General features: G+C 43.8%; 5 protein-coding genes, 1 long non-coding RNA gene and 1 other non-coding gene across 18 annotated transcripts; 3 read left to right on the forward strand and 4 right to left on the reverse strand.

Moving 5' to 3' along the window:
- Positions 1-15790: 15790 nt before the first annotated feature.
- LOC127233672 (cytochrome c oxidase subunit 7A-related protein, mitochondrial-like) lies at positions 15791-17937 on the reverse strand. Its single transcript, XM_051200220.1, has 2 exons — positions 17830-17937; positions 15791-16196 (listed from the first exon to the last, which is right to left on the reverse strand). Exons 1-2 carry the CDS (start codon positions 17935-17937, stop codon positions 15810-15812), a joined length of 495 nt encoding a protein of 164 aa, XP_051056177.1. The 3' UTR covers positions 15791-15809.
- Positions 17938-28924: 10987 nt separating this feature from the next.
- On the reverse strand, positions 28925-37909 carry Ywhah (tyrosine 3-monooxygenase/tryptophan 5-monooxygenase activation protein eta). Its single transcript, XM_051200317.1, has 2 exons — positions 37613-37909; positions 28925-30313 (listed from the first exon to the last, which is right to left on the reverse strand). Exons 1-2 carry the CDS (start codon positions 37697-37699, stop codon positions 29660-29662), a joined length of 741 nt encoding a protein of 246 aa, XP_051056274.1. The 5' UTR covers positions 37700-37909; the 3' UTR covers positions 28925-29659.
- Positions 37129-52706, forward strand: LOC127233746 (uncharacterized). The gene is made up of 3 exons (XR_007835513.1): positions 37129-37323; positions 43784-43902; positions 52682-52706. It is a non-coding gene; the product is annotated as an uncharacterized LOC127233746 (long non-coding RNA).
- A 16182-nt stretch (positions 52707-68888) lies between these two features.
- On the reverse strand, positions 68889-182876 carry Depdc5 (DEP domain containing 5, GATOR1 subcomplex subunit). 11 transcript variants are annotated; one of them, XM_051200450.1, is made up of 43 exons: positions 182761-182876; positions 181851-181967; positions 178703-178790; positions 177662-177708; positions 173196-173281; positions 171881-171964; positions 170265-170314; positions 168483-168552; positions 163011-163089; positions 160269-160330; positions 156481-156550; positions 155580-155652; positions 154319-154422; positions 153663-153737; positions 151905-152039; positions 151458-151519; positions 151261-151334; positions 147270-147339; positions 146772-146808; positions 145982-146102; positions 142470-142690; positions 137155-137358; positions 133938-134073; positions 132391-132485; positions 123813-123878; positions 120563-120746; positions 119984-120144; positions 114668-114785; positions 113976-114143; positions 112935-113154; positions 110745-110878; positions 103241-103346; positions 100756-100821; positions 94424-94557; positions 90721-90798; positions 89964-90096; positions 86118-86226; positions 83959-84186; positions 80013-80182; positions 76362-76533; positions 73198-73258; positions 69697-69779; positions 68889-69550 (listed from the first exon to the last, which is right to left on the reverse strand). In XM_051200450.1, the coding sequence occupies exons 2-43, from the start codon at positions 181906-181908 to the stop codon at positions 69258-69260; spliced, it is 4785 nt and encodes a 1594-aa protein (XP_051056407.1). In that variant the 5' UTR covers positions 181909-181967; positions 182761-182876; the 3' UTR covers positions 68889-69257. The 11 variants fall into 11 exon arrangements, with proteins under 11 accessions (XP_051056407.1, XP_051056409.1, XP_051056416.1 ...); XM_051200452.1 differs by having other exon boundaries at positions 119984-120141; positions 182683-182819; XM_051200459.1 differs by having other exon boundaries at positions 182683-182819.
- Positions 104462-104744, forward strand: LOC127233820 (40S ribosomal protein S21-like). The gene has a single exon (XM_051200469.1). It carries the CDS (start codon positions 104462-104464, stop codon positions 104711-104713), a length of 252 nt encoding a protein of 83 aa, XP_051056426.1. The 3' UTR covers positions 104714-104744.
- On the reverse strand, positions 145705-145815 carry LOC127233828 (U6 spliceosomal RNA). The gene has a single exon (XR_007835521.1). It is a non-coding gene; the product is annotated as a U6 spliceosomal RNA (small nuclear RNA).
- Positions 182877-190484: 7608 nt separating the features above from the next.
- Prr14l (proline rich 14 like) lies at positions 190485-241139 on the forward strand. 2 transcript variants are annotated; one of them, XM_051200447.1, is made up of 10 exons: positions 190488-190656; positions 201862-202385; positions 206114-206186; positions 214070-214123; positions 214356-219129; positions 223300-223371; positions 224307-224478; positions 225334-225440; positions 238806-238877; positions 240776-241139. In XM_051200447.1, the coding sequence occupies exons 2-10, from the start codon at positions 201912-201914 to the stop codon at positions 241050-241052; spliced, it is 6075 nt and encodes a 2024-aa protein (XP_051056404.1). In that variant the 5' UTR covers positions 190488-190656; positions 201862-201911; the 3' UTR covers positions 241053-241139. The 2 variants fall into 2 exon arrangements, with proteins under 2 accessions (XP_051056406.1, XP_051056404.1); XM_051200449.1 differs by lacking the exon at positions 201862-202385 and having other exon boundaries at positions 190485-190656.
- The last annotated feature ends 14646 nt before the right edge of the window (positions 241140-255785 follow it).

Consider the following 255785-nt stretch of genomic DNA (forward strand, 5'->3'; position numbering starts at 1 on the left):
GAATTTTATTCTCCATACCAAAAATATCATGTATTAAAACACTAAGCCCCTCAGTTACACAGAATGTGATATTTGGAAATAGAATCTTCACAGTTGTGACCAAGTTTTTATAAGAGTAGGAGCTAAACCAGAGCTGGGTGGTGGTGATGCACACCTTTAATCCCAGCACTTGGGAGGCAGAAGCAAATGGATCTCTGTTAATTCCAGGCCAGCCCGGTATACAAAGCTACACAGAGAAACCATGTCTCAAAAAACCAAAGAGAGAGAGAGAGAGAGAGAGAGAGAGAGAGAGAGAGAGAGAGAGTAGGAGCTAATCCAATATGAATTGTTTCCTTATGCAAACAGGAAATCTGGACACACACAAGGAAAATACCAAGTCAACATGAAGACATACATTTAGAAGCCAGACCCTTCCCTCCAAGTCCTCAAGCACACTTTGCTTTCAGACTTCATGTTTCCAGAACTGTGGAATAACACTTACCTATTGCTTACACCTCCCATTGGACATTAGTTTTTCATGGCAGCCCCAGAAAACTAATTGAGACTAATGACCCTTGAGAAGTGGTTCTCAAGTGGACACGGGACTAGCAATGGCAGCATCGCTGGAATTTATTCTACAGACAAGACATACGGTGAGAAAGTCCAGGGATGGGGCCCAGCAGCCTGAGTTCCAACAAGCCATGCTTAGTAAACGCAGGCACCCCTGTGGTAAAGCTGCTCCGGGCTGGGTTGATGACTGTCCTTCCCAAAACCCATCTCTATCCAAAACCACAGGATGCAACTTTATTTGGAATTTTCAGGTATAAGTAGAAACAAGATCATTTGGGGGTTGCAGCTACTCAGTATAAGCAGAGAAGCAAAGACACAGCACTGGGAAGAAGGCTGTATGATGGCAACGGCAAAGGTTGGCATGCTTATATACAGCCAAAAAGGGCTAATGCTCTCCAGGGGCCACTAGAGGCCAGAAAAGGCTCTACAGGAGAAGGGATAGGAGTCTACACAAAACCTCAGACACTGTATGGCCAATTCATCCTCCATTCAGTCTTATAGGTCCCGAGCAATGAGAGAATAAATTTCTGTTGTTTGGGATCAGGAAGTATAGTTCATTGAAAAAAAAATAACATTTTTACAGTTTAAAGCCACTCTGTTTTTTTTTTTTTTTTTTTTTTTTTTGGTAATCTGTTACAGCAGCCCTCAGAAAATAATCTATCCAATATTAGGAGTCACAAGCCCTTTTATTAATGAGTGTTGAATAAATTGATAAATCACTTCCTCACTCAAGCCAACCACATTTCTAGAGGTGAGCCTGGGTGTCGGTTACTTTGCTAATGACCCAAACACAGGGCATTTCTAACAAAAGAGCACAAAGCTCTCCAGGACACACACCACTGCAGAGTGGGCTGCAGAGTGGGCTGTGTCCACCCGCACAGCATCGTAGTCCTCTTTCGGACCACAGACTATGATGTTTTTAAGTATTGAATGGCTGAAAATTTAAAACAGCCACAAGACATGAACGCAAAAGGGTTTGCCCGAGGAGAGAAGTCCTAGTCCCTACTTCAAATGACTTGTCAGATTTACATGACCCCACCTGGATAGCATAGCCCAACCTGTGGAATGGGGGTGGGGGGATGGGAGGGGAGGGTGGTCAGGGTGCATGTGGGGGGAGGGGGAGGATAAGAGGGAGGGAGGGAGAGAGGGAGAATGAGGGAACTGGGATAGACATGTAAAATAAAAAAAAATAATAATAATAATAATAATAATAATAATAATAATAATAATAAAAACCAAAAGGGTTTGTCTGTTTATTTTTTAGATAAAGTTTTTTCCATTGCCCTGGTTGGGTTCAGATGATCTTTCTGTTATAGCCTCCCAAGTGTTAGGGTTCCAAGCATAGACCCAACAAGAGTGGATGATTTTAACATTAAATGACTGCCCTGATCTCCTTTTTTTTGGGGGGGGGTTGATCGTAAAGATTTGATCCAATTAAAATCTAACCCTGTGATTCTGTGTAGGATAAAATGCTAAAGTTACAGAAAAAAAAAAAACAAAAGAAAAAAAAAACCTAATTTGTCATCTTTATTAATATACAAGTTATGCTTTTAAGAAGGAAAACACTTTTCTGTTTTTCACTTGTTTCAACAGAAGATAGCTATTCTATGCTTGTTGGGGGGAAAAAAAGGCAAGAGGCAAACCTGAAGGGGAAATCTACAGAGAGAGCTAAACCAAGCTCGTGAGAACACATGAACGCTAGGCAGGCAGCTGTGGAGTCTCCACGGGACCAAGCTAGGTCCTCTGCATGTGGGAGACAGTTGTGAAGCTTGGGCTATCTGAGGGGCCCCTGGCAGTAGGGCCAGGATCTATCCCTGGTGCACGAGCCCATGGTGTGGGAGCCCATTCTCCATGGTGGGATGCCATGTTCGGCGTTAATGCAGGCGGGAAGACTTGGTCCTGCTTCAACTTAATGGGCCCGGCTCTGTTGACGCCTCCTGGGAGCAGTGAAGGGGAGTGGGCTAGAGGTGAGGTGAGGGAGGCAGCATATAACTCAAAATGGCCAGAAGAAGCCGGGCGGTGGCGACACACACCTCTAATCCCAGCACTCAGGAGGCAGAGGCAGGTGGATCTCGGTGAGTTGGAGGGCAGCCTGGTCTACAGAGTGAGTTCCAGGACAGCCAAGGTTACACAAAGAAACCCTGTCTCAAAAAAAACTGAAAAAAAAAATTCTGAAAGAGACAATTCTAACTATTCTCATCACAAAGGAATAACAAATGCTTGATGAGATGGGTGGTATAAATATCCAGAGCTGTTCATTAAATAGCATACTCTACCCCCATACAGATGTAGAATTGCTGTTAATTAAAGAGTTAAATTTCTTTGAGGACATGCCTGTGGTGATATATTATTTATAAGGATTCAGAAAGCAAAATCAGCTATAGAAGTCAGGAGATAGATTTTAGATGAACCCGGGAGCCAAATTAACCCAAAGTGTACTAACCCATAGAGGTTTATCAATATGTTCTTTTTAATTTTTTTTTTCAAGACAGGGTTTTTCTGTGGCTTTGGAGCCTGTCCTGGAACTAGCTCTGTAGACCAGGCTGGCCTTGAACTCACAGAGATCCGCCTGCCTCTGCCTCCCGAATGCTGGGATTAAAGGCATGTGCCACCAACGCCCCATCCAAGGTATGGGTGGTTTGCCTGTATGTATGTCTATGCACCATTTGTGTGAGTGGTCCCCACAGAAGCCAAAAGAGGGTATCAGATCTCCTGGAACTGGAATTACAAACAGTTGTGAGATACCATGAGTGTGCCAGTAATCAAATCCAGGGTGTCTTGAAGAGCAGCCAGTGTTCTTAACCACTGAGCCATCTCTCCAGCCATTAGTTTTGTTAATTTTATGTGTATATCAGGTTCTCCACAAGACAGTCCAGCTAAGTATAATGGCAAAGACCTTGTGATCCCAGGACTCAGGAAAGAGAGGCAGGAAGATTGTGTTTGAGATACGTAATAAGTCTCTGTTCACCTCTGTTCCCTTCAAAAAACAAGAAAGAACATAGCCAGCATAGTGGTGCATGCCTATAATCCCAGCATTCAGGATGCAGGAGACAGAGGATCTCTGTGAGTTCTAAACCTGCATGCCATGTTCACTTTTCCAGAGCAGTCTGGGGAAATCCTGGGGAACATGGATAAAACATGTCTCAAAACAAAAAAAGAAAGAAAGAAAGAGAGGGAGGGAGAGAAGGAGGGAGGGAGGGAAGGAGGGAGAGAAGGAGGGGGAAGGAAGGAAGGAAGGAAGGAAAGAAAGGAAGGAAGAAAGAAAGAAAGAAAGAAAGAAAGGAAGGAAGGAAGGAAGGAAGGAAGGAAGGAAGGAAGAAAGAAAAATGCAGGGTTGAAGAGAAGCTCGGCAGTTAAGAGCACTGGCTGCTCTTCCAGAGGACCTGGTTCAATTCCCAGCACCCACTGCTCATAATTGTCTGTAATTCCCATCCTCACACAGACATACATGCACATAAAATAAAAATACAGTGGAGGGCTGGGGGTTGATAGCTTGGTTGATAGAGTACTTGCTAACAACCACACACCCTACTTTCAGTTCCCAGCAGAACAAACAACTGGGCATTGTGGTAGATGCATGTAATTCCAACACTCAGAAGATGGGAGTAGGGAGTGGAGGATCAGGAGTTCAAAGTCATCTTCTGTGAGGAGCCCCAGAGCAAAGTTAGCATCTTAACAGCCATCTTTCCTATTACTCTCTTAGATACTAGCATACTGGTAATTTTCCATTCTCCTGTGACTGTTCTTGCTAAGCATATGATGCAGCCTGACCCTGAAAGAGTCCCAGATGCAGACTTATCTTATAGCAACTTATCTTATAGCAGAACACCTGCATCCTCCTTGGAAGGACATTCTGCGTCCCTCACATCCTCCCTTTGGCCCATTCCCTCATCTCTCCACTACTTAAACCCTGTGCTTACATTCATCAAACGAGACTTGATCAGAATACTGTCTTGTCTCCATCTCTCGTCTCCTCATTCTCCCTCCCTCAGGGCTGGGGCAATCTTCTGCTACATAGTACTTGGAGGCCAGCTTTGGAGTACAGGAACAGCAGAGTCCATAGAAACAGCCAAGAAAGATACTTTTAGAGTTTCTAGATAAATAATGATACTTTTTTAAAAAGATGTATTCATTTATTATATATACAGAGTTCTGTCTGCATGCATGCATGCACACCAGAAGAGGCCACCACACCAGATCTTATTACAGATGGTTGTGAGCCACCATGTGGGTTCTGGGAATTGAACTCAGGACCTCTGGAAGAACAGCCAGTGCTCACAACCTCTGAGCCATCTCTCCAGCCTGACACTTTTTTTTTTTTTTAAGAAATGACAGAACAGGGCTGGAGAGGTGGCCCAGTAGTTAAGAACACACACTGCTCTTTTGTTAATGATTTCTTTAAATTTTATTTTATGTATGGGTGTTTTGTCTTTATATATGTCTGTGTACCACATTCTGCCTGCTGCCCACAGAGGCCAGAAAAGGGCTTCAGATTCCTCAAAACTGAAGTTACAGATGGTTGTGGGCCACCATGTGGGTGATGGGAATAAACCCCTGTCCCCTGGAAGAGCAGCTCTTAACTGTTGAGCCAGCTCCCCAACACATACACTCTTGCAGAAGACCCAAGTTAGATTCCCAGCACCCATACAATAACTCCCAGATGCCACAACTCCAGGTCCAGGGATCCAATGCCCTCTTCTGACCTCCATGGGCACCTACACACAGGTACACACACACACACACACACACACACACACACACGAATATAATTTTAAAAGAATTTATCTTTAGCTGATTCAGTTTCTTTCAGAGCAGAACAAAAATTGAAAAAACAAAAATCAAAGCCAAAGCCTACAGCTGAGAGCCCAAAGTCCTTCTGGTACAATAGCTACTATCAATTAGCCTGGTAGAAGTGACGGGGACTTCTGGTCATTGTTAAACTCCTTTGGCCCAGAAACTGCTGGCCATGGTTACTCACAAGGAACTCAGCTGATTCTACACCCAGAAACGATCAATCACTTACACAGCTGCATAGACAAGGCTGGGCAATTACACAGCTGCATAGACAAGATTGGGCAATTACACAGCTGCATAGACAAGATTGGGCAATTACACAGCTGCATAGACAAGGCTGGGCAAATACACAGCTGCATAGATAAGATTGGGCAGTTACACAGCTGCATAGACAAGGCTGGGCAGATACACAGCTGCATAGACAAGGCTGGGCAGATACACAGCTGCATAGACAAGGCTGGGCAAATACACAGCTGCATAGACAAGATTGGACAGTTACACAGCTGCATAGACAAGGCTGGGCAGATACACAGCTGCATAAATAAAGCTGGGCAGATACACAGCTGCATAGACAAGGCTGGGCAGATACACAGCTGCATAGACAAGGCTGGGCAGTTACACAGCTGCATAGACAAGGCTGGGCAGATACACAGCTGCATAGACAAGATTGGGCAGTTATAATACAGCTGCATAGACAAGGCTGGGCAGTTACACAGCTGCATAGACAAGATTGGGCAGTTACACAGCTACATAGACAAGGCTGGGCAGTTACACAGCTGCATAGACAAGATTGGGCAGTTACACAGCTGCATAGGCAAGGCTGGGCAGTTACACAGCTGCATAGACAAGGCTGGGCCTCTATTCTCAATCTCACCCAACACTGAGTAAAAGCTTTTGAGGCCAAGTTGACTTCTCAGTGATGGTATAAGAAAGCACTTAGAACTCGCCCCGGAGGCCCGAGCCTAGTCCCTGCTTTGAGCATTAACTCCCTGTGAAACCTCAGCCTCTCTCATTCGCTCTTCCCTGTCCTCATTTTGCCTCTGGAAAAGATTGGGGGCTTTGACAGTGTGACCTCCAGGGTCCCCTCTCAACTCTGCTCTGGGCTGCTTCAGATCCTCAGCTTGTGTTAGGTATGCCTGGGACAGGGTCCAAGCAATTCCTAAAAGGGTCAAACGGATTAACCATTGGGCTGGGTCAGTTCCAGTTAATTCAAAAATTAACCTAGTTTCGTGTTTTCTCTTTTAATCTTTACCAGGCATAACTCAGATTGAGTCCTGCCGCCATGGTACAGGTGCCATTCTCTGGCGCTCCAACTCGTAGTACTCATTCCCCACAGTTTTATTCTCCCTATGTAATTCTACCAATCCCTACTTCCTCCGTCAAACCTCTTCCGTCTCCTCCATGCCCTATAACATAGCCTCCTTCAGCCACCTTGCCACAGTCCACTATATCTCAGTACAAAGCTACGTCTGGGGTCATGGTTACCGTGTCCTATGGCTTTCTTCTTGCTTGGCCCAGGCTGTGTTTGATCCTTTGTCCTATGAGCCTCTGCCTGACATAAACTCATTATTGAGATGCCCAAACGTTTAAGATGTGTTTTGTTTGTTTCTAAAACTTTTTAAAGCCCTAGTCACTGGAAAATACTTTCTTAACTCTTCAGAGCAGCTACAGCTCTCTTAGCTCCTTGGATCTTCCTAGGAGCCCCATGAGACAGGCTGATCACCTGAAAAATAAATCCCAGGTCCCTTGAAAGTGATGCCAGAGAGTAGGTTTATGGCAGAACCCAAAGGAGATGCCAGAGTTCCTTATGCCAGCCACGGCATTGGAGATGCTGCTGCCTTGTGAGAAAACGTAGCTTGGAGACAGAGATGGTTCCGGTGACATAATGATTATCTTCCTGACATACATAAGGCCCTGGGTTCAGTTCTCAGGACCATGTGAATTGAGCATGGTGGAGCATAACTGTAACCCAACACTTGGAAAGTGGAGGCAGGAAGGTAAGAGGTTTAAGGTCATCTTTGGATGCAAAGCATGTTTAAAGCCAGTGTCTGAGCTACATGAAATGAGGAGGAGCAGAGAGGGGAGAAAAAGAGCAGAGGAAGGAGGAAGGACGGAGAGGGAGGGAAGAGAAAGAGGAGAGAAGGAGGAGTAAAGGGGAGGGGGGAAGGAGGAGGGAAGACAAGGAGGGAGGAGGGGAGGAAAAGGAGGGAAGGAGAGGGATGGGGAGGAAGGGAAGAGGAGGAGGGAAGGAGTAAAGAAACCATAGCCTGAAGCTGCCCCTGTCCAACATGTAAACACACACTCAGAAATGTCTTCATGCTGCAGTCTGCTTGAGATTTCATCGCTGTAGACTCTGTTTCCTCCTGCTGTTATCATCATCATTGCTCTTGAAGGAAATAACAACCTAGGGCAGTTCCTGGGCAACCCACAATGCATTTCCTCAAAGGGCCCAGAAATTCTGAACTGAAAGACTCTACTTAATGGCGTAGGTGGTATTTGAGACAGTGTGGCTCCATGCAGGGTAGACAGGTTCACAACTTCCTGGAAAGGCCATCAGAGTTTTCTCCCCCCACCCCCCTTTTTGATTTTTTCAAGAAAGGGTTTCTCTGTGTAGCCCTCTCTGCCGTGGAACTCGCTCTGTAGACCAGGCTGACCTCAAACTCACAGAGCATGGTCTTCTTAATAAGACATTGAATTTAAGTGGTGGTGTCGCACACCTTTAAACCCAACACTTGGGAGGCAGGGGCAGATGGATCTCTGTGAGTTTGAGGCCAGCCTGATCTACAGAGTGAGTTCCAGGACAGCCAGGACTACACAGAGAAACCCTGCCTCAAAAAAAAAAAAAAAAAAAAAAAAAACCAAACAGAACAAAATGTCACAGATGAGATGGCTTAGGCAACACAAATATTTTTTCTCACAGTTCTAGAAGCTCAAAGTCCGAGATGAAGGTGTTGTCAGGTTCAGTTTCTCCTTCAGCTTCCTTCCTGGTATAACAGAGGCCGCCTTTTCATTCACCCTTATCATATTATCTGCCTTCGTGTGCTTTCCACTGTTTTATAAGGACGTCCTTGAGGGGCTGGAGAGATGGCTCAACAGTTAAGAGCACCGGCTGCTCTTCCAAAAGATCTGGGTTCAACTCCCAACATCCACATAGCAACTCACAACCACCCACAACTCCAGTTCCAGGGGATGTGGTGTCCTCTTCTGACCTCCTCTGGCACCAGGCAAGCACATGGTAAGGATGCATCCATGCAGTGGAAACACTCATACATATAAAATATAAAAGAACATCATGGAGGAAACATAATCAGTCCATAACCAGAAATTAATACAAGCACCTCAGGACATCAATGAGAGGTGGTCTTTCCGGGGCGTTGTCAACCTGTTCATCATGCGTGAAACAACATTCTCTCCTCACAGATGCATTGACATGCTTATTCATATGCACATGGCTCTGAGGTGCAAGTAAAGGCAGACAGATGTGTGTGCTGTTGTCTAATCTGCCTGTGAGTGTGGTGTAGAGAAGGCACACACAGGCATGTGTATTTGCAGGTACCGCACCCTGAAAATGTGCATGCATGAAGATCGCTGTGTGGGTGAGCACAAACGTTTCTCACCCAGTATTCACTAGGTTCCACAACGACTTGCCACTATTGGAGAAACTGTACAAGGCTCTGAGACCAAAAAGAGACACAACAGAATGAGACACATGCACCAGGGTACTTGAAAGGTAGGCATGTTTTTCAACACAATGCAGGTATTTATAAGCTCTGAAAATATATGTACAGTAGAGACCCCAACAAGCTGGCAGAGTTTCAACTCACATACGTCAGAACACATCTCTTTCAATAAAAAAAGAAAGGAAGGGAGGAAGGAAGAAAAAAACATCGCTATGGACTCTCCAACCCCTATCTATCAGATGATAGTGGCATCATCAGCCAAATCTTAGGGTGGCAGCCTGGAAGCTGATGTGCTGGGTAGCTTGTCACCATGGCCACTCCGCCGTCCCCACCCATGGGGAGGCAACATTTCTCCGATAACAGGGCACAGAGAGTCCAGACCACTGGAAGCCATCTGAGCTTCACGTGGTTTTATGATTTCACTGTTAATGTTTGGCCTTGGGTTATTTCTGCTGTGGGAGGTTAGCCAGGAAAGGCAGGAAGGAGCTGAAGGTAGGGGAGATAAGGTGCCAGGCCTCCTGCAGGAGGCACCTGCCTGGCAGCACCTGTGGTACCACAATACTTGCGGAGCTCCAGGTCTTGCCAAAGGAAGGAAATTCCTGATCAGGAAGAGAGAGAGCAATGACCTCTCTGGGAACATAAAAGGAGAGGCTTTCATCAAATGCTCAAATGCCCCCCAGTAACCCAGCTGCCCCTCTGCCACCTCTCAAGCCGGGAGGCGGTGGCGCACGCCTTTAATCCCAGCACTTGGAGGCAGAGGCAGTCGGATCTCTGTGAGTTCGAGGCCAGCCTGGTCTACAGAGCTAGTTCCAGGACAGGCTCCAAAGCTACTGAGAAACCCTGTCTCGAAAAACAACAACAAAAAGAAGTTCTGAGTGATTTATTATCAGCAGTTGATGTATTCATTTCCAATAACACACAACATGGGTAATTTATCACAGCTACCACTGCAGGTGAAGCAGGTGAGACACAGAGCAGGTAAATTACATGGGAAACCAGAAAGAGGCTGGGGCCTGGGTCACTACCCTGAAAAATAAGGTCCTTGAACTTCAAGGCACTCTCAGCACAGCGCAGGAGGAAGACAAACAGGGAACGCCGATGGGTCTCTGGGCTTCCCCCAAAACCACCCATTTCTGAGACAGTTACTTTTACGTACATGGGTGTTTTGCCAGAATGTGTGTCTGTGCATTGTGCATGTGCACACTGCTCACAGAGGCTAGAAGATGTCAGAGCCCCTGGGACTAGAATTGCAGAGAGTGGAGAGCCCTCATGTGGGTGCTGACAATTGAACCTGAGTCCTCTTGAAGAGCAATCAGTGCTTTAAACTGCGGTGCCATCTCTCCAGCCCCTAAAAACTATTTTTAAAAAAAAAATGTACTTATTTTTTTTTTATTTACATTGGTGTTTTGCCACGGATGTCCAGTCTCCTGGAACTGGAGTTACAGACAGTTGTGAGCTACCATGTGGGTTCTGGGAATTGAACCTGGCTACTCTGGAAGAACAGCCAGTGCTCTTAACCACTGAGTCATTTCTCCAGCCCCTAGAAACCTATTCTTGATTTGAGTGAAGAAGCTGCATCCTTGGCCATTTCTCACAGAGGGTCTGTTCAGATGTATGCCAGCCCCTGCAGTTCAAGTTCTAAGTCTTTCTCCCTAGGAAAAAATGTTTCCCCTTCAACTGCATTCCCATCACCCTTCACTTAGCCTTGGTCAAGGTGCACAGTCCCTCCCACTGCATGTGTATGTTTGTGTAGCCCCCATGCCGTGATGCCGGTGCAGGGGCCTTTCGGGCTCTGGGCCCAGCAGAGCGCCTCGCATAGCCAACACTCTTATGCATGCGCTATGCGGGCTAAGTGAGTATGAGGCTGGAGAAAAGAGAACCCCCTCCCCAGCACACACCAGAGCAAAGCTTGGTACCTCATTCCTAACATGAAGGCTGTTACCACAGTTACACTCCTGCCCCACAGGTTGGCAGAACAACCTTCCCTTTCTCTGGCTGCAGGGTCCTCTGGAGACTGTCCCACCATTCCCCATGAGAACTGAAATAGACGTTACATCTGCCACCCTAACACCCATAGCCTAGAAGAAACCAGGCAGCATGTCTCCTGCCCGCCTCTCCAGCTGGGCCACACAGGAGGGACATGCATGCTGGAGAACCCACCAACCCCATCAACAAGGTACCAAGAGGGAGAGTCTAGAAATCTTGGAGGTCAAGGAACCCAAGATATTTGGAACCAAATAGGAGGCAGAGAGAATCCAGCATTGCCAATGTAGACAGGGGCTGCAAAGGATAAGCTGTAGACAAGCAAGCAATAGGACTCTGTCCCGGGAGCACCTGGTCTTCATGGGGAGCACTTCCACTTGTTACCCTTGGGAACAGTGTGTTTAGTAGTGTGTCTCACCACCCTCTCCATTCAGAGTGAAGCCAAGTAGAAAGGGCTTCCTGGGACCCATGAGGCATATACAAAAGCACTTAGACTGCATATTTAACTCAAAGTCTAACTGCTCCTCAGAGTCCTTGGAGAAGTCCCTCAGAGCAAGGTTGTCATGTAGATGCTATGGGCATACATCAAAAGACCCAGTCTGCCCTATGTAGTGGGTCCCAGGCCAACCAGGGAACAGAGTGAGGGCCTATCTGAAGAAGAAAAAGGGTCCAGGGTTTCTCTTGCTCTCCAGCCATCGTAGGGGCCATTCATGGTTGAAGACCATCCTTTATCCCAGGCAGTGACACAATGACCATAAGAAAATGGCAAGCCACTATAGCTAACCAACTCTAGGCTCCAACTTGTGACGCGTACATGCTGAAGCACAAGCTGGCTCCAAAGACAACCAGACAAAGCAAGGCGAAGCCAGTCACCCTCACTGCCACTGTCCCGCTCTGGAGAAGTCTAAAATAGCTGGATGTAGTGACATACCCGAAACTCCAGAACTTTGGGATTGGAGGATGATCGGATAATTGTGTTTAAGGATGGCTTGGGTTACACAGTGAGACTGTCTCAAAAATGGGTGGAGAGATAGAGAAAAAGGGACAGTTTAAAAAGACTTCCTCCCCAGGTTGGCTGAAATTGATGTCCAGCTCCACGGTGAATGCACTGGCTGGTTTATATAAACTTGACACCAGCTAAGGTCATCTTAGAAGAGAGAACTTCAATTGAGAAGTTGCCCCCATCAGCTCGACCTGTGAGCAAGGCTGTAGGGCATTTGCTTGGTCCATGATTGCTGTGGGAGGGCCCGGTTCACGGCGAACAGAGCAGCACCACCCGTGGGCTGTCGGTAACACAAAAATGTAGGCTCATCAAGCCCGTCAGTCAGTGGTGCTATCCCTCCCTCCACGGCCTCTGCGTCAGCCCCAGCCTCCAGGTCACTGCCCTGTCTGAGTTCCTGTCCTGACTTCTGTCAGCAATGGAGTGTGACCTGAGAATTATAAGGTAAAATAAACCCTTTCTTGCCCAAGTTGTCTGTGGCCTCGGTGTTTTATCCCGGCAGTGGAAAGCAGCTAAGGCAATGGCTATAAGATTCAATTAGACACGAAGCACAATGTCTGGATTCACTGATGTAGATGATTTGGATGAAATCCTAGAAGCATGCCATGAAAAATAAGCCATAAGAGGGCTGGAACGGTGTCTCAGCAGTTCCGAGCACTTGTTACTCTAGCAGAGGACCCAGGTTCAGTTCCTAGGCCCACATGGTGGCTTACGGTCACCTGTCACTCCAGTTCCAGGGAATCTAATATCTTCTTATGGCTTCCCCAAGTACTTAAATACACACGTTGTGCATAAACCCTTGCAGACACACACAGACACAAGAAAATAATAAATAAATAAATAAATGTTTAAGGCAATAGATAAATAGTCTAACAGCATACCTCCCTGAACACACCCAATCTGTTCTCATCTCAGAAGCTAAGCAAGGTCGGGTCTGGTTAGTACTGGATGGGAAACTGCCTGGGAATACTAGGTGCTGTAGGTTTAAAAAGGAGGGGAAAAAAAGAAGTAGATAAGCAGACCATACAAAATTCTTGAAATAAAACTTGCCAGAGTTTAATTTAAAACAAATGTTTAAAGAGCCAGTGAAATAGTTCAACAGCCAAAAGACACTAACAACAAGTTTAACCCCCAGAACCCACATGGTAGAAAGAAAGAAAAACTGCCTGAAAGTTGTCCTCTGACCCCCCCACACACATGTTGTAACATGAGCCCACCCACACACGTAAACCAAGTAAATGTGTAAACAAGTGTTTTCAAAAAGAGAGGACTAAAGATAGGAGGGGGTGGCGCACACCTTTAACCTGGCACTCAGGAGGCAGAGGCAGGCGGAGCTCTGAGTTTGAGGCCAACCTGGTCTACAGAGTGAGCTCAGGACAGCCAGGGCTACACAGTGACACCCTGCCTCGAAAAACAAAAACAAAAAACAACAAAAAAGGAGAAATCTGAAGATATGGTTCGGTGGTAGAACACTTATCTAGCATGGGGAAGGGAAGGCCTTGGATTCAATTTCTAGCTTGGGAAAAGCATCCCATACCAGGCGGGAGAGATGACTCTACATCAACAGCACTGCGATGGTGGGGGCTGGAGAGATGGCTCAGTGGTCAAGAGCACTGGCTGCTCTTCCAGAGGACCTCAGTTCAATTCCTCACAGTGGCTCACAACCATCTATGATGGGATCTGTAGGCTTACATGCAGACAGAGCACTCATACATTAAAAAAAAAGTACTTAACTTTTTGTGTGGATCTTGCTTTAAAAACAAAAAGAAAGAAAGCATACAATAAAGCCGTGGCTTCCAGGGCCATGTAAGTCATGCTGCACAATCATTGTCTTCTCCACAGACTCCATCCTTTCCTAATAAAGTCAGTCACAGCCACTGAGTAGAGGCAGGCCTTCACCACAGCCCTGTGTGCCAACTCTGTGTGTGTGTGTGTGTGTCTGTCTCTGTCTCTCTCTCTCTGTGTCTCTCTCTCTAGTGAATCCACAGGCTTCAGAGGTGTCAGAGCGGGAAATGGGCGGGAGCAGTAGCTCCTTAGCTCTGACCTCCCCGTGACCTCACTAAATGGCTCCTTGGTGAGTTTGTGAAGTCAATTATTCACCAGCTGACCAGGGCACTGGTGCAGCAGAAAAGGCCTCTAAAATGGATTCTAAAATGTTAAATATAAAAAGGTGCATGTTACTGGTAAACAATTACATCTAAAATTGAGATAAAATATAATACCAATAGAATAAAAAAAAAGAGAAGGCCTCTGACTGATGTCCCCCAAACACTGCTGACCTACTGTGGGCCAGGACCCCACATGGCACCTCATATGACCAAGCTACACAACTGTCACACACATGCAGAGGGGCTACATCAGTTCCACGCAGGCTCCCTAGCTGTTGGTCCAGAGTCTGTGAGCTCTCACAGCCAGGCCGACTGTCTCTGTGCATTTTCCCATCATGATCATGCCACCCCACCCATCCCCATCTCGCACGATCCATCCTCCCTCTCTTCAATAGGACTCCCAGAGCTCAGCCCAGTGCTTGGCTGCGGATCTCTGCATCTGCTTCCATCAGTTACTGGATGAAGGCTCTGTGATGACAATTAGGGTAGTCATTAATCTTGTCTCCTCCCAGATCCTTTCCACCTTCCTACCCACCCAACCCCATGCCTCCTCTCTCTCTAACTTTAGAGGGGAAAAAAACAGGCAAATTAAAAACAAACAAACAAAAATAAACCAGGATAGAACAACAAAAAGAAAAAAGGTATGGAAAGCACATACACAGAGTGTGCACAGAGAGACAGAGGCAGAACCCATAAAAACACAGAATCAGACACCATACCATTAAAGCAAAAGAAAATAAGGTAAAAACGCCCAGACACAGCAATAGTAGACAAAGACCCTACAAAACTACCATTGAGTTTATTGCGTTCGTTAGAGTTGACCATCTATCTACTGCCAGGCATGGGGTCTACCCTTAAATGTGGTTTGTATATCCAGTGAGACTCCACTGGAAAAATACTAATTTTTCTTTGGTGAGTGGTGGTCAATTGGAGATAGTTTCTGGGTAGGGACGGGGGCTGATGTCCACTTCCCTCTCGGTACTGGGACCACATCTGGCTTAGACCTGTGCAAACCCTGTGCGTGCTGTGAGTTCCTCTGTGCATCAGTCCCGTTGTGTCTAGAAGGCCTTGTTTCCTCGGTGTCCTCCAACCCCACTGCTCCTCTTACAAAAGTTCTCTGGGCCCTGAAAGGAGGAGTTTGATGGAGACATCCCATTTAGGGTTGAGTGGTCCATGGCTCTCACTCTCTGCACACTGTCCTAGTATGGGCCTCTGTGTTTGTGCCCATCTGCTGCAGGAGGCTGATCTGTGCGTACAGCAGAATGTAGATTTTAAACAAGGTTCCAAGACAACTTAACAAACACTATTGGGCAGTTAGACAGCCAGTCACAAAAGAATGAAGCTAGACTCCTACCTCACATCTTTTGCAAAAATTAACTAAGTAGATCAAAGGTGGCCTTTGAGAGTTTAAAGGCCGGTGCCATTTCAAGTTTGCTCTCTGTTTCCAACTTGTAGCTCAAGATGTGAGCCCTCAGCCCCTGCTTGCTGACTTGCTGCCTGCCACTTGCTACCATGTCTCCCTGCTGAGATGGACTCTTCTCTCTGAACCCATAACTCCAAACAGACTCTTTCTTCTATAAGCTTCCATGGCCATGGTACTTTATTACCGCAATAGGAAAGAAACGAAGACACAGCCAGAGAAAATACAGATAAATTGGACTTCTCTTTTATTTTTTTATTTTTCCACAGGCTAATTCATTTATTTTTGGGCTGGGAAGCCATGTAGAGGGCAATCAGGCAGTAGATGGTCCCTCCCACAGTCAGCGCCATGGTGGTCCGGTAAAGCATTTGGTCGGGAAGGCCTCGTTTCAGGTGGATGGGCACCCCGTCAGCCTGGAAGAATTTCTGCAGCTCTGGAACTTTGTTCTTCCCAGCATAATCATAAGCTGTCACACTGGAGGTCAGTTTAGTCGGTGTGGCAAATATGATAGGCTGTGCTTCTGCGGAAACTGCTGGCTTTAACCCCTGCGGACTATAGGCTTCCGAGGCCCAAGCTCCGGCCAACTTCTGCGTGAAGCCGCTAAACTTGTAGTATATGATGCCCGAAACCGGCTTCACGCAGCCGCTGCCTGTGCGACCGCCCTAAGGAAGCGATAAATTGGACTTCTAAAAAGAAATACTTGGAGAAACTTGTGGGATGGGGTATGGGGCTTGCCTGGAATGCACAAAGCGTTCCCCAGTACCGCAAAAATAAATCACTTAGTTGATTAAACAAACAATAGTTTCCCACTCCAAAAGATACAATCATTGAAAGTGAAAAATGGTGTTCCGTTTTTCTGCTTTTATATCACCTGTATCTCAGATCTAAGTCACACATACCCCCCACATGCTTCTCTGGGTTCTTACGAGGCTTCATACCAAATGAGTATCTTCTTATATAAAAGTCTTTGAGGGTAGTACCATAAGCTACCCAATGGAGCAAGAAGGGTTCTCAGTGGAGCACAGATGATAAAGGGAATTCAGCCTGACCTGGACATGGTGGCATACACTTTTAATCCCAGAACTCGGGGCAGGAGATGGATCCCTGGCTTTGAGGTCAACCCAGTCTATATAGTGAGCTACAGAACAGCCAGGGATATGTAGAAAGACCTGCCAGGCAATGGCAGTGCACACCTTTAACCCCAGCATTTGGGAGGCAGAGGCAGGTGAATCTCTGTAAGTTCAAGGACAGCCTGGTCTACAAAGCCAAGGCTGCACAGAGAAATCCTGTCTCAGACGTGTGTGTGTGCGTGTGTGTGTGTGTGTGTGTGTGTGTGTGTGTGTGTGTATTAAATTCACCCATACCCCTAGTCACCATTGCTGCATCTCCCTAATGACAATTTTCCTGGCAGCTAAAAACACTCCAGGGCTTTTTGAACAAGGTGTTTAGAATGTTAACGGATGAGAATGAGGTACTGCGCATTTATTTCACATAAATTAACCTTGATGAACTTTATTGCCTTGTTTGTCTTGACTACCACCTGCTGTTTGGTACTCGCTCAGCCCAGAGGGTGGAACTGTTCCCCCAGTAAGAGGATATCAGCCAGAAGTGATAAGAAAGAGGGTGAGAAAGTTCAGCAGTATAGCACCCAGCTGCTTCCTGGGTCATTCAATGCTATCATTGAAGCCTTTCCTACCTCTTTCTCAATTTCACCTGTGTCAGCCAAGAGTTGGAGAATCCAGGGAGTGTATCCCAGCATCGCTCTGACAAGGTGGGGGGGAGGGGCTGGGGGATCTGACAAGGGTTGGAAGGGAGCCTGGCGTCCTCCTCAGAGATCGTTTACTGACCATTACTGCCCCCTGGTGCTCTGACTCTTACACTGCACCTGCTCGACAGTCAACATGGCAGAATCTAAAGCAAGCCGCAGACGTCATCTTTAATTCTCTAATCATCATATTTTTGGTGCTGCAAATAGAACCCGATGCACTGTGTGTGCTAGGATCTTCGACATCTTATCCAAAACTGACCCTCAGCCATAGGCATTTTCTGATACACAACCTTGTTCTTATTTCTAAAGGATTCACCAGTCTCTGAAACAGTCTGATTCTACTTGAACATAGACCCCAGAACAGGAAGAGTTTCCCTCGGACTGCAGATCTCTGGTTAGCTAGAAACTAGAACTTTATCTAGCAGGCTCATAGTCACATATGAATTGGTGAATAAGTGAATGAATTCAGAAACATTCCTTCTACCCCAGGACTGGCCCCATCTCCTCCGGCTCTTAGGTTGTGTTACCTTCTGGTGAGCCTTTCCCAGTCGTCCGGCTTCGTTCTCTGTCGTCTCTGCAACCTCTTTGCTACCCTCACAGCACATGTCACAGTCATGGCTTTGACTGACCCCCATCCTTTTCCTGCATCTTAGCACTCCTTCTAGACTCTGCACTCCATACACAGAGCCATCAACTACGCACATAAAACCTGGCATGGGGAAGACAGTCAATAAACACTTGTTGAATGAATAGCCAACTATTCCCAGTACTTCCTGGCCCTGCCCAAGAAAGTGATCCGTCCCTGCCCTGGTTGCCTCTGAGTTCCAAGAGCTATACCCTGGCTAGACCACTGAGACAGCCTGTGCTTAGTGAGTTGGGTGTCTGGCTTTAAGAAGAAAAAAGAAGAAACAGCAGGACTTGAATAGAATGAGGAAATGTCCCAGCATACACCTGAAACTCGCCCATACCCCTCCCTCTTCCTCAGGTCACCAGAGTTCTCTTCCCCACAAGAGTACCAAGAGCCTCCCAGGTAAGCTGATGGAGGGTCCCCAGTCCCTAGGGCACATGGACACACCTTCATCCCAGCCCCACTGGGCTGGGCACTTCAACCCTGGCAGCTCACAAAGCAGGGTTCTCAACTAAGCAGGGCGCATACGGGTTCACAGGCTGAAGCACAGGGCCTGCGTGGGTCTGCACCAGGTCCGCTGGTGTTCTTATGTACCTGCTGTTTTTTGTGGGACTCCTGACCGTGGGAGTGGGTTACATCTCTGCCTCCTTTGCCCACTCTTGGGACTTTCTCTTTGCTGGGTTTCCTTGTTCAGCTTCGGTGTGAGGGTCTTTGACTTGTCCTGTTGTATTTTGTTTTGTAGTGTCTGATCGTTGTCTCTGCAGGCCTGCTCTTTTTGATTGGGGGGAGGGGGGACTCGGAGAAGTGGGGGAGGGTAAACTCTGGTCAGAATGTATTAGTGTGAAAGAAGAATCTATTTTCAATATTAAAAAAAAAAATTTAAAAGGATTGTTTCCTGTTTCTACACTATAACTGGACCGAGTCCCACAGTATCCTTAGATGCATCCTTAGGAATTTTTCCTTCTACATAAGAAGCAGGTCTTAGAGCGTGGAGTGCAAGCCTCTCACTACTACGGAGGCCCAGGAAGCAGCTAGGGTGTACTCAAGAGCACACACCCTCGGCGCCTCCTACAGGCCGTGGGAACCAACTATGGTTTCATTGCAGACCACACCTCCACCTCCGGAAATACACAAAAAGTTTGTGGAAACTCATAGTAAATACCACAGTAGGGACATTCATGGTAACGTCAGGGTCCAAATCTGTGGAAGGAGTTTCACAGAGAAACTCAGTGAGGTGAATCAGTGCAAAGAAAAAAATGTAAAAAGATTGTCTTCAGGACTGGAGGGACAGCTCCACAGTTACGGGCACTGGCTGCTCCTTCAGAGGGCAGATGTTCACTTCCCAGCACACACATGCAGCTCACAAAGCACTAACCCAGTTCCAGAGGACTCTCTTCTGGCCTCCACATGCATTGCATATCCATGGTGCACATATATACATGCAGTCAAAACACCCACACACAAAATGAAAATAAATACAATTTCCCAAAAATACCCTTCTAATTCTATCTTCATGTTAGACCCAGGCTTTACTGCCTGCTGGGAAGGCCAGGCTCTGAGCCACCACTATATTCAAATGCATGATAAAAAGGATGACATCTTAGTCCAAATCCATAGCCTCTTATGGATCAGATTCCCACTGCAGAGTAAAAGGCTGAGCTTGGAAACATCACCCAGTCCAGACAGGGACACGGTAGGTCTCACCCTTTCAATAGCATTTCAGTTGCCCCAAATGTCACTTTGGGATCACGTTGGCATCACCATCCACCACACCTGAAAGGACTAGAAGATTCTGATCTGGAAAAGCCAAGGTCTTGGTTTCATATATCCTTCCTGTCAGCAGCACCTGGACACTCCTCTCCCTGGTTTGAAGGGCCAGCACACCGAGACACATATAACAAATGCCTTTTTTTACATTTTTTATTTATTCCATGTGTCTTATGTACAGGTATGTACATGCATGCCCGCGCGCGCGCGTGTGCGCATGTGTGCCTGTATATGCCTTTGTGCACGTGCCCATGTGAGTGCATGTATGTGTGCATGTGTGTGCATACGTGTGCATGCATGTGCATGTGTGTGTGTGTGTGTGTGTGTATGCGCGCGCCCATGGTGTCCTTCCTTCTACCTCATGGGCTGAGAAATGAAACTCAGGTAACCAGGTTTCACAGCAGTGTTTACCTGCTGGACCATCTCAATGGCCCCATTACAAAGGTCCTGATGGCTGGCCATCTGTGGTCTGAGTAAGAATGCCCCCACCCCCAGGCTCAGACATTTGAATTAGTCAGCAGGGAGTGAAAGTCTTTGATGGGATTGGAAGGAGTAGGAGGTGTGGACTTGTTGGAGGAAGGGCATCACTGGGGTGGCTTTGAGGTCTCAAACGCCCAAGCCAGGCCCAGTGTCCCTCTCACTTCTAATCATCAGGATGAAGATGAAGATGTAACTCTCAGCTACTGCTCCAGCAACTGCCCGCAAGCCTCCATGCTCCCCACCATGATGATAATGGACAGTGGACTAAACCTGTGACACTGTAAGCAAGCCCCCAACTAAATGCTTCCTTTTATTCGTTGCCTTGGTCATGGTCCTCTTCACAGCAATAAGACAGTGACTAAGACACCAGCTGACCACCTAACAAAATACCACCTGAGGGCCGAATGGAGAGACAATGTGGCCAATGATGTCTTGACTGAACTAATGACAGACTGACACACCAGACACACTAGACTCTTAATCAACAGATTGGCAGACAGGATTGGCTGACAGGCTGACTAGACTAAGGACTAACTACAGTTTAAGTAGACTGGCTGACCAGGTTGGCTAAAATGACTGACAGCTAAATGCTTGGCTGTCAGTTTGACTGCTATCAGTGAGTACTGCAGTGCCTGGCAGCCTCCGCCTGCAGCCCGCTTTGGGCCCACTCACTCCCAGCCACCTCCCACCACGCAGTCGTGAAACAGCACTGAGCTCAGCAACAGCATCTCTTCCCAGAGTTCGCTCCTGCCCCTGGGCGTCTGGAAGCTGCCACCTCATGGCCACTCCTGGTAGTATGCCCCTGGTGGGGTAGGGAGGGGTGCTCCGGGAGCCCGCTCCAGCCTCCTGTACTCGCTCCCTTCTTTTCTCCCCCTTGCGAGTGGGATCCAGAACTGGAATCTCCCTGCAGACTGTGGCTGACCGGAATATACAAGAGCAGTCCTCAACCTCACTCCCGTAGGCGTGTCCAACCCTGGGGTCACACGTGGCTGTGGAAAATAGGAATGTGGCCCAACAAAAACTGTTCACTTACTTAAAATATGAGATTTGTTAGGTTGTGTTTTGGTTTTTTGTTTTGTTTTGTTTTGAGACAGGGTTTCTCTGTGTAGTTCTGGCTATCCTGGCTCTCTCCTTAGACCAGGCTGGCCTTGAACTCACAGAGATCTGCCTGCTTCTGCCTCCAGAGTGCTGGGATTAAAGGCGTGCACCACTGCCTGGTTTAAATATGAGGGGTATGTCTATGTGAGTTGTCAGATCTTGGAGTTACAGACAATGTTAGCTTCCTTGTGGGTGCCGGGAATTGATCCCCAGTCCTCTGAACCATCTTTGAATCTTTCCAAATCTAAGGGTTTTTAATGACCAGTTTAGGAGGTTCTCAAGAGTATATTAAAAGGTTGGACACACCTCAAATAAGTCTCCTGTATACCAAAGACCCTCTGGGTCCCAAGGTGTCTCTAAATTTCGCTTCGAGATTCCAAGAAATCTTCTAGATCCTCCCTCTCAGGACTCTACAAAAGTCGGGAGTCGGGGAAACCCGTGGGATATGCATCTCTGCTCCTCAATTGCTCTCCTGCAAACTCCGGAGCCTGCCTTCTAGTGGAGCGTGGTGAACAACAGCGAGCCCGCTAGATGGCAGCAAATGCCTGGGAAAGTGGTACCAGGCTGGCGCTGCTACTTCCCAAAGCCAGGAAAGCCAGACTGATGGAGCCAGGGCTCAGTGGTGGGAATGGCCTCCCACCGGAAGAGCAGACAGCACAGAGACTGGAGAAGCTGGCTGGGAGGGGCCGTAGACTGAACGGTCACAGCCCGGTTACCTGCCCCCCAGACCATGCGACCTCCTGAAGCTGACTCTCTTTAACCGTAAAGTTAGAGACAAGAAGGTTATCTATGTAGGGAACATTTGGAATGTTACCCGGGATTGTGCGTGGAACTCTCTGAGCATGTAGTAAAGAGTCAGCAGTCACATTATAAATTCCACAAGCCACCAAGACCATTTCTGGCTTAGCCCAATTATTCTGCGAGGGTATTTTGTAGATGCAGATAATGTCCATCATCAGTTGACTTAAAGTAAGGGGGGATAGCTACATAATCAGAATAGGCTTGACGAAAAGTTGAAAGGCCTTAAAATCAAGACTGAGTTTTCCCTTTAGAAGAAGAAAATCTGCCTGTGGATAACATCTTCAGAATTCCATCTCCGTTAATGACTTCCCAACCAGCCCCACAATCATTATTTCCCTGGGTATTCCGTAAGGACACTGTTTTCTGTGTTGAACCCTGACTGAGGAAGCCCCGTGTGTGGTGCGGTCACAGAAACTAATATTCACATTTATTCACTCTTTTTAAATCCCTGGTGGTTTGTAGCTTCTAAGACTCCAGAATTGGAGACTACAGGAAACCACGGTTGTTTATCGGTATAGCTAGGCACAGGACCACAAGTAGGCAGGGCCAAAGTAGGACCGCCTGCTCCCAGGTCTCATCTTCACGGATGCAGCCTGCTTGTTTCCAGGCTTCCTCTACAAGCTCCCTTTGCCCAAGAGAGGCCAGGCTTAGTCCTTTCTCCAGTAGCTAGTGTAGGAACCACACTATCTCCCTGAGAGCCAGCTGGTGAGGAGGAGTCATCTCTCAGCAATGAGCTGGGCCACGTGTCCATGTACCATTCCTCTCCTACCTCCACCCCACGAGCCTGTTGCGCACAACCCACACCTCTTGCCTCCTACCCTAATTCTAATAATCATGCATACGTCTCAGTTCTGTTCTACAGTAGAAGGCCATGCCAAGTCCTTAAGTCATCACATAGCCTCACCGCAAGCTATGGGATGGGTATCATTGTGCCATTCACAGACGGGGAAGCCAAGACAGCAAGCCAAGCTCTTAGCCTTCCACACCGGCTCCTCCTGGGGAGTAAGTTTCTCCTTCAAGGCAAACTAAGGACACCTGCAATGGAGAGAAATTGGCGTTGACGGTGACACTGCCCCACTGGGAGAGTCATGGCTTTTCAGACCCTCTGTTTGCTCTTCACCCCACATGATAATTATGGAGAGCAATGGTGTTTAGCCTAAGGACACCTGTGGCTTAGGGGGTACTTGGCTTCCCCTCCTTTCTCCTACCAGGAAACTAAGAACACCGGGAAAATAGCATCTAGAGCAGTGGGTCTCAACTTGTGGGTCCCAACCCCTTTTTGGGGGGGGTATCATACCAGGTCTCTTGCATGTCAGATATTTACATTACAACTCATAAAAGTAGCAAAACTAGTTATGAAGTAGGAACAAAAAGTATTTTATAGTTGGGGTCACAACTCTACTAAAGGGCCGCAGCATTAGGAAGGCTGAGAGTCACTGCTCTAGAGGGGAGACGGTGAGCTCGTTATCGGTAAAACCAAGTATAAGGACTAGTGCCACACCCTGCAGGCTTGGGGACCTCGGGGTGTTTGGTCCCCTCACCTGTGACATGGGTCAGTAAAGAGCTCACAACCAAACAAAGCGGCTCACCTCACAGGGCTGTGAGGCCACTCAGCAGCCCTTGCAAATGCTGCTCTCTCCTCCTTTCCTAGGGCATTGGTTAAAGTGAAGGTTCATCCTCAAACACAAGAGATTGCTGTTATTGCTGAATGAACATTTGTCACCACCTCCAATCCCCAAAAGAAGCAACAAAAACAAAAAACAAAACAAACAAACAAAAAAAACCCACTAAGGACACAGCACACAGCATCTTGGTAGCCACTCCCTTTTCAAGGCTGCTCTTGAAGGTGTAAATCTTAAACGCTGCCTCCAGGCAACCTCTCTTGCTTCAGCTTTATCCTCACCCTGCCCTATACCTTCCTCATCTGAGAGGTTGGCCATTACTGACCCACAACTTTGGTTACTCAGGAAACTTAGGTATCAACCCAAGTCCTTCTTTGCCTTCATCCTTACCTTCAGAAAGTCCTGTCGGCTCTACCCCCTAACTATGTCTATGATGTTTCTCCATTGCAGTCACGTCACCCAAGTTCAAAAACCTTCCCGGGGCTTCCCCGCAGTGCTAGAAAAATTGAGGACACCTATAGCCTAAGTTGCCCTCAAACACATGGCAATCATCCCACTTCAGCCTCCCAAATATGTGAGTCACTGTGCCCGGATGCATTCCTCCTGAGTCTGTGTTCCCTCTGTCCCTGTTAATTTCTAGCCAATCATCTTCTCAGACACACACTGGCGCATCCCTTAGTTTTTCACCCTCATCCCCAAACTGCTTCAATACTTGTTGATAGGCTTTCTCTAAAGCTGACTATCTTCCCTTTTGGACACTGCACTCAATCCATACCACAGCATATTTAGGAGTAACCGTGGGATTCCTCTCCCCCATCACACATGACTGTCAACCCCAATAACAGACACCTGAGCTGCTTTTGCTTACTGTGGTATTCCAAATAACCACACACAACAATAGCTGAGTCAGTGCTTATTGAAGTAAACCGTAAGTGAGGAATAACCCTGCCAGATTATGGGTGGGAGATCATATACCCTGATTTGCGTGGGGAGACCTGTCACTCCTGCATAGTAATAATGGTGTCCCTGGTCACTCAAATATCCCAGCTGTTAGGAAGGAGAAAGGGTTGACTCCATTCTTTCCCATATCACATTTTTCTCCAAAGCAGCCAAAGCTGCCTCTCAAACCTTTCTTCTTCTTATATATTCTCCCTGCATCTCTACCACCAAATACATGAGCATTCTGTTTTCCAATTTCATTGCAGAAGTATACTTCTGGAGGGTTACCATGGTAAGCTAATGATTCACTACCCTAGAAACAGTTGCCTAGGAAATGAATGATGTCACTTCCAGGAGATGATTTCCATAGTAACCATCTTGGTGGAATTCAGGGGGTGGCCATGAAAGTAAGTGGGAGGAAGGCAGTTGCAGAAAAGACAAATGCAAAGAGCAGCAGGAAATGGGGAGGGGGAAGTACAGGAGGAAAAGGCCAGGAAGAAGATGGGAAACCATCTCAGAGCAGCTGACAATAACATAGATCTCAGGAACGGAAAAGTCTCTAGAGACCACCAAAGACAACAAGTGTACAATCACACCACCAGTTTAGAAGAGATTCCAACTCTAAGACTTGCATATGGTAGACAGTTGGAGAAATGAAAGATTCTTCAGTATTTATTTATTTGGGGATGGCTCATGCCACGGTCTACACATGGTCAAAGGCCAATTTGTAGGATTCAGTTCTCTTTCCTATCATGTGGGTTCCAGGAATCAGACTCAGGGCATCAGGCTTGGTGACTGAGCCATTTCAATGGTTCATGAGTCACCTTCCTAAAATTCCAACCTCACACTTAAATAAATTGTGAATTGTGTTCCGGCGGGAGAAAACCTGAATGACATTTTCATCTTTTTTATTGTATCCACATACACACACTTGTGTGCAGATATGCATATACATATGATCACGCATTAGCCCTGTAAGAACAAGGCTCATGTCTAAGTCAATTGATAGAGGCATCTCAAGCCACCCACCCAATATTTACCATGTTGTAGCAATCCAATGGGATTTTTGGGTGAAGGATTGATAAATGTCATTGTGTAGTACAAAGGCATAGTCCTAGACCCCCAAAATGGGCTCAGAGTAGCTGTCAAGGAGAAGGGAGATGATAGAATTTGGATTGTCATAGCAGGACTACTACAAGATGAGTAGAAGTCAGAGAACGGGGTTAGGGAAGTAGCTCAGTCAATAAAGTGACTGTTCCACAAGCACAGGGGACTGTTTGGTCAGGAGTGACATCGTGTCTTTAATCCCAGCACTGGGGAGGCAGAGACAGAAAGAACCCCAGGGTATACTAGTCAGTCACTCTAGCTGAATCAGTGGACTCCCGTAAGACTATCAAAAGAATATGGTGAAGAGCGACAGAGGCAAACACCTGATAACACGCATACATGTGCACCCCATACATGAACGCATTAGACAAACTAAGCCAGCAGGCTGAACAAGTTTGGAGTAGCTGGACTTCATCTGGTGCTACTGTTCCCGTCTGTCACTGTGTTGTCTACAAAGTATCCTTTCTCAGAGGAAGGCTTAAAAGGAAAAGCATGAAGGCCCGGATTTCAGGACATGCCCAGGGTGTTGGTGGGGTACAGAGAAGCCAATCTAGTTGAAAAGGCAAATGTAACCCAGAATGACAGAAGGCTGGCAAGCAAAGGGGTCTGATCAAAGATGTCTCCTCTTTAATAGCTCTGGATCCTTTTGAATTTTAAAATTGTTTTCTGTGCACACACAAAGACAACATGGTGCTTGGGAAAGCAAGGACCTTGAAGTCTTGCAAAACAGCATTCTAGGCTGCCTTCTGACCAACCTCAGGAAAGCCACTCCTCTAACCTCGGGAAAGCCACTTTTCTAACAGTAAGAAAGCCACTTTTCTTTTTGTGCAGTGCTGGGGATAGAACCCGGAACCATGTTAATGTTAGGCCAGCCCTCTAACACTAAATTACATCCTCAGCCCTTGAATTTTTGATTTTTTTTTGGGGGGGGGGTTGTTTTCTGAGATGGTTTCTCTGTGCAGCCTTAGCTGTCCTGCGATTTGCTCTTTAGACCAGGCTGACCTCGACTCAAGAGACCTACCTGCCTCTGCCTCCCAAGCACTCGGATCAATGGTGTATGTCACCATGCCTGGCTTCAGCCTTGAACTTTGTTTTTTTTTTATTCTGTATCTGTCTGTGTAGGGGGTGTGTCCACTTGAATGCAGGTACCCACAGAGGCCAAAGTGGCCATCAGATTCCCCTTGAGCTGGAGTTACAAGGAACTGTAAAGAGCTCAACATGGGTGCTGGGAATTCAACTTTTCGTTCTCTTGGGATATACCTACTTTCAACTACTGAACCATCTCTCCAGCCGGAACTAAAGCCTCACTCAGCAAGGTGGCTAGCTCACAGAAGTCAGACAATGCCACCTCCGCTTCCCTTCATGACAGCTCCTGTCCTCCACAGTAGCCAAGGCTCTTACACCTTGGGAAATGAACTTGACACTGTCCCTTCCATCCTCATCTCCCTCAACCTCGTGAACCTTCAGCTGTTGCAGACACCATCAGGGTCTACAGTCCAGGGGAAGTGGAGAAACAACTTAGGACCATGAAGACTGACCCAAAATTACCTAGAGAAGAGGCTTCCAGCCAGGCCAGAGGATTTTGGGGCATTTTGTGAGATCTTGAGGGAAAACATTTGTGTGTGTATAGTATGTCAGCTTGGAGGAGGTAAGCAGCAGAGGCTGGCCACTGGAGTCATCTTTCTGGGGTCTTACATGGCTTAGGAGTCACGATGTAAGGCAGCTCCATACTTAAAATGTCTGTCAGCCCTACATACCTGAACCTGAGTGACCTTTCTGCCATGGACCCCCCAACTAGCTGAACTGTAGGCACATGTTGCCATACCCAGCTTAACAGCCTAGTTTTGGTTTGTTTGTTTTAGCTCTCACTACGTAGCTGAGACTTTGAATTTCCAATCCTCCACACATCAGTCCTGGAATAGCCGTTATTTATGTGATACTGGAAATCCATCCTGAGGTTTCACTCATCCAAAGCAAGCACTCTACCACCGAGCTGCATCCTGGCCAAGTCTGTTTTGACCTCAGCTTTACCTCTTTGAAGAATGGTACCTTAAATGGCATGGCTGATACCTAGTATGCTCATGTCAAAAAATACTAATATCATTCAGGATCACTGTAGATTCAGTGACTATACACATAAGTTCCCACAACACATAGGTTTTTAAAAATGGTTTTTACCCAACAGCCCAAAGCCTGAAATCTATTTAAAAAAAAAAAAAAAAAAAAAAAAAAACATTTATGTTCCTCTTGTGTAAAAGAAATAGAAGACCTTGAACAGGCAGTAAAGCAGTCTACCAGACAGGCAGGAAAACAGGCTACAACAGCTTATAGCTCCCTCTTGGCTCCTCAAGAAACCCCATTTAAGCAAGTGGATCTGAGTTTGAGGCTAGCCTGGTTTACATAGTGAGTTCAGCAGCTACAATAGAGAAAAAAGAACAAGTTTTAAGTAATCTTTAAAATAAATACAAGCTACTTGTAAGATAGCTCAGGCAAACTTCATGCTTCTGAATTCAGTTCCTAGAACCCACATGGTAGAAAGAAATCAACTCCCACAGTTGTCTTTCTTCTCACCACACAAATCCCTTTAAAAAAAAAAAAAAAAAAAAAAAAAAAAAAAAAAAAAGACAGGTTCTTACTCTGTAGCTGACCGACCTGCAACTGCTGTACAGACCAGGCTGGCCTCAAACTGAAACATCTGACTGCCTCTGCCTCCCAAGTGCTAGGATTAAAGACATGTACCACTACACTTGGTAACAACTTTTTAATCACTAAAATCTACTTCAGGGCCCCCTTAATTAGCATTTTATAATATCTAATTTGGAGAATGAGCCACATATAAGCTCAGGGTTTACTGTCAGTATTAAACACCAGTCAATTCTCTGGTAAATCAACCACAACCTCCCAACAGAGACAAGGACAACCCTTAGAAGTTCCTTGCACTTTGCTTGGCTCATTTATAAGCATCAGCTAAGGAGGAGAGTGGATAGTGTTATTTCAGAGAACTACTGTGTGCCACAAAATATGTAACAAAATCAAAGGACAGGAAGTCTGAATAATAGTAGCAATGCTAAAATGTTTGAAAAAACTCAAACCAGGACTGAAACAGCTTTGTAGGAAAGGGGGCGGGAGGGAATCAAGGCCATGCACAGATAGTATCCCCAAAGCAGCATTTATTTACTCTTTTAAGTCCAAAACATTTATTTTAGCAGTCTGGCATTTCATAACCACCCATCATGATTGACACAGGTTGACACACATGATGCTGTCAGGATACACAAGAACAATAGCCAAAGAGTTACAAAAAAATAAATCCATGATTCTTAATCACAACCAAAAAAAAAAAAAGTTACACATACCAAAACTCCTGATGCATTGCATTGAAAAGAAAGTGTGCACACGCCATAATTTAAAGAGGCACAGCAAGGGCTGCTGAAGCTCACGCTCAACAGTCTATAAAGCTGATGGTGAAGGAACAAGTTGTCACTGTGTCAGTTTCCATTAGCTGAAGGAGGGGTGAGAGGGTCGAGTTCATTTTTGCATGCACAAGATGTACTGCTTAACAGACACTACCAGCTTGTTTTAAATAGCAGCCGTAGCCCGTGCTAATTCTCCTTCTACACTCAATTACCATCACCTGGATTTCCCATACATCAACAGACATAATAAAATGCCTCATTCAGAACACATTTCGCTGCACATTCCAAAGGGAATGCCCTATGGCTCAACACAACCATCAGTCCAGCAAATGTCCATGAAGGGTTATCTGAAACTGCTTCCCAAGGGACAGGAGGGCAGATCTGAATAGCTGTGCTGCCAATACAGATAGGTTTAGCACTACATACAGTGATTGTGGCAAGGAAGAATCAGTGATGGGGGGAGGGGTGGTGAAGGAAGGGCCAGGGACTTGAAGGAACTTCAGTTGCCTTCTCCTGCTTCTTCATCCTGCTGGTCGCTCGTCCAGAGGGTGAGGTTGTCTCGCAGCAACTGCATGATGAGGGTGGAGTCCTTATAGGAATCCTCATTTAATGTGTCCAGCTCAGCTATGGCATCATCAAAAGCTTGTTTGGCTAAGAGGCAGGCCTGCTCTGGTGCATTCTGGATCTCATAGTAGAACACAGAAAAATTGAGGGCCAAGCCAAGCCGGATGGGGTGTGTTGGCTGCATGTGCTCTTTGCTGATTTCGAAGGCTTCCTTGTATGCGGCCTCAGAAGCTTCAACCACACTGTTTTTCTTCTCCCCAGAAGCCACTTCTGCCAAGTAGCGGTAGTAATCGCCTTTCATTTTCAGGTAGAACACCTTGCTCTCATACTGGAAATCATTGCAGTTCTTGATGAGGAACTTGTCAAGCAGAGCCAAGACATCATTGCAAACTGTCTCCAGCTCCTTCTCAATCTTCTCCCGGTAAGCTTTAACTTTCTCCAACTTCTTTTCATTTCCATCTGCCATGGTTTTCTGCTCAATGCTACTAATGACCCTCCAAGAAGATCGCCTGGCGCCAACTACATTCTTGTAGGCCACAGAGAGGAGATTTCGATCTTCATTAGATAGAGGTTCATTCAGCTCTGTCACCTGCAAAACATCAGAGGTAAACATGAGAGCACAAAGTCTGAGTATCCTGAAAATCACCCCTTTAATGTAATTAACAATCCTGTTCATAATGGAGCCAGAACAGTGCTATATGCCTGTGATCTCCGTACTCAGGGTGTGATAGGGCCTAGGGTAATTCATAATTCAAGTCTCAGAGAACTTGCTGCTCCTGCAGAAGACCAGTGTTTGGTTCCCAGTACTCATGATGGGTGGTTCACACCTGCCTATAATTCCAGTTCCAGGAAAATTGACTTCCCACTCCACCCTTCCACCCCCCATGTACACAAAGAATTTTTTTTTAAAGACAGGATTTCTTTGTGTAGCCCTGTCCTGGAACTCACTCTGTATACCAAGATGGCCTCAAACTCAAGAGATCCACTTGCCTCTATCTCCTGGGTGCTGGGATTAAAAGCATATACTATCACCACCCAGCAAGGAAAAAAAACATTTTTTAAATGATGTTCTCATTTTGGTAGAAGAATGACTGCATCAGTATCATGGAAGGCGTTACACAATGCTATAGACTTTGCTCTATGGTAATCCCCAGACACTTCCTGGCTTCACCCAAACTAAAAAAAAAAAATACATTAGTAAATGCCAAAATCTACTGAAAGCTACTACTTAGCTTTTTTCCCAACTGTATGACTAGATTCTAGGTGGCCATAAAATTTGGAAACACTATTTTAATGGAAGAGTTCAATTCCACCAGCTAAAACTTTTCTTGTTTTGTTTTCTTTTTATTTATTTATCTGTGTAGTCCTGGCTGTCTGGAACTCAGAGATCTACCTGCCTCTGCCTCCGAAGTGCTGGGTTTAAAGATGGATGCCACCACCACATGGCTACTTTTAATGGTTTTCTATGAGGCCAACTCCAAGTGAACTAGCTATACAGTTAATAGAAAGAACATTAGATGGGCTGAACTGTGTCCCCTGAAAACTTAATGTTGAAATTCAAATCTCCCTCCAGTACTTGCTAATGTACTGGAAGCTAAGTCTTTTTTGTTTTTTCAAGACAGGGTTTCCCTATGTAGCCCTGGCTGGCCTTGAAGTGCATACAGATCTATCTACCTGCCTCTGCCTCCTAAGGGCTGGGACTAAAGGCATCTCTATTTCTTAAAAAAAACAAGATAAATCTTGGGTTAATGGTAGTTGGGGTGTGAACCTTTAATCCCAGCACTTGGGAGGCGGAGGCAGGCAGATCTCTGTGAGTTTGAGGCCAGCCTGGTCTACAGAGTGAGTTCCAGGACAGGCTCCAAAGCCTGTCCTGGAAAAAAGAAAAGAAAAAAAAAAAAATCAACAAACAAAAACAGTCTCCATGTCAACAATGGAACTGTTGTCTTTACCACACAGCCTTTGACTGTAACTCCATCCCATGACACTCTTCTCACCCATTCTCTGCTGTAAGATTACACAGCATTCTTAAAAGTCACAAATAACACAGTTTGCTGCTAATTCACTAATCTTCCTATGACACTATTTGCTTACTCAGAAATCTCTAGGGGCCTCCTCCCACTACTCATAAGGCAATAAATTGTGGACAAAAATAGATCTTGTTTTAAAAAAAATAGACCTAGTGCCAAAAACAGAACAATGACTAGAAAAACTTAGACGCTCTTATCTGGGAAGACTGCCATTGCTAAATGCATTATTGAGCAAACAAAACTGACACAGGAGTTGAGCATGGTAATAAAGGCCCATAATCATAGCTACTCAGGAATCTGAGGCAGGAGGATTATGAGCTCACCCACTTGGGCTATATAATAAGCTCAAGACCAACAGAAATAACTCACATTCTAAGTTTGACTCTCGTTACCATTAGAGATTGACTGGTCTTTGCCTTGCTTCTGACACTGTATGACTCCAACGACTGGCATTATTGCACATTACTGCCTCTGAAGACACAAAGTCCGGTCTAGTTCTGATTACTGAAGCATTAACACCCACAGCAGTACAGTACATCAGTGAAGGAAGAAGTGTGAAGAACATTTAAATGCTAGCATTAGGCTGCCTCCAGAGGAACACCAGGGGACATCAGTTGACAAGTATGTAGAGGCCAGAGGGCAACTTCAGGTGCTATTCCTTAGGTAACACCCATCTTTGAGACCCTGCAAGACAGTCTCTCTAATGGTTTGGAACTAAACAAATAGTCTAGATGACCAGTGAGCCCTCTCTGCCTCCCCAGCTCTGGGATTACAAGCCATCATTCACCATGTTTTGCTGCTGTTCTTAATGTGGTTTCTGGGGCCCATCTCAGGTCCTCACATTTGTACAAGCACCTTACTAACTAAGTCATCTTCCCAGCCTGACAACTACTAGAACTGAAATTCAACCAATTCTTAACACTCCTAGTTTTCAGAACAGGCAACATTCAGACCTACATACTTCCCTTTTACACTTGTCCACTGCTGTTGGGAACCAGCAGTCTGCTGACCCCGCCCCTGATGATGGGGGGGGGGGTGCTCATGGCCATGTCATTGCTATGTCAGGCTTACCTGGCTGCCAGGGGACTCAGTTACGAATGCACAAGTTTCCCTTTTAAAGCAAGTGCGCCTCTCTCTTGCCTTTTCTCTCTTGCTCTCTCTCTTTCCCCCCTGCCTTCGGTTGGCCACCAGCTACCCTACCCCTCCTTTCTCTCTCCTCTCTCAATAAATTCCACTGTGGACACTGAGTCTCCTGTTTGTGTTTCATAGGCAATAGTTGTATCAAAAGAACAACAACTGTAGCTAAGCCACAAGTGGTAGACTCTATTTTTAAATCAAACTTGGCAGATACACCCAGTAAGTATAACTGCTTAGTAAGTCCACCTATGTAAAGTAATTAGAACAATGGTTAGTATAGCAGACATATATCAGAAACTATGCTGTAACTTCACAGGGGATTGTACAACGTTAAGGTGGGAATTCAAATTCTAGCTTCACAACCATCTAATCAAGATGAAATTCACCACTGTAAATCCCATCTGTAAAATGGGGCCACAACAAATAATACTTGTAAACTCCTGTTCAAACATGGCATGAGAACTGTGGGAGTCAACCAGTGGTGGAGCATATGGTTAGCATATACAAGACCCTGAGGTGTGATTGATTCCTAGCACCAGGCAATTAGTATAAATAAAAACAATAGGTACATGAACTATCAGCTACCGTCTAATGAATACCTAGTTAAGTAAAACAATAAATTCCTCACTTTCTGAATAGAGTTTGGAAAACAATGAAGTAACCCTCCAACTTTTTTTTTTTTTTTTTCCAGACAGGGTCTTACTGCATAACTCAGGCTAGTCTTAACTTCCCAAGTGCTGGGATTACAGGCATAAACTATCAAACTTAGCCCACACCATATTTTTAAAGGAAAAGTGTAGTCTCTACAGTTAACTCCTAAAAAAAAAAAAAAAAAAAAAAAAAAAAAAAAGAGCATGTTTTCTCCCAAGTGAGTATACTGCTCCCATGAAAGCTTTTCAGAAGATAATTCAGGAACCCAAATGCAGACAGAAATCAAGTCCTGCGTTCAGGGCAGGAAGGCTATATATCTGTTTGCCACCTGAAATACTTCTTTCCCTGAGTATTCTAAGATTCTAAGTGCTTTCCTACCCAACCCCAACCATAGAGTAATAGCCTCTAACTACAGCTATTACATAAATATTAAATGTCTTCTTCCTTCCTCAATTTGGATACTGGAAAAGAGAGAATCACTTCAATGCCCAGCTAATGGAAAGTGGGACACTCCTAGTTTTCATTTATTCCAAACAGAACTAAAGTGGCTTTCACGGTAGACATTTGTGGTGGCTCAATCTCAGCACTCAGGAGGCAGAAGCCAGCATGGCCCACTTAGGGAGTTCCAAGGCAGATTCAGGTGTGGAGGGGGGGGGGGGAACGACACATACACAATGAGAACTTGTCTCAAAAGAAATTTCCATATTGATACAATTTTTGATGCATCTTAGAAGTCAACAAGACTGTGTCTCCCCCAGTAATCCAGTGGGATTCTCCTTTCACACACCACCTGCCCCTCTTCCCACTTCTCACAATCTCATAGCCATTAAGAGTAAGGGTCTTTTGCCTCTTCCTGCCCTACTCATTGTTTCCTAAAATACAGTTTTGTTTCCTGCACTTAAGTCATCAAACCCAACATTTTGCTCTGTTCTGCCAACACTATAAAAGACTATAGCAGCTGCATGTGGTGGCACATGCCTGTAATCCAAGCACTCAGGAGGCAGAGGCAAGAGGATCCTGGGTTTGAAGTAAGACCCTAATAACTTTGTACAGCACTGTATATTTGCATTTTACAACTTCCCAGTTACCATCTCTCTTTTGATATAAATGACTCAGGGGAATAAGACGTGACTGAATGATCTACCCATCAATATAGAATCCCATAGTTACTTTCATTTTTTCCCAATATCTGTCCTTCTACAGTAACATTTTAATCTCACTTAATAAACTTACTTTAGAATCCACACTCCATTGATGTGACTAGGTGACATCAGAAAGGGCTTGAAAATCAACTTTTTAATTAAGCTTTTGTTCAGAATCATGTGCTGACTCTTCATGAATTGGGGGGGGAGAGTTATGGTCTTCAACTGATTGAAGCAGCACCACTATTCCTAATGGGGGCAGGGGTGATAGGGAATCAAAACTGGGACCCTCGACAGGCTAGGCAATGGCTGTACCACCCGAGCTCCACCCTTCTGTAGTAGTTTACCACTACTGTCCTGCAGGTGACGCTGCTGGATTAAGAAACATTGTTACAGACAGTATGACTAAACCATTTAATAAAAACCATCTTGAAGATTAAAGACAAAAAACTGACTTGTTACTAACACCAGTATTCGTAATTTCTTCCCCCAATATTCCTACTTTTATACTTCAGAGATCCTGCAGCCAGGAGATGTAAGTTTCAAGGTCAGAGTAGTGACCCCTGCTCATTCCATCAAACCAATGCCCTGTTCCACCCTCTCTAGAACAGTGTACTCACCTGCCTTTACACTGCCTGAAAAAAAGCCCACATAAACCCAGAAGGAAGCCAGGCAGGAAGGTACACACCAGCTCCCAGCATTTGATGGGTAAAGGCAGGATCACCTGGAGTTCAAGGCCAGCCTCAGCTACTTAATGTGTTTGAGGACAGCCTGGGATACATGAAAACCTATCTTAAAAAAAGGAAAAAACCCAACATAAGTATACCAGAGTTCACTCTTCCCAAAAGCTTTAATTATAGTTTATGAATGGATAGCCTATTAATATTTATTAAAAATTTTATCTAAAAACTACAACAGGCAAAATAAATTTTCTCCACCTACCTAAAAATATATCTCACTAATCTAGGTGGCAAACATTAATTGTGGTAGGAAACAGCTTCCCCCTTTTTTTCAATAGTTTAACTTGAGGGAATGTTTTATCACAAATTTGATGGTGCAAATATTTAATTCTCAGTTCTTAATCTCTTTTCCAACTCCTGAATCATTTCATATATGGATTATAAATTTCTAACACACTCAAAGATCCATTAGCTTGTAAAATGTTACCTTAATGACCCAGAGAACATCTGTGAATACAAGTAGGCAACTTCACTTTCAAGCCCACTTAGAAAGTCCAGAGGGCCTTTTTTCCCTTGCTGAAACCATCTTTTATTCTGGTAACATCTCTAGTCTTTCCTAATTCCCACCTCAGGATAGTTGATAGCTCCAGACTCATGACAGCCATTTTCCTTTAGTTTTAATTCATCGTCATATAAGCCCCATCCTTTCTCTTCAACATTTTTATCTCCCAAAACTGCAGCCTTCAAGTCCCTGAGCATAGACCTCACTCAGGTGTCTAGGAAGAGGCCTCAACTTGCCTGAATCCCAGAACTATTTGGTGACTTGGTGTGTGAAGAGAGGTGCCTTTCAAGAAGCACATTAGTGATTACAGTCTTATTTCCAAAAATTTGCAAAACTGTATTTTAACTTTTGTTTTCTTAACGGAAGAATTCAGTTTCTTCAAAGTCCAGACTCCAAACCCAGAACATCCCCTGGTATAAATGAAAAGATTCTATATAAACAGGACAGCATAGCATAATGATGAAATCAGTATCACCAATGAATCAACAAATGGGCTATCATGATACTGGTTTCCAGAGACATTTGCTGAATTTGTAACAGGACACTAGAGATGGTAACTTGACTATCCCTTCTTACCTGGGAAATCCTAAATGTTGACCTCAATTTTATATCTCATGTAGTATCAAAAGAAAATTTCCAAATTATATTTATAGGAGTGTCTAAGTTTATAATCTTACTTAAGAATCCTTTCAAAGGACAGCTATAAGACATATGAGCTACAATCTAGGGCAGTTAATATTTATGTCAGCTAAAAGAAAAAAAATATATATATATATATATTTTTATGTCAGCTAAAAACTGCCCCAAGGGCTGTTTAAAAGGCAGATTTCTGAGTCTCACTCCCAAAAATGCTTGCATATTTGGAAATCTAAGGTGGAGTCCAAGGGAACTGTCCCCAGGCTTAGGAGGTTTACACCAAGACACTTAGTAGTCCCGATTGCACTCCAACACTGTGACCTTGAGGAGAAACATTCACCTAGAGAAAACCCAAGAGCATGTATGTGAAGTCGTCTATAGTGAGGTGGTAACCAGATCCAACACTCGAATAGGCAGGTAGGCTCTAATCTACTTGCTAGGGTGTGGCTGGGCATGTCTCCTTTACCGGAAATCAAGCTGCAAAATCCATCTATGAGGGTCTCAGGAATGCAAAGGCTCCCAGGTTGGCTTAATTTTCCATTTCCTCTGCAGGCAGACACGCTGCACTGAACGTTAGGATAGTATGCAGGGACCCACGCCCTCCATCACGCCTAGGACTCCTGGAAAGAGGTCTTGGCACACAAAGCCAGACCCGAGGTGTGGAAAATGGGAAAGAACCAACTTCAGGCAACCGAAGCAAACAGGTCGTGGCGGAGAAATCGAGGAGACGGGTCTCCCCACTCGCTGAGGATTCTTTATTCCAAGTGGGTGAATGGTGGAAGAGAAGCACGTTTCGCCTCAGGTCGGAAGAAGGGTCTAGAAGCAGGAACGCGATTTCCTCGTGAACCCCCTCCCCCACCAGGGCTCAGAGCTAGGATAAGGCGACCCCTGCCCGCCAGCCTCCGAGGGGGAGACCCCGCCCCGGCCGGGCCTCGGGAAACCGAGAGCCCGGCGGCCGCCGCGCCCAAAAGGTGGCCGTGTGCAGGGAGGGAGCCGCCGCCCAGGCCCGGGCCCGCCCCACAGCCCCGGCCGCCCGGCTCCCGGAGCGCTCACCGCCTTCATGGCGGAGGCCATGTCGTCGTAGCGCTCCGCCTGCTCCGCCAGTCGCGCCCGCTGCAGCAGCTGCTCTCGGTCCCCCATGTCGCTCGCGACTCGGCCTCGCCCCGCGCGCCCGCACCGCCTGCCTGCTGGCTCGCTCGCTCGCCCGCCTGCCCGTCCGCTTCCCGGTCGCCGCCGCGCACGCGCACTGGCTCGCCGGCTGGCGGGAGGCTGCAGGCTGCGCCGCGGCTCGCGCCCTCTCGCTAGCTGGCTGCACGCGCAGTGGCGAGGGCCGCGGAGCCGCCGAGAGAGGACGGGGGGCGCCGCGGGCGGGCGGGCGGGCGGGGAGGACGCGACCACGCCTGCGCACTCGGAGTGGCCCGCCGCGAGCCGCGGGGGGGGGGGCGCGGCCCAGCCCTAACGGTCTTTTTAAGGTGACGTCATCTACTATAAATAGCCGCGCTAGGGCCGCGCTGGAGAGCTGCGCAGGCGCGCTACGAGTGCTGCATTTTACCGCCGCAGTGTTGGAGGGTGGGGAGCGGCCAGGGCGCGGCGATGGTGGCTCCTCAGGCAGGCGTCGTCGCAGCCCAGGCCAGGAAAGCGCCACAAAAGCCACGTTAGCTAGAGCTCAGGCTGGAGAAGGGTCCTCCCAGCAAGTAGCCCTGTGTGGAGAGGCCGAGGCGCCGCGGCCCCCACCGCGTGGCCACACCCAGCCCATGGGGACAGCCCCTCAGAGACACAGGAACCCACCGCACCGCACCCTGAGAGGTGACCTTCGGCCAGCTCTGGCTCTCACAGCGTTTAACGGGCACGGCAGCCCTACGAGGAGCTGGCCCAGTGCTGGGCCTTAACTGGCATTAACCTGTTTGATACAACCCACTCCGGGACAATCACCGCAGGCAGGCCCCCGGTTTTCAAAGGGGAAGCCGCGACCCTGGTTAAAAAACAAAAAGCTGGCGACCAACCTGGCCGCCTTTCCCTGTTTCAGAGATGCGAAAGGGAGTGGGGTTACAACACAGAGGTACCATGTTTGCCAGGTGCGAGTGAGGGCCTCCGTTCGGCGGGAGAAGTAGCAACGAGGCAGACCAAGGGCACACACATCCTGTGTGCGGAGTGACCAAATTCTGATTTCGGTATCTTCTTGGACTTCTATGGCAGTGGACTGACTGGTCACTAAGCCCCTCCCAGGCCTGTCATTCCAAGCTAAGGAATCCTGGGCTGGGCCTTTAGACAAGCTAGGGGGAAAAAAATTAAAAACAAGCACTGTAGCCTTAGGAAACAGAGGCAAGCGGCTCTCTGTGAGTTCGAGGCCAGCGTGGTCTACAAAGCAAGTTTCAGGACAAGCAGGGCTACACAGAGAAACCCTGTCTTGAAAAAACAAAACATTCACAGGGAGTCAATCACAGAAGGTTGCCCGAGGACTGTGCCTATTGAAGGCAAGTGGGCAGAGATGAACCCCAGACATTGCTCTTCAGGAGCTATCATTTTTATTTTTAAATAGAGAGGTTGTTTTAAACTTTTTTGTTTTTGTTTTTTGAGACAAGGCTTTTCCGTGTAAACAGTCCTGGCTGTCCTGGGACTTGCTTTTTAGACCGGGCTGGCCTCGAATTCAATGAGATCCCCCTGCCTCTGCCTCCTGAGTGCTGGGAGTAAAGGCGTGTACCACCATGGCCAGACTGTTTTTAACTTTTTTAAACATTTACATTTATTTGAGTGAGAGGCAGATGGAGTGAGGGGTATGCTGCGTGCACTTGCGCATTGGTGTTTTGGCTACATATATGTCTGGTTATCAGGTACCCTAGAACTGGAGTTAGACAGTTGTGAGCTGCCATGTGGGTGCTGGGGATTGAACTCAGGTCTTCTAGGAAGAGCAGCTGTCGCTCTTAACCTCCAGCCCCAGAGGGTATCTTGTAAGAGTCATTGTCTCTCTGCCCTGTGGGTTCTTGGGAGGAATTCAGGTCATCTGGTTTAACTGTAAGTGCCTTTACTTACTTACATCTGAGTCTTCTCACTGGTCACTCTGTGTGTGCGTGTGTGTTTTATACAGATCTTTCATTTGGCCTGGAACTCACTAACTGGGCTATGCTGCTGGCCTTAGAACCTCAAGAATCCACTATCCTTTACCTCCTCTGCACTGGGGTTCAAGCATGCAGTGCTATGCCTGGCTTCTCATTAGGTTATGGGGTCAGGTGATGCGGATCTTACCACTGGGTGATGGATCAGGTGATGGGGATCTCGCCACTGGGTGATGGATTGGGTGATGCAGATTTCACCACTGGGTGATGGATCAGGTGATGGGGATCTCACCACTGGGTGATGGGTCAGGTGATGGGGTCTCACCACTGGGTAGTGGTGAAACATACTTGAACCCCAGTGCTAGAGAGGTAGAGGCAAATGGATTCCTGGAGCTTTGTGGCCAATGAACATAGTCTAATTGGTGGACAGTTGCTTTCTGTGAGGGCAGGTGTAGCAATGCCGCCCTGGGTTGCTTCCTGCTCTCAGAGCCTACAGCCCTTAAGCATTTCTGACATTCTCAGCCTGAGCTTGGTTGACAGTGAAAATGAGGCAGAGCTGTGTGTTCTGGATAATTGATTTTGACAGTACTACAGTTTGAATATATTCTTCTGAAAAGCATGCATCCACAGTGCTTCAGAGGAAGAGCCTGATGGGAAGTGTTGAGATCATGAGGGGGCTCCTCCATGAATGGAGTAATACCTGCTAGAAAAGGCCTGGAGAGAACTATGCCAGGTTCTAGAAGAAGAGGAGGAGGGAGGGAGGGGAAAAAAAAGAAAAGACAAGACTGTTCTATCTTCTGCTAAGGAGTATCATAGTCTTAGATTTCTGAGCCCCCAAACCTGGGGGCTTGGGGGGCAGATTTCAATGTTTAGAAGTTACCCAGTCTGTGTCTTTCTGCTAGAGCAGTACATGATGGAAAGGAAATGGCATCTGTGACTCCTTGGTCCTCCCTCAAAGCTCTTTTTGCCTTCTTTATCTGCCGCACTTCATCTAGGCTCTTCATGGCCACCAGAGATGCTTCACAGTCTTCACCTCCCTGGCCCTCTTGGGTGCACTGGGCTCAGTTGCCACTTCTCCCTCCATGAGGGTTCTCCTCTTCTGCTGCTTTGACCACTTGGGTATGCATCCTCCAGCCTGCCCTGAAGGATTGATTGGTGCGCCTCAAGACCGCCCCTCCTCTCGCTCTGCGGCTTCTTAGCCCTGTCCGTGTGCACTCTTGAGGGAAAGGGACTCAATAGCATGTTCCCAGCCCTGGGTGATGTACTGTATAATTTTTTGTTTTGTGATAACCCTGATAGCACATACAAATTCCAATTTCCATTTTATAGTTGAGGAAACTGGCTCAGAAATGTGTGTGGCCTGAAGAAAGTCACACAGCTGGGAGCTACCAGAGCCAATGCTCAAACTCGGTTCCAGCAGCTGGACCCACACTGTGCACTGTTACATAAACTAAGGATGGAGGGATGACTCTCAGAGTCAAACTTAAGTAACACAAGCCCCCAACTGCTCTCTGTAAACTCTTACCAGGGCCTTTACTCTTTGACCCCTAAAAACAGATACCAACTCTTCAGGGACTCCAGAACACATTACTCTAACAATAGGTTGGCACTGGAACTACTCCAGAGAGATTCCCCAAAGCAAGACAAAGAGCACCATGATTGGTGATAAACGCATCTTGTTGCTAGGGCTCAGAATTGCCCCAACCACTGACTCTGAAGTCTGGGATTAAAGGCATGTGCCACCACCATCTGACTTTCTCATTACTCTTAAATTGGGTCTCACTGTGTAGCCCTGGCTGTCTTGGAATTTGCTATGTAAACCAGATTGGCCTCAAACTCAGGTCGTTAGCTTCTGCCTCTTGAGTGCTGGGTTTAAAGGTAAGCACCACCACACTCCAGCTTTTAAAAAAAGAAAGAAAAGAGCCAGGGGATGGTTAATCTCAGCACTCAGCTTGAGGCTAGCCTGGTCTACAGAGAGAGTTCCAGGACAGCCAGGTATATGCAGAGAAGCCCTATCTCTAAATCAAAATAAAATAAAAAATAAAAATAGGGTCTCAATCCATAGGCCAGGCAATTCTCAAACTCATGACAATCCTCCTGTCTGGGTTGATAGGCATGTGCCACCATATCTGACTTCACAAAGTGTTTCTTAAGGCCATCACAGAGATCACCAGGCAACTGTGTAATATCTCTATGGCAACACCATAGGATAAGCACCAACCCTTCAGCTCTGTGGCTGGTCCCTTGCTGTGCGCAGTTCTGAGCACAGTGCTAGTGACTGCTCCTCTGCATGGCTGGATTCCCAAAGCATTCCCAGAACCTTCCACCCAGAGTCTAGTGAAGAGTGACCACAAAAGGCATGGCTCGGTTTGTTCGGTCCTCTCCCCATATCAGATACTCTGGTACATTCTGAACTGCCTGAGATGTGTGGACACCAAGGGACATATTACAGAAAAGACCTGGTATTGTTCCAGAGAGGTGGCAGTCACACTGTTGGCATGGTTACCATCTTGTGCTTAGTGTCACCAAGACAGGACTCCTTGCCACACCCTGATGCAGGGTGACTTTTCTGATTCCTCAGCCAATGATGATTACCACTGTCAGTAGAGCATCAACCACAGCTCCTGCTTATCAATCCCTTACTCTCTTCTGGGCTTGAGATATTGTCCCACACACAGTGTCTGCTTAGAGAAAGCATGTCACTCTCATATAGAAGGAAGCTGAGACACAGAAGAGTTAGATATTCCTCATTTAATTTCCCCCACCAGCTTTCTGCCACCAACCTGGGGCTGAGCCACATGGTTCACAACCATCCTGAGCCGGCCCCTTTGAGAGCCTGACTTGAAAGCAGTGTGGCACCTACAGCAGCTTTTCGAATTTACAGGTGCTAAAATGTCCTGGGAGCTGCCGCCTGTAAGCTGCTGCTGCAAACTACTGGCACTCAGTTCACAGCCCCCATCTCCCTGGGACTCATGCTCAGAGCTGGACTCTGGTGAGGGGAGGAGGGGGAAGGGGCTTTTGCGTCAGTTCTGTACAAGTTGTCTTTTGTTTTGAGGTAGGGTCTTGCTATGCAGTCTAGGCTAGCCTCAAACTCCAATTCCTGACTTTTCTGGCTCAGCCTCCCATGTGCTGGCTAACATTGCAATCTTGTCTACCTTGAACTTGTGTTTATTTTATTTTATTCTTTTGAGACAGGTTCTAGATAGCCTCAAACATCTGATCTTCCTGTTTCCACCCAAATATTAGGATTTTATTACTCTCATCAAACTTCAGTTTCTTGGTCAGAATTTTCTAGGTCCTTTCATTGGAAACTCCTGGATAATTGCCTCCAGCTTCTGTATGGTTCCTATGGGTTTGGCCCAGGTAGGAGAGGCTGTCTCCAGCTGAGAATAGAGCTAGGGACAGGGTCTGGGGAGACTTTGCCTTTGACCCTAGGATGTCTTATCTGTGACATGATGGCAGTGTTCTTTGGTTTCTTAGCTCTGAGAGTCTAGGGTATTGGAAAATCAAACAGCACTGACGGTTCAAGAGGTGAAACCTGGGCTGCTCCTAAAGACAGGCGTGGGGCTGGCATTGTAATTTTGTGGCAGAACACCTGACAAGCATGTGCAAGACTCTCCCAGCACTCCAAATAAGTAAGTAATAAATGAATAAAGCTAGAGCGTGGTGGCATAAAGCTTTAATCCCAGAGCTCTTGAGGAAGAGGCAGGTGGACCTTCATATTGAGTTCCAGGACAGCCATAGCTATAAATAGTAAGGGATATTCTATCTCAAAAATAAACAAATAGCTAAATAATAAAGGGGTGAGACCAGATCAATTCGACAAGGAAACAAATTCCCCTTCCTTAGCAGGCCATGCCTGGGGCAGCAGCTTGCCAGTACACTCCCGTTTAGCTACAGTGAGGTCAATATTCTTCCCATTCTAACGTAAAGGAAAGGAGGCCAAGCGGCCTGCCTGATTCAGCAAAGCACAGTAGCCGGGCTCCAGACTTCAGCACGGTTTGCGCTGCTGGCCCTGCCCTGGGAGTCCTCTGAGCATCAGGCAGAGAATGTGACTGTCAAGTACTCCTTAAATGGTTCCCTGGGAAGTAAAGGAGAGAGAGGGTCACTGAGTTTTTGCCAAGGTTCCCTGCCAGGCAACTGTGCTAAAAAAACATCTTTTCCTCCCCAGGATGTTAGTAGGAGGCAAACAGATTGTTACAGCCTTCTGGCTTCTTCCAGACGATGGCAGTGGACTGGCCCTAACTCAGGAAACAGAGCGATCTGGGAGGGCCAAGGCCACAGGAGAAGGTGAGCCCAGGGGTGGGAGTGGGAGGTCGCTCTGTAGCATAGGGCTTATGGGAAGGCTCCTTCCCTACTAAGATAGCAGTGTTTCCACCTAGCTCTTTATAACATGAGCCTGAAGCAGCTTTTAAAACTCATTACTCACTCCCTGGACATCTTGGGCACACCATGTTCCCAGACTCTGCCCACAAATTTCTACCCACTAAAATGTCCTTATCTTTCCCTCGGAGCTCTTCTGTTTCTTTAGTGCCCCTCCCCTTTTTTAGACGAGTTCTCTGTACATAGCCCAGGCTGACCTTAAACTTTCAAATCTGTGGTCAGCCTGCCTTTGCCTCCCAGGTGTAAGGGTTAAAGGCATGACCCCCATGATACATATCCAGCAAATCCTACCTTCTGCAAAGAGCCTGACCTGTTTCCCCAACAAGAGATAATCTACAGGAAGCTGGCTCAGCAGTTAAGAGCACTTGGAGAGGACCTGAGTTTGGTTCCCAGCCCCAACATCGGGTAGCTCCAGGTCCAGGGTGTCTGATGCCTTCTCAGACCCCTGAGTTCAAGTGCACATACCCACATTGAGACATACATATACATGTATACATCATGTATCAATCTTTTCAAGAAATACTCTCTTAGCAGGCGTGGCAGCGCAGACTATAAACTGCTGTCATCACAGCACTTGAGACAGTTTTGAGGCCAACCTGTGCTACATTGTGAGACCTGTCCCCACCCCCCCTTTTTTTTTTTTTTTAACTCTTCTTTGCCTCCTTTCATCATTTAATTACATACATGTGTGTGGAAGTTACAGGACAACTTTTCATGAACAAATTCTCTGCTTTTACTGTTAGTTCCAGGGATCAGACGCAGGTCATCAAGCTTGTATGACAGACACTATTGCAAAAATAATTCTTTCAATTTCCACCATTTCCAGCATGACTCTGCTCTCTGTGTAAAGTGTCATCCATAAGGCTGGGGTTTACCAGCCAATTAGTTAGCATGTATCAGGAACTGTGTTACAACACTCACTGTAGCATTTGATCGATCTGTTCTTCATCCATCTATTTCACTTATACCCATTGAACAGATAGAGAAACTGAAGCTCAGAGAGGTTACCCCAGGCCTGCAGTTAGTAGAAGAGTTAGCATTTGAGCCTCCATCTTTCTGACCACAGAATTCATGTTCCCTGTCATTTCAAACTCCGGCTTCCTACTTCCTTAGCAAGTTGCCATTTCCCTGGGAGGATGAAAATACCTGAGAATACAGCTTGTTTCCATCTGTCCTCGGAGCCCCTCAGATGCTGGGTAGGGTGGGAGTCCTGGAATCAGGGACTGCTCTACGAATGCAGAATTGAATGCAATTTGTACCTTCTCTTTGTTACAGAATCCCACACTGGGGCCCTCTTTATAAGAGGCCAGGGCCACTGCCTGCACACACACACCCCAGTGGAGAAATAGTGAAGATATTTTATTGACAGCTACCTGACTAGTTGGCAGTTGAGTTGAAGATAAAAGAGAGGGAGAAAGGAGGAATAAGATAAGACTAAATGAGCTAGGAGGGAGCTGAGGAGGGGACCAGGGCTCCCAGGCTGAACTTCAGCTTCAGTGGCTCTAACAGTACCAGAGAGTTAGTTACTGGACCTCACTTCCCATCTCAGCTCTTCCCCAGAAGGTAAGGAAACCTAGACAGATCCCTGCACGTCTCTCTACTTCAGCCTCCTCTCATGCGAAATGGGCATGCTATGATGGCACTGTCCTTGGTAGACTTGGGCTGTCACCACTGAGGGAAGGAGTGGGTGACTCCTACAGGACAGTGTGGCAGCGCTATGAGTACCTGACATTTTATGAAATGACTGAGCCAGGAAGGTCAGAGCATTTACAAAATCGTGATCATTAAAAAATATTGAAGACATTTGCTATCTTATTCCAAGATACGGAAATGATAGCCACTTCTGCAGTTATTGGTCTTGGCTCTGTACCCTGACACCACCGCCGCCACCAGTAACTTTATAGCATTATTCTTATCCCATTTCCCCCTTTCAAACGTGTTCCTCATCTTTTTGTCTTGTTTTGGGGAGTTTTGTTTTGTGTGTGTTTGTCTCACTATGTTATCTATATATACTGGTTTGGAACTTGCTGTGTAAACCAGGTTGGAATCAAACTCATAGAGATCCACTTCCTCTGCCTCCGGAGTGCTGGAGTTAAAAGTGTACACCACCACCAAACCGGGCAGTAGTGTCACACGCCTTTAGTCCCAGCACCCGGGAGAGGCAGAGGCAGGCGGATCTCTGTGAGTTCCAGGCCAGCCTTGTCTATAGAGTCAGTTCCAGGACAGAGAAACCCTGTCCTGAAAAAACAAAAAACAAAAAACAAACAAAAAAAAAATCTATACCACCATATAAGATGCAAAAAAAAGATGTATTTATTTTTAATTTTGTATGTGTGTTTTCATAGACACACACACACACACACACACACACGAGTTCTGTTGCACAAAGAGGCCAGAGGCATCAGATCCCTTGGGTATTAGAAACCGTACGTACACACTTCGGTCCTCTGCAGGAGTAGCAAGCCGTCTTAACACTGAGCCATCTCTCCAGCCTCAAAGTTAAGATATTCTTACAGACAAATACTGGCAGCTTCTCCCTTTGACTACCAGATTATGAAAAGCAATAGTCTCTGAGAAATTAGACTTTGCCCAAGAGTCTCAGGAGAGTCTCTCAGAGAAAGGAAAAGGTGGAGGAAGTCTAGTAATGCCTGGTGCCAGCCAGAGGAAGAGTGTCTCCAGGAAGTAGTCACACAGCGTTCTCAACTCAGACCACCACCCAGAAGAGACCGGAGCCCAGACGAGGATGACAGGGCCACGCCCTACGCAGGGCTGATGTTTAAACGTCAGCCTCGTGTCAGGCCCCCGGGACTTTACCAGAGGCAGGGAGGTGTCTCTAGACCTCATTATTTGTTCCTCTTCCCAATGTGGTCGCACTGAATTACTTTGTTTTCTCTGCTTTTCACTATCACTACTTGTTGGGACTTTAGGTTGGACTCTTTACCAGGTTGCCTAAGTTCCAGCCTGAAGTCCTGTGTCCAGTGAATCCCCAGTGTGGCCCTGTCCTGTCAGGGCTCCTCTCTGAGCCTGTTTGTCTGCTCCGAAAATGGGGGTAAGAGTTCCTAGGAGGGTGATGAGATTAGACAATGGCCAGGAGCCGTCTTCTTTTAGGTGTGGGGGCTGTTGTTTTTGAGATAGGATCTCACTGTGTAGCAGAATCTGGTCTCCCTGCCTCAGGCTACCGCGACAGATGAGCATAAACAGGTCAGGCCTGGGAGCTACGCTAGCAGCTGCCCTGTGCTCTCACTTTCTACCTTCCCCGCAGGCAGGCCTGTGTCATCACTAGCGGTCGCTTCTGTTTATCCTTCACAGCAACCCTGAGGTGAAAACCCAATTTACAGATAAATGGCCAGAAAGGGTTGGAACCAGGCTCTGAGCTGCAGTCAGTCCCCTCCGCCTTACCCCTCCTCTTTTCCTACCTAACGCAGACCTTTTCCTTTCTCTGGTTTCAGCCTAAACCAGCTGCCTCTGCAAGGATCCTTTGGTGTCAGGCCAGAGTGGGTACCTGTCTTGTCCTACAATGGGGCTTTCTCTCTTTTCTTTATCGCAAGGGTAGTGCCATGACACAAAGCCATTGTCATGCTACAGATGCATCCCTGGAGCAGAGTGCCGTGTTGGGCAGATAGCAGGTGCTCAGCAAATACTTGCCAGATGATGGAATTCATCATGCCGGGAGCAGAATGCTATGGGAGGGGCAGCAGAGAAAGCTTTGGACCTCTGCCATGCCTTACATTAGCAGTATCTTCTCCAAGTCCCGACAGCCGGCCTGCTGGGACACCACTGAAGCTCTCTGAATTCCGGTCACTGCTTCACCTTGGGAAGGCAGCCGCAGTCCTCACCAAGCAGTAATTGACGTCACGGTGGTGCCAGGAGCTGCCCCGTTAATATTTAATGCGGCCTGACTGCAGCAGAGCTGCAGGCAAGAAGAGCTGTAAGGGGCCATGTCCCGGCTCTGTGGAGCCATGGGAAGGGCACAGATGGGAAAGGGCCTCCTAAGCCATACAGCCTGGCAAGTGAGCATTGTGGCAGCCCTTTTTAGTCCCTGGCTTAACTCTGAAAGAGCCAGGGCAGCATGTGGCCTGCACTGGGACAACGAGACTGCTGACTGAGCCCAAGTCCTAAATAAATGGGGGATTAGGGGTTCCTGGGTGGAAGTTTCCTGGAGAGAATGGGAGGGTAGAGCACTGGCGCCAGCCAGACCACCCTGCACAGCTATTCCATCAAGAGCCTCAGTTTGCTATCTGAAGAATGGAGCAAATAAATTCAGGGCTGCTGTACCAGTAGAGGCAAGGAATGAAGAGAATTTGCTAGCACATAGTAGCCCTCCACATATGTGGAACCTCTTCTTCCAAGAAAAATGTGAAGGGCTCTTCCTGGATTCCATGGCCAGGGAAAGCAGCAAGGGACAGGAGCAAAAGGAGTAGGGATCCAAATGTCTTCATCGTCATGTCCCACACTAGGAGAGGGTTAGGGGATGGCACAGCCCAGAATGGACGTACCCCCATCATCTGTTGAACAGATGAGGATGCTGAAGTTCAAGATGTTCACATGCAGACCAGCAGTCCCCAGGACTTTGCCAGCCGAGAGGTTTATTCAAGGCCACCTGCCTGGTGGGAAAGGCAGATGACTTCACGGGCACAATGGCATTCATCCCCTTTGAGGACCAGGACCTTAGCAGAAACCTCACCTGCCACCACCACCTCCGCCTGGTCTCTTTCTGGTGCATTTCCCCACAAATCCAGCAGTTTCCCTAGCTAAAGTCTGTGGCTGTATCATCTCAATGCCTAAAACCATTCTGTGATCCTGCACAGGGACAGAGGAACACCAAAGAGGGTGCAGAAGGTGAAGGACAGCTGATCTCAGATAGAGGGGCCTCAGTGAGGGATGACCCAGGTAATTGTATACATACACATACTAAAAAACATTGTTATTTGCCTGAAAATTGAACAATACAGCCTGTATTTGCTAAACTGGGCAGCTCTGTGTCTGGTGCCTTCAGGAAAAAAGACTGTGGTCTTGAGTAGGTCCCAAACTCATCCCAGCCCTCATTTGGACTCTGCTTTAGACAACTTGAAAATCCCAAACTTTTCTTCCCCTCTGGTCTCTTGGAAGACATTGTCCTTTCCATGGCCACCCTCTTGCTGTCTCCTGTTTCTCCCTCTGCTACTGGGGGTTGACGTGACTCCTCCTTTAGGTCTCTGAATCATCATTCTTGCTTCCTCCTGGAAGCCTCCAGGCTTCTCCTGCCCTGGCATCTCCTTTGGGTCCCATGGTGCCCCAAGAGGTTTCCTGTGCCTGTCTTGTTTACTTGGTAAAAAGTAGGATGTCTACAAACAGCCCCTGGCACTTTGCCTGCCAACAGCTTGCCTTACTTCAGCCAAATCTATGTGTCTACAAGCCCCTCCCTGGCCCAGTTGAAATCTCATCTCCTCCAGGCCTTCTTTGGGCCCCAGAATTTTCCTAGCTTTTTTTCTCCTCAGCCATCATCCAGGGCAGCAAGCCATCTTTTCATGCCATAAGCTTAGCAAGCCCTTCTTAGCCGGGCTCACACCTTTAATCCCAGCACTCGGGAGGCAGAGGCAGGCAGATCTCTGTGAGTTTAAGACCAGCTAGTTCCAGGACAGCCTTCAAAACCACAGAGAAACGCTGTCTCAAAAAAACCAAAAACAAAAAAGAACTTTCTCCCCAGACTCTTCCTGTGACCCCAGGCCACTGAGCATGGCTGCTCTGTAGCTGGTACCCTCAACAAACACCAGTAAGCATGGAGGATGTCCACTAAGAGCCAGGAACCAAAAATCCTAAATCTTTCCAAATGCACTCCACATTTCCAGTGGAGTTTCACGTGCAGGCCTTTACCTGGCACCAAGAACAGGCATCTCAGGGCTGGAGATTCTCAGTGGTGAAGAGTGTTTTTGCAGAAGACTGGAGTTCAGTTCCCAGCACTCCTGCCTGGCTCACTGCCACTGGTAACAGCAGCTCCAAGAAACCTGACACCCTCTTCTAGCCTCCCAGGGCACTGCTGGAAGCCTGCAAGCTACCCTGGTGACTCACTTTGTCACTGGAATGTAGCAGAAGCTGCCCATTATGGCCCCAGGCTTCCACAGGCCTCACAATCTTTGGCCCTCATCCTCAGAATGCCATTCCTGGGCTGCCACAGAAGGCTGATGTAGGCCACCAGGGGATGAAAGGTCCCATTATAGCCAATAGCCAATGCTAGCTACAAGACAGGTTAAGTGGCTTTCGTGATCCCTCCAGCCCTCCTGCATTTCCAGCTGAATGTATCTGCAGGCATAACCAGGAGAAACAGGAAGAAGAGCCACCTAGAGTATGATCAGGCTAAAGAGAGGCGATACAATTGCTTGTCACCCAGGTATCGGTTCTGTTGCCACCTCTTCAAGAACCCTTTCCTGGCCATTTTGTACCCCCCTCATTGTCCCTCCAACCCCAACTATCACTAGTCTATGGCCGTCCCATCCAATCCAAATGTTTCATTACCATCCGAGATCCCTAGGGAGCCAGTTGGGACTCACCCCCCTCCCACTAGGCTGCAGTTTTTATGAGAGCAGAGCCATCACAGACCGTTCCCCCACACTCATCTCCCCAGTGCCTCAGGTGGTGCCTTGGCATCTGGGGCAGGGAAGATGCCTCTAACTGTTGCCGTAGAGAAACTGTGCCTGCACCTTGCTGGGTGCCGTGTAGGAGAGTAGAGTGGCAGGTGTGAACTTTTTACAAGGTCATCTTTAAAACCAATGCTTTGGGAAGGGCAGGAGGGTGGGCCTTGTAACTGGGCTCTGTTCCCAAGGCAAGGACTTCAGGAAGCCCAAGCTGAATGGGAAAGAAAGAGGACTTCCAGAATATTTATTTTCAGCTTAGATTTGAACTAAGAAAGCCACTGAAGGTTTCTTTCCTCTTTTTATTTCTACTGCCCACGCCCTCCTGCTGGGGATGCTAAGTCACTCCTCAGAGAACAGCTACTTCAGATTCCTTCGCACAAATCCAGTCCTCAGAGTCTGTGCCAAGAAATCCATCCATAATTGCAGCTTCAGGTAAAGAAAAACAGGAGAGTCAGCTCCCAGAGCAGGCACAGGCCACTGTCTGTTCTTCACGGGAGCAGGGAGAGCACGCCCAGGCCCCATCTAGTGTCCTTGTTTTTGGAATTCCGGTTTAAGGCTGTATGAGGGCTGGGCAGATGGCTCAGCAGTTAAGAGCACTTCCTGCTTTTGCAGAAGAACCCAGGGCTCAGTTCCCAGCACCCACATAGATGATTGGAGAGGAATGGAACTCCATTTCCAGGGAATGTGACGCCCTCTCTCTGTCTCCGAAGGCAGCAAGCACACACAGTACACACATATACAAGCAGACAGATTAACTCACAACATAAAATAAATCTCAAGACTCTGTGATCCTGGGCTTGCTACTTAACCCTTTCCAGGCTGCGGTCTCTGCAGCTGAGACTGGACAGACTGTGAAGCCCTGCGATTATGGATGAGCATTCAGTGAGGTCAACCCACGCAGCATACATCACTTCAGCTACACAATTAAACTGACTGGAGGAACAATTAGGTTTTGCAGTTAAACATGGGCCCTTTGGGACACCAGAGCCATATTTAGGAGTGGGAGGGACTAAGGTCTAATAGGACTGACTCTAGGTTCAGGTACCTAATTCACTCTTTTTAAAAACATGATACACCAGGTATGGTGGCTCATACCTTTCATCCCAGGCAGAGATAGGCATATCACTGAGATAGTGTGGAAATCCAAGTTTGAAGCCAGCCTGGTTGGTATACAGAGCAAGTTCTAGGTCAGCCAGTACCACACAGAGAAACCCTGTCTCAAAAAATTATACCAGGAACAAATCTAGGGATTTAAACATAGCTCTAACACTGAGTGAAATTCCTTGCTCCAGAGTACTTAATTATACCTTTTGGCTTTACTTATTATTTATTTTTAAGACAGGGCCTTATACTGTAGCTCAAATTGTTCTGGAATTCTCTTTGTAGCTAGACAGTGGTGATGCACATCTTTAATCTCAGCACTTGGGAGGCAGAGGCAAATGGATCTCTGAGTTCAAGGCCAGCCTGGTCTACACAGTTCCAGGACAGCCAGGGCTACAAAAAGAAACCCTATCTTGAAGAGAAGAAGAGAGAGATGGGGGGGGGGAGAGAAAGGAGTTCACTGTGGAGCCCAGGTTGGCCTCAAACACTTGGCAGCTTTCCTGCCTCAGCTTCCTAAGCACTGAGGTTACAGGTATAAAAAAGCCCAGCACAGGCATCTCTTGACATTCTAGCAGAGCCGTCCTGTCAGTTTCCTGGAACACTTGACATGGAGAAGGCAGAGATTTGGATGTGTGGCCTTGACAAGTGTTCAGAAGGGTGGACATTCCAAGTCTGGCACTATGTGACCCTAAACAAGTCACCCACCTTCTCTGAGCTCTGGTGGCTATATGTGTGAGCCATTCAGTCCCGACCTATACAACCTCTCATTCTGTTGAGAAGCATCCAGTGTTTCACAAATAAAAAAGGTTATAATTTTTTTTTCTGAAAAGACCCCTAGATTCTTTTACAATAGTCCTTTAAAGCATTAAGTCAGGCAATACAACATAAACTCAAGTCCTGGCTTGTGGTTTCTATGAATTTGAGCATATGAGTTAACTTCTGGTGCTGCCAGAGGTTTGCTTTTTCTTCAACAGGACACAAAAGTCCTGGAGAAAAGGATGCCACAAGATACAAAATAGACAACATGAGAAGGAGAAGTCCACCAGCCCCCTAAGTCCCTGGGCAATCAGTGTGGGAAGTGTAATGCTTGACTATGAACTGGCTTGGGTACCTGTCCCCCCCTTCCACACCCTGTAAGCAGCCCCATGGATCTTAGCCCACCCCAGGTAGATGGTGACTCAAGTTTCAGCAGAGACTGGTCCTTCTGTCTCTGTTGCCATGGCGCTGCAGCACAAGCCGGCCAATCAGGAAAGAGACCCATATCTGAGCTTGTGTTAAAGCCAGAGCAGGATGTCTTAGCCAATGGGAAGGGCGGCAGAGTGGAGCCACCATGGAAACCTCACTGCAGGTTCAAACCCTGTTTTCACGTCTCATTTGCAGGGGCGGGGAAGGGGAACAGGCTGGGCTTTAAGCATCCACCTCCCCCTTTTCCCCAAAGTTCACCTTGCATTTCCAGAAAGACATTCAGGAACGTAGCAGGGTCCATGGTATCTTCCAAGAGTCAGAAATGACCCCAGTTTAGCAGGGCAATCCCCTGGTTGCTTCCCCTCACCCCAGATGCTCAGCACCACCTGCGTCTGTGGCCTTAGCTTGTCCCCACAGTTCTTTCCAGCTCCATCTGTCCCAGGAAGAGGCTGTGTGGGCTACAGAAAGATCCCCAGCCCCAAGTAAGAAAAGGAACATTGGACTCATTCCCAAAGGCTGCTCTTTTGTCCTCTAGCATTGTGTCTTTGAGCAAACTGTTCAGCCAGCCTCTCTCCCTCGGGCAGGGGGTAAGGGAGGACAGAGACAAGGGTCTGATCCAGATGTCATCTCACTCTGTAAGATTAGCAGAGAGAGCAAAGGGGCTCCTGTGGTCACATTCTAGACGTAAAGCCTTTTCACCTTTATGCTCTAGTCAAAATGAACCTATAAGAAACAGCTTCCCAAGGAACAGTCCCATAAAGAGTGACAGTGGACACAAACAAGGCTGGGGGGGGGTGGTCTATTGTGCTGCTAAGTTTCCAGGCTAAGTGGGTCATTCATTCTAGAGTGCATGCCCAGAGTGGTGAAGCTGCCTCTGAAAGTCACACAGCTTGCTTGAATGACCCAAGTCATGACCTAAGCCCTAGGTCCTGTTTGCCTGCATCACACAACCTTCGTAAGGAGGCCTTTCTTTCTCCTTGGTAAGCAACCAGGGTGCTACCCATCCTAACACCTTTCATTTTTCAAACACTGACTTAATAACAACTGCAAAGCATGCCCCAGGCTTTGCCCACTCCCTTCTGGCTTTTACTCTGTTGCCTGGCAACAGTTCTATCCAGAAACCTGGGTATCATCCTCGGCAACTCTCTCACCCTCAGCCTTCCTGCAATGCCTTTGCTCAGTCAGGACCATTTTATCTCCTAAGTGGTCCTTAACTTAAGACCATGCATTCATCTTTCCCCCGCTGCTTCACTAACCCAGGGTCCCAGCCTGTATTTCATGAACAACTAGACACGGACTTCCTTCAGGCTTCAGCCTTTTATGCTTGCACAGCCTGCCTTCAACTGCCATCTCCTATAACCACAGTCCAGAAAAATCTTCAAACTGCAGATCTGATCATAGCTGCTGCTGCTTACTCCTGAAGACAAAAGTGAAAATCTTTAGCCTATCTGAGATGCGTTCCTCCCCTACTCCTGCTCCCCCAGCTTCAACCTGCCCTTGTGCATGGTCTTCACCACCACAACTAGCTAAGCCTACTTGTCCTTCAGCCCTCAGTTCAGTGGTTAGTTACTTCTTTAAGGTGTTTTCCTGGCCTCTGTGGCCAGGTTAATTTGTCCTATGATGGGTTCTCCTGGCACCATGTCTTGTGATATATTGTGTATGATCTAATAAAGCCACTGGAGATCAGAATGCACACCTTTAATCCCAGAACTCAGGAGACAGAGGCAGATGGATCTCTGTGAGTTCAAGGCCGCCCAGGGCTACAAGAGAGTGAATCAGTCTAAAAGAGTAACAGAGCTCACCACTTTAATCCCAGCACTGGAGAGGCATGTAAGCTAGGAGCAGGGCATTCAGTATGGAGTCTTGGGAATTAGTCTCAAACCACATTGAAGACAGCATTGCAGTCTAGGCAGAGCGAGGAGCAGTGCAGTTTGAAGATGCAATCTGAGGTTCGGTGGCTCGCTCCTTCAGTCTGAGCATTGGTAGAGGTAAGAACTCTCTAGTGGATGGCTGCTTTGCTTCGCTTTGCTGATCTTAAGCTTGAACCCCAAAATCTGTCTTTGCATTTTTATTATTCATGCTACAATGTCTCCCTTTTTCTTTTCCTTCATTTTTTTTTTTAAATTAAGTTACTTACTTTTTTTATGTGGGTGGTTATTTTGCCTGCATCTAGATCTGTGTACAGTATGTAAAACTGGTTCCTGAGGAGCCCAGAGGAGGGCTTCAGATCTCCTGGGACTGGAGTGACAAACAGTTATAAACCGTGGATGCTGAGAATGAAACTCATGTCCCCTGGAAGAGCAGCCAGTGCTCTTAATTGCTCATCCATTTCTCTAGCCTCTACCTCCCATTTTTAGCATTGTTATTATTATGTTTTTTGAGACAAGGTTCCTCTGTGCAGCCTTGGCTGTCCTGGAACTAGCTCTATAGACCAGGATGGCCTCAAACTCACAGAGATCCACCTGTGTCCGACTAGGAAGTGCTGGAATTCCCCCCTCCCCTTTTTTTTTTTTTTTTTTTTTTTTTTTTTTTTTTTTTTTTTTTTGAGGCAGGGTTTCTCTTTGTAACAGCCTTTGCTTCCTTGGAACTGGCTCTGGTCTGTAGACCAGGCTGGTCTCAAACTTACTGAGATCTGCTTGCCTCTGCCTGCCAAGTGCTGGGATTAAAGGTGTGCACCACCACTGCCCGGATTCTATCTCCCATTTTAAGTTGCAGAAAATCTATTTGCTCTGGATCACACACATAATAAGTTGTGAAACTGGTGTTAAAATATAGGTCTGACTGACTCTGAGGCCTAGATCTTTAGTCAGTCCCCACAAGTCTGAGTAATGTCTAAGAACTGACAGGCCCATGCAACTCCTGACCACTCGTCTGTCAAAAACTTAGTATAAATTAGTTGATTTTTTTTTGTAAGGTTTTGTTTGTTTGTTTTGAGACAGGGTTTCACTCTGTAGGCCAGGCTGGCCTGGAACTCAGAGATTCACCTACTTCAGCCTCACTAGGGCAGGGATTAGAGCCACCATGTTCATCTGTCACAGGTGAAATGTTCCTGTCTGAGACTGCCTCACTGGTTGTAACAAGAGCATGCATGTCTCTCTTCTTCATGGCAGCCCATCAATAATTTACAGTCAGTTCTTGCATCTCCCTTGTGTAGAATCCTCTCCAGGGGCCTGCAGAGCAGAGGGAGTTAGGTATCTGGCAAACTAGCAGATATGTATTCTCACCCCAGCTCAGTCACTTTCCACAGCTAGCAAATTTCAAAAGAGAATTAAGTAGGCGATTCTGACAAGCAAGGACACAAAATCATCAATTCCTGTCACCCTGGCTTCATAAAAGAAAGGGCAGGCTGACACGGAAAAAAAGGAATGTAGGACAGGCAATCTCAGAATTAATTTAGCTTTGTAAAAAGTCCCCATGTTGTCCCCGTTCTCATTTCGCCATGTCCCAGTGTGGACTCTGTCGGAGACTGGCCCAGGTCTACAGAACCTCTGCTCTAACCTAGTAAAGAATGTGTCATCAGCCAGAAAAACCAGAACAGAGCTCCAGGAGGTTCATCCTTACCCTGATTCAAGAAGGAGGGGAAAGCAGACGTGTCTGGCACACAGACAGGAGGCCAGACAGACTTCGTCACCTGAAGCTTCCTGTCTACCTTTAGCTCTGGAGGTCAGGCTAGCCCATGAGAAAGGTGAGTTACTAATTAATGCAAGGGCAGTAAACTATTCCCCAGAAGGGTTTTTGGCCTTGAGCTTTCTCACCATTCTACTCATTCACGTATTCATTCGTTATTTCCCATTTAGCATAGTGCAAAACTACTGTGTCAGTAAAGGGAAAGAATGATTTGGCCTCTGTTCCCATGGAGTTCAGTCCATTACAGAGGTACAGTCAATTCAAATGGAGGGAAGAGTATGAATCTGTGGCTGGTAAGGTAAGTGATGTACAGCAGAGCACAGAGCACATCTAGTGTGATGGTCAATATGGACTGTCAAGTTACAAGGTTCAGAACCATTCAAGAGAGAGCTCTGGGCATATGGATGAGAGTTATCTAAGTTAGGTTAACGGACGTAGGAAGACCTGTGCTATGTATGGACAGTGCCATTCCATGGTCTGGGATCTCAGTCTAGACAGACGAGAAAAACAAGCTGAGCACCAGCCTTCTCCGTTCTCTGCATCCTGACTGTGACCTCAGTGTGACCAGCTGCCCCAAGCCTCTGCTACCATGGCTGCCCTGCCTGTCCTGCGAAGAGCTGAGAAAGCACTTCCTTCCATAAGTTGCTCTGTCAGGTATTTATTTTGTCACAGAGATAAGATTTATACCCTCAGAGTATAAAATGAGAGGACTTCCCCAGTCACCGGATTGGAAGGCTGAAATGGTAATGGCCAAGTGGAGATGCAAGGCAGGATGGGCATTAAGTAGGTGAAGAGGGAAAGCATCTTCCAGGTTTAGGGAGACACAGAGCTGCTATGAGCAGCGTGACTGCAGAGGATGAGCCACGGGGGATGACACTGAGGCGAAGGAGGAGACCCAGGGCTTACTTGCTAGTTAGAGAGTTTGGTCCTTTTGTTAAGTGGATTGGGATCTGGACCATGAAAAATGGTCAAATGTGCATGTTATTATTACTCCAAGACAGAGAGAGAAAAGGAGTTGCCTCTTTAAGAGAAACGGAGTGCTGGGGAGCGGGGAGATGGCTCAGTGGTTAAGAGGGCCTGGATTTGATTCCCAGCACCCACATGGTGGCTCACACCCATCTGTCACTCTAGTTCCAGAGGATCCGATGCCCTCTTCTGACCTCCAAAGGCACCAGGCATGTGTGTGGTGTACAGACATACATTCAGGCAAAACATTCATACACATGAATAAGTCTAAAACACAGTCTGAAGAGTAAGTTAAAACAGATGCTGACGGTAATGATACTAACGATTTAAAAATGATAATAGACTTGGGTGCAATGGCTCATGCCCTGTAGTTCCAGCAGGATAGAGTACAAAGCCAGCCTGGGCTACACAGCAGGATGCTGTCTCACAACAACAAACAATAATCATCATAATAGAACTAGCATTACTAAAGGCCTCACCCCATCCAGTGTGAGGCTGTAAGTGCTCTCCTCATTCAGTCTTTGATTTTCATATCACCTCTAGGAGGTAGCTGCTCTTATCCCCATGTTAAAGTTAACAAAACTGAAGCTCTTAGAGGTTAAACTTGCCCAGATGGAAGACAAAGGACATGTTCGTTCTTAGAAAGGTCCCACTCTCTGGTTGGCTTTTTAAAAATTAATTAATTAATCAATTAATTGGCTCTGGTGTTAGAGATCCAGTTCAGGTCCTCATGCAAGTGAAGCAAGTGCTCTACAGTGCCAGTCCTTAAGGACAGGACAGTTTGTCCTTTTAGAGACTCTGGTCTAGGGTAGACTTAACTTGTAACACAGGCTTTTTTTTTTTTTCTTTTTGGTCTTTTGATTCAGGGTTTCTTTGTGTAGCCCTAACAGTCCTGGAACTCACTCTGTAGACCAGGCTGGCCTTGAACTCACAGAGATTCTCCTGCTGGGATTAAAGGTGTATGCCACCATAGCCCTGCTTTTTTTTTTTTTTTTTGAGACAGAGAGTTTCTCTATATAGCCTTGGCTGTCCTGGAACTCACTGTGTAGATCAGGTTGGCCTCGAACTCAGAGATCCACCTGCCTCTGCCTACCAAGTGCTGGAATTAAAGGTGTGTGCCACCACCACCCAGCTTCTTCTTCTTCTTCTTCTTCTTCTTCTTCTTCTTCTCCTTCTCCTTCTCCTTCTCCTTCTCCTTCTTCTTCTTCTTCTTCTTCTTCTTCTTCTTCTTCTTCTTCTTCTTTTAATTTAGGATCTTTTTAAAAATATTTGTTGTTATCTGTGTGTGAGAAAGTCAGTCATGGCATGCATGTGGTGGTCTGAGGATGACTCTTAGGAGTTGGCACTCGACCTTGGCCTGGTTGAGGGAAGGTCTCTTCTAATTTCTGCTGCATTGTGTAATCCAGATCAATGGCCTGCAAGCTTCCATGTGGTTCCTCAGCCTTCACCTCCCATCATCTCACTGTAGGAATGCTAGGATTCCAAGTGCATGCCTTTGCAACTAGCAGTTTGGAAGGACCAGTTTGGTTGGGTTGCATGGATGAAGGTAAGGATGTTGAAGAAAGGTCGATTACAATATGTTTTTGCTAATGGATCAGATGAGGGGGTTGAGGGAAAGGGAAATGTAGGATAATTCCAAGGCTTTCTGCCTGAATAACCGGGTAGATGATGGTATGGTTACTAAATCGGGGAAGACTGTGGGAGGAGCAGGCTTCAGGGGCTGGGGGCGGGGTGCACAGCTAAATCAAGAGTTGTGCTGTAACACACACTGAGTTTGCTGTTCCTCCAAGATCTCTAGTGAAGGGCTGGGGAACTACTGATCAAAGGAGGTAGGTGGGAAAGGCATTCATGGTACCCAGGGGATGGAAGTTTGGGTCCCGCGGTGTGCTGACTGTGCAGAGATGCAGTCAGGGCATGAGGACAGAGTTTTAAGACCAGAGACCCGGCCCAGTCCAGCTCCACCTACCAGGCCCAACCTCAGACGAGCTGGTTCCCTGCTCAGGACCCTCAGTTTTCCCTCTATAGATAACACAATGGCCAGCGAGGTCATTCTGCAATGCTTCTGAGGACTGAGAGTCGCTTGCCAGACAGAGGAAGAGATCAAAGCTCAGGCCAACAAGTGAAACCCAAAATACACAGAACACAGCCGCCAAAGTCCTCCTTCCAGGGTAAAGGGCTGTGTGGGCAAGGTCATGGGGATGTGGACTAGAATCTAAACTCTTAACCCTTGCCAGTAAGGTGCCCATGATTCTTGGTTACTTACCTGTAAAGGGCAGCTATAACACCCACTGTAACCCAGGCATGGTACTGCATATCCATAATCCCAGCAATGGGTGACTGAGCCTGGAGGCCATTCTCAGCTAGAGAAAGATGTTGTCTCAAAGTATGATAAAACAAAAATAACTATGAGCATGTGTGCACACACACACACACACACACACACACACACACACACACACACACACTGTGAGGCTTGCTAATAGAGTTAAATAGGACAGCAAGCAATGTCCTGCACAGTTCAGCTCCAGGAGTGCCTGTGACCCAGCTTTATGGAGATGGCTTCCCTGAATCAGTAGAGGAAGGCCAAGGTGGCTCTATACTTACAGAGAAATGTAGTCTTGCTGCTGGTCAGACCTCAGGGCCCCAATAGTGTGCCATCTGCACACCACCTGGCTGCCCCTGAGCCAGGAGTCTGCACAGACTGACCAGGTCATGAAATAAAGCCTGAGTCATGGTAAAGGGAGGGTGTCCTGGGAGAAGGGTTCACCTACCGACTCCTAAAGTGGACCATGGTTGCAGTCTTGAGCCCTTTTCCAGGCTGCACTGACTTAGTTGGGGCAGAGGTATGACAGAAGGGAAATACTTCCGCATACAGCAGTGGACCAAGGTGTCCGAACCCACAGGTAGCCCTTGTCTTCGTGTCTCCCCGAATCTACGTTAGAAGAAAGGCAGCAGGCTGCTAAGCTGTCAGCCTGTGACCCTGCCTACCATCACACTAAAGGTTCTGCTATTAGGTCCCTTTTAGCATGGCAGCCCCAGGCTAGGCACTTCCCTCTGTCTTTATCCAACACGAGTTTCCAGTAGCCCAGCATGGAGAGCGAAGACATTCCTGTTGAAAAGAGGACAAGACGGGCCAGGGGAGGCTTGCCTGAGTCCACCCAGCTTCCTCCTCATGGGCGATGAGGTCTTGCCTCCTCCAGCCCTTCCCTTCCTTTTATCTGGACCCACTAAGCTTCCTCTGAGCCTCCATAACCAGAACTTTTCTGTCCTCTCCATTTCTGCTCTTAGCCAGCTCTGTCAGCCACCAGTTTCCAGGAAAATGTCCAGAAGTCACCCTTCAGCCCCAGCACAGCTTGAGGTCCTATCCAACCTCGCAGCCTCTCTAGCCTTGGGGGGCACCTTCTCTATCTATACTTCACAGCTATAACAATAGTTACTGTGCATCGTGTTGCTGACTAATGTCCTTCTTGCTCCTGTATCTAAATGCTGTGCACAAATGGTGTTATGTGTACACACACTCATTAGAAAATGGTGCTTCCCCCCCCCAATCTTCCCATTTTGCCTGTGTATGCAAAAGAACACTTTAAGACTGCCAAGTGGTGGTTCCTACCCATTTAGTGGCCTTTCCATGGGAGCCACAGTGCAGTTGTAGTGGCTGGGTGAATGTCCCAGGCTTCAGCGGAAACTCTCAAGTCAGCATAGAGAGTGCCTGCGCACCTGTAGACAGTAGCTGCTCAGGTTGAGCAGCAGTGAACTCAGGAGCCAGTAGAGTCCATTGGTCCTGAAATCCTTCCTCATTCACAGCCCGTTCAGTACTAGGCTGTTCTTCCCTTTCAATCCCTCAGTTTCTCTGTAAACTTGAGGTCAGACATTGCCTCCGTGGATGGTCACAAGTGACGCTTTTCTGGAAACCACTGATGAGCTCTTTGTCCCCTTGCTGTTGTGGAGAGCAAGGGGAAGCAAGGTGGCACTAGATACCCACTAAGAGGCTAGTGGTCAGCGCCAGGATCAGTTACCACCTGGAGACAGGGCTCCCAGAAAGCTGCCTGGACCTGGTTCGTGAAGATTCATGAGAGGAACAGTCAAGGGGAGAGGCTCCTATAACAGGGGAAAACTTGTGCAGTCACAGCAGGATCCCTGCAGGACATAAGTTGTAACCACAGGGTTCTCAGTGGCACCAGTAGCCCTAGCTGCCAGCAGAATCTCGTCCCAGGTCCTCTTCCGGCTCACGATGCTCACGCAGCATCTTATCCTGGAAGTTCCTGTGAGGACGGACGGTAAAGCTAGCTCCCTTCCTCTTTCAAGTGAAGATGTCAATGACGACACTGTGAAGACCTCTCTCAGTCACGCTAGGAATCAAGAATGATGCCACATGGGTCCCTGTCTGTGTGTACTACAGACAGCTGTTGAGATGTATGTATTGATGGCCATCAAATGTGTGGACAGTGGGTGAGCCAGCACAGATTGGCTTTGAATCTGCAGGAGACAGGCTTGGAGTGAGGGCCATTTCTCTCAGAGGCTAAATCATAAAAACTCATTTAAATAATCAGTCACTGGGGTGCTTCAAAAGCATGCCGACTCAGAGAGAGCCCAAGGTGTGTGTGGAGGAAATGCATACACCCAGCCCCTAGCAGTCATGACTCCCCAAACCAGGCTAGCTCCTGCTTGTCTCAGCAGGCTGGCTCTCAGTGGTGGCTGCCACCCTCCTGGTCCCTAAAAAAGGCACACATTGAGGAGGTGAACAGACTTGCCTCTTGTCTCATAAGAATGGTTCCCTCTTTCACTTCTGTTTTGAGGTAAGACACATCCTGTGTGTCAAGCCACCCAGGAGTGCCTCTGTTCTCTCGGCACCAACCACCCACAACAGTCTGTGCGGTAGCCAAGCAGAGGAGGGACTGGAGACATGACTCGGACCACAGTGCAAAAGGCCCAGCCCCAAGCCCTGTCCTTCAGTCCTCCCCAGGAGGCTGTTGGCCATGGAAGCCTCCCAGCCTTTTTCCTTTCCTGTCTCTCGTCCTCTCTAAAGAGAAGAATCCTGCTCAGTTGCCCCAGGAAATTTATTTCATTTGCTGGAGACTCGGCTTCCCCTGAGGGGTGAGGGCCCTCACCCTGCTGCCTCCCAGTGTTGTCTTTGGTTCTAGCAGGACCGGGACCTGCAGATCTCTGGGGTTCGACACACAGGCAGCACTTGCTGTTTGTTCTGTTTTCTTTTTCTTCTGTCCTTTCCCAAGCTTCAGGCTGGTTGGTGGCATTTGCGGTTCTTTGTGCCCTTGTCAGGCACATTAAAAATGGCACATTTGGCTTCCACGAAGGGCATATGCACAACATGTCCTTAACATTTAAATTTATGGGCTTGGGTCAGGGGTGCAACTCAACGGTCGGGTGTTTGCTTAACATGTGTGAGGCCCTAGCTTCAAACCTCAACACTGTAAAAACTAAAATTCCTCAAGCACTCTGTACCACCCAGGCAACTAGACCAGGTTAACTTCAAGGATCCTCACTAGGGCCTCCAAGGCCTCTCTGAAGGAGGCCAGAGACACATGATCCCAGCTCCGGATTTGATCTGTCCCATGGTGAACAGACTGCTCAGGATTGCATAGGTAGCTGGCAGGGACATTAGGGGAGAGTAGCAGTGACGTGAGCAGGGTATGGCGCCACACACTTGGAGTTTCAGCACTCTAGAGACAGAGGCAAGAGGACTTTAGGTTTGAGGTAATCCTGGGTTATAGAAGGATTCAATCAAAACATAAAACAGCCTGTGCAGTGGTTCAATCCTCACAGCCCTTGTCTCCTAGGTTCTCATACCAATTCTCCCTGAGTGACATGGTGACGATTTGACTATTCCCATTTTGTCATGGAAACCGATGCAGATCAAATGGATGGGGTGGGGGAGGGGAGCCAACAGGTCACACAATGAGGAAGCAGAACCCTGAACCTGGGAGCAGGGTTTCTGGCCGCCTGATCATCCAATCGGGTTCCCAACTAGGGAACAGCAAAAGCTGAGAGATGAGTGAAGCCCAGCCTGTATAGCCCGAGACAGGTTGGCTCAGGGTTCCCAGACAATGGGCTCTTGTCATCCCAGGATGCAGGCTGGACCTTCAAAACTCTCCCCGCTGCCCCCAATCAATCATCGAAAGTGCAGGCTGGGCAGGGCAGGCTAGGAACCCCCATATACCTTTTCTCTGACTTCAACCTCTTAGTTCATTCATCTGGTGCCAGAGCGTTCTATCCCGATTCCCTCTCCCCTTCCCTTCTCCCCCACTAAAAGAGCTTCTTTTTGAAAACTCTTCCATTGCCCAAATGCCCACTTCTCACTTCCCGTCTTGTTCCTGTGGCGCTTTACGCAGCGCGCACAGGCCTCAGCGGCTGCCTGTCCCTCTGCTTCAGCTTCCCAGTGTTGGCTGAATGATGGGTCCTAATTTGTCATCCTCCCAGTGGAGGACACAGGGATGAACGCGGTGTGTCCTCTGCCCTCCAGTAGCTCTGGAAACACAAGCTTCAAGAACAAGGAATATGTTGCCAGGTGGTGGTGGCACACGCCTTTACTCCCAGCACTTGGGAGGCAGAGGCAGGGGGATCTCTGTGAGTTCGAGGCCAGACTGATCTACAGAGCAAGTTCCAGGAGAGCTAGGGCTACACAGAGAAACCCTGTCTGGGGCGGGGTGGGAGCAAGGGATATGCAGGAAAAACACAAGGCCAGGCCTTAGCACGTGAGCAGTGAACACCACCAGGAGTCTACACTGGTCCTGCCTACAGCTTGCATTGTGGCTAGGACAGCCTCAGTCACTCTGGCCTTGTAACCTGGCAAGAGTGATCACTATAACGGGGTTAGGGATTAGGCTGCCATCAAGGAAGTGCTCCACATCTAGCAGCAAGCAGCAGGGTTCTTTTCTATGGGGAGGCCCACTATGTGGACCTTTTTTTTTTTTTTTTTTTTTTTTCTTTCACTTTTTAAAATCAGATCAAGGTACTTGCTACTTTCTCCTCTTCCCCCTCTCTACCCTCACCCTCACACACCCTCTTCCCCCACAAGGGCCCAGATATGTAGCCCAGGCTGGCCTTGAATTCTTGGGTTCAGTCACCCTCCTGAGTGGCTGGGACTATAATGGCATTCCACTGTGCCCAACTCTCTCTAGTCTTTCTGGTCTGCCTGTGACAGGGCTTCTGCCACTTTGTTACTCTTGTCTGTCCTTGGGGACTGAGGACACACAGATTAGGAAGGGACAGGACATTCTGTCTGGAAAAGACTTGTTCCAAGACAGCACCCCATTATCCAATTCTAGACTGCAGGGAGGGAAAGTAGAACCAGTAGGGTTGGACAGAGATCAAAAGGGTTAGGAAATTGTTCCCCTCAGGATGCCACGGATTTAAAAATAAATCGTTTTGTCTCATTGGAGACTTGTGAGGAATATTGGATGGGAGGAACCGAGCTTGGGTCCGTGACTCGGTGTAATTCGAAAAGCACAGGGCTGGGTTTGAGGTCCCAGTGGCAACTGCTACAGGCTCCTGGGAAGCCAAAGGGTTAGGGTTAACTCTAGGGACTGCATAGTTAGCTGAGAAGGACTGCGGTCTCATGGTCCCTTCGGTTTCTTGCAGATTCACAGACTTTCCCTACGTCCTGCTCTCATGGGTTGAGATTTTCTTCTTAGAAGTAATGTGAGCCAATTCACTGGTAGCAGTCACCACCGGATTAGTGGATGGAGGTCAAATCTGAAGGACCTGGCTCTTGGCACATCTCTTCGACAAGCAATAGCTAACTTGCAGAGCACTCCTGGTGGGTTTAGAGCTAGTATGTGGCTACAGCTTCAAGGCCAGGAGCCACCTAAAGCACCTGCAGGCTGAGACTAGCCACTGCAGGCCCAGGGGGCAGGGCAGTCACTGTCCACGCCTGTTACAGGATGGCTGTGTATCTGCAGGGCTGCCACACACATGAAATACAGTCATCTGTGGGGGGAGCCAGCCTGACCCCAGCACACAGCGGCGCGTGGCATGTTGCTGCCCCTGCAGTACCAGGTGAAAGGAACATGGGATCAGGCCGCACTGTCTCCAGCGCAGCCCGGCTTAGGTTCCTTTCAGGTGTGTGGCCTCCACACCCGACGCCTCTCACCTGCTCTCAGGCACCGGTCAGGTATGATGAGCTAGCACAAAGCAAGCACTCGGGAAGTGGGTGACTGGATAACTGAAGAGAGCTGTAAATTGGTTTGTTTTTGGCTTCTCTCCCACTATTTTCTGTCCACTTTAGGAATCCCTCACAGATTTCAATATATTTTATTTTTAAAATTGTAAATATATACATATATATGGATATATGAGTACGGCGTGTGTGGAGGTCAGGGAACTTTCTGGGGGTGGTTCTTTCAGCAATATGGGTTTAATTTGTCATGTTTAATGGGAAGTACCTTTAGCTACTGTGCTGTCTTGCTGGCCCCTCATTCTCTTTAATGCTTATTTTTAAATGTGTGTGTGTGTATACACACACACAAATCAGAGCTGGGGATGGAATCCAGGGATTTACACACACTTGGCATGTGCTCTTCTACTGTGCTGGAACTCACTCTAGAGCAGGCAGGCCTCAAAACTCACAGAGATCCACCTGTCTCTGCCTCCCGAGTGCTGGGATTCAAAGTCATGTGCTAACACATCCTACTTAGGGTTAATTTTCTAATGCATAAAATTTTAGTGAGGACGCATTCCAGACCTTAACTCCTGAGGCAAAGCTCTGCAGCTGGGCACCAGGGATGGAGAGAATCAGGTCTCAGGGAGATTGGTGGGCTGCTAACCAGGTGCTGACAGAGAGCACTGCATTAGAACCTTGAAAGCTGGAGGCTGACCAGGCCAGCAACTGCTATGACCAGCACCAGCACTACACTGAGGAGGCTGACATAGAACTCAGTTAAGATGCCCATCTGGGAAAGTAAGGACCTGAGAGATTTACTGTTTTCTCAGTAAGTTCTCTCATACAAAGCTGCCTTTTTTAAAAGCTTGTATATATGTTTGAGAATGTGTTTTACTATGTATCCTGGTCTCAAACTCTTAGCAATCTTCCTTATTCTCTCGAAGTCTATCAAGTGGTGGGATTACAGGTATACTCCACAAAGTCCAGCTATACATACTCCAATTACTGTAGGACAGCTCCCATGGACAGGAAGACTGACATTAAGGCACAATATTCACCAGAAGCAAAAGTGAAGGAAAGACAAAAAGTTTTTTTAGGTTTGCTCTGTGACAGGGATGAATCAATACTTTCACATATTAACTCTTTCCAGATGCTTCACATACAGGAGCTGGAGAAGTGGCTCAGCTATTAAGAGCACTTGTTGCTCTTACAGAGGACCTAGGTTCGGTTCCCAGCACCCACATGGCAGCTCATAATCATTCATCTGAACTCTAGTTCCATGGAATCTGTTTTTCTTGTTTTTTTCTGTCTTTGTTTTGGTTTTCAAGACAGGGTTTCTCTGTGTAGTCCTCACTTTCCTGGAACTCACTGTGTAGACCAGGCTGGCCTTGAACTCAGAGATCCATCTGCCTCTCCCTCCCGAGTGCAGGGATTGAAGGCGTGATGCTCTCTTTTCACCGGGGCATCATACACACATGACACACACACACACATAAACACAGGCAAAACATTCATACACAAAAAATAAATCTTAAAAAAAGCTTTACATGCAGGATTAATAGCTGTGATTAGAAGTTCCAGACGAGCCAGCTTGGAAAGGTACAAGCAGAAGTTTGGTTGGCTTTTTTTGCTTGTTTTTTTCAGACAGGGTTTCTCTGTGTACCAGCCCTAGCTGTCTTGGAACTAGCTCTGTAGACCAGGCTGGTCTCAAACTCAGAGATCTGACTGCCTTTGCCTCCTGAGTGCTGGGATTAAAGGTGTGTACCGCTATCGCTAGGCTTTTGGTTTTTTTTGTTTTGTTTGGCAGAAGAGTTGAGTTGGTTAAGAGCCTGGTTCCAGGGGTAGCTGTAGAGACAACCCACAGGGTAAGACAATGTCTTATCTTTGTGGTACTGTGACTCAAACCCAGAACCTGGTGCCTACTACATCAGCTCTCCGAGCTAAATCTCCAGCACACCTAAGATTTCTGGAGACCTGGGAGTCAAGAGACTTCTAAGTGGCAAGTACAATTGGAGTAAAATTGCTTGTTTGTTTTTAAGACATTCATTTTTATTCTATGTGTTTTGCTTGCATGTACATGTGTGTGTAAGTGTTACAGCTCTGAGTAGAAAGGGATCCTGGCAATTAGGAGCCAAGGAATACCACAAAATCATACCGCATAACAACCCTCACACAGGAGAGTTATTGGGAGGGGAGAACCCAGGAGGGTAGCTGCCTCTGCTTGGGCAAGAGATAGCAGAGAACTGAACAGAAGACAGGGTCTATGTAGCACTTCTGGTGGGGAGGGAGCTTTCCAGGGTGGAGAGTTCCAGGGTGGGGATTGGTGGGATTTCAAGTCCTAGGCTTTTTTACTCTGTAGGGTGGGGGCTGGTCCAGCCATTAGAGCAGTGTTCTGAGGGTGGAACCTGGCAGTTGGAGGTCCTCAGGGGGAGAGCCTACAATGTGTACCACCTGTTACCTGCTGCCACAAGAGGTCAGGAGAGGGTGAAGGGTCCCTTGGAATTGAATTATGGATGGTTGTGTGCGGCCACATGGGTGCTGGCCACAGAACTTGGGCTCTTTGTAAGATCAGTTGAGTGCTCCTAACTGAACCATCTTTCCAGTGCTGTTTGACTTTTCAGACAGTATCACTACACAGCCCAGCTTTACTCAGAATATACCATGGAGGCCATGGCCTAGCACTTCACGATCTTCTTGCTTCAGTCTTGAACACCTGCTTGTAGTAGTTTTAAAAAACAAATAACAAAAACTTGCACAGCTTCTCAGCAGAGACCAATAGCATGGACCAGAGACCAGTTAGGTTTCCTAGGGATGTAAGTAACAAAGACAGGAGGGCTGGACCTAGCGTTGCAGCACAGGGCCCAGGAGAGGTGAAGGGTTCAAAAGCTGGTAAGAATGTAAGTCCACAGGGTGTCTGGTTAACAAGGACGCAGGAGCCACAACTTCCAGGTCTCTCTGCAGTCTCCCTGAGGCTAGAGCCAGCAGCTTTCCTCCACTGTCAAAGATGCTATGGTGGCTGCTGGTGCATCCACTTAGCAAGGCGTGTTTCTGACAGCATCAGCCTAGAGCTTCCTATTGTATTCTACTGCCTGCTCACCAGTCTTGTTCAGAAGGGTCCTTGCTCCTACCCAACCAAGGGCCTCTGAAAAGAAAACTGTCAAGCCGACTCACAGCCAGCCTTGAGACCAGCGTGTTCTGAAGCTCTCTTACCACCTGAGGTGACGTCACTGGCCTGGCTGTCCAGCCAGGGTGGGGCTGCCACTAGGAACGAGGCTAGGAACAGACACTGTGGGGGCCTTTATTTGCTTCTGCTATGTACACATATGTACAGCTGGTATGAGCCAATGGTACACTATGTCACAGAATTATGTTACACACACGCATTCCTGGGCAGGAATCAAGAGGTTCTGTTCTGAATATCCCACTGCTGGTAAAGGAAAAGGACCCTAATGGAGGCTGCCTACTCCATCCCCAGACACTGGCTCCCTCCCACGGACAAGCTGTGCCGCCCCCTGCATGGGCACATGATGGCGAGATCTGGGTAGTGGTAGCAGCAGCGGCCCCACTCACTGACAGTAGCAACCTGACGCCCAGAGCCTGACTGGAAGGCCAGCCCCAGAAAGCCCACCGCCTCCCCCGAGTCACGCAGCTTGGCTTCACGGGGCACTGGCATGCATCTTCTCCAGGCAGTTTGTCCAGAACATGACCAGCCGGTTGTCACGGTTGACGCAGAAGTCTGTGAAGTCCTTCAGCAGCCGATCGGCAAACTTCTCATCCCCTGTGGCACTAGAACGCCATGTCTTGGTCAACATGGTGTTATAGGCCCAGTTGTAGCCAACGCGCTCTTCACAGAACATGTTTTGGTTGGCAGAGCTGGTGGAGTTACGTCGCCGGCGCTGCTGCCCAGAAAACTTGCGTTTGGAGTAAGGCAGCTGAAGAAACACTGTTCCTGAAGGGAGAGAGCAGGCCTGAGAGGGAGCCACTGGCGAGCTGCAGTCGGCTCTGGTGGTCCTGCCACGGCAGGTTTGGGCAGGGCTCCTGAGCCTGTGGCAGGGATTTGTGCTCCCACCCAAGTTTTTGCGCACAATTCCTCACCTGTAACGTGGATGTACTGTGGCTTGTTCTCAGCAGGGAAGTTAAAGGCAGAGGCAGAATACTTATCTTGTACAAATCCAAACCTATGGTAGGGACAGAAACACACACACACGGTCTTACTAGCTGGAGAAACAGGCAGGAGTGTGTAGCTAAGATGCTGGAAGGCCTCCCATGCGGAACATGCAGGCTTATCTTTTCCTCAGTGCTTCCCAATACCCGCCTTCCAACCCTGAGGCTCCCCAGCCTCCCTGCGCATGGCCCACCGTGTCACTGCACGACAGCAGCCTCCACCCCCACCTGGCACCTTCCTTTCCCACACGCTCTCCTGCATGTGCTCCCCACTCCAAACTGTCACTTTGTCTCTCGTGGCATCTGTCCTGGCCCGCTGGTTACCAATCCACATCTGCCCCTTGTCTTATGTTTTCTCAGCCACATCTGTCTTCCCAATGCTCAGCATTGAGAAGTTCTCAAAAAGGACCTTCATGGAACTGGAATGATGCATCTTAATCAAAACTCTCTCTGAAGGTCAGGATCAGCGGACCAGGGCTCTTGGCTGTGCTGTGCTCTAGAAATGGGAAATGGGCAGGAGCCATTTCTCATCTGTGACTTGTCCCGTTCCACTTCTTATCTATAGCTTGTTCTATTCCTGGTTTTTCTATTTCCATAAAGCACATTTATTCCAGCCCCACCTGCTAAGAGCTGTAAAGGACGTGCTAACAGATGTGCCCAGATTCTGCCCTCTGTCTGAGGGGTTTATGTAATGAAGGCAGTGATGTAGGACTGAGCTTGCTGGGGAAGTGCTGTGCTGGATCCTCTGAGCTGCCAGCTCTGTGCTGACGACATCCCCTATATACACATCAAGTATGCAAACTCAACAGATAGTGTCCACAGGGCACTTCTGGATTTCCTCCTTCCTTTCCAACCAAGCCAGCTGGACCAGAGGGTTCCTGCCTCATTCCTTCCTTAGGTCACCAGTAAAGACCCTTCTTATTCATATATTACTAGCTTTTGAGACAGAGTCTCAGGTATTCCAAGCTGGTTAAGGAGGACCTTCAGCCACTGATCTTCCTGTCTCCGCCTCTTGAGTGCAGGATTACGGTTGTGTACCACAGTGCCAGAATTCACCTGGTGACTGGCGCCCACTAGCTAAGCATTCTACCAACTGATCCACATACCCAGTCTAAACAAATTCTTTTAATTAAGATTTTTTATTATATGTGTGTGTATGTACTTGCTTGTCTGTATGTGCACATGTGCCTTTGGCGGCCAGAAGAGGGTGTTGGATTCCCTGGAGCTGGAGTTATGGGCAGTTGTGAGATGCCCAATGTGGGTGGCTGGAAGCTAAATCTGAGCCCTCTACAAGAAGCAGCAATCACTCTGAGTGGCCGAGCCACTTCTCCAGCCACAAGACATTTAATTTTTAAATACACAATTTAGCCAGGCATGGTGGGTCATGCCTTTTTAACCCCAGCTCTTAGAAGGCAGAAAGGCAGATCTCAAGGCCAGTGTGGTTTACAAAATGAGTTCCAGGCCAGACAGAGCTATATAGTAAGACCCTGTCCCCTCAAAACCTAAAACAAACAACAAAAAACTAAATCCCGAACCCCCTAAACATTCTCAGAAAACTCATAATTCAGCCAAGTGATTTTCACTCGGGGCAAGTGCAGTGAAGGCAGGGGGCATCCACCCCAAAACGCTGTACTATCTCACTCCCGCTATCCAAGTAAGTGGAAAGAAGAGCTGGGAGTCACCACAGCGGGGACTATGGGGGGGGGGCGTGGATGAGAGCATTTCTAGTTTTCCTTGAGATGGACCTTTTGAGTAAGCTATCATTTCAGAGACATCTCCACTCAGAATTCCACTCCATGAAAACCACAGTAGGACCAGGGATGTGGCTTAGAGGCTGGCTGCTTGCCTAAGCACACCCCCCCCCCCCCAAGGCTCTAGGCTCAGTTCCCAGTACTACTGCACAAGAAGCTAGGAGTAGAACAACTACTCTGGAAAACGCACTCTGCTGGCACTACGAAATGGGAACAAGGATGAGAAAATTAAACTTTTGCCGTCCAAGGGCCTACAGGCCAGTCTAGTCTACAGTTTTCAAAAAGAAAAGGAAAAAGGAATTTAGAGCCTGTTGTGTTGGTGTAACCTGTAATCTCAACACTCAAGATGTAGAGACAGGAGATTGTGAGTTCAAGGCCAGCCAGGGCTGCACAGTAAAGCCCTCTGAGGAGAAAAAAAGAGAGAAAGAGGAATTCAAAATAGATGGAGCCGAGAGTCCCTGGTGGAGAGACACTGCCAGGGCAGAGGAGGCCGGGCTTAGGCAAGAGTCTGCGCGTCACACACAGCTCTGAAGACCTGAAAGGAAGTCAGATGTCAGAAAAGAGGATAATGAGGAAATGGCAGCAGTTTAGAGAACATATGACCAGGACCTGGGGTGAGGAGGGTTGGAACAAGACACTGAGAAGAAGACAGCACACTTGGCAACTAAAGGTCATACCCAGGAGACACCAAGTCAAGAAGTGTAGGCCTGGCCAAGGAGCGGCTCGGCAGCTGTGGTTGGGGGGGAGGCGGGGGGCAGGGGCCCCCTAGTAACTACTGCCTCTTACAGGTTTGCCAGCTGAGCCCAGAAACCCCAGAGGGGTGAGAAGAGCAAGATGGAGCTCTAAGAGTTGCCACGGGAGCTGCACTGTTCCTCAGCAGTGTGCATGGAGGTGGTGTGGACCAGACCCGTCTACATCCATGACAACTGTGCTCCCTCCCTCCCTTCCCTCTGCTCAAATCTATACTCCTTTAGTAGTAGGAGGAAGTGAGTTACCACTGCATTCATTCCATACCCTTTACTGAGCACAGAAGTAAGGTCCAGGTCTTAGGGTAGCGTTTTAGGTGGGAGAGGTTGGAGACCCGAGGCCTTGGGAATAAATGGTGGGTGTTGGTGGTATATTCAGGGTGCAGGAACAGCAGCAAAGAAGGCAGTCAAGCAGAGGGTCACTGAGACAATAAAGGGCTTTGTTTCACAGTGAGGAACACGAAGCAGCAAGTGGACACCAGCTGAGTGATGCTTGGAAACAATGTGGTTTGTTGCACTGGTGTAGGAGACAGCTAATCAGAGGAGCCAGACGCAATGCCAAGAAATATCTACTCTCCTCCATCACTTTTAAACAATCCCTTGCCTTTCTAACTTGGGAAGGTTTACTGACAAAGTTTACAATGTTTCACTTCACCTGTCTCCTCCACAGCGAAACTGGGCTCATGTAGGCTACTTAGAAAGCTCTAGGCTCTCCTCCTTCACAGAGTAACAAAGCAATGAGGCCTGCAAGACAATAGCCACGGGACTGACAAGGCAGCATTTATCTCTAAGTCTGAGTGGAGGTAAGCAGTGTAAGTTTGTCACTACAGAAGGACAGATCCTTCTTGGGAACAGAAAGAACTGGATTTCATTTTGGTAACTGATACTGGAGAAAAATACTGATTTGTCACTGTTCTTCTTGCTAACAGACAAACCTGTGTGCAATGGCTTCCTGGAAAAGGTGCATTCGATCCCAATATGTTTCTGGTTCAAAGCCTGAAAGGAATAAGGAATAAATGCTGAGCTGTGATCACAAGGTTTGTAATAAACTCACACTGTTTTCTTCATTGCTCTTGACAATTCTTGTCTCTTGTATCTGAACTTTTAGTTCCCATCCAAAGCTACAGGAAGAACAACTGTGTAACCCATAATTCCTTCCTAAGTTCTACCACAGTTAAGAAAGGTGTAGTCCTCGGAGCCAGTGTGAGCATCAGAACGAGGCTTATGTAATGTCTTATTCAAAAGGCGAAAAGAAGCTGGGCAGTGGTGGTGCACACCTTTAATCCCAGCACTTGGAAGGCAAAGACAGGTGGAGCTCTGTGAATCTGAGGCCAGCCTGGTCTGCAGAGTGAGTTCTAGGACAGCCAGAGCAACACAGAAAAGCCCTGTCTTAAAAAACAAACAAAAAACCTAAAGCCGAAAAGAGTCCAGTAATGTTTGTTCTTTTGTTTCTGGTCTAAAACTCCAAGTAGCCAGAGATGACTTTGAACTCCTGATCCTCCGACTGCTACTTACTGGTACGTACCACTAGACCTGGCTTTGAAAGTCTATTAACACACAAACCTGAAGTGTACATTAGCTGCTTCTGAAAACAACACCCACCCATGTTTTTAATACCACTAATCTTCCATTTCCCTGTATTACTAGCTCCATTTTAGAGGTAAGGAAATTGAAGCAAGTAAATATAAAATAATTCTTGAGAAGTCATCAGCTGCAGAGGGGAGGAAGGCAGTGCAGGAGAATTTGCTCCTCTATCACTGACAGAATTGCTCTAGCTCCCTCTTCCACAAGGCAGCTGCTGAGGACCAAAAGCAGAAAGGAGGTGGGAAGGTTGAGCACTCTGTCACATAGCAACGGATTTATTGCTCTCTGGATGGAGGTTTTGAGGGTCCCCACAACAACAGTATAGACAATCTAGAGACTAGGGATGCAGTGGCTTTGTTATTCTGTCCATAATTAGAACCTCCTTTAAAATAAATTGGAAACACAGACACATACACATGGACAGACACATACCCATATACACAATCACACACACACACACACACACACACACACACACACACACACACACACAGAGCAGACACATCCATGCCCACACACCAATCACATTTGTGCCAGTTTGAAGATTCAGACTCACTGTTACAAGAAGTGAAGATAAAAAGACACAAAATCTAGAAAATTGAATTTTAGACTTGGGTCCTTATTCTTTTAAACTAGGACTTTTCTCTGTAACTATGGTAACCAACTGAAGGTGATAGTTTAGAAGACCAGGTCAGAACCAGCAGAAGGACGGACCATCAGCTCTATGCCAGCCCTGTGAGCAATCCTGTTACAATGAGGCAAGCAGCTCTAGATGTGGTAAGGTAACTGTAGTCCCTCAAGATACTGACAATACTACAATGAGCTGCCTGGCTTACAACTCTGGAAGGAACATAATCATTCACATTTAGGGACTGCATAAATGGTCCTCCCTCAGTCATGCTGTGAGGCAGACAAGAATGCCTGTGTATGCAAAGGGACTGTGTAAGCTCTATGCAGCTCAGAATCTCTGGCCGCTGATGCAGAGGGACTCTGCTAAGCTCAGGTACAAAAATGCTTTCTACATTGTAAGTACAGACTGTTGGAACTAGTGGGGCAGCCTGTCATAAAACCACAGGATTACTAAGTTTAGCCTGCCCTACCTGGCAAGCCCTCTTCACAAACTTACATGGAGTGTCAAGAAAATATTTCTCTGACACCAAAGCTGTGTCTTTCAAGTTTATATCCTTTCTATCAGATAGCTCCTGACACATTAGCATCAACGCCAGCTTTTGCTTTTGACATGTCATCTTGAACTCATGAAAAGCTTCTTAGGAGCTACTTATGTGTAAGTGCTTGGTGATAGCAATGGGAGGTATGGACAGGGTAAAAGGCATATCATGGTGGCTCCCTGTGCTCCCTTTCTGACAGGGTTCTAACCCGAGTCCTCAAGATGCAGCACTGGAGATGCACACAGGGAGCCTGGAACTTACAAAACCTTTCCCAGCTTTGCACAGCAGGACAATACTCGCTGTTTTGTTTTTGATGGTCTCTCTAGGGCCTTTTTGCATGGACTAGCATGCAAAAAGCTCTCCTCAAATTCAAACAATCATTGCAGGTGATCAGGTGGCTGAGAGTACACAGGGCATGGCAGAACAACAGTGTACAGACAGTGCATGGATCCCTCTCCCAATGCATGCTTTACGCTGGCCTGACAGAGCTAGCAGATTGGCTCTAACCACTGACAAAAGAAAAACTCAAAGCTCAGAAGCATTCAGTGAGCTGTCCCAGATTACCTGGTCACCCATTAACGTTCAGCAGAGACTGGAAAGGCAGCTCAGAGGCTCACAGTCTTGGCTGCTCTTGCAGAAGACTTAAATTTGGTTCCCAGCACCCTTGGGATGGCTCACAACTATCTAGAACTCTAGTTCCAGGAGCTCCAACTCCATCTGTGAGCACCAGGCACACATGAGGTGCACAGACATAAACACAGGCAAAACATTCATACATGTAAAATAAAATCAAATTGAAAAATTAAAAATTCAGGGCAAAACCTAGATTATTTCACCCCTTGTAAAATGGCTCTGTTAGTGGCTGGAGAGACGGTTCAGTGGTTAAGAACACTGGCTGCTCTTCCAAAGGTCCTGAGTTCAATTCCCAGCACCCACATGGTGGCTCACAACCATTTGTAATGAGATCTGGTGCTCTCTTCTGGCCTGCAGGCAGAACACCATGCAAATAAATAAATCTTAAAAAAAAAAAAAAAAAAAAAAAAAAAAAAAAGGAATGGCTCTTTTAACTAGCCTGTAGTTTTTGTACTTTGTTTTTCTTAGGCATATGTTCCCTGGACAGCAATGGGCTTCATTAAGACATTTCATACAAGTATCCACACTCCCCTCTCAAATTCCACTTCCCACTTATCCTCCTCCTGAATGGTCAACCTCCTGCTTTCTGTTTCTTACTCACATCTTCGTTTTTCATCTAGATTCTACTTACGAGAGAGCACAAGGTATGTGTGTGTGTGTGTGGGGGGGGCTGATTCAGTGAGACATTCCCTTTAGAAGGGACTAGCTCTTACTGTCAAACAGGTGCTCACTGCCATCCTTGAGCAAGCAGCTGAGGTTGAGTGGGATGAAGAGCTGGGCCCGCAGAGGATCGCCATACAGGTAACTGGGCAGTGCAAAAGGACCCTCCAAAACTGGAACTAACAAGAAGCCGCAGGAGGTAGCTTTTCGATGCCAACCTTGGACCTGGAAGAAAGCACAAAAATAGCATCATCTCCAGGTTCCTTTAGATCAAAGAAAATACCTCTGCTTCCAAAGAGCAGACCTGCCAGAGTGGCAGCATACATATTGATAGGCATGTTCATTTAATTCAAGTTCTCTGGCTCTAGCCAGTCGTGGTCAGGAACAAGTGCAGTTTGCTTCCTGATGAATGCTAGAAAAACTGAGTTGAGCACACAACTTTTCTTCATGGCTCAAGCTTCTGACCTTCAGTTCCTTTTGCAAGGAACTAAGTTGTGAGGGCTGAAACCCTTCTTATTGTGTGAAATGTCAGAAACAAGAACATAGGACTGACTTAATTTTTTTGTCAATAATCTTTTTATCTGAGGTAATATTTATCCTCATAAAATCTGCTTTGTAAGTCAGGTGGTACACTCCTTTAATCCCAGAACTCAGGAGACAGAGGCAGGTGGATCTCTGTGCATTCAAGGCCAGCCTGGTCTACAGAGTGAGTTTCAGGACAGCAAGGGCTACACAAAGAGACCTGTCTTGGGGTTACAGTTCAAAAACAAACAAACAAAACAAAACAAAGAAGCCTGCTGGATGGTGGTGGTGCAAGCCTTTAATCCCAGTACTCAGGAGGAAGAAGCAGGTAGATCTATGAGTTCCAGGACAGCCTGGTCTACAGAATGAGTTACAGGACAGCCAGAGTTACACAGAGAGCAGAGAGAAACCCTGTCATGTAAAACTAAAAACAAACCAAAACAAAACTTCCCCATACAAACAAACAAACAACACTATGATAAATACATTAGCTGCTTTTAGTGAGTTTTACATGAATAGATGTGAAAACTGAACTTTTGAAAGACAGTTGCTAAGTTCCTTGGTAGTAACAACACCCCCTTTTCCTGCCTGTGACTGCATGGGTGTGAGTGAGTGCTGTGGTCATGCTGCATGCTGTTTTGGGACACAGTCATCTCTCTGTCAACCAACTGGAGAAGAGCTGGTGTCCTTCACAATGTGAATGGAGCCAGATGAACACCTGAAACAGTCTTTCTTCCCTGCTTTGTTTTGTGTTTTTGAACCATGATTGTCTAGGACTGGAACCTTCTGCTTTCACCTCACATCTGGGATTACAGATGTGTGCCACCAAGTCTAGCAGCTGGCATCCTTTCTGACTTGGACCGCTGGTGTGCGTACGTGAGACAGGTCAAGGTCAAGGCCAGGTATTTTCATCTATCGCCTTCCTCTGATTTTGTGTGTACATGATACAAGTGCTTGCATGGGGTGCACACACCACACAGTGCATGTGTCAGGCCAGGGCACAACACTGGATGTCGCTCTTCACCTTCCACCTTGCTTGAGACAGGGTCTCGTTCACAGCTGTGTGTGCCAGGCTGCCTTCTAGCTATTCTGTCCCTACACTGGGATAGACAGACAGGTGCTACCACACCTGTCTTTACGGGTTCTGGGGATTCAAACTCATGTCCTCATGATTGTGCTTTATCCATTGAGCTGTCTCCCCAGTCGCTCCACCTTATTTTTAAAATTGTATTTATTTATCTACGAGAGAAAGAGAGGTAGAGTGTGTGCAGGACTCGCGAGTCAGTCAATTCTCCCTTTACCATGTAGGGCCCAGGTTGCCAGGCTTGGCAGCAAGCAAATATTCTGAGATGGGTCTCTCACTGAACTTGAAGTTTGTTATTTCGGCTAAGCTGGCTTGGCCACTGAGCCCCCATCCGTGCCTTAGTGGGTTTTTTTTAAACATTTATTTATTTTTATTTCATTTGCATTGATGGTTTGCCTGCATGAGGACACTGGATCCTCTGGAACTGGACTTACATTCAGTTGTGAGCTGTCATGTGGGTGCTGGGAACTGAACCCAAGTCCTCAGTGCTCTTAACCACTGAGCCATGTCTTCTGCCCCCCTCCCACACCTTGTCCCAGTCCTAGTATTACTGGCACTTGCTGTTGTGTTTGGCTTTTATGTGGATGCTGGGATCAGAACATCGGTTCTCAATCTTGTACAATTAAGACTCCCTGGATACCGCCTCCTCTTAAGTAGATCTTACAGATGCTCCTTGGATAAGTACCTTTCCAAGGGAGGAGTCCTTGAAGATACTAATGCCATACAGATTAAGCCTAACAGAAACAGACCAAGAGAAACACCCCCAATATTCCATGTTTTGTGAGACAAAATTAGGCTTTCAAACTCTTAAAAATTAACTTGCTGTCCCTGTGCTGCACTTATATCTCTTAAGAGATCTGCTAGCATTCATTAAATAATTATTTTTTGCTTTCTAGCTGTTCTCAGGTATGTGATGCAATGTTTGGGCTGGTGTTAGAGGGCAGTGGGACTCAAGCGATGCAAGAAAGTATTTGGGCGGGGGCTGAATTTGTGAGCATAAAAGGAGAAGCAGACTGTGGTGATGACTAATGAGGGCTCTGAGAAGACACTGACAGCTAAGGAGTGTTTATTTTATAGTGCCTTGGCAGTGGTTTGAGTCGGCTTCACAGCACACGATACATAGGTAGGCCTGCTAACACCTGTGACACTGTGAGCCAGTTACTTCTGTGAGGGAACTGATCATTAACACTGAGAACTCCAGGTGCTGTCCATTGAATACTAAAAATATATCCAACTTTCCCCCGGTTGTAGGGTTGACAAAGATATCTGTAGACACTGCCAAAAGGCCCCAGAAGACGAACTCACTCTTATTTGAGGAACAGCAAGTTAAAAACAATGATATTCACTTACTGGGAATTGGTGAGGTAAACTATAAAATAAATAAATACTAGAATATTCTGTAGCCATTAAAAACAATGAGACAAAAAAAAAATTAAATCCAATGAATAAAAAGCAATGCAGATTTATTTGTGCTGGTAAAGAAGATACACAGGTAACAGAAAAAAACACAATGTAAATAATATAGATCCAGCATGTGTGCATCAGTGTGTTCTTACTCCGAATTCTAGGCTGATCTGGATTGTATGTATGTAGCTAAGTGGACCTGAACTTACAGTGATCTTTTTAATCTCAGCATCCCAAGTGCTGAGATTTGTTTTTAGGTATGAGCCACTATGGCCAGCCAGCCTACACCATTTTGTATAGACAAAGAGTCCCCAGAGTGTTCTAAACATAGTGATGGCTGCTTTTAGAAGGATTCTCAGGACACAAGGGAGAGATGGAGTTTTCTTTTCACTCTGCACCATTGGTTACAAGTTTTGGAAAATGTCTAGTTAGCACAGCTAGTGGTGTGCTACTTGTATTCAACAGAAAGAGGACAGAACGTTGTTCAACAACCTATGGCTGGTACAGCAGTCACTCACAACATGCAGTCATCTGGCCCTGATCCAGTAAAGCACAGGCAGAGAAACACTAGTCTATACTCTGAACGGCTGTGTTTTATGTTTTAAGGCTATCCTAACAGGTCAAAGGGTTATGTGAAAGTGACAGGAACCTCTACAAAGCACCCCCTTGCCTTAAAGAAAGGTGATGACCTCACCATCTCAAAGAGTACTGTGGCAGTCACCGCCATCCAGTGTAGCTTGATCTCAAAGGCTGCATTGAGGGAGAAGTTTCCGTGGTAGTAGCAGCTGCACCACTCCAGCCGGTCCGTTCGGTTGTTCACATCCACATCCAGGGTCACAGTCCTCTGCTCTGGGACAGTGGCAGCTGTGTCAGCACACAGAAGAGAGTGGGAATACACAGAGAGGCACAGGAGTGGGATAATGCAGAAGAATGAACAACTAAGCACCATACGCATGAAACTGCAAAGTGGCCAACAGAGATTCCACTCTGAAAATCACTAGTCAGCAGTCCTACTTGTCTTAGACAATAAATATTTTATGTTTTATGAGCTGTCTCTAAGCAGCTGTGCTACTGTAGGGCAAAAGCTCCATAGATATTGCATGGAGAATGGGTTCAGCTAGGCTTCAATAAAACGTTATAAAAACGGATGAAATTTTAAAATAAGCTACTCTGTATGTTACACCACTGGAAATTTATACAAACTCACAGGATGTACAACACCATGAGTAAAGCCCTGATACAAACCGTGGGTTTTGGGTGGTGGTGGTGCCCCCATGTTGGTGGGGGCTGACAGTGAAGGAGCTGGGCGTGGGAAGGACAGGGATCTATGGGAAGAGTTTGCTCAACTGTGCTGGAGAGCTAACACTCATTTTAAGAAAATTAGTGATTACAGCCACACATGGCAGCTTAACCCTGTAATTCTAGCATTCAGAAGGCTGGGGCAGGAGAAATACAAGTTACAGGACATCTTTACTATACCGTCAGACCCTGTCTCAAAAAAAAAAAAAAAAAATCTGGGGGCTGGAGAAATGGCCTATCACTTAAGAGGGCTTGTTGCACAATCAATGAAGTCCAGAGTTCAGATCCCAGTACCCACGAAAAAGCCAGGAGTCCCCCACACACCTGTAACCAGCTCCAAAGGAGGCAGAGACAGGAGGATCACTGGGGCTTGCTGGCTTTCAGCCTAGCTGAGAAAACACAAAGCCCCAAGGAGAGATCCGGCCTCAAAGGACTGAAGTCCTCTGAGTGTTAACAACGTGTTACAGAAGGATATCCACTGTCCTTCTGTGGCCTCCATGTATGCCCAAACACAAATACATGAAAATGTAAAAGAGTGTAGGAGGGTCAGTTATAAAGTAAGCCATAAGCTAGATTTAGCCAATCATGCTGCAGTTTGACTCCTTAGTCAATCCATTCCCTTCTTTTACGAGGGAAAGAGCTTATCTTAACCAGGATCACAAAGTCAGAAACAGAATGAGGCTGAACCCAAGAATCTTCAGGATTCAGTGACCCACAACAGATAAAAGGAAAGACAGCCCAGACCACAGTGAGGAGGAAGTGTTACTTCTCTGGTTTCATCCCAGGAAGGTATTAGTCCTGTAATATTTTCTCAGGAAATGAACGCTCAGAATAAAGCCTATCTGACTGCAGACAAGCAAGTCAGGGCTTTGACCCCATGGACACTAACCATACTCAGCACACCTAGATTTTCTGTAAGTCAGGAACTGCTCTCAAATCCTTTTCCTCAGTTCTTCCTCCTCTGAAAGAGTCAGTTTGTTCTGGGTTCTGCAGGAAGAAGCTGTGAGTAGCTCCTAAGTCAACAAATTTAATGACCTTCTGTTGGTAGGCAGGAAAGCACTACCTGGGGCACTGAATGACACTCTCCCAATACTAGAACATGCAGAATAGGCAAAGCTCTTGATTTGGAGCTGGAAGAGCCAAACTGCTGCGATTCCAGCCATACTCACATCTCTGAAAACCTTGCTTCCTTGTCTGCAAACTGATATGGCTGAGAAAGGTTTACAGACGCCCTTACTTGCCTTGTCTGTGCACTTTGTGTCTCCTCTTTTCTCTATTCCCATTAAGCCTTCCTTCCTGTTTATGACATGAGACTTACTAATGCTCAAAGTGAGGCCTATCTGTGGCTTGAAGAACACTTGAGGCACATTTGGTACCTTACTTGGTTACTTTGATATAAAGTGTTCATTAAAGCTAGATTCTCTGGGCTTCATGGTCCTGATCTATGACACTCTCAGGAGCCCTTTATTCAACAGTCAGAGACAGCTGTGTTCTCTGCGCTTGCACACTATGAATATATTCCTCTGGTAAAAAAGCCTCAGTCACAAAACCAAAGGCAAGTGATAAACATCAGCAATGACTTCGGACACCTCTCTTCTATCATCAGGTCTGTTAGGTGCAGAATAGGTGAGTCTATCTCTGGCTTTGTGCTTCCAGGTTAAGGCCTGACAATGCGAATGCTTCCAGCAGGCTTTCAGTATGGACAAAGGTTCAGCCAGCTACAAGGGAAGTCAGATCAATATGCGCAAGCCCAGAAGAGCAGCAAGCCAGCATTCTCAGGGGCAGACCAGTACCACTAGAGGAGAAAGACACTGAAGCGCAGCAGTCAAACCTGAGAGCGAAGAGGACCTATGCATGAGCATGAGCGGAAGGTGTGTGGTACTTGTTTCTGAAAGACTCCCAGGTGCCTCTGTAGCGTCCCAGGTCAGTGACAAAGGAAAAGGATAGGAATGGGAGCCACCACAGGCCAAGCCAAAGGTCTATGTATCAACATTAGGCATTTCAAAACAGCTTTCTGCTGCTACCTCCAGATGAAAATCACAAGTTTTTCAAAAGGAACAGGCAAACAAACAAAAAGCCACCCCCAAACAACAGTAAAATAAACAATAATCCACACAACCGAATCACAGGCAATAGTGAAACTCGGGTCTTTCTCTTCTGTAAGTCATCTTAGTCATCTCATCCGTGCCCCCCCCCCCCCAGGAAGAACTCAAATGTTGGAGTTATGCCCTGTTTGTTTATTTAGCGAATAAATACAATGGTGAGGGTTTTGGGATAGGGCCTTACTGTGCAAACTGGGCTGGCCACAAACTCACAGTCCCTGCTTTGCTTCTGTCTCTCAAGTGTTACAGTCATACTACCAACTACAGCCTCTACTACATCTGGCCAGAAAGATTGTCTGCCTGCCTGCCTGCCTGTCCGCCAGACTTTTTCCTTCTTTCCTTCCTTCCTTCCTTCCTTCCCTCCTTCCTTCCTTCCCTCCCTCCCTCCCTCCCTCCCTCCCTCGTGTTTTGAGACAGGATCTCTCTATGTAGTCCTTGCTGTCCTTGAATTCACAGAGATTCCCCTGCTCCTGTTTCCCAAGTGCTAGGATTAAAAGTGAGCCCACCACACCCAGTCATAAGATATCTTAATTTACTCTTGTTTTTATTTAGAAACATATTTTTTTTCTTGTTAGGTATGGTGGTGAATGCATTTAAACCAGTGGTTCTCATCCTTCCTAATGCTGTGATCCTTTAATACATACAGTTCCTCATGTTGTAGTGATCTCCAACCATAAATTATTTTTGTTGCTACTTCATAACTGTAATTTTCTACTGTTATGAATCATAATGTAAATATCAGCATTTTTCAGTGGTCTTAGGTGATCCCCATGAAAGGGTCATTTGACCCACAAAGGGGTCGAGACCTACAGGTTAAGAGCCTCTTGTTGGGGGCTGGAGAGCTGGCTGTTCTTCCAGAGGGCCCTGGTTCGATTCCCAGCACCCACATGGCAGCTTACAACTGTCTGTAAGCCCAATTCCAGGGGATTTGCTGCTTGACATTATATATATATATATATATATATATATATATATATATATATATATGCAAAACACCAGTGCACAGGAAGTAAAAATAAACACATTAAAAAAAAAAAGAGCCTCTACTTTAAATATAGCAGAGGCAGGTGGATGGATCTTTGTTCATTGCAAGCCAGCCAGGACTATACAAAAAGACCCTCTCTCAAACAAACAATTTTCTTATGGTTCTAAGTAGGGCCTTGTACATGCTAGAAGGCCAGCGACCACCCTTCCCCAGCCACCTGCTATTTTCAGACTCCAACTAGGTCAAGAACTTACCTAACAATGCAGCTGCCTGGCTCCGTCCTCCAAAACTTCGGCTGAAGGAGCTGTGCCTGCTTGCATAAGAGGCTGGTCGGCTGGGTAGCCAGGGCAGGAGGAAGGCAGGAATCTCAGAGTGCACAAGCTCTTCGGCCACAAAGGCCACCTCAAACCACTTGCGCTGGAAGCTGGCAAAGTCGTCCACTCCGGCTGTGTGCCAGGGGGCAGTGGGCTGCTGCATAGTCACTGGGAAAAAGTAGGAGGAAGTAAGGGATCCCTCATCACAATGCCGCTTTTCTGACTGACACATGGTACAATACAGATAAACCATAAAACATTATGCTAAGAGAAAGGAACCTGGTGGAGAAGCCGATGTATATTGTTTCCACACATAAGATATTTTTAGAAACACAAAGCCCACAAGTGCTTGTACAGGGAGTGTTTGGAAAGGGAGGGCTTGAGCAGTAACGCTAACAAGAAAAAGAGATGGTGGTTGCACAATACTGTGAATGGTTTTTGTTATATAGGCTAATTTTATGTTATATAAGCTTTAATTTAATTTTTAAAATCTTATCAGTTTTATAATAATTTCAGGACATAAAATGTTGTGGGTTTTTTTTCTATTAGAAGGTAAAAATAGATACTAAATTAACAAGAGTACACAGTGGATGGCACCAACTATACCATATCACATGTGGACCCAGAGTTGAAGAAGTGATTTACCACAAAGTGGGAATCACTCAACCAGTCCCCATGCATCTGAAATTCATACACTATGGAGGCTGCTCTGAAGCCTTGGTGCCTCCAGAGCTATGCAAGCCAGAAACTATGTTAGAAATTGTTCCCCATTGGAGAATCCCCTTTTTTTCATTAAAAAGGGGTGGGGCTACAGCACTGTTAAGAAGCAGAGTGTCTGCCTAATGTGCATAGGCCTTGGGTTCAATCCCAAGAACCACAATAAATGGCCAAACACACGCAGTTAGTCCCCTGGACTCATGAGCTACATATATATCTACAGATTTGATCACATATATGGAAAATATTTGCTGGGGGGGGTTTCTATTGAATATGACCAAAATTTTTCTTGTTCCTTGAACAATATAGTACAATACAGCAGTACTTTATCATCAGTTTTACTATAAACAATTTGGGGATGATTTAAGGCATATAAAAAAAGGGCTAGAGAGATGGCTTAGTGGTTAGGAGCACAGGGTGTTCTTGCAGAAGACCTGGGTTCAGTTCCCAGCAACTACATGGTGGCTCACAACTGCCTCTGCTGCACCTGCACACACATGGGATACACACATAAACACACACACACACACACACACACACAGAGAGAGAAAAATAAACCATTAAAAATAATACAAGAGTGCAGACAGGTTATATGTGAAACCATGCCATTTTATGTATAGGCCTTAAACATTGTGACTTTTTTCTTTTTCTTTTTCTGTATCTCAGAGGAAATGGGTTCCTTGAGGTAATCCTCCTCCGATACCAAAGACTTAATTCAAAACATGCCTTGGAAAACCTGGTACAACTTGATGGCCTTCCTGAAGGAGTATTTGAGACCTGGAAGCCCAATAAGTACAAAGTACTATTAGAGCCCATCGTGTTATCAACAAAACCAACTAAGACGGATGGAGGCAGGGTAGCAGTTGAGGCACCAAAATATGACCCATAGAAAATTTTGAATCAGGTGCCTTGGCCTCTTTTAGGTTTTTCTTCCACCAACACTGTCCTCAATAAAAACACTGTAGCTGAAAAAAACAAAACATTGTCTGGGCTAAGAGATGATTGTGTGGCTAAGAGTGCATGCTGTTCCTGCAGAGGACTCCAGTTTGGTTCCCAGAACCTCAATCAGGTGGTTTACACCATCTGTAACTCCAGCTGCAGGAAGATCCAACACTTCTGGCCTCTCTGGGCTCCTGAATTCACACACACACACACTCAAGCATGCACACTCTTAAAAATAAATAAATAAATCTTAAAAAAAAAAAAACCCACAACATTGTCATTCAGTTATGCTTAAAACATGTACAAATGCTGAAAGAAGTAAACAGAGGGTCAACTTAAAACACAGAGCCACAGATGGAGCTCCAGATGCTTGCACTGTGATGCGAAAGATTAGGAAAAGTACTCGCCCCTGTGGTAACTGCATGTGCTTTGGCTCTGACCTCGATCGGGCTCTTTGTCCATTACTATCTTGTAGAAATAGAAGCCATAGATGAAGGTCCGCCAGGCTTCACCAGATGCATGTGCTATGAGCTGCTCTTCCAGCATTTTCTAGGAGAGACAAGGAAAACCTGAAATTTCTGCAGGTGACATCTCAAAGAGGTAGCCCTTGCTTGTGCATAGCAGTCAAGGTAGTAAGTGACAGCAGAACGGAGATCATACCTCTGGTCCCATTAGTCAGAGAATGTGCTATGTGAAAATGAACCTGTTCTAAGTTATAAAGTGTATGTATTTCATCAAACATTTCAAACATACAGAAAGTAGAGAAAAACTCCAAGCAGACAACTATCTAACTTCAATGAATTTGGCATTCTGCTAGGCAGTGTGTTCCTCTTCATCTGAGGGAATGTCTCCCAAGATCCCTAAAGGAAAACTAGTTGTGGCACACACCTCTGTAATCCCACTGGGAAGGTGGAGGCAGGAGGATGAGGCTTCAAGATCATCTTTATCTACCAGACCTTTAAAGAACTATCAGTGCTGCTGCTTTTCCCCCTTTTATTCTCACCAGTGATTCTTAAACTGTTCCACAAAACAGAAAAGGAAGATGTCACCAGATCCTTCTTATGGATTTTAATCCTATGCTCATTGATTATAAGAATTAATATGAAAAGTGCCTATCTTACTGAAAGCAGCCTACAGATTCAATGCAATCCATTATTTCCAATGCCATTTTTCACTGAAATAGGAAAAAAACCCTTAAAAGTTTATATGGAAGCACAGACAGCAGGAAGAATGTGACTTACAGCACCTACAATACTTCACCGGCACAAAGACAATAGGTCAGTGGGTTACAATACAGGAGCCAGATATAAACACACATTTTTGCAAAGATGGGGGAAAAAATACCCACAGAAGGGAGGAAACAGTCTTCAACAAAATAGTGTTGGGAAAACTGTAGAAGAATGAAATTAGATCTTAACTCCAATGGATCAAGAACTTTAAGACTTGGAATTCTGAAACTCTTAGAGGCAAAGACTGGGAAATACCTATATCTAGGCATAGGTGAGGAATTCCTGAATAAGACTCAGTAAGTAATGCCAACAACTGGCAACGAGGACCCCATGAAACAAAAACTAAACTAGAAAGCCTCTCACAGCAAAGACACAGTCAGTGAAGAGAGCCTATGGATGGAAGAAAGCTTCTGCTACTTACACAACAGACTGAGAATTAATGTCTAAAATTTTAAAAGAACTAAAAACAATAACAACAAATAAAACAAACCCCATCAATAAATGGCCTAATGAAATGAACAGAGAATTCTCAAAAGATGAAATACAAAATGGCCAATAAATGTCAAAAAATGTTTAGAAAATTTGAGTTAAAACTACATAGGGAGGGGCTGGAGAGCTGGCTCTGTGGTTAAGAATGGTTATGTGGCTGCTTTTTCAGGACTAGGGTTCAATTCCTAGCACCCACATGGCAGTTCACATGTGCAACTCCAGTTGCAGGGGATCTGACTTCCTCTCCTAGCCTCTAAAGACACTAGGTACACAAGTGGTACACAGACATACAGGTAAGAAAACACCCATGCACATAAAATGTTTCATATTAAGCAACAAAACTACACAGTGTTCCTTGTCCCACTCAGAAGGCAGGTTTTATGACCTGGTGTGGTGCACACCCCTGCAATCCAGTGTTTGGGGAGGCAGAGGCTGGAGGTAATGGGCTGAAGAGAAGGCTCAGTGTCTAAGAGCCTTGCAGAGGATCCATGTTCAGCACCAACACCTATGTTAGGTAGTTTAAAACCACCTGTTACTCTAGCTCTTCCGGCCTCTGTGAGTACCTGCATACATCTGCCTACAGACAGGCAGGCAGGCACACACGCGCGTGGGTGTACACACACACACACACACACACACACACAAATAAGATACAAATCTTAGGAAAATATACAGAAAATGGTTGTGGAGAGATGGTCAGCGGTTAAGGCTGTTCTTGCACAAGACCTAGGTTCGAATCTCAGTACCCACATGGCAGTTCACAACCACCTGTAACACCAATTCCAGGTGACGTGACACCCTCTTCTGGCATGTGACACGCATACATAGATTCATCCATACACACACACACACACACACAGAGAGAGAGAGAGAGAGAGAGAGAGAGAATAAAAATTGATAAGATAAAACAAGTAGCAAATGCTGGTAAAGATGAGGCCAAAAGGGACCCTATACACTGCTGGTGAGAATGTAAGCTGCTCCAGCCACTGTGGAAATCAGTATGGAGGGTCCTCAAAAAGATCTGAAAATATATCCACCACATGACCCAGCTATAGCACTCCTGGATATTTACCCAAAGGACTCCGAGTCAGTGTTTCATAGCACTTGCATAGCAATGATTACAGCAGCACCATTCACAGAAGCTGAGTTACAGACTAATGAAGTGTCCATCAACAGAGAAATGTGCTGTGTGCACACAACAGAACTAATACAAGTAATATTCGCAAGTATGTTTTTTAATATTTAAAAATTTTTTGTTTTATTTTAGAGATTCATTTATGTGTATTGGATCCTCTGAGTTACAGGTAGGTGTAAGCCACCTAAAGTGGATGCTGGGAATCAAACTTTGGTCCTCTGGAAGAGCAACAAGAACTCTTAACCGATGAGCCATCTCTCTTCAGCCCCAAGATTTGTTTGTTTATTTTGTGTTGTTATTTTATGTTTATGTGTGTGTATGTCTATGTCTCAAGCATATTTTCAAAAAGGTTTTATGTGCTGACATGAGAATGAGGTGTTTTATATTATTTTAAGTTTAAATAAAGGGCATAATCCTGTATTATTTTATCAAGTTGTTATCGATAGCATGCTTCTGACATTTATCCATGTTGGTATGTGTACCTCTAGCTCATTTCATTTAAAGTGGCATAGTAGCATTTCATTTTACCAATAAGAAAGTAATATTCTCAAGGAGACAGGGTTTACCAGGGAAAAGCTATGCAAGATAACATGTTAAAGAGTGAAGCAACAATCATATTCTTATTCAAATTAGTTATTAAATTTACAATGCAGTGATGATAAGACAGACAACTGGTCAACAAACTATCCTGCTTTCTATTATAGACCTCAGTATGGACAGGACAGCTTGAACCAGCCAGTCAACCTGATCTATTCATTGTTCTGCTTAGTTCACTGAACACTGAGTTGAACTTGGCAATAATATCCCAAGTGCCTACTATGTGTATATGGAATTGAGCACTTAGAGGTGACCCCATCCAGGCTCAAGACACATGAGATGAGTGACTCCTCAGTCTGATGTAGAGTCTGGAATTCAGCCTTAAGACTTAGATACACAGGCATCATCAGGGTAAACCTAGGCTTGAGGCCGGGGAGCATTCCCTGAAAAATCCAGATATTTATCTGAGGGACAAGAACACACAGGCTCTGTCCAAAATATTTCAGGTCAGACAATAAATTCTGGCAGACTTTAAAGTCAAAGCGTACACACACACACACACGCACATGCGCACACACATACACACACACACCCTATTTATGTATTCCGAAGACAGAGTCTCACTGTGCAGAACAGGATGGCTTCTAACTTATGGCCCTCCTGCCTCCACTTCCTCAGTGCTGTTGGGGGCCCGTGCTAACACTTCTAACCCTAAGGTCTTCAGAGTCTCTTTCAAAGGAAGACCTGTGCTTTCCTCAGTCCCTGGTGGACCTCACATCAGGTGAAAACAGATGTTCAACCCAACTCCCAAATCTCTTTACTGTCACGGGTGACTACTTCTGTGCCAGACCCCGAGTACAATGACCTGGGCAGACGAGCCCCCCTCCCTGTCTCACCTGCATAATGTCGATGGCCATTGCCTGCGTCTGGACCCCCTCCACATTGTTCATCAGCCAGTGTACCACCTCAGCACTGATGAAACAGCATGGCGAAAGGCCCTTCTGTTCAGAGAGCAGCTGGACGCCTGTCCTGAATTCCAATGAGTGAGCAGGACATGTGTGCCCAGTGGTGACGGGGAAAAGGAAAAGATGAGAAGTAAGGGATCTCCGTTATTATAACTCCTAGGCTGAGGGAACTCCCCATGACAGGGTGAAAGAACCGAGAGACGAAGGGACATTTAGAAAACAGTTTATCTGCCAGGAATTACACTAGGTACTTCACATAAGAATTTAATCATTTCAATAACCATGCGTGTAAAAACTCAGGGTAAGGGCTGGCAAGACGCTCAGTTCATACACGTGCCTGCCACCAAACCTGACAACTTACAATTTCCGGTAGCCACATCTGAGAAGGAGGGGATCAACTCCTTCAAGTTGTCCTCTGACTTCCACATATAACTGTGGCATACACGGCCCAGACATGTGCATGCCCTCTAGTTCCCACAAATAGTACATAAAATTTAAAAAAAAAAAAAAAAAAATCTCATTGTTTAAACAAGGGCGCAGAGGCCAGGGGAGGTCAGGGAACTTGCCCACATCTCACAACTGGTAAGCTGCAGGGTAAGAGGTATGGATCTATCCACCCACACTGCCATGGCAACCCTTCCCTCAGGTACCTTTTACCCTTGCTTCATAAATGGGCCCAGTCACTTACGAGGGATGCTTCATGGCTTCCAGAATCTCCACCAGGGTAGAGGACGATGTCAGAGAGCTTGCTACGTGCTGCTGAGAGCTGTAACAGAGAATAACAAAGCAACATGGCACACATGCCAAGAACGGGTTTCTGCTTCAGTGTTGTGGGCTGAACCCAAGACCTCACATGTGATGAACACGTGTTCTTCCTCTAGGTGACACCAGCCCACATCATCTCTGCTTCTTCTGGAGCCAAACACCAGGGAATATTGAAACTGAAGACAGTCAGGAAAATTCTGGACAATTATATCCTGAGGCTAGTTTACAATGTATTCCTATTTCTACAATACATATACACATTTTTAAAAGGCAAAGTGATTTCATATCTAAATACAACACCCTTAAAGAGCATCTGCCTCTCAATCATGTTTCTCTTTCATTTATATGCTGTGGAAGGCAGAGGAGAGCATTGAATCCCCTGAAACTAGAGTTACAGGCACCTAATGCCAGTGAGCAACTTAATGTGGGTGCTGGAACTCAGCTCATGTCCTCTGAGGAGCATGACAGACAGCTCTTAAGCAGAGACACATCTCTAGCTCCATTAATAATTATGTTTCCTAGAACGCGTGGGCTACTCTGACTTTGCCTGATGGCCTCTCACATGTCTTACTTAACCTTGGCCAATCAAAGAATGCCACGTGATAATTGAGGTGAGAGCTTATAGGAAAGAACCCTGGGATTATCATTAACCAGCTGTAAGATCCCTGGATTTTCTTGGTCTTTGTTTCTTTATATCTGAAAACAGGGACAGTGTTGCTTATGTCTTAAGAATAGTGTGGGGCTAAAACAAGGCACAAGACTGATACACGTGGTGCCTAAAATGGTAGCCAACACTAAAGCAAGTCAAATTAGCTAAATGAACTGGTGAGGGTCCAACAAGAGTTGGGAAGCATCAGAATCCACATTTCATTCAAGTGAGTCACATTCCAAAGTCCTGCTCTTTCTATACTATCTGCTGCCCAAGTTCTGCCTTGAAGGTGTGACCGTTTAAAACATGTTTAAGCCAGCTGTGGTGGCACTTCTTATAATCCCAGCACTCCAGAGGTTGAGTTGGGAGGATCATAAGTTTGAGATCAATTTAGGCCTATTACATAGATTTCGAGTGGGAAGATCTAGAAGGAAAAATAAAGAATGCTCAGTAGCTGAGTAGCCCCATCACTAGTTAGTTTTGGGTCTCAATCATGGACTCCTTTTCAGGCAGTGGCGGCGCATGCCTTTATTCCCAGAATTCGAGAGACAGAAGCAGGCAGATCTCTGTGAGCTCAAGGCCAGCCTGGTCTATAGAGTGAGTTCTATGACAGGCTCCAAAGCTACACCACAGAGAAACCCTGACTCAAAAAAAGGAAGGAGGGAAAGAAGGAAGGAAGGAAGGAAGGAAGGAAGGAAGGAAGGAAGGAAGGAAGGAAGGAAGTCCTCAAATTATTCTGAGTGCTGACTTCCGGAGGGAGGGGTTCAGGACTCAATGTGACATGCCAGAGTCTCAAGCCCTGTGCTAATCCCCAGTACAATAAAAACCTAAAGCCAGAATCTGAGCTAGAAAAAGCCTTCAAAAATTTTTGAAGAGAATTTCCTTCTAATCCTAAACCTGAGTTCAAGTTGTAGTCAAGAGAAGGCCTTCCATTTGCAAACACTTTCAAAGGTGGAGAACTCAGCTTTTCCAAATGCAGCGGTGGCCACTGCTACTAAGTTCCTTATCACGAAATGGAATGTACAGTGTCATTTTGAGTCGGTCCTGCTTTTGCCTACTACAATATTTTTGGTCTGCTCACCTCTTTCTTTCAAAAGCAGAAAAAACCAAACCAAACCAAACCCTGCCTCTCTACCCTCCCGAGCAACGAGGAAGCACAAGAATGTACTCTCCTCTTGTACACTGAACAGCCTCTCCAATCTCCTCCACAGCTAGGACCAAAAACCAGCCAGGTATGGTGAGGACTGGGGCCCGAGAGGAGAGCAGAAAAGTTAGGACTGAATAAGCATCACCTCTACTAGCCAAAATGAACACTCAGTGGTGGATACAAAACCAGTACAGAGCTTATGGCATAAGGAATTCAGTGACTGCTGACAGGGACCAGCTAGGGACTATCCAAGAACACCAGCTGCTCTCAGGCAGAGGGTTGTAAAAGTCAAGTTTCTCAGATCAAATAGCTAAGTCTGCTCAGCCAGTTCAGTGTGGCATGAAGATCAGATTAAGTAGAACTGCCATCCATTGCCAAGAAAGAAAGTTTCTCAAAACTGACAAAGGCATCAAAACCTAGGCCACACCATCCCATACACATGTACAATTATCATGTGGGTGTTTGTTTTCTGGAGAAAAGTCTCATACATCCCATGCTGACCTCAAGAATGACCTTGAACTTCTGTTCCTCCTGCTTTTATTTGACAAGTGCAGGGATTACAGCTATGGGCCACCAGGCCTAGTTTAAGAAAGCATAAGGGTTGGAACACAGCTTCATGTGTGCTAGGCAAGCACTCTACCAAATGAAGTATACTCTCAGACCTTGACTGAAAAGAAATTTGGGGGGGGTGGGGGACTCAAGACAGAGTTTCTTTATGTAGCCCAGGCTGGCCTGAAACTCACTCTGTAGACCAGGCTGGCCTTTGAACTCAGAGACCCTCCTGCCTCTGCCTTCTAGGTGCTGAGACTAAAGATGTGCACCACCATGCTTGGATCCTGATTAAAAATTAAAAAAATACTTTTACCCTTAAAAAATATCAGTGTGTGGGGGGCAGGGGAGAAGGGAAGGGAGAGGGAACTGGGATTGACATGTAAAACAAAATTGTTTCTAATTTAAATTAAAAAAAAATATCAGTGTGTGAGCATGTAGGTCAGAGGGACAACTCTATGAAGTTGGTTCTTTCCTTCTCCATTTGCATGGATTCCAGGGTCAAATTTAAGTCATCAGGCTTGCATGGCGTCTTCATCAACTCTCAACCCAGTTTGGTTTTTTTTTTTAAATGGTTTTTCGAGACAGGGTTTCTCTGTGTAACTTTGTAGACCAGGCTGGCTTCGAACTCACAGAGATCTGCCTGCTTCTTCCTCCTGAGTGCTGGGATTAAAGCTGTGAACCACCACTGACTGGCTCAACCCAGTTTTAAAAAGCTGGGATACAGCTAGGCACTGTGGCACACGCCTTTAGTCCCAGCAGCACTCAGGAGACAGAGGCAGATGTACCTTTTGTGTTTGAGGCCAGCCTGGTCAACATAGTGAGCTCTAGGACCGGACCACCAGGGCTACCAAAAATAAAGAGACCCTGACTTCAAACAAACAAAAAACTGGGATACTTACTAAGCAAATGAGACACAGGCAGTACCCTTCTCCTTTGGATTCTTAGGAACAGGAAAAGAAAGACCTGTGTACCCACAATGTATGACTCATCCACTATTAGTACACTTCCTTACTGACTGCACACCATCTTGTGCAAAGTGTCATGCCATGGGCACCACCGTGACCAGGACCGACATTGTATCTGATACTTACTGCATCTCTGAGAGAACACAGATCCTCTGCTTTGCCACTTGGCTGTGAGGACTGACTCCTTCAAGGTCCCACTTATGAACTGTACCAGTTAAAGCAAGACCCAGAGCTTTGGACTCCCAACTACTATGTCCTTGGTTAAACTTTGCCCATCCAATGGGAGCATCAGTTTGGTCATTCTGAAGCTCACCTGCAGTCAGAGTTTGCAACGGGAAAGGCCTGTTCTCCTATGTTCTGGTTGCTACCTCTATCCATAGACTGGCATGTGCTGACCCCCAAACTGGCACCATCCAATACCAGAGCAGCTGTTTGATCCACAGATGCCTGCAAAAGGGTAAAAAAATTAGTACATGGATCCAAAACTAACCAAAGGAAACAGTAAATAAACTCTCTTGGTTTATTAAGTTAACAAGTATAATATAGAAGTTTATGCACATACATGACAGCTACTTACATGTGTGGTTTGTTCCATTCCTCCCATTCTTAGTCCCCATTTATCCCTGCTGGAAGAGCCAAAGGAGTCGAGAGACCACACCCAGTCAGGGGTGTACTACCCTTGTCAGAGGAATTAAGGATTTATATTCTCTAAACCAAGGCAGACAGAGGCCAGGCAATTACAATAATCCTAAAACCAAAGCAATCTCTTCAGTACAAGACCCAAACCACAAGACTGACACCAAAGGAAATTCTTCATCAAAAGAACATAGAAAGCTGGGCAAAGCAGTGTACCCCTTTAATTCCAGGATTTGGAGGCAGGCTGATCTCTGAGTTTGAGATCTCTGGTCTACATAGAGAATTCCAGGTCAGCCAGACCATACAGCAAGATCCTGTCTCAAAAAAAAAAAAAAAAAAAAAAAAAAAAAAAAAGAAGAAGAAGAAAAAGTAGTCAACCAAAGAAGCTAGTCAAAATCATCCCTAAGGAGACCAAGAGGAGGAAAAGAAATTTGGGAAAGACAGATGGCATCCCAGGAGGGACCTTCCATCTACCATGGCTCAGCCTTCCCACCCCAGTCCTCTTTTCCTGTGTTTGTCAGTGGTGTATGTTCAGCTTTCTAACAGCCCAGATTCAAATCTCAGAGGCATCTCTAAGTAAGTTCTCTCCTCTAGCTTCATCCTGGGGGGGGGGGGCGTCTAGTCCTCTGACCTTCCCTCGGGAAATTCACATGCACTAGGTCATCATGTTCTCCCTCCATCTGAGAAGACCTTGTCCTAAAACTGCAGCCCTTCTCCTGAAAACCCCCTATGAGCCATTCCCATTAGCATCTTCCTAAAAAACAGTACCAACCTGCCACCCTGTTACTCTGAAATCTTGCATATCTCTGTGTACCACCACACTGTGAACTCTACAGAACACATCTGACTTGTGATCTCATCATAATACCAACTGCTCACCAAGTCCACCCTTCCAATTAAATAACCCTATGAGTTCTGCTGTTCTGTGGTTCCTTATCTCACTGACTAAAAAGCCACTTCAATGGGTGCTTCACCGCCAAATGCTGATCCTTCACTGTTTCCTGCAGCAGACTTCACTGGGGTTGCTGAGGGAGCTGCTCCGGAAAGTAGTCTACCTGTCTCATTTCCTCTAAGGGTCCTGAAGTGCAGGACTATGCCCCGCTTACCTAAATCCCTGCAGCAGCCATGAAAGGTTACACACCAGACCAAATGTTTAGTAAGAACTGACTACACCTTTCAGAGCACTTCTAAAGAATAATAAAAGCCTTAACTTACAGTTCTTGAATACATTCTTTAGACAGAGCCTTCTATTATCAGATACTTTGTTGATGATGTAAATATTGCTATTTCTAAGAAAGGCTTGTCATCTTAGCGCTATAGTCACTTGGGATCAAATGAGTCTTTGTCATGGGGTGGACTGTTCACTGTAGGATGTTGAACAGCAGCCCCACGCCCACGTTAGATGCCAGTAATACCAGCCATAGATGTGTCAAAGATGTCTCTAGAGGGCTGCAGAGATGGCCTAGAGCTTAAGAGCACTGGCTGCTCTTCCAGAGGACCCCGGTTCAATTCCCAGTACCCACAGGGGAGCTCACAACTGTCTGTAACTCAGTTCCAGGCAATCTGACACCCTCATACAGACATACATGCAGGCAAAACCCCAAAGCACATTAAATAAATAAATCTTTAAAAAAATTTTTTCTAGATATTATCAGCTGTCCCGAGATTAAAAAAAAAAATGCTCTGGCTTTAAAAGAACCACTATGTTTTCCCACAGCAAGGCTCAATGATTTAAAAAGCAAAGAAAAGCAAAACAAGGCAAAACAAAACAAAAACACAAGAAAAGCCAACCATGTAGGTTTCCATAGGCATCAACACCCAGAAGTACAGCAGGAGGCAGCCAGCAATCACCAATCACCACCTGTGCACAACCACTAAAGCTTAGGAACAGGTACCAAGCTCTAGCATTAAATCAAACCAGCTAATTAAGGGAGACCAGGCCCAGCACTTAACACACAAGAGTAGCACAAAGGGCCTGCTTTCTAGGTCTCAATAGTAAGTTCCTGGCGAGACTGGGTGGGCTATGTCAGACCATGTCAAAAAGGAAGAGGGCAGAGTGAGAAAAGGAGGCATGGTTCTTTCCCAATAAAACTTTATTTACAAAAGCAAAATGGTGGGCCAGGTCTATCCCATGGTTGCCAACTCTATCTTTCATGGATGCACATTTTAGTCAGATAGCAATAACAGAAAAAGTTATGTTTTCCTGAAAACTTTATCTGTCATTTTTGTCTGACAACTCTGAGTCTGAGGAAGATGTTTCCCATACTTCTTTGACTATCAGAAGCTTAGAGCTGAATTTAGTATAAAGTTCTAGCTGCTTTGCAAGGCCTTACACTATATTGCCTTTTCTTTTCTTGAGTTTCTTTCATCTAGGCACATTTTTATGTGGAGAGGGAGGGAGCACTCACTGGACTTGGTGGGTTATTAAAAAAAAAAAAAAGATTTTGACATGAAGTTGTTAGGGAGATGTAGGGTAAATGGCTATAATATAAATATAATATATTCATATATGAAATTACCAAAAAGTAACAAACAAATATGCACTAAATTGACATAATTCAGCTTCATTACTAATAGTTACTCTTTGGTGTCAAGACACCATTACCTTAGGAAATAAAATTCCATGGATGGCTGGGTGGTGGTGGTGCACATCTTTAATACCAGCACTGAGAGGCAGAGGCAGATGGATCTCTGAGCTTGAAGCCAACCTGGTCTACAGAGTGAGTTCCAGGTCAGCTAGGGCTACACAGAGAAACCCTGTCTGAAAAAAACAAAACCCAAACCAAACCAAACCAAAATCCCATGGATGACCAAGTCTTTTAAATGGCATAGTATTTGCATATAAGCTGTGCAAATCATCCTGCATAGTTCACATTCTCAACCTTCTGACATTTCAACACAACACTGTCATCCTCAAAGTCACACTCTAGAATCACAATCCAGTTACAAAACAAAACACAGACTTTTAAAAAATTAAAAATCTCCTAACGTTTCAAGTGTATTATTTTGTGTTGGAATGTATTCACAGCTGTCACGCAGCACATGCAGCCCACAGGCTGGACACAACTTGCATGAGTTTAAATCATCTCTAAATGACTTATAATACCTAATACATAGAACAGCTATAAAAGCAACTGTTATACACCAATTGAAGAATAAGCTAAAGGAAAAAGGTCTGTACATGTGTTCAGGGTAGACAAAACTTTTTTCTCCCCGATATTTCTGATCCATAGTTGATTGATTGTGGGTGGATGTAGAGGGCCAATATACTCTTTTTTTTTTGGTTTGGCTTTTGGAGTCTGTCCTGAAACTTTCTTTGCAGACCAGGCTAGCCTCAAACTCACAGAGATCAGCCTGCCTCCCCAGTGCTGGGATTAAAAGCATGCACCAATACCTCCTGGCTTACACTAATTATAGTAACAGCTGATACTGACTATATACTGATCATCTACCTAGCATCATGCTGTACATTGTGCTAATTTCTAAACATATAGGTATTTTCTATAGTTTTTAATGATTGACAAAAGATATGCTTGTACTATAATAAAAAATGTGTTAATTGTGATTTCTTTCCTTTATAATTTGTTGAAAACATTAGGTTCTAAAGCACAATTAGTTCTGAAGCATAGTCAGTACTAAAGCACCTCCTTGGTCTAGCACTGAAACCAAGATTTGAAATTAGGCCTCTCTCCACTGTATGTTAGAAAATTAACATAAAATGTGTTTGTATATTTTATAATAAAAATAATAAAGGTATGCAATTTAATTGTGTGTACATACAGAGAGTTCCCTTAGTGCCAGTAAGAGTTGAATTTTTAAAAAATATATAATTTATTTTTATTTTATATTCATTGGTGGTTGTGTGAAGGCATTGGATCCTTTGAAACTGGAGTTACAGACAGGTGTTAGCTGCCATATGGGTGCTGGGAATTGAACCTGGGTCTTTTAGAAGAACAGTTAGTGCTTTTAACTACTGAGACGTGTAAGCCACCATACCTGACTTAATTTACACATATTTTTACAACACCAGGAAAGATAAACATTCATTTATATGCAATGCTCTATGAAATCGCCCTTTACTTGCTATTTCCAGTTGTAGGAACTTACCTACCTTTGTTTTAGAGGTAAAAACCACCACACAAAATAGACCATTGATTTCTATTTCAACTCTGTTGACATTTCTTATACTAAATTCTAAGACTAAAACATCAATAAAGAATCTCTTATTCCAAAGTAGAAGACCTTGGGGCTGGAGAGATGGCTTAGTGGGTAAGAGCACCTAATATTCTTCTTAAGGATCTGGGCTCTACTCCCATCACCCAAATGCAGTTCACAACCATCTGTAAGTCCAATTCTAGGGGATCTGATGCCTTCTTCTGGCCTCCAAGGTCACTGGGCACACATGTGGTACAAAGGCATACATAAGGGCAAAACACCCATACAAATAAAATAAAATTAACAGTTAAAAAATTATGGGATGGAGATTTGACTCAGTGATTAAAAGCACTTATTGCTCTTATAGAGGACCCAAGTTCAAAGCCCAGCATTCACATGATGGCTCACAACCATCTGTAATTCGAATCTAGGTGACCCAATGCCCTCTTCCAGGCATGCATGTGGTGCACAGACATATACTCAGTCAAAACACTCATACACATAAAATAAAATAAACTTAAAAATTTTTTTAAAAAAAAAGAAAGTAAAAGACTAAAGAAATCAGCTTGAGTCTGCTTTAATTCAAAATACAGTACACCTCCTATACTCAGATGAGAGAAGCTTGGTTGAGAACTCAGGACCTGACAGGAATTGCACATGGCTATTCAATTCTCAGGTAAGGTTTGCAGATAGATGTGGCAATGCCCACTCTTAGAAAACCAAGACTCCAATGTTAACTAAATCTTAGTCTCCCAGTACTGTTCAGAGGACATTATAGGGGCTCAGCTACCCACTAATGTAGTGACTTTTTGCCACCAATGTCTTTAAGCCTCATTTTTTTCATTTGGAAGATGGGTATAATACTTTACAGGTTGTTACAAAGATTATGTTCATGAAACACTGGCAAAGTGGGCACTCGATGAGCTGCTTTTCTGACTCCCACTAAATAAAGACTCTAACTTCTCCTACTTCACAAGTCCCCTTCTCCTTTGCTAGACCCACTCTGTATAACCCGTATTCATTCAGCTCTCTAACTAGGTCTCCACAGTTAAGTCAATTTCAGATAATACTTACAAGCCAGCAGACCAGTCAAAACAGTAATTACTAATGCTAATTACAGAGTGGGTTTTGAGTCAAGCCTTGTAATGTAAATCCCAGTTCTATTCTGTACTGTAGAAAGCAACTTCTTTGTTCTTTATTTCTCCACTTATAAAACTGGAATAAAGCTTTTACTTAACTTTAGGTTATGCTATAAGGTGAAATGAGATAATAATAACACGTTAGGTGATGTGCTAAGTAAGGAATTTTAAGGCCTAGAAGGTCCTCAATGACCTCATCCAAACCTTTCATTTGACAAATAAATGAAGCCTAGAATGAAAGTGAGCTGCCCAGGGCCACACACCATTAGCCTATGACATAGCTCAGGCCTATTTATAAATGCTGGTTATTTTTCTCCCCACCATTCCCTGCCATACTGTTATAAATTTATCTTGGCTGTACCAGGAGGAGGAGAAAAGTAAGTGTTCAATCCTTAAATATACACATTTCATAATGCTCATACAATTGAAAAGGGCAGATGCTGCAGTGTAGCAACAATGAGATTCGTGGCAATCGGGTGAGCCACACAAGTAGCAATGGGAAGCATCTTGTTCAGCACTGGTGTGCTAGGCTGTCCTCTTATACCAATCTCTCCACTCCTCTTTGCTGCTCTGAACACCAAGATACCTCAGAGCCAAATTCAATTTCAGACGTCCCTCAGACTCAGATTCAGTCCAATTTCATCTGCTCAGAGGTAAACAGAAAGCCAGCTTGTGCCAACAGGATGGGCTTGCACAGGCTGGCGTTTGGACTAACCTGAGGGTAGAAGGCAGATGATGCTGTGCGTGGGCTGCGGACAAACTCCATAAAGAAGGCCCCGTCCTGAAGTCAGAGGAGAAGGAAGCAACAGCAGCAGCAGCAGGTGTAAGGTAGCCAAGAGATGGATTGTGTATGAGAACAGGAGGAGAGGGGATGAAAAATAAGTAAATAAATAAATGAAAACAAGGAGGAAAGGAGAAAATCAGGACATGAGGGAATGGGTGGTAGTGGAATAGGGAGCCCAGAAAGACAATATCCAAATGCAAAGCACTAGCAAAAAATCACACTTCAATTAGCGGAATACCATCTGTGTGGGTGAAAGGTACAGCCAAGCTCCTTTTGTGTACCTATGGCTTGGATGCTTTTAACTTCCTTCAGACCTATGGCAAGGAAGAGGGAACAGTGGGGTAAAGGCAGCAGTGACTTCTTGTCCTTCAGTCTGGCTGGATAACCAACAGCCCTCTGGAAGAGAGACACTGAAGCCTAAGTCTGCCTGCTAGTTTCTAAATGTAGCAGCGAAGAACCAAAGAAAAAAGTCTCGCTTAATCTTCTGTGCATCTAGTGGGTGCAGAGGCTGCTGTACCTGCTTCTCTACTGCTTTTGTGAAAACCAAGAAACTAAAGTGGGATTCCTGAAGCCATCAATCACCGTGCTCTACTCATGGCTGGGTACAAATGACAAATAGGACATTTCCAAGAGCTTCTGGTCCTTCAGAGCCTTTTTACTTTGCACACTTGATTATCACTGCAATGCAGGAGTGGTAATGGATCAAGGTCTCTGCTCTTCTTCAGTTCTAAAGGTTAAACTGGAAATATTTGGGTGCTCATTTTATCACCATGGCCGGTATCCTAACAGCCACTGGAAACTCAAGTAGCACACCCTGGAAAGGCATGACTGAAGATGCAGATGCATCACACACTCCTTAAGAGGCACTGCCTCCAGACATGCCAGCAGGACATCGCACTGCATTTTTGCTTTCAACTTCCTAAACCAGGAGTACAGGCCCAGCACCATGGCTTTCAGAAGACAGATGAGTACAGTGACCATCCCAAACAGCAATCTAGTTTGTGGTCTCTAGTGCATTTCAACCTTCCTATAATTTCTTTACTTGTCGATCTGGTCTTTGGCACCATCTCTAATCCTGAGAAACGACAATGTATAAAGGTCAGAAAAAGGCTGGTTGGTATTAGTCCATCCCAGAACATGGCTGCTGAGGCACTGATGGTACTGCGAGACCTGTCACAGAAATGAGGCTTTTCTTTTTTTTCTTTTCTTTTTTTTTTTTTTTTTTTGCGCCAACAGAACTTTTTTTCTGTGTACAGTCTTTGTACATAGACTCTCCTTGGGACCTAAAGCTACTCCCTTGAGCAAGGGTCAGCAAACTACAGTTTGTAAACTAAATCTGGTCACTCATCTGATCTTCACAGGCTGTGAGCAAATAATGGCTTTTATAATTTCAAATGGTTATAGAAGTACTTATGCAGGACTCCAATTTGGCCCATGAAGCCTGAAATCCACACATAGGATTACTGGTTTCTGGTCCACAGTCTCTAAGCTGCCTATAGCTTTGGTTAATACTTTTCTCATATTTTAATCCCTAGAGTATAATTCTAGTAATTTATACCAAGGTAATCAAATAACTGTCATAAGGAAATTCATTAGCATCATTTATAATTTTAGATGCTATAGATTAAATTCTATACAATTGGCAAAAATTTTTTCCTCCCAAGACAGTTGTTTCTATGTAGCCCTGGCTGTCTTGGTGCTTGTTCTGTAGGCCAGGCTGGCCTCGAACTCACAGAGATCTGCCTGCCTCGCTGTCCCATGTGCTGGGATTAAAGGCTTGCTCTATAACACTCAGCTAAAATTTATTTTGAACATGAGAAACCATTTACATTTTAAACAAGCTTTCTATATTTATGCAGTATTGGGAAGCAAGCCCAAGGCCTTGAGTATGTAAATTGAACACTACCTCTGAGCCATAACCCCAGCCCATAGCTACTTTAAATGTTGTGTTTTAGGGCTTGAGAGTTTAGTTTAGTTTAGTTGTAGACTCTTGCTTAGCATGTAAAAGGCCTTGGTTGAATCTCTAAAACTTAAAACAGAAAAACAAAAACAAAAACCCACAACTTTTAAAAACATGACATGTTTTTACATGAGTAAAATTAACATATACAAAGTTAGACATATATAGTATGGCCAAAATTGTGAGGGTGACCCTGAAGGGAATCTAGATGGCAAATTCTACAGCTCAAGTCAGCTCTCAGGCCTGGACCAATACAGTTGTGTGTGCTTGATTCACAAGCTGCACCTGGATAGAAATCACTTACTACCATCTGCAGGAAGGTTCCCTGGTGAGGGACAAGAGGACCTCTGGTAGAATGAGTCTACAGCTTCAGCACAATGAATCCTGCATTCACAGCTATGTCATGCTTTCATCTGGGCTCCTGAGAGCACACAGCACGGCCAACTGCTGCTTTACCTTCCGTGGGCTGTCCACATAGGTGGGAGTCATAGCAACACTGCTGCTCTCAGCTGCCTGAGTGGAGCTCTTTCCATGCACAGCTGCCTGCTGTTCTCCTAGGCACCTGAAGGAAGGAAAACACATGACTGAAGTTTGCTGGAAGATCTCTGGAGAAGACCCACGTGAGTCTACATGAAGACAGCACAGCCGTTTCCTCCTCTGAAACACGCTTCTGCCTTGCTTTTCCTTCAGCTCCCCCCGCCACCCAGAGCACCCTTAATACCATTAAACTGTCTTAAACGGCCCTTTGTCCCCCACAGTATATCAGAAAACAGCCCAATCAAAAACCTTCCTAAGGCTGGTGAGATGGCTCACGGGGTAAAGGTGCTTGTCACCAAACCTACCGACCTGAGTTTGACTACTGAACGCACATAGTAGAAGAAAAGGACTAACTAACTAGTTGTCCTCTGACCTCCCCAACACTGTCATGTGTGTATCCCACACACACAAAATAAATGTGATTAAAAAAAAAAGCATTCCAAGAATCAGGGTGTAGTGTCATACACTTTAATCCTAGGTGGATCTCTGTGAGTTTGAGGACAGCCTGGTCTACACAGAGAGTTCCAGAACAGCCAGAGCTGCAAATTAGAAACCCTGTCTCAAGAAAGATCAAAAATTTAAAAAAAAAAAAAAGCATTCCAAGAAAGACAAAATATCATATGTAGAATCTAGATGTGTATGTATGTACATGTATATATATATATGTACATATATATTATATAATATATATGATATATAAACAATATGGCATAGAAAGAAAGAACACAATTAAGGAGGGAAAAAGAAGGAGGGAAGGGCGGGGAATGGGAATATGGGCAAGGTATGATGATACATGCACACATATTTCATAACAAAACCCATGATGTTTTAAGCCATACTTTTGAATACTAAAATTTTAGTTTAAGAAGAAAATCACTGTGCAGCTGGAGAGATGGCTCAGTGATTACGAGCACTGGCTGCTCTTCCAGAAGACGTGGGTTCAAGCACTAGCACTCACATGATGACTTCACTTCAGTTCCAGGTGATCCAAAGCCTTGTTCTGGCCTCCTTGAACACAGGCAAGCATGAGGCACACAGACATACATGCAGGCAAAACACCCATACACGTTAAAAAAAAAAAAAAGAAGTCATTGCGGCTTTCTGCGCTCCGCTGGCCTACAGAGCAGGCATGGTCTCCAAATGCAGAATGACGCCAGCGAGTTTGTGGACCTGTGCATGCCTCAGAAAGGCTCCGCCAGCAATCGCATCATTGGTGCCAAGGACCACGCATCCATCCAGACGAATGTGGCCAAGGCTGACAGGTGCACTGGCCGGTTTAATGGCCAGTTTAAAACCTATGCTATCTGCGGGGCCGTTCGCAGGATGTGCGAGTCAGACGATTCTATTCTCCGATTGGCTAAGGCTAATGGAATCGTCTCAAAGAACTTCTGACCAGAAGAGATGGGAGAATATTTGTCATAAATAAAAATTAAACAGTAATAAATAAATAAATAGTCATTGTGGGCTGGCATGTGCCTGCAGTCCAAGCTCTTTGAAAGGCTGACCAAGATGATCATTTGAGCCTAGGAGTTTTGAGCCTAGGAGTCTAGGTAACAGTGAGACCTCACTCATCCAACAAAAACACATTCTGAAAATCAGCACTGCAGTGATGTGCAGCATCAACTAACTAGGGGGATATCTATTAGTTCTCCATACTTTAAAGAAATTTATGTTAAATTTTTCTGACATAATTATATTCCCTCTTTCCCCAGGTTATAAAGTACAACAAATAAGATTTCCTTCTGATATGTCATTATCTCAGTTCTAATGTATATTAATGCACAACTACATGTTCATTTTCCAATTTTCTCCCAACTAAAATTAACTGAATGAAGTGTATCATAAGTATTATAAAGATGGCTTAAAGTATATGGAAGATTAAAAAATCCCTGTCATGGTAGCACATACCTATAATCTTAGAGATGGGGAGGTTGGACCAGGAGGATCATGAGTTCAAGTCCACCCTAAGATATATATATATATATATATATATATATATATATATATATATACACACACACACACACACACACACACATACACATACACACACACACACACACACACACACATACACACACACACACACACACACACACACACACACACACACACACGTAAAGCAAGGGCTAGAGATATAGTTCAGTGGAAAATTCTGAGTATGTGCAAAGACATGTGGCCAATTTCTAATACTTCTTCCCCCTAAAGATTAACTGTAAACTCTTGTACGTTGTTTTCAGATTTCATTTGTATTACTTAGTAAGTTTCAAAAGATCCATATGGTCTTAAGTGTTTTATCATTGTTGTAATATGGATAGGATCTTCCCCAATTATCTGTGAGGTGCAGACTTACATCCCCATGTGAACACCCAAATTCCCAGAAAACAGAGTCCTCTGAAGGGCAGCCAGTGCTCTAAACTACTTAGCCATCACTCCAGTCCCTTTTGAGACAGGGTCTTGTGCAGCTCAGGCTATCCTTGAACTTGCTTTGTCCCCCCAGTGCTGGGATTAAAGGTGTGTGCTACCATAACCAGGCTTTTAAATCTTCCATATATATTAAACCACTTCTAAATTATATTAAATATATGATACCCAATATAATGTAAATAATACATTCCATAGCATTGTTTAGGAGATAAGAAAAAAGTCTATACATTTAGTACAGACTTTATTTAAAAGAAAAAAAAAATTACATTTATTTACTGGGGTGGGGTGTGGCTCCTGCCACAACATCCATGGAAATCAAAGTCAGAGGACAACTTACAAGAGTTGTTTGTTTTTTTTTTTTTTTTTTTTTTTCCCTTCTACCTTATTGGTTCTGGGGAATGCAGGTCATCAGGCTTTGCAGCAGGAGCCTTTACCCACTGATCCATCTTGCCAGCCTTAGACTCAATTTTAGATCAGTGGGTGGTGAATCCGCAAATATATCACCCACAGACAAGGAGGACCAATTATATTGCTGCTGCTGTATACTTCAGAGCCAAATCCTTAGCAATGGCCTATTTTCTTCAGCAGCTGGGAGCATTATTTAAGGGGGAAGGACAGCTCCAACCACAAAGCAGGTTGGTCTAAACTGAATAACCACAGTAGATGAATGGTGTGTGTGCTGTCAAAACCCAGATTACCTCTGAAAGCTGTCCCATCTAGCTCCAGGGTGTGTGTAGGGCCCAAGGCTGTCACTGGATATGTGATAACACTCCCTCCCACAGATGTGGAGCTCAAGAATTCGCCTTAATAAACAGTTTACATATGAAATTCTATCTTGGGTTGTTTCCCTGGTAACCTAATCTGTAACATCTCTTATTTTCTGACTCTGTGTGTGTGTGTGTGTTGCAGAGATCAAACCCATGTTCTCATGTCCACTATAGCAAGCGCTCTACCACTTTTATTATCTATCAGATAATCAAATATAAACAGAAGATAAACAAAAACAGAGGATAATTTATATTGATATGGAGAGACACCTGCATATTCAGCCATTAAAATGACATACTCTGAGACAATTTTGTTTACTCTATTCCCTGTCTACTCACACCAACCAATTACCTTGAAACAAAATTCACATATCCCTTTATCTATAACAGTATCTCTAAAAGAAAATAACTTTATTTATTTATTTATAGAAAGGTTTCTCTGTGTAGCCCTGGCTATCCTGAAACTCACATTATTGACCAGGTTGGCCCTGAACTCACAGAGATCCACCTGCCTCTGCCTCCCAAGTGCTGGGATTAAAGGCACACACCACTAATGCCCAGCTGAAAATAACTTTTAAAGAAACATAACCACAATCAAATATTTCCCCAACTGTTTCAAAAATATTAGTGTGTCCAAAACAAGATCCTATGAAGGCCTCTGTTTTGCAGTAAGTAATTTCTTAAGTCTCTTTGAAGATCTAAACTCCTCTCTCCTTATCCTTGTAGTTCATCCATCCCATAAATGTACATAATCTAGATGTGCTGAGCCCATTCCTTAATCACTCCACGTTTTCTTCTCTGTGTCCTGTACTGCCCATGATCTATAAACTATACCTAAAAGTATGCTTGGGTTTAGGTTCATCTGGGGGCACGGATTCCTCTTCTGTGGTGCTGTGTACTGGTACCTGGGTCTGTGATAAGCTGCCTATGCTGCCATTAGCTGCAACTGATGACTCCTAGCTCCTTCAATTCTTCAGTGACTACACACAGTGACATTCTATCATTCTTTCTGTTATTTATTAGCAAGAGTATTTTAGAAAGAAAAAAATCTCCAACTACTTGGTTATTCTGATGTCTAATTTATAGATGAAAAGCAGAAGACACACTTGCTTTTCTTCTTTGCCCACCAGTACCAAACTGTCTCTCTCTTATCACACTGTAATACATTCTACATTTAGTTTGCTTCTGAGTTACAGCCACGAACACACACTCTGACTTTGTCTGGCGTGTCTTGATGGCTGCAGCACAGGGCTGTGACTGGGATGGCAATGGGACACAGAAAGCGTCAGTTACATCATATGTACATAACCGCGCACACTTACTGAACTACATTCTAGGTGCTAACCCCCATATCAGGAACAGGCATTCGTATCTGGGTGAGACTGCTTCTGTCTAATAGCTCAGAACTTTCTACAGCAAATACATGTAGATGTGAGAACATATACAGGGCACACTGTATTCTGAGGAAGGAGGGGAGCAGTCACTCCTATACAAAGGCTGTGCCATATGTGATTGGTGGGACTTACAGGGAAGGCAGGAGGAAGTCAGCTTATACGAACATCAAGAACACAAGTTGGCAAACATCTTTCACACATTTGTAGGTGGACGGGACACTATCACACTGTTAGCCTGCTTTTAGCATTGAACCGCCCTGCATAGGACATGAGAACACTTGTCTGCTTTGATCCCCATTAAGACACATTGGGTTATCCTCTGTAGGCCAGTATCTGCTACCCAGGCCAACCTATTGCCATTAGACAGCATCGTGCACTCCACAAGAGTCTGATCAAGGGTATGTGCCTATAGATAAAAGGACTAGCAGGGAACTGGAGCAAATAGTTACAGTAAGATGGCAAAACTCTAAAAAACGTAAAGCCCTTTCTCACGTTGCTGTAACATTCGTTTTCACAACAAATTTGTCTGACTTTGCTTAGTATAGTAGAAAGAAAAATAATGCAAATAGCTGGGCAGTGGTGGTGCTCACCTTTAATCCCAGCACTCAGGAGGCAGATTTCTGTGAATTCAAGGCCAGCCTGATTTACAGAGCTAGTTCCAGGATAGCTAAGACTACACAAAGAAACCCTATCTGAAAAAACAAACAACAAAATAATAAAAAGAATAGCAACAAAAAAAGTACTGTGTAAATAAACACTATATAAAAGTCTAGCTCCTATAATCTCTTAAAACCTACCTTCAGCCTCCCCCAAACCTAGCACATTAGCCAGGAGCTAACCTGGGACAAGGAAACAAAGGCCTCAGGTCCCTGACCTGGCTCTTGTCACACTGGGGAATACTACAAGCACAAGATGGCTTGCTCTTCTCAGTCTGAGCAGAAAGAGGCTCATTGGTGCATACTAAACAGTGACTCACGAACAAATTCAAATACGAACTTTTTACCCCATCTTCACACCACCCCAGAAACACGTGCTCCTTGTTCTTTTCTGCAGTCAGGGAGAACCTGCTGGCAGAATCTTGAGGCCTTCCCTACAAGAAGCCAGCATTCTCAGGAGATCTCAACCTCCCTTACCTCTTCCCATTTGCAAACCTGCAGGCATCTACTGTTTGTTTGTCTATAGTCCTTCCTTTTCCACCTAAACTCTAACTCCTGGTACCCACCCATCAAGCCATTCTAGGCATAGGACATATCTCTGAAAACACACTGTGCTGGATAGTTTTAGCCAAAGACACAGGCCAGAGTCATCTGAGAAGAAAGACCCACAGTTGAAAAATGCCTCTGTAGGATGGTGTTGTAGGCAAGTCTGTAGGGCATTTTCTTACTTAGTAATTGATGGGGGAGGGCTCAGCAAATTATGGGTGGTACCATCCCTTGGCTGGTGGTCTTGGGTTCTATAAGAAAGCAGGCTTAGCAAGCCATGATAAGAAAGCAGCACCCCCTCCATGGCCTCTGCATCAGCTTTTGCTCCTGTTCTGACTTTAATGACAAACAGTGATGTGGAAATATAAGCCAAATAAATCTTTTCCCCAAGTTGTTTTTGATCATGGTATTTTATCACAGCAATAATAACCTTAACTAAGATACACATTTTCTCCAAAGACACTAAAAATATATTCCATGACATTAAGGAATTGTAATTTTTATGGTAAATTACAATGATTAAATTGTTTTGAAGTGACACTTTTTATTGGGGAGCACACATGCCACAGTGCAAGTATAGAGTTAGAGGACAATTTCCAAGGGTAAATTCTCTTCTTCCACAGTGTGGGTCCTGGGGCTCAAACTCAGGTTGTCAGTCTCAGTATCAAATACTTTTACACACCAAATCATCTTGCCAGTCTGGTTTGGTATGTATTTTTCTAAAAAGGAGATTACTTTTTCAGAGATATATTCTGAAATATTATAGATAAAAAGAGTATAATGTCTGGGTTTTGAGAAATAAAGAATAAACACCCATGGACTATAAATCAAACACAAGTGGCCAAGAACAGATGATTACTGAAAACCAGACGACTGTAGAGGGGTCTTTACTATACTATTCAGTCCACATTGTGTTAGCTGCTTAAAACTTCCCATAGTAACAAAACCAAATCAAATGGCTACCAAGTGATCCCCCTACACCATGAGGCCATGTAAGGTGGCCTGATTTCTAGCTCTCCACACTGACTCCAAATGCATTTACGCCATACCTCAGGCTTTCTTGCCCACTCTACTTTACTTTTTTTTTTTTTTTTTTTTTTTTTTTTCTTTTTTTCCCATTTTTTTCAGATAGGACTTCTCTGTGTAGCCCTGGTTGTCTTGGAACTAGCTCTGCCGTCCAGGCTGGCCTTGAACTCCATCACAACGACACACCTGCCTTTGCCTCCCGAGTGCTGGGATTAAAGGGATGCACACTAATGCCAGGCTGGACAGCAAGTTTCTAATTTCAGGCTTATTTTGTTATGTGACAGTCACACTAAGTGTTAGTTTCACTTTCTGTCATGTAAATGTCTACTAAAAAAAAAAAAAAAGATTTAGTTTTATTTCATGTGCATGCCTGCAGACCTGATGTAAGTCTGTACACGTGCAGTGTCCACAAGAGGGAGTAGGAACCCTTGGAACAGGAATTACAGACAGCTGGATGCCACCAGAAGTGCTGCTCATAACTGCTGAGACATCTCTCCAGCCCTTAATTACATATGGAAATTACATTTCACCTTGCTCTGGTGAACAAGGGGCTAAAACTCCTTAAAGCCTAATCAGTGGGGAGAGGTCTTGTTAACCAGGTACTTACTTCTGACTAGCTTCCATCTCCAACAGGGCAGACAGAGCTGAGGTTCCTTTCTTCCCAACTGGGGGGGCTGTTGACTCAAGGGAGTGTGCAGAGATGGGCCCAGTCATCTGCAAACCTTTCATGGCAGTCCCTTTCTAAAGCAGGGAAGGAGACAGTTCATTAGTCACACTCAGCTCACACTGCCGCATCTTTGGGCCCCTGGAACCCAATTAACCCAGCAGAGGAATACAGGTTCTCTGTGCTTAGCAAACAATAGAAGAAACTAAAACTCAGAGAGGTTGGTTAACCAAGTAACTCCAAATCCCCTGGAGCTAGAATTCAAACTAAAGTTGTCTCTTTTCAAAGCTTAAAGTTCTTTTCACTTACGCATCCTAAATATTCTAATCATAAGTGATCTTGTACATAGAAGGTAGCTGGTATGAGAAAAAGAGCCTAAGGTTAAAAACAGGGCTGATGAAGGAACACTATCAGGAGATTAAACAAACTTGAATGAATTCCAAATCACAAGGCCATGTGGAAGAAGCAAGCCTCAGTGGTTTTACATCATATGACCGCATTTTAAAACACGTGGAAAAGACTAGTGGTTACTAGAAGATGGAGACGGGAAGACTGTCACTGCCAAGGGTAGCATTGATGCTTTTGTGTTTTTCCTTTTAACTCTGAGCATCAAACTCAGGTTCTCCACCTCTGGGGAACCATTTGATTGTGGTGGCTGGCAACATGAATCCCTGTATTCTGTACACACTTGTATACAAGCATACACAGAGAGAAAGAGAGAGAGTCAATTATGCTGTTAATTTAAGCAAAATACTGTCGAATCACATGTCGGCCCCTTACTGCTAATGTAGCCTCAGATATGTCCTATAACTTTCATAAGCATCAGTTTCTCCACTGAGTGGCAGTGTATGACCCAAATGAGAGTGGTGGATATCTGAAAGGAAGGTCTGCTACTATCAACTTCGCAAGAGCTTTTACTTAGCAATTCAGTGCCACAAAACACAACAGCTGTGCCAATACTGGATCCCACTTGAAGAGTACACAACAGGTGCTATGTGCTCAGCTAGAAGGAGCAGCTCAAGCTGTAAGGCAGAGCCCAGTCATGGCTGGCACCAATCCCCTCTCTTTTACCAACAATAGGCAAGAACATACTGACTGGAATTTTAGACACATGTTGGGTATGAGAGGCCCTGAGAGATCAGGAGGTAGAGCCTGCATCCCCAGGAGCTCTAAGAACCCTTATTCCAGTGGTTCTCAACTTTCCTAATGCTGCAACCCTTTAATACAGTTCCTCAAGTTGTGGTGAAACCTAACCATAAAATTATTTTCTCTCTTTTTTTTAAATTTTTTTCTTATTTTACATATCAATCCTAGTTCCCTCTCCCTCCCTCCCACGCCACTCACTACCACCCTCACATCCCATCTCCCTCCCCCCACTCCACAGGGAGGGTGATGCCTTCCAGGAGGGATCAACAAAATCTGTCAAGTCATTTGGAGTAGGGACTAGGCCCTCCCTCCTGCTTCTAGGCCAAGGGAGTATCCATCCATGGGGAATGTTTACCCAAAGTCCTTTCGTGTACCAGGGATACATCCTGGTTCCATAGTCAGAGGTCCCTTAGACTGCCCAGGCCTTCTAACTGAGACCCATGTTTAGGGGGGTCCTAGTCGGTCCAAGGCTGGATTCCCAGCTATCAGTCTGGGGGTCCATTAGTTCCCCCTTGTTCGGGTCAGCTGTCTCTGTGGGATATTGAGTCAGGGGAGGAACAGACGAGAAAAAAAAAAAAAAAAAAAAAAAAAAAAGGAGCCATTGTAGGTTTGAAGAGAAAACTGACTCTAGACAAATGTCCAGAGACCTACAAGGATGACCCCAACTAACAATCTGAGCAACAGTGGAATGGCTACCTTAAATGCACTTCCCTGATAATGAGATTGATGACTAACATATCCACCATCATAGAGCCCTCATCTAGTAGCTGATGGAAACAGAAGCAGACACCCACAGCTAAACACTGAGTCGAACTGGAATCCAGATGCTGAGAGGGAGGAGTGATAAGAAAATTGGGACATAAAATTATTTTCATTGCTACTTCATAACTGTAATTTTATAGAGGAGCAGTGTCTCAGTTCTTAAGACTATTGGAAATACATGTTTTCTGACGGCCTCAAAACACAGGTTGAGAACCAATGCCTCACCCGAATCATTCGGTCTGAGCGATGTCGCCTGCGGATGCGGTTTAAGCCCTCTACGAAGCGGATGAAGCCATCTAAGAGCTGCCACTCATCTTCATCTGCACGAGGTCTGTCCCCATATATGTCACAGTGCACCTCCCCTTCTGTGATGCGCTTGGTGGCAGTGACACAGGCTGGCAGTAGTAGGAATCGGGTTCTCCAGAACTTCAGAGACTCAATTAAACTACAGAGAGTCAAGGAAATCAGCGTGTAGGTGAGAAAAACACAATAAAACCCTTCCTAGAGAGCTCTCTCTGAAGCTGTTTTGCTGCCTAAATGACTTTGCTTAAGAAACAACAACAACAACAACAACAAAATCACAAGACCACAAAATGGCTTCTACTTTAATCCCAGTGCCATGACAATACTTTTGTAAACCCAGACCCAGTGAAGCAGTTGTCCACCAATTCTAAAGCAGACAGAAAAGTTAAAATATTACAAATGTGACAATACAACCACAAGGTTACTAGACAGCAAGAGGATAAAAATGATGAAAGCAGGCAGTAACATGAATCCTTGCATTTGCTAAAAACATATAGATCTGTATATAATCATACATCACACACAAAGAAAGGTAATTTTACTGCTTGTTATTTAAATAAGACAATACAGAATCACAGATGTGCTCCATATTAGCTGGTGGCCTCAGGTACAACGTGAACTCTGTGCAACTTCTATGAGCCTAAGTTCTTCCACTGAGTTCATACTCTGTGCTGATACCAAAAGGTACATCGAGACTGAGCTCTGCTTTATTTCCAACTTTGAGAAAATACACATGATAAAATATAGCACTTTAACCCACTTTAAGTGTGTATGTCAATGGCATTGAGTACAACATTCACACTGTTACATAACCATCATCTTTAGCCACCGAGTTTTAACCCATGCAGGTGTGCTCTGTTCTTCCAATTTCAGGAACAACAAAACAAACATCAGAAAAAAGGACACACATGTAAGAATATACATGCATCCAAGGCAGCACAGATGGGAAGTTAACCCTCTAACCTGAAATCTTCAGAGCCAGCAGAACAAATATACTGATCTAAGTAATTCCACTTGTACTCCTCTAGCCGTTCATGGCAGAATTCCACCCAACAGGAGACAAACTCTGAATCAGAGTGGGAGGGGCAGAGGCTATAGGTGTAATGGATCTGGGCAGACTCATAAGGGTACCTGAAAAACAAAGGAGATGCCTGGATTTAAAAGCAATCTGAGGTAGAGGCAGGCAGATCTCTGTGAGTTTGGGGCCAGCCTAGTCTACAGAGTGAGTCCCAGGACTGCCAGGGCTACACATAGAAACCCTGTCTCAAAAAAACAAAACAAGCAACCTGTACCCACCTCCACTAAACCCTTTTTCTGTCTTGGGTGTATTTGGCATTATTTTGGGCTCAGTTCCCAATTATAGTATTTAGCTCATCCTAGGAGACTATAATGGAAATTTCTCATATCTTCTTAAGCATTTTATTCTTTTCTACATTCAATTTGTAATATGCTTGATGTGAATTATGTTAAGCTTTATAAGCTGAATCAATTCCCTTTTGGAAGTAGTAAACTATAAACTAAACTTGTTTTAAAGCAAAGCCAAAAGCCTAAAGGCATCATTCAACTTGTTATACACGTTTTGTATTATACACATAATGTGGTACAGAGACAAAATTCAATATGGTCACCAAGACTGCAAACATCCAAGGACTCACTTGGGAAGGTACCGTGTTACCGTGATCATCTTGTCCTTGAGTGTCACCTTATGGAAAGTTCTGCCCATACTCAGCCAATACTGGCCCTCCTCCTCAGGGCGGTTTCTGGACACAAGGCCTAGTAGAAAAAAAAATAATGATTTCACTTACCGAGTAAAGACTCATTTTTACCATAGTCATGCCTTTTACCCACAAATAATATAAAGAAAAAAAAAAAGGAAGAAGAAACAATGTTTTGAGAGGTTGCTCACAGAAGCATTATTCTTGGTTTAAAAAAAAAAAAACAAATTCCAGAAACTCAGATTTTTCTCTCATCAAACCAACTAGTAGCTTTTGAGAGAGCAGGTGCTGGCAGCACCTGGATGCTACACTCCAACTCTGGTGGCCACACCTCTGGAGTAAACGCTAACAGGACTGGGAATAAGTATGTGTGGGATTGAAACGAAACTCCGCTCTACCCAAGCCCATCTCGATCCTCACCCTGGGCTGGCAGCTAGCACAGCCTCCTGGCCTGTGTTCCAACCCCTTCCTCCCCACTGCTCCTTCCAGCTGCAATCTGAAAGGACCACTGGTTGGTTTGTGCGGTCTTTGCCCCCACACCTGTTTGTGACACTGCGTCTGCCTTCTCTTCCTGAGCCACTAACTGAAATCTCATAGATTAAAAAGTTTCTATTTATTTACTTTGTGTTTGCACACATGTGCACGAGCACAAATGCATATTACAGTGCACATATGGAAGTGAGAAGACAATTTGCAGGATCAGGTCTCTTCTTCCACATGTGGCTTCTAGGGATCAAACTCAGGTCATCCGCCATGCCAGTAAGTGACTTATTGGCTGAGTCACAGCCAACTTATAGATGACTTAATATCACCAAAGATAAATTCCTTGGGAAAGCTGTCAGACACCATTAGTCATGTGAAAATCTTATATGCAGCTCTCCTTAGGTATGTGTCTCTCCAAATATAAACTCATATAAAAAGTTTCAAGGACTCAGGCGTAGCAGTGCATGATAGGCAGATTGATTGAGTCTTTAGGTTTGTTGCCAGATTGGGAAACATAAGGAATTCTTGCCTCAAGATTACATTAAATTAAAATTTAAAATAAAATTCCAAGCGATCAGAGCTAAGTGTTGCTTATTTTTATATTTTCAATTAGCTCCTGATAAAAGTGCCATGCCAAGAATAGGTGTTCAAAAGTTTAGTTTAACTGAATTATACACAGCAAAGAGGCATAACAAGAACCAGAAAGATTCTCTAAAGACTAAAAGTCGTGCCACAAAAAACAACGAAGCCCAGGCAAGATCCTTATGACCTGCAAACAAAGTGCACTGCTCTTTCTTGTTCAGCTCAGAGAGATGGGTACACGGTGGCAGGTGGCCTGGAAATGCTCAGAAGAGAGGACAGTAGAGTCTGAGAGAACCTTCACTGAGAATGTGATAATCTCCTAAGGCAGGCCTGCAGCACATACAAAGAGGCTTTAGCTTAGGACCCTAAATTCAATCCCAACCTCTTTACCTGCCAGGACATGACCTCTAGTAGCAAGTCTCTCCAGGTCTTGCTTTCTGCACCTGGGGAGGTGTATGTCCCATGAGCTGCTCCTTCACTTCGCTATAAGCGCCCTGCTGGTTCTCAGAAAGTATCAGGGCAAGGTTCATGAGCATCCAGCTCAGTGCCCCAACACATCATTCTAAACTAGGTGTGTCCCAGTGATCAAACATGCATCTGTGGTTAAGTTAATGTGTGCCTCTCTTGGTGAACAGTAAACTCCAAGAGTTTGTTGGGACAAGTCCTATCTTACCTTTGCAATCAATAAATCTGAAACAAAGAAACAGCGTGAGCTTAGCTATGAAAAGCAACTTTCCCAATAATGATAGTAACAGGATACCAGTAGGTTTTTATCACCAAGGAAATAAAAGTGTCCCTCTGACAACTAGCCATGAAGAAGGCAACTCATGAATCAGTCAGGACCAGCATTCGACACTAGAATTATAGACTCACAAGAGCCATTTCACCATCCATTCAAGAGCAGAGACTGGGCAGGCCATATGTGGCCAGTGCCATCGAAGGGAAAATTCATTACTGTTGCTTAGATTAAAGAACTAAACTTTCTGCAGCCTTGTGAGACCTAATGTCTCTGGCCACACCCCCAGCTCATTCTGGCGCCATAACTCTAGCTTTCTTTTTGGTATGCTAAAATTACCACAATGTCTCTTGCTAAAGGCTTTTGCACACACCAATCGCTCTCCTGCATGCTCTTCCCTTCAGCCTGCCTCCTCCATTTTTCCTAATGACTTCTACTTATTTCGTGTCTATGGTCAAGCATCATCTCCTCAGGGAAGCTACACCTGATCCTCCAAACTAGGTAAAGTTCCAAATTGAAGAGATGTCATGGGCCTTTGACTAACTTTTCCCTCTTTATCACAGCACATCCATTTTTCATAGTTTGACAAAATCTATTTTCTACTGAGCTATAAATTCCTTCTTTAGACTAAGAGTGTAAAAAAAACATTGAATGAATGAGTGAATAAGCACAAAAATTTATTTAATATTTGTTATATTCCCAAGCACCATAGTTTCTACTGTGGAGATAAAAAGATGAATCCAAAATGGTCCTGGTTAAAGTGTTTTGGTGGTACAGTGGTGATCATAGCAATCTTCCAAAACAGTCCTGGCACTCCTAGAGGTTAATACAGACTAAGGCAAGTGTGACAGTACACACCCGTAACCCAGCAGTTAGGTGAGACAGGAAGATCAAGAGTTCAAGGCCACCCTGCACTAAATAAGATCCTGTCTCAAAACAAAACAAAAAGTAGAATTACAATGAACAGAAGGCAATATGCAACAAACATCAGGAGCTTTCTTAAAACACACACACACACACACACACACACACACACACACACACACACACACAGAGAGAGACCCACAGTTTTATCTTATAAAGCCTGGATGGGCTGACAGCTAAGCCCACACAGCAGATGCATACTTTGGCCAGAGGGACTTTACTAGAATCAACAATGATCTTAAGTTGTACAGTGTCCAAACAGGGAAGTAGCAACAATGAAGAAGCAAAGAGATCAAGACAGCTCACTGATTATTTGAGAAATGGTCTTGCTTTCCAATTCCAGGCACCCACACTTTATCCTTCTGACATGCTCATTTTAGAAGAGTTCTCTACAACTTGGCTCTTCCTCAATTAGTGTCACTTATTAGTCCCTACCACAATGGGTGACTCATTCTTGAATTAGGTCACTAAACTTCAGTGATCACAGACTAAGGGGAAAAGAACAATGAACAAATGTAGGGCCTGAGGAGGAGCTCAATGGGAAATTAATTGTCTATCACGAATGAGGTCCTGGGTTTGATTCTCAGTGTCAAAAAAGACACACATAAAAAATGTGCAGCAGTGGCTCGGGCCTTTGATTCCAGCACTTGGGAAGCAGAAGCTGAGTGAGTACAGGGTCAGCCTGGTCTACAAAGCAAGTTCCAGGACAGCCAGGGCTACACAGAGAAACCCTGTCTCAAAGAAACAAACAAAACAAAACACATACTGCTCTTCTAGAAGACCAGGATTTGGTTTCCAGCACTTATGTTGGACCTCTCACAACTGCTTGTAATTAGCTCTGGGGGATTTTTTTAATGCCTGTCTCTAGCTCTAGTGCACTGTCATTTCCAGCAGTTGTCAAGGATATAGTAAATGCTCTAAACCTGGAAGTGGGTGTTTGTTTCTTGTGTTATAACTGCCTGTTACACACCAGGGTCTCAGCTGGTGCATCTGAGTTTGAAGTGTTTGTTTTTTAATGTGTATGGGGAGTGACAGTGCACTGCTAGGATTAATGGTGTGTGTCACCACTGCCTAACAGACAGGCATGCAAGTATATACCTTAAACCCCAGCAGTTCAGAAGGAGAGGCAAGTGGATCTTTGAGTTTGAGATGAGCCTGATCTATATAGTGAGTTACAGGACAGCCAGAACTATACAGTAAGACCCTGTCTCAAAAAGAGAGAGGGAGGGGGAGGAAAAGGGGATGGGAGAAAGGAAAGAGGAGGGAGAGGGAGAGGGAGAGAGATTGACTGATTAAGAGTAACATTTTGGCTGGGCAGTGGTGTCTTATGCCTTTAACCCCAGCACCCAGGAGGCAGAGACAGGCAGAGCCTTCCTGTGAGATCAAGAACAGCCTGGTCTACAGAGTGAGTTCCAGAAGAGCCAGGGCTACACAGAAAATCCCTGTATTGAATAACAAAACAAAAAACAACAAAAAAGAATAATGTTTTCTAAAGTATTATTTTATTTTTATTTGTATGCGTGTTGCTTGAATGTATTGATGGACCAGCCTAACTCCATCTTAAGGATGGAAGCCATTTTGTTATAAGGTCAGGACAAGTTCATTTCTGTTTGCTGCAAAATTCAAGTTGACAATGCTTTAACTGTTTCTGAAATTTGATATGCTTACACCCTCTGGGGTTTGACTCACACCTTGACGGTTCTTCGAATAATTTTGAAATGTCCAACCAAGTTCCTATGTAACCAAAATTCCTCTGGAAATCCCCCAACACTTGAAACCCCACTAGTCTTGCAGATTTTTGGACCATATAAACCCTACCTCCTCCTGTGATGTAATTTTTTCAGACTCCAATTTAGGAAGGTAGGCCTGTCTGACAGAAAATAAAGCTTGCTTAATTTGACCAAAGAATTTGGATAATGGAATCAACAGTATGTGTATCACTGGTAATGAGCCACCATCTACGTGCTAGGAACCAGACCAGGGTCCCATGCAAGAGTAACCTGTGCCTGTAACAACTTAAAGTAATGTTGTTTTGTTTTTGTTTTACTTTGCAGCTGAGGCTCACCTATAACTGACCATGTAGCCCAGGCTGGCCTCAAAATTATTATTATCCTCCTACTTCAAGATACCAAGTACTGGATTATAGGTTTGGACCCCCAAGCCTTACTATTGTGGTTGCTTTGTGTTTGTGTGCCACTGATGGGACCAGTGATGTTGACTGGCTGCTTTCTCAGCCTGTGTCTTTAGAACCCAGGACCACCAGCCTAAAGGCAGCACTCTTCCATGGCCTCTGAGTCAGCTCCTGCCTCCAGGTTCCTGCTCTCTGTGAATTCCTATCCTGACTTCTTACAGTTACGAACAATGATGTGGAAGTGTTAGCCAAATAAACCCTTTCTCCCCAAGTTGCTTTGATCATAGTGTTTCATCACAGCAACAGTAATTCTAACTAAGATAATAATACAACAAAAGAAACCCTACTCTCTCAGCTCTTTTAGAAAAGAATAAACATAATTTTAAGAAGAATAACTTACCTCTGCTACAGAGTGGGCTACTGCTCAGTGGGGGTGGGACTGTGGTGGTGGGTTTCTGGGCCTTCGGCTGTACTATGATTTGGTAGCCCTGCATGAGGCGCTGGCAAATGAACTCTTCAAATACTTGCTGGGCTGTCATTTGAACACCCTCCTCATCCCTCCTGGAAAAGAAATGACTGAGCATGTGGACATGCCTGACCTTGGGTAGTGACACTTAACAGTTACCATGTCTTTTCTTTTTTGATTCATCCTAGGTTATCATTCTACAGCAGCTCATAAAATCCATAATCTGTACCCAGGCTTTACAAGAAATGATAAATTCAACAAGGCAGAAATAAATGAATAATCTTAGAAAAGCAGGTGTAGTGTGCCAAAATAATTTCATTAGCAAATACGTTATCAATGGAGACAAGCTGTTAAGGTCAACAAAACTTGAAAGTAACAGTTCTTGAATCACCAAATTTCTCAAATAAGGAGGACATGAAAGGTTTAAAAGTTCATTGTTCTTCTATACATGTGTTTCAATAGACAGATAACCCTCACAAACAAAACTGACTGCTTTTTTTCTCAGGCACTGACCTGTCCATGTCTGCTTCAGGGAGGAGATCATAGCAGCCCTCTGTGTAGTCATTCTGCAGGCCCTGACGGTCCGGGAAGTAGTCAGTGGTGAGGGGAAGGCATGCAGGAGTAGTAAGAGACTTCCAATCCACTCCAACTGTGCAACAGAAGCCTGGCACTACAGGGGGAGCAGACAGTGTCAGAACTGCCTCGAATAACGGGGAAAAGGTGCATGTGGTCACCGTGGCAGGTTTGGGATATGGAGCAGGGGGAGTTCATGGTAAAAGGTGATAGAAATTGCCAGGATAGAGAAGGAGCAGAGGGAAGGGGATGGGGGAGGGAGAAAGAGAGAGAAACAGAGTTTGTTAGATAATGCAACACATGCTTATCCAATCCCATCATGCAAATGGGATTCACAGCCGCTGTTTTTCATTTTCTGCTGATCATGAGCTATAGCTGAAATGCCAGTGAGGTTACTGCAGGGCAGGCAGGGTTACACATCAAAGCAAATTATTCTGAGGGCAGAAGGGAGGCTCAGGCCAAAGCTTCTCCTTTCAAGGACTGCAGAGTGTCCTCGAAAGGAAGAAAGCTCAGCCTAGTTGGGAGCAAAACAGCATATAGCAGCAGAAACAAGAACACTTTCAGAATCACAACAAGTAATAGATTCAAAAGGGTAGGAGGAAAACCGAAAGAGGATGTCTGGGACAGTTACAAGGCTGGGATTTTGAAGACTTGAGCTTGATGTCTGTTCCTTGGGTAAAGCAGGTTTTCAATACTGGTAACTAACTCCTGACATTTTGGACTACACAAAGAGGGCTGTGCTGGGCACTGAGAGAAGCTGAGGAGTGACCCTGGTCTCTACTCACTAGATGCCAATGGTGCACTCCACCATGAAAACCAGAAATGACTACAGATACTGCTATATCCACTTGGGTGCATGTCCCTTCCCACTAAGTTAAGGTGCTGAGGCAGCACTATGGTCGGGATGCTTTGTTTCACTAGACTCATGCACAGGGGCTTGATCCCCATTGTAGAAATATGAGAAATATGGAGCCTAGAGGGAGGTCCCTGGAGGTGTGTCCTCAGGGTCATTCTGGAACTTGAGGCAGTTCTGTTCCTGCCCCAGCCTGAGCTCTAGCTTCCATTTTTCTGTATGTGATCTCTCTGATTTACTCTTTCTAATTATGATACCATCCACAACCATGTGATGCAGTTGGTGAGCTCTTGCCAGAGCCAGCAGCACAATAATCCCTGTCTCCTTCTCTCCTCTTCTCTCACAGCTTTGCTATGAATCCCAGGTTAGCCTTGAACTTGTAGTCCTCCCTTAGCTCCCAAAAGGCTGGGATTACAACGTGCCCTATACTGGACTTCAAACCACTTTTCTTTATAACCTTATATTCCCCGTTGGGTATTCCATTTAAATGGGTAGCTATCTCTCTAAGTAAATATTACACTAATCTGTAAGATCTTTTAAGTGAAGACTATTTGTTTTAAATCTCTATAAGAGGAAACAACAAAAAGACTCCGTACCTTTGCCTTTGAGTACTGAGTGGGAATCATATATACTATATATTGTAAATGCATGTGTATGAGCAGTAACAAGTTTAAAACACAATGTGGCTTTGATAGCCTCACATCACCCTCACATGGGTGAAAAAGTTTTGTGTGCTAAGTACAGGGACAGAGTTCTTTGTGCAGCACCACTGACTTGGGGAAGACCATAACAGACACGGACCTAACTCCATCTCCATATAGGTCTTTCTTACAGAGTTGTTAATACCTTAGGAATTCAAAATATATCCCCAAACAGCTGGAGCTGCACCCCAACTTCCCATATGGTAGATAAGAACCTGTGCTTGTCCCCACTTCCTGTATAAAACCAGAAGTAAAAGAGACCTAATCAAAGCCACCATGAGGAAGTCAGAAATGGAAGCCAGCCTCTCTATGTTGTCTTAGATCATGCTAGCTCTCACTATTTGACTCTTATATAAGTGATTTCCGCTGGGCATGACAGCATGTCTGTAGTTCCTGCACTAGGGAAGCAGAGACAGAAGGGTTGATAAAGTTCACAACTAGCCAGGCTATATAGACAAACCTTGTCTTAAAAAAAACAAAGCAAAACAAACAAACCCTGCAAACTATCCAAATGGTCATTTATAAAAATTATTACTAAAACTGCAGACATAATCATATGTTTGATGATATGATTAAAAAGAACTTCAGACATTTTTATTCTGGTTTTTTTTGCTTGTTTGTTTTGAGACAGTGTCTCACTAAGTAGCTCTGACTGTCAGGCTGGCCTGGAACTCCTACTTATACCAGGCTTCCCAAGTGTTGGGATTAAAACCATGTGCTGACAGACTCATCTTAAGAAAACTTCAAAAACAGAAGAAGAAAAACAAACTTTTTGGGCTGGTGTGATGGCTCCATAGGTAAAGGCAAGGCACTTGCTACCAAGCCTGATAACTTGAGTTTGATTCCTGGATTTACCCAGTAGGACAGAGCCAACTCCCATGGGTTGTCCTCTGCCTCCATGTCCATGTGCTATGGCTTATGTGTGCCATCATCCAAACACATTCTTTAAAAAAAAATTTATGAGTAAAAGAGGGCCTGGAGAGATGGCTCAGCAGTTAAGAGCACTGACTGCTCTTCCAGAAGACCCAGGTTTAATTCCTAGCTCCCACATTGTAGCTCACAACTGTCTGTAACTCCAGTTCCAGGGGATCTCACACCAATGTACATAACATTAAAATAAATAAATAAATAAATAAATATTTTTAAATAACTTTTAAAAAAGAGTAATAGGGACATGAAAAATAGTAAAAAGGTTAGGTTAATCATTAGTGCTACATATCCACAGCCACATAAAATAAAGTGTGTGCAGTGGTAGGACTTCTCCCCTGCTACTATGCTAGGTTCAATGTCCTCTACCTGTTCAGCTGTTTAAATAGACCAATATTTTCACTATAGGTGTATCTGAAGGGTTCTAGTAATAGCCCATTATTTCTTTCTGATTTTTTTCCAGAGCCAGTATTAGATCTAAGAGCTACCAGTGGCTTCTGCCAGACATGAAGGTCTTTGAGGGGAGTCCTCTCTGTCCCCTGTGTCCTGAATCACGTATTCTGGAGCAAGTCATTCGGCCATACTTCTCTCAAGAGTCCCTCACCACGTCACATTTCTATACCACAATGTGCGGATTTCTGGGCTTCCTCAAGCTCTCATTGTCCCGTACCCCCATGGCCTGCCTCCTCTTGGCCAGCTGTCCCCTTACTTGGGTCTGGAGAGGTAGAAACACCATCCTCTGGAGAATCCTTATTCTGGGTCCTAGGATTCAGACCTAGGGAAAGAAAAAGGTGCTTGTCTGAATCAAAAGTTACTCTACAAAACAATTCTGACAATTATGGTTGGAAAAGCTAAAAAATAAAGCTAAAATAAAAACACAAACCAAGGGCCAGTTCTGAACTGGGTATTTCAAATAGCACAAAAGAATCAACCAAAAAAATTATAAACAACCTAAAATCTGGGAATGAACCAGAAATTCAGTGTTATCAACACCATTCTTCTTGTTTGATAAGATTTTTTTTAAAGAAAACTGATATATTTTAAAGTCATTTGAACTAATTAATTTTTAGCAAACATAAAAGAACCTAATTACACTCTGTATAGTTACTGTTTAACTTTACCTTCTGGAATTCTTTCTCAAACACAGCTTTTAAGAATATAACATAAAGGAGCTGGAGAAATGGCTGTGGTTAAGAGCACTCACTAACTGTTCTTTTAGAGGACCAGAGTTCAATTCCTAGCACCCACATGGCAGCTCACAACAGTCTGTAATTCCATGATCTGACATCCTCATACAGACATACATGCAGGCAAAACACCAACACATAAAAAAAAAAAAATTACTATAACATGTTCAACATCCTTAGTCATCAGGGAAATGCATATCAAAATAACTCTGAAAGTCCATCTTACACTGATCAGAATGGCTAAGATCAAAAACACCAATGACAGCTTATGCTCAAGAAGATGTAGAGAACACTCCTCCATTGCTGGTGGGAGTGCAAATTTGTACAGTCACTGTGGAAAGCATTATGGTACTTTCTCAGAAAATTAAGAATCAACCTACATCAAGACCCACTTTTGGGCATATACCCAGAGGAGGCACATTCACACAACAAGGACATTTGCCCAACTATGTTCATAGCAATATTATTTGTAATAGCTACATTTTGGAAACAACCTAGATGCCCCTCAACTGAAGAATGGATCAATAAAATGTGATAAATTTCAGGATGGAGTACTACTCAGTGGTAAAAAATAAGCACATCCTAAAATTTGCAGGTAAAAAGACCAGAACTAGGGAAAAAAAAAAAAAAAAAAACATCCTGAGTAAGGTAACCCCAAACCAGAAAGACAAATATAGTACAAACTCACTCATAAGTAGATATCAGACATAAAGCAAAATATACCCAGCCAACAATCCACAAGCCCAGAGAAGCTAGCTACCCAGATATAGTCTGAAAAAGATTCCAAATAAAACCTGAATATGAAATAACATATAACTATTAAATATCACTTAGAAAACATACCTATTTTCAGAAAATCATACTATAAAAAAGGACTGAAAAAGCCTCAAAAACAACCAACATTAACTGTCTCCAAATTCAAAGCTGAGGGAGGAGGTAGGTGAAAAACAGAATTTGCTGTCTTTTTAGCTTTATTTCTTTTATGTGTATGAGTGCCTACTTATATATGTGTATATTTTATGTGCACCTGATGCACACGCCAGAAGAGGACATCAGACCCTCACAAACACCTGTGAGCTGCCACATGGGTCCAGGAAATGGAGCCCCGGTCCTCTGCAAGAGATCATGTGCTCCTGACTGCTGAGGCATCTCTCCAGCCCCAGAACTTATATCTTTTACTCCATTTATTTCTGTGCCACTTGAATCTCTTAACAATAACAAATACCTATAAATTCCTTGTGAAATCTTGAAGGAGGGGAAGAAATGATCTGGGAGAAAACACTTGAAAATCACATAAGATAGAATATGGAGAGTTCTCTCAAAACTCAAGAGTTAGAAAATTAACAACCCCAAAAAATAAGTGAACAAAATACTTGAACGGACACTTTAAACACCATGTACAGACGGCAAGTAAGGACATAAAAATAAATTCCACAGGTGTATGGTGAAATGACTCTACGCCAGTTTTTGTTTGATATTTCAAGACATGGTGGTCTCATGTAAACCAGGCCAGTCTTAAACCTGCTATGTAGCAGAGGATGACCTTGAACTTAAAATCCCTCCTCCTCTATCCCAGTGCCAAAACTATAGACCTGTACCACCAACTCCAGTTTGTTTGCTTGTTTACTTATTCAACTTTATAAATGTTTGCCTACATGTATGTCTGTACTGTGAACCACATTTGTGCCCACAGAAATCAGAAAAGGGCATCAGATCCCCTGGAATTTGAGTTACAGTTGATCATGAGCCACCAACCAAATGGGCACCCTAGTCCTCTGTAAAAACAAGTGTTCCTAACTGTGGAGCCAACTCTAGCCCCCAAACCCGGTTTTTCTTCTTTTTTCTCCTGCTTACAATGAAACCCTGCAGAGCCAAAGGGAAACCCACAGAGGCATTATTCCCGAGGAGCATGACTCATGTATGAATGAGGCCCAAATGCAGGAAGCCTGGGTCACACTTGGGTACCTGCAGGTGACAAGCTTCAAGCCAACGGAAGTAGAGGTAGGGTCACAGAAATGGGTTTCTTGACTTTTCTGTTGTCTTTAATAAGTGAAATGTCTATTAGCTATATATTTCAACTCTGTCTTGTACCAAAACAATGTCCTGGAACTTGATTTATAGACTAGACTTGCCTTGAACTCAGAGATTTGCCTGCCTTTGCCGGATTGCTGGGATTAGAAGCATGCAGAATGATGCCTCACTTCAAAACAAGCATTCTAAGTTATTCTTATTCCAACCTACTTTTGACTCTCATGTTGTGAGGACACTGGGCCAGGTTGGTGAGTTTTGTTTCTTTCATTTCATGTTATACTTTAGAGGAAACAAATGTCAGATTACATCAAATTGATAAAATACCATATAATTTTTTTAGAAGCTCAATATATTCTTACTTTGTTTCCAAATGCCAATTTTTAACTCAGCCTGTTAGTAAGAAGTTCTGCAAGACTCAGACACAAACTCTGATGCAGCATCTTCTGGCTCTCTGGTAATACTTTGCAACTCCTGAGGTATGACTACCTCGAAAGAATTTTGCCATGCAGGAAGAAATGTTACAAAATATCCCATGATTAAGGCAATGCAGAGAGAGAGAGAGAGAGAGAGAGAGAGAGAGAGAGAGAGAGAGAGAGAGAGAGAGAGAGAGAGCATGCTGTGGGCCCATGGCACTGGCTACATGGCATCTTCTTTCTCTCCATGCTAATGGTGCTCTTGACTGGCATGACCTTTGACAACTGCTGTAGCAGTGGAGGCTGTAGGGTGCCCCCAGAAGGTCAGGAACTGCAGGAGGTAGAGAGATGCACCTGGCCCTAGCTTGTGGCATATCTTCATGTTGTAGCAGACACCTGATTTCTTCTCATTTATATTCTCCTTGGCATCTGCTGACTCAGTCTGCTGACACAGACCCAGGTTGTTTTATTTTAAAGGTTGTTTGTTTGTTTTAGATTTCAGATGTTTTGTTTTTGTTTTGCAGTGCTAAGGATCAAAGCCAAGGCTTTGTGCATTCTATGAAAGTAATCTACTGTTGAGCTACACCCAGATCCCTGATGCAGGTTGTTTTAATCACAACACAGTGCTTTATCTAACATATCCTAACTTAGTAGAGATGTGAAAACCACACTGCATTAAAATGATTCACAGTCCAACTCCTGGTGAGAGGGCTTTCTCTTATCCTTGTTATCACATATAGGAACTGCTTCAAATAGGATCCCAAAAGAATAACAAGTCAGAGGCCACTGAGGTTATGAAAGCTGGTGTCTTCATAAGTTTTGTTTCTTGACAATGTGTGTCCAAAATTCAATAAACACTTCTCAAAGAGATAACAGTTTCGCGGATTATGAACGCAAACCAGACTGGGCACACACCTTTAATCCCAGCACGGAGGAGAAAGAAGCAGGCAGATCTCTGTGAGTTCAAGGTCAGCATGGTCTACAGAGTGAGAGCCGGGACAGGCTCCAAAGCTACAGAGAAACTCTGGCTCAAAAAAAAAAAAAAGAGAGAGCAAACAAGGCCGGAGGGAGAATGGCACAACAGGTGAGAGCACTTGGTGTGAGAGGGAGGGAGGGAAGGGGGAGGGGAGGGGGAGGGAAGGAGGGGGAAGGAGGGAGAAGGAGGGAGAAGGAGGGGAAGGGGGAGGGGAGGGAGGGAGGAAGAGAGGGAGGGAGGGAGAGGAAAGGAGGGGGGAAGGAGGGAGAGGGAGGGGGAGGGAGGGAGGGAAGGGGGAGAGGGAGGGAGAAAGGGAGGAAGAGAGGGAGAGGAAAGGAGGGGGGAAGGAGGGAGAGGGAGAGAGGGAGGGAAGGAGGGAGGGAAGGAGAGAGGGAGGGAAGGAGGGAGGGAGGGAGGGAGAAAAGGAGCGAGGCAGAGAGAATAATGTATACCCCACAAAGAAAGAAACCCACTTCAGAACAAAGTAAAGGGCTAAGAAGATGGCATTTGGGGGCACCTCACATGGGGACAGACATGGGAGGACTAGGGAGTGAGTGTGATTGGGGTGTATGGTGTGAAATATCCAAAGACCTGAACGAGAGCTGGGCACAGCTTAGCGTTGTCGGAGTACCTGGCTAGAAAGTGCAAAGCCCTGAGATGGCCAGGAAACCAAAGTAACGGCAACTGGCCATGAAAGAAGTGAGGGCGCAATGGGCAGGGTAGGAGGGAGACCACATAATTGGTCATCCAATCCAAGGCACCTTTGGGAATGAAAGAGGACATTATATTGATTACACGGGTTATCAAGTTCAAACAAGACGTACAGATTTTAGCCCTAAGGCTCACTGGGCAAGAACACAGCAGAAGGTGGGAGCAAGAGAAAGGACGGAGACACTAACGGAGCCTGAGCTAGCAGGAGAAAAACAGAGAGAAACACGAGGTAAGCAGACCAGGGTCTCCGCCAGTGACTGGAGTGCCTTGGAGGACTTTGTATAAGTTTCATGATCTGACTTCTACTTTAGAATATTTGTTCTGAATCAATCTGTTTATATTATTATGTAAACAATATAAAGGGCTGAAAGAGATGCCTCAGTGCTTAAGAACACTGTTCTCTAATCATGAGTGCTGGAGTTCAGATTCCAGCACCCACATCAAGCCAGGCATGCCTCCCTGCAAACGCCTGTAACCCCAGATCCAAGAGGGGTGAAGAAGGACCCCAGGCTTCTAACCTAGTTGAGAAAGTATGACTCCCAGGTTCAAGGACAGATCCTGCCACAAAGATATAGATGAAGAGTAATAGAAGAGGACACCTTATGACCTTCCCTGCCTGTGCATGTGCACAACTGTGTGCATTTCCCCCCAATATATGTTCATATACTCACACAGACACACACACACACACATTAAAAATGAAGATAAGCCAGAAGAGAGAGAGAGAGAGAACATAAAAGAGGGAGCCATTATTTTGAAGAGAAAACTGAACACAAAGAAAGGTCTAGAGACCTATAAGACTGCTGCCAACTAACAATTTGAGCAACCGTGGAAAGGCTACCATAAATGCCCTTCCCGGATAGTGAGATCAACAACTAACTTATCCATGGGATTGACTCAGGCCCCCCTGAATATGGGTCTCAGCTAGAAGGACTGAGCAGTCTAAGGGACCTCAGACAGTGGAGCCAGGATGTATCCCTGGTGTACAAAAGGACCTTGCGGACACATCCCCCATGGGGGGGGATACTGCCTTAACCTAGAGACAGGAGAGAAGTCCTAGTCCCTACTTCAAATGACCTGTCAGATCTACATGACCCCACCTGGATAGCATTGCTCTACAAGTGGAATTGGGGTGGGGGGATGGGAGGGGAGGGCGGTCAGGGTGCATGTGAGGGGGCAGAGAGGGTAAGAGGGAGGGAGAGGGAACTGGGATCGACATGTAAAATAATAAATTAAATTAATTAAATAAATAAATAAAATGAAGATAAGCAGCAAAAAACAGCAAAAGAGAAAGCTAAGACCAGTTAACAGACTACTATACCCAAGTAAAAGGCAACAACACTTTAGACTAGACTAAAACAACAAAGATAAGATTCTAGATATACCCTACCGGTGACGGGGCACTAATTGGTTCTCGAACATGGGAATAAAAATTATGAAGATTTAATCGGATTTCATTCTGTGTTTATTAATATGATGTATCAGGTAGCCTAGGTTCAAAAATGAAGCTCAATTCCCATGTAGTTATAGACCACGTTCTGATGACCTCTGGACTTCTCAAAGCTTATGTTACAGGTCATAAAGGGATGGGCAAGAAAAGAGTAACCTCACATAACACCTCACCCTGATGAGAAAAACAACCCAAGGACTCCATAGTTTCTAAGAAGCTAAACACTATAAAACACACAGACACACATACACACACACACACACACACACACACACACACACACACACACACGAGTACAAATTAAACAATAATTTTGTAAGCCATTCTAAAGCTTCCCACATGACAGTGTAGCAGCGTAGTCTTAGAAATAAAACTTCATTTGTCAATAAACACGACAAACACTGTGGAGAGACAGGTAACTGACACTTTAAGTGTAGTGGAGTAGGTATGGAATCAGTGTGGTAACGATGCACAACACTGTACAAATGGGATGGGATCCGGAGCTGTGGGGAAGCATGTCTAACATCTCTTAGGAAAGCACGAGATGGAAAGGAACCCTCAAGGGAAAGCTTCACACAAGGAGGCACACTTGGAGCTGAAACATCACAGGAAGTGGATGTTTTCAAGCAGGATAGGCTTGCAGACAGGAGAGGAGCATATTCTACATAGGGAGGACAAGACGACACAGAGAAATAGGAAGACCATAGTGGGATTTAAGAAAAATCCATATATTACAAATACCACCCCCTATCTGTTGACCACTCATGACTGCCAGGCACTGTTCTGAGATTCATATGGGCTGTCACACTGGAAAGCTCACTCCCTTCTCAACTGCAAACTAAAATTACAAAACCTACATATAGGGAGTCATGTGGTATCTTTGGGACTCTCCAGGTCACTGGGCTCTTCTGGGTAGAGCCTGGTGCTGGATGCTACTATCTGGGTTCAGTTAAGTCTCCCTGCTTCTGGTCATTAGTCAAGCTAGCTCAGGAACAGTCCAGGGAAACCAGAGCAGTCCTCTATCCCCCAAAGCCAGGAAAATTCAAAATTTGGTTCTGAAAACCAAGCTTCCTATTTTAGCAAAGTGATAGAAATGTTGTCTTTGTAACATTCTGCAGGAACTTTAGGAAATCTTGCAGCCCTGTAATATTTAAGTACCCTAAATATATGACATAAAATACCTCCACAGCCCCAAACTTTTGACTAACCCTGAGTCAGATATAGGGGTAAATGCTGAAAGGTCAGAGAAGCAGAGCAGCCAGACACGAGTTCTTACCTCTACCAAATCCTCAGACCAAGTGGGCCACCCTGCCTAGGAATCCTCAGACTGAATGTTCTGACTGCCTGCAATGTGGTCTCCTCCCACCTTAGAGTCCTCTCTGCAGCCAGCTCTATCGCTCCTATCTCCACTCCTCTAGTACTGAGATTAAAGGCGTGTGACTCCCAAGTATTAGGATTAAATGTGTGAGACACCAATACCTGGCTCTGTTTCTCTTTTAGAATGATTCAATCTGTGTAGTTCGGGGTGGCCTTGAGCTCACAACGATCTGCCTGCTTCTGCCTCCCCAGTGTTGGGATTAAAGGTGTGTCCTCTATGGTGAACTAGTGCCTCACTCTGCCTGCTGATATTCAGACAAGCTTTATTTGTTAAAACACAAACAAAATATTGCCACCCCTATCTAAAGGCATGTTCCCCTAACATCTTAAAAGGCAGTCTGAGTAGAAAGCTCAAATGAGGAGGGCTGCACTGCTGTGAGAGACTGGTATCTCTTGTACCTCTAGGCATTCAATTTATCATGTAATCTACATCTAGTAATACATGTTTACTGATATTAGATAATAAATATGTTTTCAGAAAGAGTAAAGACCAAGCTTATACTCTTCCCATCATCTGCAGGTGAGATCTATACCTCCTGACTTTCCATCCAACCAGTTTCTATCCCTTTAAGCCTGAGATACTTCTCAACATAACTACATCACCCTCCTCCATCCTGTCTTTAAAACAGTATCTTATTATACAGCTGTGGCTGGCCTAAAAACTCACTATGTAGACCAGGCTGGCCTCTGCCTCTGGAGTGTTGGGATTAAAGGTATATTCCACTACCCACAGGCATCTTTCTCTTTTGTAATGTTATGACAGAAATCACAACGTTCCCCTATGGACTGACTGTTCCTATCTGACTGCATTTGTTCCCCAGGCCTAGCAGTCCCAACACCTAGGAAACAGACTACTCCTACTTGGTCTCTGGTGCTACTCTCAACGCCTCACAGCTCTCAGACAGGACTCCATTATGAAACGATGATAAATATGTCTTGGCCAACATGTTCTTAGCTAAAAATGTAATGAGCAGCCCATTTATAATTCCATGCATTATACAGTATTGCTTCTAAATAGGTCACCCCAAATTGTGTCTGAAATGATCCCAAAAATAGACATGGTCTGCTTTTCTGGCCTTTGTGTCACTTCTAGATGTGAGCCTGCTCTGAACATCCCAACTCTTACTTCTTGGATGAGTTACCTGTACCACTGTTGCTAAGCAAGCTGACAGAAAGCTCTTCCATTCCACTGAAGTTCAAGGACATGCTATCACCAGGCTGGCGGGAAGTGCTGTGCCTGCAGAGAAAAAAGCCAGGCCACCTGGCTTAATTAATGTTGATTATCATGGTTTTTTCCTGCTCACCCTGTACACTACACTAGTGTGTAGGAGAGAGGGCAAGTGGAGAGGGGAGGACCCATGAAAAACAGGTCTGAATATTCAGTCGCATAGGCTGGCAACTCTCAGATCCATACCTCAAGCCATCACATGGTGGTTTTGTGTGGCAGCCCCAGACACCCTGGCTGCTCACCTACCACCATGCTATACCACTTCTCCTTTCTGCCCTACACCTCCCCCTTAATAACAAAGGAAGGGTATAAAATGCTTGAATGGCTATACCAGAGTTAACCTAGTAAAGAGGGCCACAGACTGTCCAGCTCTTCACATGAACACCCTCCAGCAAAGAGGATGTCCTGGGTCCAAAGAAGGGGCCAAGGATATGAATTCTCTTTGGTCTTAATAATTAAAACCCAGAGTCAGATATTGGGGGGGGGGGGAAGCCTGAAAGATCAGACAAGCAAAGCAGCCAGCCACTAACTCTTACCTCAACCACAGACCAAAGGAACGATCTGTCCCATGAATCCTCAGACTGAATTCTCAGACTGCCTCAGACTGACTGCCTAGACTGCACTGCTCCTCAGACTGCATCCATCTCTATGAAACCCCAGACTGCCTGCCTCAGACTGCATCTTCAGATTGCAATGAGCCTCCCGCCTTATACTCCTCTCCACCCAGTCATATCATTTCTGCCTTCATCTCCTTAGTGCTGGGATTAAAGGCATGTTGCTCCAAGTGCTGGGATCACTTTTATGTGAGCTCTGTTTTTCTTTTAGACTGATCAATTTCATAGCTCAGGGTGGCCTTAAACTAACTCTTTCTCCAGAGTGCTGGGTTAAAGGTGTGTGCCACTGCTGCCTGGCCTCTATGGCTAACTAGTATGGCTAGCTTTGCACTCTGATCTTCATGCAAGCTTTGTTAGATCATAAACAAAATATCACCATACAAGACTGCTTTTTATAAAGTGCTTCCAAAAGCAATTAAGGACCAGTGAGTCCAGGTTTAAACCAGTGTCATGCTCATTGAGGCTTAAATGATTTTCGCCCCTTACTGACTCTTTAGATACTTCACAGAGCTTTTATTCAAAAACTGATATCCCAATCCACAGGGAAGCTAAGACAACAGTCCCAGCATTCCAGAGGCAAACTCTAAGATAAAAGAGATATCTCATTTTCATCCTTGGCCAAGGTACAAAATGTAAGCTTAAAACAAACCTAAAGCAGGGCCTTGGTAATATTACAGGAAAAATATCAGGGTGCTTGTGTTTACTCTTTGTCCAGGGATGGTAATGACGCTGGCTGACAAAGGAGGGGCCTGACCGAATGAGTTATAAGTCACAAATGTGTCATTTCATCAGCAGTCTCTTCAGCACTGCTCTGGGCTACCTTCCAGAGCATTGTGCAAATCCTCACCTTCCGGCAGCTTCATGATATGCCAGCTCCAACAGCTCTGCAGAGGAGTGGGTGGGGTCCCTCTGCCTGCTGCCCTGCAGCTCTGCCATGTTCTGCCGGGTTTGGTGATGGATTTGGATGGCCTCTCCAGATGGTCCTATCCAAACAAAGAACCTGTTATTCCGACCTGACTGCTCATGCTGCACACAAAAACATACTCTTTCTTCTCCCCAGCTGTTGGGACAATGGAGATATGTGACAAAGAACACAGCAAGAACATTATACAAGAGACGTGCAGGCCCCCACAGAGGACTCTTCTGCCCACGCTATGTCTGGGGCTATATGCTGGGACTCTCGGTTTCATGAATACTAGGGAGATGCCATCTGGAAATAGACAAGTATAAGAGGATAAAAAGAGAAGGAAAGTAAAAATTAAATAACAAGCCAGGAGGCAGAGGCAGGTGGATCTCCGTGAGTTCAAGGCCATCCTGGTCTACAGAGCTAGTTCCAGAACAACTAAGGCTACACACAGATACAAAAGGAAATAACAAGATGGGCATGGTGGTGCACACCGTTAGTCCCAACACTGGGGAGGCAGAGGTGGGCAGATCTCTGAGTTAAAGGGCACAGAGTGAGCACCAGTCAGGGCTACCCAGAGATGTTGTGGAATATTAGTTTAAGATGTGTTACATTTGCTTATGCTTAATGCTGAAAGACATGTTGCATTCTTTTAGGTTATATTTGTTTAACTCTGTAAAGCTGTGTTACTTTGTCTGCCTAAAACACCTGATGGGTCTAATAAAGAGCTGAATGGCCAACAGCCAGGCAGGAAAGAGAAATAGGTGGGGCTGGCCAGGCAGAGAGAATAAATAGGAGGAGAAATCTAGGCTCGAGAGAAAAGCAAGGAGAGAGAAAAGGAGAAGATGCCAGGGGCTAAACACACAGCTAGACATGGAGTAAGAAGGAAAGAAAGATATAGAGAATAAAGAAAGGTAAAAAGCGTAGAGGGAAAACATAATTAAAGAGAAATGGGATAATTGAAGTTAGAAAAGCAGGCCAGAAACAAGCCAAGCTAAGGCTGGGTATTCATAAGTAAAAATAGGTCTCTGTGTATTTATTTGGGAGCTAGGTGGTGGGCCCCCAAAGAATAAAAGAACAACTACACAGAGAAACCCTGTCTAGGAAAAAAATCAGAAAATAATAGTGCGATTCTAATAATCTAGGGTGCTTAACTCAAAAATGACGATGTAGGAATGGTTGGAATTAGTCATGTCTAGGAAAAGTCATTTCCCAGAAACATACAAGTTAGAGGGCTAAGTAAGGTTACCAAGGGTTAAAAACTTTTTAGCTGGGTAGAAGAAACATCTATGAACCCCAAAGGTGAGAGAAATAAAAGAGTGTGGAGATCTCAAGATTGGGTAAGAACAGAAAGAGCCTCTGAAGATGGGAGTGAGGACCCAGGAGGCTAGGCTGCCTGGTGAAGAATGGCCTTAGTTATAGAGGGCCAGTTGCTTAAGAGGATAAACAAAGCAAACAGCGACTGATTGTTTTGTTTTGTAGTAACATGGGCATAAAGGTAGGACTGGAAAAGCATAAAGAGCTGAAGGTCATAGCAGAAAATTCCCTTAAGAGTTTTTAACCTAGGGGCTAGGGAGATGACTCAATCAGTAAATCAAGCAAGCATGAGGACCTGAGTTCAAATCCCCAACATTCATGAGCTAGGCATAACAGTATGTACCTATAACTACAGTGCTTGGGAGATTGAGCTGCAGAATTCTTGGGGCTTGCTGGGAAGCTACTCTAGCCCATCAGTGAGTTCCAGGTTCAATAGGGGCACCTGTCTCCAAAACTAGAAGCAGAAGACAGTCTGGCCTCCACATACACACACATGCATGCGCAATGAGTGTGCAAGAGAGGGTGTGAGCATACACACACACACACAGAGAGAGAGAGAGAGAGAGACATTTCAGCCTGGGGTTGGAGATGTAACTCAACTGAGACAGTTCGTGTCTAGTTTGCACAAAGTAGAAAGCTTTGGGTTTGATCCCCAGCATCATGTGAACAGGTGGTGTTTGTAGTGTCATAAATTCAAGGTCATCCTACTTATATGGCAAGTTCATTGCTAGTCTGGGCTATCTGAGACCTTGTCTCAAAAATAAATAAAAAGCAAGTACAAAAGTGAAAAACTGAGATACCTCAAAATAAAATTGGTAGGAGTAAGAAAAAAAGAGCAAAACCAGACAGAAACAACCAGAGATCTAGCAGAGATAAGAGATAAGGGACAGAAGAGGTTTAGAATGGCCTCCTATTACAGCCAAATAAATTTCACATTTTTTATTTAACTTTAACGGTAAAATCAAATGAAAAGAAAATAACTAGACATTTCTCATCATTCAGTAAGATTGTTCCTACTAAAAAAAGCAAAATAAAACCAACAAACAAAACACACACACACTCACACTCACTCACACACACTCACACACACACTCACACACACACTCTCACACACTCACACACACTCACACTCACTCACACACACTCACACACACTCACACACACACTCACACACACACAGTCACACACACTCACACACACACAGTCACACACACATATACACACACACTCACTCACACACACACACTCACACTCACACACACTCTCACACACACACTCACACACACTCACACACACACTCACACACACACTCACACACACACACACACACACACACACAAAATGGAGCTTATTACATCTGTTCCTTCCTGGCCCAGCAAGAACCGTTAGCTGAAGTTTTATTTTAACTGTAGCATTATAAATCCTTACTGCCATCTTCTTGAGGCTAGAACAGAGTAAAAAGATGGGCTAGAAAAAAACAGTGAAGTAAAAATTATTGCTTTTGTTCCTCACCCCTCAGAGACCCCTGAGAAATGACAAAGTAGCATAAATGCAGCATAGAGAGCAATGGGTGAAAATGAGGGACAGGAAAGCTGATGTAAAGCACAGTCCCTTCCCAACAAACAAATTAAAGCCCCTAAGCCGGCCAGTTACAAAACGTGTCTCAAGTGTGTCTTCAAAGATCCTCCTGAGAACCCTGCGAAAAGCCCAGGAGGCATGTCCGCCTCACCGGTGGGGCGGAGAGGTTCACGGACATTGAGGCACTTGGCACATGGTCTATTAGTGCTAAGGACCAGAGCTAGGAACTCACAGTCCAAGGCTCTTTCCTGAGCAGCCAACTTACCCACAGGAAAAGTGTGCATCCAGCGCCTTCTGTTGGATGTGAGCTTCATGGGCATTCTTGAGGGTGCAAAAGGGTTAATCAGTGCTCTCTGAGGCGTGTATCCACCAGGTCGAACATGAAGCATGGACTCTGCACTGCCCACATGGAACCTTCCTGGTGCACTAGAGTCCCGCTGTGGTGGTTCTATCATGTTCTCCAGGGCGTCTGCAGGCAATCATGGAGTTGAACAGAAAGAAAAAGCACAAACCCACAATGAAATCAGAATTAAGTATGAGTCAAGACTAACAAAAATCTAGGACATCATAAATATCAGGAAATTAGTAAAATGGTGAAACTACAAAGAAATAATTTGCTTATTTCTTCAAATATTTTGGAGACCTGACCCAGTAAAGACACATATAAACCTAATGGATTCCCATATTTTTGGGGGGGTAGGGTGGGGTAGGTGATGGTGATACATGACTGTGAACACTGAGCTGGATGCAATGAGTAACAATAGGTGTTGAGTTATCATCTCCTTTGGGAATGGGGTAAATATATTCTCTATGTGAGCAAAAATAATAATAATAATAAATGTTTGAGGCAGCTGTGACAGCAAACTCCTTTAGTCACAGTACTTGGGAGACAGAGACAGGCAGATCTGAGTTCAAGGCCAGCCTGATCTACATAGTGAGTTACAAGCTGGCCAAGGCTGCATAGTAAGACCTGCCTAAATAGACAGACAGACAAACAGGTAGGTAAGTAAACAGAAGAAAGCTACGTTTGGTGAACAGGCTAGGTCACTAAACCCATTAGATTTTGAGGACACAAAGCTAGAATCCCTCTCCATTGCACTAAAACCAATGACACAAGTTCTAGCCAAAAGAACATGTTTATTTAGCCCATTCAAGAACTAGACAACAGCTACCTACAAGCATCATCTCCATTGTCTTTTCCTTTTGCTGTCCACCTGGTGCTCATATCTGCTACTTGTTTATTCTTTTACTTTTGCTGCTTATTTGATACACTCATTCATTCAAAACTGAAAGTATAGTTGTCACAGATCATTCTCTGAACAATACAGATTACACTGTAAATTAAAGAATCAGTGCTTTGACTTATCAAATAAGAAATATGGCCTAGTTAATTACTATGGAAATGAAAGAAATTCAGCAGGCTAGGATGGTGCACATCTATAATCCCAGCACTAAAATGGTCAAGGCAAGAGGACTGTTGTAAGTTCAAGGCTAACCGGAGGAATAGTAAAATGAGACTGTCTCAAAAAGGGGCCAGCAAAATGGCTCAGCAGGTGAGGTACTTGCCACTAAGTCTGAGTCTATTTCCAAACACATATGGTGGAAGGGCACAAGTGAATGTGAGGCCAGCCTGAACCATATGAGACCTTGTGTCAAAAAAGCAAGAAAGGGGCTGGGGAGATGGCTCTGAGGTTAAGAGCACTGACTGCTCTTCCACAGGTCCTGAGTTCAATTCCCAGCAACCACATGGTGGCTCACAGTCATCTGTAAGAAGATCTGGCCTGCAGGCATACATGCAGATAGAATACTGTATACATGATAAACACAACTTAAAAAAAAAAAACAAACAAGAAAGAACATTATAAAGCACCATTCTTTGCAGAGAAAATGTAAATTTTAAGTTAATATAGGTGTCATAGGTTATACTCTCTAATTATGTAAATAAATACCTGCTTCTTTCTCTTTTGAAATTTCAAGCTTTCAGCCAGTTTATTAAAAAGCAAACAAACAAACAAAAACCTAAACATCAAAACTATTCATAGGCCCTAAGCATAGCATCATAGTTCCTAGCTGACAAATGTGTCCTGGTGCCAGGTCCCACAAGCTGAAAGTTTCCCTTGTTAACATATTGGGTCCTAGAAAACTTCCTTTCCTATTAGGGCTCCTTCCAGAGCAGCAGGGGCAACTGTGCATACAACATTCCTAAGGCTGTAAACACAAACGAAGATGGGTAAGCTTCCCATCTATATACTCCTTCTTCTTTTAAGATTTATTTATTATGTATATAGTGTTCTGCCTGCATGTATATGCCTGCATAACAGAAGAGGGTACCAGATCTCATGGCAGATGGTTGTGAGCCATATTGTGGTTCTGGGAATTGAACTCAGGACCTCTGGAAGAGCAGCCAGTGTTCTTAACAGCTGAACCATTACTCCAGCCCCTCAGCCCCGTCTACATATTCTTAAGTAATGAAATTTTGGAGCACAATGGTTAGTGGAGGAGATGGCTCTAACAGGTGGCACGAGGGAGGCTCTTTGTCTTGCCCTGGTGTACTGGAGATTAACTCAGATTTCTGTATGCTGGGCAAACACTCTGCCACTGAACTGCATTCCCAAACACCCCAACCTTTCAGGTTTTACTTTTAATTTTAAGAGAGTGCTTCTTCATTGCTCAGGTTGGCCTTGAACAACCAGACAGGCTTGAACTTGTGACCCTCTTGCCTCAGCCTCCCCAGTAGCTGGGACTGTGAACTGTGGCTATAGAACTGTCCAGGCAAGATGAATTTTTATGTGATTAAAAAACACACAAAACATATGAGTACAGGTGTAACTGAATACACTCTTAGATTATAGCAATGTTAAGCTCCTGATTTTGTTTTACACTAGTCATATACAGTGTTACCATTGGGAAGAACAAAAGATGCAAAACCTTCCTGTATACTTTTTGATATTTGCCATGAATTCAAACTTGTTTCAAAAGTAAAAGGTGTTTTTTGTTTTTTGCACTGCCCAGCAAAAATTAAAGGGTTTTTGAAGTTTATTTTATTGTCTTTCTTTCATATATATACATATGTATATATGTATATATATGAAAGACACACACACACACACACACAAACAAACAGGGTCTCAATTTTGTAGCCCTAGATAGCATTGAATTCACTCTGTAGACCATGCTGACCTTGAATGCACACACATCCACATGACTCTACGGGGATTTAAGGCATATGCCACTATGCCTGACAGGCTGTGCCTTGTTTTTAAGTCAGGGGAACCCATAAACTTGAGTTGAGTTGCAGCTATATGAACAGGATACAGGAGGAGCAGCCCCGTCTGTGTTCCCTGGTATTTGACAGACTAAGAAAGAAGAGGAGCTGGAGAGATGGCTCAGCCATTAACAACATTAACTGCTCTTGCAGAGGACCCTGGTTCATTTCCTAGCACCTCACATCAGGAAGTTCGCAGTGCCTGTAACTCTAGCCTGCATGCAACACCACTCATCTCTCTCTGGAAACACATACCCACACAGATAAATAAAAACTAAATACAGTAAGTGACCAGAGACACAGGTCAGGTCTCAGAAGAGGTAAAAGGAAACCCCTGAAACAGCACAAGGGGCATGCTAAGGAGACGGACAAGGAAAACGAGGCTTTCAAGCTGAAACAAAAGGAGCAGAAGAAACTCAGAAGCAAACAGCCAAGGCCCCAGGAAAGGGCACCAGCCTCGGGTGCAAGTAAGAAATCTGGCAAAATAAAGTGATGGTGGCACATGCCTTTAATCCCAGAACCAGGGAGGAGAGGTGGATCTCTTGAGTTCAAGCCCAGCTTGGTCTACAAAGTGAGTTCCAGGACAGCCAGGTCTATACAGGAAAACACTGTTTCCAAAAAAACAAAAGAAAGGAGAAAAAAAAGAAAGAAATCTAACAAAATTAAGCTGTTCCTTGTACCAGAGATGATGGTGACTCTCTTCCATTTCAATTTCAACATATGAATTCCTGCCATAACACCTTTTGCCACAAACAGGTAACTAGAATAAAGTGTTATTCTGCAATCTGTTGTACAGTTAATGGACTTTATACAATGGCTCATTGTTCTCTAGTTTTCATTTCATTCAACTATTCCTACCTCAACTGTGAATTTTTGTTTATTTTTGTTTTTCCAGACAGGTTTTCTCTGTGTAGCCCTGGCTGACCTGGAACTCACTCTTAACCAGGCTGGCCTTGAACTCAGAGATCCGCCTGCCTCTGCCTCCTGAGTTCTGGGATCAAAGGCTGAATTGTGAATTTAAAGTAAACCCAGTCTGGCCAGAGCCTGCTGTTTCATCTTTGTTGCACTCTGATGTCCCCATCACCTTGAATTAAGCCACCTTTAAAACAAACAAACAAACAAACAGGTTCTTACTGTGTAGTTTTAGTTGGCCTTGGCCTGGAACTCACTAAGTAGACCATGGGGGCCTTGAACTCACAGAATCCACCACCCCAGTGATGGGACTAAAGGTATGTACTACTCCTCCTCCCAGCTAAACAAATTCATTTAAAAGGCTAACAAATGAAATAAAAATTAAGCATAATAAAATCAGAGAGGGAGAGGGAATATATGCCATGTCTGGATATTTATGAGAGACTGATTCCAAGAATCTTTCAATCTGCCCCCTTTATATAGAAGGACAGTGTTTGCATATAACCTACACACATACTTCAAATAATTCCATAATACTAAAAACAATACAGAGTAAATATGTATTATAGTATATTATTTAAGAAATAATGATGAAGATAAAAAGTATGACTATATTTTGTATGAACTTTTTGTATTTGTATAGTGTTTTGCCTGCATGTATGTCTAGGTACCACATACATGCTGAGTGCCTTCAGAGGTAAGAACAGGGCATTGCATCCCCTGGAACTGGGATATAGTTGAGGTTAGGAACAATCATATGGGTGCTGGGTATCAAATCTGGGTTCTTTGCAAGAGCAACGATTGCTCTTAACCGATGAGCCAACTCTGCAGACCCCAGTACAAATATACTAATATATATATATATTTTTTTTTCATTTAATGTATGGATAAAAAATTCCATGGATTTAAATATGAACTGGGCCTGGTGACAAGGTCTATAACTGCAACTAACTCTGAAGACTGAGGCAGGAGGATGGCAGGCGCAAGGACCATCTAGGCTATAAGGAAAGTTGCCTGGGCAACTTAGTGCAACCCTGTCTCAAAATAAAAAACAATGCAAGAAGAGCTGGGATATAACTCAGCGGTAAGGTATGGCACTTGCCTTGAGCTTAATCTCCATTACTGCAAAGAAAAAGGCATAAATATGCAAAGCCAATTACAGAGGACACAATTATTTTAAGTATAGCACAAATTGAGATGAGAAAATAACAAACCCTTTAGACCCTAGACCTAAGAGACACATGCAACACCTAATATGACTTGTACCCATTTGCTGGCATGGGAATAACTAAAATACGAGACTCACACCCCATTGCAATCACTCCCTCTTGCTCCCACACCACAGACTGAGGAGAAACTGTCCCCAGACCTCCCCAGCTCTGCCTGTGCTTCAGCACTCTGACCTCGGGCGCTGGTGTAGCCCAACGAGCTGCTGACTTCATATTGGTGCAGGTGGGGGTTAGGGATCATCAGGATGTTGGTGCTCTTGCCCAGGGAGCTGTCATCAGAAGCCTGGCTCCTCACTTCCTCAGTGGGCAGTGCGCGGCTTGTTAGGGAAGGGCTGGATGAGACGTCACAGGAGCTGGCACTTTTGCGATTGTGATTCTCCTGCTCTCTCACAGACCTAACATGCAAGAGACGACAAAGACACTTAAACTCTGAGTTAAAATAGCAACGATAGCCAGGCAGTGGTAGCGCACACCTTTAATCACAGCACTCAGGAGGCAGAGGCAGGCAGATCTTTGTGAGTTCAAGTTCAGCCTGGCCTACAGAGCGAGTTCCAGGACAAGCTCCGAAGCTACACAGAGAAACCCTGTCTCTAAAAACCAACCAAACTAAATCAACGATGACTGTCAGCTATATATACTCAGAAAACCAATTTCAAAACTCTTAATATGGGAAATAATGCTAGCTTGAACAAAGTCAGATTTCATCTCAAGAGGGGGAAAAATGCATGGTGGCTTATATGTAATCCTGATGATTAAGAAGCTGGGACAGGAGGATCACCATGAGTTCAAGGTCATCCTAGGCCATACAGTGAATCCATGAGCTATAGAATGAGACCCTGTATCAAAACAAGAAAAAATCTTCTTGAAAAAAGTATTTTATTATTTTAACTATGTGTATGTATCAGTGTCAGTTGAAGGGTACGTGCATGTGATTATAGATGCCCAGATTAGACACTCCTAGAACTGGAGTTATAGGAAATAGTGATAGGGCAATGTCAGGGCTGGGAATTAAACTCAGGTCCTCTGGAATGAACCATCTCTCCTCTCCAAGCCCTACAAAAAAATTGATTTGTTAAAAATGTATACTCAAGTTGGGCTAAAGAGGTGAACCAATGGTTAAGAAAACTTGCTTCTCTTGCAGAGGACCAAAGTTCCATTCGCACCATCCATATCAGTTGGCTTCCAACAGTCTGTAAAGTTCCAGGAGATCTGACCGCCACTCCTGGCCTCTGCAAGTGCAGACACAGATGAAAGCAATACACCCATACATAAAACTTAAACTAAACTGATTTTTAAGAAATGTACCCTGAATACAGCAAAATTCAATCTCAAAAAACCACCAAACAAACAAACAACTCAGAAGAAAAGCCAGAAGTGGTTCAGGAGTTAAGAGCACTTGCTTCTGTTCTAGAGGACCTGAGTTTGCTTCTCAGCACCCATCAGGATGCTTACAACCACCTGTTACAACTCCAGATCCTGGAAATCCAATCCAGTGTTCTGGCCACTCTGGGTACCTGCTCATACTGTGGCAAACAAACACATGTATTAACATAACATGCATAAGTAAAAAATTAAAATAAATCTAAAAAAAAGAAGCAGGAACAAATAAGAAGTCCTAAGGAAAGCCTCTGAATAGCAATGACTGAGTCCCCTAAGTAGCACCAGATGTCCGTCTAGGGCAGTCTGTGCTATGAAGGGAGATCTTGTCTCAGAAAAACAAAATAAGCCAAGCTTGTTAGTACAGGCTTATAATCCCACCTACTCCAAAGGCTGAGACTTGAAAATTGCAAGTTCAAGGCTAATCTGACTGAGCTACAGTAAATTCAAAATCAGCCTGGGCAACTAATTCACTGAGACTCCATCTCAAAACAAAAGGGATCTAATGCATTCGCTTAGCATGCTTGAAGCCTTAAGTTCAATTCTAATACTAAGCAAATAATCCAAGACTACTAAGAAAATAAAACACAGGGGGTGGAAAACTAGCTCAGTGGTTTTTCCAGAGGATCTGGGTTCAATTCTCAGCACCCATATGCTGGCTCATAACTGTCTGTAACCCCAGTCCTAAGAGCTCTGAGGCCTCCTGGGTTCCTGAGTGCCAGGCACATACCTGGTATACAGGCCTGCATGCAGGCAAACCATTCACACACACACAAATATAAAAAAAACATTTTCAAAGCCGGGCGGTGGTGTCCAATGCCTTTAATCTCAGCACTTGGGAGGCAAAGACCAGTGGATATCTATGAGTTCAAGACCAGCCTGGTTTACAAAGTGAGTTCCAGGACAGGCTCTAAAGATACAGAGAAAACCTGTCTCGAAAACCCAGAAAAAAAAAAAAAAAAAAAAAAAAAAAACAAGAAAAAAAAAAGAAAGAAAGAAAAAGTAAGTTTTAAAATTTTAAAATATATATAACTTGGAGCTCATTTAAAAAAAAAAAAAAAACATGTGTTTGTTTGTTGGTGTGGTTGGGTGTATGTGAGGGCCAAGCGCCTTTGCAGGGGTGGTTGTGAGTCTCCTGGCATGGGTGTTGGACACTGAACCTGGGTACTCTGAAAGAACAATAAGCACTCAATTGTTGTACAAAACTTGTTTTGGCTTTTTGAGACAGGGTTTCTCTGTGTAGCCTTGGCTGTCCTGGAACTCACTCTGTAGACTGGGCTGGCCTCTGTAGATCCACCCGCCTCTGCCTCCCAAGTGCTGGGATTAAAAGTGTGTGCCACTACCACCCGGCCTGCTCCAAGGGCATCTTAAGAAAACTACACAAGATCCAAAAATGAACAGGTTGTTAAATCTATCACAATTAGAAAATGTTACTTGGCCAAAAGGGTACAGAGCGAATTTAATGAGTGGGAGTTAGAGAAAGAAAATCTCTGTTCTTGGAAAAATAAATCTAAAAGATCAATGTTAGTGCTGGCTGAGGAAGAGCTTGTGCTTTGTGAACTTCAATTCCTGGCTGAAATATGTCTGAGAATTGCCCTGCCTCTTGAGACAAAACGTCACGACAAACAAAACAGACTCAAGAGCTTGCAAATGGAATTCCCAATGATCTCTACAACATAGCTTTCACTGAGGCTAATTTTAATTTAGAACTCCTTTAAATTTTTAAATGATTTTCTTAATGTATGTAAATATTTTCCCTGCATATGTGTAGGTGCACATGTTTGCCTGGTGTCCATGGAGGTTAGAAGAAAGCTTTGGAGTTCCCAGAACCTGGAGTTCTAGATGGTTGTGTAGGATGCTAGGAACTGAGCTCCTTTGAAAGAATAACAAGTGCTCTTAACCACTGAGCAATCCCTCCAGCCCCAATTTAAACATTTTTAAGGTTGCTTTCCTAAGGGTCCCTCAGGTTTTCTTTTTGTTTTATAATAGTCTGTTTTAATATAAACAAATGTTGGAATTTAAAAAAAAAAAAAAAAACATGGAAGACTTCATGAATTTGTGTGCTATCCTTGCAAAGACAGAGGCTATGGTAATCTTCTCTGTATTGTTTGAATTTAGTATATGCGCTGCCAAAAGCAAGCACCTCTTGGGTTTCCTTAACCAATCTATTTTTCCTGAAATTCAGCCTCACTATATAATTGAGGCTGGCTTTGAATTTGGAATCCCTCCACGTTTGACTACTGACCTCTGCCACATGTCTGGCCTCTAAATAATTGCATATGCACCCCCAAGGGAATCTGACAGAAAACCTGCATGTGGCGAGGCGCTGAGCCCGGGATGGACCAGGCAGCCTGAACACTTGAGCATCGTAGGCGTCATAATCTACTTGGATGGGAAGGGTGTTCTCAGATTCCTTTGGAGTCACAAGAGCTGTAAAACACAAATAATACAATTAAAACACATTTCTAACAGACACCTATAGAAAATATCTATAGGTGTCCAAAGATACCTATAGAGATGACCTATAGAGGGTCATCAAACTCTGCAAGGCACAGGTGATCATCTACCAAGGAAAAGATGGAATAATAAGCCACCATTAGGTTAAGACTGAAAGACATAAATGTCAAAGTGACATGAAAATACTACAGCAGTAGCTTGGCATGGTGGCACATGTCTTTAATCCCAGTACTCAGGAAGTAGAGGCAAGTGAATCTCTGTGAGTTCAAGGCCATCCTGGTCTACAAAGTGAGTTCCAGGACAACCAGGACTGTTACACATAGAAGACCTGTTTTCAAAAAACCAAACCAAACAAACAAAAAAGTATAGCAGTTAAAGAAAGGCAGTGTTCAGCACTTCAGTCCTACACAGTCCTGCATGAAATACCACCCGAGCATCCTCCGTACTCTGTTTTCCACCTGACCCATTCACTGCAGCCAAAATGGTACAACTACAAGGTGGCTAAAGACCCTTCCAAGGATGACACAGGGATGTGGGTGTATTGACCTTTATATGAACCTTCTTATAACACTTCCCATTATTTTGTTGTCATGAATTAGCTATTTCTAAGAGTGATAAAAAAAGCATCTCAAAAATACTCACATGTATCACGGCCATTTTTGTTTTTTTCAGAAGCAGGCTGAAAAATCAAATAAATATTTTATCACTCCTCTGACAGACCCAAACTTAACACGACACAGTATGTTATGTACTACTCCCCAGAGCAAAGCCCATGTTCCAGTTATCAGGTAACTTATGAAAAATAGGTGTGAACGCTTGACACCTGCCTACCACAGTGCCAAACCCTGCGGAGTCTTTTAGTTTCCACCTCTTATCTTACTCTCACAACCTTATCCAGGTGGGGCATGGACCCCACCTCCTTCCTGCTGGGGACTGAATCTGGGGCCTTGTGCATGCTTAGTAACATGCATGCTTAGTAAAGCTACAGCCCCAGCTTATCCATAAAGTTTCAACACAAAAATGTTTAAACCCTATTTATGACCGTAGACAGGGAAGAAGGGAGATGACAGTACTTCAAGATCAGAATAAACACACAGTTGTGAGTAGCCCCTGAAAGTTGTTTAAACCGGGAAAACATACCTTCTTTCCTGCCAGTTTTATCCGTGGAGTAAAACTGTTACAAAAGAGCTGGCTTTTGGATGTGTAGAAACTGTTAAAAAAAAAAAAAAAAGTCATTAATCTATAACTTATTATTTTTTTTTTTAAATCTATATGTGCATTTGGTGTTTGGCCTACTACAGATAGTTGTGAGATGCCATGTGGGTGCTGATCCCCGGTCCTCCTCAAGAGCAACCTATATTCTTAACTGCTGAGGCATCTCTCCAGTAACAATTTTTTTTGTTGTGGTTTTTGTTTTTCAAGACAGTGCTTCTCTGTATAGGCCTGGCTGTCCTTGAACTCAGATCTGCCTACCTCCGCCTCATAAGTGATAGAATTAAAGGTATGCTTGACTATGCCCAGCTTTTTTAATCTACACCTTAAGACAAAAGTGCAATTCCAAGTAAGACAGCTTGCCTGTGCCTGGCTTTGTTTTGGGTTCGCAAATCTTCCCAATTCTAGCCAGTAAGATGGCTCAGTGGGTAAAAGCACTGTGAAAATCTGACAGTGTGAACTTCAGCAACCTCTGGTGGAAGGAGAGAATCAATTTTCAAAAGCTGTTCTCTGACCTCCACACACATACATACAAGTAATTTATTATTATAAAGCCAATCACAGTTGTAAATGCTTTTAATCACAGTATTCTGGAGGCAGAGGCCAGGCAATCTACATAGCAAGTTTTCAGCAGCCTAGGCTACACAGTGAGACTTTTTCTCAAATAATAATGGTAATAATAATAATAGCAAAAAATTTAAATTCCAATTTCAATATTAGCAATGATTTCAACTGCTGCTCTGGCCCTTTCTCTTCATACACCATATGCTCACTGTTTAGCCTGCACTAGTGCTAACTGCTAACTAGATCAGAGTGTTCTATTTCAGGGACAAATCTCTTTATATCATAACATTTCTCTCTCTCTCTCTCTCTCTCTTTCTCTCTCTCTCTCTCTGTTTTTTGTAGACAAGGTTTCTCTGTATAATAGTCCTGGCAGTCCCAGAACTCACTTTGTAGACCAAGATGGACTCGAACTCACAGAAATCCATCTGCCTCTGCCTCCCAAGTGCTGGGATTAAAGGAGTGCACCACCACTGCCTGGCTATATCAAATACTTTTATCCTGATGTTTGGTACAATGTTAGAACTACAGGAAGTTGTTAATATTCACTCACTGGTCTGGACTTAGTTAAATAAAACAAAATTAAAAAAAAAAAGGCAAAAGACAAAAGTTAATGCTCGAGAAAAGATAGCAGAAACCATTAAATCCCAATCCCTGTAAAAATAATCTTAATATATCCATATCATTAACCTATGTTAACTGGAGACCAGCCTCACACCCAAGTCCTGAATGAACAAACACACAGAAGCTGTACTGCCTTTCCATGTTTCAGGGACCTTGGAGCTTCTTGTATTCTCTCTTCTCAGTCAAAAACTTGCAAAAATAATGTTTGGGTGTTGCCCTAAGTCTACCTTCTAGGAAATCTCTGACTAGAAACAAATAAAACTTAAAAACAAAGCCAGGTGTGGTGGGACACTTTTGAAGCACAGGAACATGGATCTCTGTGAGTTCAAGGCCAGTCTGGTCTTGGTGAGTTCTAGGCCAGCCATAGCTACAAAATGAAACTTTGCTTCAAAACAAACAAAACAACAACAACAAAGAATAAAAGCATCAGCAACCTCAGATAAGTGACAAGCCAGGGGAGCAATTTTATGGTACAGGTACACTAAGTACATAAGAACACCTGAGTGTCACCTGCACGTGCCATTGGATCTGGAGTCCAGCCAACCCCTAGGATTTGGCTTCTCCCAGTGGTATAAAGTATAGAAGTAGAAGTTGCTATTTTCTTCCCAGACATCAGGAGTAAAGAATATGAGTGAAAATCTGGCATGGTGGCAAATATCAAATATCCATTATTCTAGCACTTGGAAGGCTGAGGCAGGAGTGCTTGGGTTTTAGGCTAGCCTAGGGCACACAGCATGTCGCAAGAAAAAGAAATGACTGAGGAGATGGCTTAATCAGTAAACTGCTTGCCAGGCAAGCATGAGGACCTACGTTCACTTTCCAGAATGCAAATTAAAAAAGAGCCAGGCTCAGTGTTACACACTTTGCAATCCCAGCAAAGAGCAGACAGACAGGTAGATAGATCCCTGTGGCTCACTGACTGCCCAGCTTAGCCTACTTGGAAAATCTCTAGGACAAGAGACCCTGTCTCATAAAACAAAGTAAATGGCTTCTAAAGAAAGACACACTAGGTTGACATCTGCCCTCCACAAGTATGTACATACACATGTATATACACCTTCATACACATGTGCAGCAATATAATGAAAATACCTCTTACAGTCTAAAAGGCTGGAACTTCTGCTGGACCTGCCAGCCACAGTTAACAGTTCACCTTGGAGACACTGAAGACTGACTTTAAGAGAACAACGTATCACAAGGAATGGTAGTGTATGTCTTTAATTTCAGCATTAGGGAACAGAGGAAGTTTTAGGCCAATCAGGAAAGGAAGAAGGGAGGGAGGAAGGGAAAGAGAGAGAGAGCACAATGGGTAAAAAAATTATTTGCCTTGTATTTCCCACGCAATCAAACTTTATAAGTTACACTATAAATTATGTACTCTTCCTTGCCCCTGACCAATAATAATGCACATATATATGTGTGTTATGCTAATAAATGCTGGAAATAGCAAATACAAAATAAATGAATATCCATCATAAATGTTGAAGACAACATACAGATATTGTTTGTAGCTTTTGATTACTTGTTATCTGTGTCAGTGGGATTCAGTGACACATCCCTTGTAAAATTCTGTAAAGTATCCCTCATTCCTTCCCCCATGTGATGTGTTCTGTGCTATTCAACAAAAGTGAAAGAGAAGCCCTTTGTTAGGGACATAAAGAGACACACACAAGGAGATTAACAAGATGGCATTCAGGCAGGCAGAGATTCAGGCTGATAAAACAAACCAAGAGATTAAGAGTATTGGCTACTTTCCCAGAGAACCCAGGTTTGATACCTAACTTCCCAGTGATGGCTCACAATTTGTAACTCTAGTTTCAGGGAACCCAATGCCCTCTTCTGAGGGCACACAGACACATAAATAATAAGTATGCTAATAGTGTTTTTTAAAAAAATATGCTACAGAAGGTTCTATTGAGCTAGAGGCATAAGCCAAGTAGTCTGCCCTTCATGGAGCCCAGCTCATGACAAACAACACAAAAAAACAGAAATCATCAAATAAAAAGTGTCTACTGGTCACTGGGAAGGAGTCACAGAGGAGAAGGGCTTGGAGCCGGGCCTTGAATGAAAGCACCTGAAAAATAAAGCCCAGACCTGAGAGTAAATGTCTGCAACCCATAGCAAGAAAGGGAACTGGCGGCAGGAGAGGAGGCTGCAGGAGTCAACCACATCAGTCCTTGTCAAGCTCTCTTGGAGAATTGGATCAAACACAGATAGAGAAGAACACTAATACTTTTTTTAACTTCTTGAAAGTCAAACTAAGAACATTAAAACTATCTTGCTACTCAGGAATAAAATGAAAAGGAAGAAAATAATGGTCTAAAGAAATGACCCTCAGGGTGAGAACAAGCTGTGCAGAGCAATTGCCTACTGTGCATAAAGCCCCAGATGCAGGCTGGAGAGATAGTCCAATGGCTAAGAGGACTTGAGTTTGGTTCCCATCACCCATAACAGGAGCTCTCAATCACCTGTAACTCTAGCTCCAGATGATTCGACACTTTTGTCTGGCCTTTCAGTGTACCCGTATTTGTATGTGCATATATGGTATGTGCACATAGAAATAAAAGTTATTAAAAAATATTTTTAAAAACCCAGAAAAGTCCTAGTCTCTACTTCAAGTGACCTGACAGATCTACATGACCCCAACTGGATGGCACTGCCCTACATGTGGAATTGGGGTGGGGGGATGGGAGGGGAGGGTGGTCAGGGTGCATGTGAGGGGGCAGAGACCCACCTGTGGTTTATCCAGTGAGGAATATTATAATCATCACCTAGCCGAGAATCCCTCGGAACACTCCGGTTGTGCAGCTGCCAGGAAAAAAGCCAGGGCACAGATAAGCTAAACATCAAGCTGGCTATGAACTACTCCTATTTTTCTATTTTTAATTATTCCTCGACTGGTCTTTCAGAAGGAAATCTAAATTCCATTACCTTGAATAGTGGCACGGCATGTAAAGGCTGCTCTCCCATGCAGACCAAGTCCACACCAATTCCTAAAAAGGGAAGGACGAAGAGAGGAGGTGGGAAGGACAACAGCAGAGGTAAGTCTTCCAGTCCATTAATGATATCACTGATCATGGTCTGAGGCAAAGCTGACTTGTTGTGCTGCAATTTATAAACTCATCATTGCTCCCTACACAGGAAAGAGGTACATGCATTTTCTATTTCCTCTACCGTGCTTTAAGTTAGACATTGATTACCAAAAGAAAAAGAAAAAAAAAAAAAAACCTGTAAACAGAGAAGCAAGGCCCTTCACTAGTCAATTCTAGTGACATTCCCTGATGACCTTGCAAAGCCCTTCATAACCTAAGAACACAATGAAAACTCCACAGGGGATGGTATTAACACAGGGAGACAGCAGAAACCAAGGACTGTTACCATTATCGATCATACGCTGCTTGGTCAAGATCATGAGTAGTCGGTCCACTTCAAAGACACCCACCCCGGGTGTGATCACCACAGACATCTGCCCAGTTCGGTCAAAGTTGCGGTTGATGTAGTGCTTGTCAAACACTTTAAAGAAAACAAAACTCCAGCAGTGATGGTGTCACCAGTTGTCAGGATGCAGCCACAGCTAAGCATCTGTGTGCTTTCAGGGCACTCGGCACACATTCCAATCATATCACGTCATACACACATTTACCTTTCCCTTCTACTTTAGCAATGTCTCCAAAGCAAGACCTTCACTTTATCCTTTATAAACCACCCAAACCATGCCCAACAGTTGCCCATACAGCCAGTAGGTGCTTAGTTTTTGTGTCATAATCATACATCACCCATGAATGAGTCTATACTGAAAGCTCCAAGAATCAATGTGTACTTCACACGTATGTATTTATTATGTGTACACTCAAGTGCCAAAGTGCACATGTACAGGTCAGAGGACTTGTGGGAGTTAGCTCTCTCCTCCCACCATGTGGGGTTCAAGGGACTGAACTCAGCTCATCAGGTTGACAGACAGGCACCTTTGTCCACTGAGTCCTCTTTCCAGCCCTCAAATATCCATTTAAGACAATATTTAAGAAAATAGATCAAGAGATTTATAAGATATAAATTTAACTTTTATCCCTGAAATAATTATCACTATGAAAAATCTGTGAAATTTAAATATGGAAATGGAAGTAGTAGTTCTGAATTTTCGAATTCCCTAGCACCTGGATACAGACTCATGGGAAGGCGATGCAGTGAAGTGAAAATACGTCAGCATTCCCACCACCAGCAAAGGATGCTCACAGCTACCCAGAGCTGGGCTTATCACAGTCTTCCTGCTACAAAGTACAATCCCAGATACAGCAGAGACAGGGTCACTGGGGATGGAATGTGGCTCCAGGAATTCCTACTGCTGTGTTTCTCAGCGCCACCAAAGTCTCCACATTCCCTGAAAAGGGTTGCCTGAATCTTTAACGCTAAATTTCCACAAGCCTTCTTACTGGCTCTTCTCACAACAGGACTGATGGTAAGTGCCTTGTTCTTACTTAGCATAACTTCTCTGTGGTTTTGTTTAATTTATCACTCTCTCTCTCTCTCTCTCTGTGTGTGTGTGTGTGTGTGTGTGTGTAGGTGTGTGAGTGCCACTGTGTGCATGCAGAGGTCAGAGGACAACTTGCAGGAGTTGTTTTTGTCCCTTTTATGATCTCAAGGATCAAACCCAGGTCCTCATCTTGGTATCAGGCACTGTCACTCACTAAGCCATCTCAGTGACCCTGTGTTTTTGTTTTGATAGACAGGGTCTCTTAAGTAGTTTACTTTCTCTATAACCCTCATGCTTTTGATTCTCCCATCACAGGCTCCACACTCAAGAATATATGTGTTATCTTTTAAAAAGCAGAATTTAAATTTAAAAAAAAAAATGAGCTGAGGGCTGATGTGAGAAATAAAAAGAGTCTGCAGTAAAACAAGCAGTTGGCAGGAGTCCTACCAGCTATGTACTGAAAGAAATGGACTAGAACACTAAGCAGGTCACCCAACAGAAGCCCACAAGCCCAAGAGCAGTCACAACCATCCAATCAGAATGCACTACTGTGAGTTAACTGTATATGGGAAGAAGACCTCCAGGTTGGGGGCTCTGAGCACCACCAATGGGCTGTCTGCGGCCACATGGGAAGCAAGAGGTAGGCTTAGTACGTTCTTACTCACCGTTAAAAGACAAGTTGATGGCCTCTAGGTAGTTTCCTTGTGCTGAGGTAGAATTGTCTCCTTGAGGAAAGCCCCCTGAAGTAAAAGATACAATACAAGGAAAAACATTCATGAAAGATGAACTCTTAAAAAAAAAAAAAAAAAAAAAAAAACAGGAAGATGCCAGATGGTGTTGGTAATGCAAACCTTTAATCCCAGGACTCAGGAGGCAGAGGTGTGTGGATATCTGAGTTTCAGGTCTCCTAGTCTACAGAGACAGCCAGGGCTACATAGAAAAACCCTGTCTAGAGACCCCCCCCAACTCCCCTACCCCAAAAAAACACCAAAAAGAAAGAAAGATGGGGGAGGGGGAGAGGGAGGGAGGAAAGAAGGAGGGAGGGAGGAAGGAAGGAAGGAAGGAAGGAAGGAAGGAAGGAAGGAAAAGAAAGACCAGGAAGGCATCTGGCTCCATTCTATCTCCTGACATTGTGTCAGGGACACTGTAGGAATGGACAGCATACGTAAGGAACAACTTGATCCAGCTGAAAATAAAGACCTCACCAGAAGCAGGAACTATCTACAGCAACACAAAGGAATGGAACAGGAGCTGTCTCCGTCTCCAGCCTCCATTCCACACGTCATTTCCCCACTGCACCTCTGACACATGGATGCAGTACCTGCCTGTTCCAGTCGAACCAACACTGGGTATTGGATGAAGAGTTTTTTAATGGTCACAAGGAGTGAAGTCCACTCTTCCCTTCTCTCATTCTGAGCCACCACCCTGAAAGGAATATTATCATGAAAGAGAAAACAAGCACCTATTACATACATGTTATCGTGTTCATTACAAAGTTTCAAGGAGGGCAATGTGGTTAATAAGTAATAAGCAAGGGATGAAGGGATGAACATGTCTACAGATGGTTGTGAGCCACCATGTGATGGCTGGGAATTGAATTCAGGACCTAACCAGTACTTTCCTAACCTCTGAGCCATCTCTCCAGTCCCCAACATATTTTTCTTCTTTTCCCAGACAGGGTTTCTCTGTAGCTTTGGAGCCTGTCCTGGAACTTGCTTTGTAGACCAGGTTGACCTCGACCTCACAGAGATCTACCTGCCTCTGCCTCCCAAGTGCTGGGATTAAAGGTGTGCACCACCACTTGGCTGTTGTTTGGTTTTTCAAGACAGGGTTTCACTATGTGGCCCTGGCTGTCCTGGAATTCACTCTGTAGACCAGGCAGGCCTCAAACTCACAAGATCCGCCTGTCTCTGCATCTAGAGTGTTGGGATTAAAGGTATTCACCACTGCTGTTCTGGCCACAGATAGTTTTTTTTTTTTAGCACATAATTAAGCATCAAATAACTGGATAATGTCAGTCACTATAATTTTGTTAAATGACATTATGATTTTGTACAAATGATCTTATTTTGCATAGGAATAATTATAAGAGCTATACTTTAAGTAAAATATAGCCAAAAGCAGAAAAAGCAAATATGGCAAGGTATTAACTGCAATTCAGACACTGGACATCCAGGGTTCTTATGTTACCTACTCACTTACTTTTGAAGGCTAAAATACTTCACAAAAAAATAAATAAATAAAATAAAATGAAAAAAATCTGGAAGCTGTCATGGTTCACACCTACAACCCCAGCACCTTGTAAGCAAAAACAAGCAACGTTCAAAGCTAGCCTGGTTTTTACACTGAGTTCCAAACTAACCAAAGCTGAATAGTGAGACTGTTCAAAACAGCAAAAACAAGCAAAAATTCTAAATACAATATGCTATTCTATATCCTAGAATTTAAAAAGTATAAGAATGGAAAACTGATGAAATCTAAAAAGAGTTTTTAAGTTAGGAAGAAACAGCTAATAATTAAATAAATTAAATAAAGAACCAATAATTAAATAAATAAAGATACAGCAAGGCACCAAAACATACTTGTAAAAGTCCTCATAGAATCTTCCTTTGTGATCCTGTTGAATTGAAGCTCGGTTTATTTCAGGAAATTCATCTGAAATACAGAAAATTCAGTATACAGATCATATTAAAAAGATTATTAAAGTGTTGTTGGATTTCTCTGTCTTTTGGGTTGAAGATCGGTATCATCAACAAATAAGCCAGGCAGTGGTGGCGCACACCTTTAACTCTGGCACTCAGGAGGCAGAGGCAAGTGGGTTTCTATGAGTTAGAGGCCAGCCTGATTTACAGAGTGAGTTCCAGTGCAGCCAGGTACATAGCGAAACCCTGCCTCAAAGTAAACAAAGTTGTATGTCTGCTGTGTGAGTCTCAGGTGGTGTCACGGCCCAGCCATCTTACACATATTAAGCAAAGATGGGAAAGACAAAAAGTGCAAAAGCAAAGAAGAGGAAAAGGGGCTGCTGGAGATGAAGGCGAGGGACCTGAAAAACTGAAAGAAGCTGGCCACAGCCACGTGTGCCGGCACCCCAGCCACTCAGGACCTCAGGCAGGAGGTCAGTCGGGGCAGGCTGAAAAATGTAACAAGACCCTGTTAAAAATTTATCTGGACTTAATGGTGCACTTGAGGCAGAAGCAAGAAGATCTCTGTGACCTCGAGGCCAGCCTGGTTACATAGTGAGTCCCAGAACAGCCGAAATATAGTGAGACCTTGTCTCTGGGGAAAAAAAAAAATAAAACAAAACAGAAGAGAACAAAAACCAAATGCATAAATACAAATAAAAATTTAAAGGTGTAATCAGAACATATATAAAAAAATCTATCAAAAAATTTTTAATTCTTTCTCTCTTTGGGGGAGAGAGAGAGAGAGAGAGAAAAGAAGAAGGAGGAGAAGGAGAAGAATGAGAAGAAGAAATTTACTCACCAATAGATTTTGCATCATAGAAAGTTCTGGAAAACAGGACCACAGTCACTTCATGACTACAGTTCTTCTCCTAGGCATGAACACAGAAAAAGCAGGTACAAGTTTACTTCATTTATTTCACTATGAAGCAACTTATGCATACTAATATATGCAATCTTCGTGGGCTCATCAGCTGTGCAGTTAGAGAGATTCACACAATTTTAGGGAGCACTATGAAGGGGACAGAACACTTGCTGCCAAAACACTTGTTCTCATCTCTGGCTCTTAGGCTTACCACTGTGTAATTTCAGATAGGGTACTTAAAGTTCCAAGGATGTGCAAAAATGCCAGGAAAGCTATGAATAAGAAAGGGTTCATGCTACCCAATTATCGATTTGACATAAACTTGACCAACTAAGTGTTATTGATTATATCTCCATCCATTTTTAATTCATTAGAACTCCAGTGCCCACAGTGGTGGCTTTAAGAACCAAAGGCATTCCTATACATCACAGGATGAGGTCGAGAGCTTTTGGGAGAAGAAGGGATATAAGCCAAAATCATGAATTACCTTTTGGATGCAGATGGGAGCTAGTAAAAATAAACACTTCCATGAAGTCTTGAGATCAAAATTCTGGGAGAGGGTGCTTACTGGTTAACATGACATGTAGCTTGTTTACTGAGCCAACAAGCTTGTTTCAGTTCCTGCCAGACTCAAGCTCATGTCTTCCAACCATACTAACACAATTCAGCATTTGACATAAAAGAATACAACTTAATGTGCATATGTTACCTTACATCTACCATGGATATATTCCAAATGGACAGAAATTCCTGAGTACAAGTTGAAGTGCACAAAGCACACTGTTGGGGAAAAGCAGACTTCCTTAGTTACCAACTAGGCACTGGACTTCATATGCTCCAAATCCAGCATCCTTATCTGATTTCAATGGACAGAAAAAATGTCACATACTATACTGCAGAGAAAGAGCAAAAGAGTCCCTCAACTCATGAAGGAAGGAGAAGGAGACTATTACCATCTCCATTTTGCAGAAAAGAAAACCAAGGCTCTCCACAACCAAAAAGCTAATTGGAGGAGAACCCAAACTTTAAACTCATCCTGTTTTAGTCCAAACTCTGTGACCTGAAATACTATGTATATCAGGATGTTGTTTTCACTAGTAGGAAGGTCAAGTGAGCTATATCCCTATTGTCAAAAGACTTCTGTGAGCTATATCCCTATGGTCAAAAGACTTCAATTTAAAAAGTTCAATTTGTCTTTCTTGTTTCATTTTGTTTTTGAGACAGAGTCTCATGTATCCTGTGCTGGTCTTGAACTTATTATGTAACCGAGGATGTCCTAGAACTCATTCATGTTCCCTCTGCCTCTACCTTCCTAGTGCTAGGATTACAGGTGTACACTACAGCTAGTTTTATCAGGTGCCAGACACTGAACTCAGGGCTTTGTACATGGTAAGCATTCTACCAACCAAGCCACATCCCTAGCTTTTTGTTGTTATTTTTCAAGATAGGGTCTCTCCATGTAGCCCTGGCTGTCCTGGAACTCACTCTGTAGACTACGCTGGCCTCAAACTCAGAGATCTGCCTGCCTTGGTCTACTGAGTGCTGGGATTAAAGGAATGTACCACTGCTGCCCAGCCCAAATTCATTCTTTTGCATATAAATATTCAGTTATCTCAGAATGTCTGCTGCATAGAGTATTCTTTCCCCTCTAAATGGACTTCATTATCCTTGTCTAAAAGAAGCAGACCACAGAAATATGGTTGATAAATGGACTTTCATTTCAATTATATTGATCTATATGTCTATCCTAATGCCAGTATCACACTAGCACTATTTTGCTGCCTATAGTGAGAAATCAAATGTTTATTCCTTTACAAGACTGGTTAAACTACTACAATTTTTGCTGTAGACTGCTCTGTATTCTATATTTTGTTCTTGTCATTTTGAGACTAGGTATGGCTATACAGCCCAGGAGGGGATCTTTCTACTTCTGCCTCCCAAATCCTGAGATTATAGGCATGTTTGTGCCAATGCACCCAGTCATCACTGTCATTTTAGCCCTATTAAGACCAGGCATAGTGGTCCATGCCTGTAATTCCAACCATTTGGGAAGCTGGGACAGGAGGATTGGTAGCTCTAGTAAAGCCTTACCAAGATCCCAATCCAAAAACATCAGGAATTCTTTCTATCTATCTATCCATCCATCCATCCATCCATCCAATGTGCATGAGTGCTTTGTCTGTATGTGCCTGGTAGCTATGCAATCAGAAGAAACTGGATTCCCTGGAACTGAAGCTAAAAATGGTTGTGAACCACCATATATGTGGGCTCTGAGAACCAAACCCAGGTCTTATGCAAACACAGCAAGTGCTCCTAAGCACTGAGATATCTCTCCAGCAACTTTCTTTTTAAAAATTTTTGCCTTTATTTTTATTTTTACAGGCATTGGTATTTTGCCTGCATGTAGTCTGTGCACCATATGTGTGCTGAATCTTTGCAGAGGCCAAAACAGTGTCAGTCAGTCAGATCCCCTGGAACTGGAAATATAGACAGCTGAAAGCCTATAGAGGCTGCCACTCAAATTCAGGGCTTCTGGAAGAGCAGTCAATACTTGTAACCACCTAGCCATGTCTCCAGCCTCCTACCCCATTTTCTTTTTTAAAGCTTTTTTACTTTCATGTATATGTGGGTACCTGCAGTGGCAAAGGAAGCGTTCCTAACCCCAATCTTAGAGAGAGTTTTCAGCCTTTCACCACTGAGAGAAATCCATGAGTTAACCCTGTGTGTCCCACCAGTGTTGTTCATCATGTTGAGGTGATTAACGTAATTTACATTTAGAGTTCACATTTCCTCAAAAGAGCTTCTCCTCAAAAGAGAAGGCAAATTAATAGAAAAAAAATGTATTTAGAAAACCCGCATTTGGGGGCTAAGAAGAAAACTCCATTTGTAAAGTGCTGGCCACATAAGCAAGAGGACCTGAGTTCAGCCTCACTAAAAGGTCATGTGGTGCCAGGTGGTGGTGGAATATGCACTGAATCCTAGCACTCAGTAGGCAGAAGGCAGATTTCTGGGAGCTCAAGACTAGCCTGGTCTACATAGTGAATTTCAGGCTAGACAGCTACATAATGAGACCCATTCTAAGATTAAAAAAAAAACTGTGTGTAGCGGCACAGGTTCGTAACCAAATGTGGGGCAGCTGAGACAGGAGCTCCCTGGGGCTCCCTGGCCAGCAAACCTAGCATTCTTAAGAATATCCAAAATCAAGGTAGATAACACCTGAGGAGCAACACCCAAGGTTGACCTGTTAAAATGTTAAAAAAGAAAAAACAAAAATAGAAGAGCATACCTATAATCCCACTACTTGTTAAATAAAGGCAGGAGGATCAGAAAGTTCAGGGTTATCACTGGCTACACAGGGAGGCAGAAACCAACCATGGCTACATGAGAACTCTATCTCAAAAACTAAAAATTAGCCAAGTGGTGGTGGCACACACCTTTAGTCCCAGCACTTGGGAGGCAGAGACGGGTGGACCTCTACAAATTCGAGGACAGTCAGGTCTACAAAGCAAGTTCTAGAACAGCCTAAAGTACACAGGGAAACACTATCTGGAGAAATTTTTTAAAAAAGGAAGGAAGGAAGGAAGGAAGGAAGGAAGGAAGGAAGGAAGGAAGGAAGGAAGGAAGAAGATAAAATAAAAAACCTGAAAAATTAAAAATCTAGTGAGTGATATTTATCTAGAAGATTAGGATGTATAAAAAACAAAACAAAGCACAAAAAACCATACCTTCCACTTAGTAAACAGATCAGCAAGGAACCCATTCACAGCTTTCTCAAAATATAGATCCCCTGAAAAGAAACAGTGAGAAGAGTAAGAACCAGCTATTTTTTATTTTCTTTCATTCTTTCTCTCTCTCTGCTTGAAATGTCTCCTCTAAATACAATCAAGGAACAGGCCAAATAGAAAACAATGGGATCCTCTATATTTTTTTATAAAAGTAGACTACAAAGTCACTAGATGTGGTGGCACACTTCTTTAGTTTCAGCACTGGAGAAAGAGGTAGGGGGATCTCTGAGTTCAAGGCCAATCTGGTCTACAGAGCAAATTCCAGCGAGCTAGGACTACATATTGAGACCTTGTCTCAAAAAAGAAACAAACAAACAAACAAAGGGGTAGGAAAGAAAGAAAGGTACAAAGTAAAAAAATAAATGAAGGAGATGCTACTTGCATATAATAGACACATTAGACAAAGCTCTACCATTGGGCTACCGATATCCTCAACTCTATCAAGTCAAACTTAATTATGGGAGTTCAGTGCTTCCTTAGCACAGAAAGTACAGTCCAATCTCTTATAATCTCATAATTATAAACCCAGTTTTTAAAAAGGGAGATGACTGATTAATACAGTATTTATTCAAGATAAGAGAACAACCTAAACTCCAAATACGATTATTTTTATAGTCATGCTTAAAATGTATTAGAAGATAATTTGGGATGGGCAATGAGATTGCTCAGTGGGTAAGGGCATTTGCTGCCAAACGTAATGACTTGTGTTTGATTCCCCCAGACCCTCATAAAGTTATACTTACAACACACACACACACACACACACACACACACACACACACACACTTTCTCTCTCTTCCTCTTCCATTCTTTCTCAAAGTGATGGAAGTTCAAAGAAAAATGATTTTGTAGGCCCTAGGTATTCATTAATTATTGTTTTTAGTTCCTCCTAGCCATAACTTCCTTGCTGATGCACAGCAAGAACTAATGAGCAATAATAATAATCTGAACTGTACAAATCATGAAGCTGATGGGATAGTCACAGAATCTATACCTCATAGTAGTTAACATTCCCTGCTCACTATTTCATAATTCAAATGCAATGAGGCTGAAGCAAACTTATTTTTTCTATGATTGAGAGGAAACTAAATGAAAGACATCAAGTTGAGGGTAATAGTACATGCCTGTACACAGGAGGCTGGGGCAGAAAGACTATGGATTTGAGGACAGTCTGGTCAAGACCCTGTGAAAGGACCGACAATAAATAAAGAAATTGGTGTGTCTAATCATATTAGAATTTAAGATCTAAGAATTCAGGTTTTTCATTAATACCTTATTGCAGTTTCTGGAATTCATATTTTGTTTCTGCATCTGTCTCTCCGTAGAGCTATGCAGTTTATGCAAGATGGCTCAGTGAGTAAAAGCATTTGCTGCTCAGGCCTGATGGCAGTTTGATCCTGGGAAACCATGCACAACATCAAGAAAGAACAGACTCTCTAAAGTTGTCCTCTGACTCTCATAAGGGCATGTGGGCATGCACGTACCTACTCACAAAATATTAATAAATGAAAAAGTCTAGGTGGTTTCTGGTTTTCTGTTTCCCTGGAGCCACCCAGGAATGCTTTGCTCAGATTAAACAAGCATTTACTGAAAAAAGAAAAAAGAAAAGAAAAAGTCTAAAAACAAATGCAATAGAGAATTGTATACATGGTAGTACATGCTTGAAATCATAGCACTTGGGAGGTAGAGGCAGGAGAATAAGTTCAAGATCATCCTTGAATATCTAGCTCTGACAGGAATTTGCTATGTAGACTAGGCTGGCCTTGAACTTACAGAAATCAATATGCCTCTGCCTCCTCAGTGCTGTAGGATTGCCCCTGATCTTTACCTCTGTTTGGTAGAGTGTTTGCTTAGCATACACAGAGCCCAGGGTTCGATCTCCAGAACAGCATAAACTGGGCATAAAGATGAATGCCTTTAATGGAAGCACTCGGAAGACAGTAGGAGAATGTAAAGTTCAAGGCCATTATCAGCTATATGAGAACTTATCTCAAAAAACAAACAGAACAAAGAGCAGGGTGGTGGTGGCATGCACCTTTAATTACAGCACTTGGGAGGCAGAGACAGACAATCTCTGTGAGTTTGAGACCAGCCTGGATAACAGAGAGAGTTCTATGACAGGCTCCAAAACTACAGAGAAACCCTGTCTTGGAGGAAAAAAAAAAAAAAAAAGATGGTGGAGAGACGGCTCAGTGGTTAAGAGCACTGGCTGCTCTTCCAGAGGAAGAGGTTCATTTCCAGAACCCACAGGGCAGCTCAAAACTGTCCATAACTTTGGTTCCAGGGGATCTGATACCTTCATACCAATACACATAAAATGAAGTTTAATTTTAAAAGAATAATTGCTAGGCAGTGGTGGTGCACACCTTTAATCCCAGCACTCAGCAGGCAGAGGCAGGTGGATCTCTCTGAGTTCGAGGCCAGCCTGGTCTACACAGCTATTGACAGGATAGGCTCCAAAGTTATCTCAAAAAATCTGTCTCAAAAAACCAAAAGAATAAAAATAGAATAAAAAGAATAATAGTAAAAGAGAGAAAACTGACGATGTTTGGCAAGAAAGCAGGACAGATCTTCGGATAGTAGCAAGTGCTTACTATAAAATGATATAAACAGGGGAGGTGGGAACGGACAAAAAATTCTCTCCAGTGGTAGTTACAAGCAATATACTTAAAGGAACAGTACCATAAATATCAAAATCCCACATTTCACAGCTCATCTGAATAAATATGTAAACCATAGCCGACGTAGAACGGAACACCACCTGTAACAAATAAAAACATACTTGTATTAAAAAGCAAAAGATTTGTATAGAATTTCAGTTCTATAGAATGAATAGGGTCTCAAAGTCACAACAGTAATACACCTAAAATGTTTATCTACATTTGTGTGTGTGGAGTGTGTGTGTGTGTGTGTGTGTGTGTGTGTGTGTGTGTGTGCAAACACATATGGAGGTCAGAGTTGGTTCTCTCCTTCCACTTTGTGGGTCCCAGGGACTTAAACTCAGGTTTTCAGGTTTGATGGTAAGCACCTTTATTCACCAAGCTACTGCACCAGCTCAACATACTTAATTATACACTTAAGAATAGTGCATGGCCCAGGTGATGGTGGCGTACACCTTTAATCCCAGCCTTCTAGAGGCAGAAGCAGGCGGATCTCTGAGTTCAAGGCCAGCCTGGTACAAAGCAAGTTCTAGGATAGCCAGAGCTGTTACATAGAGAAACCCTGTCTTGAGAAACAACAAGAACAAAAAAAAAAAAAAAAAAGAACAGTGCACACATACTGAAAGCTTAAAAGCTAACATCCACAATCCCTGTAACCTATAACAGCAACCTGCATACAAAATATACTGGTTCAATAGTGTCACAATGTTATAGGAATAACCAACTACTGTTTTGTTTGTTTGTGTATGGGCTTTTTTGTTTTGTTTTGTTTGTTTGTTTAAGGCTCACTCCATGAGATAGAACCCATACCTGATACTGCTAAAGCGGCCAAGAACCTGCGACTAAATATGTCATGGGCCTAGGGATAACCTATCATTACTCTACTAAAGGAACATGGAAATAAAATGACTCTTGATGATACGCTATCTCATAGGTCACAGCCTCACTCAACCCTCATCAGAGATGCTGCTTCTTGCAGTAGATGGGAATTAACAGAGATCCACAACTGGACAAAGTGTGAAGACTGGGAGACTACTTTGGAGTAGTCTTAAATGGGATGTCCTCATCAACTCTCTCCTCTTAAGGCCCAGCATCTATTCAGAAGAAGTAGAAAGATTGTAAGAGCCAGAGACGGTAGATGACACCAAGGAAATAGTGTCTTCCACATACCAACAGGACCAATGCATATATGAACTCACAGAGATTATGGCAGCACACTTAAGACATGTAAAAGATCTGCACAGGTTCCAGCAAGACAGGGTCCCAGCACTGAAAGGTCAAAGTGGACACAGGGTCCTGCCCCTAACCAACAAGCTATTTGCAACTGTTAGCTGCTGGCAAAGGGAAAACAACTTTCTCCAATGGAGTATATCAACCATACTATAGGGCAGGCCCCATGCTCAGTAGTAATTGTTTTTGTTTTTTGTTTCTGTCTTTTTTGAGACTGGGTTTCTCTGTAGCTTTGGAGACTATCCTGGAACTCGTTCTGTAGACCAGGCTGGCCTCGAACTCACAAAGATCAGAGGGTGTGTGCCACCGCCGCCTGGCCCAAATTACATGTTTTTGTGGGTGCTTTTTGTTTTGTCATTTTTTTTTTCATTGTTTTGTTTTTCATCTTTGTTTTTGATTTAGAGAGAGAGAGGAAGAACACAAAGTTGGGTGAACAAGGAGGTGAGGATGATTTGAAAAGAGTTGAGGGAGACAAAAAAACACAATCAAAATATATTAGTCTGGCAGTGGTGGCATACACGTTTAATCCCAGCACTTGGGAGGCAGAGGCAGGTGGATCTCTGTGAATCTGAGGTCAACCTGGTCTACAGAGTGAGTTCCAGGACAGTCAGGACTACATAGAGAAACACTTACATGAAACAAAACAAAATACATTATACAAAATTTTTACAAAAATAATAAATAGAGCAAACTCTGATATGGTAATTCATGCCTGTAATCCTATATCTCAGGAAAGTGAAGCAGGAATGGTCAGTTCAAAGGCAACATGGGCTAAATAGCAAAATCTTATGTCAAAAATCAAACAAAACATTTACTCAGAGTAAACACTGGTTTTAGCCAGGCAGTAGTGGTATACGCCTTTAATTTCACCATTTGGAAGGCAGAGAGGGTAGATTTATGTGCATTTGAGGCCAGCCTTCTCTACAGAGCTAGCTTCAGGACAACTAGGGCTGTTATACAGGGAAACCCTGTCTTTAAAAAGACATAAAACAATAAAATTGTGGTTTTTACTAAAAGAATTTTTGAAATGATGGAGGAATTCTCTTAACTATGAAATGCTACTTCTAAAAGCAAGCTTTACCAATGCATTCTTTCACTTAGTTGACAGAATGCCCAGTTGGTAAAATGCCTGCCTAGCATTCATGAAGCTCCAATATCCAATACTAGATAAGACTGAGTGTGATGGCAGGTGCTTACAATCCCAACACTTGGAAGGTGGAGACAGGAGGGTTGTAAATTAAAGGTAATCCTTGGGTACATGGCAAGTTGAGGCCAGCATGGGCTACATGAAATCCTACTTCAAAAATTCAAAAGCAGGGGCTGGATGGAGAACTGGCTCAGTAGTTAAGAGCACTTGATGCTCCTGTTAATCACCCAGGTTAAGTTCTCAGCACCCACACAGAGGCTCACAACTGTCCTTAACTCCAGTTCTAGGGAATCCAATGACTTCTTCTGGACTCCATGGGCACCAGGCATGTATATGGTACACACATATGTATCTGGCAAACAAAACACTCATACACAACAAATTTAAAAAAAAATCTATAAAAACAAAGAAGTTACTAAAATCTTTTTTTTTTTAAGATTTATTTATTGTACATACAGCTTTCTTTCTGCATGTATGCCTGCACACCAGAAGAGGGTACCAGATCTCATTATGGATGGTTGTGAGCGAGCCATGATGAGGTTACTGGAAATTGAACTCAGATCTTCTGGAAGAACAGCCAGCGCTCTTAACCTCTGAGCCATCTCTCCAGCCCAGAAGTTACTAAAATCTTACTCTGAACCTTGCATCATAAGTATCAAGATCTGGTTCCTGACCTATTGCAGTTTTATAGCACTTGCAGAAGGACTTACAAGGTATTATAATACCTACAAATGTTTCATGAATATTTATGAAAGAAATGTAGTTGGAAAAAAGGGCAGGAGCTCTTCCCATGAAAGTTACAAAAACCTCACAGAACTTTAACCAAGACTTTCCAAATGAGCCATATATATATATATATATATTAATTTTGGTTTTTCTAGACAGGGTTTCTCTGTGTATCCCTGGCTGTCTTGGAACCCACGTTATATACCACCAGGCAGGTCTAGAAATCAAGAGATTCACCTGCCTCTTCCTCCTGAGTGCTGGGATTTAAGGCATGCACCACCAAAACTCAGGCGTGCTTAATAAATTATAACTGATATCATACATTCCCTTCACCAGATTGCCCCAAGCAAAAGTGTAAGTGGTATTTTGGTTATATGCTATTCAGTCATTCTCTCCTAGCTCTGAAGAAGTTTGGTGAAAAACAATGCAAATCTCTTATCATTTTTAGTTTTTATATTTTTTTAGTTCTTACTCCTTAAAGACTATTCACACTGTAGGCTTCCTATAGGTGCTGAGGCACAGCAAGTACTGATAACTTCATTCTCCTTTTCTAACACACAGAAATATAAAGTCTAGAAAGAAATATGCTTTTGAGAGTGTTAGATTTGATCATCTAGTGACTTCTAGGTACTGATATGAAGGATTTTGACCGAGCAAGTTTGGTGTGTATGTGACTAAGAATGAGTATGTGTGTTCTTAAGTGCACAGAAAGGCCAAACAAGGTAGTTAATGTCCTGTTCTGTCATTGTCTACCGTATTTCCTTAAGAAAGGGTCTATAAGCCAGCAAGTTCCGATATCACCTTAGCTCTCCCCTCCCCTCCAGATACTGCTCTGGTTATAAATGTGTGACCATGCCCTGTTTTTTGTTTTGCTTTTTCCTTAAGCAAAAGTGGGCGCTAGTAGGGATTTGAACTCAGGGTCTCAGGTTGGCCCAGCAGGTGTTGTTACCCATTGAGCCAGTGCCACAGCCCTGTTTGTTTTGCCCTGTTAATAAGGCAGGGTCTCGCTATGAAGCCCATGCTAGCCTGGATATTGGTATCTTCCTATCGCAGCCTCCTGAGCGCTGTACTTGCAGGTACCAACAAGTCCAGCTCCTTTTTAGCAGCACTGGGAATTCAACCCAGGACTTCAGGCATGACAAACAAGTGTGAGACTGAGCTACTTAGGCAGACCTGTTAACTTTTTCTGCAGACATGAACTTAATATGTGGCTTTGGTAATTCAAGCCCAGCCTTGAATTTGTAGTCCTGCTCAATTCCTCTGAAGTGTTCAGATTACAGGTGTGTGCCATTATACCTGGCTTACTTTTTAAAAATTATGGCCTATACTTAAACTTGTAAAAAAAGAAACCTTTTGAGCCTAGAGATGTATAGTTCAGTGGTAAACATTTGCTCAGCACATACAAGTCTCTAAACATCCCCCAGCATGGCAAATAAATAAAAGATAAAAATGGAAAGATTCCAGCCAGGCGTTGGTGGCTCACACCTTTAATCCTAGCACTTGGGAGGCAGAGGCAGGTGGATCTCCATTTGAGGTCAGTCTGCTCTACAGAGCTAGTTCCAGGACAGCCAGGGCTATACAGAGAAACCCTGTCTTGAAAAACAACAAAACAAGAAAGTTAATTAATTAATTAATTTAAAAACAAATTTGACCACTTATAACATTTTATGAGAAGGAAAACCAGGCAAATGATCTGCTATGAAGTTACCTAAATTAAGAGGGTGGCAGGTTGGTAGTGTGAATAATGTGCTTCTACGGGCTTGATTACAGCACTTAAAAAAAAAAGTGAATGTAAGGGAAGATAGCCTTAAATTCTGTGTGCATGTGTGTCTGTGTGTGTGAAAGACAGATAATGAGGAGAGTATGAGTGTAGTCGAGTTTAAATGGGTGCAGGCACACACTGGTGCTCAGGTAGAGGTCAGAGCCCAACCTTTGAACATATTCCTCAACTTTCCATACTGAGGTAGGGTCTCTTCAATCCTGCATATGCCAGGTAAACTGGCCCAGGAGCTTCTGAAGAGCCTCCTCCCTGCCTCCCATCTCCCCATAGGAGCAGACAGATACTGGCACTGTGGCATATGGCTCTCACATGGATTTCCAGACTGGAACTGACTATGTAACCCATAATGGCTTCTAACTCACAGTAATCTTCCTGCCTCAGCCTTCTAAGTGCTGGGATTACAAGCAAGAGCTACCTACCAATCCTGTATTTAATATATTGAATAGACTCATTTGGAAGAAAAAGATCAATTCAAACCTGCCAAGATCCAATTATAAAATATCAGAGCAGTAGAGGACCAGTTCTAGCTGGGCAATCATGCGATTTTGCTTAATCCTTTACTTTGAATTCAGAACAAAACCAAAAAAATAAAATCACTTTGTAAATCTTACCCTGGTCTCTTCACTGATGTAACCACACATGACCTTCTCATTCTTGACCCATAGCTCGCCAGCCTGCGCCCTGAAAGGAGACACATATAAGTTAATATTACTGCTCTCTTCAGGTGACTCCCTTACTCACTGTCTTCTGAACTAGAGTCCTGACAGGGTTCTCTGTGTGACAGCCCTAGATGTTCTGGAACTTGCTTTGTAGTCCAGGCTGGCCTTAAACTCACAAGTGCTTCGATTAATAGCATGTGCCACCACCACTTGGTGATTTTATTTTTAGTGGTTTCATAGAATGGTATGTATGCCATTTTCTTTACTCATCTGTTAATGGACATACAGGCGAACTCCATTTCCTAGCTACTGTGACTACAGCAACAATATACATGGACATGCAAGTATATTTGCAATAGAGATTAAGAGTCCTTCAGATAGCAGGGCAATGGTGGTGCGCACCTTTAACCCCAGCACTCAGGTGGCAGAGGCAGGCAGATCTTTATGAGTTTAAGACCAGCCTGGTCTACAAAGTGAGTTCCAGAACAGCTAGGGCTGCTACACAGAGAAACCCTGTCTTGAAAAACCAAGGGGAGGAAAAAAGGGAACAGAGTTTGGAAAGATAGCTTAGCAGTTAAGAGTACCTGCTGGTCTTACAGAGAACCTGGGCTCAGGTCCCAGTACCAATATAGTGGCTCACAACCATCCATAACTCCAGTTCCTAGAAACCTGACATTCTCTTCTGACTTCTGGCAGTACCAGGTGTGTATGTGGTACACACACACAAACAGGAAAAACTCATGCAGATAAAACAAATTTAAAAAATATTAAAAAATAGCCAACAAATTAAACTATGGTGTATCCATACAGCAGAATGCCATGGAAGCATTACAATGCTTACATTGAGCTATAAATTCACAAGAAATATATACAGTCAGCATAGGCTATAGTGAGTTCCAAGCTAACTGAGGCTACCTCAACACTCTGTATAAAAAAAAAGAAAGAAGAAAGGAAGGAAGAAGGATGCAGATGTACACTTGTGGCAAAGTACTTTCCAAGTACAAAATAAATAAGACCATAAAGAATACGGTGACGGTAGGCAGGGTGGGAGGGGGGTGTTTCAGGGCTGCAGTTGCTGCTCAGGAGAGGGGTGTGTGACTGACTAGTATACATGACTGTGTGTTCCATCTCTAGCACTGAAAAGAAGGGGGAGTTTGAAAAGTCTCTTTCACTAAAATACAGAAACCATTTTAAATACAGGAATAGTGACGCAGTCCAGGTAGTATAGCAATATATCCAAGTTCTATGCTGGGGACTGTATACCTGTAAACAATACTCTATCTGTGATGTGACAACATGTTGATACAAAGTAATTCCCGTTCTAAAATATGCAATTTGTAACTCTGGTTACAGTAGCTTCAGCCACTTTCTCCAGTAATTCTGAAGGCAGCCAGGTGTGGAGGCATACCCCTGTCACCATAGCACTGGAGAAGTCAGGGAAAAAGGCTCAGAGGTTAAAAGCCAGTGTGGGCAACAAAGCAAAACTGACACCTGCCTGGCTATGTGAGACTAGGTCCCCAAACTACACACAGCAAACTCATACAACAACCCTAAAACTGCCATCGTGTACCTCGGTAATTCTTCACTTCTATGGCAGCGGCCTAACGTTTGAAACGCTTGTGCACTTCACTATATGGAGACCCACCCGCCTCATGTATCTTATTCGGCTCACTTCCTGCACTAGACTCTACTTGTGTTTACCATCCAGTAAGCCCAGAATGCCATGATACCTACCTGATGCCAGCAAATTCCACTTTCTGAGTGATATAGGCACAGGTGCTCACCTAAGGGAAGGAGAAAAAGAAAGGACTCAACCCATCAGGCCACAGAAAGTCACACAAAAAGGACCCTGGCTTTAACATCTCCTCCTCCAACAACAATAAAAGGCTGGGCATGGTGGCACACACCTTTAATTCCAGCAGAGGCAGGCAGATCTCTGTGAGTTTGAGGCCAGCCTGGTCAATCTCCTCCAACACAAAGTCCAGTCAGCAAGGGAGCAACACTCACCCACAGGGCAGCTGCCAGGGCTGCATGCTTCAGACGCCAGCAAGGACAGACAGTGAGACAGGCAGACAGTAAGTGCAGCCTGAGAAAGACACTGATCTTCGTAAATGTTTGCACAGGTCTCCCCACTCATACAATGAATGTAGTACAGATTATTTTCCCACCTTTATTTGTTTTTCACTGCCAGAGGTCAAACTTAGGGTTTCAAGGTGAGTGCTCTTCCACTGGGGGGAGTTGGAGGAACAGAAACTCTTTTTATCCAATTAAAAAAAAAAAAGCTTCGTTTTTATTCACTTGCTTATTTATTTTTATTTTGGTGCTGGGGATTGAACCTAGTACCTTACATATAGTAGGCAAAGACTAGATATGTTCCTAGTCCAATAAGGTTTTGGTTGTTTGATTTTATTTTTTCCCTGAAAATATATTTTGTATAGAAATTCTATATATAATTTGTTCCTTCATAATATGCAAAAACTAAAGAGTTTTCAGTACAGGGTCACAACTCTGATAAAGTAGGCATTTTAAAGGAAAGGGTTCATTAAAATAAAAAATAAATAGGTCTGATTGTATACGCCTTTAATCCCAACACTCAGGAGGCAGAGGCTGTGAGTTCTTTCTGTGAGTCTTCCTGTGAGTTCCAGGCCAGCCAAGTCCACATTCCTAGACCCTTTTCTAAAATGGGATGAGGAGTGTGGGGATGGGGTTGAGAGATGGCTCAGCACTTGTTCTTACAGAGGACCCAGGTTTGGTTCCCAGCACTCATATGGCAGCTCAGTCTGTAACTCCAATATCCTCTTCTGACTGTTAAAAGTACTAGGCATGCACATAGTATAAATGCACTCATGCCATAGTCACACATATGAAAACAAAATACATAAACAAAAAAGAAAATAGGAAAGGGTATAGCCAAATATTTACAGTAACTATTTGTGAATGCTAGAATCAGAAGTTATTTTTGATGGCTCTAAATTTATATGATAAACAAGGACAATTCGTGTCATAGGAAAGTCAATGTTGGCCAGGCTGTGGTGGCGCAGGCCTTTAATCCCAGCACTCAGGAGACAGAGGCAGGCGGATCTCTGTGAGTTGGAAGCCAGCCTGGTCTACAAAGACACAGAGAAACCCTGTCTTGAAAATCAAAAAACAACAAAAAAGGCAACGTTAGTGGGTGGTGGTGGCACATGCTTTTTAATCCCAGCACTTGAGAGGCAGAGAAAGATAGGGAGATTCTGTGAGCTCAAGGACAACCTGGTCTACAGAGCTACTTCCAGGACAGCCAAGGCTATCCAGAGAAGCCCTGCCTCAAAAACAATGTAACATTAAAAAACAAAAAAACTGTATCTTACCAAACTTTTCTTTAGTCGCCACATATCCCCACGACCAATGTATTGATCCTTAAAAGTCAATTCCACCAGGTCAAGAGTCACATCCTAAAAGAGGATAATCACACTTTATAGTCTATATATAATGTTCACACAACATGAAAAAAAGTGTAAAAAGGAAGACCGCTCAATCGCAGAACCTGACAGAATTCTCCACAGCAAAGGCAACTCAACCATGCCCATGGCAATGCTACAGCATAGGCTATGGCAGCCACCCCATGAAAGAGGAGCCCCAGAGGACTATTAGCTGTGCTTCAGTCCTTTTATTGTTTGACAAAGGGTCTCTATCATTGCTTTGCTGCCCTTTGGTTTTAGTCTTGAAAGATACCATTGATCTGTCTAATTTATTTTGCTACAGAATGCACATAACACCCTACAATCATTTTGCCTATGAAGCGTCAATTAATAAAGAATAATGAAAATCCGAATGAAGCCCAGCACTTTGGAGGCAAAGGCAGGCAGATCCCTGTTAAGTTTGAGACAAGCCTAGTCTACATTGTGAGTTCTAGGACAGCCAAGGCTATATAGTGAGATCCTGCCTCAAAACAAAAACACAAACAAAAGAGAAACAAATGCAAAGCCAGGTACGGCCGTGTATCATGTACTCCCAGGAAGCTGAGGGAGGGCTGCTGCCAGTTCTAGGCCAGATTGAGCTATATGGTAGATTCCATGCCAGCTGAGCTAAACAACAGACTCTGCCAATAAAAAAAAAAAAAAGAAAGAAAGAAAAAAGAAAAAAAGAATAAGTCATTTAAAGAAAATAAATATGACAGGCTGGAGAGATGACTTGGAAGGAAGAGCACTGACTGTTCTTCTGTAAGACCCGGGTTCAAATCCCAGAATTTACATGGTAACTCATAACTATAACTCCAGTTTCAGGGGAATCCAACCTCCACCTCTGGCCTCTGTAGGCACCTAAGCACACGTGTGGAATACATGCAAGCAAACACTCACACAGATAAAATAAAGATAAATAAATGTTTTTTTAAGAAATAATAAAACAATTTAAAAAGGAAGAAGCATGGACAGAATATGCAAAAAAAAAAACATTAGGAACTAAATAGAAAAGTATAAATATATTCTTTTCTATGAACTAAGACAAGCTTTAAAAAGTGAAGACTTAAATGCAGTCTATATACTACTTACATTTAAATGACCTAGATATGACCACTTAACAATATAGCACTACACTTAAGAACCTCATTTCCACAGGACCTAACCTTTGAGAATAGGTACTAATCATTGTAAAAATATATTAAAGTCAAAAACAAAGTCTTGCCTTGGGGTCTACAACATTCACATAGACATCTTGATAAGGTCTTAGCCGGAATACTTGAGTCACAGTCTGGTCCACACTGACAGTTTCTGAAATAGAAAAAAAAATCTGGTTCAGTTAACACATTTTGATCATTTGCTATGGCCTCTGCCTTCCAGAAGATTAAATTTTAAACAATTTTCTACAGGCGAAACACGCCCAAGAACTAACACTTAATTTAAAGCAATGAAAAGCACCCAGTGTCATGGCTTACCCCTCCCCCCAATAATTCCAGCACTTGGAGCCTGAGGCAGGAGGACTGAAAAGTCTGACTAGGCTACTTAACTCAGAAAGAGAGAAGGAGCTGGAGGGACAGCCCGGTGGTTAAAAGAAGCTGTTGCTCCTACAGTGGACCTGGGCTGGGTTTCCAGCACACTATGGTGGCTCACAACCATCTGTAACCCGTTTTGGGGGATCCAACAGGCATGCGCATGGTATACAAGCATGCATACAGGCAGAACATCCATACACAAAGTAAAATAAATTAGCCTAAAAACTGAAAGAGGAAGATGTATGTAACTCAGTGGTTGCAAATATGCTCAGTGCCTGAGCCCTGAGTCTGCTAGTAGAGGGAAGAAGGAAGAAAATGAGAGGAGTGGAGAATTGAGAAGAGACAGGAGAGAAAGGGGCAAACATTTAAGATCTTGCACTTGGGGGACTAGCGAGGTGGTTGTCAGTAAAGTGCTTGTTCCATGAGCATGAGAACATGATCCTCATCTTCAGCACCCATGTAAAAAATCCAAGCATGGCAGCACACACCTGCACTGTAGCAACGGGGGTTCAGAAACAAATGGATTCCTGAACTTGTGGCCAGTTAGCCTAGCCAAAACAGAGTGCTCTGGGCTCATCAAAAGACTCTGTCTTGCGGGGTGCTGCACACCTTTAATCCCAGCACTCAGGAGGCAGAGGCCAGAATGGTCTGCAGAGCCAGTTCTAGGACAGACACAGCTATTACATAGAAAAACCTTGTCTCGGAAAAAAAAAAAAAAAAAAAAAAAAAAAACCAAAAACAAACAAACAAAAAAGTGGGCAAAAGCCTGTGGTTGAGGAGATCATAGGCAGCAGTGTGGAAACTACTGCTGTAGTTTTACTAAATGGACAATGTGCCTTTCAAATTGACTTCTTTCATCCAAGTACTAACCCAGCCTAACCCTGCTTCTAAGATCTGATGAGACCAAGTACATTTGCAATAAGGCCACAAACTCAAATTGCTTTCTAAATTACTATGTTTTTATTTTATTTATTATTATTTTGATTTTGGAGACAGAGTCTCACAATGTATTCCTAAATTGCCTAAGAACTTTACTCTGTAGCACAAGCTGGTCTTAATTCACAAGGATCTATCTGCCTCGGTTTGAATTAAAGGCATACAGCATTGAAACTAACTGAATAATTATGCCCATAGATTAGTGTTGCTATTAGCTTTGATCAGAGAAGATTCTTTCTGCATTGGTCAAAGTACTGAGAATAAATGATTGTTGCATGCCCAGCCACAAGGCTCAGGGAACACGCAACACAGAAAAAGGAGCAGAAAGAATATAGGAGCCAGAGAAGTGGAAGAACAGTGTGGGATGCTAACTTGTAGATATATGTCATGACAATTTCACTGTATAAATCACAGTAGCTATGATTACCTACACAAGATCAGACCTGTCAACACCCTGTCATGAAAGGAGGAGAGGCTCAGGAGGCCGCAGCCAACTCTGCAGATTTATACACAGTCAGTGTTAATGAGGGAAGAAAACACACTTTTCCCAGTGGTGCAGCCATAGGTGAGGTGCCTATTCTTCTGTACACAAATCCTCCCCATGTTCTTGTAAACAACCCCCAAAGAAACTCATTGGGTCACACACAGTCCTGAAGCTACTCTGGAAGATGACAGGATTATCAAATGTGAGAGACAAGAGAAGGTAATAAGGAATACATCTGATAGAAATGCATTATGTACATTACAGAAATATCATAAGACCCATCACTGGGGCTGGCAAGGTGGTTTGGTGGTAAAGTCACTTGTCACCATGCCTGACAACCTGAGTTCAATCCTTAGGAACCACACAATAGAATGAAAGAATAAATTCTCTTAAGTTGTCTTCTGACTTCCACACATGCATCCTGCCACACACACACTTACATAAATAAATGTAAGAAGAAATTTTTCTTTGAGACAGGGTCTCACTACTCTTCTGATAAAGAGAGTATTCCAGAAACTCATAATTGATCAAAATGCTAACAACAAGAGGCTTTGTGGTGCCCATTCCCAACTGACACATCCACATCACAATTCCTGCACCTAAGGCTCTGGGATCATTGTAGAAGAGTGATTGAAAAAGACATTAAGAAGAGGAAGTTACCTGTTATACTGTGTGTCCTAGAAATGGAAGAAAGATTCCCCTATGAAGTTCCAACAACATGGATGCCTAAACAAGACCTTAACCACAGACAAAAAGTACAGACAATTGTGGTATGCCAAGAGCATTAGAAATGGTCTTCCATAGGGAGGAGCCCCCCATTTACATATCCAATACCAAGTGTTCATACCTGAGATCATGTACATACAGGTAACATACAGACTGAGCAGGTTGTATTTAAGCATTTAGGAATATGTATGTATGTATACAACAACAATAAGGATGCAGGAAGAAAAAAGATGCATGTTCCCTCTCAAGCAGAATCCAGCCAATAATATACATATATATGTAAACAAATGTACATGTGGCTATAGTAAACCAGAAAGAAAGTAAGAAAGGCTGAATATCAGGAGATGAAGGATTAGATGCAAGTGACAGACACAATTACAAAGAAGATAGAAACCTATTTCTTTTTCTAGGTTTAGTTTAGCCACAGATCTTTTGCTTTGTTTTTGTAATGGCTAAGTGCATAAAATATATTTGGTAATAAATGTTTAAAATTTAACATGACATTTCCCGGCTTTGCTTCCAAATGCCTATTGTAACTGTACAGAAGTTCATTAAGTTATACAGATTTTTGATCTCATTAATTTTGGTGTGTGATATTTTTATTTATTTATAGTTTTTTCTGTTTGTTTGTTTTGCTTGTTTGATTGTTTTTGAGACAGAGTTTCTCTGTGTAACACCCTTAGCAGTCCTGGAAACCACTTTGTAGATTATGATCGCCTTGATCCACCTGCCTCTCAGCCTCCAGAGTGCTGGGATAAAGGCTTTTGACACCAGAAATGGCTTTTCTTTCCTTCTTTCTTTCTTTCTTTCTTTCTTTCTTTCTTTCTTTCTTTCTTTCTTTCTTTCTTTCTGAGATAGCAATTCAAGGCCTTCACCACTGCACCTGTTTTATATAGTTTGAGAGTTGGGGAACTCAGGGCTCTGTGTATATTGGGCAGGCAGACAGACTGAGCCACATCCCACATCCCTCCCCCACCACAAACCCTTTTTTTTTTCCCCCAGTTTTTTGAGACAGGGTTTCTCTGTGTAGTCCTGGCAGTCCTGGATCTCGCTCTGTAGATCAGGCTGACCTGGAATTCACAGAGATCCCCCTGCCTCTGCCTCCCAAGTACTGGGATGAAAGGCATATGCTGGATGGCCCCTCCCGTTTTATGAGGTAGGGTCTGATACCCTAAAGTGCAGGCACAGCGGGCAAACTGATTTATGAATAAATGTTTAGGGAAAATGCCCTATTTCTCACCCTATGCCTATGTACAAGTAGGCATACATACGATTAAACATATATAATCAAACATATCATGCAAAAAGACATGAGCAGTTACACAACCCAAGTCTAACACACTCAATACAGAAAACTACCCAGACTTTGTCCTAGATCCACAAAAGCAAGCCCTGATTAGTGATTAGTAACCAGGTACTTAAGAGTTCCATGCTTGCTCAGGCTTTTGCAACTTACCTACTCTCTACCTTCACTCTCTCTTTGAATAAAATCCCTTGCTACTTTTTCATTTGCGTGTAACTGTTTGATTCTTTGAATCTAGAAACACCTAGTCAAAACATAGAATACTGGCAACATATTCATCCAGGAAAGCAATTAAATATTTTGTAAAAAACTTACTTAGAAAATTCACCATCTTTTTTTTTTTTTTGAGTTAAATTTAAAATTTTCCATATTCAAATTACCTTTTCCTCTGACTCTAACTTGTTTCTTCAATGCCTGCAACATGCTAACAAATGAGATTCTTTGGCAATTTTCATATCTGTTTTGGTGTCTAAGAAAGGTTACAGCTTAGTTAGCTAAAAAGGTAAATGAAGACAGCAAACATACGAAATATTGCTCCTGGAACAGTGTCTGCTAATGTAGTCAGCACCCTCCAAAAGCTTTATCTATCTTCTTTTTTGTTAGAGGATATTCAACCTGATATGTACTTATTCCCTGAGATTCCCAAGAGATGTTTCTTAAGTTTCTCAGATAGTAACTATAAAAATCTCAAAGAGAGAGGTAGTATTTACCTTTCTGTAAATCTTCCTTAAGAGACTTGACTTGCAAAAGCAGAGGACTGGAAAAAAAAAAAAGCAACAAAGATAAGCAAGACTGCAGGGAGGTAAACTTTATCTCCCATCAAAATGCAAACAAATAATGTAATACACATTGTAACTTGTGTCACAACCAGAGAAAACTTCCTTAGAAACAAAGATACTACACTTGGCCTGAAAGGAAATGAACTTTAAAAACAAAAATGGGCCACTTTAAAAACTTGTTGTTGGGGCTGAAGCCATGGTTCAGCAGTTAAGGGCTCTTCCAAGTGGATCAAAGTTTGGTTTCCAGCCCCCACCTCAATTTACTCACAGCTGTCTATAACCCAGATCCAGGGAATCTACATCTGAGGCCACTTGCACTCATAGGCACAGACATAAACATAATTTAAAAAATTTTTTAAAAATCTTTTCAAAAGACAAGGTTTCTCTGTGTAGCCCTGGCTGTCCTGAACTCACTTTGTAGACCGGACTGGCCATGAACTCAAGAGATCCACCTGCCTCTACCTTCTGAGTGCTGGAATTAGGGGCATGCACCTGACCATAATTTTAAAAACTCTTTACAATTTTTTTAAAACTTTCTTATGTATATAAGTTTTTTACCCTGTATTTATGTCTATGTACGACATGATGCATGCCTGGTGCCCTGGGAGGCCAAAAGAGGGTATCAGATGTCCCGGGACTACAATGACGGATGGTTGTGACGCTGGAAATCAACCTCAGGTCCTCTAGAAGAGCAGCCAATGCTCTTAACTCCTAAGCCATTTCTCCAGCCCTAAACATGAGCTTTTTGTTTATTTTCTGTTTTTTTTTTTTTTTTCAAGACAGCCCATTCTGTCCTCAAACTCACAGAGATCTCTGCCTACCTCTGCCTCCAAGTGCTGGGATTAAAAGTGTACGAGACCACCACCAGGCAACATGAACATTTTTTGTTTTGTTTTAAGGCAGCCTGACTAGCCTGAAAAAGCATCTGAAAACAGCTGAGTGCCGAGTTCCCTTACTCCTTGAATTGCTCACCTGTATTCATCATTGGGGTGAGCAATCTCCACAATGTCTCCAAGTTTGATGTGAGGAAACACTTTAGGGTTCACAACTAGCTCATCATCTGAAAGACAATTCAGTGATTTTAAAAAGCAAATAGGCTTAGTAGTTGACCATAGGCTTAGCATGTATAAGGTGTTAGGCTGAATCCCTAGCACACACCCTCTAAAAGATAAAAGCATCAGAGAGAAAACAGAGGGCACCCTCATCACATTGCTGTTACTACCGGATCTCACAGATGAACTCCAGCACTATTTTTACTTTTTTGACTGACACAGGTGTCTCAGGATGGCATCAAACATATCATATAAGGTAGTTTTGAGCTATTCCGCATTCCTGTCTCCACTGCTGAGACCATAGGACAGGCTGTACCATGTTCAACCCTTATTTTTATTTATTTATTTATTTTTTGTTATATTGACATTCTATTCAGGTTTTTGTTTTCTAGGGTTTTTTGTTTTAAGTGTGTGTGTATGTAGGTCAGAGGACAACTTGCAGACGTGGGCATTACCCACTGAGGTCCCATTTGTTTTCCTATCTTATAACATACTAAGGATGCAACTCAGAGGTAAAGTACATGCTTAGTATTCTTGAGAGCCTGGTTTCTATCCTCAGCTCAGGAGAAAAAAATAAGTTAAAAATTTTTTTACAAAGGTATCTAGGGCCACAATAGTAAATGGCTGAGTCAGACAGGACTCAGGGACCTGTCTCCAAGCACATGCTCTTTCCACTATCTTACTGCTCCTATGGAAAAAAGTAGCCCATGGTTTGGGAAATTACACCTCTGGCATATCACTTTATTCTCTAAAATACTTGTGAATCTGGCATACACATGATGGAAACAGCCTAGGTCCCAAATACAGCACTCTTATATTTATGTAATATCCGAAAGAATTCCCTTAAAAACATTGTCTTAATTAAACCTTCACAAGAGCCAGGATAAACCTGAAAGACAAACTGACTTGTCTCAAGGTAAACTACAACCCCAGTAGTTTAAAGGTTGTTTTGAACCCTGGTGTGAACTAACACTTGAAGTCTAGACTATTTGGCTCTAGTTTTATAACACATACGAGGGGGCAAGCCTAATTTAGACAAAAGGAACTCAGTACCAGTAATGAGCCTCTGGTTGTAGTTTACCTTTAAACTACTGGGGTTGAGGTAAGGGCATATAGCTCAATAGAGTAAACACTTTGAATGAGACCCTGGCTGCAATCCCAATCCTCAAGACAGACAGACACAGAATATAGATCAATAGATACATAGATAGACCCACCCCAAAATAAAGGTAGACTTTAAGTATAATTATACTTGATAAAGTTCAACCTAGTAAAGTATTTACTGGGTTGATCTCAGCTTTTATTTGGAATGCTCCACTGACAAATTTAGGGCCAAGCTCTATGAAGCCCCTATTATGAACTCACATTGTCTAAGTTCCCTAAGAACATTTTTTTTGTTTGTTTCATTTTTCTCTCTTTCTTCCTTCTTGCCATCTCTTCTTACTTCTTTTTTGTGTTTTTGTGTTTTTTTTTTTTTTTTTATTGAGACAGAGTGTCACTATGTAGCTTGAGCTAGCCTAGAGCTCACCATGTAGACCAGGGTAGCCTTGAACTCACAGAAAGACCTGGCTGCCTCTGCCTCCCGAGTACTGGGGTTTAAGGTGCACTTCCATTACCTGGCAGAATTGTATTTGCATTACTAGGTATATCACCAAGCTACATCTGTCTTGTACACATATACACATACCCCAAAAATAAAAACCCCACAGACATTTACACATTAGATATACATATTATATATGTATATATATATATATATGTGTGTGTGTGTGTATATATATATATATATATATATAAACATACCATATGTACTGTAGTCTTGTTCTTTCCTCTGCTAAAGGTATCTCTGTTGCTTACTCAATAGCTTTCTTCATAAATGTTTAGTCCATTTTCATAAACAGTGTGTCACAAGCCATATGGGATTGATATGACTAAATATGAGGATTGCAGTAACTTGACAACTAAAGGTCTCTAAACATGCAAGCACTGAATTAATTCCAAATCAACACATAATGAATCCAAGGTACCTGGCAGAGTTTCCACACATCACCACTCACTCTCACTGGTCAAACAGTCTAGCCTAATTGGCAAGCCCCAGGTCCCACTGAGAAGCCGTCTCAAAAAACAAGGTAAAGAAAAATAAATAAAGGAGTAAAAAATATAAGGTGGCCAGGCATGATGACACGTCTTTAATCCCAACAGTACGTAGGCAAAGATATCTATGTAAGACGGAGGATCTCTAACTTCAAGGCCAGAAGGATCAGCATTGTAAAATTGTAAACCAGTGAAGAATGTAAACCAGTGAAGGCTACATGGTGAGAAGCAATACATGTGCAAAAGCATCCACATTCACACAGGTATACACGTGCATAAATAAACAAAAATTAAATTTAAAGGAAAAAAGACTGAGGGCTGGGGCTGTTGCTCCTTGGTAGAGTGCTTGCTAGCACAACATGGGTTCTTTGCCCAGAATCACATAAAACCAAGTAGGAGCACATGTGAGATCCCAGCACTTGGTTATAGAGGAAGGTCAGAAATTCAAGATCATCTTCCAGTACATATTGATTTCAAAGCCAGTATGGGATACCAGACTGTCGTGAAAATAAAACTCTCTCACTGTATCAGTAATTCTGATTGCTGAAGGAAATAACTTATTTTTAAACATTAGGGAGATTTTCTAGTACCTATGAAGGCTTGGGTTAATTTCTTGGCACTGCACAGGCAAGCGGAGGGGAAAAAACAGGAGAAATTAAGTCAGATGTGGCAGAGCATTTCCAGATACAGACAGGATGATAATGGGTTCAAGGGCCAGCTTGGGCTCCAAGGGGAGCTCCAGATGAGCCTGGGATGAACCAGATTCAAAATACAACCAAACAAAATCTGAATGTGAATGCTTTTCAAAGAGATCTTGTGCACTCAGATCTAACCATTCCCTTGATGGCTATTATTGCTTTACTCATTTACCTGCCTAGCCTCAAATGTGATATTAGTAATTTTTAGGGCATTGTATTGGGCACATCATAACTTCAGCCAATTTACACAACCCCCAAAGACCAATCAATACTAACCACTGCCCCCAAAGCCCTTCTTGTGGATGACGAGTTTGTAGACCTTTGTAGTTCTCATTTTGTCTTGTGGTTTCTTCAGCTGTTCCAATCTTGGAGCAGGGAAGTCATCTTGCCTTCCTGCCATTGAAACAAACAGAACAGCCAGAATGTCAGGCTTCCTAAAATTGCTCTTTAATTTTAGGCCTTGAAGATTCTGGTTGTTGTTCAGCTGAGAGGAGTGGCAACCCTGCATTAAATCACCCCTCCAATTACCAAGGGAGGAAAACAAACAGAAGTGTGCTTTAGGAGTTCATGGGAATTGGGGCTGAGATCTAGTCAGTTCTCTGGAAAGATCTTCTCTCTAACGCAAACCTAGGAGAGACTTGTAGTGAGGGACGTTGCCTTGTTTCTGTCTGCATTAGTAACACCAAAATAGTACCGAGGCATCAGGCTAGTCCATCACCTCTGTAGAGAAACGTCAAAACAAGGGACTTGCCCAAGGTCACTCAGACTCTTTGGCACTCCTATGATTCACATTTCAGTAACAATGTCCTGGGGAAGAGAGAGAGGAAGGCTGGGGTTTCTATGTGTACCAACTCTCAGCGGACCGTCCTGCCTCCATTCCATCGTTGTGGTAGCTCGGGAAGAGAAAGACTTATCCAAGGTCACTCGGGGGGGTGGGGGGGAGAGTCGGGCCTCGAACCTGTCTCAGAGCCCCCTCCTTCAAACCCCTCAGGTCTCTGCCCTAGGCGGGCGCTCGACTCGCCCCCAGCTCCAGAGCCCCTCCCCTCCTCAGGCGGAGCCCGAGGCCGGATCCTAGCCAGATATCCCGGACCTCCTCTGGCTATCCCACCTGAGCCCCCACAGCTCGCGCAGCTTCCGCACCAGAGCTCTAGGAGCCAGCCAGCCAGCACCGCAGAGGAGCGCTCACCTGAGCCCGCGCCGCTCCGGAGGCTCCGCCCCGAATCCCCGCCCCTTGCCGGTCTCCGCTCAGCCGGCCCTGGCCGCTCTAGCCCAGACTCCGCCTCGTCTCGGTGGCCTCGCCACTTCCTCCTCCGGGGCTTGGGGGGTGGGGGCGTGGCGTCGAGTCTGACTTCATGCTTTTGAGTTCCTGCTGCCCTTTCCCGCCTCCAGCTAAGAGTGCTGCCTGCTTTGAAAGGAAATTTGAAAATAGAGCCACAGCCCGAAACTTCGTTTTAATGCTCTCAGAATAGGAGAAACGTCTAAGAGTCGACTCCTATCTCACTGAGCGGTGTTTTCTCCCTTCGTTCTTTCCTTCCTTCCTTCCTTTCTTTCTGATTTGGAGCCTGTCCTGGAACTACCTCTGTAGACCAGGCTGACCTCGAACTCACAGAGATCCACCTGCCTCTGCCTCCCGAGTGCTGGGATTAAAGGAGTGCGCCACCAACCTCCGGCTGTTTTCTTATTTTTTACAATATTAATAACTCAATCTGGGTCCAGAGGGCTGTAGAAAAACACAAAAGTATCAGGGAGAAACTAAATGTGATACCTGATAATTCAGGTATTCTGGAGACAGACGGCTGACAATTCCCTGTACTTCAAGGCTAGATTGGGCTATGCAACAAGAAAATGTATAGGCTATGAGTTAACTGATTAATTGTAAACTGTTAGCGAATAGGAAGGCAAGATAGGTGAGACTAGGAGATAAGGAAGATTCTGGGAGATGTAGTAGGAGAGTAAAGATGTAAGGACTTGAGAGAGAGGAACGGACACCCTCCGGTAAAATAAGACCATAGAAATGGGTTAATATTTAAGACAGAGCTAGCCAATAAGAAATGCTAGTAATAGGCCAACAGGTTTATATCTAATACAGTGTCTCTGTGTGTTATTTGGTGCTAACGTGACTCTGGGACCAGGCTGGGGGGGAAAACTGTTTGTAACAGTAAACTGTTAAGTATAATTAAGAAATACAAGTTAATGGTCAGTAATACGAACTACAAATGTCACATTTACAGAAGGAAAGACCAATATGTATTTCTCATTAGTCTTCTGTTGTCAAAATTAAGCCTAAGGTGACTAACTCATAACAAGTTTAAAGTAAACTTAAGTTTGTTGAATATAAAATAATATTCAGAATCAGGTGTATAAAAAACTAGTTATGAAGCTGGTGGTTGGTGGCATACGCCTTTAATCCCAGCATTTGGGAGGCAGAGACAGGAGGATCTCTGTGAGTTCAAGCCTGGTCTATTGAGCTAGTTCCAGGGCAGCCTCCAAAGCCACAGAGAAACCCTGTTTTGAAAGAACAAAAAAAAAAAATACAAAAAACCTAGTTATGAAATAGGGAATGCTTGAGTAAAATGGGTTAATAGGCTTGAATGGCAGGAAGTCCCCAGGCCCAAGTAGTTCCCTTGGATGGGGCACATGGGGCATAGATCATCCAATCACAGTAAGTTGCATGCTACCCTCATTATGGGACAAGGATGAATGGGAAATGAAACCTGCCAGAAGTCTGCTGCTTCCATCTCTGGGTTTGTAGGACTGACTAGCTCTGGCCAAAAAAAGAAAAAAGAAAAAGCCTTCCTCCTTATGTCTCATGTGACAGGAAGATGAATTCTCTTGCTCATCAGAGGACCTCATAGTCTGCACCCACATCCTAAATGTCTAAAACAACAGAGAGGCAATGAGTAATTACACTCTGCCCTCAATGTCTCCCAAATAGACAATGAAGATGCTGTGAACAGCAGAACCTTATGACTGGTATGAGACCTGCACAATAGTTTAATTGGCCAAAGCTAATTCCAGGGTCCTCACCCTAACCACCCATGTTCTTTCATTAAAGGAAGATGCCAGATACTCTGTCACAGCTTTGGAAAGCTATTCAGAACATCCAGGTCATGCCTTTGACAGCTGATTTTATATCTGTAGAGTCAAAGTTTCTATTCAGTGATGCCCTAAGCCTTTAGATTCTTCAGGAGGAGATGACTTAGATGAAGGAGATTCTCTCCAACCTAGGCTCACCCATGGTGCTTTGACACTATAACCTACTCTCTGTTGAAATAGAGAGCTCCAGGGCCAGTGCATACAAGGAGTATTTGTGGTATTTGTGGATGTTTTCCAATAAATTCCAAAAGCCAAAACTCATTTAATTTAGTTATCTACCTTTACAAATTATGCCTCTAAACCAGTCTATTTTTTAAATCAAATGATGTTAAGAAATAGACTTCTTCTGAGTAGTGGTGGCACATGTCTTGAATCCCAGGACTTGGGAGGCAGAGGCAGGCAGATCTCTATGAATTCTAGACAAGCCTGGTCTACAGAACTAGTTCCAGGACAGCTAGGGCTGTTAAACAGAGAAACCCTATCTATAAATAAATAAATACATAAATACATAAATACTACACCTGCCAGGTTCCCTTACTGAGGGAACTGAGGGAACTGAGAAACTGCAGGAGGTGATGCAGTCATTTATGCCCCATAAAGGTCGTAGCCTTCTTCCTGGGGTATTCTCTCATCTGTCTGCATGGAGTGGGCCATTTTCTTATCTTATTCTCTTTTTTCCTGTTTCCTTTTTTATTTAAATTTGAAACAAGCTTGCTTTGCGTGTCCCTCACCCTACCATTCTCCCCTATTACCCCCACCAAACCCCAGCCATCACCTTTCTGCTCCCCAGGGAGAGTGAGGCCTTCCATGGGGAGTCTTCAAAGTCTGTTCTATCATTTGTGGCAGGGGCTAGGCCCTCCCCCATGTGTCTAGGCTGAGAGAGTGTCCATCTATGTGGGATGGGCTCCCAAAGTCCATTCATATACCAGGGATAAATACTCATAGACTGCCTAGTCCTCCTAACTAACACTAACATTCAGGGTTATCTTATTCTTTTATAGTATGAGATGTTCTTTCATGCCTCATACACACACACACATAGCATGGGACATATGGCTCATCCCTCCATATGAGTGAGATTGTGTCCCCTCACAGTGTGTCCACAAATAAACATGATCCTCCCTAGAGTCAGACTTGCCTCTCTTTTTCTGCCTTTGAAATCTACCTCTGTGTGTGTGTGTGTGTGTGTGTGTGTGTGTGTGTGTGTGTGTGTGGTGTAGGGGGGCAGTGTTATAAACTTAAAACAATGGAATAGCTCCTGCTTGGAAGTGTCCACTGTGCAAGTCTCCACAAACCCAAACCCTAAGACATTCCTAGGCTTCTATGATCCTTTGGTTGTTGATTGTTCTGAGGATTGAACCCAGGGCATGGGGCATGCAAGATCAGAGCTCGTCCCATGGAACTGGGAATTGAAAGCTGAATCACTGCATGCTACTCAAATACCACTGAAACAATTCCAACTCTTGACCTTCCTCCAATAATTCTCCACAACACCTATAGTTTTTTATGTTGATTAATTTTAAAAAAGCTACCCAGCAGGGGAGATACTTAAGTGGATTGCCTGACAGCCTGACTTCCATCACTAGGACCCAAGAGACTAGGGGTATGCATCTGTTGTAATCAAAGCCCTACTACTAATTGAGACCACCACCACCCCCCCCCAAAAAAAAAGAAAAGCTTAAGAGCTAGTTAGCTTGGAGAACTCTGTGCTGCAGAAACCAGAAGGGGACCTTGCCTCAAAAGCGAAGTGCATTGTGGAATGTAGCCCAGTAATGTATGACTGATGGCACTTTCACATACTAAACATATACCTAAGTTAATAAACAGCTGCTGCGACTTTGAAGACATCTTTCTAAACTTTCTATGGTAGCATGATTAGACAGTAGACACTAGGGTTTTTCACAAATGGACAGTGAAAAGCTGAAGAAAACTCAGAAGGAATAGATCCCAACCTCATTCAAGCCAATATACTATTTAAACCCAGGCTGGCCCAAGCCCCTATTTACTGGGACATCTCTCTCTTTAAGGAGAGTTAGGTAACTAGCGAGAATGGCATTGAACTCATGACAAGCCTCCTGCCTCAGCCTCCCTCCAAATTCAGTCTGGGGAATGAGCCACCACGCCCAGTGCACTAGCCCTTTGCTTCCTCATTTTTTTTTCCCTTTATTTCTCTTACTGCTAGTGCTGGGAATGGGACCCAGGGCCTCACACACACTGGGCAAAGCTGTCTATCTGCAGGCAACCTCAGCCTAGTCTCTGACCTGTGCCTCTACCAGCCTTCTGCTTTGTTCTGGTAACCATTTTATACCCAGAACTAGTGTCTTAGGGCATGACACTGCCATGTGTCTTCTCATCATGATGACTACTAATCTAAAAGGCATCTTCGCCTCTAGTTAATTTCAGCATTTTTTTGAAAGTTTTTTTTCCCCAGCTTTAACATAAGCTACAGGATTCCAATGTTTTTGAAAAATGTATAATTTTTTTAAAATAAAAATCATTGTAACACAGTTGAGGACTTGGGAGTGGGCCAAAGGGCCTCCCATAGCACAGTAGGTAAAGGTTCTCGTGGTGGTGTGTACCTATAAAGCCATCACTGCAAGAGTTTGAGATCAGTCTGACCTACAAAGTGAGAGATTGGAAAAAAGGAAAAAAGAAAGATGTTAGGAGGAAAAATAAAATAAAATAAAGCCAGGTAGCAAACACCTTTAATCCATCACTTGGGAGGCAGATCTCTGAGTTAGAGGCCAGACTGGTCTACAGAGAAAGTGAGTTCCAGGACAGCCAAGGCTACACAGAGAAACCCTGTCTCAAAAAAAACAAAAACAACACCAACAGAAAATTAGTGGAGTTTAAGAGGCCACTTTACAAAAAAGAAAGAAAAGAAAAGAAGATAACTTGCCAAGTCTATATAGTAAGTTTCAGTAGGCTTGGGCTACATAGGGAGAATTGTGTTACAATACTCCCTATCCCCAACCCCTAAGAGAGAAAGAGAGAGAGAGAGAGTTAAAAATAAAAATTTAGTAAGATGAGTAATATTTTCATGTGATTTAGGGGAGTGAACACGGCAAGCACGGTTGTACATGTCTATTATCCTACTGTCCAAAAGGCTGAGGCAGGAAGAATTTGAAGCCAGCCTGGTTCACAGAGCAAATTTCAGACTTGCCTGAGCTAGAATGTGAGATCTCAAAACAATTGAAGAGTAAAACTAACCAAATGAGTAGAATGAAAGCAGAGCTGGGCACGGAGACACATGGCTTTAATGAGGGCTTGCTTACAGTTTCGGAGGGTGAGTCCTGGCAGAGAGTGTGGCGGCAGGGAGAAAGCCTGGTGCTGGGGACGTAGCTGCTGGGGAACTAGCGGAGGGACACAAGTCTGAGAGTAGGAGGGACAGACAATGAGAAAGAGAGTGCATGGAATTAGCACACCAACAGGGGGCGCTTTGGGTTTTGGAAACCTCATAGTCGACCCCCAAGGACACGCCTCTTCTGATAAGAGCACATCTTCTAGCCCTTCCCTGATAGTTCCACTAACTTCAGAGCAAACATTCCGTTATATGAGGCTATGGGGGTCATTCTCATTCAGACCATCAGCGTCATCATCCTCTGCTACATAGTCTTTTTCAAGAACTAAATTAACAAGCCATAATTAGTACAAAGAATTCATGAAGAGAAAATACCACATTTAAAAATGAAAGCCAGATGAAAAATGGGACTGATTATGAAAGCCATACTGGATCTTGAGACAAAAGGAAAAGCCAGTAGTGTTGAGTTTTTCAGACTCCATTATAAACTTGCGCAATTGCCTGTGAACATACTTAATATGGATACTGTGAAATTTTTAAAATTTATAAAGATTGGTGGTGGCACACACATTTAATTGCAGAATTGGGGAAGCAGAGGCAAGTGGATCTCTGCGAGTCTGAGGCCAGCCTGGTCTACAGAGTGAGTCCCAGGACAACTAAGGCTACACAGAGACCTTGTCTCGAAACACGCCCCCCCCAATTTAATTTACTTAAGAAAATTTTAATTTTGTTATTTGTATTTATATGTAGTGTTTTTATCTCTGTGTATCTATGGGGAGAGGGGTGCCCACAGAGTCTAGAAAAGGGCATCAGATCCTCTGCATCTGGAGTTGTAAGTGGTTATAAGCTGTCTCATTTGGGTTCTGTAAAGCAAATTCTGTCCTCTGTAAGAGTATCTTAAGTGCTGAATCATCTACTTCTCAGGGTACTTGAAATGTTTCCAAGTGAATATTTAATCTTTTTGTTTGTTTGGGGGGGGGAGTTGCTTTTTTTTTTTTTTTTTTTTTTTTGAGACAGTTCCTTTGTGTAACAGTCCAGTCCAGGCTATCCTGGAACTACATTTGTAGACCAGGTTGGCCTGGAATTCACAGAGATTTGCCTGCTTCTGCTCTGACTCCTGGAGTTCTGGAATTAAAGACATTTACCAGCACTACCTGGCTAGTTAATTAATCTTTACCTCAGTATAGATTAGAAAATCAGTAATTTATATGCAAACTATACACATATATGAAGTGTATATGATTTCATTCAGCCCAAAGATAGTGGGATTAGCATATAAATTTGTGTGCTTTCAATCCTAACGCTGAGAAGAACCACTATCTCAGGCAAAATGCATACTCATGGTCTCAAAGCTATCTTTTTTTTAATTTTTAATGATTTATTTTTTATTTTATGTGCATTGGTGCTTTGCCTATATGTGTGTCTGTGTATGGGTTTCAATTCCCTGGAGTTACAGATAGTTGTGAACTGCCATGTGGGTGCTGGGAATTGAATGCTCCTCCAGAAGAGCAGCCAGTGCTCTTAACCTCTGAGCCATTTTTCCAGCCCTCAAAGCTATCATATATATATATATATTAAATTATGTGTTTGTGTGTGAGAAATTTGAGTGTGGGTATGTAGGTCAGAAGCAGGGGCTCCAGGCAGAATTGGAGTTACAAGCTGTTGTGAACCTCCCTCTAAGGTTACTAGGAACAGACTTCAAATCTACTGGGAATGCGGGAGTGTCCTGTTTAACACAGAGCTTTCTATCCAGCCCCACAGCGATATTTTTGTTTGTTTGTTGAATCAACAAACTCCCTGGAACTCACAGAGATACTCTAGCCTCTGCTGGGGTTAAAGGAGTGCACCACCAAGCTTGGCTCCTCTGCAGATCCTAATCAGAGAAAAGGTAATTATAATTTTCTCCAAAGCCTTCATAGCCTGCCAGGCTGATGAGCTTCAGGAAACTACAGGTGTATTTCTAAATCATGACTGTTGATTATTCTATGGACGTATTTGATGTCCCCAACCCTTTTTCCATTCTAATCTCTGCCAGACACTTCTTTAGGTGCTGTGAGACAGTGCTGAAGAAAACAGGCGAGGATGGGAGGGGATGGGCAACAAATAAGAGATGAAATGCAGTGCTTTCAACGCTGAAGCAGCAAAGGAATAAAAACGAAGTGTAACCAACTACTTTCCTGGTGTATCGTTTATTTAGTAGCCAGTGTGACTTAAACCAATGATTGTAGTTATTAAAGGTCTCACGATCTGCCAGGATGGTGGCAGCTGTCCATGTCACAGAAATGGATTGGATTATGCAGCACTGGTTACAGTTGGAGACGGGAACTGGGCCAAAGGGTGTGTTTCTCTTTAAGAGCCAGTGCGATGGGGGCGGGGCTGAGTGTGTGCGGGGCTAGCAGAGGGCGGAGGTACCGGCTGGGAAGAGCCGCCCTCCCGAGTGCGCGCGCGCCGTGCGGGGGCGGGATCAAGGCCCGTCCGCATGGCTGGCTCTGGCCCCGGATGAGGAAGTGCGGTGGGAGTGGGGGGGTGGGGGGAAGAGAGACTGTAGAAGCGGTGGAGGCCGGAGCGCCCTCGGGCCTCAGCTCCAGAAGATCTCCTAGAGTTGGCGGCCGCGGGGACAGCAGTGACCGAGGCAGCCGAGGCTAAGGTGGCGGGATGAGCACGGGCCGCGGAGCAGGCCACAGGGTAAGAGGCCCGGGCGGCCCCACAACGCCCTGGGGGTCCTCCGCCGAACGGTGCTGACTAAAGGGGGTCCGGGCCCCCAGCCTTTCGGGGCGCTGAAGGGCACCAAAGCTGCGTTAGTGACAGACATCAAGGAGATCAGGCCCCACGTCCTTGGGAGAAAACAGCTTCTCAGAGTCCTGGTTCCAGGGGAAAGAGGCTCCTCTACCTGCAGGGGACCCCTAACTTCTCTCCTTGGAGAGGACGACGCCCCTTGTCGGCATTCGCCTTCCCTCGGCTCTGGTCCATTTGTCAGGGAAGGGAGACCCGTTTATGGTGCCGAGGGGAGTTCTTATCCTAAAGATTTGAGGAGTAATCCCCAAACGACCCCCGCTTTGGACAGCGTCTTCCAAGTGAAGTAGATTCACAACTTCCCCAAAAAGTGATAGAGGTATCTTTCTTTTCTACGAAAAAAAAAAAAAAAAAAAAAAAAACCAAAACAAAAAACCCAAAACAAAAACACAACCAACCACCACCACCAACAAAAAACCCAAAAGATATTTGTCTTCCCTTCATTTTTCATTTTCACCTCAAGATAAAGAGAGGAAGGCCCAGAATTTGTTATTGCAAGTCAGCCTTTCTTCCCTTCCCCCAATCATGTCCACCAAGAAAGCTTTGCTTTTTGTGTTTTTATTAGGTCTTGTAGTGTTCGGTGAGCTTCTCTTCGTCTTCTGGAGTTTGATATTTGCAAGTTTGTATCTCCCACTTAACATCTTTGTGACCTTGACTCATCCACCCCTGTCAGTTGCAGCCCATCTCTCACCTGGTACCTCCCCCCCCCCACCCCGAATTGTCTATCATGAGGGTTAAAGGGAAGTTTTGTGAAAATGCTGAGTGCACAGTAGACTTTTGATCAGTTATTACTATTGATTCGTTAAAGAAAAGCCATGTCCTGCTCAAAAGAAGCAGCTGTTTGCATGAATGTGTCCTCCATCACAAATATTCAACCCATTCTTTCCACCAGAAAGGCTTTTCTCACACTCCTTTAATAAAGGACACCTCCTCTCCTTTGGAATCTTAATGTACTCTACTCCCCAAGTTAAATCAGAAGAAAAATTAATTTTTGTTGATGTTCTTCAAGACAAGGTTTCTCTGTGTAACAACTCAGGCTGGCCTTAAACTCACAGAGATCTGCCTGCCTCTGCCTCCCGAATGCTGGGATTAAATGTGTGATTAATATTTGGAAACAGCCGGGTGGTGGTGTCCCACACCTTTAGTCCCAGCTCCTGGGAGGCAGAGGTAGGCAGATCTCTATGAATTTGAGGCCAGCTTGGTCTATACAGAGTAAGTTTCAGGACAGCTAAGAACAGCTAATGCTACACACAGAAACCCTGTCTGGAAAAAAATTTGGAAACAATTTTTTTTTTTTAGATAAGGTCTCAATACAGCCCACCTAGGCTTTCCTCAAATGCAGTTTGTAGCCTATGGCTGACCTTCAACCCCTGACCCCTGGTGATCCTCCTTTATCATCCTACAGGAAATTGCCTGATGCCTTGGAGACTCCCCTGCACAGTTCAGGTTTAAGAACTGGGTCCTGTGTAGTATGTGTTCTCCTGGTCTTACTTTCAGTTTGGATTGACATCTTGTTTAGTGGTTTCTTTTTTCTTGTTTTGATATTTTGAGGCAGGGTTTCTCTGTGTAGCTGTAGCTGTCTTGGAACTCACTCTGTAGATGAGGCTGGCCTCTGACTCATAGAGATCCACCTGCCTCTGCCTCTGCCTCCTGAGTGGTGGAATTGAAGGCATGCACCACCACCTCCAGGCTTTAGAGAAATGATCTTGCTATGTAGCTGTAGCTGCCCTGATACTCGCTGTTTATCCAAGTCTGTCCTCGAACTCCCCACAGCCTTCTTGCCTCAGCCTCTTTCTCGGTGTTAGGATCACAGGTGTCTGCCCCCACTCCTGGTTTAGGGAGATCATATTAAAAGATTCTTTTTCTGTCCCTCTTGGCCAGATTCCCTCAGGGAAGAATTGACTGGCCTTTTCTCAAGGTGCAAGGGGCTCTGGGAAATTCCGAGGGCCTGGTCATTCTTATGGTATTGTTTAGTGCCACAAACGTGGCAGTGCCCAGTGTCGTTTTCTCTTTTTTTGGTGGGGGGCAGCGGGCATTCAAGACAGTTTTCTCTGTATAGTCCTGGACCTCCCTCCGTAGACCAGGCTGGCCTCCCTGGTGCTGAGATTACAGGTATTCACCACCATGCCCAGCTATGTGCTCAATGTTCTTAATAATGAACTAAAGAGAAGGGATTTGGGGGCATATAGTTTTCAGTTCTACTTTCTTTGTTCAATTTGTTTTTTTCTTTTTTTCTTTTTCTTCTTTTTTTTTTTTTTGCTTTATTGCTGTAAATTTTTACTTCCAAAACTATTATTTTGGGGAAAGTTGAATGATTAGAAATGTTGCCACTGTAGGATTTTTGGCATTGTAAAATATTCTAGACAGAGTTTCAATGTTAATTAATTCTTTAGTAGTAGGTTTCTGTTTTGTAATACTTTTTATTTCTGATAGGGTACACACTTCCAGATTGCCTGAAGGCACACTGAAGAAACGCTTTATCTTTTTTTGTATGTAAAGTGTTCTTAAATTCCTCAAATGCCTGTGAGTACCTATTGAAGGCAGTACTCCTGTTCATGATATCTGTCTGTCTGTAGGGTGTGTGCTGAAGCAAAAGAGAAAGTTATCCTTTTCATAGTGGGCTTGTCTTGTGATTATTTTGACTTGGTCATCTTGCATCAAACCCAGGAAAGTTCCTGAAGACGTGCTGACATTCCGGGCTGTGTACCTAGTGAGTGGAGGCAGAAGGGGGCCTGGTTCTTGCCCAGAGAATTTGAACTATTCCCTGCAGAGCTTTGCATTTGAAACAGATGAGAGGTCACTTGATATAGTATCTCTTCCTCCTTCCTCCTTTTTTTCTGTTTGGTTTTTTTGAGACAGGGTTTCTCTGTGTAACTTAAGCTGTCTTGGAACTCACATTGTAGACCAGGCTGGCCTCAAACTCATAGATTCACCTGCCTCTGCCTCCTGAGTGCTAGAATGAAAGGTGTGTGCCCAGCCTCTCCCTTCCTTTTTTTCTTTAACAAACTTGTTTTGTTTGAGACAGGGTCTCCCTGTGTAGTCTACTATGTAGCCCTGAATGACTTGGAAGTTTGTGTTTTCCCTGGTGTTGGGGTGGTAGGCTTGTGTTATGAGCTTCGTCTTTTATTAGAATAATTTTACTTTATATTTTATACAAACATTAGTCATTTACAAAGTCTGAAACAAATCTGTTCCCTTAACAATTTAATACTTGTAAGGATGGCAAGAATCATTTTTTAAAAATTTCTTTTTAAATTTTATTCTATTTATTTAGTTATTTATTTAGTCAGTTACTTAATTTTTCAAGACAGGGTTTCTCTGTGTAGCTTTGGCTGTCCTGGAACTCACTCTGTAGACCAGGTTGGCCTTGAACTCAGAGATCCACCTGCCTCTGTCTCCCAAATGCTGGTATTAAAGGTGTGGGCTACCACAAAAAGCTTTAAATTTTATTTTATATATATGAGTATTTTCGTATGTATGCATGTATGTATGTATGCATGTATGTATGTATGCATGCATGTATATCAGGTATGTGCTTGGTACCTGCAAAGGCCAGAAGAGGGCATCACACTACAGCCATGTGGTTGCTGGGAATCAAACCCAGGTCCTCTGGAAGAGCAGCAAGTGCCCTTAACTACTGAGCCATCTCTCCTGCCTGGTAAGTCATTCTTAAGTCAATGGGTTAATTTTCACTTAAACCTTAAACTAGAGAATGACCTGGTATCCTTTTCCAGTAGCTTGATTACAAGTCATTGAGAAGGCTTGTTGTGAATAAAATCCCTATCTGCATTTTATGGTCATGTTACTTGTTGTTTTTTGTTTGTTTTGTTTTGTTTTTTGAGACAGGGTTTCTCTGTATCTCTGGCTGTCCTAGAACTGGCTCAGTAGACCAGCTTGTCCTTTCCTTTTTGCTCCATATTAAGGATTTTTAAAATGTTTTTTAAGATTTATTAGAGATTTAATTTAAAAAACTTTGATAGTTGGATAGAGATCTTAGAGACTGGTAAAAAGCCGTGTAATGTAATTCATACTATGTATTGATTTATTTATTTATTTGATTTGGTTTGATTTGTTTGCTCTTTTTTTTTTTTTTTTTTTTTTTTTTTGTGCTGCTGGTGCTTAGACCCAGGATCTTACACCTTCCAAACAGGTGCTTTCCTCTGAAATACAGCTCAGACACAATAATCACAAAAGTACAACAAACAAATGAGTTATTGTTGGGCACATCACTCAGGCAACACTGTTAATATGTGGTTCATTAGGCGGGATTTAAGGCAAGTTCTCATGTAACCCAGGCTGGCCTAGAACGTCTATGTAATGGATTGGATCAGCCTGTCAGCCTGTCTTTGTTTTCTTTTTTTCCCCTTTTGGTTTTTTAAGTCAAGGTTTATCTATGTAACAGCCTTGGTTGTTCTGAACTTGCTTTGTAGACCATGTGACCTAAAACTGCCTCTTCCTCTAGAGTACACGAGATTAAAGATGTGCACTACCACACCTGACCTTCATGGTGCAGATACATTCATTCAGGCAAAATGTTCACACACAAAATAAAAATAAAATACATAGAACAGCTGAGCTGTTAAAACTCCACCTCAAATCTCAGCCTGATAAGATAGAATTCATCAAGATAGAATTCATCTGGACTAGAAATGGTCCTCAGTGGTAGACCAACCTAGCCTATCATTTCTGAAGCCCTGGGCTTGATCTTAAGCACCACAGAAACAAAAAAACAAGTAAAAAGCCATGTAAACATACACAGAAAAGTCACATAGCTTGCCTGTTTAAACTGTACAAGTCTGTGTACTTTATAGTGTAGTCAGTTATACAGCCATTACTGTGATCAATTTTAGAATTTTAATTTTGGTGTTTTTGTTTTATTTTGCTTTGAGACTAGGTCTCTACATATTCCTAACTGTAGTGGAACTCACTATGTAAACAGGACAGTCCTGTAACTCATGGAGATCTGCCTGCCTCTGTCTCCCAGGTGCTGGGACTCCACCACATCTGCTTCAGAACTTTTAGGTATGGGTGCTCTGCCTGCATGAATGCCTGCATTGCCAGAAGAGGACATCATATCTCATTACAGACGGTTGTGAGCCTCCATGTGGTTGCTGGGAATTGAACTCACAACCTCTGGAAGAGCAGCCAGTGCTTTTAACTGCTGAGACATCTCTCCAGCCCTGGCTCAGAACTTTTAAAAAAGATTTTGTGTGCTTGAGTGTTTTGCTTACAGTGTCCATAGGCATCAGAAGAGAACATTGGATACACTGGAACTAGTATTAACAGAAGTCGGCCACTTTATAGGTGCTGAGAGCCTGTGTAACAGCAGCCAGTGCTCTGAACCACTGGAGCCATCTCTCCAGCCCTAATTTTAGAACTTTTTCTTTTACTTTCTTATTTATTTATAATTAAGACCAAGTCTCATTGTGTACACCTGGGTAGCTTGGAACTTTCTGTGTAGATCACACTGGCCTCAAACTCATCCATTTGTTTCTGCCTCTCTATATGTGTGCTGGTTCCCTTGGAAGATTGTTGGGTCCTCTGGAGCTGATGCTAGAGGTGGTTATAATCTACCATATGGGTGCTGGGAACTGAACTCAGGTTCTTTGTAAGAATAGCAAGTGCTCTTAACCACTGAGCCATCTTTCCAGTTCTAAAACAATTTTATTATTCCAGAAAGAAATTGTGCAATGCAGTCCTTGTCATTTTGTGACAGCAAAACTCTTATCCCTAAGCAACTACTAATATCCTCTTTGTAGATTTGCCTTTTCGTATAAATAAGGTCTTAAAATTTGTGGTTTCTCTATTGGGCGTTGGTAGTGCACACATTTAATCCCAGCACTCAGGAGGCAGAGGCAGGCGGATCTCTGTGAGTTCAAGGCCAACCTGGTCTACAGAGCTAGTTCCAAGACAGGCTCCAAAGCAATACAGAGAAACTCTGTCATGAAAAACAAAACAAAAAAACAAAAAAAAATTGTGGTTTCTCTGACAAGTTTCTTATACTTAGTGTAGTATTTTCACAAAGTCTGTCCATTTTGTAATCTCTTAGTACTTTGTTCCGTTTTATGGCTTAATATTCCTTTGTATAACCTGACAGTATTGTTTGTCCACTTACCAGTGCTCATTTGTATTTGTTTCTATTTTTTGTCCGCTGTGAATAGTTCTGCTAAGAATGTTTGTGTCCAGGTTTTTATGGTCATGGTTTCTATTTGAATACCTATCAGTGGACTTTTTGAATCATAATGGTGACTATGAGTAAAGGAACAGTTTGTTGGTCTTTTTGTTTTTGTGTTGTGTTTTTTCCCCAGTGCTAGGAGTTGGACACCCCATTTTTTTTATTTCTTTTATGTGTGTATGCGTGTGTGTGTGTGTGCGTGCACATGTGTGTGGTATCCTTAGAGGCCAGAAGAGGAATTGGATTTCCTGGAGCTGGAGTTCCATGAGGTTGTGATGTGCTCAGTGTGGTTGCTGGGAACCTAACTGTGGCCCTGTGGAGGAGCACTGCTCACTGAACTGGGGAGCCATGTTTTCATCCCGTGACCCAGGATTTTGCATGTTTTGCATGTTAAGCAAGCACTTTCACTGAGCTACAGCCCCAGCTCAAGGAGACAGGATTGGGTTTACCTCAGCAGAGAGAGGCTTCAAGGAAAGGTGAAGTCTTCGAGGAAATGAAACTTAAGAAGAAAGTATGGATTAGCTTTTGAGAATGCCCATATCTTCCTGGCAGGCAGGGGAGAAAGAGATCTTATCTCCAAGAAGTCTGTGTGTCTCTGTAAACTTGCTTTGCTTTAGACGTAGAGTGGCCGTGTATACCAGGTTGGCCACAAACTCACAGTGCTGCTTGCTCAGGTGTGCAATTGCAGGTATGTCTCTTCCCACAGAGAGATAACACTTGCTTTTGTAGTGTCATTTATTTATATTTGTATGTATGTATGATAGATATGAGTGTGGGCCTGTGTTTACTACAGTTATGTAGAGGCCAGAGGACAGCTTTGACAGGTGTGTCTCTCCTTCACCTTATGAGCTTCAGGGATTGTGTTCAGGTCAACTGGTTTGAAAAGCAAGCAGTTTATTTGCTGAGCCATCTTGGTGACCCATCCTTACAGTATTTTTTCCTGTACTTACTCCAGTTTGTGTGCATTGTGATAACTAGGAAGAGGAATCCAAACATAGTTAAAATTGAGTATTTCCTACTTCTTGGCATTTTAATAGCAATTTCAACTTATTTCTGCTAGCTCCCACTTACATAGGCAAATACTTTCAGAAAATAGCCAGTAACTAGAGGAAAAGGGAAGATTCTAACTCTAAAAGGGATAAATTAGTCTCACACTTTAAAAAAGATATTTATTTTTAGTTGTTCATATTTTATGTATGTGTGTGCTAAGTGTATTTACATGTACCATCTGTATGCAGGTGCCCACAGAGGGGGAAGACAGTGTTCAGACCCCTTGGAACTGGAGTTGTATGTGGTTGTGAGCAAGCAGATGGGTTCTGGGACCTGAGCCCAGGCCCTCTGCAGGAGCAGCAAACATTGTCAACTGCTGGGCCATTGCAGCGTTACTACTGTGAGCTTAGTGGTGCAGGCAGTTTGTATTCATTTATAAAACGCTAATGTATATGCATGTGTCCCCACATTAGTTTATGTCACCACAAGCATTCAGGTGCCCTCAGACGCCAGAAGGTGTTAGATTCCCTGGAGCTGGAGTTAGAGATGGTTGTGAGCCACCTGATGTATGTAGGTGCTGGAATCCAGGTCCTCTGCAAAAACATCAAGTTCTCATAACCAGAGCCATTTCTCCAGCCCTCAATTTAGGCAATTTTTATTTTTATTTTGTTTTTGAGACAGGGTTTCATGTTATAGCTCTGAATCTGTTATGTAGACCTGGCTGGTTCAGAATTCTGCCTCCACTGCCTCCTAAGTGTTGGTGCTAAAGGTGCGTGCCAGCATATCCATCCAAAAGCAAATGTTCCCTAAACTTTGTTTCTACATTTACTTAAGTGTTTAATTTGTATGTGTATAGGTGTTTGTTTTGTACCACATATATGCAGTGTCCATGGGAATCCAGAAGAGGGTGTTTTGTGTCCTGGGACTGGTGCTTTGGATGATAGTAAGCCACCTTGTGAGTGGTGGGAACTGAATCCAGGATCTCTGGAAGAGGCAGCTAGTGCTCTAAGCACTGAGCCATAGCTCCAGTCCCTGGCCCAAGAATTTCAGGAAACTTTTTTCAGGGTATCTCTGTATATCAGTTCTGCTGTCCTGGAATTCCCTTTGTAGACCAGGGTGGCGTTGAACTCACAGAGATCCTCCTGCCTCTGCCTCTGGAAAACCTTTTTAACTTTTCATTTAAAATTTTTTAGCTTAAACCAGGTATGATGAGTTCATGCCTGTAAACCCAACATTCAACAGGCTTACATAGCAGAAGACCAACCCTAAATGTGGGTGACAGCATTCCATGGGCTGCGCCCTGGGCTGGGTGGAAAGGACAGAACACTGGAACTTGCAGTATCCTTTTTTGCTTTTGACTAAGATACAGTGTGCCCAGATTCCTCCTTCCATTCCTGGTGCCCTCCACTTTCCCACCGTGATAGGCTGTGACCTTGAACTAAGAGCTGAAAAAAGCCTTTTCTCCTAAATTGCTTCTTGTTGGAGTATTTTACCAACATAACTGGGGGAGGGAAACTAAGACACATCACCTAGTATCACCTAGTGAAGTCTGTCCACCCACAAGCTGAATTCATCCCAAACTTATGCTGGAAGCTTGTTAAAATAAAATAGTTACAAGACCAAAAAAAAAAAAAAAAAAAAAAAAAGAGTCTTACATAGGCTGTCTACTTTTATATGTCAACCTACCTAGACTATTTAGCTAGGTAAACCGGCTGCTTTCCATAGTTTCTAGTCTTTAAAGTGGGAACAATTTCTCTTCTCTTGTTTAGGGTAGGAGAAGCATCAAGAATTAGCATGTAGGAGGCCTGGAGAAACGGCTCAATGCTTAACAGCACTAGCTGCTCTTCCAGAGGACCCAGGTTCAATTTCCAGCACCCACATGACAATTTACAACTATCTGTAACTCCAGCTCCAGGGGATCCAGTGCCCTTATACAGATATACATGCAGGCAAAACACCAATGCAAATGAAATAAACATAAATAATTTTTAGAAAGAATTAGCATGTAGCTAGGCAGTGGTGGTATATAATTTAATCCCAGACTCCAGAGGCAGAGGTAAAATGAGTCTCTGTCCTGCCAGCCAGCTCCCAAATAATGACATGGAAACTAATTAATTTTGAAAGCTTAGCTTTAGGTTAGGCTTATTTTTTAACTAGCTCTTCTAACTTAAATTAATCCATTTCTATTAATCTACATTCTGTCAACTACAACCCGACCTGTGTTTCCTGGTGTCTCTCACAGGCCTAGATTCCTCCTCTTTCTTCCTCTCTACCTGGAAGTTCCACCTATACCTCCTGCCTATCTATTGCCCATTCAACTTTTTATTATACCAATCAGCAATAAACCACACAGTGTACAGATATCCCACAACACAGAGGCAGGTGGTCTTCTGAGTTTGAAGCCAGCCTGGTTTATAGAATGAGTTCCAGGACAGCCAGGACTACATGGTGAAACACTGTCCAAAAAAAAAAAAAAAGCCAGGTGTCATCCCTGTGCAGAGGTGAGGATTCTGGACTTCCTGGCCATCCAGTCTAGCTTAATTGTCGAGCTCTAGGTCAATGAGGCTATCTCAAAGGAGGTGGATAGTATTGCTGAGAATAACCCTGAAAATTGTCCTGTGCCCTCCATGAGCACCTGTGCACACACAAATACACACAGATGTAAAACAAAAACAAAACTCCCAGAACCTTCCTGAGGAATTGCTACATGTCAAGTGCCTACCCCGGGGATATATCAATAAACAAGGTGTCTTGAAATCAGATTGAGAAGCACCTTTATTTTTCTAGTTCATGTCAGGTCTGGTTTTGAATGCACATTAATGCCTTTTTCTCACCTTGGTTCACTCAATTTTTTTCCTGAACTAAAAGTTTTATTTATTTTGAGATAGGGTCTCTCTGTGGAACCGTGTCTGACATGGAACTCATTTATATAGATCAGACTGGTCTCAAACTCACAGAAATCTGCCTGCCTCAGCCTTGTGGTTTAAAGGTATTTGCCACCAAGCCTGGCTTTTTGGTAGTATGTATATTTATATTTTTCTGTGCAGATGAGTATAGTTTCCTAAAGATGCTGGGTTCATCAGATCCCCCTGGAGCTTGAGGTACTGATAGTTTTGAACTGTTCAGCATAGGTGCAGAGTCAAGTGGGAACGAAACTCATGTCATCTATAAGAACAGTGTGTGTGTGTGTGTGTGTGTGTGTGTGTGTGTGTGTGTGTGTGTGTATACACATATATATACACATACACACTTTTAACCACTTAGCCATTTTGCTAACCCTCCTTTCCCCCATATTCTTGAGATAGGAGCTCAGTCTTAGCCCAGGATAACCTTGAACTTACTCTGTAGTTGAATCTGTTCTTGCACTTGTGTCTATCCTCCTGCCTCAGTCTCCTGAATAATAGGATCACAAGTATGAGCCCCAACACTCAATTTTGGTGGTGCTGGGGCTTGGCCTCAGGGTTTGTATACCCTGAGTAAGTGCTCTGCCACTAAGATACATTATGTGCTTCACATCTAAACAGAGTATTCACAAGGTAGTATTTTAATTAAGGTCAATGACGTGCCTACTAATGATTAAGATTTCTTTCCCCCACCAATTCAATAGTCATAGACATTTTGGTATTCAAGAATGCTGGCATTTGAAGTTGAATCTGTTTTCCTTTTTTTTTTTTTTTTTTTTTTTTTTTTTTTTTGCTTTGTTTGGTTTTGTTTTTTAAGACAGGGTTTCTCTGTGTAACAGTTCTGGCTGTTCTGAAACTTACTCTGTAGACCAGGTTCATCTGCCTGCCTCTGCCTTCCAAGTGCTGGGGATTAAAGGCGTGTACCACCACTGCCCAGCTGTTTTCCATATTTTAACCCTTGTGAACTGAAACAGTTCTTTTGTCCTGTCAAGGTTTTAAACTTGTATCCCTTCCTTTGATTTGTGTCAGGGTAAACCATTGCTGTAAAAGACTTGACTCCATAATCTCCGTCTGCCCTAATGCTGTCATCTGGAGTAGAGACTCAGCCAGTTCCACTTGATTCCCTCATGCCTGCTGTCGTACATGAATTATACTCTGAACTCTCAGTAAGTGTCTCCAAAGAGCTTCATGCTGAGAAGGAGCCCAGTATGATTCCAGATGTAAAATCTGGAGCCTCAAGCTCTCGTGTAAATCAGAGTAGGGCGTCACCCCTGGAGCTGCCGAGGACTCGTGCAGAAGGCTGTCGTGAAGAAACCTTTGAGGCCTTGGATTATGGGAGCAAACCTGGGTGGTGCGGACTAGTGGACCCTACAGCAAGAGGGCCTGTGGCTTTTGAGATCTTGGATAGAGAAGAGAGAACCAAAAGCATGGATCCAAAGGCCTTCAGAGATGAAGGAGACCGGGCCGAAGTTTTCAGAGACCCCTGTGAGGCAGCAAAGGAGGATCCGTGCCAGCATTGCACATCTTCTAAAGAAAAGATCTGCCCCAGTCAGGTAAGAGAGGAGGCTTGATGGACATAAGTTGAATGTGAATGATGACACTGCAGAGCAACACTTGTCATGATAAATTATAGGTGCTGACACAGAGCCTGTGATTTAGTCTAGGAACATTTTAAAAATATTAATTTTGATATTTTTTTGGTGTAAGTCCCTGCTGTGCTCTTACTATTGTACTATTATTGAGTATCTAAAGATAATGTTTTTTAGATTTATTTTTATTTTATGTGCATTGGTGTTTTGCCTGCATGTATGTCTGTATGAGGGTGTCAGATCTTGGAATTACAGTTGTGAGCTGCCATGTGGGTGCTGGAAGTTGAACCCAGTTGCTCTGGAAGAGCAGTCAGTGCTCTTAACTGCTGAGCCATCTCTCCAGCCCCTCAAAATAATGTATTTCTACATATGATGTTAGATAATTATGTTTAAGAGCTGGGGAGATGGCTTAATTGGTGAAGCATCTGCCATACCAAGTTCAGATCCCCAACACCCACATAAAAAAGCCAGGCACAGCAGCAGATAGGGCAGATCCTTGGAGTTTGTTGGCTAGCCAGCTGAGCCAAATCTATGAGTTCCAGGCTCAGTGGTAGACCCTGCTCAAAAAGGAAGGTTGTACTGGTTAGTGGTGGTGGCACACGACTTTAATCCCAGTTCTCAGGATTGTTATTGCATGCATATATGTATGTGTATGTTTATGTCCCTAGATATAACCTGCTAAGTCTGTATAATGTTACTTGTATGTGTATTTTCAGGGCTGACTATTTGATGATGGACAACCAGCTGGTGTCCTCTTCCCTGAGGAAGATCACCTTTCCTGCTCCCAGCTTTCCTCAGTTACCTCTTTTATGTGTAGTAGATAAGGAAAAGTCCATAGGGCCTAAACCCTGCACACAAAAAGTTTTTAAGACTTATTTTTAAATTTATGTGTATGAATATTTTCCCTATGTATATATATGTGCACTATGTGTGTGCCTGGTACCTGTGGAGGTCAGAAGAGGGCTTCAGATCTTAGAACCAGAGTTACTGATAGTTGTGAGCCACCATTTGGGTACTGGGGGCCAGACCCAGGTCCTCTGCAAGAGCAACAAGTGCTCTTGACTACTGAACTATCTGCTTAGTACTATAATTTTGCATTTTTTCTTAATCTTTCTTCCTTCCTTCCTTCCTTCCTTTATTTATTTATTTATTTATTTATTTATTTATTTGAGGTTTTTCTAGACAGTTTCCTGTAGTCCTGGCTGTCCCATCTGTAGATCAGGCTGACCTCAAATTCAGAGATCCATCTGCCTCTGCCTCCCAAGCACTGGGATTAAAGATGTGTGCCACCACCCACCAACCAGCATAGAAAAGGATTTTGTATTGGAAATAAATAAAATTTCAGTGACTTAAAATAAGAACTCTTGGCAGCTGAAGAGACATCTCCGTCAGTAAATGCTTGCTATGCAAGCATGAGGACCTGAGTTTGATCCCTAGCACCCATGTAAGAAGCCAAGAGTGATGGCACACTTGTAATCTGGAAGGTCTCTGGGACTGACCAGTCTAACCTTTCCTTATCAAAAACAAGCTGAGGGTTGGTTGAGAAGACTCTGAAGGTAAAGATGTTTAAAAGTTATAAGCCAGAAGACCTGAGTTTGATATCGAGAACCCCTGAAAAGATAGGAGAGAACCAATTCCACAAAAATTGTTCTCTGACTTCCACATGTGCACAGTCACACGGCCTCTCCACCATCACACCAATAATAATAATAATAATAATAATAATAATAATAATAATAGAGGAAAGAAAACATTGAGGTGGGTGGCCTATGAGGAACAGCACCAAAGGTCAACATCTGGCCTCCACCTATACCCATGCATACCCACAGGTTCGCTCACACACAGTGGGAAAAAACAGTTTTTATAAAGGTAGAAGTCTTTAACTGCCTCAAGGCAGAATTTATGTTGATAGGCTGTTCTTGGGTCTACAGGCCACTGCTATCCAGGCCACTGCTATCCCCTCGTTTGGTGTGGCTCTGAATTCATGCAGCAGAGAACTATCTAGAGCATTTGCTGAGGTGTAAAAATTTTCTGTGACTTCACAATCAGTGCTTTACTTAAAGCTGCATTTTTTCTGAATTGAGATGGAGAGGAAAATTCCTGTAAAAGTTCCTCTCTGCATATAAAGGTGTAAGAAACTGGAAGATTCATCTGATGATAAAAAAAACTTTTCATTCATTTGTGTTGGCAGATGAATCCAGGGCTTTGTGCCTGCTAGTTAGACACTATACCAACCAAGCTGCATCTCCAGCACTATTTGTCTTTTCCAGAAGTCTCAGCTCAGTAATCCAGAGGCTGGCCTCTTAACATCTGTGGTTTTTCTGCCTCAGCCTCTACAGCGCTGGGATTAAAAATATGGGCCACCAGAGCCACGTCCAGGAGTCAGCCTGCCTGCCTGCCTTCTTCCCTCCTTCCCTCCCTCCCTCCCTGCTTCCTTCTTGTTAATCTTGGATCTGGGTTTGATTCTCAGCACCCATGTGGTCACAACCATCTATAACTGCATTCCAGGAACTTGACACCCTCTTCTGACCTTTGCAGGTACCAGGAACACATATGTTGTACCTTTGTACAGGCAAAACATTCATACACATAAATTAAACACAGAAACAAACTGGGGGCTGAGCAAATGGCTCAGTGATTAATACTGATTGTTCTTTCAGAGGCCCCTAGTTCAATTCTCAGCACCCACATGGCAGCTTGTAACTGATTATAACTGTAGTCCTTGGAGATCTGATGCTGCTGCTGGCATCCAAGGGCACTACATAAGGGCAAACAGGCAAACTTCCATACATTTTTTTTTTAATTAAAAAAGAAAAAAAATTCAAAAACTTTTTTAAAAAGTAATTTGTGACTTACATAAAAATGAAAAGATAGAACAAAAATTTGAAACTAAAAGCAAGCCTCAATTATAAGAGTGAGGAACTTTTTTTTTTTTTGGCAAGGTTTGACTATGTCATCTTATTGTCTGGAACTTGTTATGTAGTCGGTACTGGCTTTGAACTGACAGAGGTTTATCTGCCTCTGCAGAGCTGGCATTTAAAGTCACAATTCAGCCATTAACCTCCCAATTTTTCCATTGGTTTGCAAATGTCTTTTAAGAGTTTTCCAGCAGCTACAGTTCCTGAGATCTGGCTGGCTCCTCCTCTTTCTAACCTTGTTCTTTTCAACCCCCTCATTAAACTTTGCATGAGCTGCATGCCTTAGCAGGGGAGGCCAGAGAAACCTTGGAAGCAAAAAGGACACCCATGACTTGTCATGTACCTGCTTAAGCTGGCATTGTGCTAAGTGCACCTGTACCCCCAACTTATTTCTTGTTTTCAGAAGGCACTTAGGAGCTAGGCATGCGCACACCTGCTGTCCCACTACTCAAGAGGCTGAGGCAGGAGGATTATAGCTGTTTGAGTCCTTGAGTCCTACCTGTTTTACATGGTGACCCCTACCTCAAAAAAAAAAAAAAAAAAAAAAAAAAAAAGCAAGCATTAATAGAGCTTTGTTTGTATTTGCTTCAAGCTCATATTCTAGAGAGGCAGTATTCTTTATTTATTAACATAAACAAGCTTTCCTTCAGATCTCAATTCTTGTGGCTAGTGGCAGATTACCTGGGGTTGCCCTGAGGCCTGAAGTAATAACTGGTGTTTGTGAGCTCAGGTACCTCTGCATCATCCATTGACTGTTGGGCTTTCTTGTTGCAGGATGTCCTTCTGACACAATCCAGCAAAGAACCTGTATGTGCAGACCTCTCTGGAGATCTGCTGAAGAACAAAGGTATGATCCTTTTTTTGTTGTTGTTTTGTTTTCTTAGACAATGTCTCCCTATGTAGTCCTGGCTAGCGTGGAACTCATATGTATCCACCTGCCTCTGTCACACTTGGGAAGATTTTTATTTTTTTAAGGATTCACTTATTTATGTGTATGTGTCAGCTTGCTTAAGTAAGTGTATACCACATGTGCAAAAGCCATTGAAGGCCAGAAGAGGGTGTCAGATCCACTGGAATTAAAGAGTTAAAGGCAGTTGTGAGCCACCATGTGGGTGCTGGATACCCAATCAGGGACTTTTGGAAGAACAGTAACTACTCTTAATCTCTGAGCCATGTTTCCAGCCCCCCAAATTGGGGTGTATTTATTTAGTTTTGGTTTTTTGAGACAGGATTTCTCTGTAGCTTTTGGAGTCTGTCCTGGGACACTCTCTGTAGACCAGGCTGGCCTCGAACTCACAGAAATCCGCCTGCCTCTGCCTCCTGGGTGCTGGGACTAAAGGCGTGCGCCACCACCCTGCCAGATTGAGTTTATTAAGAAAGAGTTTCGTTTTCTTCTGGGGGATGGCCAGTGTACACTTACCATTTTTACCAGGTTGGGTTTTGTTTTGCTGGTTGTTGTGGTTCAGATGGGGAGGGGTGAATGAAGTAAGAAATGGAAGAATAAGGATAGAAACTGGTCTGGAAGCTTATCTGAGGAGAGAGAGGGCACAGGAGTGGGGGTGGGGTGGAGGGGAGGGGATAGAGTGTGGCTCTGTGCTTACCCAGGTCTGTTAAGGCTGTGGTGGAGGCTTGTGGTTGTTTTTTCCACTTTAATCTCCTGGTTCTGAGATCAGATCATGACCTGACATTTGATAAGCAGAATATGTGGTTGATCTCTGGGACCAGAAGCTAGCTCAAGCTAAGCTTCTGGACCTGTAACTTTCCAGGCTTTTCACAGTGGGTCTACTGGCACAGCTGCCTCCTCTTCCTTCTTATTTTTTAAGTACAAGGTTTCTCTTTTTAAGTATAAGGTTTCTGTATGGCCTTGGCTGTTAACTGGCTCTGTAGACCAGGCTGGCCTCAAACTCAGAGCTCTGTGCAGGCATGTTTTCTTTTAGGACTTTTTGTTTACACCTCCCGGTAACCCCAGCCCTGCCCATCTTTTGTCAGGGTCTCACTATGTAGTCCTGGCTGTCATAGAACTCTCCATGTAGACCTCCCCCACACCCAAGTAAGACCCCATGTCCCAAAGTCTCCACAACTCTCAGTGCCCTGCTCTTGGCTGGGCTGAATGTTTCAACATAGAAACCTACTGGGGACATTTCAGAACTAGGAAACTTACCCGAGGGGGAGGGGAGGCTCATGAGAAGTGCTCATAGAGGGGGAAAAGAAGTAGTAGAAGGACTGTTTCACAAGGGAGCCTGCCCTGTGAGATACATTCAGACTGGTAACCTCCCTCTATGCTAATCTGAGGGATGTTTGTTGAAACAGATTCTATATAGTCTTGGCTGGCTTTGAACTTACCTGTGTAGAGCAAGCTGGCCTCAAACTCACAGAGATCCTCCTGCCTCTGCCTACTGAGTACTATAAATGTGTGAGACAACTGGTCCAGCTCTTTGCTTGCTTGTTTTTGTTTGAGGCAGTTTTCATGTATCCAGGGCATCCTTGATCCTGTTATGTAGTCATAACATACTTGAACATACTTGGCCTTGAACTCCTGATCCTTTGACTCTTCAAGTACTAGGATTACAGGTATGTGCTATCGCACCTGGTTTAAATTCTTAAGAGCTCATGGATTTTTTTTTTTTTTTTTTTTTTTTTTCTCCTGTTTTTCAAGACAGGGTTTCTCTGTAGCCCTGGCTGTTCTTGTCCTGGAACTTACTCTATAGACAAGGCTGGCATCAAACTCAGATCCACCTGTCTGTGCCTCTTGGATTAAAGGCTGGCACCACCACTGCTTGGCTCATTTTTTTTTTAATAACTTGAATATTCCTTTTTAAAAGAAGGTGTACTCTCTGTGTTTTTGTCCTTTTTAATTTAATTTAATTTTATTATTTTTTTTAAAGACAGAGTTTCTCTGTGTAACAGCCCTGGCTATCTTAGAACTCATTTTGTAAATCAGGCTGGCCTTGAACTCACAGAGATCTGCCTGTCTTTTCCTCCTGAGTGCTAGGATTATAGGTGTGTGCCACCACTGCCTGGCTTTTATTTTTTAATTGGAAGAGGTGCAATATGTAATAGCATAATACAGTACATGTGTGGGGTCAAAGGACAGGTTTTGGTTTTGTTTTTCCATGTGAGTCTTGAAAATTGAACTTATGTTGTCAGGCTAGGGAAAGTGCCTTTAGTTGCTGAGCCTTTCATTGGCTCCCTTGTCTTGCAATTTATGTTCTTAGGGGGTTAAAATCTGCAGAAGCCAGCTACTACCATAACCACTTAATGAAAAAGATGCCTTTTTTCTTTTCTTTTCTTTTTTTTGGTTTTTCAAGACAGGTTTCTCTGTAGCTTTGGATCCTGTCTCTCTCAGTAGACCAGGCTGGCCTCAAACTCAGAGATCTGCCTGAGTCTTCCTTCTGAGTGCTGGGATTAAAGGCATGTGCCACCAATGCCCTGGCTAATTTTCATGGCTTTTAAAAGTCTTATAACAGTAGCCTCTTCTAAAGTGATCTTGTAACCAACTCCTTGGTCTCCCATACTTAGTGTACTTTTCAGCATTCTAAATTCGTTTATAGTGTATATAAGGTATTTACTATATGTGCTCTTTTGTGACCAAATTCTCTCATTTGGCTTAAGTGTTTGTTGTTTCTTTCTTTTATAAGGTCTCAGTCCATTTTTCCATTAATACCAACAATATAGAAAGGTTATAATTTATCCTAAATTGGTTTTTGTTGTTTGAGATGTGGAGAGGTTTCTTAATTCTAGCATGAAGTAACATCTCAGTGTACCTTCCCCCCCCCCCTTTAAAAAAAAAAAAAAAAAAACTAAGTTTCACTTTATAGATTAGGCCTGGTGTATATAAGCAGGTTCCAGTCCAGTCAGGGCTATACGGTGAGTCCCAGCCTCAGTTTTCAAACTGTATGGATAGGTGGTTGTACCCATCCATGCAAATGAAAGCCAGAGGACAGCCTGCACTTGCTCTCTCCTTCCACCAGGTGGGTCCCAGAGGTGGAACTCTGGTGACAAGTGCCTTAGCCTGCTGAGTCATCTTACTGGCTCCTAGAACACCATGTAGATCAGACTGGCCTTCTCCTGCCTGTACCTCCTAAGTCCTGGAATTAAAGGCACATGCCACCATTCCTGGCCTGTTGTGGTTCTGTATTCTCTAATGACCAATGGTATTGTGGGGTTTTGTTTTGTTTTTTAACTGTGAATGAGTATTTTGCCTACATGTATGCCTGGTGCCAGAGAGTCCAGAAGACAGTTTCAGATTCCCTGGAACTAGAGTTGCAGATAGTTGTGAGATGTCCTGTTGGTGTTGGGAACTGAACCTGGGTCCTGTGGTAGCAGCCAGTGAGTGCTCTTAACTGCTGAGCCATCTCTGGTATTTTTATATATTTAGTTTCCAATTACATTTCTTTTGTAGAATGCTTTTTTGTGGAGGGTGTTCAAGATGGGGTTTCTGAGTGTAGCCCAGGTGGACCTAGAGCTCACTCTAGACCAGGCTGGCCTTGGACTCACAGAGATTCACCTGCCTCTGCCTTCCGAGTGCTGGGATTAAAGGTGTGTGCCACCACTGCCTGTTGAATACTTATTTTTTGAATTGGTGCTGAAGAATTTTAGATTCACAGAGTTGAGCCTGTTGTACAGTATGTCCATGTCCCCATCCATGTGTACATGGATAGTGTGGTAGTGTGGTGATTTGAATGAGAGTTGCCCTGTAGGCCCATCTATTTGAACGCTTGGTTCCTACTTAGTGGAACTGTTTGGGAAGCATTAGATGTGACTGGCAGAAGAGGCGTGTCACCGAAGGTGGGCTTTGAGGTTTCAAAAGCATAGGCCATTCCCAGTTAGTCCAGTCTCTGCCTCCTACTGGTAGATAAGGGTGTAAGCTCTCAGCTGCTGCTTTCGCACCCTGCCTGCTGTCACTGAGCTGCCAGCCATTATGCTATGGACTCACCCTCTGAAATTGTGAGCCCAATAAACTCTTCTATATGTTGTCTTGATCATGGTGTCTCATCAGCAATAGAAAAGTAAATAAAACAGATAACTTTGATAGTTTAATTTTATGGGATTTAAAATCACCATGGAAACAAGTCTATGGGTATTCCCATGAGGAATTTTCTAAACTATGTTAATTGAAGCAGGAAGACCCACTCTACTTGTGGTCACTTTCATTCTTAGGGTGGAGTCCAGATCTGAATAAAAGGAGAAAGTGTAAGGCTGAGTAAGCATTTACCATGAGCTGCTTCTTGACTAGATTCAGTTTGAGCAGCCATTTCCCCCTTCTCCCCCGCCACATGTTCCCTTCCCACCATGATGGAACTGTGAGCCAAAATACACTTCCTTCAGTTGTCTGTGTCAGGCATTTGTCACAGCAGCAAGATGAATAAGAGGTTGTTATTAATCAAGATCTTGCGTTAAGGCACTGCATTTTTAGTGCCAATGTTGACATGATTATTAACCCAAGTCCACACTTTATTCCAATTATTGTACTTCATACTTTTTCTGTTTGAGGATCCTATTTAATCCTCTTGTTATTTTGTGATTGTCTAGTTTGTGACAGTGTCTCATTGCTGTGTTTTGATGTTTGGGGATGATTTTAGAAAGTGCAGACATAGACTGTGGGTTTAGAAGTGAAAGATCCCATCAGTAACAGTTACTTTCAGAGGGGCACTGTGTTATTTCTATAGTCTCAGCCCTTGGATATTGAGACACGAGGATTCTGAGCTCAGTTTAAGCGTTGGTGAGAACATATCTTTTTAAGAAGTGTAATTTTTAATATATCAAGGAAGGACTCAGGCTGTCAACTTGCATTAGTATTGGTTAGTTTTGCCTCACTGTAAAGTTACTCTCTTCCTTTTTCATACTTTAAACTCTTTAAAAAATAAAGTTTAGGGCTTTATTTAAAAAATAAAGATGGCTCAGTGATCAGGAGCACTGATTACTCTTTGTAGAGGACTCGGGTTTAGTTCCTAGCACCTACACAATGGCTAATAACCATCTGCAACTCCAGTTCTAGAGGATTCCATGATTCTGGCCTTCTCAGTCCTCAAGGTGTGCATACTAACATTGAGGCAAAACACTAACCTATACCAAATAAACAAATAAATAAATGCTACAAAAATGTTGCCTTAAATTTTGCTTCAAAGTCTTCTGAAATTTCAGAATGTATGCACATAAAAACAAATCATCTTATTTGTTTTTGGTCAGAGTATCATTTTGCTTTCCTGCTATGCACAAACCTTTCCTCATCCACTTTCTGCCATAGCTGCTTGAAAGTAGCTGCTCCCCTGCCATCTCCCTAGGATTCTTGATTAAATGGAGCATGGCTGTGTTGCACCAAATCTGCACTGCACTGCCTTGCACAGAGGAAAATCACAGTTATCAATTTGGAGTTGGATGAAGAATTTCTCATTATTCCTGTACAGATGTAATGAGCTACCATGATACTAAACATGACAATGTTTAGTATAGCATCCCATAGAAAGATTAAATAAAAGTATTAAGAGTACTCAGGCTGAGAAATTCATGGGTAGATTGTTGTTTGGGATGATAGAAAATTAGATTATTTCACAGTGCTCAGTACTATTTGGGGAATTGGAGGTGGCCTTTAGTAAGTAATTGATATTTATGCTAACTGTTGACATCCAGTACTTGCTGCCTCTACCTATTGTAGATGTCTGGGAGTGTAGCAGAGCTAATTGTGTGTGCAGTTCTGGGTTCGATTGTTAGTATACAAGTAACAAACTTGTTACTTCCCCAACCTCTGTAAGGTGATGCTAGCCTTGTACCTGCCAGGCAAGCCTTGTATCACTGTTTTACCTGCAGTCCATATTCCAAATACTTTTTAAATGGTGTTGTACACCTAGCTACCATTTTAACTGTTTTCATATCCAGTTAAAGAGTCAAAGAGAAAAGACAGGCAGCTCTCCTAATAATGCAAGCACTGTTCCAGGCTGTGTTTGCGCGGGATAGTTAATCCTCTATACAGAACTGAGGTAAATGTACTTATTATGCTTTCTACAAAAAAAGAAACTGAGGCTCAGAGAAGCAAGTACCGTAGAATTGAAGAGCTTCAGCGTTCTGGCTGACCTTGAATTTGTGGTGGCTTCCTGTTTCCCTCCTTCCGGGCATCACAGGTGTGTCTGTGGTTGTGTTTACATTCATACAAAAGGGAGTTTTTTGTTGTTTATTTGCTTGCTTTATTAGTTTCATGACAGCAGTCTTCATACTAACTCTAAACTGAAAGGAATGAACTAAACTTCCTTGTTCCTATTACTCAGCTTCAGTAATGATCAGCCCAGTCTTAAAGAAAGACAACTGGGTTGTTTGTTTTTTGAGACAAGGTTTCCCTTTGTAGCTCTGGCTGTCCTGGAACTCAAGAGATCCACCTTCAAGGCATGCACCACCACCACCTGGCTCAGAAAGGCAATGATTACAAGTCATGGATTTAGGACCATTCAGCTTACAAATTAATCTTATATAAAGTTCTACACATAATTGTTCTTTTTCTTTTTTCTTACTTGTTTTTGGCAGTGCTGGGGATTGAACCTGTGATTTCACTAATGCTAGAAGTAGGCTCTACTATTGAGCTGCAGTCCCAGCTCTGACTGTTCCTTTTCAAAGAGTTATTTTAACTATAATATATCTAGTTTCAGGTAATAAAATGATCATTGAATAATAAGAATGTTGTAATGATAGTTTACAGGGATGGGTGGATGGATGGATGGATGGGTGGGTGGGTGGGTGGGTGGATGGGTCTCACAATACCTGGCATTGATTTCAGGACCTTGTATTTGCTAGGCAAGTGCTCTACCATTGAGCTTTAGTACTCGCCCTCTTTTCAGGGTTTTGTCATGTGTCTCCCCTCTCCTCCCAGTTTTTTGAGACAGGGTTTCTACGAATATTCTTAGGCTGACCTGGAACTTGCTCTAAACCAGGCTGGCCTTGAACTCACAGAGAGCTTCTGCCTCCCAGAGTGCTGGGATTAAAGGCATTCACCACTACCACATGGCTGTACACTTTTATTTATGTGCATAGGTATTTTACCTGCATGTATGTCTACGTGAGGGTGTTGGATCACTTGGAACTGGAGTTACAGACAGTTGTCAGCTGCCATGTGTGTGCTGGGAATTGAACCTCTGGAAGAGCATCCAGTGTTCTTAATGGCTGAGCCATCTTTCCAGGCCTCTTTTCATCTTTTATTTTGAGGTGCCTGTACTGACCTGGGACACACTTTGTAGCTCTGACATTCTGTGATCTTGCTGTCCTCGGGGCCTCAGGCCCTGAGTAGCTGGTGTTACAAATTGGAACCAGTAGGGCCTCCTAGTTGTGTTTTAAAATGGCAACTTTTTTTTTTTTTTAATTGTTTTTCAAGACATGGATTCTCTATTCTGTCTGTCTCAAACTAACTCTTCAGACAAGAGATCTGCCTGAAAATGGCAACTTGTTAAGACTGAATCAAGCTCACATTTTCTTTGTGTTTCTACTCAGTTATCTGGTGCCATCTGTGAATGCCAAATAACATACTGAGGTTTCTTGTGTTTATTTTTCAAAATTGCTTTTTTTTTTTTTTGTCTCTTTATCATAGTTTGCAAAGAAACAAAATACTGGTATGGCTTACTAAGCTTTTTCATTATCTTTTTGAACTGAGTCCTCTGTTGTTGTTGGATGCATGCTAAAATTCACTTAGGTGGAACAGCTTTTTTATTTTTTAAATACTGATTTGAGTTTCTTTCTTTTCTGTAAAAGGAAATGTACACAATACAACTGGAACTCTGCCAGAGCCCATTGAAGATATAAAAGGTATGAAAGCCAGTGGGACTCAGGGACAATAATGAAGGGCACAAGGGTGGCGCTGTGAGTCAACACCTGTCAGCTGGGGGCAGGGACCACCAGGAGTAGAGAAACTCATGACCCTCAGTGAGCTTTTGTTACCCTAGAACCTTCAATCTTGTGGACCCTGAATTTAAAAAGCAGCTCTTAAAGAAAACCATGTGGGGAATTACTAATTGTCCTTTTTGGTTGTCATTACCAGGGAATTGTGCCATTTCCACAATGAGCAAAGTGAAGGAAGAGTTGTGTGACTTAAACCTTATCAGTGAAGCAGAAGATGGCCACCAACAGATTCTCAGCCACTATAAGGAAAAGCCCAGTTCTGCACATGATCATTCCACCATTACAGGAAGCAAAGTCTCTATAAAACCCTCAGAAGAAAATTCTAAAATGTTATATCTCACATCATATTTGTCTGGCCCAAAATCCATAGAAAAATGTCATTTTGAAGACAATGGTTTAGTAAAGGAATCTGATGAAAAACTACACAAGGTTGAACAAAGCAAGAACTTCACTTGTGGAGAAGAAAGTAAAGAACAGTACTGGAGGCCCAGGAGTGAAAAAGGAGGCCTCTTTCTCTTCCATGTCAGACAAGAACAGGATGGTTCTGGTGAAAAACAGGCTGTGGAGTCCAGTAACCATAGCAACTGTAGCACTCAGGCTACTTCCTGTATAGAGAACTGTAATTCTATGCCTAATTCTTTTACTGAAGCCACAGAAATAATGTTTAAAGAAAATGATCTGAAAACTACTTTAAACATTCAAGGTAGTTTGGTAAGCTCCAAGGACCATAGAAAAACTGTCACTGATGTGAACCATCCTGAGATACACTCTGAGGAAAGCAGTTTTTCCTTGTTGATGCATATTGAAGAGCCAGAGCAAACAACAGTAAAGTCCAGTGCAGTAAATGAAAAGATTTACAGTATAGACTCTAAGTCTGTAGTCAGCATCCAGGGAAGTCTGGATGATTCTCTGCCAAATAAAGTATCATGCAGTGATTTTCTGTCTGGAAAAAAATCCCTTCAGAATATGATGCCTGCAAATCCAGTAAGTTCTGAACACAATGACATATCAAAACCTAAGAAGGGTACTGCAAAATTACCACCATGTCCAGAGTTTGATTGTGGATCTGCTTCAGAAAAGCATGTACAGGCCTCACATGACAACATTTCACATTTAGACGAGCCCATCACTGCCTGTGAGAAGAGTGAACTTTCTTGTAACAGTGAACTGGTTGTACACAAAATAGAACATGAATGTGTTTTAAATCAACAAGTGTCCCTTAATTCTCAAGAGCATGTAACATTACCAACTGACTCTCTACTAAATCTAAACAGAGAGATGCCTTCAGCAACATGCAGAGATGCTCAGCCAAGCCATCATTCTATAAAGAATGGAACAGATGTTACCACAAATACTCAAACCATTCCTGCTGAGACAAAATTGGAAGCCATGTCCCCACAAGGTGATAAAACCTGTGGTGCCTCTTCATACATACACACCTTAAATATCAAAATCAGAAGCCCAGAAGGGCAAAAAGAAATGGCTGATTCGAGTATTAAAGATCTACATTCCATGGTCCTCTCAAGTGAGAAAGAGGCAGCTGGCTATTCCTTTGACACAGAATGTCAAAATGTTCAGTCTCAGGATGTTTCCGGCTGTCGCTGCATAAGGATAAATACATCTGAAAAGAATGTGTGCTCTGCTTGTGCTGCCCTTGGACCCAGAAAAGATATCCTGAAAGTCAGCAACTATAAAATAAACTGTGGGAATGCATGTCAGTCTAGCAGTCATTGCTTCCAAAGACCAAAAGACTTTGTGGAAAGTAGCACCTTCTTGGAGAGTGAACTTGCTGGGAGGGAGACTCCAAGCAGCATTCTAGGAGGTAAGGTTAGAAATGAAATGACGTTGGATAGTGGAGCTTTAACCACAACCACTCACAATAGCAGTAATGTGGAAACCAGTGAGGAAGGACTGGGTGGAAAGAAACGGGATAAACACAGAGACACAGCAGTTTATACGCACAGTACCTCTGCTTGTGATACACAAGAACTAAACCAGTCTACAAACATTCCAAGTCCTGACACATTAGTGGACCAGTCCTTGACTGTTATTTCATCTCATTTTAAAACCATGTACCAAGCAGCTGGAACTCTTGACCAGAAAGCAGATGAAGTTTCTGACTGTCAGGGTAACAAAAATAGTCCAGACAAATGCAGAAGTGAAGGTAAACCTTGGGAAGGACTCAACGGTGACCATCGAGAGACTATCCCTGAAGGAAGCTGCAAGGAAAAGGATTTGATAGTCAGTTCAGGCAGTAAAAACCCTGCGTTTTGTGGTAGTTTAGACAAAAAAGATCCCAAAGGAGCCTTTGAAAGTAGCCCTGGTACCGAAGAGTTGACACACAGTGTGCTAGATGTGGTGGTGTGTCCAGACTGCACAGGTGAGCCTACAGAGGGTGTTGTGGGTGTGGAAGCATCTAGTCTAGTTGGTCATTCTACAGGGCGAAATAAACTGGCATACCGTGAGACCTTAAGGAGTACCTCATCTCTTCAAGGAAAATTGAATGTTGTATTTATAGGTACAACTGACCAAGACTCAAAACTCTCAAATGCTGCTGCTTCTATAGTAGACTCTCCTGAAATACTAAAGTCACATGAAGAAAACGTGTGCAGGTCTCTAAAAGACTGTGAAATGGAAGAGTGTCTAGACTCTGCCATTTATCATGAAGTAGAATCTGTTGCCGATCATGAGCCAAATGTAAGAGCACTAGATAGAGGAGGTGTGTCTTTAAATCATATTCATTGTGAGCATCGAGGTAAAGGAGGATCTGTGACAGAAGGACTGAGACTAGGAGCCAATTCTGAGTTTGGTGAGAAAACCTTTGGATTAGCCTCAAAAGGCCCGATGTCTTCTAGATGCCAAGACTCTGATGACAGGTCTCGTCCGTCTTCTCAAGAACATTTACCAGCTGGTGTTCGTGGTAAAACACCTAAATTGAAACATCTCTTTAAGCCCAAAGATGGTAAAATGCTTCATGAAAATGTCAAAGACTGCACAGTCCAGTCTGACGTGAAGGAAGGATTACCAGCTGATGTAAGTAACGCTAGTGAAGGAGATGGCACGTACATCAGTGTGGACAGAAATGTTTGCAGAGCTTGTCATTCTCGTGAGAATTCTACAGATAAATATTTGCCTTTGATAATGGAAACAGCAATGAAAATGAGTAAAGAAGAAACTGAAGAATGTCAGAAGGGGCCTCTGGGTCACCTACCTGTTGGGGAAGAGTCCGAGGAGACCTTTACCAGAGAAGGTCATAATATTAATTTTCCTAAGAGTTCTCAGACCCACTTGAAATGCCAGAGAGTGCAAGATATTGCTGAAAACCCACAAAACCAGAGAGTTGTGGACTATACCTTGCCAAAGGAAAAACATGTATATCAAAAGGACATGCATGCACTGTTAGAACAACACATGTCATTGAACATGTTGTCAGATGAGAAGCAGAATAAGAAGCAACCTGTGGCTGACCAAGATGAGTCCATCATAATGGAAGAAGTTACCCTAAGAAGGCCAACCAAGAAGAAAATGGCTAGACAGCTTCAGAGGTTGGAAGACCCAAAACAGGAAAACTTATGTCATCTGTTAAAGAAAGACATTGAATTATGCTCAGGTCCTCGGCTTCCTGGTACCTCCTGGAAAGAACATGATCCCAGCTCTGCTGGAGGTGATCAAATACACGGTGCCTTTGTGACGCTGTCATATCAGCAAAGATTGCTTCCTGTAAAGAAGCAGCCTCATCGAACATGTAAGAGAAGTTCCTGCCTGGAGCCAGTCACTGTGCGGAGGAAAATAAGTAAAGTGGGAAATTCTGATTGTGGGAAGAGTTCCTCTAACCCCAACCCCACAAAAGCACACAGACTTCTTAGCCCTTGTGCTGTGCCTGCCGCACCACTGGAACCTGAAGCAGTACCTAGCAAGAGCTTGCGTAGCCACATACCAAAGCTGAAGGCTACTCTGTGCCATCCCTTGAGCCTGAGTTATAGGAAGCCTACCAAAGAATCAGCCTTACTAAACAAGCTGTCTATCCTTGCCTCCAAACTGGTTCTGGCCACAAAGCCCCAGAAACTCAGATACCGGCGGTATTCCTCTTCCCTTGTTCCATTGGCTAAAAGCTACAAGCGCCTCAGATATAAAAAGCTCCTAGATGGATTTTCATATAATGCAATGCAGCTGGACCCATATTTGGCAGCTACTGGATGGGATAGGAGGTCTAACAGTAAGCCCTTGGCACTTTATTCTCTTGAAGCTGTCAAAATGAGCTTCATAGATTTGAGCAACAAGATGCCATCACTGCTGTTTGGTACTGAAATCTTCCCATTTTCCTTTCATGTGAAATCAGCATCCAGTTGCACAGTCGAGTCATCCAGGACTTTTCCTGAGCACTGTGCTCCATCGAGGCTTGCCTTAGCTGAGACCTCCCAGTGCTCATCTCCACCTCCCAAGTGGACCTTTTCTTTTTTCATGTCCCACGGATGCCCTGGGATGGCCACATTCAGGGAAGACACTGGCTTCTCTAGTCAGACACGCACTCAGGCTCCTCCACAGACGACAGCTCCTCTCCGAGACTATGGAGGCACTGCCATAGTACAGACCAGAGCAGACTGCTCTGTCCTTGGCCTTCACACCCTTCTAGCACTTTGTTCACCAGGATGTTACCGGATCTGGACCAAAAAACGGAGCTCCTCCAATCACATGGCTGCCATGCAGAGGTTCTTCCTGACCCAGTTTACACAGGGCTTACAAGGGTTAAGGTCTCCAGCCTCTGTAGCAGACAAGGTCTTCTGCTCTCTGCCCTACTCAGTGGGCCGAGTGCTGTCCATTTGGAGCCAGCATGGGCCCTCCTGTACCTTCCAATTGCCAGCTCTTCATTCTACTCACAGCAAGCAGCAGGGGAGCCTGACCGCCCTGAGCAGGTAAGAGCTTGTCCTCTTTTTCAGTGTGTCCCTTGTCTGTCTCCTGTGGTGGGGAAAAGAGAGGGTACAGTGCTGGAGATGCAGGATTGTCTGCTGGAGGCTTCCTGTGTCTAAACTTGTGTACTTTGTAAAGCCTCTGTTGAGAGAGTGCAGGGGGTAATTCTTGGCTTTAGAGGCCCCTAATAATGCCCACAGCATCTTCTCTTATATCTTACACTATTTTTTCCATTTTATTCTTCATGTCACAATCTCTGCCCCACCCTCTCCCCCACCCCTCTTGAGACAGTGTCTCTAGATAGCTCTGCTGTTGTGGAACTCACTATATAGACCAGTCTGGCTTACCCATGCCTCCCGAGTGCTGGAGTTAAATGTATATACCATAATGCCCAGTGTATGCCACCATCTTTCATTGTTTATTTGTGACACTGTATCTCAGGCTGGCCTGGAACTCAAGAACATCTTGCTGCAGCCTTGAGTGTTGGGATTGCAAGTATGAGCCGTTATGCTCGACCTGTCTCTGCATTTCTGTTGTAGTATATGCTTCAGAGGTTCCATTGTATAGCTTGGTTTGGGGACTTTGTAAACTTTGTAGTGAACTGGACAGAAGTTCTTATGATCTCACTGTTGGGGATAGGGAAAAATAATTTGATCACTATTAGTCTACCTTCTAAATGAAAGTAGAAGAGGACTGGACTGGGGTGTAGCTTAAAGGTAGGATGTTTGCTTGGTTAGTATAAGGCCCTAAGTTCAGTCCAGCTCAGAGAGAAAAGGAGGAAGGAACATAAGATTTAAAATTTCTTGTTCTATTAGAGTTTCTAGAAGGTGAGAATATAGCTTGTGTAGAGTGCATGCTTAGCCTGAGTTACGATGTTGGGATCAAACCCCCCCCCCCCCAATGAAAACAATCCTCAAAGAATTGTTACATAACTCTTTTAATTGCTCTTACTACTGCCGCAGCTGAATTTTATTTATATTTACTTACTTATTTTTGGTTTTTCTAGACAGGATTTCTCTGTGTAGCCTTGGCTGTCCTAGATCTCATTTGTAGACCAGGCTGGTCTCAAACTCACAGAGATCCACTTGCCTCTGCCTCCCAAGTGCTGGGATTGTAGGTGTGCGCCACCACTGCCCAGCTACTGTTGAAATTTATAATAATACTTCAAATCAAATCAAACCCACCCAGAATCTAATATTTCAAAGCCAAGCTACTAAGGCAAGATTACAAGACCAGTTTGGGCTAAGGAGTGAGGTGTTGTCTCAAAAACACATTAAAGGGGCTGGGAAAATGGCTCGACAGTTACGAGGACTCCGGTTTAGTTTCTCTCAACTCTAGTCCTGTATTTCTGGTTCCCAAGAATACAACACCTTTCCTGGCTTCTGTGGGTACAGCATGCCATACATACATGCATGCATACATACATACATGCATGCAAACAATCATATGCGCAAATTATTTATTTATTTATTTATTTATTTTGTCTTTTTCAAGGCAAGTTTCTCTGTAGCACTGGCTATCCTGGAACTCACTATGTAGACCAGGCTGGCCTCGAATTCACATAGACCTACCTGCCTCCCAAGTGCTGGGACTAAAGGTGTGTGCCATCACACCAGCTATGTAAAATTATTGAATTCACAAATAAGTAAGCAGGGTGTCTGCTGACAAGATGGTTCAGTGAGTAAGCCACCAAGCCTGACAACCTGAGTTGGATTCCTGGAACCCACATAGTAGAAGGAGAAAAACGTCAAGTTGTCCTTTGGCCTTCACACACATGCCATGATATACACATAGTGAGCTCACAAATATATAAATGTGTTTAAAATTTTTTAAATGATGCTGTTCAGTATTGGCACACACCTTTAATCCCAATACCTGGGAGGCAGGCAGGTGGATCTCTGTGAGTTTGAGGCCAGCCTGATCTACATGAGTTCCAGGACAGCCAGGGCTACACAGAGGGACCTTGTCCTGAAAAACCAAAATAAATAAATAAATAAATAAATAGATAGATAGGTAGGTAGATAGTTAGATAGAATCAGATTATTTCAAATGATGGTATACTTCTTGTATTTAATATTTTGGTCTGCTTCTAGTATGTAAATTGTCATAATTGCTCTGTGCTATAATCCAGCGGAACACAGCTTTAAACTGTGTTGTATCCCCTTCATCCCACTCACTAAAGTGGCCCTGAACTCCTGATCCTCCACCTCCCAAGTGCTAGGATTACAGGTATGACCATGTAGCTAGAGTTTCTTTCCAGCCTGATACTGCAGCTGATTAGCCTCAAATAAACACACAGTGCCTTATATTAATTTTTATACTGTTTTGCTGATGGCTTAGGCTTCTTACTGGCTACTTCTCTCTTAATTATTAACCTATAACTATTCAAATATGTATTTTCATGTAGTCTTGGCTTACTGGAGAATGCCCGGACCTGTTACTCCTTGGGTGGCTACATGGAGTTTCTCTCTGCCTTCCCCACCCAGTTTTCTCCTGCTCTGGTAGCCCCTCCTGTCTTCCTGCCTAGCTATTGGCCAATTGGTGTTTTATTCATCCACCAATAAGAGGAACATGTATACAGAAGAACATCTTCCATCATGACCATTTAACTATTAATTGTATATACACTGTGTTAGTATTCAGGGTATGAGCCTAGGCACCTTCTCTCTTTCAGACCCCTTTATCAACTGGTCTTTGTACTTCCTAGAATATTTTTGTTTCCTACATTCTATGTGAAGCTTTCTATTTTATATAAATTTACTTGTTTTTCATTTTGGAAATAGTCTCTTATACATATGTAGCCTGGAACTCAGGATTTTGTTTTATTTCAAGTGTTGTTGTACACTTTACTCCTTGACTCTAAAAATGACTTAAAATCATACGCCTAAGCTCACTTAATTTTTTTATTGCTTTATTAAAACTTACAGATGAGCTGGGTGTGGTGGCACAAGCCATTAATCCCAGTGCTTGGGAAGCAGAGGCAGTCAGATCTCTGAGTTTGAGGCCAGCCTGGTCTACAGATTGAGTTTCAGGACAGTCAGAACAGAGCTACACAGACACCTTGTATCAAAAAAAAAAAAAAAAAAAAAAAAAAAATCAAAACACAAAAAAAAAAAAAAAAAAAAAAAAAAAAGAGAGAGAGAGAGAGAAGGTAAACCCCTTTCCCTTCCTGGAAAAGCAAAACAAACAAAATACCTCACTTATTGCCAGCAAAATAATTAAGTAGCCCTGAAAACAATACTTAAATCAACTTAGTTTCCATAAGGTATTGTCTCCCACTGTGTGTGTGTGTGTGTGTGTGTGTGTGTGTGTGTGTGTGTGTGTGTGTGTGTGTGTGTGTGTGTGTGTAGGTAGGTAGGTAGGTAGGTAGAGAGGGAGAGAGAGTCAGTCAGAGAACAGTTTTGGAGTTGGTCTCTCTTTGCATCTTTGTGTGGGTTCCGGGAATCAAGCTCAGGCTGCCATTTTTTATTGTCAGGCAGTAAGTGCTTTACCTGCTAAGCTATCCTGCCTGTCCCATTTTTCTGTTTTGTTGAGACAGGGTCTCATGTTGTTCAGACTGGCTTCTGACTCTTAGCATGACCTTGAGCTCATTATTGTCTGTGTACTCCCTGGTGCTGGGGTGCTTATGTAGAATCTTTGTTGTTGTATTTGGTTCTTTTATATGTACAAGATAGGTTTGTGTCTAATTTTCACAAACATTTGTCTGTTGTATGTGTGTTGTATGTTGAGTACACATGTGTCGTGATGTGCATGTGGAAATCAGCAGGGTTTGGGGAGTCCATTCTTTTCTTCCACCCTGTGATTTCCAGAGTTTGAACTCAGGTGATGAGGTTTGGCAAGCTCTTGCGCATTTGGAGCCAGCTTATTATTCCTTATGTTTAAATTTTTTAAGGAACCTTAAAGCGTGTGCTTACCAACTTAATCAAAAGGTGTAAGACCCCAAATCATTCTCGTTCCTGTCATTTCTTTTACTGTCCTCTACTTTCTTGGACACTTTTCTGAGTTAAATTAGGAAGTACTCTTCCTGTTAGCCTACTTCCAGCCAGCATGGTTTCACAGTTAGGAGGCTCTTGTTCCTTGGCCTCCATCATGGTGCAGTGCCTCCAGTAACGCCACAGCCTTTGCTGTTGTCCCACCCTCATAACCTGCTGCTTTATGCTTGTGCTTTACTTCAGCCACACCACCATACCAAATGTGCCTCTTCCAGGCATGGAAGCTATCCACAACACCAACAGCAGTCACATGAGGTAAGCCTTGGCACATGGGCGTGAAGTGTGGGTGGGCGTGTGATGAAGGGCAGGGGGGGATACATTTATTCTAGTGTTCTTAGGTAGTATGGGTCAGGCATGACACAACTCTAACTTCTTATTAATCTGACTGTTTATAGGTCTCAGATAAACATCTCTGAGATTCAGTTGTGCTTTATATCAAATAATGAAGAGTGGAGTTGTATAATTGGCACCATTTGCTTAACAAAAAAAGTCATTAGCCAGTTTATTAGTATCTCAAGCTGTTCTGGGTCCTGCCACTTCATCAGCCTCAGTCCTAGTCCCCGAATGGTGTTGATGTCATTTGAGCATTGTTCATTTGTCCATTCACCAAGTTTCTTCTCAGCGTCTCCACTCATTTAACACATTTCTTTATAAAACTGCTCTAACCACTGGAAAGAACTGACCACATTCTTGTAACTTTTCACATGTGTAGACCCAGGTTGTGTCTAGAAGTAACTAGAAAACAGGTTAACTGTAGATATCATTCCTGGAAAGAAGACTCTATATGCTGAAAAATAATATAGGCTGGGATGATAAACAGCTCAGTCGGTCAGTTGCCTGCCTTGCAAGCATGAGGGCCTGGGTTTCATCCCCCACAACCCACATCAAAAGCCTGCAGGGTGGCACACACTTGTAATGCTAGTATGCAGGCAAGCAGAGACAGGCAGGTCCTGAGGCTCACTGGCCAGCCATCCTAGACTGCTTGGTGAGCTTTAAGCCAATGAGAAACTCCATCTCAAACGAAATGGATGGGACAGCCGAGGAAGCTCATTGTCTGAAGGTTGTCTTCTAGTCTTCACTCACACAAGGACACACACCTGTACAGAAAAACTAAATAAAAATGTATGCTTGCTGGAAGTAGAAAGCAAACCTTCTACAGGTTTTATCTTCATTCTGTCTCCTGGTGTTAGGCCAGAGCCTGTGTTCCCTGCCTTGGTGCCAAAGTCTTGCTTGGTAACAGAGCCTGCTGTCAGCAAGCTCCTGCTGTCAGCCTCCGAGTTCCAGGTCCCGGGGTTTGATGAGCTGGATGATGTGTCAGCAGCATGCCCCCGACCACAGAGCAGCTCTGCAGAACAGAAAGAGGTAAGTGCGGAGTACCAGACTGTTGAGTGGAGGTGGCATTGGGGTTTCCATTGTTGACTCTAGTCTTGGCTCAGTAGCTGGAAGTACTAAGGTAGGAAGTTTTCTGCTTGGCCTAGGCCTTGGCCAGGAAAGGATATGGTGGGTTTTTATGGGGCTGTTCCCGTCATTTCAGTCTGTTTGCAGAGATGGGATCTTACTGTTTTCTCCTTCCTGGCTTCCAACTCCTGGATTCAAGTTGTCTTCCTACTCTACCAGGCAGGGCTTAGGTATCTTGTTTTATTTTATTTTATTTTTTTAGATTTTATTTATTATGAATACAGTATTCTTCTTGTATATCTGCCTGCTTGCTAGAAGAGGGCACCAGATCTCATTACACATGGTTGTGAGCCACCATATGGTTGCTGGGAATTGAATTCAGGCCCTCTGGAAGAGCAGCCAATGCTCTTAACCTCTGAGCCATCTCTCCAGCCTGGAGCTTAGGTATTTTAATCCATATTGTTTTTTTCCAGATCCATTTTTCTTAGCAGCATCATTAGAGAATATTTATAGGAGCGTTGGCCCTAGGAGTCACTTTGAAAGATGAGTAAATGATGGTGTCCTTCCGTTTACAGCATCATCTGTCTCCACTGATTGAAGACTTTGAGTTGATTATCTCAATTGGAACTGTTCAGCTTCATCTTAATGTATGAAGGAGCAGTAACTGAAAACGCACGCAGCTAGAGTAGGAAGGGCAAATTTGTCATTAGCTACTTTCCAGGCTATATATAAACCGAGGGAGCAATGTTTTCAGTATAAGTGCTGTATTTTAAAATGAATTACATTTTGCCTATCTTTATTTTTAACCTTTAAAAACAGGCCGAGCCAGAGAAGAGACCAAAGAAAGTCTCACAGATTCGAATCCGAAAAACCATTCCTAAACCAGATCCCAACCTTACCCCAATGGGCCTGCCTCGGCCCAAAAGGTGAGCTTCTCTAATGCAAAGTGGGTTCACTTTCTTGGAAAATTGCTAGGCAAAGCATATTATCCTTGTATTGGTCATATAATCCAAGCTGTGTTTTTACTTCTAGGAATTTATGCCAAAGAATTCATTGATTGTATGGTTAAATGCTTACGTGCAAGATATTTTACTATGCTAATCATTTTTATTGTTCTTTCTATGCTATGTATTTGTACATAATCTAGCTTAAACCCAAGTAGGAATCTAGCCCTTGAGAGGCCAAGGCAGGTTGAGTTGCTCATAGCCAGCCTGTACTACAGTGTAAGGTCCCCTCTCAAAATAAAGAGAAAGGTACCAGAGTTCCATGATGACGCCTTGTCCCAAAACATAACAACAAAAACCCACGCATAAACCAGAAAAACCAACCTATTTTTTTTTAAAATTAGGTTTATTGATTTTGTTTTTATGTGTGTTTCCCTGCATGTATGAACCACATGTGTGCCTGGAGCTCTGTGCGGCCTTGGCTGTCCTGGAACCCACTTTGTAGACCAGGCTGTCCTCAGAGATCCACCTGCCTCTGCCTCCTGACTGCTGGGATTAAAGATGTGTGCTTTCCTGTGATCCCAACAATTGGAATGTGGAAAAGGAGGAAAAAGTTCAAGGTCATTGTCAGAGTCCTCCAAACATCTGTTTTCATGTCCTGAGTTCCAGTGTGTGTTTCATTGGTTCCCTTACGTAAATTAATTAACCTCCGAGCTCCTGAGAGACTGAACTGTGGACCCAGGACCTGCTCAGCTGATCTCCCTTTATAGCCTTGAACCCATAGTCTTTTTGTCTTAGCTTCCAAGTGCTGAGATTACAAATATATGTACTATCTTACAATTCTTTCTCACTACCTGCTCTTACTGTACTGCAGATGTATTAGAAGGCATTGTGAATGGAAGCCTGTGAGCTACCTTTGAGCTATACTTAGCTTTCACATCCTTTATTAACTACTGTCTTGTGCCACCTTGAGAAATGCTTGGTGTATCTCATGTGCCCCTCATCAAGTGGTGATTATTATGAAAATGGAAAGTAGGTCCTATTATGGCTTACCTTCTTTCACTGTGCGTCTAATCTAAAAGCCTTGTTGATAGAGATAAGTAGTTGGGAACAGAAAGGCTCTCTGTTTCACTTTGTTTTGTTGTTTGGGTTTGTGGATTTTGTATTTTCCTGTTTTTTTTTTCTTGGTTTTTCAAGATAGGGTTTCTCTGTGGCTTTGGAGGCTGTCCTGGAACTCACTCTGTAGATCTGGCTGGCCTTGAACTCACAGAGATCTGCCTGCCTCTGCCTCCCGATTGCTGGGACTAAAGGCTGGCGCCACCAACACCCGGCTATATTTTTAGTTTTTAATGATATAAACTCCTGTGTTTTTGTTGTTGTTAATTTTGGATTTGTATACAAAGTAATGTGTCTCATCATGGCATCTATATATATTTGTTTCTTTATACTTTATGCTCATTTGTCCTCTTCTTTTACTCCCTCTTGCACCTAGATGTTTCCTTTATTCCTCCAGAAAGCCCTTCTTCTGTTTTTGTATTTCATTACCCACATTTCCCACTTTCTTCACAATCCCATCCTCCCTCACGATCTCCTTTCTAGTTTTAATGCACACATAATTTTAAGTGTGTGTTCTGTTTATGAGGGGAAGCCTGGTATTTATCTTGGACATTTTGGAGTTTTTGCATAATGAATCCCAGTTAAATATATTTTTGTCTGTAATCAGATTTTTCTTTGAGCTGCCAGCTCACAAAATATAACATGGGAAGTTAATATTAATTATAAAACCTCGGCCTATAGCATAGGCTTGTTCCTAACTAATTCTTTTAACTTAAATTAACCCACGTTTTTTAATGTGTGTTCTTTTACATGTCCTGGTTACCTTTACTCTGTAGTGCCCATCCTGCCACCTCCGCATCTGGCTCGTGACTCCATCTTTCCTCCTCTCCCGTGTCTTCTCTGTTCCCAGAAGTCCCACCTAACCTCTTCCTGCCTAGCTAGTGGCCATTCAGCTCTTTATCAGACCAGTCACATTAACACATCTTCATACAGTGTAAAGGAATATTCTGCAACATTTTTCCTAGAAATGTATCATTTCATTTTCCTTTACAAATGAATAAAATCCCATTTCATGTATGTGTATATACAGCATGTTTTCTTTGTTATGTTAATGGATATATAGGACAGTTGTATTTCTTAGCTATTTTCTTTTTTTGTTAAGATTTACTTTTTATGTGCATTGGTGTTTTGCCTATGTGTATATCTGTGTGAGGGTGCCAGATCCCCTAGAACTGGAGTCACAGTTTTGCGCTTCCATATGGGAACTGGAAATTAAACCTGGGTCATCTGAAGAGCAGCCAGTGCTTTTAACTGCTGAGCCATTTCTCCTGCCCTGACATACGGCATTTCTATTTCAGTGTTTTGGAAAACCTCCACACTGATTTCCATGTTGGCTACAGAAGTTGTCACTTTGACCAGCAGTTCATAGAGATTTTTAAAGATTTATTATTTTAAGTAGTGTTGAAAGACCCGCAGAGCGTGGACCTTCATGCTCCCACTCAGGAAAGGTGACACCCCAAATCACTCACGAGAAGCAGTCTTGATGTAAAAGCATGAGGTCTTTTATATTCCAAGTGCACTGGGGTCCACAGTCATATGCTACGCAGGAGTAGAGGACCGAGGATCATGAGGGCAGAAGTAAGATAGCTTTTATAGGATTACAGCAAAGCCCGCGCATCTTAAACCAATTATCTCATAGCATCCAGAGCCTGCGCAGTGCAGACCAATCAATTTAAACCATCCAAGGCGCCCCCCCCCCCCTTTATAGACCAGTCAGATGCTCCTTGGTGGGGTGACAAAGCTCACGTACTCACATGTCCTGTCCTAAATAGCAAAGAATGTGACCTTTTGCCTAGTTGCCACCAGGGGACCGGGTTTGGTATTTAGGGCTTTTTTTTTTTTTTTTTTTTTTTTTTTGACTTCTAGTTTTTTGTAGTCATGGGAGAGCTGGGCTGTATTTCTCCATTCTTTCAGTGTGCGTGCATGTGTGCAAGCAAGTGCCTACAAAAACCAGAGACTTCTGATCTCACTGAAGCTATAGTTACATTAAAGGCATGGTGCTAGGAACTGAAGTCTAGTCCTCTATAAGAGCAGCAAATGCTCCTAACTGATGAGCCATCGCTCTAGTCCCTATTGTGTTTATCTTAATTCCTCACTTTCTGCCATATCCACCTACCTCCCCCTGTCTCTGTCTCCTGTGGCTGATTTTTTTTCCAGTTGTTTCTTTCTTTAGTGGGCAGTGAAACCATGTTCTGTAACCTGCATTCATGGTAGCATATTTTGTGTTGGCGTAGAGTATTTTCTCATGTGGATGCCCCAGGAGATAAGACCTTAGTGTTCTCTCCCTGCTTGGCTGCACTCATACTTTTACAGTAATAATGCCACTCCCTTGCCCCCTCTACCATCATCACACTTATCTGCATCTTCGAGAAAGCCTTCCTTCCATGCCCTTTCCGTGGAAGATGGTGGAATCCAGGTGAGTCTTTTTATAGTATGAGTTTTTCGGTTCCAGCTGGCTGGCTCTATGTCCCCAGCCAAGTTGAACAAGGATACTGGGCAATCACTAATGCCCCTCAAGAGAGGTGTAGGCAATCAGCAGGGTACCTGAGTCTGTTAGACATGCCTTGAACATTCAAGATAGTTATTGTTCTCCATATGGTGGTGCTCCCTTTTCTACATATCTATCCTTGGCAGTCTAGAATGAATAGATATGTGGCTGCTCTGAGCCAGGTAGAATCCCGGTAGCTCTTCAGTGTTAATCAGAAGTGTCGTTGTGGTGTCAGGAATAGCTTTTGAGTTCTTTGCTTATAGAACTTTGGACCAGCTGACAGTCCAGATGTCTTCCTCACCTCCTCATGTTCAGAAGATGCCTCTGCAGAGTGGCTCTCATTGCTTTCTAGAGCTTAGGAGAGGTGGGTGACTGCATGAATGAACAGGTGGACTGGTCCTTACATCTTCCTGAGGAATTGCTCCTTTTTATTAATTTGTAGTATTCTTTGTCTCTTCTGATTCATTTTGGTTGAAAGTCTACTTTATCAGATAATCAAAATAATTACACCAACTTGGTTTTTTTTGTTTTTGTTTGCTTGATAAAGTGTATTTGCACTGGTTTTTTGTTGTTGCTGGTGTTTTAAATTTTTTAAGGCAGGGTTTCTCTGTGTAGCCCTGGCTGTCCTCAAGCCCACTTTGACCAGGCTGGCCTTGAACACCAACAGAGACACCTGCCTCTGCCTCCCAAGTTCTGGGATTAAAGGCATGTGCTACCACAGCCAGGCATATTTCTGCTCTTTAAAAAAACAAAAACAAAAAAAACCTTAATTTTATTTTATTTGTATGGATATTTAGTCTTCATGTGTGTTTCTGGACTATGTGTATGCCTATTGCTCATGGAGACCAGAAGAAGATGTAAGATCTCCTGGGACTAGAGTTATAGATGGTTGTGAGACACCATGTTGATGCTTGGAATCAAACCTGGGTCTTTTCCATGAGCAAATGGAGCATGGAGTAATCTCTCCAGCCCCTTGACTTTATATTTTTGACACCTCGACTACAATTTATTAATATGATAATGCATTGCAGAGAGGTTCTTCTGGTTGTGTTTACTTAGGGTTCTAAATACCTCTTGCATTTGAATGTCTCTCTAAATTTGGAAAAATCATGCTATTTTCTTTAATGAGCATCTGTATACCTATGTTAACAGCAAACTCTCAAATTCTCTCACTCTCAGAATCTTTCTGTTCCCTCTTTCACAATGTTCCCTGAGCCTTAGGTGCAGGAGTTGTGTTGTAGATAGGTTCTGGCACTCCACTATCAGTTTTATGTATTTTAATCAGCTATGATTTTCTGATTTCTTTGATGAGGAGTAAGGGCTATACTTAACTGTGGGTATAACGGTAAGTATTTAGAATGCAGTTAGGAATTATACTGGTTTAGTAAAGTTAGGAAGGTTCTAAGAACCAAGAATGATTTTAAGTTCAGTCAGACAGCTGTTGGTCGCCACCAAGACATGAGTGCCACCATTGCACCTTGGGGCTTTCTTGCCAGGCTGGGAGTTGTTGTAGATCATAGGCAGTTGGCTAGGACTGTTGGTTACATCCTTCCCTTGGAAGCTTGCATAGCACCTTGTGGTACTATGAAAGCTAGTCCTCGGGGCCTTGGGTTCTCTGAGTTCTGTGTCCAAATTACATGGGACTTCAGTTAATAGACCCCTGAGTTCAACCTCTGGGAAACAGACAAGGGCGGTAGCAACACCACATTGTTTTTGGAGTTTCTTGAACTCTGTTGCTCATAAGGTTTCTTTGCACCCATTTCTAGTCTTTTTTTCCTTAAGGCAGGATCTCAGTTAGTACCTTAAACTCATTCTGTAGCCTAGCTGAAAGGTACAGGTTTTCTATTTTTTTTTTTATTCATTTGTTTGGTTGGTTTTTCGAGTCAGGGTTTCTCTGTGTAGTTTGGGAGCCTATTCCTGTAACTTGTTCTGTAGACCAGGCTGGCTTCAAACTCACAGAGCTCTGCCTGCCTCTGCTTCTGCCTCTGCCTCCCAAGTGCTGGGATTAAAGTCAAACACCACCACTTTCCTGTTGAAAGATACAGTTGTTAGTAAATTTTTATCTTAAGATTCTTGCTGCTCTTGCAGATGGGTCAGGTTTGTTTCCCATGGTGCTTCGCCCTCTAGTTCAGAGGTTCTCATGCCCTCATCTAACCTCTGTGAGTACCAAGCAGGCACATGGAACACATACACACATTTGGGCAAACACTGACACAAACAGTAATATCAATAAATCAAAAAAATAAATTGTTTGAGGGAAATTAGAGATTTTGAGATGGCATCTCTCTGTTTTTTTTTTATTTATTTATTTATTTATTTATTTATTTATTTATTTATTTTAATGTATGTATGAGTGCTCTGCATGTACAACTTTATGCCAGAAGAGGGCATCAGATCTCACATAGAGGTGGTTGTGAGCCACCATGTGGTTGCTGGAAATTGAACTTCAAAGAGCAGCCAGTGCTCTTAACCACTGAGCCTTCTCTCCATCTCTGAGATGGGTTCTCTTGCAGAGCCCTTTGCCCACAAAGTAGTTGTATACATTTAAAACTGTGATCCATGTTGCCAAAGTGTCCTTCCTAAACTAGAAACTAGATAGGCTTCTATTCCAAGGTAGTTTGGTCATGACCAAAGTAATATACATGGGCTCACGTGTATCTTACGTTAGTTTATTTGGTTTTTTGAGATAGTCTCACTGTGTAGACCAGGCTGGCCTCAAACTTAGAGATTTGTCTACTTCTGCCTTCCTAGTGCTAACATTAAAGATGTGCGCCACCACATCTAGCTGGTCTTAAATTTTTTAAAACAAATTTTCTAGAATTTTTTAATGCATATGAATACTTTAAGTATTCATGCATGCCTGCATTCCATGGAGGTCAAAAGAGGGCATCAATCCCTAGAGTTAGAATTACGGATGGTTATGAGAGACCATGAGGGTACTGGAGAGATGGTTTCAATAGTTAGAGCACTTATAGAGGACCTCAGAATCCACCCAGAATCCACATGGCAGCTCACAGCCATTTGTGCCTGGTGCCTGGAGAGGCCAGAAGAGGACATCAAATCCCCTGAATCTGGAGTTAGACTTGTGAGTTGCCGGTGGCGCTGGGAATGGAAGCCAGTTTCTCTGCAAGAGCAGCCAGCACTTTTAACTGTTGAGCTGTCTTTTCAGCCCACATTTTTAATTTTTTTGAGGAATCTCCAAGCTATTTTGAGGAAGTGGGAGAGAACAATTAAGAGCCCTGATACTCTTCTAGGGGACCCTAATTTTGTTCTAGCATTCATGTCAAGTAGCATCCAGCTTCCTCCCCAGAGGATCGGACACCTCATAGCATACACTCACAGAGACATACATACATACACACAAGTAAAAATGTCCAGATCTTAGCAAATACAAGTGTGTAATGCCTATAGCAATCCATGTGCCCAGCTGTTCGTCCTCTGAGGTCTCCTGTCCTCAGACTCAGGTGAGGTGGTATAGGAGTTGTTGGATTTTCTGGATTGGTGTTAATGTTTTTTCACATGGGTTGGTTAATTCTTTGCCTCTCTATTCAGCTTTGTAGGAAATTGAGACTACAAACATTTTTGTGCCAAGTTTGTGTAGTTTGGGGTTTATTTTTCAGTTTTTTTTTTTTTTTTTTTTTGTGGTCTCTGTATCTTCTAGAAATTAGTCCTTTTAATAAGAGTGTTGTTTACAGATACTCTTCTGTTCTTCAGGTTGTCTCTTTGTTCTTTGTTGCACAGAGCTATTGAATTTTGTGTGATCATGGTGTTCATTTGTTCTTTTGATACCTGCATATCTAGAATCATATATTCAAAACAAGACTTGGCTGGTTCAGTGTCATGAGACATTTTCCTAAGGCTTTCTTCTGATAGTTTCCTAGTTCTAGTTAACGTTTTGTTTGTGGGGTTTTTTTTTTTTTTTTTTGTTTTGTTTTTTTGTTTTTTTTTGGTTTGTTTGTTTTCTGGTGTTGTTTTGTTTTGCCTTTTCTGTTGTGGTTCCAGGAAACAACCCCAGAGCCTTGCACATGCCAGGAAAAGTGTTCTGGTACTGGCCCATATCCCTATTTAGAGTCTCAATCCATTTTGAGTTGACTCTTACATATGACGAAAGACTAGTTTTATTTTTTATTCATAGCTAGTTTCTCCAGTAGTACTTAACAAATATTTTCCATTCTAATGTGTTGAAAATCATTTGACTATGATAGGTGTGTGGATTCATTTCTGTGTTCTTCACTTTTTTTATTGTTTTTTTATACCAATACCATGCTGTTTTGGTTACTGCAGATGTGTGGTGTTTCCTAGGGTTGGTTGGTTGCTTTTGAGGCAGTGTCTTGCCATGTAGTACTGGTTGGCCTGAAACTCCTATCCCAGCCTGGCCTCAACCTTGGGGCAAGCCCGCTGCAGTGGTGACTGAGACAATCGCCGCCGTGCCTGGACTTGTGTACTGTGTTGTATAATTGAGTGTTGTAACCAGGCATGTTGGGGCGCATACATTTAATCCCAGCAGAGGCAGAGGACACAAGGCCAGCATAGTGAATTCTAGACTTTTAGATCAGCCAGACCTACAAAATGACACCTTGTCTTGAGAAACCCAAAAAAAAAAAAAAGAAAGAAAGAAAGAAAAAGAAAAACAGGGGCTGGAGAGATGCTCAGAAGTTAAGAGCACTGGCTGGTCTTCTAGAGGACCTGAGTTCAATTCCCAACAACCATATGGTGGTTCACAACCATGCCAGAACACTATATATATAAAATAAATTAATAAATCTTTAAAAAAAAAAAAAGAAAAAAAAACCAGAAATTAAATAAATAAAATTTAAAAGTTAGATATTATAATGCCTTCAGGATTGTTTTTGTATTGTTTCTTTTGCCATGCTGGGGATGGAGGCCAGGGACTTACGTGTGCTAGGCAAGTATTACACCACAAAGCACAAAGCAAAACCTCCACCCCTGAGAGGTGAGGATATATGTTAAGGTTAAAACCCTACTCCTTACCGATATATGCATGGAGACCAGATGAGGCCATCACGGAGTGTCCTGTCATTCTCTGCCTTTTTTATTTGGGACAGCGTTTCTTCTTGAACCTGGCACTGGTGAAGTCAGCCCCAGCCCCACCTGTCTGTCTTCAGGGCCAGCACTTAGCCCCTTACATGGCCGCTAGGACCCGCAGTCTGCTCCTCGTGTTTAAGGGGCAGGCGTGCTATGAACCAGTGAGCTGTGTCACCAGCCCCTCCAGTCTTGTTCTTTTTTCCTCAAGGTTGTTTTATAACATCATTCTTTTTTCTTGGAACTCTTTGTAAAAGAGTATGTCAATTGTATAAATTAAAGATTGAGACACTGATTGCCTCAAAGCTGTCTTCTTCTGTACATGTGGAAAGTCCCTGGACAGGGTGTAAAGCTCACACTGTAGGTGTTAGGCTGCAGCTTGATTTAGCTCTTGGGTTTTTGCCTTGATATCATGTATTGGTTTGGGTACAATCATGCTATAGAAACCACACAGTATTTTTATTTAATACAGAATTTCAGACTGTAGTAGGATAGTAAATGTATTGCAGATTCTGAAGGGTGTGCTCAGACTGAGGAAGAGGAACAAAGGAAGGACATGCTGGGGAGGATCGCCGGTCCCCACAGTTGATGTTGAGACTGTTGAAGCTGTGGCTGCAGCCCATTGGATAGCTCATGTATCCCTGGGTGGCCTTAATCTCAGAGAGATCCATCTGTTTCTTAATCCTGAGTCCTAGGATTAAAGGTGTGTGCCACCACCTCCTAGCTTCTGGATGCTGGAATTAAAGGTGTGTGCCTGGCTTCTATGGCTTGTGGCTGACTTTGCTTTCTGAATCCTCAGGCAAGCTTTAATAAATCATAAATGTATCACCACAGCTGAAAAATACACTGCATAAAAGTAAAGAAATTCTAGAGCCAGACATGGTGGCACACGCCTGTGGCCCTGGCACTTAGGAGGTGGATGCAAACCTGGGGCTGGAGAGATGGCTCTGCTAAAAAGCACTTGCTGCTCTTGCAGAGTACCCAAGTTCTGTTCCCAGTACCCACCAATACAGTGGCTCACAACCATCTGTAACTCCAATTTCAGGGGTTTGATGCCTTTTTTGACCTCCTAAGTCTGCTGCGTACATGGTGAACACATACATTTAAAGAGAAATGCATACACAAAATATAAAAATTTACACATATTAGAGAAACCAAGTATAAGCCAAGTGTTGTGACACATGGTTATAGTTTGTCCTTCTCTGGAAGCTAAGACAGGTGGGTTGTTTCAGTTCAGGAGTTGAAGGCCAGCTTGGGCAACATAAGAAAGGAAGTAATGTGTGCCATTTTCAAATAACAGTGGTAGAACTGGTAGATTACTCAGACCAGATAGTGGTACAAAAGGAATCCCACATTTACTGCACACAACAATGCCATAGTTAAGCATTTCAAGGTTGATTCTTTGACCATTGAACGTAACTGTGGAGCAGAACACTGAAGATGGATGTACCACTGGACTTAAACGGAGGGTCCTATGCCACAAAGCTTACATGGAGAAAGTTAATCATTGCTGAGCCAGCAGAAGAGGTTGCACAAAAAACTTGAAAAATAAAAACCAAGTTGCATAAATAAATTCAGCATAAAATAAATGCATAGAAGGGCATGGTAGCACATTCCTGTAATCTCAGCAGTGTTGCTCAGATCTCTGAATTCAAGGCCAGCTTGGTCTACATAGTGAGTTCTAGGACTATATAGTGAGACCTTCTTTCAAAAGAAGAGAAAAAAAGATTCATAAAGTAGATGTGAACCAAAAATAAGTAGATATGTTTCTCCCTACCCAATAAACAGGACAATAATAAAGGACATTACCTTCTCCAAACCTTGGCAGTGAGTGAAAGGGGAAGAACTTCCAGGAATTCAGCCATTTTTATGAATTGGCAGCCCGTATCCACAGTAGCAGAAAGGGCTGGCAACCCTAAGCTGAGGTTCTAGCTTACAGGGACCTCCAGTCCTGACAACAACGCACAACCACCTCCTCACCCTGCATCTGCCAAGTGACAAGGAGCTCCCGGAGCACCTGAGCTGCCCAGCACATCTGTACCTGGGCATCTGGGGCCACACACTGACAACCATGGAATCTGCATCTGAGTCACGTAGGGTGACAAGTTCTGCAAGGCTGTCCTTTCCTGCAGGCTTATGTGGAAGGAGCCTGGCCCCTGTGGTGATTACTAGGCCTGCCAGCTCTCTTGCTACCATTTGCATTTGGCACAGCAGGATGACATTGGGTAACCGTTCTTTTTTTTTTTTTTTTTTTTTCAGATTTATTAATATGTATGAATATTTTGCCTACATATATCTGTGTATATATGCTTACCTGGTATCCAAAGCGGTCATAAGGGAGTATTGGGTACTCTAGAACTGGTGGCACATGCCAATAATCCAGCAGGAAGATCTTGAGTTTGAGGCTATCCTTAACTTTATAGCCAGACCTGGTTAGTTGATTAGTTAGTAGATAAGTAGATGATAAATGATAGCCAGGTAGCTAACTTCATGGTGGGGGGGGGGAGTAGAGGGAGATTGGTAGATGGTTGATGGATAGAAAATTAGAACATAAGCTGAGCGAAAAAAGATACAGATATATAACCAGCATAAGGAACCTAAGTAAGGACTGTTATCCGATATACACAACCCCTCCCTCCATCTGTCCAGTGATACTTTGGGATCAAACCCAAGACCTTATGTTTATGACCAGGCCAGATCCGTTCCTCTGAGTTTTGTCCTCAGACCACAAAGAACTTTTTTTGTTTTTGTCTTTTGAGACGGTTTCTCTGTGTAGCTTTGGAACCTGTCTTACAGACCAGGCTGGCTTCAAACTTACAGAGATCTGCCTGCCTCTGCCTCCTGAACGTTGGGATTAAAGGCGTGCGTCACCACCTCCCAGCTCACAAAGAACTCTTAAAACTCAGCAAGAAAATGAACAACCCAGTTCAGAAATGGGCAGAATTTCTGAGCTGACATCTTATCTTGTCAAAGAAGAAACAGATAGGAAGAACATACTGGAAAGGCATTAGGTGGTGTTGTAACTGTCCCAGCCTAGATGTGAGCAGCATGTACTTGAGTAGGAACTGAATAAGATGGTACATCGAGGCAATAGAGTATGTAAGTCATTGGTAAAAAAAGACATTACCCACCAGGTAGTGGATGCCCACACCTTTAATCCCAAAACTCAGGAAGCAGAATCTCTGAGTTCGAGGCCAGCCTGGTTTATAGAGTAAGTTCCAGTATTGTTACACACAGAAACCCTGTGTGTAACCCAAAAAGATAAAAAAGAAAAAATTTACTCTTTACTGCTTATGTGTATAATTCCAGCACTAGGTTGGCACAGTCAAAAGCTTGAAGCTGGCTGTAAGGAAAAGTTTCAGTCAGAAAGTTGCTTGCTTGCAATCACAAGGACCAAAGAACCCAGATAAAAATATGCCAAGTCTGGTAATACATACTTAGAATTCCTAAGCTGTTGGAAACAAGGATCTCTGGGGCTCAGTCTAGCCTAATCTAGTGAGCTGAGACCATATCTGAAATGAGGTGGACAGGCTCCCTGACTAGCACCCTTGGTTGCCCTCCAGCCTTCACACATGCATGTTAGAAAGATCAGTGAGATGGTAAATGAACCTGATGATCTGAGTTCAATTTCTGGGACCCACATAGAAAGAGAAAACTGACACAAGTTATTCTCTGACCTCACCCACACACACATGCACACATAAATACATAAATGTAATCTAAAGTTTGAGACCAGTCTGGATCACATACTTAAACACTTTCTCTAAATAAATAATAAATACACTTCGGAGGGGAAGATTGAGGGGTACTTGAGACCACCCTGGACAACATAACATGACTTTGTTTCCAAGGAAAATATAAGTGAAAAATTATTCTACACTTATTTATTTGGTGTATGGGCATATACATGCTACGGTGTGCATGCAAAATCAGAAGACAGTCTAGGTTATCTCACTTGTTCAAAAAATAAAATGTGCTAAAAGACATAGGGCAAAGGCCTTTGATCCTAGCACTCAGGAGGCAGAGTCAGGCAGGTCGCTGTGAGTTCATCCCCGGCTATGCTTGCAAATGACTTGGCTTTAATTCTCAGCACTCACATGGTGGCTCCCAAGTGTAGCTCCAGTTCTAGGGAGTTCGTTACCCTCTTTTGACTTCTCAGGAACCAGACAGGCACATAATGCATAGATGTACATGCAGGCAAAAACTCCACCTACATAAAATGATTTTTTTTTTTAAATAATAGAATAAAAAGAAACCTAGCAAAAGTTTTCTATGTTCATTACATTCTTGCCAGCCACTAAAGCTTATAATTTCCAAGCCATGAATAAGAATATAAAAAACCAAAATGGATGCCTGTGTCAGTGGTAGAGCACCTGTCCAGCATTCGTGAAGCCCAACATTGCTGATGGAAAGAAAGCAATCCACTGGGCTCGGGTTTGTGTTTGTCACCCCGGCATTTCCAGAGGAGGAGGCAGGAGTGTCTGACAGTGCTGCCTAGTGAGACCCTGTCTCAGAATCCAGAAGGAACAAGGCAAACAACTGGTGTGAAACTCAGCAGAGTCCTTGCCTGGTTGGCTGGGGACCTGAGTTCTATCCACAGCTCTGGCAAAAAGGAATGGGCTGAACAGGGTTTTCACTTTTCAACCTAAAGGACTGTGTGAGTGAAAGCAGGCATGAAAAATCCTTTTTTCTCTTTGCAGGTTAAAGAAGAAAGAGTTTAGTTTAGAAGAAATATATACAAACAAGAATTACAAGTCTCCTCCTGCAAACAGGTAACCCCTGTGGCTGGGTTAAGGGGTGGTGCCTCTCACCTCTCTCACTTAGACATTGCTATTCATCTCTACCCCGTATTGGGTGGGGTTTTGTTGTTTGGGTTTTTTTGTGAGGAAGTCTCGTTATGAAGGCCTGGCTAGCTCTAAATTCACAGATCTACCTGCCTCTGCCTCTGGAGAGCTCTGGAATTAAAGGTGCTCCATTTCCACCCCAGTGTTGGGCTTTAGAAATAGCTAGACTTGGGCTGGAGAGATGGCTCAGTGGTTAAGAGCGCTGCCCTTCCAGAGGTCCTGAATTCAAATACCAGCAACCACATGATGGCTCACAACCATCTGTAATGAGATCTGTGCCCTCTTCTGACCTGCAGGCAGAACACTGTATACATAATTAATAAATAAATCTTTAAAAGAAAGAAAAGAAATAGCTAGAATTGGGGTCTGGGTTCCAAATCCTTGAATCAGAAAAGAGCTGTTTGTGGGATTCTGTGTCACAGATGTCTGTTTGCCTTGCACCTGTGTTTTACTGAATACACTGACTAGTTTCATGTGGGCTGTGAATTACTGTTTCAGCCATGATTTCAAGCCCAAATATGGAAGCAGTGCCACTTGGCCACTTTTGGGTCAGTTTGAAGCAGTGACAGTTATTAATTGACTATTTGTCTGGGGTAAAGGAAGAGAGTCCTGGCATTTTATCTCAGGATTTTGTACATGGGCTCTGACTAGAAGACATTAACTTATAGGAGAATATTCATTGGTCTGTTTTTATAAGGAAATATAATGCATAGCTGTTGAAAATGAATCAGACAGTGTTGTATTAATTAGAAGCAAGCTATGGGGTCTTTCCTAGATAAGAGAGGCCCCACATGCAGAACAGTGTTTGTTGTTTGCTGCTGTTGGGGAGATGTACCATCGGTTGGCAAATTCTAGGCCTACTCAAGGCTTGTCCCAAACCAAGCGACCCTCCCTCAGCCTTCCTGGTGGTTGGGATTATAGACTTGCATCACCATACCTGACACTTTCCTCTGTTGTTATTGGTTGGTTGGTTTTGAGACAGGATTGATCTGTGTAACCCTGGCCGTCTTGGAACTTGCTTTGTAAACCAAGCTGGCCTCCAACTCAGAGATTCACCTACCTCTGCTCCTCGTGAGTGCTGGGATAAAAGGTCTGTGCTTCCACAGCCCAGCCTAACTTTCCTTTTATTTTTTTAAAGACCACACTGAAAGCTAGGTGGTGCTACAGCCAGGGCTACACAGAGAACCCCTGTCTTTAAAAAACTTAAAAAATAAAAAATTGTTGTTGCAGTCCCTCATGTGTGGTCGACAAATGCTTTATATTCCCACCCACCAGTTTTCATTTATTTTCTTTTATTTTTATGGTTTGTGAGCCAATAGCTATATTCACAAAAGGAAAACTCAAAATTGTGGTAGAGCTCCATATGGCTCATGGAATTTAAAAGATTTACTGTCTGGAGCCTAATATGGTACATTAGCATGACTTGGAAGGCAGAGATGGGGGCGGTGTCAGGAATTTAGGGTCATTCAAAGCCAGCATGGGCTTTGTGAAAAAAGGTTTGCTGTTTGCCCAGTGTCAGTTGTGTTACTTAAATGTGTCTACATATTGACTTTGAAGAACATACGCAAAACCAGCAGTTACCAGTATTATACGTGCTAGAGTGAGGAACTAGTCTCAGTTTTACTGTATTCTCTTGAGTGTGAACTTTTTCCCTTTGTGGACATATTTATAAAACATGGGTGCTTTCTCCTATGCATAGAAATAGCTGGCCACAGGAAATAGTCAAGTTGGGAATCATTGCAGATAGCTTTGGTTGGTAGAATGATTGATCCAAACTGGCTCTGTAAGTCTACCTATTAGTGATCTGAGTTGTGCTCTATCCTCAGGTGTTTAGAGACCATCTTTGAGGAACCCAAAGAAAGAAATGGTACACTCATCTCTGTCAGCCAGCAAAAAAGGAAGCGTGTTCTGGAATTTCAGGATTTTACCATCCCCCGGAAGAGACGAGCTCGAGGTAAAGTGAAGCTGATGGGCAGCTTCACGAGGGCCCAGAAGGCAGCCCTACAGACTCAAGAGCTGGATGCGCTTTTGATTCAGAAGCTGCTGGAACTGGAGACTTTCTTTGCCAAGGAGGAAGAGCAGGAGCATTCAGCAGGCTGCTGAGAACACTGCAGGGTCTCCATTTTGAATCTTTTCAGACCTCCCTGGAAGAGGTTCCCTGATTTTGCCCTATGCCCAAACCACTCACAAATGCCCAATCCGTGAATTTTTACTTATTTCAAGGTGCAGCCTTTTTAGGAGCTGGTGAAGAAGGTCCTCTAATTCTACTGCTGAGTATAGAGCCTCAGGAATGCTCCCTTTCTCCTGGGAATGGTCCTGGGTGACATCAGGCCATCTCCTTCCTGTGTCTCCCATCACAGGTGGAAGAAGCCACACATTTTAAGCCACACTAGGGCTCTAAGGACTCGGTGTTTGTTTGCGCATCACAGGAAAGTTCCTCTCTGTTTATGGTGCTGCTTGACCAAGACTTAGAAATCCAGCCTGGGGGGGAGGGGCTGCTGGCCACACGACCTGTGTGTTCCCACCAGCTCTTTTCAGTAGTTGAGAAGGATGGACTGATCCTGTCTGCCCAGGACCTTTAGTCTGAATGTGTGTGTGTGTGTGTGTGTGTGTGTGTGTGTGTGTGTGTGTGTGTGTGTGTGTGTGTGTTTGTGGCTTTTCCCCATCTTTTCTCCCATCTGTGACTGTGGGTCACTAGTGCCAGAGGAGCCCGTCCAGGCCCCAACCTAAGTTGCACTTTTTTAATGTTGTGGTGTTGATTATTTTCACTTTTTTTCTTTTTTGTTTTTGTATTACTGCTGCATGTTTGGGGTCTCTAAATGTGATTTTAAAACACTTTGTAAGACATTAAGGAGAAAGACATACATGTCTTGAGAGAATATGTGACAGGCATTTGATCAGCACATGGATGGGGCGTGTTCCCATGCATGTGTTTCAGGCAGCCCCTCCCCATCTCCAGCTTCTCATGTAGCTCATTAGAGGAAGCACTTTCTTATCCTCCTCCTCAGTCCTGCCCACCTAGGACACATATCTGCTTAGTGACAGGTGTAGAAGCAGCTCTCTCTCGTAACCATCGAAAGAAAGATTAAGGTTGAGTGTGGCTTCTCTCTGAAATGTTGGTATGTGACAGAGTTGGGAACAGCGGTGATTGATAGAGGCTGGCCCAGCACATTTGCAGCTGCATGAGTGCCTGCTTCTGGAGTGGGAGAGAGTTGATTGATAGACGAGACCTGGTGATCCCAAAATCCCAGAGCCAGTGCTCTGTGAGAGTGCCTCATGTACTCTGGTCCTTTGTCAAACCTACCAGGAATGATTGCAGGCTGGAAGCAGTACAGTTTTTAGGTCTGTCCCCAAAAGAGTCTGCAGGCAGGAGGCTGCAGTGTCTGAGGAGTAGCCCCACAGAGCTCATCTTCCCGCTGTGGCCTCACCGTGCGCCTTCCTTTCCTCGTGTTTGCTCATCCCAGTGTCTCTCCTGCTCTTACACCCACCCCACAGTTTGTGTTCAGATAGTTAGCATCCCTTGGCTGGTGAGTAATATGCTCAGCCCAGCCATTGGTCACTAGCCGCTTTTCCCATCCTCCTAGCTCAGCCCAGGGATGCTTCTGTCTGTCTGTAGAGAAGAGTGAGTGGTGCTGTGCTGGAATGTTAGCCTGCACTCCCAGGATTCTTTCATCCCTGTTTGTTTGGGGCTAGGGAGAAGGGTGCCGTTTTCAGGTCTTTTCGTGCCTTTGTAGTTTAATGGTCTGTGCCGCACTGGAACAGAAAAGTAGACATGAGCAGAGGGAAAAAGTACCATGACCTTCACCACCTCAGCTGTTAGTGAGTTAACAGACACCTGCTTGTCTGGGAGGCTTTGAAGGTCATGACCCCATAAGATTAAAAGAGTGTGGGCTAGTTTGCATGCTGGTCCTCAGTGACGTGTGCAGATCCTCCTGCTTTACCCGTGTTGCCTAGACCATACAAATGTGGCCTGTGTTCACCTCAGTACCTTTCCCTTCCTGGGGCAGGATTCTTAGATACTCTGTGCTTCTGAACTCTGTCATGTCACTGCAGGGAGCAGAATGAGTTACACATTGTGTCACAAGTACTAAGTATTTAGGACTAAGTGCTAAGACACTGTACATTAGACAGCTTGCGAGGTAGCAGGCAGTAGACAGCCATTCATTAGTTTCACCACCAGATCACCCAGGAGACAAAAGATGAGGTGTGCACAGCCGTGGCTTCAGCAGCATGACAGCAGACCTTCAGGATTTGCCCATGACAAACACGTATGGCACTCGAAAGACTGGAAGCACTGTCCTGGGCAGTGGCAGGACTAGAGATGCCCAGCTCCATCTTTGTCCTGGGAGTGTAGGGGGAGCAGCAGTTCTTGGCCTTCCCTTGACAAAGGCTCTTCTACTTCCAAGCTAAGAGAAGTTGACTCATTGGGTCAGGCCACACCTGTCGTACTGTCCGCTTTCTCACGGATCAGCCAGCCTCGGAGACACTTCATTGTCCTTGGAACCCGTGGCCTCTGACTATGATGGGAGATACTGGCAGTTGGCATGTCACCTCCCAGAACTACAGGTGTGTTCTGTGATAGGAACTGGTAGAATTTCTAAGGATGGGGTAGCCCCCCACCCCAAGTATAGAAGTTGCCATTAAGCACAACTTAATAGTGCTCACCTCTGAGGTTACGGCTGTGGGGAAAGAAGGGAGAGCTCAGGTCCAATGAGATGTCAGCCATTTCCTTTGCTGTCTTTGGTTTCCAGCTGTAGCAGCCTCCTTCCCTCTCTTAGTGCCTCTCTTCTTTTTCTCTCCTGCCGTCCTGTCCAGCTTTTCTCTCCGTTCATCTCGATGTACCTCATCACCTGTCAAAGCAGATTGTGTCTGTCTTCCTGCTGCCCTTACTGTAAGAGCTGACTGAGAGGGAGGGAGGGAAAGATGTGTAGCTTTTGCCTTACTCGAGCCTGAAGAGCTCAGAAACTCATGCTGTGAATCCTGAACTTTGTGCTCCTCCAAGAGCTGTGAAAATCATGACATTTTTTTTTTCTTCACAATTTTGCCTGAAAGGGTCTTTTGTGAGGGCTCCAGAGCCAACCTGAGGTCAATTCTAGATCCCACTCTGTGGGCATCCTTCCCTGGGTCACATCCCCTGCCCACCAGGCTAAGAGCAGCAGCAAGTCTGCAGGACTGTGGCCGCAGGTCCAGAGCTGCAGTGCAGCCAAGTGGACATGGCCCTGATCTCCCAGGCTGGGCCCCCACCTCCTCTGTACCATGTGCATTAAGATCTGTGCAAGACCAACTTCTAGGTCGTAATACTTCCCTCCTGGCACCTGCGGGGAGGAGAGTATGCAGTTGGTGCTTTCTTTGATCCCCTTGTTTTATTTCTATAGCTTTCCCCCTGGTATCATGAAAAGGGCCTTTTTAAAGACCACACGATGGGTGGCTGCATCCAAAGCATAAATAATTGGCCAGAGGTATGGAATGTCCTCACCTGGATTCCTGTCAAGGAGAGGGTTGCTTTCCTGAACTGAACTTCTATATAGAACTGGCTAGGGAGACTTAGGTTTGTTCAAATCACAATTAATATTCCCTTTTAGCATATGCTGAGGAGCAAAAGCTTTCTTGATTGTGAAGCTGGGGTCCTCATGTAGCCACCATCCAGCACAACATGCTGAGATTTCAGGCTTGTTCTGTCTTTACAAGACTGATTGTCTGGTGTTGAATTGGATTTGAATTCTCAACAAGAGGCCCCCTTGAGCCAGTAAGTTGCTGTCCCAAGTGTTCCTATATTATCATGGCTAATAGTTCAGTGAAATGTGTCCATCTTTGGTAATGTTGGTATACATGATGCCCCTACAGTTCCTTTTCTGTTTGATAGTTTATGACTCTAAATTCCCACTGTTACATGAATTAATTTATGAAAATAAATTTTTCTTGAAAACCTTTCAGATAATTGTCAAGGCTATTTTGTTCTTAGGGATTGGTAGTAGATTCAAATTTTGTCAGAAATGATCCAAGGGTTAGGTTTTTGGTTTTATTGTTTTTAAGTTGACATTCCAGAGCCTTGTCTCGAGCATTGTTTGTTCCAGAATGGCCATTCTTTCCCAAACCTGCCCCCTGTTCAGCACATGCCCAGAGCCCCACCTTTGGGTAGCCTCTGGAAGCTTGCAGAGCTTGGCAAAGCAGTCAGTAGTGGCCAGTCATCCCTTTCTCAGAGAAACTGGTACCTAGAAACAGTCTTTTGGGGCAGGGTCACATCCAGTTAAATTAAATCACTGGTGGAGTATTTGGTTGTGATTTTTGTTTGTTTTTGGGGGTAGAGGGTATTGTTTGAGACAGGATCTTACTATGTAGATCAAGACCAAAAAAAAAAAAAAAAAAAATCGGAGGTCCATTTAGGGTTCTGCCCATCTTCTCACAACCTAAGCTGACCCTGAACTCACGATCTTCCTGTGTCAGTCTGTTGTGATCACAGGAAAACTGCAATGGACTAGGTGTGGTGATTTGTGCCTGTAATCCCAGCACTGGGGAGCCTAAGGCAAGAGGATGGCCTCAAGTCCAAGGCCCATCTGGGTAACAGAGTGAGGCCCTACCTCAGAAAATAAAACTAAATTCATACTGCAACTCACTTTCTCAAATGACAGAGGAGCCAGTGGAATGTTTCATATGTGAGGACTGTCTCTGAAGCAAGAGTGTAAGCCCAGCAGGCTCCGTCCGTTTAGTTTTCAAACAGTCTCCTTTCCTAACCTGTCTTCCTAGTTGAACGACTTGAATGGCAGTACAGTACGCTTTTCTTCTCACCGAGCAAAAACAGTGCCTCGTTTTCCTCTTGGGCTCTGAGCTTGAACAGCAAGGAATCCCTCCATGCTGTGTTTCCTGCTTGAGAAGCGTCTTGTCCGATGGCTGTGCTGCTGAGTGTCAGAGAGCACTTACCCGCACACAGCTAATGTACAAGTAAGGCATTGTTAGTAGACATCTCACATCACACTCTTGGCATTGGTGAGGCCTCCTGAGTGAGAGGGCTAATCCTGATGCAAGATTCCTTCAGATGAGTTTAGATGATGGACTCATTTGTAGAAAATTCATTTGTACAATTCTTCTGGAATTTCTTTCAAGAAGTGTTCTAGAAAAGTCCATGTGAACAGGCTTCAGCCTGGGTCCTGGTATTCAGGCATGGATTAGACACACTTGCTCCTACAAGGACCACACCTCCTTCACATTCCTGCATGCTTGCTTCCAACACTTCACTCAGATCTTTGCATTCACAGATCATTAGTCTTGAAAGTGATCCCCTCCCGTTCCATATCCCCTACCCCCGCCCCTCCCCAAGCTTTCTGTTGTGGTACCACCACCTTCCCGTCTGTGTTAATAACTGTAAAATGAGCTCTTCAAGATCAGGACCTTTGATTTTCTTAGCTCTAGTCCCTCTTGGCCTCTTTGGTACCTAGAACAATGTTTGATATTTACAGCTGTTTACCGCCTAAACATAATTTTGGTCAGTAAACTGCATCTTACCGTAAGATAGTAATGGAGCTGAAAAATTCGTGTGGCCTATCAAGGTTACAGCTGTCATGATGTAATGCAGTGTATTACTCAGGTCTTGGTGTTGGTGCACACAAGCCAGTATGTTGCTACTCGTGTAAAAATGTAGCACAATTGTGTATGGTACATACTTGATAGTGCTAATAAATCGCTTACTGATCTATGTAAGTTTTTATTGTATTAGAGTATATTGTTTCTGTTTATCTTTTTTCAGTTTTTATTATGTATGCAATGTTCTGCCTACATGTACACCTGCATGCCAGAAAAGGGCACTAGGTTTCATCATAGATGGTTGTGAGCCACCATGTGGGTTCAGGGAATTGAACTCGGGACCTCTAGAAAAGCCGTCAGTGCTCCCAACCTCTGAGCCATCTCTCTAGCCCCTTTATTTATTATTGAGAGACAAGTCTTAACTATGTAGCCCTGGCTTGCCTAGAACTCACTATGTAGTCCAGGCTGGTCCCAAACTCAGAAATCTGTGAGTAAAAGAGCTCATTGGACAACAGGCAGCAACCTCAGCATACCATGTTCTGTGTGTCAAGAAGCCACACCAGGTCAGGAATGTAGTTCCGGGATCAAGCAGCTGCCTTGCATGTATAGTGTCTCAGGTTCTGTCACCAGTCACACATCCCTCCCTCTGAAAGCAGCCACCCTGAATGACAAGACTTCTACCATCTAGGTTTATGTAAATGACAGTTGGCATTCACAGTGTGACATTCACACAAAGAAATCACCTAAACATCATCTTAAGGACACCTTTCTCAGAATGTCCCTGTGTGTGATCAGGTGATGGCCCCTCAGAAAAGCTTCATGAATAGATGGATGGCTTTCCCACGTATGGCTACTGTACATACAGGCCCAAGTCCATTTCAGTGGCTCTTTTAATACTTGAAGATGACAACCAGCAGTGGTGGCACACACCTTTAATCCGAGCACTCAGGAGGCAGAGGCAGGCGGATCTCTGTGAGTCTGAGGCCAGCCTGGTCTACAGAGAGTTCCAGGACAGGCTCCAAAGCTACACAAGGAAACCCTGTCTGGAAAAACTTGAAGATGGCTTGTTAGCGCTCTCTCTCTTTCTCCCTCTCCCTCTCCCTCTCTCTCTCTCTTTCATCATTCCTCAAAAAACCTGTAGAATGGCTGCTCAGGTTCTGATCACACAGTGTCTGGCTGTATACAGTCCCAGGAGCAGACACTCACGGAATGCCTTCACCATTTGATTGGCTCACTGGAAGTGGCATCAAATTGGAGACACCTACTGGGTGTACATGTCAGGGTGGTAAAGTTGGATATTTAATTGTGGAGGAGTCCTTTTAAAGGGCTCTCCCTCTTTTACATAGAGGCACACACACTCTTTTGTTTTCCTGAGACAATGTCTCACTATATAGCTGTGGTGGCCTTGTATCCCCCATTCTCCTGCCTCATCCACGTGAGTACTGAGGTCTACAAGAACATGTCACCATGCCCACCTTAAAACTGCTTCCTCTTTTTAAAAAATTAACATTTTAAACACTGTGTGTGCATGCAGGAGAGTGGGGGTTATATGCACATGACTGCAGTGCCTGCAGAGGCCAGAGGCACCAGATGAGGAGCTGGAGTTACAGACAGTTGTGAGCTGCTGGGAACTGAACTCAGGTCCTCTAGAAGAGCAGCACATGCACTTAATCACTGAGCCATCTCTTTAGCTTCATCCCCACCCCGCACCTTTTAAAGAGATGTCTTTATTTTTATTTTAGTATATGAATGTTTTGCATGTGTATATGTAAGGGTACTGTATGTGCCTTGTGCCCATGGAGGCCAGAAGAGGGTTCTAAATCCCCTGGAACTGGAGTTACAGAAGGTTATAAGCTGATGTTTAGATACCAGGAACCAAACCTGGATCCTCTGAAAGGAGCTCCGACCACTGCTTAGAATCACTGTATCATCTCTCCAGACTCTTTGAAACAGGGTCTCATGTAGACTACGACCGTGAAAGAGAGTGTGTGTGTGTGGTCAGAGGACAACTTTGTGAAGTTGATTCTCTCCTTCCACCAAGTGGGTTCTGACAGTTGACCTTGAGTCCAGTTTGACAGCAAGTACCTTCCTGCAGAGCCATCTTCCCACTTTCATATTCCTTAAAACGGGGTATATTGGGATGGAGATGTAGTTCAGTTGGTAGAGTGCTTGCCTAGCAATCAAGTCCTAGGTTAGAGCCCCAGCAGCACATCAGCCAGGTGTGGTGGTGCATATGTTTGATCCTAGCACTCGAGAGATGAGGCAGGAAGATCAGGAGTCCAAGGTCATACTCAGCTACATTGTGATTCAAGACTTGCATAGGCTACATGAAGTTCTGACTTGAAAAAAATAAACAAGTTCCAGAAATGCAGAGAGCAAATAAGCACCCACATTTCTATCATCTTTAAGTAATAAGGATTGAGGGATGAGAATGTAGCTCAGTGGTACAGTGTTTGGCTGAAATGTACCAGGCCCTAAGTTCAGTTCCCAGCAATACAAAACAAACAAAAACAAAATAATAAGGATTGGCATTGTTCATTAGATTGCAGTCAAATTCAGAAGAACTAAAAAATTATACTCATGACCAAACTCCTGCTAGGCTGTGAGGTCCCATCATTTCTTCTGACTCCAGACATTTGTTGCCCTTTAGTACTTTTACAAACATTCTTTCCTGCCAGCCTGGTTCCAGCCACTGGAAGGTCCAAAATGAACACATACACACTGTATAGTTATAATACTGTTGGCCAATGGCATGGGCTTATTTGACTAGCTCTGTCTTAATTATTAACCCATTTCTATTAATCCATGTATTTCCTCGTGGTCTTAGCTTACCCGGGAATACTGGACCTGCAGCTCCTTTCTGTGCTACATGATGACTACTCAGCATTTCCACAACGAGAGCCATGTCCTGTTCCTGCTTATATCCTGATTCTTCCCAGCTACCTCACTTCCTGTCTGGCCAATCAGCCAATCAGTGTTTTATTCATTAACCAATAAGAGAAACATATACAGAAGAACATTCCCCATCACAGTGCTCTATCAACTCTCTTCCTTTCTCTCTCTCTTTTCCTCTATCACTCCATAAATAACATACAATACAAATACTGTGCTTAATATTTAGCCTCTAGATCATCACCATTTGTATCTTCATTGTTCCCCAAGGCCAGAAAAGCTTGGTGTCAGCCTATGGCCCAGGGAAAGGTAGCCAAATAATTAAGAGGTGGAGCATAGAGGAAGAAGTCAGGTTACGGTCATTTGGTGCTATATACCCTTGAAGGGAGTGTTAAGACCTAGTCTTTCTTGTTTTTGTTTTGTTTTGTGGTTTTGTTTGGTTTAGTTTTTTGAGACAGGGTTGCTCTGCGTGGCCCTGGCTGCCCTGGAATTTGCTCTGTAGACCAGGATGGCCTCAAACTAAGAAATCCTCCTGCCTCTGTCTCCTGAGTGCTGGGATTAAAGGCGTGTGCCTCCACTGCCCAGCAAGACTTGGTCTTTCTGTGTCTTTGACTTCTCAGTCACCGTGAGTTCAATGGGCCTCTTCTATTACATATTGTCACCATGATGAACTGTGCATGCCTTCATAGGTTCAAAGCAATAGCCAACCTGAAACCTCACGCCAAAGTAATAAGCCTCTCTTCTTACTGTCCTTGATATTTTATCATCATGATGAGGAGCTGACAATCACAGTATTTTACTTCTGGGGTTTTCCTGGGTAGGCATACATCTGTGTGGTTTCTTTTACAGCAATAGAAAAGCAGAAGATTGAGATGGCTCATTGGGAAAGTGCTTGCAGGCAACCTGAATTCCTGAGTTAGGATCCCCAGCAACAAAAGAGCCAGGGGCAGCAGCATCAATCTGCCCATTACCACTGGAAAAGTTGAGACAGGCAGACCTTGGAGGTTCACTAGGTGGCCAGTCTAGCCAAAATTGTGAGCCCCAGGTTCAGTGAGATGCCCTGACTTAAAAAATATGGTAGAGAGTGACAGATGAAAGATACTGGTCATTGACCTCTGGCCTCTACACACACAGGAGGTTGTCTACTCACATACATACTACACACACACACACACACACACACACACGTTTGAAATTTGCTTGGAGAATTTCTTCTCTGATAGGAATTCAGAGTCAGTTCTTGTATACAGAAAGAATGTAGGTTGAATAGTCAGGTGTAGTGGTGCATGCCTGTAACCCTAGCATTTAAGAGGCAGAAGGAAGGCTGACCTCTGAGTTTAAGGCCAGTTTGGTCTACAGAACAAGTTCTAGGAAAGTCAGTGCTACACAGAGAAACCCTGTCTTTAAAACACAATGGCCAAGCAGGCAAGCAGCACTCCTCAGTGACTTCTGCGTCGGCTCCTGCCTCCAGGTTCCTGACCTGTTTGATCTGCCCTGACTTCCTTCAATGAACCATGATGTACAGTGAAATAAAAGTGTAGACCAAATAAACCACTTGCTCCCTAACCTACTTTGGTCATGGTGTTTCATCACAGCAATACAAACTTTAAGACACACCCTGTTTCAAAAAATAGAAAGTGAAGCCCACAAAGCTAAGCAAAGCAAGTTATAACTAATCAGATGGGGAAACAGGATAATTAAAATAGAAACCTTGTCTATCAAAAAGTGAGAAATGGAAGTTCAGGTTATCAATTGTAGTCTAACTATTGGTAATTTAATTAATGATGAACTAAATAAAAAATAAATATTATCAGATTAAATTACAAAGTAAGAACCAGCAGTACCTTTCTGCAGCCCAAGATTTAGCTAAGTGGCAGAGCAGTTGTCTAGAATGCACAAGGCACTGGGTTGTATCCCCAGAGTGCTTCAAATGTGCTAAGCAAACAGTCTACCACTGAGCTACATGCCCTGCCTGAAAGAGATACTTTTTTTTTTTAATGCATTTGTATTTGAACTGCACGTCTTTGTGAGGGAGTCAGATGCAATGGAACTGGAGTTAGACAGTTGTGAACTGCCATGGGGGTGCTAGGAATTGAAACCAGGTCCTCTGAAGGAGCCCCCAGTGCTCTTAGTTGCTGAGCCATCACTCCAGCCCATTCATTCTGTCTTAGTGGCATCGGAAGTTGTGTGTCACGTAGTACACCCTTTTGGCCAAACAGCTTTACTTGCAAATGTGTTTTGGGAGGAGTCATTGGTCTAGTTCAAGACCTCTGGCTCACATAGACTCTCAGATATCCTGCTGGTGCCCTGAGTCAAGGGAACCCTGTAGCTATGGAGCTGCAGGACTGGCCTCTTTGGGTGAGATAGCAACTCACAGATGGGGAAGATGTTGGGGTGGGCTCAAAGCTCTGGATCTGGTCCTGGGTGGTAGCTGAGTTAGTCAGCCCACCAGCTCTCTTGAGGCCATGCCGCTGTGCCCACTGCATTTGATAGCAGGTAATGACCAGGGGCATCTGGGGCAGAAGAGATATTCTTGACTGTGTATGTGCACATGTATATGTTTATATATATAACGAGCATACAGTGGAGGCCAGAGAACAACCTTGGGTGCTGTTCTTGGAGCTGTTTGTTTTGTTTTTAAGATATGGTATTTCCCTAGCTTGCTCACCATATAGGCTCCCTCCCTTCTTCTCTTCCTCCTCCCCTCTCTCTCTGCAAAATGTATGTCAAGAAAACTGGCAGAACTAAAAGGGAGATTATTGTTAGGTGAAGGACTTGCACAAAGTTCTGGGCTCAACCCACAGCTTGCCATGGTGGAAGGCATGTGCACATACTTATTCCCAGCACTTAGGAGGCAGAGGCAGGCAGATCTCTGGTTTTGAGACCAAATTGGTCTATAAAGAGAGTTCCAGAACATCCAAGAAATTGTCTCAAAAAAAAATCAACTCCTAAAACAATTAAATGTGCAATATACTCCGAAGTATGCACCTGAGAGAAAAAGGAATCATTGACCTTAAACTTGTATATGCACCAGCCACTGGTGGCACACACCTTTAATCCCAGCACTCAGAGGCAGAGGCAGAGGCAGGCAGATCTCGTCTACAGAGTGAGTTCCAGGACAGCCAGGGCTACACAAAGAAACTCTTGACCCAAAAAACAAACAAAAACAAAACCCAACAACAACAAAAAACCCAAACCCAAAAACTTGTAGATGAATGCTGATAGCAGCTATATTTATAATTGAAAACACTTAGTTAGGATTTCTAATGCTGTGATGAAAACACCATGACCAAAATCTTGGGGAGGAAAGGGTTTATTTGGTACATATCCTGAGTCACACTCAGTGAAGGGAAGTCAACTCGATCAGGGCAGGAATCTGGAGGCAGGAGCTGATGCAGAGGCCATGGATGGCTGCTGCTTATTGGCTAACTTCCCATGGCTTTCTCAGCCTGCTTTATTATAGAACCCAGGCTCACCAGCTTAGGGGTGGCACCACCCACAATGGACTGGGCCCTTGCCCATCAATCACTAAGAAAAGGCCCTATTGCCTGCCTACACCTAAATCTTACAGAGTATTTTCTTAATTGAGGTTCCCTCTCCATAGATGACCCTAGCTTATGTCAAGTTGACCCAAAACTAGCCAGCACATACACTAATCCAAACATGCAAGTTACAAGAGTACACATATTATGGTATTACATTTACATGAAAATTCAGAACAGGAAAATCACTGGAACAGAAAGGTTGGTGGCTGCTTGGGACTTGAGTGAGGGCAACAGCAGTGAATAGAAATTACCACTGGACAGTATGGGTTTTATCTGATACATGATAATATGTTCTAAAAACGAATACTTGCACATCTGTATATATAAACACTTAAAATATATAAACTGGCTGGGCAGAGGTGGTGCACACCTTTCATCCCAGCACTTGGGAGGCAGAGGCAGGTAGATGAGTTCCAGGTCAGCCTGATCTACAGAGTGAGTTCCAGGACAGGCTCCAAAGCTATGGAGAAACCCTAACTTGAAAAACAAATCAAATCCCAAAACAAAACATATTAACTGAATGCTATGTGAATTCTATCTCAATAAAGCCACTGAGAAAGAAAATAAATTACACATGGTGGGTTACACCTGTAATCCTGGTACTTAGGCTGAGACATGAGGATCTTGACTTCAAGACCAGTCCAAGTTACATAGTGAATCTCAGATCAGCCTGGGCTACATATCATGACCCTGACTCTACAAAGTTGAGAGCTGGAGAGATTGCTGGCTGTGCTGTTCTTCCAGAAGTCCTGAGTTTGATTTCTACCACCCATGTCAGGCAGCTCATATAGAACTCCAGTTCTTGGGGGATAAAGCTTCTCTGGCATACCTATACACAGACACATCATGGAGAAATGGTTCAGTGTTTAGAATACTTGATGCTCTTACAGAGCGTCTGGGTCCAGTTTCTAGCACCCACAGGATGGTTTACAACCATCCCTAACTCCACCTCTAGGGGATCTGACATCTTAACCTCTGTGAACACCATACATGCATGTGGTGCATATACTTACATGCAGGCAATACACACAAACACATAAAATAAAATGTAATTTGCCTTACTAATACAACTGAAAAAAAACATGCTTAATAGATGCAAAAATAATTTTAAGTTTGAAGTTCTGTTATCTTTTTGTTGCTGTTGTTCCCTGTGCTTTTAGTGTTACATCCAAGAAGTCATTGTCAAATATAAAATTTCTTAGGGGTTAGCCTGGTGGTGGTGGTGGATACCGTTAATCCAGGACTCAGAAGGCAGATCTCTGTGAGTTCGAGGCCAGCCTGGTCTTACAAATGGAGTTCCACAACATCCAGGACTGTTGTACAGTTATACAGAGAAACCCTGTCTCAAAAAAAAAAAATCTTAGTGGTTAAAGAGATGGCTCAGTGGCTAAGAGCACTAGCTGCTCTTCAAGAGGACCTGAGTTTGATTCCCAGAACCCACACTGAGCAGCTCAAACTCCCTATAACTACAATAACACAGAATCTAATTCCCTCTTCTGGCCTTCACCACCAGCAGCACACATGTTAGATACATACATATACATCAGAACAGCCAGAGCTGTTCAAAAATAAAACAAATAAACAAAAAAAATCCCACCAAAACAAAACAAAATAGCATGACCTTAAGCTGGGCGTTGGTAGTCCCAGCACTCGGGAGGCAAAGGCTAGTGGATCTCTGTGAGTTCGAGGCCAGCCTGGTCTACAGAGCTAGTTCCAGGACAGGTTCCAAAGCTACACAGAGAAACCCTGTCTCTGAAAAACCAAAAAATAACAACAACAAAAACAAACAAAAACAAAAAAATGACCTTAAACAACTTAGGGAGAAAAGGTTTTATAGTCTATGATCATGAGAAGTCAAGTTCAGATATCTACAGCAAAAACCACGGAGGAATGCTTACTGGATTGCTCCCTCCAGCTTGCTCAGCTACCCCTCTCACACAGCTTAGGTGCACCTGTCCAGGGATAACAGTTAGCTGGGCCCTCCTACATCAACCAATAATGAAGAAAATACCCCACAGGCATGCCCACAAGCCATCCAATGGAGGGTCCCTCTTCTGTAGTGTCTCTAGTTTACCTGAAGCTGACAATAAAAACTAACCAGTATGGACTTTCACATACAATGAAAAAATCTTAAAAGTCTTCACTTCTGTGTTTTTAAGTTTTTCTTTTAAAAGCATTTGTGTGTGTTCACAAAGGACTGCTTTCCGGTGTTAGTGTTTTTACTACATGGGTTCACAGAGATCAAACTCAGGTGGGCACGCCTTATAACAGGTGCCTTCACCCACTAAGCCATCTCAGCAGCACTGAAAATAGTTTTAAGTGCAGGTTTTGATCCCATGTTAGTATAAACTATCAGTTGAATTTATTCATATTTATATATATATATGTGTGTGTGTATGTATATATATATATATATATTTTAAAATTTTTAATTTAAGTTTTAGTGTATGGGTGTTTTACCTGCACATATGTCAGCTCACAATGTGCATGCCTGGTGCCCTCAGAGGTCAAAGATGGGATGAGATCTTCTGGCACAGGAGTTACAGGCAGTTGTGACCCACCGTGTGGGTGCTGGGAATGAAACTGAGTCCTCTAGAAGAGCAGCTAGTACTCTTAACCACGTAGCCATCTCTCCATCCTTCATTTTTTCTTCAATTATAATAATAGTGTTTTTAGTTTTGCTCTTTTTAAAAAAGATGTATACAGTATATTTATTCCATGTTTCCAAAAGAATCAAAAACAATTTCAAGTTGTGTGTAGTCATTGTATGGTATTACTGTGGTTACATAAGGCTTTAAAAAAAAAAAAAAAAAAAAAAAAAAAACCTATGTAGCCTAGGTTGGCCTGGAATCAGGACACTCCAAAATGCTGGGTTTCCAGC

Source organism: Phodopus roborovskii, unplaced genomic scaffold (genome assembly GCF_943737965.1).
Source record: "Phodopus roborovskii unplaced genomic scaffold, PHOROB, whole genome shotgun sequence".
Lineage (NCBI taxonomy): Eukaryota > Metazoa > Chordata > Mammalia > Rodentia > Cricetidae > Phodopus > Phodopus roborovskii.

Excerpts from the sequence above, each read along its gene's own strand:
- Prr14l (XM_051200447.1), top strand. The coding sequence starts at position 201,912 with ATGCTGTCATCTGGAGTAGAGACTCAGCCAGTTCCACTTGATTCCCTC. Across the intron at positions 206,187-214,069 it reads AGATCTGCTGAAGAACAAAG|GAAATGTACACAATACAACT; the intron begins GTATGATCCTTT and ends TTTCTGTAAAAG. Across the intron at positions 224,479-225,333 it reads GCTCTGCAGAACAGAAAGAG|GCCGAGCCAGAGAAGAGACC; the intron begins GTAAGTGCGGAG and ends CTTTAAAAACAG.
- Depdc5 (XM_051200450.1), bottom strand. The coding sequence starts at position 181,908 with ATGAGAACTACAAAGGTCTACAAACTCGTCATCCACAAGAAGGGCTTT. Across the intron at positions 113,155-113,975 it reads GCTGGCTCTGAAGATTTCAG|TTTAATTGAGTCTCTGAAGT; the intron begins GTTAGAGGGTTA and ends GACTCTCTGTAG. Across the intron at positions 69,551-69,696 it reads ACAGTACATCCACGTTACAG|GAACAGTGTTTCTTCAGCTG; the intron begins GTGAGGAATTGT and ends CTCTCCCTTCAG.
- LOC127233820 (XM_051200469.1), top strand. The coding sequence starts at position 104,462 with ATGCAGAATGACGCCAGCGAGTTTGTGGACCTGTGCATGCCTCAGAAA.
- Ywhah (XM_051200317.1), bottom strand. The coding sequence starts at position 37,699 with ATGGGGGACCGAGAGCAGCTGCTGCAGCGGGCGCGACTGGCGGAGCAG. Across the intron at positions 30,314-37,612 it reads TGGCCTCCGCCATGAAGGCG|GTGACAGAGCTGAATGAACC; the intron begins GTGAGCGCTCCG and ends GATGTTTTGCAG.
- LOC127233672 (XM_051200220.1), bottom strand. The coding sequence starts at position 17,937 with ATGGGGGTCAGTCAAAGCCATGACTGTGACATGTGCTGTGAGGGTAGC. Across the intron at positions 16,197-17,829 it reads TGGGAAAGGCTCACCAGAAG|GGCGGTCGCACAGGCAGCGG; the intron begins GTAACACAACCT and ends TCGCTTCCTTAG.